This window comes from Salmo trutta, chromosome 15 (genome assembly GCF_901001165.1).
Source record: "Salmo trutta chromosome 15, fSalTru1.1, whole genome shotgun sequence".
Classification (NCBI taxonomy): Eukaryota; Metazoa; Chordata; class Actinopteri; order Salmoniformes; family Salmonidae; genus Salmo; species Salmo trutta.
This window is the reverse complement of record NC_042971.1, coordinates 46,365,402-46,653,759: the sequence shown is the minus strand read 5'-3', so window position 1 is coordinate 46,653,759 and position 288,358 is coordinate 46,365,402. Positions and strand designations below refer to the sequence as shown.

Below are 288,358 nucleotides of genomic sequence, written 5' to 3'. Positions count from 1 at the left end.
CTCAGGGGCGGACGCAGACCCCGCTCCACCACTGGCTCACCCCACTTTGGTGGCACCTCTAGAGTGGGGACCCTCACCGCGGGCCCCGGACAGGCAGGCAACTCTGGCAGCACTGGACAGGCGGGCGACTCTGGCAGCGCCGGACAGGTTATGGAGGCGCACTGGAGGGTGAGTGCGGGGAGCAGGAACAGGATGTACTGGACTGGGCTGGCGCACTAGAGGCCTGATGCGTGGGGCTGGCTTTGGAGGCGCCAGACTAGTGACACGCACCTCAGGGCTAGTGCGAGGAGCAGGAACAGGACGTACTGGACTAGGCAGGCGCACTAGAGGCCTGATGCGTGGGGCTGGCTTTGGAGGCGCCAGACTGGTGACATGCACCTCAAGGCTAGTGCGAGGAGCAGGAACAGGACATACTGGACTGGGCAGGTGCACTAGAGGTCTGGAGCATACAGCCTGCACAACCCTTCTTGGCTGAGTGCTCAACATCGCCTGGCCATACTGAGGAGCTTTTACCGATCGCACCGGCCTTTGAATGCGTCTGGACAATACAGTGCGCATTTTCGCATAGCTCGGTGCTTTCTTGATCCGTCGCTCCCCGTAATAAGCACGGGGAGTTGGCTCAGGTCTCCATCCTGACTCTGCCCAACTCCCCGTGTGCCCCCCACAAAAAAAGTTTTGGGGATGCCTCTCGGTCTCCTCTAGCTCCCTTAGTTTGTTCTCCCAGAATCGTCGTTCATCCTCCCACGTCCATCCTTTTTTTTGTGCTCCAATCCCCGCTGCTTGGTCTTGGTTTGGTGGGTAGTTCTGTAACAGCTGTTGAAAGGATGGGACCAAGGTGCAGCGGAGAATGTATTCATCTTGACTTTAAATAGAAAGAATGAACACTTTACAAAATAACCAAAAACGACTAGCAACAGTTCTGTCAGGTGATCAAGAACTAAACAGGAAAATAACTACCCACAAACCCCAACGGAAAAACAGGCTACCTAAGTATGGCTCCCAATCAGCGACAACGATGTACAGCTGTCCCTGATTGAGAGCCATACCAGGCCAAAACAAAGAAATACAAAAACATAGAAAAAAAGGACATAGAATGCCCACCCTAGTCACACCCTGGCCTAACCAAAAATAGAGAATTAAACCCTCTCTATGGCCAGGGCGTGACAGGGTGCCTTGTGGGAATTCGTAGGCGAGTGGGTAAACCGCCACTACCATCAGTTCTATTGGCCAACATGCAATCATTGGAGAAAAAAACTGGATGATCTATGATCAAGACTATCCTACCAATTGGACATTAAAAACTGTAATATCTTAAGTTTACCGAATCATGGCGACGAAATGGATAATATAGAGCTGACTGGGTATTCCATGCATCAGCAGGACAGAGCAGCTACCTCTGGTAAAACAAGGGGCGGAGGTGTGTGTCTGTTTGTCAGTAACAGCTGGTGCGCAATGTCTAATATTAAAGAAGTCTCGTGGTATTGCTTGTACCTCATGATAAGCTGTAGACCACACTATCTACCAAGAGAGTTCTCATCTATATTATTCTTAGCCATCTATTTACCACCACAAACCGATGCTGGCACTAAGACCGCACTCAACAAGCTGGATAAGGCCATAAGCAAACAAGAAAATGCTCATCCAGAAGCGGCGCTCCTAGTGGCTGGGGACTTTAATCCAGGCAAACTTAAATCCATTTTACCTCCTTTCTACCAGCATGTCACATGTGCAACCAGAGGGAAAAAAAACTCTAGACCACCTTTACTCCACACCCAGAGACGCATACAAATCACTCCCTCGCCCTCCATTTGGAAAATCTGACCATAATTCTATCCTCCTGATTCCTGCTTACAAGCAAAAACTAAAGCAGGACGTACCAGTGACTCGCTCAATACAGAAGTGATCAGATGAAGCAGATGTTACTCTATGCTACAGAATCCCGGCACAAACTGGCATTGAGAAGTGTACCGCCTCAGTCACCGGCTTCATCAATAAGTGCATTGACGACTTCGTCCCCACAGTGACCGTACGTACATATCCCAACCAGAAGCTATGGATTACAGTCAACATCCGCACTGAGCTAAAGGCTAGAGCTGCCGCTTTCAAGGAGTGGGACACTAATCCAGATGCTTATAAGAAATCCCGCTATGCCCTCAGACAAACCATCAAATAGGCAAAGCGTCAATACAGGACTAAGATTGAATCCTACTACACCGGCTCTGAAGCTCGTCGTATGTGCCAGGGTTTGAAAACTATTATGGACTACAAAGGGAAACCCAGCCGCGAGCTGCCCAGTGACACAATCCCCCCCCCTTTGTTTTTACACTGATGCTACTTGCAGTTTATTATCTATGCATAGTCACTTTACCCCTACCAACGTGTTCAAATTAAGTTGACTAACCTGTACCCCTGCACATTGACTCGGTACTTGTACCCCCTGTATATAGCCTCGTTATTTTATTGTATTACTTTTTGTTTTATTTTTTACTTTAGTTAATTTAGTAAATATTTTCTTAACTGTATTTCTTGAACTGCATTGTTGGCTTGAAAGTAAGCATTTCACAATATGTTGTATTCGGCGCATGTGACAAATCAAATTTGATTCGATTTTATATATGAGAGAACTAGGGAAGGTTGAACACCAGGCAGGCTGTAGCGTTCTGGATAAGTTGCAGGGGTTTGATGACACAAGAGCCCAGCCAACAGCGAGTTGTAGTAGTCCAGAAGGGAGATGACAATTGCCTGGATTAGGACCTGTGTCGCTTCCTCTGTTAGTTATTGTCGTACTCTTCGGATATTGTATAGCATGAACTTGCAGGAGCGAGTCACTGCTTTGATGTTTGCAGAGCTCAACAGGGTGTTGTCCAGGGTCACGCGAAGGTTTTTTGCACTCTGGGATGGGGACACCGTGGAGTTATCAACTGTGAATGAGTGGTCTTGGAGCGGGTAAGCCTTCCCCGGGAGGAAGAGCAGCTCCATCTTGTCGAGGTTGAGCTTGAGGTGGTGGGCCAACATCCAAGCTGAGATATCTGCCAGGCACATATAGATTGTGTGCCGCTGCCTGGGTGTCAGAAGGGCAGAAGGAGAAAAGTAGTTGAGTGTCATCCGCATAGCAATGATAGGAGAGACCATGTGAGGATATGACGGAGCTGAGTGACTTGGTGTATAGAGAGAAGAAGAGAGGGCCTAGAGCCGACCCCTGGGGGACACCAGTAGTGAGAGTATGTGGTGCATACACAGATCCTATCCACGTCATCTGGTAGGAGCGGCCTGCAAGGTAGGATGCAATCCAACAGTGTGCACAGCCTGAGATGCCCAGCCCTGAGAGGGCGGAAAGGAGGATCTGATGGTTCACGGTGTCGAAGGCAGCGGCTAGATCTAGGAGGATGAGAACAGAGGAGAGAGAGTCAGATTTGGCAATGCGGAGAGCCTCCGTGACACAGAGAAGAGTAGTCTTGGTTGGGTGACCCGTCTTGAAGCCAAACTGGTCAGGCTCAAGAAGATCATGGTGAGAGAGATAGCGAGAGAGTTGGTAAGGGACAGCACGCTAAAGTGTTTTGGAATGAAAATAAAGAATGGATACTGGTCTGTAGTTTTTGACATCAGAGGAGTCAAGTGTTGGTTTCTTGAGGAGGGGAGTGACTGACCATTTTGAAGACAGAGGGGACACAGCCAGATGTCAGGGATGAGTTGATGAGGGAAGTGAGGAATAAGAGAAGGTCTCCAGAGATGTTCTGGAGAAGGGAGGAGGGGATGGGGTCGAGTAACGCAGGTTGTCAGGTGGCAGGACCTCACTAGTTGCGGGATTTCATCTGGATAGAGAGGGGAGAAAGAAGTCAAGGCATAGGGTAGTTCTGTGTGAGTGAGACCAGTGGACTCAATAGGCTGAGTGAATGAGGAGCGGATGTCGTCAACCTTCTTTTCAAAGTCTTGACAAAGTTGTCTGCAGAGAGGGAGGAGGGAAGGGGAGGGGTGGAGGATTAAGGAGGGAGGAGAAGGTGGAAAATAGTTTTCTAGGGTGAGAGGCAGAAGCTTGGAAATCAGAGTGATAGAAAGTGGGTTTAGCAGCGGATACAGAGGGAGACAAGGTAGAGAGGATGGAGTGAAAGGATGATAGGTCCTCCAGAAGTTTAGTTTTCCTGAGGCTGAGACATCTCAAGATGAGGAATTAGCTAAAATAGAATAAAACAAGGTCAATGAAACGGTTGCAATTAAGAAAATTCCATTAATTTTACCCTCATCTTCTGCACTGACAACATATTGAATATAGCTTGTGTAACCCTCACAAGACTCGGATAGATCCGCATGGGAATAATGGTGAAAAGGACATCTCAGTAAATTAACTATTTATGTATATAAATAAAAATTAATTCACGCTATAGAAATAAAAACCCTCTGGTATTTGAGTGTACTCTGAAAACTCAGTCTTGCACCCATTGGAGCTCAATGAAGATAGAATGATTCAGCAAATTAATGGGAAACCCAATGTTACTCACAATACCGTAGCAAACTCCCTGAAACAATCATTCCAAGGCCGATGCCTATCTATAATCAATGGCGGAAAATACACTGCATGAAATAGAAGAGATGTCCATCGTCACAAAATACGTTTTCAGGTCGTCTCGGAACAAAAACCAGGCTAACTCTTGAAGCGACGATGGCAAAATTATCCACATCCGGTGAATTCAGGTAAATTTCATAGATAGATGTTTAACTAGACTTTCTCTAGACTTGTAACAGGTAAGTAAAATTAAACAACAGTCTTTTTGCTAAATGCATATCATATCTTCACAAATATAAAAGTTTACGTTCAACAACTCTTTTCTCTCACGTCGTGTACAGCCTCAAGGTTCATATAAAGAGATCACACGATTGGCTCAAAAACTTAAAGCTTCTTTTTGGCTAAACCAAACCAGGTTACTTTAGTTCACATCAATGTGACGGCACATTAAATAATTAAACCTAGAGTGCCTCTTAAATTATTGACAGATTGTTTCTTTGAAGCTTTCACATGTGTTTGATGCAACGCAAACAACATAGTCTCAATAGGAAAGGCTGTAATAAAATGTAGTGTTTCTAATACATGATTTTAACAGGGTATTACACTTGTCTGCCACCTTCACCAGCAAACCCTGTGTTAGATGACAGCTCTACTACCTTCAATCCTCCCTCTGCTCCTCATTTTGGTGGGAGCTGGAAGTATGAAATCAAACCTGTGAAAATGGCCCTTCATGTGGTGCTAGGGAATCAACAGCAGAAGCAGTCTGTGTTGGTAGAGATAGAGGGAATCCTTAATTCTAAACCACTGGGACATGCACAGTATCCTCTGACCTGGCTGACCCAGATCCAGTCACACCAAACATTTAGCATGATTCCTCTCTCCCACAAGCCATCTTTTACTCTAGTGACCTTCTTGGTTGTCAACTTCTGAGCTGCTTTCATCCACAACTATCTCCCTACTCTTCAGACACATCAGAAATGGGAAACTGGCAGGGAAACCTTGATGTAGGCCAGATTGCTATGATTGTGGACCCTCAGTAGATTCCGGCTTCATGGCCTATCAGAAAGATCACTGAAACGTACCCTGGGGTGGATGGCCGAGTTCGGACCGCAAAGATCTCCATCAAGGGTCAAGACTATGGCACAGAGGACTAAACACAGATGTGCTGCTCAAATCTGGGGGCAACTGTATTGAACTGTGTCCATAATGTGTCTGTGTCTACCAACGGAAGATTTACAATGCTAGCTGGGCAGATGCGCTGTCCACACTGTGTGGATTGTTTAGCTCTATTTGAACCACAAATCTCCTTCAGGTAGCATTTATTTATCCTCCAGGAACGGTAAGACAAATGGTAATACACATGACATGGGTTTCTTGAAGTGTTGTCGTTGTTTTGACAGGCAATCAAATGTAGAATTCCTAAGTTGAACTATTCACATCAGCAAAAGCATGAGATGACAAACATCCCAGGTATTTCAGGGCGTAGTGGCATACATAGACACACTTGTTTTGTATTTATTTTCAAATATGTCTATTCAATATATTTTTTAATATAGTCTGTGTTTTTGTCTTGTGGTCTCAGAACTAATTATCTTCTGTCTGCCTCGGGCTATTACTGAGGTATGAGCTGAGGGGAAGAATGATCAAAGGGAGAGAGCCCAGTTAAATCGGAAAAGAATAATGTAATTATGGAATAACATTAGCATGCACAGCTGCAAAGAATCCAATTGAGAGAAAAGCAAAGTAATCCCACACTTTTGATTGGTGGGTTAAGTATAATCTTATCTTGTCAGCACTAATCACACTGTAGCTATTACCATATTCACACACTGAGCTCAAACTCATCTCGAGTCTTTTGAAACTACAGTACAGTGAATATGCAGACAGGTAAAGACAGCTGTGTGACTTGGTTATCTGTTAAGAGTCAAGAAGGGCAGAGAGCTGACAGCTTGTCAGTCATGATTCACAGAGCATCTCAATCTCTTCTCTTCTAGATCGCCTCAACCTGCCTGCCAACGTCACAACTCAGTTTTTAAACTCAACTGTTGCCAAGGTACCATTCTTGGTTCTCACAGTTCTCATTTAAAGTTTCAAGTTGTGATACAGTTTCCGTTTCAGCCTATTTCAAATCAAATCAAGCATTTGTCACATGTGAATACAACCTTACCGTGAAATGCTTAATTACAAGCCCTTAACCAACAATGCAGTTCAAGAAAGAGTTAAGAAAATATTTACCTAATCAACTAAAGTAAAAAAACTATAAAAAGTAACACAATAAAATAGCAATAACAAGGCTATATAACCAAGGCAATGTGCGGGGGTACAGGTTAGTCTAGGTATTTTGTACACATAGGTAGGGGTAAAGTGACTGTGCATAGATAATAAACAGTGAGTAGCAGCAGTGTAAAAACAAAAGGGGGGGGGGTTGTGTCAATGTAAATAGTCCGGGTGGCCTTTTGATTAATTGTTCAGCAGTGTTATGGCTTGGGGGAAGAAGCTGTTAAGGAACCTTTTGGTCCTAGACTTGGTGCTCCGGTACCGCTTGCCGTGCGGTATCAGAGAGAAGAGTCTATGACTTGGGTGACTGGAGTCTTTGACAATTTTTTGGGCTTTCCTCTGACACCCCCTAGTATATAGGTCCTGGATGGCAGGAAGCTTGGTCCCAGTGATGTACTGGGGCGTATGCACTACCCTCTGTAGCGCCTTACAGTCAGATGCCGAGCAACTGCCATACCAGGCGGTGATGCAACCAGTCAGGATGCTCTCGATGTTGCAGCTGTAGAACTTTTTGAGGATCTGGGGACCCATGCCAAATCTTTTCAGTCTCCTGAGGGGGAAAGGTGTTGTCGTGCCCTCTTCACATCTGTCTTGGTGTGTTTGGACCACCATAGTTCATTGGTGATGTGGACACCAAGGAACTTGAAACTCTCAACCCACTCCACTACAGCCCCGTTGATGTGAATGGGGGACTGTTCGGCCCACCTTTCCCTATAGTCCACGATCAGCTCCTTTGTCTTGCTCACATTGAGGGAGAGGTTGTTGTCCTGGCATCACACTGCCAGGTCTCTGACCTCCTCCCTATATGCTGTCTCATCGTTGTCGGTAATCAGGACTACTACTGTTGTGTCGTCAGCAAACTTAATGATGTTGTTGGAATTGTGTTTGGCCACGCAGTCATGGGTGAACAGGGAGTACAGGAGGGGACTAAGCATACACTGTGTTGAGGATCAGCGTGGCAGACGAGTTGTTGTCTACCCTTACCACCTGAGGGCGGTCCGTCACAAAGTCCACGATCCAGTTGCAGAGGGAGGTGTTTAGTCCCAGGGTCCTTGGATTATTATTAAGCTTTTTGGGCATTATGGTGTTGAACGCTGAGCTGTAGTCAATGAACAGCATTCTCACATAGGTGTTCCTTTTGTCCAGGTGGGAAAGGGCAGTGTGGAGTGCGATTGAGATTGCGTCATCTGTGGATCTTTTTGGGCGGTATGGGAATTGGAGTAGGTCTATGGTATCCAGTTTGATGCTGTTGATGTGAGCCATAACCAGCCTTTCAAAGCACTTCATGGCTACCGACGTGAGTGCTATGGGGCGGTAATCATTTAGGCAGGTTACCTTCACTTTCTTGGGCACAGGGACTATGGGGGTCTGCTTGAAACATGTTGGTACTACAGACTCAATCCGGGAGAGGTTGAAAATGTCAGTGAAGACAGTTGCCAGTTGGTCCGTGCATGTTTGAGTAAACATCGTGGTAATCTGTCTGGACACGCGGCTTTGTGAATGTTGACCTGCTTAAAGATATTGCTCACATCGGCTACCGAGAGCACCATCACACAGTCGTCCAGAACAGCTTGTGCTCTCATGCATGCTTCAGTGTTACTTGCCTCGAAGAGAGCACAAAAGACATTTAGCTCATTTTGTTTCTGTCACTGGGCAGCTCGCAGCTGGGTTTCCCTTTGTAGTCCATAATAGTTTTCAAGCCCTGCCACATCCGATGAGCGTCATAGCCGGTGTAGTAGGATTTAATCTTAATCCTGTATTGACGCTTTGCCTGTTTGATGGTTCATCTGAGGGCGTAGAGGGATTTCATATAAGCGTCCAGATTAGTGTCCCGCTCCTTGAAACCAGCAGCTCTAGCCTTAAGCTCAATGCGGATGTTGCCTGTAATCCATGGCTTCTGGTTGGGACATTGTCGATGCACTTATTGATGAAGCCGTTGACTGAGGAGTATACTCCTCAATGCCATTGGATGAATCCCGGAAAATATTCCTGTCTGTGCTAGCAAAACAGTCCTGTAGAGTAACATCCGTGTCATCTGACCACTTCCGTATTGAGCGAGTGACTGGTACTTCCTGCTTTAATTTTTGCTTGTAAGCAGTAATCAGGAGGATATAATTATGGTCAGATTTGCCAAATGGAGTGCGAGGGATAGATTTGTATGCGTCTCTGTGTGTGGAGTAAATGTGGTCTAGAGTTTTTTCCCTCTGGTTGCACATGCTGGTAGAAATGAGGTAAAATGGATTTAAGTTTGCCTGCGTTAAAGTCCCCAGCCCCTAGGAGCGCTGCTTCTGGATGAGCATTTTCTTGTTTGCTTATGGCCTTATCCAGCTCGTTGCGTGAGGTCTTAGTGCCAGCATCAGTTTGTGGTGGAAATAGACGGCTACGAAGAATACAGATGAAAACTCTATGGTAAATAGTGTGGTCTACAGCTTATCATAAGGTCCTCTACCTCAGGCGAGCAATACCTCAAGACTTCTTTAATATTAGACATCGCGCACCAGCTGTTATTGACAAATAGACACACCATCCTTGCTCCTCGTCTTACCAGACGCAGCTTTTCTGTCCTGCCGATGCATGGAAAATCCCGCCAGCTCTATATTATCCGTGTTGTTGTTCAGCCACGACTCGGTGAAACATAAGATAATACAGTTTTTAATGTCCCGTTGGTAGGATAGTCTTGATCGTATATCATCCATTTTGTTTTCCAATGATTGCACGTTGGCCAATAGAACGGATGGTAGTGGAGGTTTACTCACTGGCCTATGAATTCTCAGTAAGCAGCCCGACCTCCGCTTCCTTTTTCTCTGTCTTTTCTTCACGCAAATGACAGGGATTTGGGCCCGTTCCCGAGAAAGCAGTATATTCTTTCCTTCGGACTCGTTAAAGAAAAAAATATTTGTCCAGTTCGAGGTGAGTAATCGATGTTTTGATGTCCAGAAGTTATTTTCGGTCATAAGAGATGGTAGCAACAACATTATGTTCTTCTGTACATAATGTTGCTGCTACCGTCTCTGATGACTGAAAATAACTTCTGGACTTCAGAACAGCGATTATTCAAAAAAAAAAAGAAGTTACAAACAACGCGAAAAAACTAACAAAATAGCACAGTTGGTTAGGAGCCTGTAAAACGGCAGCCATCCCCTACGGCGCCATTGAAATCAGTACCATATTCTAGTACTATATTTATAATAGTACATGATTACTGTCCATATTTGTTTATTTTCTTCATACAATCACAAACACCTCCAGACTTAAGCATATGTCACATCCTGACCAGTATAAGGGGTTATTTGTTATTGTAGTTTGGTCAGGACGTGGCATGGGTGTGTTTGTTTTGTGTTGTCGGGGTTTTTGGTTTGTGTTCTATGTTTTGTATTTCTATGTTCTATTTTCTAGTTTTTCTATTTCTATGTCTAGTTTATTGTTTTGACCTTCAATTGGAGGCAGCTGTTCCTCGTTGCCTCCAATTGAAGGTCCTATTTAGTAGTGGTGTTTTTCTATGGGTTTCGTGGGTAGTTGTTTAGTGTTTGTTGCACCTGACAAGACTGCTTTCGTCATTCTTTTTGTTCAGTGTTAATTTTTGTTTATTAAAGAAGATAATGAGCATTCACATTCCCGCTGCGTTTTGGTCCAATTCATACGACGCCCGGGACAATATCCATATTCTGTCCTCGTAATGGATGACCGAATGTCAATTCATATCAGATCTCTTCAGTGGAAGCATCTGTAGAATAAGACTTTGGTGAGTGTGAGCACACACAGATTGAGTGTTTTCATCCAATACCAGCCTTCGCTTGTGTCATCGAGTCCCCCATGAGGTCCAGTCAAAATCTTCCTCTGACACTTTCCTGTTTTGTAATTTCTTCACGGATTTAACAAACTTGACAGTCAGACAACTCTTAAATTCATTAAATCCATCTAATTATTTTTCGACCATAGCAAAACACATTCTTGTAAAATCATCTAGAAGGGTAATTCTTGAATTGCGGTGATAATAATGTCACCAAACTTTGGCATCATGTTAAAACACTTTAAAATGACATTTTATTTTTTACAAATAAAACATTTATAGTTTTACTAAACTGTTATTTAATAAGAAAACATATGGAAGTCATTTATGTTGCAACACGTCTATTTGTATGCATTGAAGAAAATACTGGGGTCTAGCAAATTGGCTTGTCCCAATGGTGATGTTTTGAGGTGTAGTGACATGTTTTGAATAAACCTATATTTACATTTACGTCATTTAGCAGACGCTCTTATCCAGAGCGACTTACAAATTTGTGCATTCACCTTATGATATCCAGTGGAACAACCACTTTACAATAGTACATCTATATACATTTTGGGGGGGGAGGGTGGGGGGCGGGTTAGAAGGATTACTTAATCCTATCCCAGGTATTCCTTAAAGAGGTGGGGTTTCAGGTGTCTCCGGAAGGTGGTGATTGACTCCGCTGTCCTGGCGTCGTGAGGGAGCTTGTTCCACCATTGGGGTGCCAGAGCAGCGAACAGTTTTGACTGGGCTGAGTGGGAACTGTGCTTCCGCAGAGGTAGGGAGGCGAGCAGGCCAGAGGTGGATGAACGCAGTGCCCTTCTTTGGGTGTAGGGACTGATCAGAGCCTAAAGGTACGGAGGTGCCGTTCCCCTCACAGCTCCGTAGGCAAGCACCATGGTCTTGTAGCAGATGCGAGCTTCAACTGGAAGCCAGTGGAGTGTGCGGAGGAGCGGGTGACGTGAGAGAACTTGGGAAGGTTGAACACCAGACGGGCTGCGGCGTTCTGGATGAGTTGTAGGGGTTTAATGGCACAGGCAGGGAGCCCCACCAACAGCGAGTTTGCAGTAATCCAGACGGGAGATGACAAGTGCCTGGATTAGGACCTGCGCTGCTTCCTGTGTGAGGCAGGGTTGTACTCTGCGAATATTGTAGAGCATGAACCTACAGGATCTGGTCACCGCCTTGATGTTAGCGGAGAATGACAGGGTGCTGTCCGGGGTCACGCCAAGGCTCTTAGCACTCTGGGAGGAGGACACAATGGAGTTGTCAACCGTGATGGCGAGATCATGGAACGGGCAGTCCTTCCCTGGGAGGAAGAACAGCTCCGTCTTGCCGAGGTTCAGCTTGAGGTGGTGAGCTGTCATACACACTGATATGTCTGCCAGACATGCAGAGATGCGATTCACCACCTGGTTATCAGAAGGGGGAAAGGAGAAGATTAATTGTGTTTCGTCTGCGTAGCAATGATAGGAGAGACCATGTGAGGATATGACAGAGCCAAGTGACTTGGTATATAGCGAGAATAGGAGAGGGCCTAGAACTGAGCCCAGGGGGGCACCAGTGGGGAGAGCACGTGGTGCGGAGACGGATTCTCGCCACGCCACCTGGTAGGAGCAACCTGTCAGGTAGGACGCAATCCAAGAGTGAGCCGCGCCGGAGATGCCCAACTCGGAGAGGGTGGAGAGGAGGATCTGATGGTTCACAGTATCAAAGGCAGCAGATAGGTCTAGAAGGATGAGAGCAGAGGAGAGAGAGTTAGCTTTAGCAGTGCGGAGAGCCTCCGTGACACAGAGAAGAGCAGTCTCAGTTGAATGACTAGTCTTGAAACCTGACTGATTTGGATCAAGAAGGTAATTCTGAGAGAGATAGAAAGAGAGCTGGCCAAGGACAGCACGCTCAAGAGTTTTGGAGAGAAAAGAAAGAAGGGATACTGGTCTGTAGTTGTTGACATCGGAGGGATCGAGTGTAGGTTTTTTGAGAAGGGGTGCAACTCTCGCTCTCTTGAAGACGGAAGGGACGTAGCCAGCGGTCAAGGATGAGTTGATGAGCGAGGTGAGGTAAGGGAGAAGGTCTCCGGAAATGGTCTGGAGAAGAGAGGAGGGGATAGGGTCAAGCGGGCAGGTTGTTGGGCGGCCGGCCGTCACAAGTCGCAAGATTCCATCTGGAGAGAGAGGGGAGAAAGAGGTCAAAGCATAGGGTAGGGCAATGTGAGCAGGACCAGCGGTGTCGTTTGACTTAACAAACGAGGATCGGATGTCGTCAACCTATATATTATTTTGAATGTCATGAATTGAACAAAAGCCTTATATTTACTGAATAGATAACCAAAGAATAATGTTAACGAGTGCGCTGAGAGTCGGGAAGCAAGTTCAGGGAGTGAGTGTTTTAATAAATAATGCAACTAAATACAAAACAAGAAACACAAACAAGGCACAGACATGACACTGGAACAGAAACAATAACTCCTGGGGAAGGAACCAAAGGGAGTGACATATATAGGAAAGGTAAATCAGGGAGGTGATCGAGTCCAGGTGAGTCTGATGACATGCAGGTGCTCGCAACGATGGTGATAGGTGTGCGCCATAACAGGCAGCCCGGTGACCTAGAGGCCGGAGAGGGAGCACATGTGACAATAATGAAAAAGGAATACCTGTCCCGAAATGTAATGTCATTGGTGTTCTCTGCAAATTATTATATATATTTTTTAACATAAAAAATCCTAAAAAGTACATCCTGTGGCAAATGGTTTATTGAGGGGGGACATTTATGGAAGCACATGGTGTGTCACGTCCTGACCATAGAGTGCTCTTATTTTCTATGGTAGAGTAGGTCAGGGCGTGACTGGGGGGTTTATTCTAGTTTATTTGTTCTATGTTGTGTTCTAGTTTCTTTTTTCTATGTTGAGGTTTTTGTATGATTCTAATAAAAGATGTGGAACAATACTCACGCTGCGCCTTGGTCCGTTCCTACACACATGCATGACATGGTGAGTCTGCACACTCTTCATATACTACCAATTAAAAAATATCTTTGGTAATTTCATGTGTCTAAATCAAATGTGTCATTGGTGTTTATCCTTTGTATGTAAAGGAAAACAGAATTATTAACAAAACAATTAAGATTCAATTACATTTTTGTTTATGCAAGTTATTATCAAGTTCCTACAAATATCCTATCAACACAAAAGCATTCAGTATGGTAAATTAAAGCATCTTAACCAAATCCTATGTATTTATTTTGTCAGGTATGAACAAATTGTGTGCAGCAGAGAAACACAAGCTATACAGACAACGCAGGGAAACTGCAAAAATCTTCCATTTGTATTTCAATTGGGTGTCGGGAGAGAAATTGTAACATATTCCATGGCATTTTCAGTTTTAAAATGTAATAAATGGTTGAAGTTGATTCTGATAATGACGTGTCAAGTCATTGGTGTTACATTATGTGCAATGTAACAGCACAGATTATTGGTATTTTACCAACCTAATTGTAATTTTATTCAAAAGTAAACATTCTAAGGAAATAACTATTACATTTTGATGACTCACCTTCAATTATTGTTGACGTTACAGCAAAAACAGTATAGATAAAACTTTATACATACCGTCCCTTACTATGTTAAAATAAAATAATAAAAACCTTTCTTCAAATTACCATTACCATTTATCTCCTTGATTACATGCGCAAATTGATTTGACGGAAAAACATTATGGAATGCCAGAATTGTCATTTAAGGTGTGAGTAACACCAATGACAAATGGCAGACAAGCGTTATTTTAGGGAGGGAGGACGGCAAACATCTAGCAACCCAAAGGTTGCGTTTTCAAACTTCATCACAGACAACTTTTGCATTTTAGCTAATTAGCAACTTTGCAATCGCTTATTTCTTTATAGCTACTTAGCATGTCAGCCAACTCTTCCCCTAACCCTAACCTTATCCCCTTTAACCTAACCCTAACCCTAACCCATAGCCTAGCTAACGTTAGTCACAACAAATTGGATTTTGGAACACATCATACTAATTGTAATTCGTTACATATCATACTAATTGTAATTCGTTACATATCATACTAATTGTAATTCGTTACATATCATACTAATTGTAATTCGTCACATATCATACTAATTGGAATTCGTAACATATCATACTAATTGGAATTCGTAACATACAGTTGAAGTCCGAAGTTTACATACACCTTAGCCAGATACATTAAAACTCAGTTTTTCACAATTCCTGACATTTAATCCTAGTAAAAATTCCCTGTCTTAGGTCAGTTAGGATTACCACTTTATTTTAAGAATGTGAAATGACAGAATAATAAGAGATAATTATTTATTTCAGCTTTTATTTCTTTCATCACATTCACAGTGGGTCAAAAGTTGACATACACTCAATTAGTATTTGGTAGCATTGCCTTTAAATTGTTTAACTTGGGTCAAACGTTTCAGGTAGCCTTCCACAAGCTTCCCACAATAAGTTGGGTGAATTGTTGGCCCATTCCTCCTGATAGAGCTGGTGTAACTGAATCAGGTTTGAAGGCCTCCCTGCTCACACACACTTTTTCAGTTCTGCACACACATTTTCTATGGGATTGAGGTCAGAGCTTTGTGATGGCCACTCCAATACCTTGACTTTGTTGTCCTTAAGCCATTTTGCCACAACTTTGGAAGTATGCTTGGGGTCATTGTTCATTTGGAAAACCCATTTGTGACCAAGCTTTAACTTCCTGACTAATGTCTTAAGATGTTGCTTCAATATATCCACATCATTTTTGTGCCTCATGATGCCACCTATTTTGTGAAGTGCACCAGTCCCTCCTGCAGCAAAACACCCCCACAGCATGATGCTGCCGCCCCCATGTTTCACGGTTAGGATGGTGTTCTTCGGCTTGCAAGCCTCCCCCTTTATCCTCCAAACATAACGATGGTCATTATGGCCAAACAGTTACATCAGACCAGAGGACATTTCTCCAAAAAGTAAGATCTTTGTCCCCATGTGCAGTTGTAAACCGTAGTCTGGCTTTTTTTATGGCGGATTTGGAGCAGTGGCTTCTTCCGTGCTGAGCGGCTTTTCAGGTTATGTCGATATAGGACTCGTTTTACTGTGGATATAGATACTTTTGTACCTGTTTCCTCCAGCATCTTCACAAGGTCCTTTGCTATTGTTCTGGGATTGATTTGCACTTTTTGCACCAAAGTATGTTCATCTCTAGGAGACAGAACGCGTCTCCTTCCTGAGTGGTATGACGGCTGCGTGGTCCTATGGTGTTTATACTTACGTACTATTGTTTGTACTGATGAACATGGTACCTTCAGGTGTTTGGAAATTGCTCCCAAGGATGAACCAGACTTGTGGAAGTCTACAATTTTTTTGTGATACAGTGAATTATAAGTGAAATAATCTGTCTGTAAACAATTGTTGGAAAAAGTACTTGTGTCATGCACAAAGTAGATGTCCTAAATGACTTGCCAAAACTATAGTTTGTTAACAAGAAATTTGTGGAGTGGTTGAAAAACGAGTTTTAATGACTCCAACCTAAGTGTATGTAAACTTCCGACTTCAACTGTATCATACTAATTGTAATTTGCAACATATCCTACAAAATGGATGCTCGACATCCAGAAATGAATACATACTATACCAAACGTAACATATCACACTAATTTGAGTGTCCTGGATTTTTGTTTGCTATGTTGCTGCAAACTGGTCTCAGAACATTTAGTATTCTACCCCTGAGTCCAGGTTGGTACAGTAAAGACGCCAATGACCCTGTGTACCCCGATTCAAAACAGTCGGTTTTAATGGCTTTCAACAATTGATGTTTGTCTCCTAATAGGGGTTGTTATTTCTCACAGAAGTTATTGACTGTATGTGACATGTGTGCATCTACTGTTTTTTTCTCAGTTGCCCAGTGTGAAACTGCACATTTTGAGTCCATTTAAACCACATGATGCATCATCCACTTACTATTCACCATTACATTTTTTTTATTTTTTATTTAACCTTCATTTAACTAGGCAAGTCAGTTAAGAACAAATTATTATTTACAATGACAGCCTACACCGGCCAAATCTGGACGATACTGGGCCAATTGTGCGCCGCCCTATGGGACTCCCAATCACAGCCGGTTGTAATACAGCCTGGATTCAAACCAGGGTCTGTAGTAATGCCTCTAATGCCTCAATGAGATGCAGTGTCTTAGACCGCTGCACCACTCAGGAGCCCAAATAAAACTCTCAACACTCCATCAGAGACAAGAACTTGTTACCCTGCTGAGAGAGCCTGTTCTTTCAAGGAGGGAAGGTCTGTATGACTGAATGAGAGCAGGGAAGCAGTGTTAAAAAAAAGAAGTTTTGTCAGTTTCCTGAGGATATTCACATAGAGGCAGAGAACACGTTGTTGCAATTGAACAAAGGGGAGATTCAAAGATTCTGCGTGTAAAACGTTGACTGCTCAGTATATTAAAATGTACTAAAACTGAGTGCAGTGCTCTTCAATTAAATTCAACCTCATGCCGAGTACAGAATAGGCAGCCTAGGCAGCAGGTAGCCTAGTGGTTAGAGCGTTGGGCCAGATAACCGAAAGGCTGCCAGTTTGAATCCCTAAACCGACAAGGTGAAAAATCTATCAATTGAGCAAGGCACTTGAACCCTAATTGCTCAATATTCACTGTTGATTATGGCAGACCTTGGCTGTGAGCCCCACTCTCTGAGGGTGTCTCAGGGGAGTTTGGATAGAAAAAAAACCTTTCCAATTCACACATGTGTATAATACAAATATAAGCACCCACCAAATGTGTATTTTACTTACAATAGCTGCAAACAGCTAACTACTAAAAGAAAAGAAACACCAACATAAAATGCCTTAATAGGGCACTGGGCCACTACGAGCCGACAAAACAGCTTCAATGCACTGTGACATAGATTCTACAAGTGTCTAGAATTCTGTCACGCCCTGATTTGTTTCACCTGTCATTGTGCTTGTCTTCACCCTCCAAGTGTCGCCCATCTTCCCCACTTATCCCCTGGGTATTTATACCTGTCTTTTCTGTCTGTCTGTGCCAGTTCGTCTTGTTTGTTCTAGTCAACCAGCATTTTCTCAGCTCCTGTTTTTCCCCAGTCTCTCTTTTCTAGTCCTCCTGGTTTTGACCCTTGCCTCTCCTGACTCTGAGCCCACCTGCCTGACCACTCTGCCTGCCCCTGAGCCTGCCTGCCATCCTGTACCTTTGCCGCTACTCTGGATTATCGGCCCCTGCCTGTCTTGACCTGTCGTTTGCCTGCCCCTGTTGTTGCAATAGACATAGCCTAGCGGTTAGAGCGTTGGGACAGTAACCGAAATGTTGCTAGATTGAATCCGAGCTGACAAAGTAAAAATCTGTTGTTCTGCTCCTGAACAAGGCAGTTAACCCACTGGTCCTAGGCCATGATTGTAAATAAGAATTTGTTCTTAACTGTATCCCTAATTTACTCGTGTTTCCTTTATTTTGGCAGTTACCTGTACTATGCTAGTCAACTGTACATAATGTAATTATAAAATATGCACTTACAGTAGCAGGCACCGTAAGTGACATAGAAGTTTCGGGGCTGCATACAAAACAGGACTAAATGTTCTTTGCAAAACTTCCTGTGTTACTTTGTCCAACAAAGACCCTAGATTTGTCATTCCTTTGGGGTGCAGTCTGTCAAGGCACACATCTTGTTCGAGTAGCAGTTTGTTTCTGGCGAGAACAGGCTGTCAAACAGGCTCAGTACTAATGGTGCTATTTAAGAAACTACAGTATCATGGAAACCTATAGTTCGTTACTCTGACCATGGGGAAAACAATCCTAATATGAAATAAACACTCTTTAATTATCATTTTCATATTTTTCCATGATTGAAATAAGAGCAAGCATTGCAACAGAGTCATAGCTCTACTACTCATACTCATTTTCTACTAGTGTTTCATGTTTTCTAATACATAATTGCAAAGCAGCTTTGTCTGGCTGAAAGGATGGCATAATTTGTCCATGATCCCATCACATTCAAAGGCTTTTTGGTTGCTGTCAGAATTGATGACTTAGCTGCTAAATTAACATGTTTTCTGTTGTCCACAAGATTTCAATGAATTTATTTGAATCAGGTACGCTTCCAAAAGCAAACATGTTATATATATGCAATCATCAGATCATGCCAGTTCAGTCTGTCTCATGTTGTATAACTCTGCTGTATGTCTTTCACAGTAAACAACACATCTGCTAATTTCTTCCTGGTCTTTATTATTTTTCTAGATTGAAGTCATTCGCCGTTGCCTGTTTTTCCCTTTATCATAGCACTCTTCACACTGTTCAATACCAGCAATCTTATCCTTTACTTTCTACTCAAGATGGTCTTTCTACTTAACGTCAACAAACGGGCCAACTCAAGATCATCTGACATTGATTGCAGAGACCGAAGAGATTCCTGATGAATGACCAAACTATATATTATCTAATTTCATATCATATTTCATGAGTATAATTCTCTCATGTTTTTTTAATCGCAGTGTCAGATAAAAATACAACTTCAGACCTGGCTGAAAATCACTGGGGAAGCAGCAGAAATGATTGATCAAAGAGCTCATGATCTTAGGCTCTTTCGTGTCCTGTTTCTCTTGCACTCACGCTTCCAAATCCTTAGATCCTTTGCTCTGCTTAGTCACCTCACATATGCACTCTCTCTTGGGTTCTCAGTTCAGCCTGATGGACACAATCAGAGCTCAGATACTGATTGTGAGTAATCAGACATTTCAATAGCTGCTTTCTCCTCCTCTCTGAGCAGCTAGAAATGTTTTCCACTTGACAGTCAGCAGAACCACTGCATTGCATTCATCAGAACAAGACAGAGTAGAATCAATGCTTTCTCCAGCCCATGCCCAGCATAGCCCGTTCACTTCACGCTATCTTGGTGGAAGGAGTATATTACTTTCCCCAGCAGGACATCTGATTGATATATCCATGTGAACATTTCAGCTGTGAATGGAGTCATGGGAGATTGGAGAGATTGAAATTGTATATCAGATGGGTTATGAAACGTGACTATTTTCTAGTCATACACTCAGACAATTTTCTGTTTGATGGAACATGTCTGTGAAAGGAGAGGAGTAGAATTCTGATGCCGTCATTTACTCCCTCTGGTTGGTAGACAATGCATACTGTCTTGTCTGCCATGTGTCTTCCTGTGGCAGGTCACCTGAGATGGAGCGTTCAATTTGAACATCAATAGTAGATATATTTTTGACTGGGTCATTCTCTGTCTAGATGGAGGTGGTGCATATAATGAAGGCTATGTGGAAAGGTCTGACCCTGTCCTAAATAAAGAACTTTGACTAAGAGTAGTTGTGGCTGCAATCTCCTCTGGACTCTTGATGGGGATTCAGTTATTACTCTTTTCCTAAAATGTAATTATTTGTTCCTCAGTGTTGCCTGGATACCAGTTATTACAGATCACAGATCACTGCACCTGTACATAGCCCATCTATCTACCTATCTCATCCCCATACTGTATTTATTTATTTATCTTGCTCCTTTGCACCCCAGTATCTCTACTTGCACATTCATCTTCTGCACATCTACCATTCCAGTGTTTAATTGCTATATTGTAATTACTTCGCACCCATGGCCTATTTATTGCCTTAACTTACCTTATTTGCACTCACTGTATATAGTATTTTTGTTTTCTTTTTTTCTACTGTATTATTGACTGTATGTTTTGTTTATTCCCTGTGTAACTCTGGGTTGTTGTATGTGTTGAACTGCTTTGCTTTATCTTGGCCAGGTCGCAGTTGCAAATGAGAACTTGTTCTCAACTAGCCTACCTGGTTAAATAAAGGTGAAATAAAATAAATAAATAAAATTAGATTTATCAGCAAATGACCCTCGTTATTGCATTCTTAAACACAGGCATTAAGATTTTGTCAAGGGTTCTGTGTGGTCAGAAAAGTTGCACTTTATTTTAATTCCTCTTGTGAATAATTAGCATTTCTACATAAGTGTAAAACATAAGAAAAATATGCACAAAGATTAAACAGTATTTTACATCTCACACACACACACACACACACACACACACACACACACACACACACACCCACACACTCCCACACACCCACACACACACACAAATCATTCAGAATCAGCAATGACAGCTGTAAACGTAGACATTATAGTCAGCTATCTGTGGTACACAGACATGTAGGTCTACTACTGCCAAGACACTATATTTTATATGAGGGAAGTCTGGTAGACAGATAAACAACAAATTCATGAATGGTTCAAAGAGGTAATGAATTAAGCGATTGCACAGATGGTTCCATGACTCATCTGCCCCAATCCTATCTCTCACCTTTTTAAAAGTAATTCATTTGGACAAAGAAAAAGATGGTAACACCTCCTTTTAAGTGGTCCTTACTACACTGTAATTACATGTGTAATTACACTAACTAGTATTGTAGCTAAATGTAACAACTCATAATTACAATGTAATACCAACATGTAACTGGTAGTAATTGCTGTCTGTAATTCCAGAAGTGTAACAACGAATACATGTTACAAATGGGCAGGTTTCCACTAAATTTACGAACTTATACAGTACATTACCCATCATAACAACCTGGCCCTCATTTTCAAGCTTCTGGAAGTGCGATCCAAGTGAGATGATAAATACAAGTAATATCTGCAAGTGTACAATGTAATTACTAGGTGTTACATAGGATTTGGCTAGTTAAAATGAATTGTATCTTGAGGGGTACTTGTAATTATAGTTTACCAACATCCAGTGGTGGAACTCATTGTTCTATCTTGCTCTTGTCACTTCTCGCTAGCTAACTAGCTAGCTAGCTGGGCTCATCTATGTGTGAAGCTGGCCACAATAACGATGAACCATGAAAGTCCCCCATTGAAAGTGATGCAAACGGAGCACACCCTGCATGTTAACGTTATGAGTAAAGTTTGTTCATTTTCTATGTAGCTAAACATTCTCTAGCTTATTATTATGTTAGCACAGATAGAAAAATGTCCCCAATGTCTCACTGGAGTTTTCTCTCCCCGAAAAATATGGTGGGGAGAGGAAGCTCAGTGGCCGGCAGTAGGAGAAAGTTGCAGCGAGATGGATCAATTAAACATATGATCTCAATACAGTTTCTGTTCCCAAATCTAGAATATGTTACGAACAGACTCAGTAGACTGAGTTTTTTAGACTTTACAATTTGCCAGAGTTTCTAAAAATGGTGTTGTTCAGAAGGAGTGCGAGGGCAAATTGAGTTATTGCCCACGCGCACTTGCCCACGCACACAGACTGGGTGTTACCTAATGGAAATATGCAAATGTAGTTAGTTGGTGTTAGCATGCACGCTTATAGCTATCTGGATAACACAAGGACTAGCTAGGTAGCTAGCTAGGTAACATGCGCCGAATACAACAGGTGTTGACCTTACCGTGAAATGCTTACTTACAAGCCCTTAACCAACAACGCAGATCAATAAATAGAGTTATGAAAATATTTACTAAATAAACTAAAGCAGAATTTTTAAATATTTTTTTAAAGCAACACAATAAAATAACAATAACGAGGCTATATACAGGGGAGCTGTCACGTCCTGACCATATACTTAGGTATTTTTTGTATTATATTTGGTCAGAACGTGGCAGAGTTATGTTTGGTTATGGTATAGTGGGGTTGTGAGTGTTGGGTTAGGTTCTAGGTTAGGTTTTCTATGTGTAGGTGTATGTCTATGTTTGGTTAATTGGGGTTGGGACTCTCAGTTGAAGGCAGGTGTTGTCTATCTGCCTTTGATTGAGAGTCCCATATAGTGGGGTGTGTTTGTGTTTGGTATTTGTGGGTAATTGTATTTTGCACTGTGTTTCGTTTCACCTGTGAAACTGTCACCTTTCTCCTTTGCGTATTTATTTTGTTTTGTCGTTCCTATCTAAAATAAATATGATGTGGAACAGTCAACCTGCTGCGTATTGGTCATCGAGTGATTTCGATATATCTTCCGATTAGGGAGAATACGAGGATCGTGACAGGAGCGTCTTTTAATAGGCAAGTCCACAACAAAAACTGGTACTATACCAATGACAACTCCTATGACAAAAAAAAGAGAATACAGTACTCATGGGAGGAGGAAAAAACCACGCTCCTCAAACTTATACACAACCGGAATAAAAATAAGGAATAAACTGAGGCACAACCTCAACGAGCAACCTGAGACAAAATAATCCCGCACAACCTAAGCAGGCAACAGGGGTAAAATATACACACACAAATTAAAGCAAATGAAATCAGGTGTGAAAAACCCACAGACAAAACAAACGGAAAAAGAAAAATGGATCTGTGACGGCTAGTAGACCGGCGACGCCGATGGCCGAGCACCGCCCGAGCAGGGAGAGGAACCATCCACGGTGGAAGTCGTGACAGTAGTGTCTAATGCTGAATTGTCATAGGCTACAGATTTGAGTCACTACTAGTTATTTTTATGTTATCTCTTTGTTTCATCTAATTCATCAAATTATTAATCTACCAATAAAAATCCTAAGTATTTAGTAAGAAGTGCAAGGTCTATTATAATGTACCTACAAAATACATTACCCATCCTGACAACTAGATTGGCAATGGGCAATGTACGTTGTAGGTGCATTATAATTACAAATAAGTACCCCTCAAGATATACTTAATTTTAACTAGGTAAATCATGTGTAACACTTAGTAATTGCATTGTACTTATGAAGATATTACATGTACTCTGTGATGTACTATTGTGTTTATTCTCCCACTTGGATATCGCGTCCAGAAGCTTTGAATTGAGGTCCAGGCTGTCAGGATGGGTAATGTACTGTAAGTACACGTTAGTTACAAGAAAGTACTCCACAAGATACACTTCAGTTTAACTAGCTACATCCTGTCTAACAAGTAGTAATTATATTGTACTTGGGAAAACTTTACATGTACTATGCTTTGAAATAGTGTCTTGTTCCTCACCTGGGATGACACTCATATTAGATCTGTTTTCATAAGCTCAACCGACTTAACCCATATGGCTTTATTTTGGGGGCAAGTGCTAGCAACAACTTTGACTGGCGATATATTTCAGCAGTTCACATTCATGGGTAGGCTATAATAGCATAGGCTATAATCTCCCAGACACCCGCACAACCACAAGGGATCCCAACCTCTGTCACACTTGTTAATGAATCGGATGCAGCTGAGAAAACCCTGAAAAGTAAGTTGGTGATTTTAGTGGAAACCTGTCCATTTGTAACATACATGATAACAAGAATTTGTTGTTACACTTCTGTAGTTACAGACAGTAGTTACATGTTGGTATTACATTGTTTCTACGAGTTGTTACAGTTAACTACAATATTTTTACAGTGTAGTTACATATGTAATTACACTGTAACAACAACCCCTTAAAAGGACGTGTGAATTATTATGTGTATTATAATTAATGGACATGTTTGTAGGGCTCAATCCTTTTTAGTTAGGATAAATCAAGTCTGACATTTTAAAGTGGAAATTACAAACTTTATAAACCTTTTTAAACCTTGAATACACTACAATTTGCATTTCCTGCTGTGCAGGAACATTATCTGTTGCAACAGAGTGATCAAATTAATATAGTACATCTGTGTAGAGGCCAACAACCACTGCAAGCTCAACTCAATGGGCAAAGCCCATAGAGAATTATAGAGGCCTCTAGTGGCCAGAAGGCCGTGTTAGCATGGGCATGCCTTTGAGGGCTTCCACCATTTTAATGTAGCCAACTGGGTGGGACTTCCAACTTCATTGGCTGATCACTCCTGGTGACCCTGTTGGAGTCACGTCCAACCAGGTCATCAGGAGGGATCAGCCAATCGTAAAGAAGAAAATCGACTACTTCAAAATGGAGATAGCCTCAACGGTGCTGCCCATGCTGTCACAGACGCTATAATGGTACAGATACAAAGATGAGTCATCTATGGCAAAGCCATACTCTTAAGCGCCACCCCATGGGGAAATGGTATACGTGCTCACATTCTGAGAATGATGGTCAAATCTGGAGGAGGTGGTGTGGCAGCCTAACATTTCACCATGTTGTTAAAGGCTCAGTTGTCCAAAACAATGTCTCTTGGGAGTAGTGGAAAAATAAGACATTAGCATAGTGTTGGTCAAATTTCCCCCCCTCATAAGTAAACTTACTCACAGCTCGTAAAGCAGTGTTGTAACTATCACGATATTCAAGGTAGCAGGAAACGGGTGAGTCAGGCGCAGGAGAATAGAGGTCCGTAGAATATAAGTTTAATAATGTCCAGAGTGAATACAGCGACTAGGCAGGGTGCAATCCACAAACAGGAGGGAGAACAGCTCCAAACTCCAAAATACACGGTGCGCAGCCCGGCAACCCTAAAACCTATCAAATAATGTTGCGTACACAAAACACATCAAAAAATAATCCAGCCCACTACCATCGACGTAACACAAAACAATCCCGCACAAATCCCAAACAAAAAACGGACAAACTAAATACCCCCCCACTAATTACAAACAAGGAACAGGTGCGGACTAAAACAGACATAACCAACAGACACTGAAACATGGATCGGTGGCAGCTAGTAGGCCGGTGACGATGACTGCCGAGCGCCACCCGACTAGGAGTGGCGCCACCTTCTGTGGACGTTGTGACAATACCCCCCCCCCCGATGCGCGGCTCCTGCAGCGCGCTGACGCCGGCCTCGGGGACGACCCGGAGGACGAGGAGCAGGGCGATCCAGGTGGAGGCTGTGGAATCTCTGCAACAGGGTTGGATCCAGAATGTCCCCCACTGGGACCCAGCACCTCTCCTCCGGACCGTACCCCTCCCAGGACCGGACCTACCCGACATCGGGAGTCCAAGATGGACCGGACCGTGTACGCCGGGGCACCCCCGATGTCCAGGGTGGGCGGAGGGACCTCCCGCACCTCAGCGTCCTGCAGCGGACCAGCTACCACCGGCCTGAGGAGAGACACATGAAACGAGGGGTTAATACGGTAATATGAAGGAAGTTGTAACCTATGACACACCTCGTTTATTCTCCTCAGGACTTTGAACGGCCCCACAAATTGCAGACCCAGCTTCCAGCAGGGCAGGCGGAGGGAAAGGTTCCGGGTCGAGAGCCAGACTCTTGACCCGAAGTCAAACTGACCGAGACCCCCAGCCTCTCCATAAACGCCCTCCACACCCTGGACGTGAACTGGGGACCCCGATCAGAGACGATGTCCTCGGGTACCCCGTAGTGCCAGAAGACATGCATAAACAGGGCCTCCGCGGTCTGTAGGGCCGTAGGTAGACCGGGCAAAGGGATCAGACGGCAGGACTTAGAGAACCGATCCACAACGACCAGGATCGTGGAGTTCCCCAGAGAAGGCAGGAGATCCGTAAGGAAATCCACCGACAGGTGGGACCACGGTCGCTGTGGAACAGGGAGGGGCTGTAGTTTCCCTCGCGGCAGGTGCCTAGGAGCCTTATACTGGGCGCACACCGAACAGGAAGAGACATAGTGCCTGACATCCTTAACCAAAGTGGGCCACCAGTACTTCCCTCTCAGGGCCCGCACTGTCCGTTCCACACCAGGATGACCCGAGGAGGGTAGAGTGTGCGATCACCGGATCAGACGATCGCGAACACCAAGCGGGACGTACTTCTGACCAGCGGGACACTGAGGTGGAATAGCTTCTGACTGCCCCGCCCGCTCGATGTCTGCATCCACCTCCCAAACCACTGGTGCCACCAGACAGGAGGCAGGGAGGATGGGAGTAGGATCGATGGTCCGCTCCTCGGTGTCGTGGAGACGCGACAGTGCGTCGGCCTTCCGGTTCCGGGAACCTGGAATGTACGACAAGGTGAATTGGAACCTCGTAAAAAACATGGCCCACACTGGCTTGACGAGGGTTAAGTCTCCTCGGTGCCCGGATGTACTCCAGGTTACGGTGATCAGTCCAGATGAGGAAAGGGTGACGTGCCCCCTCAAGCCAATGTCTCCACACCTTCAGGGCCTCAACCACAGCTAATAACTCCCGGTCCCCCACATCATAGTTGCGCTCCGCCGAACTCAGCTTCTTAGAAAAGAACGCACAGAGGCGAAGCTTCGGAGGCGCACCCGAGCGCTGCGACAGCACCGCTCCTACCCCAGCCTCGGACGTGTCCACCTCCACTATGAATGGCAAAGAGGGGTCCGGATGAGCCAGCACCGGGGCATCGGTAAACAGAGCCTTCAGACGACTAAAGGCTCTGTCCGCCTCTGCGGACACCGCAGCCGCACTGGCCCCCCCTTCATCAGTGAGGTAATGGGAGCCGCCACATGACCAAAGCCCCGGATAAACTTGACCGAGGTAATTGGCAAACCCCAAGAACCGCTGCACCTCCTTCACCGTGGTTGGAGTCGGCCAATTACGCACGGCTGTAACGCTGTCACATTCCACCTCTACCCCATTGGTGGAAATGCAATATCCCAGAAAAGAGACGGCTCGTTTGAAGAACTCACATTTCTCAGCCTTGAAGTACAGGTCATGCTCCAGCAGCCGCCCAAGCACTTTACGCACCAGAGACAAATGCTCGGCACGTGTGGCGGAGTAGATCAAAATGTCATCGATGTATACCACCACACCCTGACCGAGCAGGTCTCTAAGAACCTCGTCTACAAAGGATTGGAAGACGGCGGGAGCATTCTTTAACCCATGCGGCATGACGAGGTACTCATAATGGCCAGATGTGGTACTAAATGCGGTTTTCCCGACCGGGGAGTGGCGCCACCTTCTGTGGACGTTGTGACAGTAATGTCGGACACAGATGGATTGGTGATTGAACAGATGGGTTGCAGGCTTTTAGTCCTGATGCTTTTTAGCCCACTCATTACTTGTCTGGGAGCCATTAGACAGGCCTAAACAATGACGTTTTCGTCTTTTGAGCTTCTAGTCATGAAATCTATGCAGCCTACTCAATCACTTTTTATAGCTACTGTTTACAGGCCTCCTGGGCCATATGCAGTGTTCCTTACTGAGTTCCCTGAATTCCTATCGGATCTTGTAGTCATAGCAGATAATATTCTAATTTTTGGTGACTTTAACATTCACATGGAAAAGTCCACAGACCCACTCCAAAAGGCTTTCGGAGCCATCATCGACTCAGTGGGTTTTGTCCAACATGTCTCTGGACCTACTCACTGCCACAGTCATACTCTGGACCTAGTTTTGTCCCATGGAATAAATGTTGTGGATCTTAATGTTTTTCCTCATAATCCTGGATTATCGGACCACCATTTTATTGTGTTTACAATTGCAACAAATAATCTGCTCAGACCCCAACCAAGGAAGATTAAAAGTCGTGCTATAAATTCTCAGACAACCCAAAGATTCCTTGATGCCCTTCCAGACTCCCTCTGCCTACCCAAGGACGTCAGAGGACAAGAATCAGTTAACCACCTAACCGAGGAACTCAATTTAACCTTGCGCAATACCCTAGATGCAGTTGCACCCCTAAAAATTAAAAACATCTGTCATAAGAAACTAGCTCCCTGGTATACAGAAAATACACGAGCTCTGAAGCAAGCTTCCAGAAAATTGGAACGGAAATGGCGCCACACTAAACTGGAAGTCTTCCGACTAGCTTGGAAAGACAGTACCGTGTAGTATCGAAGAGCCCTCACTGCTGCACGATCATCCTATTTTTCCAACTTAATTGAGGAAAATAAGAACAATCCGAAATTTCTTTTTGACACTGTCGCAAAGCTAACTAAAAAGCAGCATTCGCAAATGGAGGATGGCTTTCACTTCAGCAGTAATAAATTTATGAACTTCTTTGAGGAAAAGATCATGATCATTAGAAAGCAAATTGCGGACTCCTCTTTGAATCTGGGTGTTCCTCCGGGGCTCCGTTGTCCTGAGTCTGCACAACTCTGCCAGGACCTAGGATCAAGAGATACTAAAGTGTTTTAGTACTATATCTCTTGACATAATGATGAAAATAATCATGGCCTCCAAACCCTCAAGCTGCATACTGGACCCTATTCCAACTAAACTACTGAAAGAGCTGCTTCCTGTGCTTGGCCCTCCTATGTTGAACATAATAAACGGCTCTCTATCCACCGGATGTGTACCAAGCTCACTAAAAGTGGCAGTAATAAAGCCTCTCTTGAAAAAGCCGAATCTTGACCCAGAAATTATAAAAAACTATCGGCCTATATCGTATCTTCCATTCCTCTCAAAAATTTTTGAAAAAGTTGTTGCGCAGCAACTCACTGCCTTCCTGAAGACAAACAATGTATACGAAACGCTTCAGTCTGGTTTTAGACCCCATCATAGCACTGAGACTGCACTTGTGAAGGTGGTAAATGACCTTTTAATGACGTCCGACCGAGGCTCTGCATCTGTCCTCATGCTCCTAGATCTTAGTGCCGCTTTTGATACCATCGATCACCACATTCTTTTGGAGAGATTGGAAACCCAAATTGGTCTACATGGACAAGTTCTGGCCTGGTTTAGATCTTATCTGTCGGAAAGATATCAGTTTGTCTCTGTGAATGGTTCGTCCTCTGACAAATCAATTGTAAATTTCGGTGTTCCTCAAGGTTCCGTTCTAGGACCACTATTGTTTTCACTATATATTTTACCTCTTGGGGATGTCATTCGAAAACATAATGTTAAATTTCACTGCTATGCGGACGACACACAGCTGTACATTTCAATGAAACATGGTGAAGCCCCAAAATTGCCCTCGCTAGAATGGCTGCAAATGTTCTACTTTTAAACTCAGACAAAACAGAGATGCTTGTCCTAGGTCCCAAGAAACAAAGAGATCTTCTGTTGAATCTGACAATTAATCTGGATGGTTGTACAGTCGTCTCAAATAAAACTGTGAAGGACCTCGGCGTTACTCTGGACCCTGATCTCTCTTTTGAAGAACATATCAAGACTGCTTCAAGGACAGCTTTTTTCCATCTACGTAACATTGCAAAAATCAGAAACTTTCTGTCCAAAAATGACGCAGAAAAATTAATCCATGCTTTTGTTACTTCTAGGCTCGACTACTGCAATGCTCTACTTTCCGGCTACCCGGATAAAGCACTAAACAAACTTCAGTTAGTGCTAAATACGGCTGCTAGAATCCTGACTAGAACCAAAAAATTTGATCATATTACTCCAGTGCTAGCCTCCCTACACTGGCTTCCTGTTAATAACCTCTACGGGCCACGGGGGCAGTATTGAGAATTTTGAAAAAAATATGTGCCCATTTTTAACTGCCTCCTACACCAACTCAGAAGCTAGGATATGCATATTATTAACACATTCGGATAGAAAACACTCTGAATTTTCTAAAACAGTTTGAATGGTGTCTGTAAGTATAACAAAACTCATATTGCAGGCAAAAACCTGTGAAAAATAGATTAAAAAAAATGAGAATTTTGTGACTGTACTATTTAGTGTCATTGTTTTACAGATACCACAGTGAGAAAGGATTCAGTTCGCAACTCCTACTGCTTCCACTAGATGTCAACGATCTTTAGAAAGTTGTTGGAAGCATCTGTCATGAATACAGACCGAATTAGAAAGCTTACAAGTTGACACGTCATCACTTCATTTTTTGCGCCTGCGCATGAATCTGAGAAGAGTGTCTTTGTCATAATCGTTTATTCTAGACACTTGATAGGTTGTGTGAAAATATTACTGATGTTTACTGATGTTTCACGTTAAAAATGGACCAAAAGATTAATGCTAAACAACGTTTGACATGTTTGAACAAACATAAATAGATTATTTACTAGTTTTTTTTTAGCTTTTCGGCGTGACTTTACACTGCCCACCTCATTTTGTGGGAGCCTACTGAACGCTAACTATTTGGGCATAAATTATGAACTTTGTCAAAAGAAACCACATTTGTTCTGGACCTGGGATCGCTGGCAGCGCCTTCTGATGGAGATAATCAAAGGTAAGGGGATATTTAGAATGTTATTATCGATATTAGATGATGCTAATGCTAACGGTTTAGCTTAGCTTAGCTTATAGCTTAGCTTATGTTGTTAGCATAGTACCCAGTTTATAGCAAAATGTGATTTCCCAGTAAAGTTATTTTGAGATCTGGCCATTCGGTAGCAATTACGAGATGATAATATATTATTCTTTGAATGACAATATTATAATTTACCAATGTTTTCGAATAGTAATTCCGTGATTTGTAATGCTGGATTCACTGGGAGCATTCGAGCCGAAAAAAATTCTGAATTTCACCGCGACTGTAAATGCTGTTTTTGGATATAAATATGAACTTGATGGAACTAAAAATGCATGTATTGTCTAACATAATGTCCTATGAGTGTCATCTGATGCAGATTGTCAAAGGTAAGTGCATAATTCTAGCTAGTTTTCTGTCTTTTGATGCCCTTCTTTGAATTGGCTAAACATTACACGCAGCTATTGTCAATGTACTCTCCTCACATAACCTAACTTTATGCATTCTCCGTAAAGCCTCTGAAAATCGGACAGCGTGGTTAGATTTAGGAGATATATCTTTCAAATGGAGGAAAATAGTTGATTATTTGATTATTTGAAATGATTACTCTTGCAGTTTTGAATTCCCCGCCATGGTCACATGACAATGAATCCCAATACCGGGATAAGATCCTGCCCCCTGGCCTCAACAGGTTTTAAGGCAAGGGCTGATTTCAAGGTTTTACTGCTAACCTACAAAGCATTACATGGGCTTGCTCCTACCTATCTTTCCGATTTGGTCCTGCCGTACATACCTACACGTACGCTACGGTCACAAGACGCAGGCCTCCTAATTGTCCCTAGAATTTCTAAGCAAACGGCTGGAGGTAGGGCTTTCTCCTATAGAGCTCCATTTTTATGGAATGGTCTGCCTACCCATGTGAGAGACGCAGACTCAGTCTCAACCTTTAAGTCTTTACTGAAGACTTATCTCTTCAGTAGGTCCTATGATTAAGTATAGTCTGGCCCAGGAGTGTGAAGGTGAACGGAAAGGCTGGAGCAACGAACCGCCCTTGCTGTCTCTGCCTTGTCGGTTCCCCTCTTCCCACTGGGATTCTCTGCCTCTAACCCTTTTACAGGGGCTGAGTCACTGACTTACTGGTGTTCTTCCATGCCGTCCATGGGAGGGGTGCGTCACTTGAGTAGGTTGAGCCACTGACGTGGTCTTCCTGTCTGGGTTGGCGCCCCCCCCTTGGGTTGTGCCGTGGCGGAGATCTTTGTGGGCTATACTCGGCCTTGTCTTCGGACGGTAAGTTGGTGGTTGTAGATATCCCTCTAGTGGTGTGGGGGCTGTGCTTTGGCAAAGTGGGTGGGGTTATATCCTGCCTGTTTGGCCCTGTCCGGGGGTATCATCGGATGGGGCCACAGTGTCTTCTGATCCCTCCTGTCTCAGCCTCCAGTATTTATGCTGCAGTAGTTTATGTGTCGGGGGGCTAGGGTCAGTCTGTTACATCTGGAGTATTCTCTTGTCTTATCCGGTGTCCTGTGTGAATGTAAATATGCTCTCTCTAATTCTCTCTTTCTCTCTTTCTTTCTTTCTCTCGGAGGACCTGAGCCCTAGGACCATGCCTCAGGACTACCTGGCATGATGACTCCTTGCTGTCCCCAGTCCACCTGGCCATGCTGCTGCTCCAGTTTCAACTGTTCTGCCTGCGGCTACGGAACCCTGACCTGTTCACCGGACGTGCTTGTTGCACCCTCGACAATTACTATGATTATTATTATTTGACCATGCTGGTCATTTACGAACATTTTAACATCTTGACCATGTTCTGTTATAATATCCACCCGGCACAGCCAGAAGAGGACTGGCCACCCCTCATAGCCTGGTTCCTCTCTAGGTTTCTTCCTAGGTTTTTGGCCTTTCTCAGGAGTTTTTCCTAGGGAGTTTTTCCCAGCCACCGTGCTTCTTTCACATGCATTGCTTGCTGTTTGGGGTTTTAGGCTGGGTTTCTGTACAGCACTTTGAGATTTCAGCTGATGTACGAAGGGCTATATAAATACATTTAATTTGAATTTGAATTAGTTGTATGACCCTGGCAAATACTGCAGTGATTGAACTCATGATTAATTGATGCAACATTGGAAAATAGAGGTAGAGATAGTTTATCATACATAATTCCAGCTGTCATTATGTATTTTTAACTAATGCTAAATTGTCATACATTCTTCTTCTCTACCACAGATTTCCACAAGGTCTCAGACTCTAGGATGGAAAAATGCTTACAAGAAAGAAACAGATGAAGACAGACAGAGTTGTTGATTTCCATTGTTACTTGTAATATTAAAAAGGGGAGAAAAGGACAATCCCATTTTGTAAATGAGCTATCTAGGCTACTCACTCTATAGGCTACAGATTTGAGTCACCACTAGAATAGTTACTTTTATGTTATATCTTTGTTTCATCTAATTCATCAAATTATTAATCTAACAATAAAATTCCTAATTGTTTTGTAAAAAGTACAAGCTCATCTATTCTTTGTAGGAATTTTCACTTGGTAATGAGTACTAGGCCTAAATAATTATATAGCAATGGTTATATATATATATATATATATATATTACCTTTATTTAAATAGGCAAGTCAGTTAAGAACAAATTCTTATTTTCAATTAGGGCCTAGGAACAGTGGGTTAACTGCCTTGTTCAGAGGCAGAACGACCGATTTTTTACCTTGTCAGCTCGGGGATTTGATCCAACGCTGTAACCACTAGGCTACCTGCCGCCCCTGTGTAACACCTTTAATTGCATTGCACTTCTGTTGATATTACATGTACTCTGTGGAAGACAATGGACAATTAACACATTGAAAAATCTATGACGCACATAACATCTTATACTCACATTCTAATATCTTCCAAAACAGCAAATGCAATCATTCAACAAACTTGTGTAACCTTTACCATTGCAATTGATCTTTCATACAATCTAATTTTCAAGTTAATTCCAACATACACTGTATCACTGGCTGGTTGGTAATTCATTGACTGCAGTATCATGCCATTGTTCATACTGTCAAACCACCCAGCCTAGAACAACAGTTCATCTTTGGAGAGTTCATTTCCCTGTCTGACTCCAGTCGCTTACATTCTGCCTTGACCAGGCAGCAAACATCAGACTGAGTGCCTGTGATAACTCTGGTGTCATTCTGTCAACTGAATCATCTGGGGTTACACTATCTTGACAAACCATAGACCTTTTCTGATTTGATGGATTGACCACAAGATGATGTTCTACGACATGTCCAATGATATCCTGATGTCCTATGATGTGAGGACTTGTCTGGCCATCTGTCACTAAGCCATTCCCAGATGATTTGTAGTTTCTCCAGTGGGTATCCTAGAGACACATATATAATTTGAATACTACATTTATCCTTGTTCAAACCTTAACACTCCCATTCTTAAGTGGACCTTGTAATGCAGGACAATTATCGTTCTAAAAGACATAGCACGTTAATATTGGCATTGCTGTAATAGTGGCATTGATGAATCAACATCCTTGGAAAGACTGCTCTCATGAAACGTACTGCCAATTAATGTAAACTAACTTTTGTTGCCTATTCTCAAATGATTTATCACAATTTCAAAATTAGACACGTCTGTGACAGTGTATAATAATTTACATGTTTCTCACATACATTAGACATGCTGTCATTATGAAGAGAATAAAATGACTCCATGTTGTAAGTTGTCTCGATCGATATCTCTTCTGCTATGCCCAAGGCATTCTGCAGCTAACTAGTCTAGTGGCCTAATGAAACTTCTAGAAATCAACTAGACAGAGTTTCCTCTGATCTACAGTACGATCCAAACCCCAGAGTAGTGAGTGCTCAATTAGTCTTATAGGAGAGCACAACAAAAACAAGATGTACTCACAGCTATAACTAACAAACATTATTCTGTCTGATCCCTGGTGTTAGAAATCGATGCTCAGAATAAACGGAAAGTTGTGTTGTTTTATCTGAGTTTGAATGTATGAAAACTTCTCTCAGATACTCTGATGTATATAGGTATAGATAGAGAGGCTCATATCTGAACACCATGTGATAGAGATAAAAGAACAGATAAAAATACACCTTATGGAACAGAGGGGACTGTGAACAAACATACACACAGGCACAGACACATGCACACACATGACAATTTACACACTATATACACATGTACACCTGGATTTTGTGTTGTAGATATTGTAGTGTGTGCTCTCAGGCCACTACTCTACTACTACATATTATGTGGTAGTAGAGTAGTGGCCCGAGGGAACACACTTAATGTGTCGTGAAATCTGTTGTGCAATGTATTATAATGTTTTTTAAATTGTATAACTGCCTTCATTTTGCTGGACCCCAGGAAGAGTAGCTGCTGCCTTAATAAATAATAAATACAAATACACACCTTTAATAACAGATCACACAAAGGATTTCCAAATATTCCCCCCCCCAACAGGTCTTGACAATTACTTACAGTACTTATGTCTGTTAAGCTTGTTATATATACACTGTACATGCCAAGGTGGCACTGGAGGGACAAGCAGAACTACTGTGGTTTATCAACTGAAACTCACCCACTGTTCAAATCCACTGACTACACAAACCACCCACATACACATATTGAGGCGTGGGAAGTTGATGTATTTAACATTCTCAGCACTCGACCACTTCCTTTATTAGAATGCTAAGATATGTACCGGTAACAAAGAAGTGGCACTACAATTATTGACATGCACAATGCAGTGTAACAACAATATTGGTACCAAGGTTATTCTATTAAATGAAAACAAACTAATATAAACACTAAAATTGAATAACTATTTAGTAAACTGAACTAAAAATTAAAATGAAAAACATGTACTGAAAGTACTATATTTGACTGCAAAAGGATCTAAAATAAAATAAAAACCATCATAAATTATGTTTAGTTTTAGTTTTTTTCTACCTGGCTAAAATCAAATGGGGTTTTCAGGCTTTCTTTCTAATGGGGTTTTTGAGCTTGTAAATATAGTGGGTAAATGCTGCAAGTTAGATGCAAATGTTTCAAATAGGCCTAGTTTGTGCATCATCATCACTAGCTCTCACTAGCTAATGGAAGAAATCCGAGGGCGAGCACGGAGCTTGACTGGGGCAAGCTAGAGCAGCTTGTGCAGTTGCTGGAGCTGTTCACAATCTACATCAACCAACTTCAAACTGGATCCTCTGGCAGCCAACTTCGATCCAACCCCTGCAGCAGCTTGCTTGATGGACCCAAGCGTGTCTCTGGCACTTCGCTCAACAGAGATGGAGCCTCTGATGAGGGAAGCAGAGTCTTTGTACTTCAGCAAATCAGGGGGTACAGCCGTGGAGCAGCAGGACCCCCAAAGGTGCCAGCACTTTGAATGCAGCAAGCATATCAACCACAGTCCTTCAGAAATATAGCTTAGTTGCATCAAAGATTGTGTCTTAGGGGGAGGGTCAACCTGGCAGGTAATTAAGTGCCCTGTGTGAGCTGCGGAAATACCTGGAAGAGATAAAGGGGGCATGTTTACAGAGTCAAGTCTCCAGTTTTGTTAGGCAAGGATGGCTGTTTATCCAAAGCTGTACCCTGTGGTGCTGGATCTGGTTTCTGCCCCTGTATCCCAAGCATTTGTGGAGAGAATATTCAGCCTGTCATCATGCTTGAGAAACCGAACGACCACCTCTCTGGAACGCAGACTCTACTTAAAGATAAACCAAAAAATCGTGTTTGTTTAAACACACTCACACACACACACACACACACACACACACACACACACACGCACACACACACAAGATAGAAAAACACCCAATTAAATCATGGCACATTTGACATGTTATGTTTACAGTGCATTCGGAAAGTATTCAGAGCCCTTGAATTTTTCCACATCTTGTTACGTTACAACCTTATTCTAAAATTGATTAAAAAATATATATACATATATAAAGTTGAAGTCAGAAGTTTGCATACACTTTAGGCAAATACATTTAAACTCAGTTTTTAACAATTACTGACATTTAATCCTAGTAAAAATTCCCTGTCTTAGGTCAGTCAGGATCACAACTTTATTTTAATAATGTGAAATGTGAGAATAATAGTAGAGAGAACGATTGCTTTTATTTCTTTCATCACATTCCCAGTGGGTCAGAAGTTTACAAACACTCAATTAGTATTTGGTAGCATTGCCTTTAAATTGTTTAACTTGGGTCAAACGTTTCGGGTAGCCTTCCACAAGCTTCCCACAATAAGTTGGGTGAATTTTGGCTTCTTGCTCGCACACGCTTTTTCAGTTCTGCCCACAATATTTTTTTTATGGGATTGAGGTCAGGGCTTTGTGATGGCCACTCCAATACCTTGACTTTGTTGTCCTTATGCCATTTTGCCACAACTTTGGAAGTATGTTTGGGGTCATTGTCCATTTGGAAGACCCATTTGCGACCAAGCTTTAACTTCCTGACTGATGTCTTGAGATGTTGCTTCAATATATCCACATAATTTTCCTTCCTCAGGATGCCATCTATTTTGTGAAGTGCACCAGTCCCTCCTGCAGCAAAGCACCCCCACAACATGATGCTGCCACCCCCGTGCTTCATTGTTGGGATGGTGTTCTTACATCAGCCATGACATCATTTTCTGGAATTTTCCAAGCTGTTTAAAGGCACAGTCAACTTAGTGTATGTAAACTTCTGACCCACTTGGAATTGTGATACAGTGAATTATAAGTGAAATAATCTGTCTGTAAACAATTGTTGGAAAACTTACTTGTGTCATGCACAAAGTAGATGTCCAAACTGACTTGCCAAAACTATAGTTTGTTAACAAGAAATTTGTGGAGTGGTTGAAAAACGAGTTTTAATGACTCCAACCTAAGTGTATGTAAACTTCCAACTTCAACTGTATATATATGTATATATATATATGTATATTCTCTCATAAATCTACATACAATACCCCAAAACAGTTTTTTAGAATTTTTGCAAATGTTTAACGAAAAAAACAACTGAAATATCACATTTACATAAGTATTCAGACCCTTTAAGTAGTACTTTGTTGAAGCACTTTTGGCAGCGATTACAGCCTTGAGTCTTATTGGGTATAACGCTACAAGCGTGGCACACCTGTATTTAGGGAGTTTCTCCCATTCTTCTCTGCAGATCCTCCCAAGCTCTGTCAGGTTGGATGGGGAGCGTCGCTGCACAGCTATTTTCCGGTCTCTCCAGAGATGTTCAAACGGGTTCAAGTCCAGGCCTCTATGTAGTCCACTCGAGGACATTCAGAGACTTGTCCCGAAGCCACTCCTGCGTTGTCTTGACTGTGTGCTTAGGGTCGTTGTCCTGTTGGAAGGTGAACCTTTGCCCTAGTCTGAGGTCCTGAGAGCTTTGGAGCAGGTTTTCATCAAGGATCTCTCTGTACTTTGCTTCGTTCATCTCTCCCTTGATCCTGACAAGTCTCCCAGTACCTGCCACTGAAAAATATCCCCACAGCATGATGCTGCAACCACCATGCTCCACCATAGGGATAGTGCCATGTTTCCTCCAAATGTGACGCTTGGTATTCACGCAAAAGAGTTCAATCTTGGTTTCATCAGACCAGAGAATCTTGTTTCTCATGGTCTGAGAGTCCTTTAGGTGTCTTTTGTCAAACTCCAAGCAGGCTGTCATGTGCCTTTTACTGAGGAGAAGGTTCCGTCTGGCCACTCTACCATAAATGCATGATTGGTGGAGTGCTGCAGAAATGGGTGTCCTTCTGGAAGGTTCTGCCATCTCCACAGAGGAACTCTAGAGCTCTGTCAGAGTGACCATCGGGTTCTTGGTCACCTCCCTGACCAAAGCCCTTCTCCCTCGATGGCCCAGTTTGGCCAGGCAGTCAGCTCTAGGAAGAGTCTTGGTGGTTCCCAACTTCTTCCATTTAAGAATGGTGGATGCCACTTTCTTGGGGACCTTCAGTGCTGCAGAAATGTTTTGGTGTCCTTCCCCAGATCTGTATATGAAATATGAAGAGTGGTACCCAATGATGTGTTGTGTTGGATTTGCAACAAACATAACACTTTGTGTTCAGGAGAAAAGGTACATTTCTTTGCCACATTTTTTGCAGTATTACTTTAGTGCCTTATTGCAAACAGGATGTTTTGGAATATTTGTATTCTGTACAGGCTTCCTTCTTTTCACTCTGTAATATATGTTAGTATTGTGGAGTAAGTACAATTGTTGTTGATCCATCCGCAGTTATCTCCAGTGTTGGGGAGTAACGGGTTACATGTAATCCGTTACATGTAAGGGATTACAAAAAACGGTAACTGTAATTCATTACATTACTAGCATAAATATTGTAAACAGATTACAGATACTTTGAAAAACTAGATGATTACTTTGAGGATTACTTTTAAATTCAGAAAGAATGTTTGCAAAAAAAAATCTTTGACACTTCTGTTTTCTCAATGACATTCAAATCTGCATTGAAAAAGGCTCAAGTTTAAGTTTGTTCCACCTGAGCGAGTTTGACCACAAGTCAGAGAACCCTATGATGACACACCAAATGTGTTTGATGGATCGAGGGGAAAGAGGAAGGAACAGACTTTTGTAGGCTATAGTCCAAGCTACAGTATGCCTTCCAATGGTGCGACTGCTGTCCGACTGCTGTCGGCATTCAAAGATTATCCAGTTTGAATCAACGTTTGGAGGTCAGGATGACAGCAGTGGTGTAGTCTACTGCGATACGGATATCACTTATTATTGATATCTACATAGCGCATTGATGTGAATGACACTATTGCTCTCTCATTTAGCTATTTGCGGCTTATTGATTGGGGTTGTTGTGGATGGCTGTTCTCAAATCTAAATGTGTATTTGAACCCAATAATGGTTTAATTGAAAATGTTTAAGCTGCCTATCAATCGTTGTTTTTGAAATCAGTGGAGAGCCAGTAAAAAATACGCCCTTGCAAGAGCTGCATAGTGCGGGTTCAAGCCAATGGAATAAAAGTGGGGCTTTCCTTCTTAATGTGTTTGAGCCAATCAGTTGTGTTGTGACAAGGTAGGGATGGGTATACAGAAGATAACCCTATTTGGTAAAAGATCAAGCCCATATTATGGCAAGAACAGCTCAAATATGCAAAGAGAAACGACAGTCCATTATTACGTTAAGACATGAAGGTCAGTCAATGTGGAACATTTCAAGTGCAGTCGCAAAAACCATCAAGCGCTGTGATGAAACTGGCTCTCATGAGGACCGACACAGGAAAGGAAGACTCAGAGTTACCTCTGCTGCAGAGGATAAGTTCATTAGAGTTACCAGCCTCAGAAATTGCAGCCCAAATAAATGCTTCACAGAGTTCAAGTAACAGACACATCTCAACATCAGACTGAGTGAATCAGGCCTTCATGGTCGAATTGCTGCAAAGAAACCACTACTAAAGGACACCAATAAGAAGAGACTTGCTTGAGCCAAAAAAACACGAGCAATGGACATTAGACCAGTGGAAATCTGTCATTTGGTCTGATGAGTCCAAATTTGTGATTTTTGATTTTTGAAATCTCAAATTTGAGATTTCTTTGTCAGTGGGCAAACGTACAAAATCAGCAAGGGATCAAATACTTTTTTCCCTCACTGTGTATATATATACATATATATATATATATATATATATATATATATATATATATATATTTGCATTTGTTCCTTATTCCTCATCTCTAAATGTGTGAATTGTACACTCTTAAAAAAAAGGTCCTATATGGAACCTAAAAGGGTTCTTTGGCCTTCCCCATAGGAGAACCCTTTGAAGAACCCTTTTGGGTTCCATGTAGGACCCTTTCCACAGAGGGTTCTACATGCAACCCAAAAGGGTTCTATATTGAACCAAAAAGGGTTCTCCCTGGAACAAAAAAGAGTTATCTTATGGGGACAGCCGAAGAAACCTTTTTGAACCCTTGTGTATCATGTAAATTTGATGAATCCAACAATGCAATCAACCAAACAGAGCTAGTGCATTCATTCTGTATATACCGTATAGGTGTGACTTTCTCTCAGACTGTCGCTGTGTCAGTGACATCCATTCCGTCTGGACTGTGTTGAATGGGTGTTAGCGGCAGAGGCAGTCCCTCCTGCCCCAGTCCATGCTCCTGATCCTGGCTCGGCCCCTGCCTCTGCCCCTGTCTCAGGCCCTGGCAGCTGTGTGTCCCTGCATCGGCTCTACTCTCCTCCAGCATGGCACTAGTCCACAGCCCCTTGAAGACTCTGTTGAGCCCCACCTTAGAGAGCCACGAGCAACATAGAAGGTTCCGGAAGGCTGAGCGAAACTCTGGGCTGTGGCAGTAGATGATGGGGTTGAGGCCTGAGTTCAGGTAGCCCAGCCAGTTGAGCAGAATAAAAACTTCCCTGGAGGGGATATCTGGGTCAAACACCTTGATGATGTTGGACACAAAAAAGGGCAACCAGCACAGAGTAAAGGTCCCCATGATGATCCCCAGGGTCTTGATGGCTTTGTGTTCCTTTAGGACAGTTACCCGAGTGTGCCTGCGGCCCTGGCTCCTCCACTGTATGGAGTCAAAAATGAAGCTGCTCCCAGTCCTGCCGGTGTTCCCAGTCCTGTTCCTGCTCCCAGCTCTGCCAGTGATGCTCCCAGCCCTGCCAGTGATACTACCAGTGGGACTCACAGCCCTGCCAGTGATGCTCCCATCCCTGCCATTGGGACTCCCAGGGCTGACTAGGTGCCACTCTGATGGGGGGATGTCACACCAACTGAGGAAACGCAGCTTGTTTTCATTCATCAGCCTGACCTGCCGTGTGGCGATGAGGAAGACACTGCTGTAGATGAAGATCATGATCAGCAGGGGGACGTAGAAGGACACAACAGAGGACCCAATGGCGTAGGGCATGTTGGTGATGAAGTCACAGCAGCGTGGCTCCTCGTAGCACTGTGTGCTCCCGGTGTCGTTATGAGCACGCCACGACTGGCTCATGATTGGGACGATAGAGACGAGGGCTGCCACACCCCACACCACACACACCATGAGCCACGCCTGACGTTTCCCCAGCAGAGACTGGTACCTGAGAGGCTGTGTGATGGCGATATAGCGGTCCACAGCGATGGTGCACAGCGTCTCAATGCTGGCTGTCACACAGAGGACATCCATGGATGTCCAGAGCTCACAGGCTGTGCCGCTAAGGAGCCAGTCCCCCGTCACCACTAGGGAGGCCCCCAGCGGCTGCACCAGGCAGCCCATGATAAGGTCAGCACAGGCCAGGGAGGTGACAAAGATGTTGGTGGTGGTCTGGAGGTGGAGGGTGCGGGCGATGGTGAGGATGACCAGTAGGTTGCCAGCAACCGTCATGAAGATAATGACCACCAGAACAGGCATCACCAATGGTTCAGCCGGAGGGTGGTACGGTCCAGAACTGTGGTTGTTCATACTCTACACAGTCAGTCAGACGACCACTCAGAAAGCCCTGAAGGACACGAGAGAGACTCATTTAATCACATGTTAAGTGATTGCTCAGTTTCTAGTTAGCAGGTCAAACAGGTGAAATGAAATCATGCAGTCTGCTACTCAATAGCTTCTCTCTTACTCTCCTAATCCACTTTCAGTTTTTTCAGAGTATTACATTATATTCTTGAAGTGATATGATTTTGATGAGCAAAGTGCATAATATGCTTGCATGATAGCACTTTGACTGGGTGGAATCCAGATTTGATGGCTTGATCATCAAGACAAAGGAAAATAGGGAGAAGTTTGTCAAACTGCAGCAGCTCACAGCAGACAAGTTAGATCTGCCGCAAAATGTCTTCTCCACTGTTCAGTTTTTTTCTTGACAAAGAGAACAGAGAGCAACAATAGCAAGACAAAAAGCAAGGTTTGGATAATCCAAAAGCGTCCTAAATAGATAATGCGTATAACTAAACTTTTAGTGCCTCCCAAAAATATTTTTCATTTGAATTTATTAAACTAAAGCATTTTAATATGTAAACTTTATATCTGTTTTCTACTGACTCTATTATAGATGATTAATTATTATGAATTAACTATTATAAAATAAACGATTAAGCCAATAATATCAACAACTCTATCAGTAGAAAAAAGTGAATAGGTCACAACAACCATACCTTAGTGAAGGTGCTCACGGAGAGTGTTTGTTGGCCTTATATCACCCTGGGGGAGGACATTATAATAAAAAAACATTCAACAAGTTATGATCTCTGGTACGGAAGTTGCTCATGCAGAGCAGCCTTCTAGCTCATCTCTCTCCCTGCACGTGCTGCATGCAGTGTGATCAAAATGTATCTTGCAGAGCCAACTCTGTGGTTTTGTCTATTGCAAAAGGGCTTCTTCTCTTATTTTTGCTTTCTGTGTGACAGAAGAAACAACATCTAAGTCTTCACCAATTTTCCCATGGTATAAGCTGATGCTATAGGTTGACAGTCTTCAGAAACTTCAGATAGCATACTGATGATTCTTCCCATTTACTTCTGCCTTGGCTTTTGGGGACTTTGACTTCTGTTCCATGGATCTTTTATATGCGGTTCAGGTTCAAGCTGTGGATAAACTTTCCTCACAGACCATATCAAATCAAATGTATTTATAAAGCTGTTTTAACATCAGCAGATGTCACAAAGTGCTTATACAGAAACCCAGCCTAAAACCCCAAATGCAGATGTAGAAGCATGGTGGCTAGGAAAAACTCCCTAGAAAGGCAGGAACCTAGGAAGAAGCCTAGAGAGGAACCAGGCTCTGAGGGGTGGACAGTGCTCTTCTGGCTGTGCCAGGGGGATATTATAAGAGTACATGGCCATTAAGACCAGATCATAGCCTCCAGCAGGGGGAGAAGTCAGGGTGTGAAGGTTCACACAGGGAGGAGAGACACAACCCAGGCACACCATTTTCACTGACCTTTCAACCCTTATCTTCAGAGTTTAGAATTTCTCCCCTCAGACCTCACGGTCACTGAAAAACTAAAATGTAAGATCTTTTTATTTTTTTGCTGATGGTATTGACCTTATAATCTCATGTGAATTCAATGACCATAGAATAACTATTCACATCTCATCATGGGGTTAAGCTGCAGTTACGTTAAATTAGGCAGCAGTTTTCTCAGTGCAGAGAAAATCTTGCTTTTTGTCTTCTTAATCTTTTGAATAGACTAGAGAGTTTTACGCTTCATGTCTCCTCTGTGAAGGAATTCAAATCAAGTGTTTTCCTGTCTGGCTTCCCTTTCTGAGACATGTTTGTCTTAGTGGTAATTGTACCCCGACATGGAACACCAACCTGGGTATCCATCACCTGGTATAAAGATGGACATACAGTACCGACCCCATATTGTGTGAAGTGGAGACACGACATGGTGTAATTACCGGTGCTGGTTAACACTGGATCATCCAGCTGCAGACACCAAACCGTTGGAAATGTGTTCTGGCTATTTGTGTCAACAGGATGTTGACTGTAGGTGTGATAGGGTGGTGGTCTGATCACTTTCATTACAATAGCCTGTATAACAGCCTGGACTTGGAACTTGATATATAGGAACCTCACAGAGCACTAAAACCCAGGTATGACTCAAAACAACCCAAACAAACCACAAAATTCCCATTGAGCTTTGGCATCGTGAAAACAAACCACAAAATATGCTTATAGAATTAAGTTAACTAGATGTGTGTACTGATGAAATTCCTGTTAAATTCCCAACAAGGCTGTGTACTCATGCAGTTTAATATTTTAACAGTATAAGGTTTCTCTTCTCAGAGCCAGTGAAGTGATCCACCAACTGTAAAGCTTATGGAATAATCTTTAGTTTAGAGGCAACAAATAAACTACAAATGATGTTTCCAGCCACCTAAGATTGCTCTAAATGCAGCTTCTCCGTTTCGGGAACTCTTAACTCGTTCCTGAGTTTATCCCACACCAGAGAATGGTAACGGCTCCACCCCATGGTATTAACAGGTACTACCACATCTTCCCTTATGAAGGATTCAACATTTCAGCGTTTGATTCTCACAACTCTCTGTGATTAGGCTGTAGGGCGTACGAGTGCCTGGGTGAATGATTAACTACATACTTTATTTCCTTCCAAATCAGACTAACATCCAAATAAGTCAAATGACTCAGAGCTGACTCAACAAACGAGCGAGCCATTCAAACAAATGAATTAAATGGACTTCAATCAGTCAGAGATGAAAATGTCCTTCTGCTGAGATAGAGGTGGAAGGCAGAGATCAATAAGGTCCATATTGGATGCTTCCTGAGATGTGTAGCAACAGCTCTCTCTAAACAACCACGTGAATTAAAGCTGCAGCAGGGGATCAATAAAGACATGCAGGCAGCTGTAAAATGTAACTTGTCTTTGGTTTAATTAGTAATACAAACCGTGAAAAAAGCCATCATGGTTAGGCTCTGAAATGTTTGGGCCACAGAAGAGCTGAGGATATTCAGAGAGCTGGAAGCAAAGGAAACAGCAGATAGGAGAGGCACCAATGGTGTTGTTGCAGAGTGCACTTGTTGCAGAGTGAAGTCGTCGCTGAATGATGTCCTAGACGTTCAATGTCCTACTCTCCACACAACTCCAGCAGGATTTTGCGGTAATCTCCAGATGAGTCTCCCTTAACAATACAGACACACTCGGATTACTTCAAGATAACAGAACGAAATGGGCACAAATCTACATTTTAAATCATTACTCAATCTCTAGTGACCAGGGTCTCACATGGATGAAGGAATGGAGAGTCTTCCCATATGCCTTAAAGAACTCGGTCTTGATGTCCAACATGTCAATTTCAGCCCGAGCCACCATGATTCTAATCAGTACGCTGTCTGTAGTTCCCAGACCCTGAGGAGACAGGAGGGAGGGAGCTGTCAACATTCTGACAAATTCTGTCTGATAACCCACAAGTGTAGGCAGATATGCACACTTCATGGGAGAGTACGTAAAAGAAAAGGCTTCACCTTCATGGATTTGTATAACCGCTCTGCAAAGAATGCTGGCTTGTTTCGGAGACACTTCACTGCAAAAAAATAATACAGCGATATATCAGGCATGGCAGCTGAACAAGTTTTAGTTTCAAATTAGTATTATAAACTGGGTGGTTCGAGCCCTGAATGCTGATTGGCTGACAGCCATGGTATATCAGACCGTATACCATGGATATGACAAAACATGTATTTTTACTGCTCTAATTACATTGATAACCAGTTTATAATAGCAATAAGGCACCTCTGTGGTTTGTAGTACATGGCCAATATACCACGACTAAGTGCTGTATCCAGGCACCTTAGTTGCATCGTGCCTAAGAACAGTCCTTAACTGTGTATATTGGCCACCTACCACACCCCTCGTGCCTTATTGCTTAATTATAGCACTGTGCCCTCAGTCTGGTTCAGGATACTCTTTATGTGCTTATTTTCATCAGAACTGATCTGACTCTGTCAAGGCTTATCCCACTTGGCACAGATGTCAGATCAACGTCTAGTTTTTAGTGACATTTGGTTGAGTTGTCAACTAATGTGAATTCATCATGAAATCAAGTAAAAATGTAGTTAAAAAAAATGTTGGTTAAAAGTCGGGTGGGAAAGAAAATGAAATACATTTTCCATGTTGATTCAAAGTCATCACAGTGAATTTTTCAGTTGAAATTATGTGGAAACCTCGTTGATTCAACCAGTTCGACCCCCAATGGGATCTGTCTTCGGTACATTATTACAAGAGGCAGTGAAACAAATTGGATCCGTCGGACAGACCTATTGCCAGGAAAACATCCTCCAGAGAGCCAGACATCTCCCTCTTAATGCTATCCTCGATGTCCCTCCCAGAGATCTTCTGATACTCCTCAAACACTGAGGGAACGAGAGAGGGGCAGAGAGATGTGGAATCACTGTTTGAATGAGTAAGCCGTAAGCGCGTTATAAAATATTTGTTCCCCAAATCACCACAAGAGGACAGCAGAACTGTGTCTGTACGTTAATTTCTGTAGCAAAATCAATGTGGAAGTATATATTTTCTTTATTAAAGTAGAGCACTGTAAAGAGTAATAAACAATTTGAATGTTGCACTGAATCATAAAACAAAGGGCAAATTTGATCACTTCCCACTCCCAAAACAAGATCTAACAAACTCTATAATGTGGGGGCAATTACCTCGGAGTAGGTGGTTTCTGTTCCTCACACAGAGCACAGTGAGGAACTTGACCTCATCTGTTCCCCAACAAGCCTCCCCAGCCTCGTAGATCTCCTGAGAACCAACAGGAAAAGCATTTCACAAACCCAAAAGGACAATCTCCGAACACTGACTGTTTTTGGGACATACAGTGCCTTCAGAAAGTATTCACAACCCTTTACTTTTTCCACATTTTGTTGTGTTACAAAATGGGATTTAATAGTGATTTTTTTGTCAATGATCTAAACACAAAGTGGAAGACAATTTTTAACATTTAACAAAATGTAATGTAAAAAATTAAACACTAATATATCTTGATTGGTATTCAACCCCCTGAGTCAATACATTTGGCAGCAAATATAGCTGTGAGTCTTTCTGGGTAAGTCTCTAAGAGCTTTCCACAAAAATTGTCAAAGACTCCAACCACCCTAGTCATAGACTGTTCTCTCTGCTACCGTACGGCAAGCGGTACCGGAGCACCAAGTCTAGGTCCAATAGGCTTCTAAACAGCTTCTACCCCCAAGCCATAAGACTCCTGAACATCTAATCAAATGGCTACCCAGACTATTTACATTGCCCCCCCACACCCTACAGCTACTCTCTGTTATCATCTATGCATAGTCACTTTAATAACTCTACCTACATACACATATTACCTCAACTAACCGGTGCCCCCACACATTGTACCGGTACCCCCCCTGTATATAGTCTCGCTACTGTTATTTTAACTACTTGTTACTTTTATTTCTTATCTGTATTTTTTTAACTGCATTGTTGATTAGGGGCTCGTAAGTAAGCATTTCACTGCAAGGTCTACACCTGTTGTATTCGGTGCATATAACTAATTTGATTTGACACCTGGATTGTGCAAAATTTGCCCATTTTTCTTTTCAAATTTCTTCAAGCTCCGTCAAATTGGTTGTTGATCAATGTTAGACAACCATTTCCAGGTCTTGCCATAGACTTTCAAGCAGATTTAAGTAAGAAACTCCAGTGTATATTTGTTACAAACAGGATGCATGTTTTGGAATATTTTTATTCTCTACAGGCTTCCTTCTTTTCACTCCGTCAGTTAGATTAGTAGTGTGGGGTAACTACAATGTTGCTGATCCATCCATCACAGCCATTAAACTCTAACTGTTTTAAAGTCACCATTGGCTTAATGGTGAAATCCCTGACCGGTTTCCTTCCTGTCCAGCAACTGAGTTACAAAGGACGCCTGTAACTTTGTAGTGACTGGGTGTATTGATACACCATTCAAACTGTAATTAATAACTTCACCATGCTCAAAGGGACAGTCAATGTCTGCTGTTTTTATTTTTTGCCCATCTACCAATAGCTGCCCTTATTTGCGAGGCATTGGAAAACCTCCCTGGTCTTTGTGGTTGAATCAGTGTTTGAAATTCACTGCTTGACTGAGGGACCTCATAGATAATTGTATGTGTTGGGTAGAGAGATGAGGTAGTCATTATAAATCATGTTAAACACTATTATTGCACATTGATCCTGATACCCCAGCATGTCCTACTGAGTTAGACAGAGCCAGATCACCTCCTCTCTGGGTCCATATCCTCACCTTAGCATCCTGCACAGCCTGAGTCTCATTCACACTGTTGCTCTCATCTCGCCCTGCCTGTCAGTCAAAGCACAGAAGCAGATGCCATGTTAGCAATGAGTCAGATAATGACATGATCATTACCTGTTATAAGAGACCTCTAAAAACTACAAAACATCCACTATGTGTTAAACTGTACATAACGGATGAAGTGAAGGAGGACAAACTATTTCCCATACAACAATCCATGTACTGTAGTTCTGTTTGCTTTCCTTCGATTGTTGGAATGTGAAGGTGAACCAGGTGTGCATTTAGAGAGGTCAATACTGGAAGATTCTCACCGTGAGCAAAGAGACCAGAACCCTCTTGAACATTCCAGAAGTATCAGCCTCAATATCATCCTCCAGGCTCTTCCCATGTTCTGTCGTCACGTGATTGAGTAAAAATAAGTAGAAGTTATGAATGATCTAAGACCCAGTGGTCTGACTAGGCAGTTCTAACTACAACACTTGAAACGGTTTGTGAACACCCTGTCAATAGCTTTGGCAGGTAACAAAAGTTTAATATTGCTGTATAGAAAACAATAATAATTCTCATACACTGTAAAGAGGACTAGACACCGATATCTTATATCAGATTTATTCTTTATACACAGTGATCAATACTAAGGTATCGACTTGTACCATACACCGCATGTGATAAATGGGCTGCATTTACAAAGGCAGTCCAATTCGGATATTTTTTCCACTAATTGGTCTTTTGACCAATCACAGATCTTTTTCAGAGCTGTGATTGACCAAATATACAGTTTGGTCAATTTAAGACCAAATATACAGTTGAAGTCGGAAGATTACATACACTTAGGTTGGAGTCATTAAAACTTGTTTTTCAACCACTCTTGTTAAAAAATTAAAGTTTTGGCAAGTCGGTTAGGACATCTACTTTGTGCATGACACAAGTAATTGGTCCAACAATTGCTTATTGTTTCACAATTCCAGTGGGTCAGAAGTTTACATACACTAAGTTGACTGTCCCTTTAAACAGCTTGGAAAATTCCAGAAAACGTCATGGCTTTAGAAGCTTCTGATAGGCTATTTGTCATCATTTGAGTCAATTGGAGGTGTACCTGTGGATGTATTTCAAGGCCTACCTTCAAACTCAGTGCCTCTTTGCTTGACATCATGGGAAAATCAAAAGAAATCAGCCAAGACTTCAGAAAAGAGATTGTATACCTCAACAAGTCTGGTTCATCCTGGGAAAAAATTTCCAAACACCTGACGGTACCACGTTCATCTGTACAACAATAATATGCAAGTATAAACACTATGGGACCACACAGCCATCATACCAATCAGGAAGGAGACGCGTTCTATCTCCTAGAGATGAATGCACTTTGGTGTGAAAAGTGCAAATCAATCCCATAACAACAGCAAAGGACCTAGTGAAGATGCTGGAGGAAACAGGTATAAAAGTATCTATATCCACAGTAAAACGAGTCCTATATCGACATAATCTGAAAGGCCGCTCAGCAAGGAAGAAGCCACTGCTCCAAAATCGCCATAAAAAAGACAGACTACGGGTTGCAACTGCATATGGGGACGAAGATCGTACTTTTTTGGAGAAATGTCCTCTGGTCTGATGACACAGAACTAGGACTGTTTGGCCATAATGACCATCGTTATCTTTGGAGGAAAAAGGGGTAGGCTTGCAAGCTGAAGAACACCATCCCAACCGTGAAGCACGGGGGTGCCAGCATCATGTGGGGGTGCTTTGCTGCAGGAGGGACTTGTGCACTTCACAAAATAGATGGCATCATGAGGCAGGACAATTATGTGGATATATTGAAGCAACATCTCAAGACATCAGTCAGGAAGTTAAAGCTTGGTCGCAAATGGGTCTTCCAAATTGACAATGACTCCAAGCATACTTCCAAGGTTGTGGCAAAATGGCTTAAGGAAAACAAAGTCAAGGTATTGGAGTAGCCATCACAAAGCCCTGACCTCAATCCCATAAAAAAAAAAATGTGTGGGCGGAACTGAAAAAGCGTGTGAGAAAGGAGGCCTACAAACCTGACTCAATTACACCAGCTCTGTCATGAGGAATGGGCCAAAATTCACCCAACTTATTGTGGGAAGCTTGTGGAAGGCTACCCGAAACGTTTGACCCAAGTTAAACAATTTAAAGGCAACGCTACCAAATACTAATTGAGTGTATGTAAACTTCTGACCCACTGGGAATGTGATGAAAGAAATTAAAGCTGAAATAAATCACTCTACTATTATTCTGGCATTTCACATTCTTAAAATAAAGTGGTAATCCTAACTGACCTAAAACAGGGAATTTTTACTTGGATTAAATGTCAGCAATTGTGAAAAACTGAGTTTAAATGTATTTGGCTAAGGTGTTTGTAAACTTCCAACTTCAACTGTGTGTGTGTGTGTGTGTGTGTGTATATGTGTAATATATATATATATATATATATATATATATATATATATATATATATATATATATATAAATAAATCTGATTGGGCTGCCTGTTTAAACACAGCACTCTTACACAGATGAAGATTCAATACATTGCACAGAGAGGCTGTGTACTGTGATGTACCTTTCATGTAGGCCTCCGTGATCGCTCTAATTTCAGCATTCGTCCTTGAGGCCAGGATATCAATGAGAGCAGCCTCCTCTGTTCCAGAACCCTAGCATTCAGTAAAAGAGATGTGGAGAGATATGTAAATACTTCATTGAGTAATGTGAGGCAACACATTATGGGTGGTGGATGAGGTGAATAGCCCCATACAATGTCAATAGCTCTGAGACGTACAGTATTGAAAAGTGTTACATATTGTGACGGTCTCCCTGGCAGTAATAACCTCTGACCTTTATAGCCGTCCTCAGCTCGTAAGCGTCATACATAGGAGCGATCATCAGGAGGCCCAGCACCACTTTCTCAACGTTCCCCGTCAGCTCTCCCTGCAGATCATCTGCCAGGTCCTACAGGGGCATTACACATAGACATTTAAAACGGGTCCAATGGACACAATCCCCTGCCTAGTGCTCAACTTAGCATTCACGATTTCTCCAATACACTCATATCTCAGATTGTTTAACCTAGCACATTCTAGATACAATTCAACTGCCAGAAGGGTGTGGCTGCAGAGGAGTTGAACACATGACGGAGCTAGTAAAGAGTGAACCTCGTCTGTCTGGGCGTCCCCACACACTGTATGTCTCCCTGTTTCTGAACAGGAGGATTCCAATAGCAATATTTGCCCTTCCCTTTGGCAAGCATTCTCATTCAACCATGGGTCTAGATAAATTAAAGTTATTTTACCCCCCAATTCCGATCTTTTCTCATCGCTGCAACTCCCCAACGGGCTCAGGAGGCGAAGGTCGAGTCACGCGTCCTCCGAAACATGACCCGCCAAACCGCGCTTCTTAACCCGGAAGCCAGCCGCACCAATGTGTCGGAGGAAACACTGTTCACCTGAGGATCGAGATCAGCCTGCAGGTGCCCGGCCCGCCACAAGGAGTCGCTAGTTTGCCTTCCTTGACTCAATACACCTAAATTGCTTAATCTGTCATCTGACATTGTGGACCTGAGATACGTTTTCACCAGCTTTAGTGCAGAAAAACTCTGTTCACAAGAAGCAGTACTAACAGGGATTGAAACAGCCATCTTGCACAGTTTAAAGAGCTCAAAGAAAACTTATTTATAAGGCTCAATGAATAATGCCAGCTCTAGTACACTGGAGGGTCTCTGCATGCCACTATGTATTTTCCTTTCTAAAATTCTTCTGAACCGATCTAGTTCATGCCCCAAGTCCTCAATATTGGATTCATACATTCTAGCAAATGGAAACAGGGACTTCTCTTTGAGAAACACATCACTTGTAGGGTTTAGAGTTTGGATGCCATTCATTATGTCACAGTTTTTGCTAGGGAACCTTCTGTTAAGCTCATTGAGCATATGATCTAAAACAGGGTAGAAAAGGGTTGTATGAAAACAGCCTTTTTCTTGTTCTGAATCTGACCTCTGACCCACTGTACTGAGTACACCGTCTCCATTAAATTGAGAGCTTAGCTTTTTTGGTCGTTTTGCAGTATCACATTGCTCAGCTGTGTTCAACACTTCATTCCATAGGTCATCAAAAAATGACTCATCCCTGTAGTCATTGAACGTTTGAACTAAGGCTTCAACTAAATCAACAGCGTTTGACAGGTCAAGTGATGAAGACTATAGCATATCTGATAGAAATTTTGCTTGATAGAATTTCTTACAACTTCTGAATAGAAAAAAAAAACACTTGCTGATGCATGTGGTAAAATACTGTTGTGTTTCGCCTAAAGTCGTCCCTCTAGAAAATGTGTGGGTTAAATTAGTGTTCCACGTTGCCACTGTCTAATAACGGATGTAAAAAAATAACGATTACAAAGATTAGTTATGTAAAAATTATTTCATACTCCACATTTAGGGGGGCCATAAGGGGGTCCAAAATTGTTGTCACAGGGGCACTGGCCCCCCCCAGAACCGCTCGTGCCGAAAGGTTGCTGATAAGGTGAAAAAGCTGTTGATGTGCCCTTGAGGGGCGCTGTTCATAATGGCTGAGACATCGTTTCAGGGAGAGTGAGATATGCAAAAAACACATTAACAATTCACACATATAAATTCCACACTTGTACATGTGAAATAGGACAGATAAGCACCCACCAGTAGAGTAAACATTGATCAGACTTCCCTTTCGGTTTTAAATGTCGAGTTAAGCTATTATTTAACATGTCACTCTGTAATCTTCCTACTTCACTTAAACACACAATGCAGTATCCTGACTGAAACAGGTCTTCAACCCTCATGAGGAGTATTATCCACATAATCTTTGACGGTAGATAATCCTCTCTCTATCCTCTGTCCACAACACCATCTGTTTGTAAGAGTTAATGATGAACCGGAGGCACCAACTGTCAGCACAACGTCAACATTAACACCAGACAGACACCACCACACCCATAGTAACACACAAAACCACACACCAGGAACGAAGATGATAAATGTAACTATTTACACAATCCCTGCATACTCCTGCCATGCACTGAACTATATCTAATATAAGAATATCTAAATAGTCTTCCTCGATTACTGGAGCTGGCATTGTTTGGCTTTGGAAAATGTAAGAATAGTCTGATAATTCAAACTGGGATATGAGAAATGTCATAAAGAAAAGGTATTGTCCATTGCCTTTGACAGGTGCGTCAGTCATACGCAGCGGTCTTCGTCCCTCAACCAGCGCAGGGGGAATCATCGTTCTATCTGATATAAGTAAAAAATTAACACTTATTACCTTCCCCACGGTCTGCTTGTAAGCCTCCTTGATGCTTTGCCTCTGAGCAATGGTACGATGTGCCAGGACCTCAATGACAGCTGCCTCATCAGTGCCTATAAGAAAACATCACAGAGTAACATTACTGTATACCTTCGCATTATAATGCTGCATTATAAGATAAAATAACTTGCTATTGACAAAACAGCATCAATCACCATTGCAATTAAGAATACAATATTTCACACATTAACATTGGTTGAGATGTCAATGTTAAAACTTGACACTGACAGAAGTTTGACATTAAATGGCACTCATCCATAGTGTGGCTGCATTTGCAATAGAAATAATGGACAGAAATATCTCCCTGATATCACAGTTATAAAGCGCTCAACCAGAGTTCAACATGAATGCTGAACTGACACACTTCCTGTTTCCAAGCTCCTCCCCTTGGTCCCATGGGCATAGCTGTTTCTCGATGTATGTGCCATTGGTTTCTAATACATCTCACATTAGAGTAAGGTGAAGCATCAGCATTCCAAACATGGTGCCAAGATTCACCCATTTAGAGACAAATTGTGCAGGCTTTATACTATTGTACAGGCTTTTCTTCTTTTTTTTTTAAGAATTTTTTTAAATTTTTTTTCTTACAATGGTCATAGTTTTTTCTGCATTGTACAGCATAGAGACCGGTACAGATACACAATATATACAGTACCAATCAAAAGTTTGGACACACCTACTCATTCAAGGGTTTTAATTTATTTTTACTATTTTCTAAATTGTAGAATAATAGTGAAGACATTACAATTATGAAATAAGACATATGGAATCATGTAGTAATCCAAAACATGTTAAACAAAACATATTATATATATGTTTGATTCTTCAAAGTAGCCACACTGCCTTGATGACAGCTTTGCACACTCTTGGCATTCTCTCAACCAGCTTCACCTGGAATGCTTCTCCAACCGTCTTGAAGGAGTTCCCACATATGCTGAGCACTTGTTAGCTGCGTTTCCTTCCCTCTGCGGTCAGACTCATCCCAAACCATCTCAAATGGGTTGAGGTCGGGTGTTTGTGGAGGCCAGGTCATCTGATGCAGCACTCCATCACTCTCCTTCTTGGTCAAATAGCCCTTACACAGCCTGGAGGTGGGTTGGGTCATTGTAGTGGTTTCTTTGCAGCAATTCGACCATGAAGGCCTGATTCACACAGTCTCCTCTGAACAGTTGATGTGTGTCTGTTACTTGAACTCTGTGAAGCATTTATTTGGGCTGCAATTTCTGAGGCTAGTGACTCTAATGAACTCACCCTCTGCAGCAGAGGTAACTCTGGGTCTTTCTTTCCTTTGGTGGTCCTCATGAGAGCCAGTTTCATCATAGCGTTTGATGGTTTTTGCGACTGCACTTGAAGAAACTTTCAAAGTTCTTGACATTTTCCGAATTGACTGACCTTCATGTCTTAAAGTAATGATGGACTGTCGTTTTCTCTTTGTTTATTTGAGCTGTTGTTGCCATAATATGGACTTGGTCTTTTACCACATACGGCTATATTCTGTATACCAACCCTACCTTGACACAACACAACTGATTGGCTCAAATGCATTAAGAAGGAAAGAAATTCCACAAATTAACTTTTAAGAAGGCACACCTGTTCCAGGTGACTACCTCATGATGCTGGTTGAGAGAATGCCAAGAGTGTATAAAGCTGTCATCAAGGCAAAGGGTGGCTACTTTGAAGAATTTGAAATATAAAATGTATTTTGATTTGTTTAACACTTTTTTGGTTACTACATGATTCAATGTGTGGTATTTCACAGTTTTGATGTATTCACTATTATTCTACAATGTAGAAAATAATTTGTAATGGTACTGTGTGCATCAGAAAGGCAACGATAATGCAATCCTAACTTTCAAATAGAACAAGAGAAAGGCAAAATACTGTAAAGGCTACGGATGAGTCAAGTATACTGGAGTGCAGAAAGAAAGTACTCTCAGGGCACAATTAGATGAATAAATGAGATCATCAAAATGGAAAGTACAGGAACTACAGTCTGTATTGAGGTCTAGAACAAATACAAATTGTGACTGCACTTATAGTGCCTTCGGAAATAATTCAGACCCCTTGACCTTTTCCACATTATTAATTTTGAATTAAATAAAACAATTTCCTCAGCAATCTACACATACTCTATAAAGACAAAGTGAAAACAGGTTTAGAAATTTTACCAAATATATTAAAAACAAAAATACCATATTCGTGTAAGTTTTCAGACACTTTGCTATGAAATTTGAAATTGAGCTCAGGTACAGTTGAAGTCGGACGTTCACATACACTTAGGTTGGAGTCATTAAAACTCTTTTTTTTAACCACGCCAAATTTCCTGTTCACAGGTTATTTCACTGTGTCACAATTCCAAAGGGCCAGAAGTTACATACATTAATTTGACTGTGCCTTGAATCAGCTTGGAAAATCCCAGAAAATTATGTCATGGCTTTAGAAGCTTCTGATAGGCTAACTGACATCATTTGAGTCAATTGGAGGTGTACCTGTGGATGTATTTCAATTTCCAAATGCCTGAAGGTACCACGTTCATCTGTACAAACAATAGTATGCAAGTATAAACATCATGGGCCCACGCAGCCGTCATACCGCTCAGGAAGGAGACGTGTTCTGTCTCCTAGAGATGAACGTACTTTGGTGCGAAAAGTACAAATCCCAGAAAAACAGCAAAGGACCTTGTGAAGATGCTGGAGGAAACAGGTACAAAAGTATCTATATCCACAGTAAAACAAGTCCTATATCGACATAACCTGAAAGTTCGCTCAGCAAGGAAGAAGCCACTGCTCCAAAACCGCCATAAAAAAGACAGACTACGGTTTGCAACTGCACATGGGGATAAAGATCGTACTTTTTGGAGAAATGTCCTCTGGTCTGATGAAACAAAAATAGAACTGTTTGGCCATAATGACCATCGTTATCTTTGGAGGAAAAAGGGGGAAGCTTGCAAGACGAAGAACACCATCTCAACCGTGAAGCACGGTGGTGGCGGCATCATGTTGAGGGGGTGCTTTGCTGCAAGAGGGACTACTGCACTTCCCAAAATAGATAGCATCATGAGATAGGAAAATTATGTGGATATATTGAAGCAACATCTCAAGACATCAGTCAGGAAGTTAAAGCTTGGTCACAAATGGGTCTTCCAAATAGACAATGACCCCAAGCATACTTCCAAAGTTGTGGCAAAATGGCTTAAGGACAACAAAGTCATGGTATTGGAGTGGCCATCACAAAGCCTCAATCCTATAGAAAATTTGTGGGCAGAACTGAAAAAGTGTGTGCGAGCAAGGAGGCCTGGAGAAAACCTGGCACCATCCCTATGGTGAAGCAGGGTGGGGATGTTTTTCAGCGGCAGGGACTGGGAGACTAGTTTGGAATGAGGCAAAGATGAACAGAGCAAAGTACAGAGAGATCCTTGATGAAAACCTGCTCCAGAGCACTCAGGACCTCAGACTGGGGTGAAGGTTCACCCTCCAACAGGACAACTGTTACGCAGAGATCTGTCTGTACTTTGCTCTGTTCATCTTTGCCTCATTCCAAGCTAGTCTCCCAGTCCCTGCCGCTGAAAAACATCCCCACCATAGGGATAGTGCCATGTTTCCTTCAAATGTGATGCTTGGTATTCACGCCAAAGAGTTCAATCTTGGTTTCATCAAACCAGAGAATCTTGTTTCTCATGGTCTGAAGTCTTTAGGTGCTTTTTGGCAAACTCCAAGCAGGCTGTCCTGTGTCTTTTACTGAATGAATAGTGGCTTTCTTTTGGCCACTCTACCATAAAGGCCTAAATGGTGGAGTGCTGCAGAAATGGTTGTCCTTCTGGAAGGTTCTCCCAACTCCACAGAGGAGCTCTCTTGGTCACTCTGACAGAGCTCCTCTGTGGAGTTGGGAAAACCCTCCAGAAGGACAACCATTTCCAAGGAATATATTGAAACACAGGGGGAGGATGGAGTGCAGGCCAGGTGAAGCTCGGGCAGGCAGGAAACCAGGTGCCGAGGCTGAGGCTGGAGCGAGAGGGGTTGGGACAGGGTAAGAAGATCCAGAGCGGAATCCAAGGGAGAAGTAAAGTGTGGAATCCAGGGCAGAGTAGCAGGATAAGGAGACGTAAGACTGGAGACAGGGACCAGAGTCAGAGCGAGCAGAATGAGCAGAGATTACGATCTGGCAGTGTGGAAGTGGCAGGACTGAGTATTTGTAGAGGTCTTGATTATGGAACAGGTTGCATCTGGTGGGGATCTGCTCTGACTCCAGCACACCTGTCTCCGCCCATGCAATCACACACACACACAGAGACAGAGAGAGAGAGAGACAGAGAGAGAGAGACAGAGAGAGAGACAGAGAAAGAGAAAGAGAGAGCACTGGGGGAGTGGCGGCAGGTCAAGGAGACACAGGATGAGCAGAAGAGGGCGTGGCAGGAGCAGATGTAACAACAACGACCCTAAGCACACAGCCAAGACAACGCAGGAGTGGCTTCGGGACAAGTCTCAATGTCCTTGAGCGGCCCAGCCAGAGCCAGTACTTGAACCTGATCTAACATCTCTGGAGAGACCTGAAAATAGCTTTGCAGCAACGCTTCCCATTCAACCTGACAGAGCTTGAGAGGATTTGCAGAGACAAATGGGAGAAACTCCTCAAATACAGGTGTTCCAAGCTTTGTAGCATCATACCCAAGAAGACTCGAGGCTGTAATCACTTCCAAAGGTTCTTCAACAAAGTCCTGAGTAAAGGGTCTGAATACTTATGTAAATGTGATAGTTCAGTGTTATTTTTTAATAAATTTTATAAAATATCTAAATACCAGTTTTTGCTTTGTCTTTATGGTGTACTGTGTGTAGATTTATGAGGAAAGAAAGCTATTTAATCAATTTTAGAATAAGGCTGTAACCTAACAAACTGTGGAAAAAGTCAAGGGATCTGAATACTTTCCGAAGGCACTGCATAGCATACTGTATAACAGGAAGGTAGGTTTTGGCTTTCATGAAAAGTACAAACTATTTTAGGATATAACGCTTTCTGAGAAGAAAAAAAGTGATACTAACGCACACATCCGACCTATCTGACACCTCATTACGATCACTCACCAGCCCCCTTCATGGCTCCTCTCAGACGGGTCACATCCTCCTCTACATTGAAAGCAGCGGCTTCAACCACAGTTCCACGGTTGCCAATCTACAGTAGGAGAAATGTATATGGCATACGTTTAAACGGCCCATGCATTGGTATCGCAGTCACTCTCCCACTCCCTTGTAGTTTGAGACATAGGCTATGGGTACACACACGCACAAGCATACACATCTCAAAAGGTTCAGTAACAGTGATACATTTATTTTCTATATCTACCACAGGAGGTTGGTGGCACCTTAATTGGGGAGGATGGGCTCGTGGTAATGGCTGGAGCGGAATGCTACATGTTTGATGCCATTTCATGCGCTCCATTCCAGCCATTATTATGAGCCGTCCTCCCCTCAGCAGCCTCCACTGGTATCTACTGTTTACAGTGTATGCTAGACTACCTCGTCTGCTCTATGGCTGATATTTTCAAAAAGCAGGCTAGTCAGTTGGCCTACAGCAGTAAGGATTGTGTTTTTAGGGCCTATTTCCGTCACCCATCTTTATGCAAACTTGAATGAATATACTGTTGATACAGCATCTACCCCCAAGCTATAAGACTGCAGAACAATTCATCAAATGGCCGTCCGGACTATTTACATTGACTCCCCCTTTGTTATTACACTGCTGCTACTCACTGTTTATTATCTATGCGTAGTCACTTTACCCTTGCCGTACCTACATGTAGAAATGACCTCGACTAAGCTGTAAATATTTTCTTAATTCTATTTCTTTAACTGCATTGTTGGTTAAAGGCTTGTAAGTACGCATTTCACGGTAAGGTCTACACCGGTTGTATTCGGCGTATGTAACAAATACAATTTTATAAGAAAATAAACTCCAAGACTACGCAGACAAAACCTAATTCAAATGTGAGCATGCATGCAAATGTATGAAAATGTTGACCACTGTCATTCCTAGTCCAGTCACAAAGCGTACTACAGTACACACGTTGGGTGCTGGGACTTACCGCTGCCATTGTAGAGTTTCAAAACTTAATCAAGAGAAATGGGAAAGCTATGAAAAGAAAAATTGTTATTACTTCTTAGGATTCTTAGTAATGCGTTCTTCATTGAACAATGTGGTGAGCTTTAAAAGCAGATGAAACAGCATTGCTCTCTCATTAATACTGTATGCAGTTGTGAAAAGTTTAGTAAAAATACTTTAAAGTACTACTGATATCATTTTTGGGGGTATTTTAAAAACTTTTACTTCATTACATTCCTAAAGAAAGTAATGTACATTTTACTCCATATATTTTTCCTGACACCAAAAATTACTGGTCACATTTTGAATGCTTAGCAGGACAGAAAATGGTCCAATTCACACACTTATCAAGTCATCCCTACTGCCTCTCATCTGGCGGACTCACTAAACACAAATGCTTCATATGTAAATGATGTCTGAGTGTTGGAGTGTGCCCCTGGCTATCCATAAATTTAAAAAACAAGAAGATTGTGCCATCTGGTTTTCCTAATTCAAGGAATTTTTAATTATTCATACCTTGACTTTTGATACTGAAGTATATTTTAGCAATTACATTTACTTTTGATACTTAAGTATATTTAAAACCAAATACTTTTAGACTTTTCCTCAAGTAGTATTTTGCTGGGGGACTTTCCCTTGAGTCATTTTCTATTAAGATATGTTTACTTTTACTCAAGTATGACAATTGGATACTTTTTCCACTACTGACTGTGTGCGATCACCCAAAACACATTTCATCATCCAGTCTTCCCAGTGGAACAATCTTCACAGGTCAACTAATTACACACACACACGCCTGTAATTACACTACTCAGTAAGAGAGGGCCAGTGGGCATTTAGCTAGTGTTCCATTCTAAGAGACCAGCTTTACCCACTGAAACAATTAGCTCACAACCGTTCCCCGAAAGTCCAATTGAGACAAAATACATCAGTCTCTGGGCAGGGCATATTGCCTCAGGCGGTCACTAGTTTACGTTGATAATTATTCTAATAACATAGTGAAATGCAAAAATATATATTTTAGTCCAGGGGTGTTATCCGTATTGTGCCGCTGGAACATTAGCCAAGGATAACAACTCTTTAACTGTGTACATCTGGTCCGTTAAGCCTGCTGCGTTATGCTAGTTTGGGGTGAAAATACCTGGTACAACAAGAACCCTTTTGACATCTGCCTCTGTCCCACTGCCACATCAAAACATTAGAAATAGCCTACTAGATAGACAGTACATTCTTTCAATATGATCACCCATGCACATTCTGCGGATAATGCTGATGGTGTATTTAGAGCAGCTTTTACGTCAAAATGACCATTAGCCCACTGGAGTAAATGCAACCAATGAAATGCAGTTCACAAAATTACCACTACGCAGGCACTACAAATCTTTCGTAAATATAGGTAAATATGGAGACATTGTTACCCAACACAGTTCTTATAATTAGTTTGTTAGTTGTTTCCAAGTTCCACTGATTGTGGGTGTAATGTTAAGGATCAATTAAATCAACCCAACAATAGGTCTCAGGAAGCGATGTCTGTCAGCTGGCGGCCAGCAATGGAAGAATAACTTCTGAGGTTTAGTTTATGTTCGAGACACACCCTTGAATGTGTCAGAAATAATATTCTAAAACTTCGAGTAAAAAAAAAGAAAACACGAATCTATAGCTTATTTGTGCCTATTTTAACCTCATCCTAAAATAAAATGACAGTAAAATATTAACTTACAAATGAGGAAGAATGGAGTTGTGACAAAACGGAACTCTTCTGAGAACGGAACGTCGGCTTTAAAACGCAGCCCAGTGGCTGACACAGAGAGGTTTTCGGTCCCACCCCTTTATACTTACACTAGCGCAGGTCACATTATATTTCACATCTCTCTGAATGGTACCTTGGCCTTTTGCTTACCACCTAGATCTCTCTGCAACATACTTATTGTATTTTATTTGTACTATGCTTCAAGAGGACAAATAGCCAGTCATCCCATATACTAGATTGGAATATACAAATAGGGGAAAAAGTTAATTTCATTAACCAGGTTCCCATCCAACCATTTCATGCGGATGAATTACCTGACGCATGAAAAAGTGATGTAAACATGATATGCCGGTACAATTTATAAATTGTTGGATCTTTGTGTCGGTGAAATGAATAATGTGAGAATGGCGGTGGAAACGCCTTTATGCGCAAATATTGATATAATAACCAGAAGTAATAGTGGAGTCACGTGATGATATGATGTGTTGTTAATTGGGAGAGAGGTATTGCTTTATTTGTTTTTCAAACCAGGTTTGCGGAAGGTTTTCAGACCCTTTTACTTTTTCCACATTTTGTTACATTACAGCCTTATTCTAAATGTATATAATGAAATATTTTCCTCAATCTACACACAATACCCCATAATGACAAAGAAAAACCAGGTTTAGACATTTTTGCAAATGTATTACAAATTAAAAACGTAAATATCACATTTACATAAGTATTCAGACCCTTTACTCTGTATTTTGTTGCAGCACCTTTGGCATTGATTACAGCATCGAGTCTTCTTGAGTATGACGATATAAGCTTGGCACACATGTATTTGGGTACTTTCTCCCATTCTTCTCTGCATATCCTCTCAAGCTCTGTCAGGTTGGATGGGGAGCATTGCTGCACAGCTATTTTCAGGGCTCTCCAGACATGTTCAGAGACTTGTCCCGAAGTCACTGCTGCGTTGTCTTGGCTGTGTGCTTTGGGTCGTTGTACTGTTGGAAGGTGAACCTTTGCCCCAGTCTGAGGTCCTGAGTGCTCCGGAGCAGGTTTTCATCAAGGATATCTCTGTACTTTGCTTCATTCATCTTTGCCTCGATCCTGACTAGTCTCTCAGTCCCTGCCGCTGAAAAACATCCCCACAGCATGCTTCCACCACCATGCTTCACGGTAGGGATGGTGTCAGGTTTCCCCCAGATGTGACGGTTGGCATTCAGGCCAAAGAGTTCAATCTTGGTGTCATCAGACCAGAGAATCTTGTTTCTCATGGTCTGAGAGTCTTTAGGTGCCTTTTGGCAAACTCCAAGCGGGCTGTCACGTGGATTTTACTGAGGAGTGGCTTCCGTCTGGCCCACTTTACCATAAAGGCCTGATTGGTGGAGTGCTGCAGAGATGGTTGGCCTTCAGAAAGGTTCTCCCATCTCCACAGAGGAACTCTAGAGCTCTGTCAGAGTGACCATCAGGTTCTTGGTCACCTCCCTGACCCTTCTTCCCCAATTGCTCAGTTTGGCCAGGTGGCCAGCTCTAAGAAGAGTCCAAACTTCTTCCATTTAAGAATGATGGAGGCCACTGTGTTCTTGGGGACCTTTAATGCTGCAGAAATATTTTGGTACAATTCCCCAGATCTGTACCTCAACACAATCCTGTCTCTGAGCTCTACAGACAATTCCTTTGACCTCATGGCTTGGTTTTCACTCTGACATGCACTATTTCTTCTTCAATGAGGTTTAATTGTGGTTGACATACAATATGCTGTATTACTGCCACCTAGTAGACTGAAGTACAACTCCCTTATACTTTGCTTGAAAAAATGAATACATAAATACCCTACCATCTAACACTACACTCATAAAAAATTCAAAAAATAAATAAAAATAACATCACCCAACTCCACTATTTAAATCTATTTAGTCCTACCTCAATGCCAACAACCTGAAAGGATGGGACAACACCACTTAACACACCCGGTAACTCTTCTGATGTCAAGACTCGCACACCCAAATACCCCTCTGCAGCCGCCACCACAACCTCAATTTTCTGCGACTGACCTGCAGTACAGTTGATAACCATTGCTATAAATGCTAAAAATCCAATCTTACTGAAACATATCACTTACTGGCCTATCCCTCTGTACTCGTACAGATATTTTACTCACACTACTTCCTCCCTGTCACGACTTCCACCGAAGTAATTTCCTCTCCTTGTTTGGGCGGTGTTCGGAGGTCGGCGTCACCGGTCTTCTAGCCATCGTCGATCCACCTTTCATTTTCCATTTGTTTTGTCTTGTTTTCCTACACACCTGGTTTCCATTTGCCTCATTATTTGTTGTGTATTTAACCCTCTGTTCCCCCCATGTCTTTGTGTGGGATTGTTTGTTGAAAGTGCTTGTGCACTTGTTTACTGGTGTGCGTCGGGTTTTTGTACCCATATTCTGTTGTATTTTTATGCTGTTGGTTTTTGGATTAAACTGCTCCGGCTACTATCCAGTTCTGCTCTCCTGCATCTGACTTCCCTGCCACCAGTTACGCACCCCCTTACAGAATCCCACATCACCATATGGAGTCAGCAGGAGCAGGTGCCCCTGGTATAGGGGTCGAGGAGCGCGTCCAGGAGCAAGCGGCGATGATCCACCATCTTGGCGCCGCCATGGACCGCGTTGTCCAAACCCTGGACAGCTGGGAGAGACAGGGAGTTCCTCCAGCACCTCTCCCAGCACAACCAGGGCCTCCACTACTCGCCTCCCTTTCACCCGGTCCAAGAAGGATTCGTCTCACCCTTCCCCTCCCCGGGAGTACGACAGGACGGCTGCACGCTGCCAGGGTTTCCTATTGCAGCTAGAGCTCTACCTGGCAACCGTCCACCCGGCTCATTCGGGCGGTGAGAGGGTGTCTGCCCTCGTCTCATGCCTCTCAGGGAAAGCCCTGGAGTGGGCCAATGTTGTGTGGGGAGAAGGAGATGTGGCGCTGGACCATTTCGAGGATTTCACCCGCCGTTTCCGGGCCGTCTTCGACCACCCGCCCGAGGGTAGAGCGGCGGGTGAACGTCTCTACCACCTGAGGCAGGGGACGAGGAGCGTCCAGGAGTTCGCCATGGACATTCACACCCTGGCCTCCGGCGCGGGATGGAGCGACAGGGCCCTGCTCGACCACTATCCATGCAGTTTGCGCGAGGACGTCCGTCGGGAGTTAGCCTGCAGGGACACCACCCTCACCTTCGACCAGCTGGTGGACCTGTCTATTCGGTTGGATAACCTGCTGGCTACCCGCGGACATCCAAAGCGGGGTCTGTCGGTTCCATCCCCCAGCACCACCGCTCCGATGCCCATGGAGCTGGGAGGTGCTGTGCGCAGGGAGACCAGAGGAGGTTCCGTCTCGTGCACCATCTGTGGCCGCAGAGGTCACACTGCTGGTCGGTGCCGGGTTGGTTCCTCTGGGGATCGAGGCAGTAGGCAGGGCACTCTGGTGTCACCCCAGGTGAGCCAGCACCATTCTCACCCAGAGCCCTCTGTTGCACACATGTTTTTGTATGTCACTTTTCCGGAATCTTCCCAGTAGTCCCAGCATAAGGCGCTCGTCAATTCAGGCGCGGCTGGGAATTTTATAGACAAATAGTTCGCCCATAGTTTAGGGATCCCCATTGTTCCTGTGGCTGTGCCCTTCCCCGTTCACACCTTAGACAGTCGACCATTAGGGTCAGGGTTGATTAGGGAGGCCACCGCTCCCCTGGGCATGGTGATGCAGGGGGATCACAAGGAGAGAATCAGTCTCTTTCTTATTGACTAAGCTGCGTTTCCCGTGGTGCTAGGCCTACCCTGGTTAGCCTGTCACGACCCAACTGTCTCGTGGCAACAGAGGGCTCTCATGGGGTGGTCGCGAGAGTGCTCGGGTAGATGTTTAGGGGTTTCTGTTGGTGCTACTACAGTGGAGAGACCAGACCAAGTTTCCACCGTGCGCATCCCCCCTGAATATGCTGATTTGGCTCTCGCCTTCTCCAAAAAGAAGGCAACTCAATTACCACCCCATCGAGGATTGTGCGATAAATCTCCTGGTAGACGCCGCACTTCCCAGGAGTCACGTGTATCCCCTGTCACAGGCGGAGACGGCGGCTATGGAAACATATGTCTCCGAATCCCTGCAACAGGGGTACATTCGGTCCTCCACTTCACCCGCCTCCTCGAGTTTCTTTTTTGTGAAGAAGAAGGAGGGAGGTCTGCGCCCGTGTATTGACTATCGAGGTCTAAACCAGATCACTGTGAGTTAGTTACCCGCAACCTCTCATAGCCACAGCGATTGAGTCAATGCATGGGGCGCGCTTCTTTACCAAACTAGATCTCAGGAGCGCTTACAACCTGGTGCATATCCGGGAGGGAGACGAGTGGAAGACGGCTTTCAGTACTACCTCAGGGCATTATGAGTACCTCGTCATTCCGTACAAGTTGATGAATGCTCCATCAGTCTTCCAAGCCTTTGTAGACAAGATTTTCAGGGACCTGCACGGGCAGGGTGTAGTGGTGTATATTGATGACATTCTGATATACTCCGCTACACGCGCCGAGCATGTGTCCCTGGTACGCAGGGTGCTTGGTCGTCTTTTGGAGCATGACCTGTATGTCAAGGCTGAGAAATGCCTGTTCTTCCAACAGTCTGTCTCCTTCCTAGGGTACCGCATTTCCACCTTAGGGGTGGAGATGGAGAGTGACCGCATATCAACCGTGCGTAATTGGCCGACTCCCACCACGGTAAAGGAGGTGCAGCGGTTTCTAGGGTTTGCCAATTACTACCGGAGGTTTATCTGGGGTTTTGGTCAGGTGGCGGCTCTGATTACCTCACTGCTGAAGGGGGGACCGGTGCGTTTGCAGTGGTCGGCTGAGGCCGACAGGGCTTTGGTCACCTGAGGGCTCTGTTTACCTCGGCTCCCGTGCTGGCTCATCCGGATCCCTCTTTGGCGTTCATAGTGGAGGTGGACCCGTCCGAGGCTGGGATAGGAGCTGTGCTCTCTCAGCACTCAGGTACACCACCAAAGCTCCGCCCCGTGCCTTCTTCTCGAGGAAGCTCAGCCCGGGCGGAGCGAAACTATGACGTGGGGGAGCGGGAGCAGTTGGCTGTCGTCAAGGCTCTGAAGGCGTGGAGACATTGGCTTGAGGGGGCTAAACACCCTTTTCTCATCTGGACTGACCACCGCAATCTGGAGTACATCCGGACGGCGAGGAGACTGAACCCTCGCCAGGCAAGGTGGGCCATGTTTTTCACCCGTTTTGTTTTCACCCTCTCTTACAGACCAGGTTCCCAGAACGCCAAGGCAGACGCACTGTCCCGGCTGTATGACACAGAGGAGCGGCACATGGATCCCACCCCCATACTCCCGGCCTCCTGCCTGTTGGGGTCGGTAGTGTGGGAGCTGGACGCGGACATTGAGCAGGCGCTACGTGCAGAGCCCACTCCCCTCCAGTGTCCCGCTGGGCGTCTGTACGTTCTGTCTGCTGTCCGTGACCGGCTGATCTATTGGGCCCACACGTCACCTTCCTTTGGTCATCCAGGCATCGGTCGGACGGTGCGCTGTCTGAGTGGGAAGTACTGGTGGCCCACTTTGGCTAAGGATGTGAGGGTTTATGTTTCCTTCTGCTCGGTGTGCACCAAGTGTAAGGCTCCTAGGCACCGGCACAGAGGTAAGTTACACCCCTTACCCGTTCCAGAATGGCCTTGGTCGCACCTGTCGGTGGATTTCCTTACTGATCTTCCTCCCTCACAGGGTAACACCACGATCCTGGTCGTTGTGGAACTTTTTTCTAAGTCCTACCAACTCCTTCCTCTGCCCGGTCTTCCTACGGCCCTACCGACTGCGGAGGCCTTGTTTACACACGTCTTCCCGCACTACGGGGTGCCTGAGGACATAGTGCCTGATCGGGGTCCCCAGTTCAATTCGAGGGTCTGGAGAGCATTCATGGAATGTCTGGGGGTCTCGATCAGCCTTACCTCAGGTTTTCACCCCGAGAGTAACGGGCAGGTGGAGAGAGTTAACCAGGATGTGTGCAGGTTTCTGAGGTCTTATTGCCAGGACCGGCCGGGGGAGTGGGCGGCGTTCGTGCCCTGGGCAGAGATGGCCCAGAACTCGCTCTGCCACTCCTCCACTGACCTCTCCCCCTTCCAGTGCGTACTGGGGTATCAGCTGGTTCTGGCTCCTTGGCATCAGAGTCAGACCGAGGCTCCTGCGGTGGACGACTGGTTTCGGCGCGTGGAGGAGACATGGGACGCCGCTCATGTTCACCTTCAGCGCGCCGTGCTGCGCCAGAAAGACAGCGCAGACCGTCACCGCAGTGAGGCCCCGTCGTTTCCTCTCCTTGTTCGGGCGGCGTTCGGAGGTCGGCGTCACCGGTCTTCTAGCCATTGTCGATCCACTTTTCATTTTCCATTTGTTTTGTCTTGTTTTCCTACACACCTGGTTTCAATTTCCCTCATTATTTGTTGTGTATTTATCCCTCTGTTCCCCCCATGTCTTTGTGTGGGATTGTTTGTTGTAAGTGCTTGTGCACTTGTTTACTGGTGCGCGTCGGGTTTTTGTACCCATATTCTGTTGTATTTTTATGCCGTTGGTTTTTGGATTAAACTGCTCCGGCTACTACCTAGTTCTGCTCTCCTGCGTCTGACTTCCCTGCCACCAGTTACGCACCCCCTTACACTCCCCCTTGACCCATCTTCCTCTACTTTCTTCATTGCCTCAGCATACAATAACTTCTGCACTACTCTAACTCTGGAAACCTGAACCTGCCTCTCTTGCACGGGGCATTTCTGATCCCCAGTCCCATGGGCACCCCTACAATTAACAAAATCCACTACTTTCCCCAATGATACATATTTATTTGTCTCATGCCCTTCTGCACACTTCTCACACTTAGGAACCTCCCTACTACACACTGCTGCCACATGCCCATAAGCTTGACACCTGTAACAATGTGATGTATTCGACACAAAAGCTCATACATGATAACTTATATATCTTAACATCACTTTGTCGGGCAAAGACACAACATCAAAACTCAAAAGAACAGACAATGACTCTGTTTCACCACCCTGTCTGCGTCGCACCAAATGATGAGCATCACAAACACCGGGAATCTTCCCCTTCAGTTGGTCTACTTTTACATTTACCCCAGTAATCTCTTCTTTCATTGAGAGCGGAAGAATTCACATTTCTTGCCCCAATTCAAATCAAATCAAATTTATTTGTCACATACACATGGTTAGCAGGTGTTAATGCAAGTGTAGTGAAAGGCTTGTGCTTCTAGTTCCGACCATACAGTAATATCTAACAAGTAATATAACCTAACAATTTCACAACTACCTTATACACACAAGTGTAAAGGAATGAATACGAATATGTACATAAAAATATATAAATGAGTGATGGCCGAACGGCATAGGCAAGATGCAGTACATGGTATAGAGTACAGTATATACATATGAGATGAGCAATGTAGGGTATGAGAACATTCTATAAAGTGGCATTGTTATAAGTGGCTAGTGGCATTCTTTTAGACGCAGAGGGCCTTCTCCCTCTGACCAGCAGAAACACAAACAATTATGACAAGACCACTTCTGGTTATACTCACCAATTCCACAGTACCCAATTCTGTTTCCACACACCCTGAAACCACAAATGGATCAGCCAAAAGGCAAGGGTCCACTTTTTCCAAAAACTTCACTCCATCGGTCTTTATCCTGACCATCAGTGCAAGCCTCTGGCCCCAGAGAACTTCACCACATCTACCACCTCCGATACTTCGCCCTCATTCACACCATTTCTCCTCCTGTCTTCAGCTCACTGCTTACGCTTTTTTACCATTCTTCTTTAACAAACCATCTCCCTTTTTCCAGCCATTTTTAGCCGAGTCAAGTTCACCGTCTTCCTCCCTCTCTCGCTTCGATCTCTTCTGCCTCTCTTTTTCCCTCCAAAATCATAATAAAACACTGACAACTAAAATATGTTATTATTATTATTAGGGAGGGGGGGTTTAAAAAAACGAACCCCCAAAAGTAATTAAAAAGGTTATTCGAGGAACCTTTAAAAGGGGTTCTCAGAAGAACATAGGGGTTCCCCCCACAGTTTCAATTTGAAGAACCCCTAAAGGATACTCGAGGAACCTTTCTTTTTAGAGTGTATGATAATACTGAACTTCTCCTGACACAAATTGTTATTACTTTCTCAAGGGACGCTATTTAACCGGCTGTCAATCTCCGTACAATCGTTCAACAGTGCATCCAACTTATAATGCAGCCGCTTCGTCTTGATGTAATTTCTTCATCAAAAGCTACCGCCCCGCTTTTCAATTTCAAACAAGAGCGCTCTTCCAACCACCATTCCCATGTCGTTCGCTCACCACATGTGATTCAGACTGCCTTCTCTGTGAAAATGAATCCTGCTGATGAACCAACATCTTCTGAACCACATCCACATTCCTCTGAGATACACTGTCAATTGTGGGACCTTACTGTATATAGACAGGTGTGTGCCTTTCCAAATCATGTCCAATCAATTGAATTTACCCCAGGTGGACTCCAATCAAGTTCTAGAAACATCTCAGGGATGATCAATGGAAACAGGATGCACCTGAGCTCAATTTCGTGTTTCATAGCAAAGGGTCTGAATACTTATGTAAATAAGGTATTTCTGTTTTTAATTTTTAATACATTTGCAAACATTTCTAAAAACCTGTTTTCCTTTTGTCATAATAATAATGTTTAGATTGCTAAGGATTTTTATTTATTTAATCAATTTTAGAATAAGGCTGTAACGTAACAACATGTGGAAAAGGTCCAGGGGTCTGAATACTTTCCGAAGGCACTGTACGTGTAACTGATAGATTCACACACGCTACATGTTAATGTTTTTAAATGTAAATTGTAATGTCTTTTTTGTTATATGTCGGACCCCAGTAAGCCTAGCTGTCGTCTAATGGAGATCCTAATGAATCCAATCAAAAACAGGGTGGTGAATGTGCAAGGTGATGAGCTTGACGATTTTTTCCCAATAAATATCGAGGGTCTTATTCTAGTGACATGATGAAGCTTGGCTGCTGTTTGAAAAATATAAATAATATCGCTCTTAACCATTATAAATTCATAATGGGGTAGCCTACGCACTTTATCTGCGAGCTGTTGGCTAGAGCGCATGTGCCAAGAAAGATTGGGCATTTTCTATAAAACAGTTTTATGACAAAACCATCAGTAGAGTTGAACATGCGATGGAAACCCATTTAACCTGTATTTTTCATTCGGTAGCCTACATGGGAATGTAACGGTAAAAGTTGTATGTGCACTAAGTCATCCAGCACTGCCATTCATCTGTAAAAAGTCAGTTTGATAGAAACATATCTCGATGGGAAAATGTGATTTTTTTTTTATGCATTTGAGAATGAGAATATTTGCATTAAAATCTGTCGCAAATTGGATGGAAACCTAGCTATTGATGCTCCCCACTGGTGCCCCCACAATCGTAGAAATACAGATATCATGACTCCACTGCTGTAAAGCCTTAGCAGGCAGCTGCTGCTATGTTGATGTAGTAGCCGAAGCTTGTATTAGCCTAGCTTGCGTACATAACATGAACTACTAACGAGCTGGCTATTATGTATCTATATTTTATAACGGAGCTATCAAAACAAACTGAGATCGAAAGTATCGGAATGACCATTTCCTGTCAGTTTGATATCCATTTCCTGTTGCGAAATAGCTAGCTTGCGGTTCGTGTGCAGCCTGCTAGCCGTTAGCTAATTGTAGCTAGCTAGATGATGTGTTGTAGTAGGCTTGGAAATTATCATATTTGCCGAAAGACATTGAATATGGAAGGATCGTGTAACATTTGCACGTTGCACCGGGGATATATTGCAACGGACATCATTTTTGGAGGATAACCTGGATAACCTTAGCTACATGAAATGTCATAAACTAGCCGCGGAGTTGGAGGGACCCACAGCCCCCTGAACAGCTGTATTGATGGAGAAATGTCCTCCAAGACGACAGCAAATATAATACTGCACAAGGTTTAGCGGATTTATTTTAGTCTGCTATCTTGTCTCTATATCTAGTCTGTCAAGCAAATAGTAGACGGGTCATTCCGAGATTGCTAGCTACTTAGTCAATGATGAGGTAGCTAACTGCTGCCAGTGCTGGTGAAGAAATCACAGCTGTTTTGGCATCTGCAAACAAGACTGGCTGTGTCAGACAAACCTTCGGCCTTGTCCAGAAATATACGATTTGTGAAACTGGCACAACTGTAAACAAGGACATTTGAGCAGTCTGTATTGAAGTGAGGATAATTTATCCTGATCATCGAGATCTGACATAACTATAATGAGGAAGTTTTTTGATTCATCTCGTCGGGAGTTGGTCAGTTCTGGACCTGGGTCTGGAGGGGGTAGCAGTGGATCCAGCCATGCAGGTGGCAATTTAATTGGACGTTCATGTACTATTGGGCGGCACCAAGTCACTATTGAAGAAACAGTGGCCGAAGGTGAGATGTAGGAATTGATGCGTGTCTTTTGGAAACAATGTTTTGATGTTCATGTTGACTGAGAACATGTCATGTGACATTTCAGTCAGACAGCAAACTGCAACAATGGTCAACATCAATCAGTCATTACCAATCAGGTAGCTGCTGCATGAAATATGGAATGATGGAATTAATTTATGCTCAAGCCAGAGGCAGGTCTAGGTTTTAGTGTGATATGGCTACAGTATGCCATTGGTAAAGACATACTGTTGTGTCAACTTTCCACATGATGTACTCCCATTCCTGACACTCCTACATCTGACACACCCAGCCCAATGACCATGTTGTTTGTAGTGTGGCTTTCATGGCATCAGTTTTGAGGATCAAGTGTGTGGCTGCTGCAAGATGTGTCTTATGTCATATCAGTCAAATGACTGACAGCTCTGTCATTGTTGGAGCAGCAGCTTCATTTGGCAAATTTGTTGGCAGGAAATCCCCTTACATATTAGGCACTTAAATGGACTCAGGAACAGTCTGTTTTCGGTGTTCTATGAATTATTAAAATTAGTGACCATGGACACGAGAAGAGGCTCACTAGGAATGATAGCTACTTTTCAGGTACAGAAGAGCACTGAGAGAGATGTTTGGGGTGTCAAAGAATTTTTACTCTTAAACAAAAGTCCATTGGGCACATTAAACCTGGTATTTTTGTACTTTTGACAACCCAATACCATGCAGATCAAGTTGCTGATCGTTTGAATATCACTCAGGTACTTGGTAGTGAAGTCCAAAGAATCTGAACATAATTGTACATTTACATTTTAGTAATTTAGTAGACATTCTCATCCAGAGCGACTTACAGTAGTGAGTGCCTACATTTTCTTACTTGTCCTCCGCAAGCGACATGCTATACCAACTGAGCCACACAGGACCATAATGCCTTGATGTGAGGAAGTGATGTGACATTAATCCCTGACTCCCTGTACTAATTGTGCAGTGGTGTAAAATCACCTCTCAAAACAGTATATTTTTCTCATTAAGCATCTGGCTTGGATTCAATTCCATGTAAACTCAGTCAATCCTTTAAATTAATTAATTAAAGAATAGAAAAAGAAATGGGCTTAGTCTTTGAAAATGGCAAATGCATAACCTAGCCTAAATAAACACAATCATATACATACATATAAATGCCCGACCCCAGTTATCACATAACATTACCATTTTGTATCATACTCCTGAGTGAAAGGTAATACACCTGCCACTCTATATCCCCAGGTGAGTATGTGTGTATGTTAACGTGAGCGTGTGAGAGAGTAGAATGCTGCATGCTTGGAAATTGCGGTGTCTGCATTATCCTGCACTGTGGAGTAATTTGTGTGGATTGTGTTCACTGATAGGGTAATAATGTAGCCCTGACATCTTGTAAAATTAATTTACTTTGCACAACCTTCTTAAAGACTGCAACTTTGCTCTAACAACCTCAGTTCACGATGACAATGTTTCTATCACTTTCTCACATCCAACGCTTTTGTTGACAAGTAAGGCAAATTGCATCTCATGATTTCTGCCTATTCTGTCCATCCTTTTAGAGTGCCGCTTTGCAGTGTAAACAGAGTCTGAAACATGCTGAATGGAGACAGTCTAGCCTATCCCTGCCCCGGTTTTAGCTCAGCAACTCCCACTGCAATACAGTACACTGCAGTTTCAACACATTGACATTCAACACCATTATGGTATAACATGTAGGCTATCAACATTGAGTTACTGTAAATCCCATGCTAAGATAGTTAGGCTAGATATACTGTAAGCTTACAGCCTACAGTTGCACTGAAAATTACTAATTAAACATGATGCCACAAAGACAGTTGGCAAAAGATGACAAATAATGCTCTTATGGATTGGGGTGTATGGAATGGTTAGGCCTATTTGATTTCTTTACTTCAATATCTTGTCTTGTCTTCTAGTCATATACAGTTGAAGTCGGAAGTTTACATACACCTTAGCCAAATACATTTAAACTCAGTATTTCACAATTCCTGACATTTAATCAGAGAAAAGATTCCCTGTCAGTTAGTATCACCACTTTATTTTAAGAATGTGAAATGTCAGAATAATAGTAGAGCGAATAATTTATTTCAGCTTTTATTGCTTTTATCACATTACCAGTGGGTCAGAAGTTTACGTACACTCAATCAGTATTTGGTAGCATTGCCTTTAAATTGTTTAACTTGGGTCAAACGTTTCGGGTAGCGTTCCACAAGCTTCCCACAATAAGTTGGGGGAATTTTGGCCCATTCATCCTGACAGAGCTGGTGTAACTGAGTCAGGTTTGTAGGCCTCCTTGCTCGCACACTCTTTTTCAGTTCTGCTCACAAATTTTTTATGGGATTGAGGTCAGGGCTTTGTGATGGCCACTCCAATACCTTGACTTTGTTGTCCTTAGCCATTTTGCCACAACTTTGGAAGTATGCTTGGGGTCATTGTCCATTTGGAAGACCCATTTGTGACCAAGCTTTAACTTCCTGACTGATGTCTTGAGATGTTGCTTCAATATCTTCACGTCATTTTCCCCCCTAATGATGCCATCTATTTTGTGAAGTGCACCAGTCCCTTCTGCAGCAAAGCACCCCCACAACATGATGCTGCCACCCCCGTGCTTCACGGTTGGGATTTTGTTCTTCGGCTAGCAAGCCTCCCCCTTTTTCCTCCAAACATAACGATGGTCATTATGGCCAAACAGTCCTATTTTTGTTTCATCAGACCAGAGGATATTTCTCAAAAAAGTTGGATCTTTGTCCCCATGTGCAGTTGCAAACCGTAGTCTGTCTTTTTTATGGCAGTTTTGAGCGGCCTTTCAGGTTATGTCGATATAGGACTCGTTTTACTGTGGATATAGATTTTTTTGTACATGTTTCCTCCAGCATCTTCACAAGGTATTTTGCTGCTGTTCTGGGATTGATTTTAACTTCTCGCACCAAAGTACGTTCATCTCTAGGAGACAGAACGCAGGTAAACCTCCGATTGGTACACCATCCACAGGTACACCTCCAGTTGACTCAAATGATGCAAATTAGCCTATCAGAAGCTTCTAAAGCCATGACATAATTTTCTGGAATTTTCCAAGCTGTTTAAAGGCACAGTCAATTTAGTGTATGTAAACTTCTGACCCACTGGAATTGTGATACAGTGAATTATAAGTGAAATAATCTGTCTGTAAACAATTGTTGGAAAATGACTTGTGTCATGCACAAAGTAGATGCCTTAACCGACTTGCCAACACTATAGTTTGTTAATTAACAAGAAATTTGTGGAGTGGTTGAAAAACTTGTTTTAATGACTCCAACCTAAGTGTATGTAAACTTCTGACTTCAACTGTAGTTTCATAATGAGACGGGAATCAAATCAAATGTTATTTGTTACATGCGCCGAATACAATAGGTGTAGACTTTTACAGTGAAATGCTTACTTACAAGCCCTTAACCAACAATACAGTATCAAGAAAAATACATGTTAATTAAAAAATAATTAAAGCGCAGCAGTAAAAGTCACCATTATAAGAGTATTTATTCAATCTTCCACTCTTCTATCCCCATTAATTTCAATGGCGGAATGCAAGCTACAACATTCTAAACTGAAATCATCGCCACAAAAGAAAAAATCAGAATGTTCAAACTAAAACATTTTGAGAGCTTAAAAACTAATTCTATGGATTATTGAAGCAAAAGGCAAGGTTTAGACAAACCCAAACTGCTGCAAACCAAATGGTAGCCTAGTAGCATGAGGAAATATTGTCTAGATGCTTTTTTCTAGGGGAGATTAAGTTTATAAATTGACTGTCTGGGCTGTGGGACAGTGGATGCACATTTTATAACATGTTACAGTACTGACTCTAGCCTACTATTCATTGATTGCACTTCCGTCACTCGGTTGCGTCATGCCATTGTTATGAAAGTTCTCAAAATGCCTTCGCCATATTGCTGCTCAGTCATTCTGAATAGGGGCTAATAACTGTTTTGTCAAAATTAAACTATATTGGTCTGTAAATACGATGATATAGGAGTTGGCAAATAATTAGTAGGAAACAACTTTGCCATCATTATGATGTCATCAAATTTACTTTGGAGTGATGGCAATGTTTAGAGCAATGGCAGTGTAGCCATTAGCTAGCAGTTAGTCAAAAATAGATACCAATGCTAACGTTAGCATTCTAAAATTTGGTGCTGTCCCTTTAATCTTAGCTAGCTAGCTAACGTTATAGGCTACGACATCTAAAGTCAATCTGGCGACATCACAATACTAAGTTTCCAGATTTTCATGCAAATATTCAAAAATCCACATAAAACAATGCACATTTTCCCACCAGACGTGCGTGGTGACGTACACTAAGTGTACAAAACATTAAGGACACCTTCCTAATATTGAGTTGCACCCCGCCCCCCTTTTTTCCCTCCCTTTTGCCCTCATTTCTTTGGGGCATGGACTCTACAAGGTGTCGAAGCGTTCCACAGGGATGCTGGCCCATGTTGACTCCAATGCTCGCCATAGCTTTATGAAGCTTACTGGATGTCCTTTGGGTGGTGGACCATTATTGATACACACGGGAAACTGTTGAGCGTGAAAAACCCAGCAGCGTTGCACTTCTCGACACAAACCGGTGCACCGGGCACATACTACAATATCCCGTTCAAAGGCACTTAAATCTTTTGTCTTGCTCATTCACCCTCTGACAATCCATGTCTGAGTTTTCTCAAGACTTAAAAATCATTTTTTAACCTGTCTCCTCCCCTTCATCTACACTGATTTGAAGTGGATTTAACAAGTGACATCAATAAGGGATCATAGCTTGACACTCATTCACCTGGAAAGAGCAGGTGTCCTTAATGTTTTGTACATTCTGTGTAGTGCACAAAAAATACTTATTGCCGTTAAATTCCCATGTACCAAATAAAAAATACAAGTTAAATGGGTTTCCATCACATTTTCAAATCGACTGATGGTTTTCTCACAAATACATGTTGTGTTATATAGCGAGTGTACCCACTCTGGTGCCCACTACGCTATTTGTGCGCTGTTGGCTAGAGTGCACATATAGCCTACATCAGGGATGTGCAACAGAACTCATCATGAGGGGCTGCAGTGGCTCCTGGGTCTACATACCCACATCCATACACCTCAGCTTGCGAGCAAAACATTTTACTTTTTCTGCGCATTTTGCCATTGGGCATAGAGAAACTGTAGCTATTTTCTAACTAATTTCATGCAATTCTTCTCATTTTGCCATTGTCCGGAAAGAGAAATGTGCTGTTTTAAAGATAATTTCCTGCAATTCTACACATTTTGCCATAGGGTGGAGGCAAATGTTTGAAGTTTTTAATATGATAATTAATGATCAAATAGGCCCTACCCCGGTCAGTAGTTCGACCATGCTTACTAGTTTAGATAGCTGGCCGTTAGACTAACTTACCATTCTAAAAACATTTAACTGACGTGGGCTAATTGAGTGACTGCTAATTCACAACCAAATTTCAAAATTGTGTATTCGGTTATTCTAACTCTCAACGGTAAGTTGAGATCCCGACTGAGTCCATTTCAATGGATTTTTTTTGGATTTCATGTAATGGACATACACAAAATAGTCCAAATTGGTGAAGTGAAATTAAAAAATTACTTTTTTCCCAAAATAAAAAATACGGAAAAGTGGGGCGGGCGTATGTATTCAATCCCTTTGCTATGAAGCCCCTAAATAAGATCTGGTGCAAACAATTACCTTCAGAAGTCACATAATTAGTTAAATGAAGTCCACCTGTGTGCAATCTAAGTGTCACCACTCTTCCACAGGATCTTAGTATATATACACCTGTTCCAAAAGGCCCCAGACTCTGGAACACCGCTAAACAAGGGGCACCACCAAGGAAAGCGGCACCTTGAAGACCAAGAAGCTCTCCAAACAGGTCAGGGACAAAGTTGTGAAGTACAGATCAGGGTTGGATTATAAAAAAAGATCCAGAACTTTGAACATCCCACGGAGCACCATTAAATCCATTCTAAAAAATTGAAAGAATATGGCACCACAACAAACCTGCCAAGAGAGTGCCGCCCCCCAAAACTCACGGACCAGGCAAGGAGGGAATTAATCAGAGGCAACAAAGAGACCAAAGATAACCCTGAAGGGGCTGCAAAGCTCCACAGCGGAGATTGGAGTATCTGTCCATAGGATCACTTTAAGCCAAACACTCCACAGAGCTGGGCTTTACGGAAGAGTGGCCAGAAAAAAGCCATTGCTTAAAGAAAAAAAGAAGTAAACACATTTGGTGTTCGCCAAAAGGCATGTGGGAGACTCCCCAAACATATGGAAGAAGGTACTCTGGTCAGACGAGACTAAATACAGGGAAATTCTTGAGGGAAACCTGTTTCAGTCTTCCAGAGATTTGAGACTGGGATGGAGGTTCACCTTCCAGCAGGACATTGACCCTAAGCATACTGCTAAAGCAACACTTGAGTAGTTTAAGGGGAAACATTTAAATATCTTGGAATGGCCTAGTCAAAGCCCAGACCTCAATCCAATTGAGAATCTGTGGTATGACTTAAAGATTGCTGAACACCAGCGGAACCCATCCAACTTGAAGGAGCTGGAGCAGTTTTGCCTTGAGGAATGGGCAAAAATCACAGTGGCTACATGTGCCAAGCTTATAGAGACATACCCCAAGAGACTTGCAGCTGTAATTGCTGCAAAAAGTATTGCCTTTTGGGGCGTTATGCACGTACAAATAGTTATGCATGCTGAAGTTTTCAGTTTTTTGTCTTATTTGTTTGTTTCACAATTAAAAATATATTGCATCTTCAAATTGGTAAGCACGTTGTGTAAATCAAATGATACAACCCCCCCCCCCCCCCCTAAAATATCCATTTTAATTCCAGGTTGTAACAAAATAGGAAAAATGCCAAGGGAGTGAATACTTTCGCAAGCCACTGTATATACTAGTATTCAGACCCCTTGCCTTTTTCCACATTTTGTTACGTTACAGCCTTATTCTTGAATTGATTAAATTATCATTTTCCTCATCAATCTACACACAATAGCCCATAATGACAAACTGAAAACAGATTTATAGAAATTTGGAAAATGTATTAATAATAAAGAACAGAAATACCTGTCATTACTCTCCTGTGAGGATCCAAGGATCATGTTACAGTGGATGAGCTTTCAATAGAGCCCCCTCACCCGCGGGGGGGTTATGATAGCTCACGTCAATTGTAAATTGTAGGCAGCAGGCGATTCCTTTTGGTTTCTAGTTTGGGTAAATGAAATGTTTCTTTGTTACAGAAGAGTTTGCCTCCCAAAACTTCAACATCAAACAATTAACACTGGGACAATATATTTCAACATCCGAATGTTGGGAATGATAATAGGTGGAATATGGAAAATTGTCTATTTTGTGATGTCATTAAAATTGTCATAAAGACATTATAACGAAACATTACAATTACATTACTTGAAGAGTTTTTACACTGTGTATATCTGGTTTACATCCTTTACGTTGTGTAGAAAATATCAAGGATAACGAGAATGTGTTTGTGACGATAAGATTGTGATTTTAGTTCTCTAACAAGATCATAGTAAATTATCATACCTTACCTCGTAACTAGCCATCCCCAGGGAGCCCAGAGAGCGTGTCAGCATGACGTAAACTCCCCTTTTTACCCGAGGGTATAAAGGGTTGTGTTAAAAATTAACATATCAGACTAAAACAGACCACAGCTGCAGCGAGGTCTACGATCGTCACAACCCCGGAACGCAACACGAGTTTGAAGAAGACAAAAGAACCTCTCCAATGCTATGGTTGAGTAGCTGTTCTAAGTACTGTATCTAAGAAGGTGAATTTAAGTAGGACCATCCGGTTATTCTCTTCAAATCATCGTTGCCTACACTCCTTTCATCACCACTCTGGGATCATCAACACGGGTGATTAGTCGTCCTCAGGCGACCACTCTTCCAGAACGAGTGTAAGTAAACAGACAACTGAGAAGAAGGACATTGTGACCTCTTGTGGACAATCAGAGAAGAAGGCCATCCGAAATAAGAAGGCCCAATCAAACCCTTCTCAATGCATGTAAATAATGCACGTAAATACATGCATTACTTCTTACCCAAAAAAGCTAAAGGTATTAGGGCTACTCTAAGTGTAGTTTGCAAATGTATCCAAGTGTTGCTTCTCTTTCTCGCTTTCTCTCTCTAACTCTCCATCTTGTGTAACAAGTGTCATATTGTGTTAGTCCACTAGGGACCTGTTGTCATCGCATTAAGTTTCTAATCGATAACCTATACCGTGTGTATATCCTATGTTATCATTTCATTTCTTAATAAATAAATAATCAAATCAATTTGTGTGGTATAGAATGATCAGTAATACTCGGGTTTCTGCATATTCACGAAGTCTGCGATGTTCGAAATGAGACTCATATGAGGAAATTATTAATTAGTGACTTTTGATTTATATTGTATTTTTTATTTATTTTTAATTCCAGGCCCCCGTCCCCGCAGGAGAGCTTTTGCCTCTTGGTAGGCCGTCATTGTAAATAAGAATTTGTTCTTAACTGACTTGTCTGGTAAAATATATTTTTTTTAAAATTTGTTTAAAAAAAAAATGATATCTATATATTGTTGAGTTCATTCAGGAGACGGTAACTCGTTAAACAACTTTTCCCGTGGTGCGTGTTCCTAATGAGTTAATTGTTACGTGATTAATTTAATCTAATAACAACAAAACATAGTAGGTAATTATACGATGTATAACAGTCATCACATTAATGATAGTCATATCATGACATACCTTATTTACATAAGTATTCAGACAAGTGGTGTAGCTTCAGCCAGGGCAGCCAATGCAGTCGCACCAGGGTGAAAATCAGTAATGTATCAACACAAAAGTGGAAGGCCAAAAATGAGAAAGCAAAGGAGGTATCAAAATGCAGTTCAAGTGCAGCCATTGCTAGCACAAGCAATGTAGCGGGACCAGAAGAGGATGTAGGTTTATCATTGCCAGCAGCAGCTTTTAGCTGGTCAAGTGAGCCAAGGCCAAGCTGTTCCATTGTGCCAGAAGAAGCAACTTTGACAGAGGAGGATACAGGTTGTCAGGTATCGGTGGATACGACCCTGAGCACAAGCCAGGCCGGACAAGCTATTCCCGGGCCAGGCGGGGAGGAAGAGGAGCAGGGCGAGGCTAGAATCGTGGCGGCTGAGGAAACAGGTGGAAGTGGGACAGACAGCCTTTTTACCTATCCAACTGATGGGGCATTATGCAACAAATGTGGATGCAAAAGTTAAACGGCACGTTATTGCATTAGGCTCGTGTAAGCCTACTGGCCCATTCCCAAGAGCTGACGAAAGGCGGTATTTTTCCGAGTCGTATTACCCCACTACAACCAAGGCTGGAATCAAATTACCATGTACAATGCTATGTTATTCGGTCAAGCTAGATTGCGCGTATTGTTAGCCTTGCTGCCTGATCGGAGTGGCCTTTTCTTCTCTGATGCGTGGGTGAATGGGGTGAGAGATTGGCGCCATCTTACATCCAAAATAGCATGTCATGAGACATCCCAGATTCACATGGGTGCCTGTTTGGTATATGAGTAATGAAGCTCAATGGCACTATTGATGCAGAAATGGAGAGAGGCGTGCGTAACGCAGCACATTTCTGGTGACAGGTGTTGGAGCTCGTAGTTAATGTAACTCTCACACTTGCATCATGTAATTTGTCGTTCAGAGGGCACCATCGAAAGCTGGGGCAGGCCAACAGTGGGAATTTTATCAGTATAATTGAACTGCTGTCATTTTACGACCCAGTTCTGAAATAACTTTTAGAACGCCCTGCAGGATCCGTTAACTATCTCAGTCTTCAAATCCAAAATGAGGTGATTTATGTCTTAGCCGAGCGAGTGAAGTGTGACATTCAGGGAGAGATGCAGGAAGCCCCATTTTTTAAATATTATTATGGACACCACATGTGTCCAAAATAGACCAGTTAAACCAAGTTTATCGCTATGTGAGAGTGATGAGGGATGCAAATAATGTCGCCACAGATCTGACCATCACAGAGTCGTTTTGGGGATTTCTGGAGCTTCAACATAAAATCCTGGGCAGCATAGAGGATAATGGGCTGGATATTTCAAAATGTCGTGGGCAGGTGTATGATGGAGCTGCTAACATGAGTGGGGTTTATTCGGGTGTGCCGGCGAGAATATCCGAAAAAGAGCCGCTTGCTGTTTATGTGCATTGCGCAGCGCACCATCTTAACCTGGCTCTCAACGACTCTGTCAAAAATGTGCCAGAGATTAAACAGTTTTATGATACTGTTAAACTGTTATACACCTTCGGGCGTAGAATAAGGAGGGGGTCAATGTTGAGTGGTATACTTGATTTTGCATCAGAAAAATAAAATGTAACTCTAAAATGACTGTGTCCCACCCGCTGGTCATCTAGATACGAGTCCCTTGCCGCCATGAGATACAGATATGTGGACGTAATGAAGGCCCTCACTAAGATTGCGCTTTTAAGTGACAAGAAGGACGAGAGGGATGATGCAGCAGCACTGAAAATGTGATTTTTTTTTGTCGTTCTGCAGACTAAAGTTTTAGAAAATGTGAACGTTGTCTACAAAATGCTACATTCCAAAGACGCAGACCTGCACAGGGCAGTCAGCCTACTCAAGGACATGATAGAGGTCCTGTCCGGACTTTTTGAGAAGGCCAAAGTCACTGCGAGGACCCTTGCCACAAATGGGGAGCTCAGAACGCATTTGAAGACACTCGAAGAAGGAAGGCGAGGCGTCATTTTGATGAGCTATGCAAGGACAAGCGACTGTCTGATGGGAGAGTAGTTTTAGAGTCAATGTCTTTAATGCAAACCTTGACATCGTTATTCACCAGCTGTCAAACAGATTTAAAAGTCTGCGGGAAACATCGAGTCTGTTTGACTCCATCCATCCCACTACCCTGGCCAACGCAGATGATGCGCTCTACGAGACAGCCAGCCGGCTGACTGAACATTACAGCAAAGATAAATCAGCAAGCTTCCCTGGCCAATTACTCTCTTTCAGGGCCTGTTTTAAGAAGGAAATAACAAAGCACACTACAGTGAGAGACCTGGCCAAGATGCTCATTGTGGATTACAATTCAAGTCATTGCTACATTTGGGGAAGTAGTTACAGCGATGCTCCTTTTTATGACTCTGCCTGTAACTGTAGCCAGTGCCGATCGCTCCTTTTCCAAACTGAAAATAATTCAATCATACCTGAGGAGCAGCATGGGACAGGGGAGACTGAGGGGGTTGGCCATTCTGTCCATTGAAAACACCAGAGCCAGGACCATGGATTTGAATGCCATAGTCAACGAATTTGCAGAGCGCAAGGCCCGTCGAATGCCAATCAAATGAGTGAGTAAGCTTATATTTTTACAGGGCAGGCTACCCAGACAGCCTATATAAATCAAGCTTTATTGAGATTAATTGACATTGCTTGTCAATCTACGACTATGCTCGATCTGTCTTTGGAAACCATGTCCTGGTGCACGGCCGCTGAGCCATTTCATTGTCATCATAGCCTATAGGTTTATCTAGGCTATCAGAATAATAGTAAGCACATACGTATCATATACTGTTAAAAGGCATGCTGCCATTTAAGCAATCTGTTTGAATGCTCCACTTGATTGATTTGCTGGTGTTTTTGCTATAGGCCTCTGCGGGAGGCAGATCATTTGAAATACCGACATGTCAGTTTTGCCGCCGTGCGTAACTTCAGCGAGCATGTACTGGGTCATTAGCTGTGTTTTGGTGTTTCTGTCAAGAGATTGAGCTAAATATTTAGGTTTTATAATATAGGCTATTGCCTATTATTTGCAGATAAAATAGGGTGTTTTTTGACCGCTTTGTGCTTTCCGTGGTGCTGATCGACTTACACTGGTTAATTTCTGACCGCCGTCCATGGTGCTGAATATATTGGCTATATTGCGGCTTCTCTGGTAACAGCTTTAAATGTGCCCTCAGATTAGGTTCTGCTCTGCTGTTACAATGCTTAGTAATATTAACACACAGCCTTACCAACAAAATGATAAACATTTTAAGGGAAATATGGGTGGTGATAGGGGCCTGTAATTTATTTGGGCACCTGGGCCTGTCATGATTAAGCTACGCTACTGATTCAGACCCTTTGCTGTAATAATTGAAATTGAGCTCAGGTGCATCCTGTTTCCATTGATCATCCTTGAGATGTTTTTACAACTTGATTGGAGTCCACCTGTGGTAAATTACATTGATTGTGCATGATTTGGAAAGGCACACACAACCAAGCCATGAGGTCGAAGGAATTATCTATAGAGCTCAGAGACAGGATTGTGTCGAGGCACAGGTCTGGGAAAGGGTACCAAAAGAATTATGCAGCGTTGAAGGTCCCCAAGAACACAGTGGCCTCCATCATTCTTAAATGGAAGAAGTTTAGAACCACAAAGACTCTTCCTAGAGCTGGCTTCCCGGCCAAACTGAGCAATCAGAGTAGAAGGTCTTTAGTCAGGGAGGTGACCAAGAACCCGATGGTCACTCCGGCAGAGCTCTGGAGTTCCTTCGTGGAGATGGGAGAACCTTCCAGAAGGACAACCATTTCTGCAGCACTCCACCAATCAGGCCTTTATGGTAGAGTGGCCAGACGGAAGCCACTCCTTAGTACAATGCACATGACAGCCCGCTTTAAGTTTTCCAAAAGGCACCTAAAGGACTTCCAGACCATGAGAAATACGATTCTCTGGTCTTATGAAACCAAGACTGAACTCTTTGGCCTGATTGTCAAGCGTCACGTCTGGAGGAAACCTGGCACCATCCCTACGGTGAAGCATGGTGGTGCCAACATCATGCTCTGGGGATGTTTTTCAGCGGCAGGTACTGGGAGACTAGTCAGGATTGAGGGAAAGATGAATGGAGCAAAGTACAGAGAGATCCTTGATGAAAACCTGCTCCAGAGCACTCAGGACCTCAGACTGGGGCGAAGGTTCACCTTCCAACAGGACAACGGCCCTAAGCACACAGCCAAGGAGTGGTTTTGGGACAAGTCTCTGAATGTCCTTGAGTGGCCTAGCCAGAACCCAATCGAACATCTCTGGAGAGACCTGAAAATGGCTGTGCAGCGATGCTCCCCATCCAATGTGACAGAGCTTGAGAGGATCTGCAGAGAAGAATGGGAGAAACTCCCCAAACACAGGTGTTCCAATCTTGTAGCGTCATACCCGAGGATGTAATCGCTGCCAAAGCTGCTTCAACAAAGTACTGAGTAAAGGGTCTTAATACTTATGTAAATGTGATTATTTATTTTTAATAGATTTGATAAAATTTCTAAACCTGTTTTGCTTTGTCATTTTTGGGTATTGTGTGTAGATTGACTAGGGGGAAAAAACAATTTAATCTATTTTATAATAAGGCTGTAACGTAACAAAATGTGGAAAAATTCAAGCGGTCTGAATACGGTCTTATTTTGGTCATATTGGTCCGCACGCCTATAAAATGGGGGCCACATTTTGCCCATCCTGATTTACATGATGAGATTAGTATTTTATAGACAAAGGAGCGAGATTAGTTTTATTTGTCATATGCCAGCCAAGCATCGGTTTTCATGTCACCAGAATAAGACACCTCAATATTTATTGGAAAGGAGCATTAAGCTTATCACCTTGCACTTTCACCACCCTGTGAACCTCATCATAATTTGTCATCTATAGCTTAATAAACTGCATCCTTTCCTGTCATCGCATGACTCCATGTTTACTTTGATATGATGGTTATTATATCAATATTTGCACATTAGTGCTTTCACCGACAATTATCGCATAATTAATTTTACTGACACAAAAAGATCCCAACTTGTCTAGCATATTTTGTTCTGTCTACATTTTGAAAGTTTACTGAAAAATGTTCTGTTTCCATCAGGCCTGTCATGACATTTTGTATCTGATGTACTTTACTCACATAAAAAGGTTGGATTTAAACATGCTTAATGCCCCCAAAAAATCCTACAAATGATTTGCCTCCTTTTAAAGATCATCGGGTTTCCAAGCCCAAAAACATCATCATGGTGTCTTTTTGTTCTAGTTTCATGAGGAATCATCAGTAAAGCCTTTTATCCCACTACTATAATTTGGTCGGCAGGTAGCCTAGTGGTTAGAGCGTTGGGCCAGTAACCGAAAGGTTGCAAGATTGAATCCCTGAGCTGACAAGGTACATATCTGTCATTCTTCCCCTGAACAAGGCAGTTAACCCACTGTTCCTAGGCCGTCATTGTAAATAAGAATTTGTTCTTAACTGGCTTCCCTAGTTAAGTAAAGGTAAATAACTAGCCTCAATTGTTCAACACTAGCCTCTTACAATGAAACATGTCTAAACATACAATGTACATGTCTAACATAATTTTTCTACAGGAAAAATTAGCCTTTCTAATATCAATTTTTTTAGCACAGATTTCGCCAACATTCCTAACCTCTTTTTTTACATTTTATTGAACCTATATTTTATCAGGGAGTCATACTGAGACCAAGGTCTCTTTTACAGATGAGCCCTGAATTACATAAATTACAGTAAATACACACATCCACATAAATACAAAATGCAAGCAGGTCTTGATACCTGAATACACTTGAAAGTGATTTGTTCATGACGTAGAATATCTGTTATATTCAGTTTTCTCTATTACTTCAGACTTCCAATGTTTGCTTGCCTCCAAACACTGAACATTTAATTTGGTCTCATTCACTCTATATCACAGGGGGGTTTGCCATTGTGTTCCTGGTACGAACCAGCCAGGGGCTCCGCTGTGCCCTCAAGAGGATGTATGTCAACAATGAGCACGACCTGCAGGTGTGCAAGCGAGAGATCCAGATTATGGTGAGTTGCTGTGGGATTACACCACGGCATGCTTGAAAAGGGAGCTATTATGTCTAGTTCTCTCCTTTGCTCACATGAAAACACATGCATGACACGCATACAGGCAGCTCTACAAACTCTGCAGCACCTTATGTATCAGCAACGATGATTTGCAACCATATTTTCCTCAGGAGACAAAGTTTGAATTTGAGTGGCATGATAATGTTCACTCTGTCTTTTTAATGTAATGTGGTTGTCCTTGTGCTCTCGCAGAAGGACCTGGTCGGCCATAAGAACATCGTTGGCTATCTGGACTCTAGTATCACTACTTGTGGAGGAGGAGATGTGTGGGAAGTGCTCATCCTCATGGACTACTGTAAAGGTGAGTGCTTACTGAAGGATCTGTGTTCAATCAAGTGTAGTTCAGTCCTCAAAAGTGACTATGAAAGATAGAAATAAAGGCGGGCCACTGTCACTCCACTTGTAGTCCACATGAGGGCGCTGTCTGTCTATATTCTGTCCTCCGTATAGGTCTACCGCTAGTGTGGTGACTTTCTTTAAATGTTGTGTTTAACCGTTCAGTTTTTCCACAAAAAAATGTGAAGGTGTAGATAATGTGATTGTTTAAGTGTATCTCTAGGAAATACTTGTTTTAAATCAAAGCCCTGTTTTTTCAGGACAGTTCAGATCAAACCATTTTTTTTACTTCTGTCTTTGTATCTTTGCAACTCATTTGACTTCTGTGCTGCACCAGGTTTTTTTTCCCAGGATGTGAATGCATGTTCAAACTTACAGTTCTAAAAACCTACCCTCTTTAAGAAAAATATGTGTTTCCTTTGAACTGTGAATGTTGCCACTCTTTTGTGAGTGTTATTATCCATTGTGACATTGGGCTTTCTAGCACTCTTTCACTCCAAGGCTAACTTTACTTATCACGCTAACAGCTAGTCAAGCACGGCCAATCTGGGGTCATATATTTCATTCTTCCTTTCGTTCGCAGAATAATTTGCTCTTAATAATGGAATGATAGAGCAGCCTAACCTTTTCCGCTCTATGGGAGAACTGTCACAATGAAGAGGACACTTAAGTGTTCATTGAAAGACAACACATGTCTGAAATGATTAAAAAGTTGTGAGGTTATGAATTGGCTCTTTAAGTTTTGTGTATTGGACAATTTTTGATTTAATTTTATCTCTGTGGCTCAACCTTGAAGACCATACATACTGTAGAGACGGTTTTATAAATCTATCAATATGTTGATAATACAATGTTTGATATACTGTACAGTAGATCCTACTTCTCAGACTGCATTTCCTTCAGTGAGCTTTATCCCGATTTTTATACCGTCATACCGTTTCTGTACCATACCGGGGTGTACGATTTTACCAATTGTGCACACAAGGGGCGCTATTTCAACAAAAAACAAATAAATATATATATTTTAACTCAGCAAAAAACAAAACGCCCCTTTTTCAGGACCCTGTTTTTCAAAGATAATTCGTAAAAATCCAAATACCTTCACAGATCTTCATTGTAAAGGGTTTAAACACTGTTTCCCATGCTTGTTCAATAAACAATTAATGAACATGCACCTGTGGAACGGTCATTAAGAAACTAACAGCTTACAGACGGTAGGTAATTAAGGTCACAGTTATGAAAACTTAGGACACTAAAGAGGCCTTTCTACTGACTCTGAAAAAGACCAAAAGAAAGATTCCCAGGGTCCCTGTTCATCTGCATGAACGTGCCTTAGGCATGCTGCAAGGAGGCATGAGGACTACAGATGTGGCCAGGGCAATAGATTGCAATGTCCGTACTGTGAGACGCCTAAGACAGCACTACAGGGAGACAGGACAGACAGCTAATTGTCCTCGCAGTGTAACAATACATGCACAGGATCGGTACATCCGAACATCACACCTGCGGGACAGGTACACGATGGCAACAACAGCTGCCCGAGTTACACCAGGAACGCACAATCCCTCCATCAGTGCTCAGACTGTCCGTAATGGGCTGAGAGAGGCTGGACTGATGGCTTGTAGGCCTGTTGTAAGGCAGGTCCTCACCAGACATCACCGGCAACAACGTCGCCTATGGGCACAAACCCACCGTCGCTGCACCAGACAGGACTGGCAAAAAGTGCTCTTCTCTAAAGAGTTGCGGTTTTGTCACATCAGTGGTGATGGTTCAGATTCACATTTATCTTTGAAGTAATGAGCGTTACACTTTTAGCCACTTAGCTAGCAAGTTAGCAAACCAAATGCATAGCTGAGCTGGATGTAATTTATTTGACACATCTTAGATTTTTTATAGTTCTACTTAACTTATAGTTAGTTATAAGCAGTGGCGCAGCACGCACCCCAGCAGCCCACTGCGATATTGAAAATCATATTGTCGGTATTTTGAAACACCCTGGTATACGGTATATTGCCCAAGCCTAGTGAGCTTCCACATCACAGCTATATAACACCATGTGCAACCTCTGAGTAAAGGCCCAAGTGTGAAGTGGTCATTTTGTGAAGTGGTCATTTTAGATTATCAAGAGACTGAGTGTCTGAGTGCAAGATAGGTTTGACAGAGTGTGGCTGTAAACTCCATTCCCAGTGTGTGTTCAGTTATGAAATTGTGTGGTGTATCTTTGTAGGAGGCCAGGTGGTGAACCTGATGAACCAACGTCTGCAGACAGGCTTCACCGAGGCAGAGGTACTGCAGATCTTCTGTGATACGTGTGACGCCGTGTCTCGACTGCACCAGGGCAAGACACCCATCATCCACAGGGACCTTAAGGTATGGGGAGAACAGATGTAGGATCTTAAATTGATCCCCCGGTTGCAGGGGAACTTTCCTGCATTGCGGGAAATTTAAAACTTATAGTGTATTTGAGGTTTAAAAAAGCTTCTGAAGTTTGTAATTTCCACTTTGACATTTCAGACATGATTTTCCATTACGAAAAATGTATCAACCCCCCCCAAAATTCCATTAATTATAATTCACATGAAAATTCACTGTTGCTGCAGGATTATTTTCCTGCTGTAGCAAACTGGCTCAAATTAAGATCCTACATCTGTAGGACCCCTCTCCTGTGTTTTCTCCCACCTCCCTTCTCTGCTGTTGCTCCCTCTCTCCTCATCTTCTTCTTGGCTTAGTCTTGCTGTTATATAGGCAAGCTGTTACCGATATTTATATATGCCATTCAGCAGACACCTTTTTTTATCCAATTCACGTTATAGATTTTTTAAATAGCAGCCATTACGTGACTCATTCTGTAGTTCTCTGGCTCTGTTTGACTCTTCTTCTCCTTTGTGTTTCTGCAGGTTGAAAACATCCTATTACATGATAAGGGTCACTACGTGCTGTGTGACTTCGGAAGCGCCACCAATAAGTTCCAGAACCCACAGACCGAAGGAGTGCCGGTAGTCGATGAGGAAATAAAAAAGTTTGTGAACCTACAGTCAGAAGTTTACATACAACTTAGCCAAATACATTTAAACTCAGTTTTTCACATTTCCTGAAATTTAATCCTAGTAAAAATTGCCCTGTCTTGGGTCAGTTAGGATCACCACTTTATTTTAAGAATGTGAAATGTCAGAATAATAGTGGAGAGAATGATTTATTTCAGCTTTTATTTCTTTCATCACATTCCCAGTGGGTCAGAAGTTTACATACACTCAATTAGTATTTGGTAGAATTGCCTTTAAATTGTTTAATTTGGGTCAAACGTTTCGGGTAGCTTTCCACAAGCTTCCCACAATAAGTTGGGTGAATTTTGGCCCATTCCTCCTGACAGAGCTGGTGTAACTGAGTCAGGGTTGTAGGCCTCCTTCCTCGCACATGCTTTTTCAGTTCTGCCCACAAATTTTCTATAGGATTGAGGTCAGGGCTTTGTGAAGGCCACTCCAATACCTTGACTTTGTTGTCCTTAAGTCATTTTGCCACAACTTTGGAAGTATGCTTGGGGTCATTGTCCATTTGGAAGACCCATTTGCGACTAAGCTTTAACTTCCTGACTGATGTCTTGAGATATTGCTTCAATATATCCACATAATTTCACTACCTCATGATGCCATCTATTTTGTGAAGTGCACCAGTCCCTCCTGCAGCAAAGCACCCCCACAACATGATGCTGCCACCCCCGTGCTTCACGGTTGGGATGGTGTTCTTCGGCTTGCAAGCCTCCCCTTTTTCCTCCAAACATAACGATGGTCATTATGGCCAAACAGCTCTATTTTTGTTTCATCAGACCAGAGGACATTTCTCTAAAAAGTACAGTTGCACACCGTAGTCTGTTTTTTTGTGGAGGTTTTGGAGCAGTGGCTTCTTCCTTGCTGAGCGAACTTTCAGGTTATGTCGTTATAGGACTTGTTTTACTGTGGATATAGATACTTTTGTACCTGTTTCCTCCAGCATCTTCACAAGGTCCTTTGCTGTTGTTCTTGGATTGATTTGCACTTTTCGCACCAAAGTACGTTCATCTCTAGGAGACAGAATGTGTCTCCTTTCTGAGCGGTATGACGGCTGCGTGGTCCCATGGTATTTATACTTGCGTACTATTGTTTGTACAGATGAACGTGGTACCTTCAGGCGTTTGGAAATTGCTCCCCAGGATGAACCACACTTGTGGAGGTCTAAAAAATGTTTTCTGAGGTCTTGGCTGATTTCTTTTGATTTTCCCATGATGTCTAGCAATGAGGCACTGAGTTTGAAGGTAGGCCTTGAAATACATCCACAGGTACACCTCCAATTGACTCAAATGATGTCAATTAACCTATCAGAAGTTTCTAAAGCCATGGCATAATTTTCTGGAATTTTCCAAGCTGTTTAAAGGCACAGTCAACTGTGATACAGTGAATTATAAGTGAAAAAATCTGTCTGTAACTGTAGGAAAAATTACTTGTGTCATGCACAAAGTAGATGTCTTAACCGACTTGCCAAAACTATAGTTTGTTAACAAGAAATTTGTGAAGTGGTGAAAAACGAGTTTTAGTGACTCCAACCTAAGTGTATGTAAACTTCTGACTTCAACTGAATATGTGTACCATTTCCTGCCATTTCATTACTTTTGAAAAAAACTTTTTTACAGCCATAGAAAAGTCCTTTCAAAGTCCACCTGAGCCGAGCCTTTTCGAATTTAGTGTTAGTTAGATAAAGCTTATGATGTTCTTAATCTTCCTGTTTGTGACCTTGTGCTGTTCTCTCTCAGGTACACCACTTTGTCATATCGTGCTCCTGAGATGGTAAACCTCTACAACAGCAAGATTATCACTACTAAAGCTGACATATGGGTGAGTGGACGTTGTATTTTAGATCTAGGCTTTAGTCATGGTTTCAGTGCCAGCTTCTGATTTGTATGGGGCTTTTATACAATAAACTTTTCAGCAATTTGTCACAGAATACCCATGAAAATTTTATAAAATATAGATAAACTAAATGAAAACTTATAGCAAGTCTTTGGCAAGTGGCAGTGGCAAGAGGAATCTCAGGTAGTTGGTACAGTAGGACATTTGAAAAGACATAATTGTGTAGAGAAGCCTTTTCCCATGTTGTTTCTCAAGGCATTTGGATGTTTGTTCTAAATGTTATGTAACTTAATTAGTGTGTGTTGTGTGTGTGTGTGGAGGCAGGTAGCCTAGAGGTTAAGAGCATTGGGCCAGTAACCAAAATGTTGCTGGTTCGAATCCCAGAGCTGACTAGGTGAAAAATCTGTCGATGTGCCTTTGAGTAAGGCACTTAACCCTAATTGCTCCTGTAAGTTGCTCTGGATAACAGGGTCTGCTAAATGACGTGTGTGTGTGTGTGTGTGTGTGTGTGTGTGTGTGTGTGTGTGTGTGTGTGTGTGTGTGTGTGTGTGTGTGTGTGTGTGTGTGTGTGTGTGTGTGTGTGTGTGTGTGTGTGTGTGTGTGTGTGTGTGTGTGTGCTCCCTCCCTCCAGGCGATGGGCTGTTTGCTGTATAAGCTGTGCTACTTCACTCTACCCTTTGGGGAGAGCCAGGTGGCCATCTGTGATGGCAGTTTCACCATTCCTGACAATTCCCGCTACTCCTACGATCTGCACTGCCTCATCCGTCAGTGTTCCACTACTCACTGTATCTGCTATGAAAATTAGTGTAGATTCTATAGTGCCATTACTATTTTAGAAGTACACTATATATACAAAAGTATGTGGACACCCCTTCAAATTAGTGGATTTGGCTGTTTTAGCCACACCCATTGGCTGACAGGGGTATAAAATCGAGCACACAGCCATGCTATCTCCATAGACAAACACTGGCAGTAGAATGGCCTTACTGAAGAGCTCAGTGACTTTCAACGTGGCACCGTCATAGGATGCCACCTTTCCAACAAATCAGTGAAATGTTTGCCCTGTAAGAGCTGCCCCGGTCAACTGTAAGCGGTGTTATTGTGAAGTAGAAACATCTAAGAGCAACAATGGCTCAGCCTTGAAGCGATAGGCAACACAAGCTCACAGAATGGGACTGCCGACTGCTGAAGCGAGTCGTGTTTAAAAATCGTCTGTCCTCCGTTGCAACACTCACTACCGAGTTCCAAACTGTCTCTGAATGTAACATCAGCACAAAGCTGTTCGTCGGGGGCTTCAGGAAATGAGTTTCCATGGCCAAGCAGCCGCACACAAGCCTAAGATCACCATGCCCAATGCCAAGCGTTGGCTGGAGTGTTTTAAAGCTCGCCGCCATTGGAGCAGTGGATGCGCATTCTCTGGAGTGATGAATTAAGCTCCACCAACTGGCAGTCCAACGGACAAATCTGGGTTTGGCGATGCCAGGAGAACGCTACCTGCCCCAATGCATAGTGCCAACTGTAAAGTTTGGTGGAGGAGGAATAATGGTCTGGGGCTGTTTTTCATGGTTCGGGCTAGGCCCCTTAGTTCTAGTGAAGGGAAATCTTAACTCTACAGCATAAAATCAAATCAAATTGTATTAGTCACATTCGCCGAATACAATAGGTGTAGACCTTACAGTGAAATGCTTACTTACGAGGCCCTATCCAACAATGCAGTTTAAAAAAATACAGATAAGAATAAGAAATAAAAGTAAGAAGTAATTAAAAAGCAGCAGTAAAATAACAATGGCGAGATGTGGGGGGATACCGGTAGAGTCATTAAAGTAATGAGGTAATATGTACATGTAGGTAGAGTTATTAAAGTGACTATGCATAGATGATAACAACAGAGAGTAGCAGCGGTGTAAAAGGGGGGGGGGAAATGCAAATAGTCTGGGTAGCCATTTAATTAACTATTTACCGGTCTTGTTAAGAATTCTCATGGCTTGGGAGTAGAAGCTGTTTAGAAGCCTCTTGGACCTAGACTTGGCGCTCCGGTACCGCTTGCTGTGCAGTAGCAGAGAGAACAGTCTCTGACTAGGGTGGATGGAGTCTTTGACAATTTTTAGGGCCTTCCTCTGACACCGCCTGGTGTAGAGGTCCTGGGTGGCAGGGAGCTTGGCCCCGGTGATATTCTGGGCCGTTCGCACTACCCTCTGTAGTGCCTTGAGATTGGAGGCCAAGCAGTTGCCATACCAGGGAGTGATGCAACCAGTCAGGATGCTCTCGATGGTGCAGCTGTAGAACCTTTTGAGGATCTGAGGACCCATGCCAAATCTTTTCAGTCTCCTGAGGGGGAATAGGTTTCGTCTTACCCTCTTCACGACTGTCTTGACCTTCTAGACATTTCTGGATTATTTTAGACGATTGTGTAGTTCCAACTTGTTGGCAACAGTTTGCGGAAGGCCCTTTCCTGTTTCAGCATGACAATGCCCCAGTGCACAAAGCAAGGTCTATACAGAAATGTTTTGTCGAGATTGGTGTGGAAGAACTTGACTGGCCTACACAGAGCCCTGACCTCAATCCCATTGAACACCTTTGGGATGAATTGGAACGCCGACTGCGAGTCAGGCCTAATCGCCCAACATTAGTGCACGACCTCACTAATGATCTTGTGGCTGAATGGAAGCAAGTAGACCCAGCAATGTTCCAACATCTAGTGGAAAGCCTTCCCAGAAGAGTGGAGGCTGTTATAGCACCAAAGGGGGACCATCTCCATATTAATGCCCATGATTTTGGAATGAGATGTTCGATGAGCAGGTGTCCACATACTTTTGTTCACTTAGTGTATATAGTATCAGTCCTGTACAACATGTTACCTCTTCATCTAACTATGCTTAATCTACCCGTTGTGGGATAGTCAGTGTGTTGCTTTTGTCTCTTCTGGTGTGGTTTGATTGGTGTCTCACTTTTTCTCTCACATTTCCACCTCCTCCACCTCTCCTTCTCATTCTGTTGGTGTTTGTCAGGGTACATGCTGGAGCCCGACCCTGACAAAAGACCTGACATCTACCAGGTGTCCTACTTTGCTTTTAAACACGCTCGTCGGGACTGCCCTGTTCAGAATTTTAAGGTCAGTCTTTCTCTGCTCTGGGGACAGTCTACACTGAGTGTACAAAACATTAGGAACACCTTCCTGTTATTGAGTTGCACTGCCTTTTGGCCTCAGAACAGCCTCAGTTCATTGGGGCATGGACTCTACAACGTGTCAAACGCATTCCACAGGGATGCTGGCCCATGTTGACTCCAATGCTTCCCACAGTTGTGTGAAGTTGGCTGGGTGTCCTTTGGTTGGTGGACCATTCTTGAGACACACAGGAAACTGTTTAGTGTGAAAAACCCAGCAGTGTTGCAGTTATTGACGCATTCAAACCGGTGCGCCTGGCACCTACTACCATACCCCGCTCAAAGGCGCTTAAATCTTTTGTTTTGCCCATTCACCTTCTGAATTGCACATCTCAATTGTCTCAAGGCTTAGAAATCATTCTTTAACCTGTCTCCTCCCCTTCATCTACACTGATTTTGAAGTGGATTTAACAAGTGACATCAATAAGGGATTATAGATTTCACCTGAATTCACCTGGTCAGTCTATGTCATGGAAAGAACAGGTGTCCTTAATGTTTTGTACACTCAGTGTATGTGGGTCAGTCTATCTCTGTGCTAGGGTGTCTCTCTTTAGTGTTTCCTGTATGTTTATGTCTCTCTCTGCTCTGACATTGGCCCCAGGGCCAGATCTATCAATGTTCTATTCAATCCATGCCTCAATCGACTGAATGTGCTTGTCATATGGATCCATTCCCTCCCAAATATGAATTTACAATACTTTTACCTCTAATCATATAGAACTCTCCAATTCCTGCTCAACTCCCTGAGCCAATCAAAGCCAGCGAGGCTGCTGCAGCGAAGAAGAGCCAGAGCCAGACACAGAGTAAGGCCAGGTAGGTCTGTGGTGTTTGTCATACAGGGGGCTGCCTGAGTAATCTTGTAGTTGTTGTTACTGCAGCAGTATCGATGTTTTTTCATTTGTGTGTTCTCTGTTCTGCTTTAACATCATTCAAAAGGTTATTTCAAACCATTGACAAGTTGATCACCAACTCTCACCTTTTTTCCCCCAGACTGACAGACCCCATCCCCACCACTGAGACCTCCATCACGCCCCGGCAAAGGCCCAAGGCGGGCCATGCCCAGCCCAGCGCTGGAATCATACCCATCCAGCCGGCTGCCCTCACCCCTCGCAAACGGGCCAACCTCCCTGCCGGGGGGGCCCTTCCTCTTGGTATGTACCCACCCTCACTCTGCCACTCTGTCACTCTGCCTATTTACTGCAACTAGGCTAAGTGGTTTTATTTAGAGGCATGTTAAAAGGGAATTCAGAAAGTATTCACACCCCTTGACTTTTTCCACATTTTGTTGTATTACAAAGTAGGATTTAATTGTCTTTTTTTTGGGGTCAACAATTGTCGGGGATTTTCAGTACTGAGAGAGACTTGGTCATTTCTTCAAACAATCATCTTTATTAAATATTGATTAATTATTGCAATAATGAGACCGTCAGCCCAACAGTCTTGACTATCTGTTAGACTGAGAGTCTGAATCATACAGACAATGCACAGTTCATATAGCTAATACCCAGAATGCTTGGTTCCACCCCTCCCATATAGATTTTTATTTTTCATTTATTTCACCTTTATTTAACCAGGTAGGTCAGTTGAGAACAAGTTCTCATTTACAGCTGCGATCTGGCCAAGATAAAGCAAAGCAGTGCGACAAAAACAACAACACGGAGTTACACATGGAATAAACAAACGTACAGTCAATAACACAATAGAAAAACCTGTAAACAGTGTGTGCAAATGAAGTAAGGAGGTAAGGCAATAAATAGGCCAATAGTGGTGAAGTAATTACAATTTAGCAATTAACACCCCCATTGATAGATGTGCAGATGATGATGTGCAAGTAGAAATACTGGTGTGCAAAAGAGCAGAAAAACAAATATGGGGATGAGGTAGGTAGTTGGTTGGATGGGCTATTTACAGATGGGCTGTGTACAGCTGCAGCGATCAGTAAGCTGCTCTGACAGCTGACGCTTAAAGTTAGTGAGGGAGATATGTCTCCAACTTCAGTGATTTTTGCAATTCGTTCCAGTCATTGGCAGCAGAGAACTGGAAGGAAAGGCGGCCAAAGTTGGTGTTGGCTCTGGTGATGACCATTGAAATATACCTGCTGGAGCGCGTGCTACGGGTGGGTGTTGCTATGGTGACCAGTGAGCTGAGATAAGGCGGAGCTTTACCTAGCAAAGACTTATAGATGACCTGGAGCCAGTGGGTTTGGCGACAAATATGTAGCGAGGACCAGCCAACAAGAGCATACAGGTCGCAGTGGTGGGTAGTATATGGGGCTTTGGTGACAAAACAGATGGCGCTGTGATAGACTGCATCCAATTTGCTGAGTAGAGTGTTGGAGGCTATTTTGTAAATGACATCGCCAAAGTAAAGGATCGGTAGGATAGTCAGTTTTACGTGGGTATGTTTGGCAGCATGAGTGAAGGATGCTTTGTTGCGAAATAGGAAGCCGATTCTAGATTTAACTTTGGATTGGAGATGCTTAATGTGAGTCTGGATGGAGAGTTTACAGTCTAGCTTGGGGGGCACCATAAGCCACTTTGGGCTTTCCTGTCTTTATCTGCCCCTGGTGTTATCTTAACCTCCGACCCTGGCCTAGTTTCCCAGGCCAGGATGTCTAAGTACCATTGAGGCCTTTGTTCTACTCCTCTCTATCCCAGTCACAACCACCCCACATCCTGTCCTTAGAAGGCCAGCTGTAGGTTTTATCACCAGGAAGCTAGAGTGGACACCATAAAACTCAGCATTAGCAGGACAGACATTTCTCACTGTTTAAGTAAATAATTGTTACATTTCCAACAAATAAGGTGAATACATAATTTTTCCATCATACGATCTACGCAAAATACTGTGTAATGTCAAAGTTGAAGAAAAATTCTAACATTTGTAAAAAATGAAACACTAATATACAGTATCTTGATTAGATAAGTGTCCAACCCCCTGAGTCAATATATGTTAGAATCATCTTTTGGCAGCGATTACAGCTGTGAGTCTTTCTGAGTACATCTCTAGCTTTCCACACCTGGATTGTGCAACATTTGCCCATTATTTTTTTCAAAATGTTTCAAGCTCTGTCAAATTGGTTGTTGATCATTGCTAGACAACCATTTTCAGGTCTTGCCATAGATTTTAAAGTAGATTTAAGTCAACTGTAACTCAGCCACTCAGGAACATTCACTGTGTTCTTGGTATGCAACTCCAGTGTAGCTTTGGCCTTGTGTTTTAGGTTATTGTCCTGCTGAACGGTGAATTCATCTCTCAGTGTCTGGTGGAAAGCAGACTGAACCAGATTTACCTCTAGGATTTTGCCTGTGCTTAGCGCCAATCCGTTTATTTTTTATCCTGAAAAATTCCCCAGTTCTTAATGGTTACAAGCATACCCATAACTTGATGCAGCACCACTATGCTTGAAAATATGGAGAGTGGTACTCAGTAATGTGTTGTATTGGATTTGTCCCAAACATAACACTTTGTACTCCTGGACTTATTTAGGCTTGTCTTAACAGAGGTTGAATACTTATTGACTCAAGACATTTCAGCTTTTCATTTTTTATTAATAAAAAATAAATAAATAATGTATTTCCACTGACATTATGGCGTATTGTGTAGGTCAGTGAATAGGTATTTGTAAATTAATCAATTTTAAATTCAGGCTGTAACACAGTAACATTTGGAAAAAATCAAAGGGTGTGAATACTTTCTGAAGGCACTGTAGCTACTCAAGAGATAAACAGAAGTGACTGAGGTAGGTTCTCTACCCTAATGGCACTAGCTAAGTTGGAGAAAATGGAAGTAAATAAAGATGGCGTACAGTGGGTACTAGCCGTGATAAATAAATGTCTGCCTAAGTGGGAATGTACCCAAATAAGCTAGCTAGTTAACATCGAGCTGGACCTGCACTGACCTAAAACAGTTGTTTTCCCCTCTTTTTCGGTAACTTAAAGAAATGCCTCTTTGGGCGCAAACTGTTCAGAACATTCTGCCACATTTGGTTGAATTATTTCACAAATTAGATCTTAGTTATATTTAGTCAAACATTATATGGCTCTCTTTAGAAACAAATGGCCGGTATGCTTAGAATGTCTCAATAGTTTCATCTAATGAGGTCTTGCCAGTGATGTATATAGCATGCAATATATTTTCTTAGTTTCATGGCTTGTATAGTAAACATATTCTGTACTCCTTGCAGGAGTGAACTTAAACCTTGCCCAGCAAGTGGCAGCCCTCCAATCACAGAAGGCACAGACCACAGCTCCGCTTCAGCCAGCGACCGGCCAATCACATAACCCTCCCAGTGAGGCCACACCCCAGCTGGGTGGAAAGCCCCAGACTGGTGCTCAGCAGAAGCAGGTAAACTCAGGCAGCCAGCTAACACCCAAACCCACAGCAATACTACCCTGCATCCCACTGCTGGCTTCTGTCTGAAGCTAAGCAGGGTTGGGTCTGGTCGATCCTTGGATGGGAGACCAGGGGCTGTTTGTATCATGCGTCTGAGAATACGAGTGCTGCAAAAATAACTGCCATCACCAGGTGGGGGTGGATGACGTGTCTTCTGAGCATCTGGAAGCGTTTAATTAATCTAATCAATTACAGTACAAAACCCTGCAAGTTTTAAAAAAAGATTTAAGTGGGTTAATATAATTATGGTTATTTGCAGCAACAACAAAAAAATTATGAAGAAAATGTTCCTCTTTACCATCTAACGGGCCTGGTAAAATTAATTTCAAAGAAATATAGCTAATTTATTTAATAGGATTTTGTTGCTTAGTGACAAATCCACTTATGCCAGCTGTAAAGTGCCATCTGTATGACAAGCTGCTGCCTCGGGGTTGGGTTATTGTTCAGCCAACCTTTGTATAGACTGTCATCATGGAACAAGCTTAGATAAGTAGGTCATTGAAGTGCAGGAAACTCTTGACCAAACAGAGAAGTGTGCATTAGGGAGGAAATTGGATGAAAAAAAATCATTATCATACAATTGCAGCCCATTATATTTTCCTGGGATTACATTTTTTACAGTCTCCTCCTATTGCAACAATGGGTCCTTAGTTTTTAGGTAGGTAAGACAGTTTTACGGTATACCGGTATATAATTCTGTGTGAAAAAGTGAAGTGTTATGCAGGTGAACCCATGATAACAGCCACATGCATTCTTAGTGGCACACTGTGTTGTCTGTGTGTGAAGCAGCTTTGTCTTCGTTGTCTCGGTTTTTTGACGCTGTGTGCTGTCGTACGTCTTTGTGTGGTAGCCAGGACAGTTGCAGCCTATCGCAGCAGTGGGAGGAGTCCCACCTGTGCAGACCAAGGCGGAGGCACCGAGCACCCCTCAACAGGCCATGCCTCCCCCGGTGGCCAGTCCTTCCCCTCAGAAGGCCCAGGCTCCGTCCAGCCCAGCCCCACCCAAAGCTCCAGCACGTCGTAAGCAGGCCAGCCAGGCCCAGCAGCAACCATCCGCTCAGCCTACTCCAGCCCAACCTCTGGCTGCACAGCAGCCTACAGCTCGGCAGCAACCAGTTCCTCAACAACCAGTTGCCCAGCAACCAGTAGCTCAGACAGAAGCGGCCCAGCAGCCACCTGTCAAGACCCAGTCCACCCCTGCCGAGACCAGTCACAACACAGCTGAGACTGAGACGGTAACATACCTGCAGCCTGCACCGCGTCTGCTCACTGAGCTGTCAGACACACTCAAAGCCTGCTTGAAAGTGACATCAGGCCATCTATTGTTCCACCCAGCCATCTATCATCATGCCAATGCCATCAGCCTTCATCATTTTGCTGTCTTTTCAGTTTTGTTCGTTAGTGTTGTTTTCTCAGTAACTTGAAAAACCCTGCAACATTGTGAATGTTTGAATGACCCTCATTTCTGTGTGATACTTTTTTTTTCTGTCCGTTTTTCACTTCATTTTACTTTGTTTGCCTCATTTCCTTTAGTGTTGTATGTATTTGTATTTGGCATTGAAAGTTAACAATTAGTGAGTGTTATTGGGTTTTGTTATTTTTCATGAGTCGTCCTCTGTTTAATTCTTCTCCCTTCAGTTAGAATGTGACATTTGTATTGTTTATATTATAATATTTTTTCTTATACTTCCTCTCTCTTTCTCCGTCCCTCTGTCCAAGACTCCGCACCACTCTCCACAGGCAGCTGAGCGCACCCCGAGTAACGTTACCCAGAATGCAGTCGGTGGGCTACCTGGAAGTGACTCCAGCCTACTACTGCAAGAGGCCACAGCAGAGGATGACCTCAACCAGTTAATGTAAGATATGCATGACATCATCACCAGAAATATCAGCCTTAGTTAAATATGTCTAGTTTTCAATTTGTAATAAAAAGCATGAGCTGGCGCACACCCAGAGAAAATTATTTTGTGTAGCGGTGCTGACTAACGGCGAATAAACTGTAAACTATAAAAATAAATAGAGTCGCACACTCTATATATAAACTCCTAGTATTTAATTGTATAAACCACCAATGTTTTAGCATCACTTCTTCAGTGTTTAACAACAAGTTGACCTGTTCCGGCATTTGTGTGTTTTTCCAGATCTGTCGGTACAACTCCACCCAATTCCACCCGGTCCCTTCAGCAGAGTGTGTGTGAACCAGCACAAGACGGCAACTTCGCTGCCTTTGCCCATTCCCCTACCCCTGGCCCTGCCACCGGTTCCCCCACGCAGCCCGCCTGGAACCCTTTTGGTGATGATGACTTCTCCAATCTCAGTGCGGAGCATCTGATTAACAAAGACCTGGTTGATGAACAGGCTGATGGTGAGGCTGTTTGTGTGTGTGCACATGTGTGCGTGTTGCACGCACAACGGAATACCGTGTGTTTTCAATTCTAAGAGATAGGTGCTAAAAATACATCCTTAGACCTCATTTCTAACATATCCTCTGCTGTAATCTTATTTCCAATCAGATAAAACTGTATCATTCACTTTGACCTTATCGCTATTAGACGTGGCTGCAGAAGCAGAGGTGGAGACGGCCCCCACAGAGGAACTGATACCTGGCCTGCTGGAGGTCTCCTCTCCTGGGGAAACAACCCCCCAACCTGCTGGTGAGACCCTTCTCATCTCCATCACTCATAGTGGTTCAGTCCTCTCTGGCTCAGTCAGTAGAGCGTGGTGCTTGCAACGCCAAAGGTTCTGGGTTCAGTTCCCACTGCGGCCACCCATACATAAAATGTATGCATGCATGACTAAGTCATTTTGGATTGAGGCGTCTGCAAAATGGCATATATTAATATTATATTAAACTCCTTATTGTATACAGTGCATTCGGAAAGTATTCAGACCCCTTGACTTTTTCCACATTTTGTTATGTTACAGCCTTATTCTAAAAATGTATTAAAGTCGATGGCTTGATAGTTTTTGCAGACCACACAGCGTCATACCGCTCAGGAAGGAGACGCGTTCTGTCTCCTAGAGATGAACGTACTTTGGTGCGAAAAGTGCAAATCAATCCCAGAACAACAGCAAAGGGCCTTGTGAAGATGCTGGAGGAAACAGGTACGAATGTATCTATATCCACAGTAAAAACGAGTCCTATATCTACATAACCTGAAAGTCCACTCAGCAAGAAAGAAGCCACTGCTCCAAAATCCCCACAAAAAAGCCAGACTACGGTTTGCAACTGCACATGGAGACAAAGATCGTACTTTTTGGAGATATGTCCTCTGGTCTGATGAAACAAAAATAGAACTGTTTGACCATAATGACCATCGTTATGTTTGGAGGAAAAAGGGGTATGCTGGCAAGCCGAAGAACACCATCCCAACTGTGAAGTACGGGGGTGGCAGCATCATGTTGTGGGGGGTGCTTTGCTGCAGGAGGGACTGGTGCACTTCACAAAATAGATGGCATCATGAGGCAGGACAATTATGTGGATATATTGAAGCAACATCTCAAGACATCAGTCAGGAAGTTAAAGCTTGGTCGCAAATGGGTCTTCCAAATGGACAATGACTCCAAGCATACTTCCAAGGTTGTGGCAAAATGGCTTAAGGACAACAAAGTCAAAGTATTGGAGTGGCCATCACAAAGCCCTGACCTCAATCCTATAGAACATTTGTGGGCAGAACTGAAAAAGTGTGTGTGAGCAAGGAGGCCTACAACCCTGACTCAGTTACACCAGCTCTGTCAGGAGGAATGGGCCAAAATTCACCCAACTTATTGTGGGAAGCTTGTGGAAGGCTACCCAAAACGTTTGACAGAAGTTAAACAATTTAAAGGCAATGCTAACAAATACTAATTGAGTGTATGTAATGAAAGAAATATAAGCTGAAGTAAATCATTCTCTCTACTATTATTCTGACACTTCACATTATTAAAATAAAGTGGTGATCCTAACTGACCTAAGACAGGGAATCTTTACTAGGATTAAATGTCAGGAATTGTGAAAAACTGAGTTTAACTGTATTTGGCTAAGGTGTATGTAAACTTCTGACTGTAGGTTCACAAACCTTCTTATTTCCTCATCAACTACTGGCACTCCAGGTGCGTGCCTTTCCAAATCATGTCCAATCAATTGAATTGTCTCCAGGTAAACTCCAAAGAAGTTGTGGAAACATCTCAAGGATGATCAATAGAAACAGAATGCCCCTAAGATTCATTTTAGAGTGTCATAGCAAAGGCTCTGAATACTTATTGTTGTAAATAAGGTATTTCTGTTTTTTTTTTATTTTTGTATACAATTTTTAAAAAAATGTTGCTTTGTCATTATGGGCTATTGCGTGTAGTTTAATGAGGAAAAAAAAATATTGAATCAATTTTAGAGTAAGACTGCCACGTAACAAAAAGTCAAGGTGAATACTTTCCGAATGCGCTGTATCGCTCGGATATTCCCATAGCTTCCCTTCCTTTGTTCTTCCTTTAGCAATCAGATCCTCCATTCTCCATTACAATCATCTCCAGTGACACACCCATAGAAATCCTATAATTCACTATTCTATATGTCATACTATGGACAATAAAGGAAGGGAACTCTGCTACTCCTCCACTCTCCACCCAAGGTGCATGAACTGAGGAGCTACTGAAATGAAGAGAAAGTTCAGCAACTCTTGGAGGACAGTTGAAGTTCATAAAAGTGCTTATTTATTCCTGCTGAGTGAATGGTCCTCTGTGACCTCATCAGTGGCAGTCTGAACTCTAAGCTCAGCAGAAATCCCTTTCTGAAAGCTTTCATTAACTCTGCGTGCTCAAAATCCCTAGCTAGCCATTTAATGGGATGTCTTCACTGAATAACTGACCAAGACAACACTGTGTCTTTGCCTTGAACTATCCATGCCCAATCATCTCTACTTATCAGACTCAGATGGACAACATGCCATGCTTTGTGTATCTCTGCAGTGTTCATTAGTGTATGTCTGTTTTGTTGTCTTTTCTCTGCTGCACCAGTAGAGCAATCTGAAGACATCCTTGGACTGGATATAGGAGAGTCTTTGTTGACTGTTCCGGTCCCTTTCAGCACCCTAGCACTCTCAGACACTCCAGGTAAGGTTGTGTCCCTTTCTATTTCTAAAAGCACACTCCAAATCACTTACCCCACATAGAGCATCAACACGACATTCTGAGATGCTGCATTCGTAATTCCACTCAGGCAATCTACTCCGAGTTCAGAGCACTCTGGTTTGAAAGTGCCAGAGTGCAGAATAGCTGATGCATTTACGAAGACATGTCATGCATGTTGTTTTGACAGGTGCCAGTAAACATCAGGCTGAACAACAAACGCACCCTTGGAATCATCACATAATTAGTGTTCCTTAGTGGTCATGGCAATGTTTGGCTGTTTTAGTAAGTGGTTGTCAAAAACCAGTCTAAGCCTAATCTTTTAATTAAGTCACAAATGGAGCTCAAAATAATGCAGTACTTCATGTTGTAACGTGTGGGATATTGCTCTAAGAAAGCCAAAGTACTGGTAGTCATGTTGCTAGCAGGGTTAGGGTTAGGGTTAGGGTTAGGGTCAGTGATGTACAGTGCTCTCTTTCCCAAGTTTAAGGGGCTAGAGTGGACTTGTGCTGTGCCTTGGTCCATGACTTAACTGTAAGTACAGAGTGGAGAGGCAGGAAGAGAGCAGATGTGTGCATGTGTTGTGTTGGGAGATGACCTGGTGTGTAGTGGTCTTTAGGGGGAACCCCAGATAGTGGATGTAGCTACTAGCCATCTGGTGTGAAAATAACATTTAGGGTTTGGTGGCTGTGTGAACAAACGTCTCGATGTATGCAAGATATTCTAATCGCTTGTTAACTGGCTTGTTGGAATGTGATGGAAAGTTGACCTTGTTGGTTTTTTATAACTTTCCTTCAAAGTGAACGGTTCCGCTGCAAACCGTTTCTCTGCTTGAGATGAACCTTTCATTCATCTGTAGGGTGATATTCTTTTCTCTATCTATCTATATTCTAATGTGTCTGTCTCAGATTCTTTGTCTTCATATGTCATTCTTCAGCCATTCTGTTATCATCTTTGTCTTATTCATCTGTAATTCATGAATTTATCCCCAACCTCTTTCATTTCCCAATTTTCTCATTCCCTCCATCTCTATTTTGTTTAAACTACTGGTACGTTAAAAAAAATGGATGTTTTTAGTTGCATTTCTTTAGCAATATCATTGATTACAAAACCCTTGAAAGCTGATGTAAAAGTCAATAGCTTCATTAAACAATTGAAAACCGTTCCAGTTCTTTAAGGCTCCTATTGATGAAAATAATATCAATGGTGATAATGTAACTACCATGGCAGGTTGTCTCCATGGGGGCTGTCAATCACTTCTGACTGGAAAGCTGCACTTGATAAACAAACATCACGTCTCAGCCGTATCAGGTTATTTGAAACTAGGATACACTATTGGCCAGTAAATATTAATTAATCAGCAATGTTTCATGTTGGCTCCCCATGAACTAGGAAACGAGCCTTAACGACATGAGTGGGTTGAGTGGTTATAGTTGTAGTACAATAGCTTATCTGTATAGGCCTATATGTAAGCGATAAATAAGGACTGTCTGTACATTCTCTGAAAGTAATAGATGACACAGGCTTGGAGGACGTGCAGCTGAGTCCATCCACGGAGTGCATATTAGTTCCAGAAAATGTACATTAGCTTATCTATATAGGCCTATATTAATGAAAATGTACATTAGCTTATCTATATAGGCCTATATTAATGAAAATGTATACGATATTGTGGTCTCTGTCCTTGCATCACATTATGTGCTGGAGGCTCAGCTGTACCATCATTTTCCCGCATTGAACACCCATCCTCTCACATTCCCTATAGCCTAGTTCCCTTTGCCCTCATTCCAATGTATTATTTGTCCTTCACCTTCTCCTCTTCTCTCTCTTCCTTTCCTCACCCCTTTTCTCCATCCTCACAAACTCCTTACTTGCTGTTCTGGCAGGACCATGTCAAATGCAGTATTTGCTAGCTAGAGTGTTGCTGCCACTCACTTTTTCTTACTGATCTCTCCCTTTCCATTTACTCTTCCTCGCTCTTCATTTCTCTCTGGGCCTTTAGAGAAGCTTATTGAGGGACTGAAGTCCCCAGATACACACCACCTGCTCCCTGACCTCCTGTCCATGGCTGATCCCTTTGGCAGAACGGTGGTGGAGGCTGTTAATGGTAAAATACTTTCACTCCTGGAGACACTTTGTTACATTTGTTTTTCCCAATGTAAATGTTTTACCGTTGAATGCTCCATGGCAATATCCTCTGTCTGCCCTCAGTGCACCCTTTCTTCCTCTCTCCCTCTCTCTGCTTCCATTTCTCGTTCTCTTCCTCTCTCTTCCTATCCATCTCCCTCTCTCTGCTTCCCTCTCTCTACATGTACAGTAGTGGGTCCAGCAGAGAACTCTCTTGTGAGTCTGGACTCTCTGATTCCTGGTCTGGAGGCTCCTGTGTCCCAGTCTGAGACGGACTCTACGCTGCTTCATGGTTAGTTTCTGTCTCACAGGCAATGCGACACACAATCTAGATGCTCCCAGAATTGAATGCAACATTAGAAGAAGATTATTTAGATCTGACAAAACCAAAATGTTTTGGTTTCTGTTATTACTGATAATACCACCTGCCTCGACACTGGTCTTTGATCATTGCATAAGGTTTTCAGAGGACGGAGTGGAGCCAGCCCATTTAGTACAATGAGGCTGTCTGATTGATATTTTGAGTGTCTGTCTACCCAGCTAACAGTTCTAGGGAGATAGAACATTTTTGTAATGTTACCCATAATGTTCCCCTAATGTGTGTCCAGTTTTCTGTTAGGGGAACGTTCTATCTATGTTAGCAAAAATCTTCTGACAACCTTTTTAACATATTTGGTGTGAAAGTTAGGAGGACATTCCCTTAATGTCTAGAATGTGGTTACAATGTTCTCAGAATATTCTACAACGTTCTACATGCATTTTATGGGACGTTGCAAGAACATTTGTGTCCGGTTTTCTAAGGGCTAGGAGAATATTCCATCAACATCACATCAAACACACACAGAACGTGGTTGCCATGTTTTCAGAAAATACAATATTCATGTTCTAAACACGTTTCATGAGAACGTTGCAAGAAAATTCCTGTGTATCAGTTGTCAGGACATTGCTTGATGATCCCAAAGAAACATTCTCCCCCCAAAAAATGTTTTGTTACACATCACACCTTGTTACTGTTGCCAAGCCCATTGAGGCCCATTGCGTGCAGCTCAACCTCCACTTAGGCTACTGCTAGTAGATTGAGCACTGTGCTCAACAATGCCTGCGAAAGTGGTTTAAAATGGCTAATAATCCAACACAAAACAATGTTAAACAATAAGACATGATCACTGAAAGTAACTAATCAAACGTTCAAGTAGATCTACCGAATAATAACAGTTTTGGAGTTGATAAAAGGAAGTTGAAACTAAGTAATTTTTACATGCTGGACTTCATATATTAGTGTTTGTGAAACACCAAAAGTGAAGTATATTATACATAAGAATATCTCATGTTGGAAGTACTGAAAAAGCTGATGCAGATAGTTACCCCATTTTTTTTATGGTTTCAAAGGAAACCTCCCCATACCCCGACTTACGGTTGGATACTTTGATGTTTAGTGCCTCTATTACCATACATTCTATACTATATGTGACATTGAGAGTTATTAGGAACACGTGGATTATTTTTCATCCTTTGTCCTTGGCGCTTACAATCTAATTATTATACATGATACAGTAATATATTTTGGCCATATCCTGGAGATATCCTGAACTAAACATTCCAGTCTAACCCTCGACCCCCCCCCTCGCTCCTCTGCCCTCCCTCCCATAGATCCCCTGCTTGGGGAGGACTCTCTGCTGTGTTGCTCTCTCATCTCTCCCCCTTCTGGAGCCTCCTCTCTCTCCTCTGCTCCCGCTTCTTCTGGCGTTAGGTCTGTTCTGGAAGAGTTTGACCTGGCATCTGGGGGTTCTACCCAGTTTCTGTCAGGTAAGGCTCTGTTTCCAAAATCACATGCCCACAACAAGCCCAAACTGGACCACTTAGTCCTACAATTGGAGAGGCAGGAGTGCTGCCACTTATACTTGATGTGTACCGTAGGAACAAATGGTTTGGTTCTCCCTGTTAGGAAGCTAGCTGTTCTCCCTGTTAGGAAGCTAGCTGTTCTCCCTGTTAGGAAGCTAGCTGTTCTCCCTGTTAGGAAGCTAGCTGTTCTCCCTGTTAGGAAGCTAGCGGTTCTCCCTGTTAAGAGAGACAACTACACTAGCAGGCTACTGACTTGCAGTCTAACTCTAACCCTCTGTGGGTGTGTGGCACACTGCTCTCTAACTCGCCTTATCTGGTTCCTCCTTTATCTCTCTCCCTTTCTGACATTTCTTATTCTTCCTTTATACTCTTGGTTGTGCTGCCTTCTTTACTCAATGCTTTTCCCAAACACCTTAACCTCCCCTTCCCCATCCTCCTTTCTCGGCTCCATCTTCTGCAGACTCCTCAGATCTCCTGATCCCAGGCTTTGAGCCTCCGCCCAGTGCAGAGACAGGCATCGAGGATGAGTTTGACCCCATCCCTGTCATGGCCTCCTCCCAAGGTAAGCCCAGTGGGCTTCCAGCCTTCACACCGAGGCAGGGACAGGCAGGGAGTCTCTGTCCTGTCCCACTGAGATTGCCATTCATACCTCAACCAGGGTCAGAGGAACTCTGGGATTTGATTCCGGTCAATGTCCTCAGTAGTGTATTAAACCCTGCTCCCCCTTCCCCTTGTAGATTCATCTGAGTAGCCATCCTCGCTCTGTGTAGTTATTCCTTAACACTCTTAGATTGTATCTGGAGAGAAATTCCTCTTCCTGTCTTTCTCTGTCTTCTGTAACCTTATCTTCTCTCCGTCTTTTCCCTGGCATCTGTTCTTTCTTACTTACGTCCCTTACTTCCCCCCTGTCCCTTCTGCTTCGCCTTGGCCCACCTCCCTACCTCCCTCCTCTCTGTCTGGACAGTTTCAGGAGGCCACTCTCGAAGTAACAGTGGCAGCTCTGAGTCCAGCCTTCCCAGCCTGGCCCGCTCCCTGCTCATGGTGGACCAGCTCATCGACCTGTAGAGGGCGGTGGGGAGCCGGGACACTAAAGAGAGGGGGAGTGGGGGGATGGAGAGACGAGGTAGAAGTATTGATGCTGGAGAGGAAAATAGACCCCACCATTAGTCGTTACACCCCTTCACCATTCATCACCAACGCTTGTTCCATGGGAACTCCTGCTGTCATTCCGAACACACTGGGCCATAGAGTTCTAGAACCATAATCATTGTCCTGTCTGTGTTTGTCCCATCATGCCTCTGATATTGATTCCCGTCATGTCCACCACTTTTCTTCTTCCCCCCCTCTGCCCTCTCATTTCATGCTCTCACAGCATTTAGGCCTATGTTCTGTTGCCTTCTGCGGCCATCATGGAAAACAAGTTCATGGCACACCGCTTCTAACTTTTGCGTTCATGGCACCCTAACAATATAACTTTTGCTTTCACGACACACTAACTTTTTCTAGCTTTTGTATTTGTCACTCTAACTTGATCCAAGAGTTGTTCTTTCTGTAGACCAGGGTGAAATGTTTCACCATGTCAGTCTTGTCCTGTAAGCAAGCAGATAATTCCCCTCTGGTTGTTAGTAGATGTTGTTATGGTGGACAAGTAGATGTTTTGTCTCCTGCCTTTCTCCAGGGTTATATTTCACTAGGATTAATATTTGCGCACATTCGGTAACAACAATATCACAACATTGATTTCTTCTAAACATTTTGAGGTGTACTGTAGAACGTTGAAAAAATGGTTGTCTGTCTGACAATTTAGTTCTCCACATTCCAGTGGCTGAGTTGTCAGGGATTGGGCTTTAACCCTTAGCGTGAGGTATCATAGCCGGCGTGATGGGATAGATGTCATATCTAAAATGACTGATTACTCCACCAGCTGGTCCAGAGGTTGAGCCTCTCTGTGGACACATCCTCCCAGCTGCCATTAGCAGAGCACTGTAAGAGCCACCAGGCAGGTTACCTGTCTATGGTCAAAATGAGCTAGGAAGTTATTCAAAAAAGTTATGTTAGCACCAACATATTTAAAGATTTTTTAATGCCTACATTAACATAAATATGGAGCTAACATTCCCAAAGGAAGAAGCTAAGCTTTGAAAACACCAGCTTGGCTCGGGACTCAGCTGCACATTGACAAGCATTTGCTTGTTTTCCTCTCGTCAATATCATCCCCTTCATTTCAGCCTGTTTGTGACCACGCACTCCTTTCATTCTATTCAAAAACATGCATTCCCACAGAAAGTCCATTCCTACTTGTACATAGATCCTATATTCCAGTCATTTATCGGCCCTACATAATGTAAATGTATGTATATCTGCAATACCCACAGACTCTGATCCAGTGATCATACGTGTGGTTTCTCTCGTGTAAAAAGTTCATGTTACAAAACATGTATGTCCTCTGTTACTCATCGGTCATCGTAGCTTACATTGTGAAAAAAATATATAGAAAGGTTTATTTCATATATAGCTTATAATAAATGTGAATATGAATAGAGTGTTAGAGAATGAATGTATGAAATTAATATCAGTATAAATAAAGATTCATATATTTAAATATAATTCTTAAGATGACTATTATCGACGAATACTTTGTTTTTCCTGTGCAGCTGTGTTTTTCCCGCCATATTTCTCCCCAGATTCCTATTGTGACATTATCAAAACATACAGTTATGACAATCTTAGCTTTGATCTGTTGTTGTGGGTTGGGTAGGATTTCTCCTTCAAGTAGTGTCTATTAACTTGGCTTGACCTAAGGAGGGTTTTATTGCAAACAAACTAGTTTGTTGTACATTGGGACCACAACCCAGGGAGCTTTACCATGTCTTATACTGTACCATACTTAATCACGCTGTACAAAGGCTGAGAACTACAGTCTTCGCTGAAAGAGTGCTCTACAAAGCCATGCTTTCTCCACGCAGATTTTACATGATCAAAAAGATGCATATCGAAGCATGACCGTGTTGTTGAATGTTCTGTTCTGGTGTGTTGGTGTGTGAATGTGTGGACATACAGTAATGGAACTCCTAGCCAGTCTGACTCGTTGGATGTGATGCGGTTGTGTTGTTGTCTGACCTCGCTGCAATAAGTGACATCAACAGTGATGTTTGTGTTGACTTCGTCACATTTGAAAAGCACAGGCCCTCTTAAATAAGCGCTGAGTCACTCTGTTGCCAATAGAGGAAGCCACTGTTTTTGAGAGTAGAGCACATCTTTGTCTCTCTGAGTGGACCACTAGACTCAGTGATCTGACTGAATTAGAGGAAAGGAATATATTGGTTATCAGACAGAGGGGCAAGCCCTACACAGGACTCAACACTATGACCACATACACGTCAGATCCTATGAAGACAGGAATGCTCACTATACATTTCAAGGAATTACAGGTAATTGCTCTACTACAGTTTTCCAAACAATGCATGTCAAGCAACAACACTTATTGGCAGTATTCTGAAATTCAATGTTGTGCCACATCTATCTCAGGCTGAAGTTCACATCTTATCCCCTCAACTACTGTACAGTCTAGTCATCTACAGATACTCATGAGGCTATTGACCTATGCAATCTTTGCTTCTTCCTGTAGATACCACTGTGCTGTTGTTCTTGGTAAAGGTCTTGCCCTCCAGGTAGTTCAACTTGTGTTGTTGTGAAAAAGTTGTTTTTGCCAAAAGTGGAAAAAGCTGTTTCTGATGACCATTGTTCTCCTGAATGTTCTGGATCTCTGTCCGTCTATATGACACCTAATCCTGCGTCAGCGCTGTCATTTCTGTGTGCACCTTCTATTTTTGTGAGACAAAGAAAGGGATGTTGAATAAACATATACATGTGAATGTACTTTTGTGTTGAGTATTGATTGAGTGACTGAAGGGAGTTGATTGCTGAGAATTTGACCCTGTCATGGTAGTCATGTGGTTAATGTGATTTATTGGCAGACAGATTGATTCAGAGGGAGAGGGGCGACACATTTAGCTAGCTGTTATCTTTTAGACACTTCTACTAATGGGGATCCTTAATAAATAGAAATACTCAAGTACAATCAATTAAATCATGTACTGTGAATTAATCACTTCTTATTATCATCTTATTTACATATGCGCAGAGGTTTAATTACATTTGGGAGATGACATTGAGTAGATTTCATACTCATTATGCAAAATGATGTTGAAAAAAAGTGTTTTCCAAACGTTGAAGTTAGGTTCATTTTAGGTTCTGAATGAAAGATGAAATGATGTAATTTACAGAGGGTGAAAATATGTATTTTTTGGTCATTCATTCTTTGGCCAAATTTCAGCTGCAAATTTCTTCTCAATAAAGTAAGAAATCTATCACATACTTTTTAAAGTCCATTTAATATAGGAAAGGCGAGCCAACTGCAACATAGAATATTTATTATTGCTCCCATCTGTCACATGCACATACAGTACCAGTCAAAAGTTTGGACACACTTACTCATTCAAGGTTTTTTTTTATTTTATTTTTTACTATTTTCTACATTGTATAATAATATTGAAGACATCAAAACTATGAAACAACACATATGGAATCATGTAGTAACCAAAAAAGTGTTAAACAGCTCCAAATATTTTTTATATTTGAGTTTCTTCAAAGTAGCCATCCTTTGCCTTGATGACAGCTTTGCACACAAAAAAATAAAAAAGATTGAATTGAGATAATTTTTGTCATTGGCCTGCACACAATACCCCATAATGTCAAAGTGGAATTATATATTTTTACATTTTTACAAATTAATAAAATTGAAAAGCTGAAATGTCTTGAGTCAATAAGTATTCAACCCCTTTGTTATGGCAAGCCTAAATAAGTTCAGGAGTAAAAATGTGCTTAACAAGTCACATAATAAGTTCCATGTACTCACTCAGTGACTAATAATAGAGTTTAACATTATTTTTGAATACCACCTACAATTATCTGTAAGTTCCCTCAGTCGAGCAGTGAATTTCGAACACCGATTCAACCATAAAGACCAGGGAGGTTTTCCAATGCCTTGCAAAGAAGGGCACCAATTGGTAACAGACCTTGAATATCCCTTTGAGCGTGGGGAAGTTATTCATTACACTTTGGATGGTGTATCAATACACACAGTCACTACAAAGATACAGGCATCCTTCCTAACTCAGTTGCTGGAGAGGAAGGAAACCACTCAGGGATCTCACCATGAGGCCAATGGTGACTTTAAAACAGTTAGAGTTTAATGGCTGTCATGGGATAAAACTGAGGATGGCTCAACATTGTAGTTACTCCACAACCTAAATGGCAAAGTGAAAATAAGGAAGCTCGTACAGAATAACAATATTCCAAAACATGCATCCTGTTTGCAATAAGGCACTAAAGTAAAACTGAAAAAAATGTGGCAAAGAAATGAACTATGTCCTGAATACAAAGTGTTAAGTTTGGGGCAAATCCAACACAACACATCACTGAGTACCATTCTTCATATTTTCAAGCATGGTGGTGGCTGCATCATGTTATGGCAGGCCCAGCCCAGGTACTCCCGGTGCTCAGAGGCCCCCTGGCTCCAGCAGCCTGTCGCAGCCCACCACGTGGTCTCCAGTGTGGGGCAGCAGGCTGCTGTGGGCTCGGTGGCTGTGGGGCCCCTGCATTCCTGTACCATTGGAGACAGAGCTATAGTGGACCCATACCTCAGGGCCCCCTTCTACCCCAGATGCCCACAGGGAAAGCCTTGATATATGGACCCCCACCCCTTACCAAAAACCAAAGCTGTTCTCCCAGGGAGAGAGCTGATCTGCTGAAGCCTGGCCCAGGCCAGCCCTGTTCTATATCCCCCTTTAGAGGGCATATCCCAGTACCAATGTGCAATCTAGATTGCTCTGGCTCCCTCTGTTGAGGATGTGATACTATAGGTAGACTGACTGTATTTCTGTACAATTGCAGTATTAACAATGACTTGCTCTATCTTGCCCATATTTTACCTGTTTTGCTACACCCTTGTTCTACCTCAGCTTTCTGATTCACCTTCAGATGAAGCATTGCGGCACTTTATTTGCAATACAGTAGGATTTTCAGGACACATCGAACTGATAAAACTATTTTGAAACCGAAGATTGTCCAGGATTGTTTCACTCTAAAAGTACTAATAGTAATCTACATTTTCTGAATTGGAGAAGTCTCCCATGTAAAGGGGAAAGTAGAACAAATTTTGTCACATATTGTTTTTAACACCATGTTAATAATATACTAATGTTGTGTAAATTACATTGCTTTTATATGGTTAGACTTGATATACTGTTGAAGTACTAAATTACATCAGTTGAGTATTTGCCTGATTAGCATGTGACATTTGACCTCTGTGAGAAACGTATAAAATCTACATATACTATTCCTTACATTGTAATCGTTGTTTTATGCAGTTTTCTTCTTCAAAGGTCAACATAGTAGATCTTGAACGGTTTTATAAAAAGTAGGGCTAATCAGTTTACTCAAGTTAACTTTTTGTCATTTGAGTTCACATTTTTTTAAATCGTGATTAATCGCATTGTCTTAGTGTTCAAAATACACTAAAAACATCCCAATACGTCTATACAGCAAAAACAACAATGCAATGTAAAAACAAGTTGACATTAAGGTTAAAGAAAGTGTGCTTTCTCAATTCACCAAATTTTGCAAACCATTACTTTAGACAAAATCAAGATGTCAATATTCTTGAAATGTTTTTTAAAAATGAAAATTCTTAATTTGAGCAAATTTCTAATGTGCAATGAATCACGAATAATCACAGCAAATCCTGTGATTTAATCAGTTAAATATTTGTATATTTTGACAGTCCTAATAAAAAGACATGTTGTCAAAAGAAAGAGGACTTTGAAAGGCTTATCTTAAAGGATACTTAAGTTTGGTCCATAACCATAGCAGCAGCCTCTATATTGAATTTTATGCCTTAGTGACTATGCATAAAAATGCACTCTAACATATAGGAACATTATATTGAGCCCAACAGACTGCAGCTTTATATTGTATGCCTATTGACCTTTAATGTAAAATAACCTACCTACAGCAATGATTCTCAAACCTTTTCAACCTACAGACCATAGGAAAAGACAAGGGTCTCGATGTACCACCCAAAGGCTACTACCTAAATAGGGAGGAATATGTAATACTACAGTATGCCACAGTAAAGTAAATTCAAGTTTACTTGTTGAGCCCAGTGGTGTAAAAAGTACCCAATGGTCATACTTGAGTAAAAGTAAAGATACCTTAATAGAAAATGACTCAAGTAAAAGTCCCCCAGTAAAATTCTACTTGAGTAAAAGTATTTGGTTTTAAATATATATATATATAATCAAAAGTACATGTAATTACTAAAATATACTTAAGTATCAAAAGTAATTGATAAATAATTTCAAATTCCTTATTAAGCAAACCAGACAGCACCATTTTCTTGTTTTTAGTTATTTACGGATAGCCAGGGGCACGCTCCAACACTCAGATATAATTTACAAACAAAGCATGTGTTTAGTGATTCCGCCAGATCAGAAGCAGTAGGGATGATTAGGGATGTTCTCTTGATACAGTAATTAGACAATTTTCCTGTATGGAGTAAAAAGTACATACTTTTCTTAAGGAATGTGGTTGAGTAAAAGTAGTCAAAAATATGAATAGTAAAGTACAGATACCCCAAAAAACTACTTAAGTAATACTTTCAAATTTAGGTTGAGCCTTGTGACAAAACAGATTAGGAACCTCTCTGACCTATCATTTTCCAAAGGATCCACCTCGGATGAGTGCTGTATGGATGTGACGTCCTGTCATATATGTTTTTTTTCTCACTCAGTATATGTCATGTTGTAGGAATGCTGTATAGATTTCATTTGCTTTCATGTTATCCCTCCCTCTATATATCCCTAATCCTGGTATTGATCTATGAATCCATTCATTGAGGAAAGCACAGCAGTCTGGTGCTCTAATCTAGGATTACTGTTCCCTACAACAACCTTGCTGTTCAATGTTTTCTTAACAACCACACTGCTGTTAACTAAAATGATTTTTCATGCAATGCTGTAGTAGGCCTATTACGGATAATGTATTCAATCACTTGACATGTCTACCAATCTGATTTGGACATTCATTTTAACAATATGCGTATTTAGACATTTGTGTACGTGTACTCACTGTCAAGTGGCTTTCTTATCTCTAATGAATCAGTTGATTGGATTATTGTTTGGATCTAGGCTTAATACAAAATGGAATTGAAGAGTCTTATATGGTTGATTAATCCAATGCGAGCAAGCGTGTTCTCAGCATCCCCCTCATCATTTTGAAATTGCAACAGAAGTAGCTGTAGTGGAGTGATCTACTTGTCTATCACACTGAAGGAGTTGATCGAGGGGCAGCTCACAGAGCCTCAGCTCTCCCTTGAGAATGTGTGCCTGGTTCTTAACCTCCTCTGCCAGGGCTATGTCATCATGGTTGGGCCTTTTCTTTTACTGCCTCCAATCCCTCTGCCTCCAAGCTCAGCTAGTAGTTACAGTTGGCTCTGTGATCGGCCACATGGCATGCTTCAGTTCTCTCTCCACAGGATTGTGGCTGTGTCTGCTTCTCAAAGTGTCATTATATAACAGCGTTATACTTTTGGCTCTATACTCCAGCATTTTCAATTTGCTGGAGTATAGAGGCGACAGTACAGAATGTCAGCTTTTATTTGAGAGTGTTTTCATACCAACAGTATCTTATCTGTTTTACCATTTAGAAAGGAAAGCACTTCATGTATGGGGCAGAAGCTAGCCTAGTGGTTAGAGTGTTGAACCAGTAACCGAAAGGTTGCTGGATTGAATCCTCAAGCTGACAAGGTAAAAATCTGTTGTTCTGCCCCTGAACAAGGCAGTTAACCCACTGTTCCCTGGTAGGCCGTCATTGTAAATAAGAATTTGTTCTTAACTGATTTGCCTAGTTAAATAATTTACTATTTTCTAAATTGTAGAATAATAGTGAAGCCTCAAAACTATAAAATAACACATGGAATCATGTAGTAACGAAACCATTGTTAAACAAATCAAAATATATTTAATATTTTAGACTCTTCAAAATAGCCACCCTTTGATGACCGCTTTGCACACTCTTGGCATTCTCTCAACCAGATTCACCTGGAATTATTTTCCAACATTCTTGAAGGAGCACTTATTGGCTGCTTTTCCTTCACTATGTAGTCCAAATCATCCCAAACCATCTCAATTCGGTTGACGTCGGGTGATTGTGGATGCACTCCACAATCACTCTACTTATTGGTCAAATAGCCCTTACACAGCCTGGAGGTGTGTTGGTTCATTGTCCTGTTGAAAAACAAAGTTTTTCACTAGATGGTGATGGTGAATTAAAAATAAATCACCAACATTGTCACCAGCAAAGCACCCCCACACATTCACACCTCCTCCATGCTTCATGGTGGGAACCACACATGCAGAGATCATCCGTTCACCTACTCGGCGTCTCACAAAGACATGGCGGTTGGAACCAAAAATCGAAAATTTAGACTCATCAGACCAAAGGACAGATTTCCACCAGTCTAATGTCCATTGCTTGTGTATCTTGGCCCAAGCAAGTCTCTTCTTATTATTTGTGTCCTTTAGTTGTGGTTTCTTTGCAGCAATTTAACCATGAAGGTCTGATTCACGCAGTCTCCTCTGAACAGTTGATGTTGAAATGTGTCTCTTACTTGAACTTTCTGAAGCATTTGTTTGGGCTGCATTTTCTGAGGCTGGTAACTCTAATGAACTTGTCATCTGCAGCAGAGCTAACTCTGGGTCTTCCTTTCCTGTGTCGGTCCTCATGAGAGCCAGTTTCATCATAGTGCTTGATGATTTTTGTGACTGCACTTGAAGAAACTTCTTAAAATGTTCCGTATTGAATCAATGATGGACTGTCATTTCACTTTACTTATTTGATCTGTTCTTGCCATAATATGGACTTGGTCTTTTGCCAAATAGGGATATCGTCTGTATACTACCCCTACCTTGTCACAACACAACTGATTGGCTCAAACGCATTATGAAGGAAAGAAATTCCACAAATTAACTTAACAAGTTACACCTTTAATTGAAATGCATTCCAGGTAACTACCTCATGAAGCTGGCTGAGAGTGTGCAAAGCTGTCATTAAGACAAAGAATCTAATTTCTCCTTTGCCAAGATAATCCACCTGACAGGTGTGGCATATCAAGAAGCTGATCATTACACCTTGTGTTGGGGACAATAAAAGGCTACTCTAATATCAAATCAAAGTTTATTTTTCAAGTGCGCTGAATACAACAGGTGTAGACCTTCAGTGAAATGCTTACTTACAGGCTCTAACCAATAGTGCAAAAAAGGTATTAGGTGAACAATTGGTAGGTAAAGAAACAAAACAACAGTAAAAAGACAGGCTATATACAGTAGCGAGGCTATACAAGTAGCGAGGCTACATACAGACAGCGGTTAGTCAGGCTGATTGAGGTAGTATGTACATGTAGATATGGTTGAAGTGACTATGCATATATGATGAACAGAGAGTAGCAGTAGCGTAAAAGAGGGGTTGGCTTGTGGTGGGTGGGACACAATGCAGATAGCCCAGTTAGCCAATGTGCGGGAGCACTGGTTGGTCGGCCCAATTGAGGTATTATGTACATGAATGTATAGTTAAAGTGACTATGCATATATGATAAACAGAGAGTAGCAGCAGCGTAAAAAGAGGGGTTGGGGGGGGGGGCACACAATGCAGGATCCAGTTGCAGAGGTATCCATTTGATTACCTGTTCAGGAGTCTTATGGCTTGGGGGTAAAAACTGTTGAGAAGCCTTTTTGTCCTAGACTTGGCACTCCGGTACCGCTTGCCATGTGGTAGTAGAGAGAACAGTCTATGACTGGGGTGGCTGGGGTCTTTGACAAATTTTAGGGCCTTTCTCTGACACCGCCTGGTGTAGAGCTCCTGGATGGCAGGCAGTTTAGCCCCAGTGATGTACTGGGCCGTACGCACTACCCTCTGTAGTGCCTTGCGGTCAGAGGCCGAGCAATTGCCGTACCAGGCAGTGATGCAACCAGTCAGGATGCTCTCAATGTTGCAGCTGTAGAGCCTTTTGAGGATCTCAGGACTGATGCCAAATCTTTTCAGTTTCCTGAGGAGGAATAGGCTTTGTCGTGCCCTCTTCACAAATGTCTTGGTGTGTTTGGACTATTCTAGTTTGTTGTTGATGTGGACACCAAGGAACTTGAAGCTCTCAACCTACTCCATTACAGCCCCGTCAATGAGAATGAGGGTGTGCTCGGTCCTCCTTTTCCTGTAGTCCATAATAATCTCCTTAGTCTTGGTTACGTTGAGGGATAGGTTGTTATTCTGGCACCACACGGCCAGGTCTCTGACTTCCTCTCTATAGATTGTCTCGTCGTTGATCAGGTCTACCACTGTTGTGTCGTCTGCAAACTTAATGATGGTGTTGGAGTCATGCCTGGCTATGCAGTCTTGGGTGAACAGGGAGTACAGGAGGGGACTGAGCACGCACCCCTGGGGAGCTCCAGTGTTGAGGATCAGCGTGGCACATGTGTTGCTACCTACCCTCACCACCTGGGGGTGGCCTGTCAGGAAGTCCAGGATCCAGTTGCAGAGGGAGGTGTTTAGTCCCAGGATCCTTAGCTTAGTGATGAGCTTTGAGGGTACTATGGTGTTGAATGCTGAGCTGTAGTCAATGAATAGCATTCTCACATAAGTGTTCCTTTTGTCCAGGTGGAAAAGGGCAGTGTGGAGTGCAATAGAGATTGCATCATTTGTGGATCTGTTTGGGCGGTATGCACATTGGAGTGGGTCTAGGGTTTCTGGGATAATGGTGTTGATGTGTGCCATTACCAACCTTTCAAAGCACTTCATGGCTACGGACATGAGTGCTACGGGTCTGTAGTAATTTAGGCAGGTTCCCTTTGTGTTCTAGGGCACAGGGACTATGGTGGTCTGCTTGAAACATGTTGGTATTACAGACTTAATCAGGGACATGTTGAAAATGTCAGTGAAGACACCTGCCAGTTGGTCAGCACATGCCCAGAGCACACGTCCTGGTAATCCGTCTGGCCCCACAGCCTTGTGTATGTTGACCTGTTTAAAGGTCTTACTCACGTCGGCTACGGAGAGTGTGATCACACAGTCGTCCGGAACAGCTGACGCTCTCATGCATGCCTCAGTGTTGCTTGCCTCGAAGCGAGCATAGAAGTGATTTAGCTCATCTGGTAGGCTCGCGTCCCTGGGCAGCTCGCGGCTGTGCTTCCCTTTGTAGTATGTAATAGTTTGCAAGCCTTGCCACATAAGATGAGCTTCGGAGCCGGTGTAGTATGATTCATTCTTAGCCCTGTATTGACGCTTTACCTGTTTGATGGTTCATCGCAGGGCATAGCAAGATTTCTTGTAAGCTTCCGGGTTAGAGTCCCGCACCTTGAAAGCGGCAGCTCTACCCTTTAGCTCGGTGCGAATGTTGCCTGTAATCTATGGTATCTGGTTGGGGTATGTACGTACAGTCACTGTGGGGACGACGTCCTCGATGCACTTATTGATGAAGCCAGTGACTGATGTGGTGTACTCCTCAATTATTGTCCAATGATTGCACGTTGGCGAGTAGTATTGGCGGTAACGGCAGCTTTCCCAGTCGCCTTCTCCGGGTCCTGACCAGGCATCCGGCTCTTTGTCCTCTGTACCTGCGTCGCTTCCTCTTGCAAATAACGGGGATGTCGGCCCTGTGGGGTGTTTGGAGAATGTCTTGTGCGTCTTGTTTGTTGAAGAAAAAATCTTTGTCTAATCCTAGGTGAGTGATCGCTGACCTGATATCCAGAAGCTCTTTTTTGCTGTAAGATACGGTTGCAGAAACATTATGTACAAAATAAGTTACAAATAACGTGAAAAAACCCCACATAATAGCACAATTGGTTGGGCGCCCGTAAAATTGCTGCCATTTCTTCCGGCGCCATTTTGCAGTTTTGTCACACAACACAATGCCGCAGATGTCTCAAGTTTTGAGGGTGCGTGTAATTGGCATGCTGACTGCAGGAATGTCCATCAGAGCTGTTGCCAGAAAATGTAATGTTAATTTCTCTACCATAAGCTGCCATCAATGTCATGTTTGAGAATTTGGCATTACGTCCAACTGGCCTCACAACCGTAGACCACGTGTTAGGTGGGCGAGCAGTTTGCTGATGTCAGCGTTGTGAACAGAGTGCCCCATGGTAGCTGTGGCGTTATGGTATGGGCAGGAATAAGCTACGGACAACAAACACAATTGCATTTTGAATGCACAGTGATATCGTGACGAGTTCCTGAGGCCCATTGTCTTTGCCATTAATCCACCGCCATCACCTCATGTTTCAGCATGATAATGCATGGCTCCAAGTCCTGCAAGGTGAAAATGTCCCAGTTCTTCCATGACCTGCATATCCACCAGACATGTCACCCATGTCTGGCGAAAAAAGAAAGAAAAAAAACAGATTCCATATTTACGTAAATATTCAGACTCTTTGTTATGAGACGCAAAATTGAGCTCAGGTGCATCCTGTTTCTATTGAGCATCCTTGAGATGTTTCTACAAATTGATTGGAGTCCACCTGTGGTAAATTCAATTGATTGGACATGATTTGGAAAGGCACACACCTCTCTGTATAAGGATCCACAGTTGACAGTGCATGTCAGAGAAAAAAAAAAGCCATGAGGTCGAAGGAATTGTCTGTAAGAGCTCGGAGACAGGATTGTATCGAGGCACAGATCTGGGGAAAGGTACCAAAATAATTCTGCAGCGTTGAAGGTTCCCAAGAACATAGTGGCCTCCATCCTTAAATGGAAGAAGTTTGGAGCCACCAAGACTCTTCCTAGAGCTGGCTGCCTGGCCAAACTGAGCAACTGGAGGAGAATGGACTTTGTCAGGGACGTGACCAAGAACCCGATGGTCACTCTGACAGGGCTGCAGAGTTTCTCTGTGGGGATGGGAGAACCTTCCAGAAGAGGATCTGCAGAGAAGAATGGGAGAAACTCCCCAAAAAGACTTGAGGCTATAATCGCTGCCAAAAGTGCTTGAAAAAAGTAGTGAGTAAAGGGTCTGAATACTTATAGAAATGTGATATAAAAAAGAAAAAATGTTTTATAATAATTTGCAAGTCATTATGGGGTATTGTGTGTTGTAAAAAAACAAACAATTAAAACAATTTTAGAATAAAGCTGTAACATAACTAAATGTGGAAAAAGTCAAGGGGTCTGAATACTTTCCGAATGCACTGTTACTATTTGTTCAGCACTTTTGAAATGTACAGCGATAGTATTCAGAACATGGGCTGTTATTACAGTATTCGTCCTGTACACCAAGTCAGTACCGTAGGATAAATAAAGGGGCATATAAGCAGACAATGAAAGCTCTTACAATATTCAATGATTACATTTCTCCAAAACAGGCTATAGGCTACATGTGCACCATAAAGTCAGAACAGTAGGCGAAGTTATGAGGGGAAAAGGGACCAAATTATTACGGTGAGGCACAGGGCCTACAAACAGCTTACTACACAACATACACTCAGTATTACTTTCTTGGCTACAGTATTCATATCTCCCTGGCATATTACATTATTTATGAAGCAGCATCGAAGACATTTCTGGACTCACCTTCTTTTGGACACTAGAAAAAGTCCCATTTTTATTTTTATTGGCCAGTCTGAGATAAGGTTTTTTCTTTCCAACTCTGCCTGGAAGGCCAGCATCCCGGAGTCGCCTCTTCACTGTTGACGTTGAGACTGGTGTTTTGCGGGTACTATTTAATGCAGCTGCCAGTTGAGGACTTGTGAGGCATCGGTTTCTCAAACTAGACATTCTAATGTACTTGTCCTCTTGCTCAGTTGTGTACCGGGGCCTCCCACTCCTCTTTCTATTCTGGTTAGAGCCAGTTTGCGCTGTTCTGTGATGGGAGTAGTACACAGCGTTGTACGAGATCTTCGGTTTCTTGTCAATTTCTCGCATGGAATAGCCTTCATTTCTCAGAACAAGAATAGACTGATGAGTTTCAGAAGAAAGTGCTTTGTTTCTGGCCATTTTGAGCCTGTAATCGAACCCACTAATGCTGATGCTCCAGATACTCAACTAGTCTAAAGAAGGCCAGTTTTATTGCTTCTTTAATAAGCACAACAGTTTTCAGCTGTGCTAACATAATTGCAAAAGGGTTTTCTAATGATCAATTAGCCTTTTAAAATGATAAACTTGGCTTAGCCAACACAACGTGCCATTGGAACACAGGAGTGATGGTTGCTGATAATGGGCCTCTGTATGCCTATGTTTCCAGCTACAATGTTTCCAGCTACAATAGTCATTTACAACATTAACAATGTCTACACTGTTTTTCTGATCAATTTGATGTTATTTCAATGGACAAAAAAATTGCATTTCTTTCAAAAACTAGGTCATTTCTAAGTGACCCCAAACTTTTGAACGGTAGTGTACGTGTTCTCACCTTTCCACAGAGGGGTCATAGTTTGTAGGCCAAACCGTTCGGACACTACAAACAATTTTGTGAGAAGACCAGTTTTCGGGTTGTCTCATGGTCTGAAAAATACTGCTCTAGTTCTGTCACCTTTCCCCGCAGATGCAGAAGGGAGACATCACAGATGTGGCGGATTGAGACGCATCCCATGAAAAAAACCCTGATATCTGTAGCTTCAACTGACTGATTTTTAAAAATTGTAACCTGCTAATTAGATTTCCGTCGCAGCGTGGACATTGACTCTAGGGAGTTAACCAGAGATTAAAGAAATATACTCAAATACTGTAAAACTATTTGGTGCAATTTGCTTTGTGGCTGCCCAAACAGGCAAGTGCAATGTTGTTTTGAAGACAACGTTAATTGCTTGGACTCCATTGTTTCTTTTGTGCATGTGCAATTGTATGCACAAAAACAAAAACCAAGCCAAGCATTACACAATTATTCTCTCTAAATTCCCTTTCCCCTCTGTGTCTCATTCACTTAATAAAAAATACAAAATCCAAGATGGCGTAGCAGTCGGACGTGTGTTTTTGTCTTGTCCCTTCCTGTCCCTTGTAAACATCGTTTTTCCTTTTTTTTTGTATATATATTTAATATTTTAATATCACTTTCTATCTATGGACTGAATATACTCTCTTGCAACCCGCCTCACCCAATGTGGTACGGATCTGCTATTTTTATACTTAAGAACTCATCAACTCATCAAAAGCTAGCCGTGGCTAACTGGCCACTAGCTAACTGGCTACTAGTTAGCCAAGGCCCGCTACCTGTCTAAAGTACATCAGACTGTTAGCTTAAGAGGCCCATCGGACAAATTCTTTGGCCACTATACCCACCATACGGAGCCTTGCTGATCCGTTGTCTGAACCAGAACCCCAACAGATGCTAGCCAGCTAACTAGCTACTAGCTATTAGTCAGCTAGTGGTCATCAGCCACCTCTAGCACGGATAACTCTCGCCAGTCTGCACAGCGCGGCTCAAACCAGAGCAATTCAGACTTATTTTTCTCCATATCACCGGATTCCTACCGCAAGCTCTGAACCTTTTATTTTAATTTTAAATTTTTTTCACCTATTTCTTCACCTATTCGAGTGGCCACTCCTGGCTAGCGTCACTGTCCCGAAGCAATAACCAATTAGCCTGGAGCTAGCCTTGCTAGGCCCATCTCCCGGCTAGCCAAAGAGATCCATCAGCCACTACTTGGGCTACAATACCTCTTTTTGCCAACTGGCTTGGACCCCCGCCGACTCATCACAACTGGACCACCGACGTGATCCGCCCGATGTGGTTTTTCTCAACTGGCTCTGTCGTCGCTTCGTCCCCTGAAATCCCATCCACTAGCATGCTAGCTGTCCAGAGCACATCGGACTGTTAGCTTAAGAGGCCCACCGAACAAATTCAGAATAGGCCATTAACCTATTCTCACCTGGTTTACCACACGGACCCCTGCTGATCCGTCTGCCGATGTAATAGCACGGGGGGGCCACAACAGACTTTCTTCCGTCGCGACGTCCCTCCAAGGCCCTTCTGTTAGCTTGTTAGCCCCGGCCCTCAAGCTGCCTGAAGCCACTCACTGGACTCCTATGATCACTCGCCTACGCATGCCTCTCGCTAACGTCAATATGCCTTGTCCATTGCTGTTTTGGTTAGTATTTATTGCCTTATTTCACTGTAGAGCCTACCACACATGCGGTGACATCACCTGGTTTAAATGAAATTTCTAAGGACAATATCTCTTTCATCATCACTCTAGGCACAGGTTTACCCTCACTGTATCCACATCCTACCATACCTTTGTCTGTACATTATGCCTTGAATCTATTCTACCGTGCCCAGAAATCTGCTCCGTTTACTCTCTGTTCTGAACGTACTAGAGGACCAGTTATTTTAGTCTTTAGCCGTACCCTTATCCTATTCCTCTTCTATTCCTCTGGTGATGTGGAGGTTAATCCAGGCCCTGCAGTGCCTAGCTCCACTCCCATTCCCCAGGTGCTATCATTTGCTGACTTCTGTAACCGTAAAAGCCTTGGTTTCCTGCATGTTAACATTAGAAGCCTCCTCATTAAGTTTGTTTTATTCACTGCCCTAGCACACTCTGCCAACCCGGATGTCCTAGCCGTGTTTGAATCCTGGCTCAGGAAGACCACCAAAAACACAAAAATATCCATCCCTAACTATAACATTTTCCGACAAGATAGAACTGCCAAAGGGGGCGGTGTTGCAATCTACTGCAGAGGTAGCCTGCAGAGTTCTGTCTTACTATCCAGGTCTTTACCCAAACAATTGGAACTTCTACTTTTAAAAATCCACCTTTCCAGAAACAAGTCTCTCACCATTGCTGCTTGCTATAGACCACCCTCTGCCCCCAGCTGTGCCCTGGACACCATATGTGAACTGATTGCCCCCCATCTATCTTCAGAGCTAGTGCTGCTAGGTAACCTAAACTGGGACATGCTTAACACCCCGGCCATCCTACAACCTAAGCTTGATGCCCTCAATCTCTCACAAATTGTCAATGTACCCACCAGGTACAACCCCAAATCCGTAAACACGGGCATCCTAACCAACTTGCCCTCCAAATACACCTCTGCTGTTTTCAACCAAGATCTCAGCGATCACTGCCTTCTGCATTAGCATCGAATAGCCCCCGTGATATGCAACTTTTCAGGAAAGTCAGGAACAAATATACACAGGCAGTTAGGAAAGCTAATGTTAGCTTTTTCAAGCAGAAATTTGCATCCTGTTGTACAAACTCAAAAAAGTTCTGGGACGCTGTAAAGTCCATGGAGAATAAGAGCACCTCCTCCCAGCTACCCACTGCACTGAGGCTAGGAAACACTGTCACCACCGATAAATCCACTATAAGCATTTGTCTACGGCTGGCCATAGCTACCCCTACCCCGGTCAACAGCCCTGCACTCCCCACAGTAACTCGCCCAACCCTCCCCTATTTCTCCTTCACCCAAATCCAGATAGCTGATGTTCTTAAAGAACTGCAAAACCTGGACACCTACAAATCAGCCAGGCTAGACAATCTGGACCCTCTCTTTTAAAAATTATCTGCTGAAATTATTGCAACCCCTATTACTAGCCTGTGCAACCTCTCTTTTGTATCGTCTGAGATTCCCAAAGATTGGAAAGCTGCCGCGGTCATCCCCCTCTTCAAAGGGGGAGACACTCTAGACCCAAATTGCTACAGAGCTATATCTATCCTACCCTGCCTTTCTAAGGTCTTCGAAAGCCAAGTCAACAAACAGATTACCGACCACTTCGAATCCCACCGTACCTTTTCCGCTATGCAATCTGGTTTCAGAGCTGGTCATGGGTGCACCTCAGCCACGCTCAAGGTCCTAAACGATATCATAACCGCCATCGATAAGACACATTACTGTGCAGCCGTATTCATCGACCTGGCCAAGGCTTTTGACTCTGTCAATCACCACATTCTTATTGGCAGACTCAACAGCCTTGGTTTTCCAAATGATTGCCTCACCTGGTTCACCAACTACTTCTCTGATAGAGTTCAGTGTGTCAAATCGGAGGGCCTGTTGCCCGGACCTCTGGCAGTCTCTATGGGGGTGCCACAGGGTTCAATTCTCGGGCCGACTCTCTTCTCTGTATACATCAATGATGTCGCTCTCGCTGCTGGTGATTATCTGATCCACCTCTACACAGATGACACCATTCTGTATACTTCTGGCCCTTCCTTGGACACTGTGTTAACTAACCTCCAGACGAGCTTCAATGCCATACAACTCTCCTTCCGTGGCCTCCAACTGCTCTTAAATGCAAGTAAAACTAAGTGCATGCTCTTCAACCGATCACTGCCCGCACCTGCCCACCCGTCCAGCATCACTACTCTGGACGGTTCTGACTTAGAATATGTTGACAACTACAAATACCTAGGTGTCTGGCTAGACTGTAAACTCTCCATCCAGACTCACATTAAGCATCTCCAATCCAAAATTAAATCTAGAACAGGCTTCCTATTTAGCAACAAAGCATCCTTCACTCATGCTGCCAAACATACCCTCGTAAAACTGACCATCCTACCGATCCTCGACTTCGGCGATGTCATCTATAAAATAGCCTCCAACACTCTACTCAACAAATTGGATGCAGTTTATCACAGTGCCATCCGTTTTGTCACCAAAGCCCTATATGTTACCCACCACTGCGACCTGTACACTCTCGTTGGCTGCCCATTGCTTCATACTCGTCGCCAAACCCACTGGCTCCAGGTCATCTACAAGTCTCTGCTAGGTAAAGCCCCGCCTTATCTCAGCTCACTGGTCACCATAGCAGCACCCACCTGTAGCACGCGCTCCAGCAGGTATACCTCACTGGTCACCCCCAAAGCCAATTCCTCTTTTGGCTGCCTCTCCTTCCAGTTCTCTGCTGCCAATGGCTGGAACGAACTGCAAAAATCTCTGAAACCAGAGACTCTTACCTCCCTCACTAGCTTTAAGCACCAGCTGTCAGAGCAGCTCACAGATCACTGCACCTGTACATAGCTCATCTGTAATTTGCCCATCCAAGCTACCTCACCCCCATACTGTATTTATTTATTTATCTTGCTCCTTTGCACCCCAGTATCTCTACTTGCACATTCATCTTCTGTACATCCTACCATTCCGGTGTTTAATTGCTATATTGTAATTACTTCGCCAACATGACCTATTTATTGCCTTACCTCTCTTATCCTACCTCATTTGCACATGCTGTATATAGATTTTTCTACTGTATTTTTGATTGTATGTTTGTTTATTCCATGTGTAACTCTGTATTGTTGTATGTGCCGAACTGCTTTGCTTTATCTTGGTCAGGTCGCAGTTGCAAATGAGAACTTATTCTCAACTAGCCTATAAAAAATAAATAATTGCATTCCAATTTAAAAATGTCACTCCTTGACAAGAGTCACTAGAGACTCAAAGCCACCAGCGGGTAGAACAAAATTAGTTGCAGAAACTATGGAATATGTGTTCCAATAATGAGCTGTAGTTTTTGAATAATTGCGTTCAGTCTATTTTCCGCTTAGGCTCCTTTACGAACTGCTAGTGCCATTCACAGTTGGTTAGTCTAAACTATAACCCCCCTAAACATAGACAGGTTTCACTGAAAATACACATTTTCTTATTACTTTACTTGCTACTATGGGTTATGTTACTTTTCTCTGTTCATCTGATTTGACTGCCCCTAAACCCTATCATGACAACTGATGGTGATTAGCTGTGTCCATGTTGATCTGGCTTGTCAGGGGAAATCTGTCTGGTCCAGAGACGAGGGGTTAGAACATCTACAGGTATATGGTGGTGTATATGGTCTCCAGTGCTCAACATTACATCTGCTGTGTTCAAGGCTGCTCCACATGAATCTTTAATGAAACTGTACAAGTGCACCTTAAAGTCCAGGGACTTGACAATATGTACTCTCTTACAGAATCCATATGCCGATGTTGCTCACAATTAAGACACGTGTACATGCATTCTGTATATAATGGGAAGTGGGTGGACTGAGAGATCTAAGCATGTGTGAATACAGTGATTGGTGTCAGTTGTCATGTGAAATTCAAAGCTAATGTTCCTCAGAACTTCTGACTACTGCATCCCCTAAAGCCCTGTCCTCATGACAGCCTGTTGTGTCTGCAGGGGCCAGGACAGATGAACTGAGAGAGAGAGCAGCAGGAGATGATGCTGGCATTACATTCAATCTCCGAAAATTATTTTATATTATTGACTAATTTGTCAGTCTGCCATTGGAAGGCCCACCTCAACCCTATTCAGACTTCTCAATGCATTATTCAAATTGAGCCATTTCTTCAGAGAGGAATTCTGTTTGAAGTTATTTCAGCATCCTAACTTTTCAATCTCATCTGTGAAACTCCGGACCATTACCAGTCTACTCTGCTCTATAGATGGAGTGAGTTAAATAGCTTTAGGACATCATGTGGGATAGTTGTAGAATATAGAAGATGCTTTTAAGCAAAATGATCATGAATTACATAACAGGAAATCATTGTTCTGAAATTCAATATTTTATTACACAGAAAAAATGGCCTCACTGGTTTTGAATACATTCTATACATTAGTTGAAGATACTCAGCAAGAACATACTTAATAAACACATATCTGGATTGGAAATGGAATTAAACCCTGGTGGATTCACAGAGATGCTCATTCCTAGTACCTCTGTAGGAATGGCGACACCACAATAGTGACACCATCAAAAAGACCCATATAACAACAGCCAAAGGTCACATCAAAAGGTCAATGTTCGTCGCTGGTTCCTGGTTGCCCAGTGGTAGGTCAGCCATGCTGAGTTTAAAGGCCCAATCTGTCAGATTTGCTGATTTCCAATGGTCATTCATTTCAATTAATTACATAAATTATAATAATGACTTATGAGCTTAGTACAACTTCCTTACCCTATCATACCCCAATGTCTGAGGTTGTTACTCTTTTTTTGTAAACAATGTAAAGCTTAAAAAATATCCATCAGCTCAAGTAGCAGGGTCCGACTGTTTAAATTCCATATTGTGCCTTTAAGAGTCCACAGGACTCTGCCACAGTCCACAGTCCATTATTTTTGCTTTAAAAACCCTTTGCATGATCTCTGTGTAAGCAAGTAAACCAAGTCATCTGTTCTTCCCCAGTCAGAGGTTTTCCTCTTTGCCAATGTGTCTGTAATTAATTAATCCAAAATACACATCTATTTTTATCAATCAGCATATAATATTTACCTAATATAACACCTAAAAGACACATTTCAGTTCAAATCTGAGCCATTGATCTTTTAACTTATGAAATATGTACAGTTGAAGTCGGAAGTTTACATACACCTTAGCCAAATACATTTAAACTCAGTTTTCACAATTCCTGACATTTAATCCTAGTAATAATTCCCTGTTTTAGGTCAGTTAGGATCACAACTTTATTTTAAGAATGTGAAATGTCAGAATAATAGTAGAGAGAATGATTTATTTCAGATTTGATTTCTTTCATCACATTCCGAATGGGTCAGACGTTTACATACACTGAATTAGTATTTGGTAGCATTGCCTTTAAATTGTTTAACTTGGGTCAAACGTTTCAGGTAGCCTTCCACAGGCTTCCCACAAGAAGTTGGGTGAATTTTGGCCCATTCCTCCTGACAGAGCTGGTGTAACTGAGTCCGGTTTGTAGGCCTCCTTGCTTGGAACACACACTTTTTCAGTTCTGCCAGCACATTTTCTATATAGGTTTGAGGGCAGGGATTTGTGATGGCCACTCCAAGACCTTGACTTTGTTGTCCTTAAGCCATTTTGCCACAACTTTGGAAGCATGCTTGGGGTCATTGTCCATTTGGAAGACCCATTTGCGACCAAGCTTTAACTTCCTGACTGATGTCTTGAGATGTTGCTTCAATATATCCACATAATTTTCCATCCTCATAATGCCATCTATTTTGTGAAGTGCACCAGTCCCTCCTGCAGCCAAGCACCCCCACAACATGATGCTGCCACCCCCGTGCTTCACGGTTGGGATGGTGTTCTTCGGCTTGCAAGCCTCCCCTTTTCTCTTCAAACATAACGATGGTCATTATGACCAAACAGTTCTATTTCTGTTTCATCAGACCAGAGAACATTTCTCCAAAAAGTACGATATTTTTCCCCATGTGCAGTTGGAAACTGTAGTCTGGCTTTTTTATGGCGGTTTTGGAGATGTGGTTTCTTCCTTGCTGTGAGCGGCCTTTAAGGTTATGTCGATATAGGACTTGTTTTACTGTGGATATAGATACTTTGGTACCTGTTTCCTCCAGCATCTTCACAAGGCCCTTTGCTGTTGTTCTGGGATTGATTTGCACCTTTCGCACAAAAGTATGTTCATCTCTAGGAGACAGAACGCGTCTCCTTCCTGAACGGTATGACGGCTGCGTGGTCCCATGGTGTTTATACTTGCGTATTATTGTTTGTACAGATGAACGTGGTACCTTCAGGCGTTTGAAAATTTCTCCCAAGGATGAACCAGACTTGTGAAGGTCTACAATTATTTTTCTGACGTCTTGACTGATTTGTTTAGATTTTCCCATGATGTCAAGCAAAGAGGCACTGAGTTTGAAGGTAGGCCTTAAAATACATCCACAGGTACACATCCAATTGACTCAAATGATGTCAATTAGCCTATCAGAAGCTTCTAAAGCCATGACACCATTTTCTGGAATTTTCCAAGCTGTTTAAAGGCACAGTCAACTTAGTGTATGTAAACTTTTGACCCACTGGAATTGTGGTACAGTGAAATAATCTGTCTGTAAACAATTGTTGGAAAAATTACTTGTGTCATGCACAAAGTAGATTTCCTAACTGACTTGTCAAAACTATAGTTTGTTAAAGAAATTTGTGGAGTGGTTGAAAAACGAGTTTTAATGACTCCAACCTAAGTGTATGTAAACTTCCGACTTCAACTGTAAGTGTATCCCTTCTGCTAAAGATTGCATTTTTCTGCAATGCAGTAAAGTGTTGATATTTTCTTCACTGTAGTCACGTGAGCCATACTCAAAGTCTTGCACTACCTGTAGCTAGATACACTATATGAAATTATGCCCAAGGTCCTGGTCAGTTGGAATAGAGCACATGAATAATCTAATGGAACTTTGTTTCACAGATCAATTGCTCAGCTTCTCTACGATACTCTGAGTAAAGTAGAAAGCATTTCTGATGACTAGAGCTGAGCTTGCTGTCCTGCCTGTCCATCTGTTGATAGTGGTTTCGATTGGTGAAGGAGAAAAAGGCACAGTATTCAGGGGCCTTCAGGGTCCATGCTGCTCAGTTCTTTGACGGTCCTTGCTATCTGGGTCCTTGGGATGTCCAACTCTGACTTCACCCCATTGAAGTTGAAATTTAAAATGGTAAGGGTTATGGTTAAGGGTAGGGACGTCCCATGGACCCCGGATAGCACTAACCGTTCTTTGAGAGATGCTTTTGCCCTTCTCTTCTCTTTCCTCACAGGCATTGGTCAGACGGGTGTGGGGGAGGGCGAGAAGGGGGGGGAGCTCTGCATGGGGGTGGGGCCTGAGGGGGTGGGGGCAGAGAGCCAGTTGGGGAAGGGGGTGTGGCAGAGCTAAAGGGTGGAGGGGTGGCAGGGCAAAAGAGGGGAGGGGTGGGAGGGCAAAAGGGTGGAGGGGTGAGTGGAGAAACAGGTGGTGGAGGACTTAGAGAAGTGGGGGGCAGAGCTCGGTTTGGAGGGGGGGTGTAAGGGGGAGGGGTGATGCAGGAGGGAGGGGGGGGAGTGGATGGCAGAGGTGGTAGAGTGGAGGTGGGAGAGGGGGGCATGTGGGAGAGGGTGCTGTGTGAGGAAGGGTGACTGTAGGTGTGAGGCAGACTGTAGATGGCTGTGGAGGGCTGGTTGTAGACTGGATAACGAGGAGCAGGGTAGGCTTTCACCCGGGTGAAGCTAATGCACCTGCCCTGTAAGTTAGGAGAGAGGGATACAACAGGGAAGAGTGCAATCAGAGGCAGTCAGAGTTTTACTGATGCATTGGTGTTATTGCACATCTCTGGATTGTTTTATAACGTTTCCATGCAAAGCGGATTTATAGATCTTAGCGTCTCCATTCCAATAGGATCGGAAGGGAATACGACCACTCTCTCATTTTATTTGTTTTCCTTTCGGAATAATGTGCTGACTCCATCTTGTCTTTGCTTAGCTAGAAATGTCAAATTCAATCAAAACAACAAGGAGATTTACTAAGGTAGCAACAGCTTCGGAAAGATGGGAAGAGGGGGAATTGTGTGGATGGTTTGCCCCATCCTTCTATCCACATCTGTCATTGAGACCATATAAAAATAAAACTCCTAGCTAGGCTAGAGTTACAGGAAGGTGGGGATGTGGGTAGTCATCTAACCTTAATGGCTTCAGCAGATTAGAACACATTCCTTCAGGTTGGAGCAATACAGTATTAGCACCTCAGCCTGTATATGCCAGGTTACTTTGTGCCTTCTTCGCAGCCACTCTGTCTGTGCTCTGTTTTAATGACTAACAGCTGCAACTTTTCTGCTCTATGATTTACTGCCTGGCTTGAAATGGTTTAAAATATTAGGTTTTAAGATTATTTAATGAAGAAATGGGCAGTGAGGGCATTGAAAAGCAGTTAACGAATTTAGGGACTTAATTGGCGTTCAAAACATCCAACGTGATGAGTGTGTAGGGAGGTAATGAAAATGCCCACTCTCCTCAACTGCCTGGTGGAATAGTTTAGATGAAGAAAAAAAAGATTTAAGGTTCTGGAAGAATCATCGCAAAAAAAACGAAGTGCAAAAAGAGAATAAAAAAGGAAGAGGGTAGACTGAAGCTGAGCCCCTCTCTATTTTCCATGCTGTCTGCTTTGCTCCTCAGGATGTGGTCTTGGCTCCAGACCTTCCTATTTCCCTCACTTTTCCAGGAGTTTGAGTTGTTCTTTCTCTTGAGGATTTGCAACGGAGTGGGCCTAGGCATTACGTAGTGTGGTCTCTGCGTCCTTAAAGGAGCAGTCTGTTGTTGCTACATCCATTTGTCTCATAAATGTTTTATATGTACCCATTGATTCTTGAAGAAAATAAATGCCTCATGAGCTTAGTTCTGTCGTACCCCATCAGAACCCAAAATATAAGCTTGTTTTACTCCAATGTTTGTAAACAAAGTAAACACACTATTTAGCCTCAGAACACGGTTAAAACTATAATTTTGATATCATGGATAGTTCATTGCTCTGAATTTGAGAGTGGTTACACTTCTCCATAACCATTCCTCAGTTTTTCACCAAAGCAGGGGCAGGGAAACACCTTTACATTTTTTCACCTGCTGATTTCAACCGCTTTAACTGTTTCCTCTGATTGTATTTTGTTCTGCTTCTCTTGCATAACAGCATATCTAAGTGCTGGGCCAGGGGCCTTATGATCCCTTAGAAGAGCTTTGAAAGAAAATCCCCTGTAAGCTATCCTTCTCTGCCCTATAGGTAAGCATCAGTCACACACTGGCTTTCTTATTGAGTTGCTAAAAGGGCTTTCCATGACTCTGCATATCCTTGCGTCAACCCATACAGTGCAGTGACAGCAGGTAGCATGTGTTGAATGTCTCTTTCTCTATGCTGTTTGTCTTCGTGTCTTACCTTGTCTCCAGGATGGGGTCTCATCACAGACACCCTATCATAGCCTTTCCTCAGGAACACCCACAGAGCATCCAGCTTGCCCTGAACAAAGACAGGCACAGTAAAGGGAAGAGAAGAACATTACATAAGACAAACATAATTATACCAATAATATTGACTGCGTGGTTTGCATGTCAGTTGCTTTACTCTGCTGTGCTTTATTTCTATACTGTATATGGTATAGTATACAGGTCTGTTGATCAGTCGGACTGTCTGTCTGGTGTTCTTTGTCCATGGAAGGCTGTGTCCCTCGACATCATAATAGTCAAGGAGAAGGGTAGGTGTCTGTGTCAGTCTGTCTGGTGCTCTTTGTCCATGGAAAGCTGTGTCCCTCCACGTCATACCAGTCAGGGAGGAGGGTAGGTAGAGATAAAGGGGAAGGAATGTATTGGGTTGGGACTAGCACCAGCTCCCCTCTTCCCTGCAGATTTCGTCTTCCCGAGGTCTGCTCAGTTCATGCCTGGTTCATATTACGGCTCATCCAGCTGACTGAGACGTTATGAAACAAACTTACTGTTTGTTGACAGGAACACTGCAACTAACTAAGAATTGTTTTGATCATAGACATTTTTTGGGGGGGGTAATGGAATTTAGAGTGCATATGATTGCGTGTGTATGTGAGTGGAAGGTACTGCAATTTTGTTCTTGTTATTGCCCCACTCAATTACAAGAAATTTGAACTTGTATGGTATACCATACATGTTTTTGATCTTTTCCATGGAGTGTAGAGTGCATATGATTGCACTTGTATTTCGATAGGAAGGTACTGCAATTTTGTTCTTGTTATTCCACTACTCAACTAGAAATTGTACCTTTTATGGTATCGACCTCATGCAGCCTGGCAACAAGGGTGTATCCAATTTGTTGCTATTGTTTTTCAACTTCCTGCGCATTGACACCGCTGGTGATGGTAAATGTAAATGACATTTATCAAAAATATTTAATGCACACAGAATTGGAAAGATATGTTAATTATCTGGTGAGGAAAATGATTGAAAATGTTTTACTTTTGTTTTTATGTAGTAATAGCACTCAGAAGCTGATGAAGCGTTAGGAAAAGGCTATCCAGACATTCCTGACCTGCAAACCAATATTTCATTTCAGAAATGGCATTCCCCATAGTCACGGCAGGTTAACGTTAGCTTTGTGGCACAACAGATTGTCTTCAAGTATCGCTCTTTGATTGAAAATGGAAATAGCCTTTGTGGATAATGACTATTAGAAAGTGTAATTACGCTAGCTAGATAACCTTCTATATTGAGTCTATGGGAATGCTAATGTCAGCATCCTACATGAGAATAAATGTTTTTATTTTTTCAACCCAAAAAATTAAACTTAGAATTAACATAACGTTTAGATTCTCTGCACTTAATCATTTTGGCAAATATAATTTATACACTACATGACAAAAAGTATGTGGACACCTGCTTGTTGAACATCGAATTTCAAAATCATGGGCATTAGTATGGAGTTGGTTCCCCCTTTGCAGCTATAACAGCCTCCACTCTTATGGGAAGGCTAGATGTTAGAACAATGCTACGGGGACTTGCTTCCATTCAGCCACAAGATCATTAGTGAGGTTGGGCACTGACGTTGGCCTGGGTCTCAGTCGGCGTTCCAATTCATCTCAAAGGTGTTCGATGGGGTTGAGTTCAGGGCTCTGTGCAGGCCAGTCAAGTTCTTCCACACAGATCTCGACAAACCATTTCTGAATAGACCTCACTTTGTGCACGAGGGCATTGTCATGCTGAAACAGGAAAGGGCCTTCCTCAGACTGTTGCCACAAAGTTGGAAGCACAGAATTGTCTAGATGCTGTATGCTGTAGCGTTAAGATTTCCCTTCACTGGAACTAAGGGGCCTAGCCCAAACCATGAAAAACAGCCCCAAACTATTATTCATCCTCCACCAAACTCTACAGTTGGCACTATGCATTGGGGCAGGTATCGTTCTCCTGGCATCCGCCAAACCCAGATTCGTCTGTCAGACTGCCAGATGGGAAAGCGTGATTCAACATTCCAGAGAATATGTTTCCACTGCTCCAGAGTCCAATGGCGGCGAGCTTTACACCACTCCAGCCGACGCTTGGCATTGCGCATGGTGATCTTAGGCTTGTGTGCGGCTATTCGGCCATGGAAACACATTTTATGAAGCTCCCAACAAACAGTAATTGTGCTGACGTTGCTTTCAGAGGCAGTTTGAAACTCAGTAGTGAGTGTTGCAACCGAGGACAGACGCTTGAGCACTCAGCGGTCCCATTCTGTGAGCTTGTGTGGCCTATCATTTCGCGGCTGAGCCGTTGTTGCTCCTAGACGTTTCCAGTTCACAATAACAGCACTTTCACTTGACCGGGGCAACTCTAGCAGGGCAGACATTTGACTGACTTGTTGGAAAGGTGGCGTCCGAGGACGGTGCCACGTTGAAAGTCACTGAGCTCTACTGAATTCTACTGCCAATGTTTGTCTATGAAGATTGCATGGCTGTGTGCGCGGTTTTATACACCTGTCAGAAACGCGTGTGGCTGAAATAGCCAAATCCATTCATTTGAAGGGTTGTTCACATACACTATATATACAAAAGTATTTACCAACATCTCTTCCCTGGGTTTGCTGTGTGACAACAGGCCGGAATGGGTCTTAAGTTGGAAAACAACCACATTTGATCAGGAACTGGGCGTGGCTACGTAACAAAGTGAACAGTACCTTTATAGGGGAGTACCATTTCTGGGGACTGATGGGTTTGTGCATGCCGTTGTTGAGAGTGCGTGTTGGTGCCATGTCAAACTCCTGCTCTGGCATCTTGACGCGGGCATTTTTGGCTTTCTCTAGTTTGGCCCCCTCCTCAGTGGAACCCTTGTCGCCCCAGCGGACCTGAACAGGGACAGGCAACAACAGTCAGTGGCAGGGGAATGGTAATATAATGAGCAGAGCTGAGCCGTAATTGGATGAAGGGCACAACAGTCAGTGCATGTCTTTCTCACCTCCATTCTCTTGATGCCACCCACACCTCGGCCACCGTAGTATGAGGCATCCACAGTGGGCCACCTCTTCTTGGGATACCCGTCCTCGTCCTCATCCTTACAATAGAAGACAAAGAGATCCCTCTTATGGTACCCTTGCCCTATAATGTTCACGATATCAGATGCCTTCAACTCAACCAGTGATATTGTTACAAACGAGTAGAGGTCATGCTAAACTTGATGTCCTGGTCAAGTTCAACCAAGTCACACAAATATATACAGTACCAGTCAAACGTTTGGACACACCTAAGGGTTTTCCTTTATTTTTACTATTTTCTACATTGTAGAATAATAGTTAAGACATCAAAACTATGAAATAACACAAATGGAATAATGTATTAACCAAAAAAGTGTTAAACAAATCAAAAACATTTTTTTATTTGAGATTCTTCAAAGTAGCCACCCTTTACCTTGATGACAGCTTTGCACACACTTGGCATTCTCTCAACCAGCTTCATGAGGTATTCACCCGGAATACATTTCAATTAACAGGTGTGCCTTGTTAATAAAAGTTCATTTCTGGAATTTCTTTCTTTCTTAATGCGTTTGAGCCAATCAGTTGTGCTGTAACAAGGTAGGGTTGGTTTACAGAAGATAGCCCTATTTGGTAAAAGACCAAGTCCATATTATGGCAAGAACAGCTCAAATAATTAAAGAGAAACGACAGCCCATCATTATTTTAAGACATGAAAGTCAGTCAATCTGGAAAATGTCAAGAACTTTGAAAGTTTCTTCAAATGCAGTCGCAAAAACCATCAAGCGCTATGATGAAACTGGCTCTCATGAGGACCGCCACAGGAAAGGAAGACCCAGAGTTACCTGTGCTGCAGAGGATAAATGAATTAGAATAACTGCACCTCAGATTGCAGCCCAAATAAATGCTTCACAGAGTTCAAGTAACAGACACATCTCAACATCAATTGTTCAGAGGAGACTGCGTGAATCAGGCCTTCAAGGTCAAATTGCTGCAAATAAACCACTACTAAAGGACACCAATAAAAAGAAGAGACTTGTTTGGGCCAAGAATCACGAGCAATGGACATTAGACTGGTAGAAATCTGTCCTTTGGTCTGATGAATCCAAATTTGAGTGATTGAGTGCTGCATCTGGCCTCCACAATCACTCGACCTCAACCCAACTGCGATGGTTTGGGATGAGTTGGACCGCAGAGTGAAGGAAAAGCAGCCAACAAGTGTTCAGCATATGTGGGAACTCCTTCAAGACTGTTGGAAAATCATTCCAGGTGAAGCTGGTTGAGAGAATGCCAAGAGTGTGCAAAAGTATCATCAAGGCAACGGATGGCTACTTTGAAGAATCAAAGATATACATTTTTTTTGTTTAACACTTTTTTGGTTACTGCTTTATTCCATAGGCGTTATTTCATAGTTTTGATGCCTTCACTATTATTCTACAATGTAGAAAATAGTAAAAATAAAGAAAAACCCTTAAATGAGTAGGTGTGTCCAAACTATTGATTGGTACTGTATGTAGCATGGCATCCCTGTGGTGTGTGACCATAGAGTCTCACTGTTAGAAACTGCATCCGCATCTAAGAGCCTGAAAAGAGTTACAGTATACAGTAACTAAACTTCTGGCATGACCAAACTCCTCTCTCTACCTAAAGAGCTGGGCTGCTATTCAGTTTACTGGACAGAAAGTCAAAAACAACTCCATCCATCTGGAATAAGGTCAGACAATCTGCCCTGTCAGGTCCTGGCTGCATTGCCCCTCTCACCTACAGCTGCAGTCCAGTCACTCTCTTGGTTGGCGGTCCACATGCAGACAGAGTGTCCTTTGGCAGGAGAGCCAGGAGGCCAACCTCCCCTCACAAAAAATATGTTTATGTTTATATATAATAAAAACATACACATACATATATATAAATGATATTTGCCATTTAGCAGAATTTTTTTCCAAAGTGACTTACGGGTGGTTCTGGAAATCGAACCCACTATCCTGACGTTGCAAGCGCCATTCTCTACAAACTGCGCTACAGAGGACTGAAATGGTGCTGTACAGATCAGGACCTTGGGTGATTGACTGACCTTGTGCTTTTTTTTTACCAGTGTGATTTCTTTAGGTAAAGAAGGGAGTTTAGTTTGTGTGTGTGTGTGTGAGCGAGAGAGAAACCTCATTTAGCCTGACCATGGCTTTTTGTGTTGCCTCTATATTATCTTCCATAACTACCCACTGGGCACACACGTCAATTCAACGTCTATTCCACGTTGGTTCAATGCAACTTCATTGTAATGACATGGAAACAACGTTGATTCAACCAGTGTGTGCCGAGTGGGTACCCTCCTCGGGTACCAGTCCCTATGCCCTGCTACATTTTGAAACCAACTCATGTTGTTCTGATTGATGACATCGATGCCTCAATGCTGAACGTCTGCTTCTGTCGGGTTAAAATGGAAAATGACAGCTGTGAGTCAATAACTATCTAATCCCTATTATGCTCCTGCAGGTTCAGAGCTCTTTGAGGCAGAGACAGCTGGCTGTTTCAGAGCAGACAACAGGAGAAAGAGAGAGACACAGAGAGCCTTATAACAGGGTATGATAGTGATGTTTAAACTCTACAAGGTCTAGAAACAAAGTATATGAGACTACAAGATTTACTCACTGAGCTGTCCTCCAGTACCGGAGGTGGAGGCTCATGGATGATCTACAAAGATGGAAAAAGAAACTGAATCATAATCATGAAAAATTATGTTTTCCATTGGCGTACTGTTCATGGCAGCGTCTCTGCTGGGGTACAGGAAATTAGTTTGAATTTGAGAGTGTGATAATGAGAGAATGGTTTGATGACAGAGTGTTACCTACAGTGCCTAGTGAAAGTCTACAGTACACACCCCTTGCACGGTCTTTACAGAAGGTTTATTTGCTGTATTGTCATGCAGAATTACTTAACAGCCTTACTGCAAACAAAATGGATGATTTGGAATGGATTTTTTTAACATAGGCGTTCTTCTTTTCACTTTTTCATACAGGCCAGTAATGTGGAGTGAATGCAATGTTGTTGATCCTCTTTATTTTCAAGTATTGTGGCGGCAACATCATGTTATGGGTACACTTGTCACCGGCAGGGACTGGGGAGTTTCTCAGGATAAAAAAAACATGAAAGGAGCAAAGCGCAACATCAAATCAAATTTTATTGGTCACATACACATGGTTAGCAGATGTTAACTTCTCTGGGCTAGGTGGGACGTGACCGTCCCACACTATTCAACAGCCAGTGAAATAGCATGGCGCGAAATACAAAACAGCAAAAATCTCAATTTAATTTTCTCAAACAATCAACTATTTTACACCATTTTAAAGATAAGACTCTCGTTAATCTAACCCCATTGTCCGATTTCTGAAAGGCTTTATGGCGAAAGCATAAAATTAGATTATGTTAGGACATAAACTTCACAAGAAAATCCACACAGCCATTTTCCAAGCAAGGACATGCATCACAAAAACCAAAAGTACAGCTAAAATATTCACTAACCTTTGATGATCTTCATCAGATGGCACTCATAGGACTTCATGTTATACAATACATGTATGTTTTGCTCGATAAAGTTCATATTTATATCCAAAAACAACATTTTACATTGGCGCGTGATGTTCAGAAAATGTATTCCCACCAAAACTCCCGGTGAATGTGCACATCAATTTACAAAAATACTCATCATAAACGTTGATAAAATTTACAACAGTTATTGAAAGAATTATAGATACACTACTCCTTGACGAAACCGCTTTGTCAGATTTCAAAATAACTTTACGGAGAAAGCACATTGTTCAATATTCTGAGTACATAGCTCAGCCATCGAAGCAAGCTATACAGCTACCCGCCAAGTTCTGGCATCAACAAAACTGAATTAGTATTATAAATATTCTCTTACCTTTGCTGATCTTTGTCAGAATGCACTCCGAGGACTCCTACAAGAAATGTTAGTTTTGTTCGAAATACTCCATATTTATGTCCAAATACCTCCGTTTTGTCCGTGCGTTCAGATCACAATCCAAAGGCAAAGGCGAGCACAGTACCAGAGACGAAAAGTCAAAATGTTTCATTACCGGTCGTAGAAACATGTCAAACGTTGTTTACAATCAATCCTTAGGGTATTTTTAACATAAAATGTCAATAATATTCCAACCGGACAATAGCGTATTCATTCCAGGAGAAAAAGAAGGAACGGCGTGCTCGCGGGATCGCACATCACCAAGCCCTTTGTCCTCAGGCAGTCCACTCATTGACTGAGCTACTATTCTCTGCCCAGTAACAGGAGAATCATGAAAAAACTTTCTAAAGGCTGTTGATAGCCAATGGAAGCCTTAGGAAGTGCAACGTGACCCCACAGACACTGTAGTTTCGATAGGGATTCAAAAGAACTACAATTATCAGATTTCCACACTTCCTGGTTTGATTTTTCTCAGGTTTTTGCCTGCGATATGAGTTCTGTTATACTCACAGACATCATTCAAACAGTTTTAGAAACTTCAGAGTGTTTTCTATACAAATCTCATAATAATATGCAAATATTCGACTCTGGGCCCAAGTATTAGGCAGTTTGCTCTGGGCATGCTTTTCATCCGAAATCGAAAATACTGCCCCCTATACCCTAAAAAGTTAATGTGAGTGTAGAAAAATGCTTGTGCTTCTAGTTCTGACCATGCAGTAATATCTAACAAGTAATCTAACAATTTCACAACAACTACCTTATACACACAAGTGTAAAGGAATGAATAAGAATATGTACATATAAATATATGGATGAGCGATGGCCGAACGGCATAGGCAAGATGCAGTAGATGGTATAGAGTACAGTATATACATATGAGATGAGTAATGTAGGGTATGTAAACATTATATAAAGTGGCATTGTTTAAAGTGACTAGTGATACATTTATTACATCCATTTTGTAATTACTAAAGTGGCTAGAGATTTGAGTCAGTATGTTGGCAGCAGCCACTCAATGTTAGTGATGGCTGTTTAACAGTCTGATGGCCTTGAGATAGAAGCTGTTTTTCAGTCTCTCGGTCCCCGCTTTGATGCACCTGTACTGACCTCACCTTCTGGATGATAGCGGGGTGAACACCAGTGGCTCAGGTGGTTGTTGTCCTTGATGATCTTTTTGGCCTTCCTGTGACATCGGGTGGTGTAGGTGTCTTGGAGGGCAGGCAGTTTGCCCATGGTGATGCGTTGTGCAGACCTCACTATCCTCTGGAGAACCTTGCGGTTGTGGGCGGAGCAGTTGCCGTATCAGGCGGTGATACAGCCTGACAGGATGCTCTCGATTGTGCATCTGTAAAAGTTTGTGAGTGTTTTTGGTGACAAGCAAAATTTCTTCAGCCTCCTGAGGTTGAAGAGGCGCTGTTGCGCCTTCTTCACCACGCTGTCTGTGTGGGTGGACCATTTCAGTTTGTCCGTGATTTGTACGCCAAGGAACTTAAAACTTTCCACCTTCTCCTCTACTGTCCCGTCGATGTGGATAGGGTGCTCCCTCTGCTGTTTCCTGAAGTCCACGATCATCTCCTTTGTTTTGTTGACGTTGAGTGTGAGGTTGTTTTCCTGACACCACACTCCGAGGGCCCTCACCTCCTCCCTGTAGGCCGTCTCGTCGTTATTGGTAATCAAGCCTACCACTGTAGTGTCGTCTGCAAACTTGATGATTGAGTTGGAGGTGTATGATGCCACGCAGTCATGGGTGAACAGGGAGTACAGGAGAGGGCTTAGAACGCACCCTTGTGGGGCCCCAGTGTTGAGGATCAGCGGGGTGGAGATATTGTTTCCTACCCTCACCACCTGGGGGCGGGCCCGTCAGAAAGTCCAGGACCCAGTTGCACAGGGCGGGGTCGAGACCCAGCGTCTCGAGCTTAATGACGAGTTTGGAGGGTACTATGGTGTTAAATGCTGAGCTGTAGTCGATGAACAGCATTCTTACATAGGTATTACTCTTGTCCAGATGGGTTAGGGCAGTGTGATTGCGACTGTATTGTCTGTGGACCTATTGGGGCGGTAAGCAAATTGGAGTGGGTCTAGGGTGTCAGGTAGGGTGGAGGTGATATGATCCTTGACTATTCTCTCAAAGCACTTCATGATGACGGAAGTGAGTGCTACGGGGCGATAGTCGTTTAGCTCCGTTACCTTAGCTTTCTTGGGAACCGGAACAATGGTGGCCCTCTTGAAGCATGTGGGAACAGCAGACTGGGATAGGGATTGATTGAATATGTCCGTAAACACACCAGCCAGCTGGTCTGCCCATGCTCTGAGGACGCGGCTAGGAATGCCGTCTGGGCCAGCAGCCTTGCGAGGGTTAACACGTTTAAATCTTTTACTCACGTTGGCTGCGGTGAAGGAGAGTCCGCAGGTTTTGGTAGCGGGCCGTGTCGGTGGCACTGTATTGTCCTCAAAGCGAGCAAAGAAGTTTAGTTTGTCTGGGAGCGAGACATCTATGTCCGCAACGGGGCTGGTTTTCTTTTTGTAGTCCGAGATTGACTGTAGACCCTGCCACATTCCTCTCGTGTCTGAGCCGTTGAATTGCGACTCTACTTTGTCTCTATACTGACGGTTAGCTTGTTTGATTGCCTTGCAGAGGGAATAGCTACACTGTTTGTATTCGGTCATGTTTCCGGTTGCCTTGCCCTGATTAAAAGCAGTGGTTCGTGCTTTCAGTTTTGCGCAAATGCTGCCATCAATCCACGGTCTCTGGTTGGGGAAGGTTTTAATAGTCGCTGTTGGTACAACATCACCGATGCACTTGCTAATAAACTTGCTCACCAAATCAGTGTATACATCAATGTTGTTGTTCTACTCTATCTGGAACATATCCCAGTCCACGTGATCGAAGCAATCTTGAAGCGTGGAATCAGCGTTGAACAGACCTGAGCATGGGTGTTTCCTGTTTTAGTTTCTGTCTATAGGCTGGGAGCAACAAAATGGAGTCGTGGTCAGATTTGCCGAAAGGAGGGCGAGGGTTGGCTTTGTATGCGTCGCGGAAGTTAGAGTAACAATGATCCAGGTTAAATGTTAGAGGAAAACCCGCTGTGGTCTTCTGAGAACCTAAGTTTTATTTTTCAGCGAGACAATTCTACGAGACAATTCTACGCATTTTAATGCCAAAGACACACCAGACTGGCTTTCCGAGGTGGTGAGTGTTCCTGAATGGTCCAGTCTCAGTCCTGACTTAAATCTGCTTGAAAATCAGAGTCATGGTTTGAATATTGCTGTCCTACAATTATTCCCAACCAAATTTACTGAACTTGAGCAATTTTTACAAAAACAATAGATATACAATGAGTAAACAAAACATTAAGAGCTGCTCTCTCCATGACATAGATTGACCAGGTGAATCCAGGTGAAAGCTATGATCCCTTATTGATGTCACTTGTTAAATCCACTTCAGTCAGTGTAGATGAAGGGGAAGAGACCGGTTAAATAAGGATTAAGCCTTGAGGCAATTGATACATGGCTTGTGTATGTGTGCCATTCAGATGGTGAATGGGCAAGACAAAATATTTAAGTGCCTTTTGAACAGGATATGGTAGTAGTTGCCAGGCGCACCGGTTTGTGTCAAGAACTGTAACGTTTCTGAGTTTTTCACGCTCGACAGTTTCCCATGCGTATCAAAAGTGGTCCACCACCCAAAGGACATCCAGCCAACTTGACACAATTGTGAGAAGCATTGGAGTCAACATGGGCCAGCATCCCTGTGGAATGCTTTCGAGACCTTGTAGAGTCCGTGCCCCGATGAATTGAGGCTTTTCTGAGGGCGAAAGGGGGGTTGCAACTCAATATTAGGAAGGTGGTCCTAACGTTTGGTATGCTCGGTGTATGTTGGCCTAAGAGATGTGCAAAGTTGGTAGAATTGTATTCAAAATGATACACAGTTGTAATGGATGCTAGTATTAACTCTGGGGTGTGAAAAAATATCAAATTGAATTCCTTTTTAGATGTAATTGTTAAGCTGCAAAACATGAACTGTGCAAGAGGTGTGTAGACTTTCACTAGCGACTATATTCATTTTTTGTATGTTTGTTTTTAGAGGTACTGTAGATGAAACACAATCTCATAAACAAGTACTGCTGTGTACTGCAATATCCTAATGTACACACACACTTCACAAAATGATTACAAAAAGTATCTCCTCATGGACTTTCATTGGGACAAGATGGCTGACGTACCACTGTGCAGCAGAGAGGCCAGAACCACCAGAGCAGAGCCAGCGTCAGGAGGAGCAGCAGGATGAGCAGAGCTATGGCCAAGAATGTCCCGTCAGACTGGGAGAGGCCGAGAGAGGAAATGAGGTCAGAACCTGGTGTAGGTAAACTAAAATCTGTGCTTGAACACAAGCTATATTACCCCCCAGGAATAGACATGGAAGAGTACAGTACTAAAATTTGTCAAACAATTAGAAGCACAACACTGTGTAGAGAAGTGGCGAGGGGTTGATACTTACACAGCTGACAGAGGTGATGGTGACAGAACTAGATATGAAACTCAGGCCATTGTTCATACTGACGTGGAGGGTAGCTGCCCTGAGGGAGGTGAGAAGATGGTGAGGGGTGAGATGACTGCACTGTTTGTATATTTTGCTCTAATATCCTTCAACACATCTGTTTTAATTTCAGAGTCTGAGTGCTTTTCTGAGAAAATACAGTTAAAGTCGGAAGTTTACATACACCTTAGCCAAATATATTTAAACTCAGTTTTTCACAATTCCTGACATTTAATCCTAGTAAAAAATCCCTGTTTTAGGTCAGTTAGGATCACCACTTTATTTTAAGAATGTGAAATGTCAGAATAATAGTACAGAGAATGATTTATTTCACCTTATATTTCTTTCATTACATTCCCAGTAGGTCAGACGTTTACATACACTCAATTAGTATTTGGTAGCATTGCCTTTAAATTGTTTAAATTGGATCAAACGCTTTGGGTAGACTTCCACAAGCTTCCCACAATACATTGGGTGAATTTTGGCCCATTCCTCCTGACAGAGCTGGTGTAACTGAGTCAGGTTTGAAGGCCTCCTTACTCGCACACACTTTTTCAGTTCTGCCCACACATTTTCTATTGGATTGAGGTCAGGGCTTTGTGATGGCCACTCCAATACCTTGACCATGTTGTCCTTAAGCCATTTTGCCACAATTTTGGAAGTATGCTTGGGGTCATTGTCCATTTGGAAGAACCATTTGCGATCAACCTTTAACTTCCTGACTGATGTCTTGAGATGTTGCTTCAATATATCCACATAATTTTTCTTCCTCATGGTGCCATGTATTTTGTGAAGTGCACCAGTCCCTCCTGCAGCAAAGCACCCCCACAACATGATGCTGCCACCCCCGTGCTTCACGGTTGGGATGGTGTTCTTCGGCTTGCAAGCCCCCCCCCCTTTTCCTCCAAACATAACGATGGTCATTATGGCCAAACAGTTCCATTTTTCTCCCAAAAATATAATCTTTGTCCCCATGTGCAGTTGCAAACCGTAGTCTGGCTTTTTTTTCAGTTTTGGAGCAGTGGCTTCTTCCTTGCTGAGCGGACTTTCAGGTTATGTCGATATAGGACTCGGTTTACTGTGGATATAGATACTTTTGTACCTGTTTCCTCCAGCATCTTCACAAGGTCCTTTGCTGTTGTTCTGGGATTGATTTGCACTTTTCGCACCAAAGTACGTTCATCTCTAAGAGATAGAATTTGTCTCCTTCCTGAGCGGTATGACGGCTGCATGGTCCCATAGTGTTTATACTTGCGTACTATTGTTTGTACAGATGAACGTGGTACCTTCAGATGTTTGGAAATTGCTCCCAAGGATGAACCAGACTTGTGGAGGTCTACAATTTTTTTTCTGAGGTCTTGGGTGATTTCTTTTGATTTTCCCATGATGTCAAGCAAAGAGGCACTGAGTTTGAAGGTAGGCCTTGAAATACATCCACAGGTACACATCCAATTGACTCAAATGATGTAAATTAGCCTATCAGAAGCTTCTAAAGCCATGACATCATTTTCTGGAATTTTCCAATCTGTTTAAAGGCACAGTCAACTTACTGTATGTAAACTTCTGACCCATTGGAATTGTGATACAGTGACTTATAAGTGAAATAATCTGTCTTTAAACAATTGTTGGAAAACTTACTTGCGTCATGCACAAAGTAGATGTCCTAACCGACTTGCCAAAACTATAGTTTGTTAACCTCTTACATCTAGACGTTCCGCTAGCGGAACACCTGCTCCAATATCCAATGATAGGCGTGGCGCGAATTACAAAGTCCTCAAAAATCCCAAAACTTCAATTTTTCAAACATATGACTATTTTACACCATTTTAAAGACAAGACTCTCCTTTATCTAACCACACTGTCCGATTTCAAAAAGGCTTTACAGCGAAAGCAAAACATTAGATTATGTCAGCAGAGTACCCAGCCAGAAATAATCAGACACCCATTTTTCAAGCTAGCATATAATGTCACAAAAAACAAAACCACAGCTAAATGCAGCACTAACCTTTGATGATCATCAGATGACACGCCTAGGACATTATGTTATACAATACATGCATGTTTTGTTCAATCAAGTTCATATTTATATCAAAAAACTGCTTTTTACATTAGCATGTGACGTTCAGAACTAGCATTCCCACCGAACACTTCCGGTGAATTTACTAAATTACTCACGATAAACGTTCACAAAAAACATAACAATTATTTTAAGAATTATAGATACAGAACTCCTTTATGCACTCGCTATGTCCGATTTTAAAATAGCTTTTCGGTGAAAGCACATTTTGCAATATTCTGAGTAGATAGCCCAGCCATCACGGCTAGCTATTTTGACACCCACCAAGTTTGACCCTCACCAAACTCCGATTTACTATTAGAAAAGTTTGATTACCTTTCCTGTTCTTCGTCAGAATGCACTCCCAGGACTTCTACTTCAATAACAAATGTTGGTTTGGTTCAAAATAATCCATAGTTATATCCAAATAGCGGCGTTTTGTTCGTGCGTTCAAGACACTATCCAAGGGTGACGAAGGGTTACGCGCCCGACGTGTTTCGTGACAAAACATTTCTAAATATTCCATTACCGTACTTCGAAGCATGTCAACCGCTGTTTAAAATAAATTTTTATGCTATTTTTCTCGTAAAAAAGCGATAATATTCCGACCGGGAGTCGTTGTTCTCGTTCAAAGACGAAAGAATAAAAACATGGGGTCGGCTCGTGCATCCACCTCCAGTCTCTGTTCTCTGATTGACCACTATCTAAATGCGCTAATGTTTTTCAGCCAGGGCCTGCAAAGCCACCATTCAGCTTTTTGCCGCCTTCTGAGAGCCCATGGGAGCCGTAGGAAGTGTCACGTTACAGCAGAGATCCCCTGTTTTGGATAGAGATGATCAAGAAGGCCAAGAAATGGTCAGAGAGGGCGCTTCCTGTTTGGAATCTTCTCAGGTTTTGGCCTGCCAAATGAGTTCTGTTATACTCACAGACACCATTCAAACAGTTTTAGAAACTTTGGAGTGTTTTCTATCCAAAGCTAATAATTTATATGCATATTCTAGTTTCTGGGCAGGAGTAATAATCAGATTAAATCGGGTATGTTTTTTATTCGGCCGTGAAAATACTGCCCCCTATCCATAACAGGTTTTAACAAGAAATTTGTGGAGTGGTTTAAAAACGAGTTTTAGTGACTCCAACCTAACACGGAACACAAACACGTGCCCCATCGTGCATACATTTTATTTTGTCCCCCCACACCAAACGCGATCACGACATGCAGGTTAAAATATAAAAACAAAATCTGAACCAATTACATTAATTTGGGGACAGGTCGAAAAGCATTAAACATTTATGACAATTTAGCTAGTTAGCTTGAACTTGCTAGCTAATTTGTCCTATTTAGCTAGCTTGCTGTTGCTAGCTAACTTGTGCTGGGAAATAAACATTGAGTTGTTATTTTATCTGAAATGCACAAGGTCCTCTACTCCGACAATTAATCCACACTTAAAACGGTCAACCAAATAGCTTCTGGTCATCTCTCATCCTTCCAGGCTTTTTCATCTTTGAATTTATATGGTGATTGGCATCTAAACTTTCATAGTATTACTACACCGACCGGCAACACAGTTCGTCTTTCAATCACCCACGTGGAAATAACCAATGAGGAGATGGCATGTGGGGTACCTGCTTCTATAAACTAATGAGGAGATGGGAGAGGCAGGACTTGCTGCGCGATCTGCGTCAAAAATACGCGCGCGAGCAGTGTGTGCGCAATATTTTAAAAACATAGATTTCTAATTTATTTAGCAACGTTCGCGCACGCGACTGAGCGGTGTGGTCAGCCTATAAGTGTATGTAAACTTCCGACTTCAACTGTATGTCTTGAAAGCAAAGGAGATGTAATGGGTATGTAAAATAATATATATGTTTATCTTAGCTTTTCATGAGTTGGGTTTGGCATGCATCAATTTAAGCAGTGAGGAATTGAGAGTTAAACAGTCACTTACGTCCCCTCCTCCTCCAATACTGGAGCTGGACACAGCAGGTAGGTGTCTCTCACGACCAATGGTCTTTTCACTATGGGATTATAGAAGAGAATGCATTGTATTATGTGTGTATATGAATACCTAATACTGTGGATCATGTGCCTCATTATAAATCCTATACAGTAGCTATGCATCCAGCTAGAGGTGCATGGAAATCAAATCTAAAATAAAATCAACAAAATACAGTACAGTAGCTAATTCATTACCAAACGGTGCTATTAATTTAACTATTTATCTTAGTTAAAGTATCATAATTTCAAAGAGTTGTAGATCAGAGAGGACTTCAAAGACTATAGTTGAAATTGAAATACTTTGAGACAAATTGTGAAAATTCCTTTCTTTGTTATTGTCTTTGTGGCCCTTTACTTGTGGAAAATGAAGCAACTGAAATCCTTCAGAGTGAGTGTGGTTTATTTACCCTGGCCGAGAGAACATTCAGTGTGTGCAAATGTACATAAGATCCACATTCCTTCTGTACATCTGAGAAGCCTTAAGTATTCAACCAGATGAAGTAAAGTGAGGCTGCGTGTGTGTGTGTAGGGGAGTGAGGAAGGACAGACCAGAAATCATTAGGATTTGTAATAACAGTGGGCATGCTATAACCCCCTCTTGCTTGTGGCTAAATCAAACGTAGCCCCATTTCGCATAATGCCTCAGGGAAGAATGCAGAAATGTTTCTTCAGTGTAAAGAATTGGACTACTCTCTACGGAATATTGCTTGTCAAAGGATATTATTGCAAGTCCCTTATCCATGGAACATTTAGAGATTCTAGATGAAATAAACCCTTGCCCTTAAAGCTTCAGAGAGCCTTCTACCTAGCTTATCAGAGACACTGAGGCTACAGCAGATGTGCTAGATCAGTTTTGGATGAGTGAAAGGAACAAAGAAACCTCATTACATCTACAACTCAGATCTGTTTGTGCACTGCTGCCGACTCCATTGGTGTGGAATTTGCAACCAGACAGTGGTTTGCAACTTTGGAGCGAGGGTAATCTCTTGCATCAAAATATTTGTGCCACAAGTGCAAAGAAATCCTTTCTTGGTCCAATGTTCTGTCATGTGTAGGGCACCTTGTGGGATACTGTTGTTCTACATTGGCCCAATGAAATGGTTAGGTAAGGAACATAAGACTGAGCTACACGTGTGGTCCCGTGTAGCTCAGTTGGTAGAGCATGGTGTTTGCAATACCAGGGTTGTGGGTTCGATTCCCACGGGGACCAGTACGGGGGGAAAAAATATATGAAATGTATGCATTCACTACTGTAAGTCGCTCTGGATAAAAGCGTCTGCTAAATGACAAAAAAAAAAAATAATTAAGACAGGCAGAAATTGTCTCGAGAACCCAACTGGTGCCTGTTTGATCTAATGATCTTTCTTTCAGGCTCATTCCTTTAGGTTCTTTCGTACAGGATGTTTGAAATCCTTCTCTTTTGTATTTGCCTGTTTCATAGTCACAGTCAATAACAGCCAACTCACTGTGACATTGCTGAAACAAATCTCTTTCTAAGCCTCATTACCCTGCACTCAGAACCTTGTGTGAAAGTTAGAGATTCTTTCCAGATCATTCAAAACAGGGGTGTTACTGATGGGATTCATTAAGGTTAATGGTCGTTAAATTCTAGATACCGTAACTTCCACTTACTCAAAGTGAGAGTGTCGTTGATGCGGAAGCTACAAAGGACCTTCCCCACCTCGCGGGCATGTGAGAAACCATTTCCTTTCACTACCACCTGGAAGGACTCTAAGGCAGGATGAAAGGGAGAGAACAATCATCAATGCCATCTGTTCACCTTGATAATCATAAGTAAAGTGGAATTACAGTTGATAATGATATTTTCAAATCCTTATTTCCTGAGGCCAAAAGCTTCCCAATTATGCATAATGATACATCCCACTGGGCACACCACGTCATTTCAACGTGGATAATTGGGTAATATTTGGTAGATGCATTGATCAATGAGATTCCAAACTATTTTCATCCACTCAAAAAAAGAATTTGAATTCCCAACTTGTTATCACTATGCCTTCAACCATCTAAAAGCACAATTCAATTCCAATGGAAAATCAATGTCTGATTTCTGGTTTAGTTGTCACCTAAATGTGTTATCAATGCGCTTTCAACCATTTAAAAGCACAACAACATTTAAATGGGAATACAATGTCAGATATTTTGTTTATTTATACAACACCTTAATGTGTTATCAATGTGCGTCATCTAATAGCACAACCAAATGACCTGGACTGCAATTGAGATTGCATTAAACTACATGGTGCAAGTGATCAATGCCATATGAGATTCTGTTCAGATAACTGTAGCAATTGTGAAGATTTCCACAGAACTGCGACCCTGAACATGCACGATTTCTATGATTACATAAGAAGACATTTTACAGGAACCTCAAAATGTGCCATGGGTGTGTTACAAATTTGAAGTTTGAATAAATACTGTTACATTCATTTGTACGATAGCCTTAACATTAAGCTATTTACTGTCTTACAAAAGTAATATTGAATTGTGTTTGGTTGACAATGCAACCAAATATAAACATTTAAAGGAGATGTATATATTACTTGGATAGTTCAATCTGAGCCACTGGCTTAATTAATCTGCTTTTTTTATTACTTGTATTAGCTGAAACCCTAGGCCTATATGTATTGTAAACAATAGCTGTTGATGACTTCCCAAATGCTATCTACTGTAGTCCTAAATATGGTTACATATAATTTGCTCTGTTGAACCTACCCTTTGGAATGACTTAGATAGCAACAGTGAATCTATTAAGTGGAGACTTCTCAACAATCATTCTCATGATAACACATGGTTATAGTCAAATATCAACGCTAAGCAGGGCTGGGTTTGGTTAAAGCCCTGGATGGGAGACTGAAGGGATAGCTGTAGATACAGCGCATTTGGAAGGTATTCAGACCACTTGACTTTTTCCCACATTTTGTTACGTTTCAGCCTTATTCTAAAATGGATGAAATAGTTTGTTTTCCTCCTCAATCTGAACACAATACCCCATAATGACAAAGCAAAAGCAGTATCTTTTTTTCTTCTTCAAATTAGTAAAAAAAAACCCTGAAATATCACATTTACATAAGTATTCAGACCCTTTACTCAGTAATTTGTTGAAGCACCTTTGGCAGCGATTACAGGCTCAAGTCAAATCAAGTCAAATGTTATTTGTCATGCTCTGAATACAACAGGTGTAGACCTTACAGTGAAATGCTTACTTACGAGCCCTTAATTAACAAATATTTCAGTTTTAAGAAAAAAAAGAAATAATTAAGAGCAGCAGTAAAACAATAATAGCGAGGCTATATACAATGGGTACCGGTACAGAGTCAATGTGAGAGGGCACCGGTTAGTCGAGGTAATTGAGGTATTATATACATGTACTGTAGGTAGAGTTACTTAAGTGACTTATGCATAGATAATAACAGAGAGTAGCAGCAGCGTAAAAGAGTGAAGGGGGGGGGGGATCAATGCAAACAGTCTGGGTAGCCATTTGATTAGATGTTCAGGAATCTTATGGCTTGGGAGTAGAAGCTGTTTAGAAGCCTCTTGAAACTAGACTTGGCGCTCCGGTACCGCTTGCCGTGCGGTAGCAGGGAGAACAGTCTATGACTAGGGTGGCTGGAGTCTTTGACAATTTTTAGGGCCTTACTCTGACACCGCCTGGTATAGAGGTCCTGCAGGAAGCTTGGCCCCAGTGATGTACTGGGCCGGACGCACTACCCTCTATAGTGCCTTGCGGTCAGAGGCCGAACAGTTGCCATACCAGGAAGTGATGCAACCAGTCAGGATGTTCTCGATGGTGCAGCTGTAGAGCCTTTTGAGGATTTGAGGACCAATGCCAAATCTTTTCAGTCTCCTGAGGGGAAATAGGTTTCGTCGTGCCCTCTTCACGACTGTCTTAGTGTGCTTGGACCATGTTCGTTTGTTGGTGATGTGGACACCAAGGAACTTGGAGCTCTCAACCTGCTCCACTACAGCCCTGTTGATGAGAATGGGGGTCTGCTTGGTCCTCCTTTTCCTGTAGTCCACAATCATCTCCTTAGCCTTGATCACGTTGAGGGAGAGATTGTTGTCCTGGCACCACACAGCCAGGTCTCTGATCTCCTCCCTATATGCTCTCTCGTCATTGTTTGTGATCAGGCCTACCACTGTTGTCATCTGCAAACTTAATGCTGGTGATGGAGTCATGCCTGGCCTTGCTGTCATGAGTGAACAGAGAGTACAGGAGGGGACTGAGCACGCACCCATGAGGGGCCCCCGTGTTGAGGATCAGCGTGGCTGATGTGTTGTTACCTACCCTTACTATCTGGGGGCGGCCATCAGGAAGTCCAGGCTCCAGTTGCAGATCCTGGAGGTGTTTAGTCCCAGGGTCCTTAGCTTAGTGATGAGCTATGAGGGCACTATGGTGTTGAACGCTGAGCTGTAGCCAATGAATAGCATTCTCACATAGGTGTTCCTTTTGTCCAGGTGTGAAAGGGCAGTGTGGAGTGCAATCGCGATTGCATCATCTGTGGATCTGTTTGGGCGGTATGCTTAAAACATGTTGGGATTACAGTCTCAGACAGGGAGAGGTTGAAAATGTCAGTGAAGACACTTGCCAGTTCATTAGCGCATGCTCGGAGTACATGTCCTGGTAATCCGTATGGCCCTGCGGCCTTGTGAATGTTGACCTGTTTAAAGGTCTTACTCACATTGGCTGTGGAGGGCGTGATCACACAGTTGTCGGGAACAGTTGATGCTCTCATGCATGCTTCAGTGTTACTAGCCTCAAAGCGAGCATAGAAGTAATTTAGCTGGTCTGGTAGGCTTGTCACTGGGCAGCTCTCGGCTGTGCTTCCCTTTGTAGTCTGTAATAGTTTTCAAGCCCTGCCACATCTGACGTGCGTGGGAGCCGGTGTAGTACGATTCAATCTTAGTCCTGTATCGAAGCTTTGCTTGTTTGATGGTTCGTTGGAGGGCATAGCGGGATTTCTTATTAGCTTCTGGGTTAGAGTCCCGCTCCTTGAAAGCGGCTGCTCTACCCTTTAGCTCAGTGCAGACGTTGCCTATAATCCATGTCTTCTGGTTGGGGTATGTACGTACAGTCACTGTGGGGACGAAGTCATCGGTGCTCTTGATTGATGAAGCCAGTGACTGATGTGGTGTACTCTTCAATGCCATCGGAAGAATCCCGGAACATATTCCAGTTTGTGCTAGCAAAATAGACCTGCAGCTTAGCATCTGCTTCATCTGACCACTTTTTTATTGACCGAGTCACTCGTGCTTCCTGCTTTAATTTTTGCTTGTAAGCAGGAATCAGGAGGATAGAATTATGGTTAGATTTGCCAAATGGAGGGTGAGGGAGAGCTTTGTATGCGTCTCTGTGTGTGGAGTAAAGGTGGTCTAGAGTCTTTTTCCCTTTTGTTGCACATTTAACATGCTGATAGAAATTTGGTAAAACGGATTTAACCTGTTGTGGTATAGGGGGCAGTATTTTCATGGCCGGATAAAAAACGTACCAATTTAATCTGGTTACTACTCCTGCCCAGAAACTAGAATATGCATATGATTAGTAGATTCGGATAGAAAACACTCTAAAGTTTCTAAATCTGTTTGAATGGTGTCTGTGAGTATAACAGAACTCATATGGCAGGCCAAAAACTGAGATGATTCCATGCAGGAAGTGCCCTGTCTGACAATTTGTTGTCCTTCTGTTGCATCTCTATCGAAATTACAGCATCTGTGCTGTAACGTGACACTTTCTAAGGCTTCTATTGGCTCTCTAAAGCCGCCAGAAAGTGGAATGGGGTGTCTGGTGTCTCTGGGCAAAGTATAGGAGCAGAGTTTGTAAGTGGTCAGCCTGGGGACAGTGAGACTGAGATGCGCGTTCACAAGACTTCTCCATTTTTTTCTTTCAGTCTTTGAATGAATACAACGTTGCCCAGTTGGAATATTATTATTATGATTTTAAACAGCGTTTGACATGCTTCTAAGTACGGTAATGGAATATTTTGAAATGTTTTGTCACGAAATGCGCTCGTGCGTTGCCCTTCGGATAATGACCTGAACGCACAAACAAAACGGAGGTATTTGGATATAACTATGGATTATTTGGAACCAAAACAACATTTGTTGTTGAAGTAGAAGTCCTGAGAGTGCATTCTGACAAAGAACAGCAAAGGTAATCCAATTTTTCTAATAGTAATTCTGAGTTTAGGTGACCCCGAAGTTGGCGGATGTCAAAATAGCTAGCCGTGATGGCCGAGCTATGTACTCAGAATATTGCAAAATGTGCTTTCGCCGAAAAGCTATTTTAAAATCGGACATAGCGATTGCATAAAGGAGTTCTGTATCTATAATTCTTAAAATAATTGTTATGTATTTTGTCAACATTTATCATGAGTAATTTAGTAAATTCACCGGAAGTTTTCGGTGGGTATGCTAGTTCTGAACATCACATGCTAATGTAAAAAGCTGTTTTTTGATATAAATATGAACTTGATTGAACAAAACATGCATGTATTGTATAACATAATGTCCTAGGCTTGTCATCTGATGAAGATCATCAAAGGTTAGTGCTGCATTTAGCTGTGTTTTGGGTATTTGTGATGCATGCTAGTTGCTTGGAAATGGCTGTGTGTTTTTTTGTGTCTATGTACTCTCCTAACATAATCTAAAGTTTTGCATTCGCTGTAAAGCCTTTTGGAAATCGGACAACGTGGTTCGATTCAGGAGAAGTGTATCTATAAAATGGTGTAAAATAGTCCGATGTTTGAGAACTTTGAATTCTGACATTTTGTGGTTTTAAATTTGGTGCTCTGATTTTTCACTGGCTGTTGAATAGTGTGGGACGATTTCGTCCCACCTCCCCTAGAGAGGTTAAATTTCCCTGCATTAAAGTCCCAAGCCACTAGGAGCGCCGCCTCTGGATGAGCGTTTTCCTGTTTGCTGATGGCAGTATACAGCTCATTGAGTGCGGTCTTAGTGTCAGTATCGGTCTGTGGTGGTATATAGACAGCTATGAAAAATACAGATAAACTCTCTATGTAGAAAGTGTGGTTTACAGCATATCATGAAATACTCTACCTCAGGTGAGCAAAACCTTGAGACTTCCTTAGATATCGTGTACCAGCTGTTGTTTACAAATATACATAGACTTTCTCCCCTTGTCTTACCAGAGGCTTCTGTTCTATCCTGCCGATACAGTGTATTACCCGCCAGCTGTATGTTATTCATGTCGTCGTTCACCCACGACTCGGTGAAACATAAGATATTATGGTTTTTAATGTCCTGTTGGTAGGATATACGCGCTTTTAGTTTGTCCAATTTATTATCCAGCGACTGTACGTTGGCCAATAGTAGGGATGGCAACAGCAGATTAGCCACTCGTCGGCGGATCCTCACAAGGCACCAGATCTCCTTCCGTGATATCTTTTCCGTCTGTTTCTCCTGTGAATGACAGGGATGAGGGCCTGTTCGGGTGTCTGGAGTAAATCCCTCTCGTCCGACTCATTAAAGAGAAATTCTTCATCCAGTTCAAGGTGAGTAATCACTGTTCTGATTTCCAGAAGAGACTGTAGCAGCAGCATTATGTACAAAATAAGTGACAAACAATGCGAAAAAAACTAACAAAATAGCACTGTTGGTTATCAGCCATCTTCTCCGGCGCCAAAGTCTTATTGGGTATGTAGCTACAAGCTTGGCACACCTGTATTTGGGGAGTTTCTCCCATTCTTCTCTGCAGATCCTCTCAAGCTCTGTCAGGTTGGATGGCGAGTGTCACTGCACAGATATTTTCAGGTCTCTCCAGAGATGTTCGATCGGGTTTGATTGAGTGGCTGGGTCACTCAAGGACATTTAGAGACTTGTCCCGAAGCCATTCCTACATTGTCTTGGCTGTGTGCTTAGGGTTGTTGTCCTGTTGGAGGTGAACCTTCCTCAAACTAGACACTCTAATGTACTTGTCCTCTTGCTCAGTTGTGCACCGGAGCCTCCCACTCTTCTTTCTATTCTAGTTAGAGCCAGTTTGTGCTGTTCAGTGAAGGGAGTAGTAAACAGCATTGTACGAGAACTTCAGTTTCTTGGCAACTTCTTGCATGGAATAGACTTCATTTCTCAGAACAAGATTAGACTGATGAGTTTCAGAAGAAAGGTCTTTGTTTCTGGCTATTTTGAGCCTGTAATTGAACCAACAAACGGTGATGCTCCTAATACTTACCTAGTATAAAATATGTTGAATTTGTACCTTGGAAACAACATCAGATCTTCAACGTAATATTCTTGATAAGAAAAAAACTATAGGCTGGCAGCACCTCCTACTGGAGAGTTGATCAACTGTGCATTTGGAAAGCATTCCGACCCCTTGACTTATTCCACTTTGTTACGTTATAGCATAATTCTAAAATGGATAAGAAATATACACTACCATTCAAAAGTTTGGGGTCACTTAGAAATGTCCTTGTTATTGAAAGAAAAGCACACTTTTTGTCCATTAAAATAACATCCAATTGATCAGAAATACAGTGTAGACATTGTTAATGTTGTAAATTACTTTGTAGCTGGAAACGGCTGATTTTTATGGAATATCTACATAGGCGTACAGAGGCCCATTATCAGCAACCATCACTCCTGTGTTCCAATGGCATGTTGTGTTAGCTAATCCAAGTTTATCATTTTAAAAGGCTAATTGATCGTTAGAAAACCCTTTTGCAATTATGTTAGCACAGCTGAAAACTGTTGTTTTGATTGAAGAAGCAATACAACGGGCCTCCTTTATACAAGGTTTGTCTATGTTTAAAATTGGTTATTCTGGAACTGCAACAGAGGAGCTAATACACAACTCACCTCCTGCACAGATACTAGAGGGCTCTGCTGCCAAGATCTCGATGCATGATCTCTTCAAGATCTGAGTGAAGGGAGAAGAGCAAGAGAGAGAGAAACAGGGAGAGGGAGAAGGCGATGGTTAATGGTGAAGGAGGGAAGCAGCACTTCTGGAAACGTAAATCTGTTAGAGTTAGAGCTGTTGAGGCCTCCTGAGTGGCACAGCGGTCTAAGGCACTGCATCGCAGTGCTTGAGGCATCACTACAGACCCGGGTTCGATCCCAGGCTGTGTCACAACCGGCCGTGACCGGGAGTCCCATAGGGCGGCGCACAATTGGCCCAGCGTTGTCCGGGTTAGGGGAGAGTTTGATTTGGGGCCTTTACTTGGCTCATCGCGCTCTAGTGACTCCTTGTGGTGGGCTGGGTGCTTGCAGGCTGACCTCAGTTGTCAGTTGAACAGTGGCTTCCGGGTTATGCGGGGTGGGTGTTAAGGAGCGCGGTTTGGCGGATCATGTTTCGGAGGACGCATGACTCGACCTTCACCTCTCCCGAGCTCGTAGGGGAGTTGCAGCGATGAGACAAGATCGTAATTGGATATGACAAAGAAAATTAAATTAAAAGACAAACACAAAAAGAGTTAGAGCTGTTGAAAGTATGTAAACCTTAGACCATGGTATACTTTCAACAGTGTTGAAAACATACCTTACAATAGTGAACAGGTGTTTGCATCATTCTACCAACCCCAACAACATTGCCCTTACTGAATCAATGACTCCTTGCAGTGCCTCAAAGCCATCATTCACAGGGAAGACATGGTCCTTACTGTCGGCTATTGTCCAAAGCTAGGGAGTGAGGAGAATTCTAATTCAATAACAGTGTAATAACAATAATAATCCCCTGCTCACAACAGAAACATGTGAACGTGGCTCACCTGGGTTTCGTTGAAGTCTTTTACTCCCACGCAGTAGACTGAGGCGCCCAGTTGACGCGATCGGCTGGCCTAGTTTTCAAAAGGGTCACACAAATAGACATGAAAGTTATTTCATAACTCTATATTGTCCAAAGTAGAGAGAACTTCATGTCTGGTGTTCGATATATAGAAAACCAATACAACACAGTGTATAAAGGTGTCTCCATAAAGGATGAGCATTGATTCTATGAAGCCTCTATGGAAGGCATGCACGACAGATTTGGGGGTTTTCTCCAGCCATCTCAGGTTGTGCAGGTATTTAGTCTTGAGTCATGACTGACACATGGAGACAAAGATATCCAAGTTTTCTCCAAAGCAGAGTTTGCTGTCTATAATGATGCAGGCATTTTTGTAGCAGTCCACTCAATCGATTGCTTTGGTTAAATCTTGTGCTTTCATGGCCATAACCAGTCTGAGATTTAGTGAGGTCCCCGGACAGGGTGAATTTTAAGAAAGATGGAGTTCATTTACTGAATTTATATACAGTTTAAAAACTATACAATGCTATTTGGAGAACAGCAAAAATGCCTCCAGCCATTATCACCTTGGCTGCTGTACAGTGAGGAAAAAAAGTATTTGATCCCCTGCTGATTTTGTACGTTTGCCCACTGACAAAGAAATGATCAGTCTATAATTTTAATGGTAGGTTTATTTGAACAGTGAGAGACAGAATAACAACAAAACAATCCAGAAACGCATGTCAAAAATGTTATAAATTGATTTGCATTTTAATGAGGGAAATAAAAGTATTTGACCCCTCTGCAAAACATTTTTATTTATTTCACCTTTATTTAACCAGGTAGGCTAGTTGAGAACAAGCTCTCAATTGCAACTGTGACCTGGCCAAGATAAAGCATAGCAGTTAGACACATACAACACAGAGTTACACATGGAATGAACAAAACATAGTCAATAATACAGTAGAAAAAAAGAAAACAAAAAGTATATATACAGTGAGTGCAAATTAGGTAAAATAAGGGAATTAAGGCAATAAATAGGCCATGGTGGCAAAGTAATTACAATATGGCAATTAAACACTGGAATGGTAGATGTGCAAAAGATGGATGTGCAAGTAGAGATACTTGGGTGCAAAAGGAGCAGAATAAATAAATACAGTAAGTGGGTTTGGCGACGAGTATGAAGTGAGGGCCAGCCAACGAGAGCGTATAGGTCGCAATGGTGGGTAGTGTATGGGGCTTTGGTAACAAAATGGATGGCACTGTGATAGACTAAATCCAGTTTGTTGAGTAGAGTGTTGGAGGCTATTTTATAGATGACATCGCCGAAGTCGAGGATATGTTTGGCAGCATTAGTGAAGGATGCTTTGTTGTGAAATAGGAAGCCGATTCTAGATTTAATTTTGGATTGGAGATGCTTAATATGAGTCTGGAAGGAGAGTTTACAGTCTAGCCAGACACCCAGGTATTTGTAGTTATCCACGTATTCTAAGTCAGAGCCGTCCAGAGTAGTGATGCTGGATGGGCGGGCAATGATCGGTTGAACAGCATGCATTTAGTTTTATTTGCGTTTTAAGAGCAGTTGGAGGCCACGGAAGGAGAGTTGTATGGCATTGAAGCTCGTCTGGAGGTTAGTTAACACAGTGTCCAAAGAAGGGCCAGAAGTATACAGAATGGTGTCGTCTGCGTAGAGGTGGATCAGAGAATCACCAGCAGCAAGAACAACATCATTGATGTATACAGAGAAGAGAGTCGGCCCAAGAATTGAACCCTGTGGCATCCCCATAGAGACTGCCAGAGGTCCGGACAATAGGCCCTCCGATTTGACACACTGAACTCTATCAGAGAAGTAGTTGGTGAACCAGGCAATCATTTGAGAAACCAAGGCTGTTGAGTCTGCCAATAAGAATGTGGTGATTGACAGAGTCGAAAGCCTTGGCCAGGTCGATGAATACAGCTGCACAGTAATGTCTCTTATCGATGGCGGTTATGATATCGTTAAGGACCTTGAGCGTGGCTGAGGTGCACCCATGACCGGCTCTGAAACCAGATTGCATAGCGGAGAAGGTACGGTGTGATTCAAAATGGTCGGTAATCTGTTTGTTAACTTGGCTTTCGAAGACCTTAGAGATGCAGGGTAGGATAGATATAGGTCTGTAGCAGTTTGGGTCTAGAGTGTCTCCCCCTTTGAAGAGGGGGATGACCGCGGCAGCTTTCCAATCTTTGGGAATCTCAGACGATACGAAAGAGAGGTTGAACAGGCTAGTAATAGGGGTTGCAACAATTTCGGCAGATAATTTTAGAAAGAGAGGGTCCAGATTGTCTAGCCCGGCTGATTTGTAGGGGTCCAGATTTTGCAGCTCTTTCAGAACATCAGCTATCTGGATATGGGTGAAGGAGAAATGGTGGGGGCTTGGGCGGGTTGCTGTGGAGGGTGCCGGGCAGTTGACCAGGGTAGGGGTGGCCAGGTGGAAAGCATAGCCAGCCGTAGAGAAATGCTTATTGAAATTCTCAATAATAGTGGATTTATCGGTTGTAACAGTGTTTCCTAGCCTCAGAGCAGTGGGTAGCTGGGAGGAGGTGCTCTTATTCTCCATGGACTTTACTGTGTCCCAGAACTTTTTAACATTTACATTACATTTTAGTCATTTAGTGGATGCTCTTATTCAAAGCAACTTACAGTAGTGAATGCATACATTTCATGCATTTTTTTTTCTACTGGCCCCCCGTGGGAATCGAACCCACAACCCTGGCGTTGCACACACACCATGCTGGCATTGCAAACACCATGCTCTACCAACTGAGCTACAGTTTTGAGTTTGTACTGCAGGATGCAAATTTCTGTTTAAAAAAGCTAGCCTTAGCTTTCCTAACTGCCTGTGTATATTGGTTCCTAACTTCCCTGAAAAGTTGCATATCACGGGGGCTATTCGATGCTAATGCAGAACGCCACAGGATGTTTTTGTGCTGGTCAAGGGCAGACAGGTCTGGAGTGAACCAAGGGCTATATCTGTTCCTGGTTCTACATTTTTTGAATGGGGCATGCTTTTTTAAGATGGTGAGGAAGGCACTTTTAAAGAACAACCAGGCATCCTCTACTGTCGGGATGAGGTCGATGTCCTTCCAGGATACCCCGGCCAGGTCGATTAGAAAGGCCTGCTCGCAGAAGTGTTTTAGGGAGCGTTTGACAGTGATGAGGGGTGGTCGTTTGATCACAGACCCATTACGAATGCAGGCAATGAGGCAGTGATCACTGAAATCTTGGTTGAAAACAGCAGAGGTGTATTTGGAGGGCGAGTTAGTTAGGATGATATCTATGAGGGTGCCCGTGTTTACGGATTTGGGGTTATATCTGGTAGGTTCATTGATAAGTTGTGTGAGGTTGAGGGCATCAAGCTTAGATTGTAGGATGGCCGGGGTGTTAAGCATGTCCCAGTTTAGGTCACCTAGGAGCACGAGCCCAGAAGATAGATGGGGGGCAATCAAATCACATATGGTGTCGAGGGCACAGCTGGGGGCAGAGGGTGGTCTATAGCAAGCGGCAACGGTGAGAGACTTGTTTCTGGAAAGGTTAATTTTTAGAAGTAGGAGCTCGAATTGTTTGGGTACAGACCTGGATAGTAAGACAACCTGCAGAGTTCTATCTTTGCAGTAGATTCCAACACCGCCCCCTTTGGCAGTTCTCTCTTGTCGGAAAATGTTATAGTTAGGGATGGAAATTTCAAGGTTTTTGGTGGTCTTCCTAAGCCAGTATTCACGGCTAGGACATCTGGATTGGTGGAGTGTGCTAGGGCAGTGAATAAAACAAACTTAGGGAGGAGGCTTCTAAATGTTAACATGCATGAAACCAAGGCTTTTACGGTTGCAGAAGTCAACAAATGAGAGATCCTGGGGGACGGGAGTGGAGCTAGACACTGCAGGGCCTGGATTAGCCTCTACATCACCAGAGGAACAGAGGAGGAGTAGGATAAGGATACGGCTAAAGGTTAACAGAACGTCTAGCACGTTCAGAACAGAGAGTAAAAGGAGCAGATTTCTGGGCACAGTAGAATATATTCAAGGCATAATGTACAGAAAAAGGTATAGTAGGATGTGAATACAGTGGGGGTAAACCTGTGCATATAGTGATAATGAAAGAGATATTGTCTCTAGAAATAGCATTTAAACCAGGTGATGTCACTGCGTGTGTGGGAGGTGGAACTAAATTGTTAGCCGAGGCATTTTGAGCAGTGCTAGAGGCTCTACAGTGAAATAAAACAATAGTTACAAACCAAAACAGCAATGGACAAGGCATGGTGACGTTAGGGAGAGGCATGCGTAGCCGGGTGATCATAAGAGTCCAGTGCGTGGCGTCAGGCAGCTAGCGGCGGGCTAGCAGGCTAACAGAAAGGCCTTAGAGGTGCGACGCGACGGAGGAAAGACATGACTTAATACTTGGTGGCAAAACCCTTGTTGGAAATCAGAGGTCAGACGTTTCTTGTAGTTGGCCACCAGATTTGCACACATCTCAGGAGGGATTTTTTCCCACTCCTCTTTGCAGATCTTCTCCAAGTCATTATGGTTTCGAGGCTGACATTTGGCAACTCGAACCTTCAGCTCCCTCCACAGATTTTCTATGGGATTAAGGTCTGGAGACTGGCTAGGCCACTCTAGGACCTTAATGTGTTTCTTCTTGAGCCACTCCTTTGTTGCCTTGGCCGTGTGTTTTGTGTCATTGTCATGCTGGAATACCCATCCACGACCCATTTTCAATGCCCTGGCTTAGGGAAGGAGGTTCTCACCCAAGATGACGGTACATGGCCCGTCCATCGTCCCTTTGATGCGGTGAAGTTGCCCTGTCCCCTTAGCAGAAAAACACCCCAAAGCATAATGTTTCCACCTCCGTGTTTGACGGTGGCGATGGTGTTCTTGGGGTCATAGGCAGCATTCCTCCTCCTCCAAACACGGCGAGTTGAGTTGATGCCAAAGAGCTCCATTTCGGTCTCATCTGACCACAACACTTACACCCAGTTGTCCTCTGAATCATTTAGATGTTCATTGGCAAACTTCAGACGGGCATGTATATGTGCTTTCTTGAGCAGGGGGACCTTGCGGACGCTGCAGGATTTCAGTCCTTCACGGCGTAGTGTGCTACCAATTGTTTTCTTGGTGACTATGGTCCCAGCTGCCTTGAGATCATTGACAAGATCCTTCCGTGTAGTTCTGGGCTGATTCCTCACTGTTCTCATGATCATTGCAACTCCACGAGGTGAGATCTTGCATGGAGCCCCAGGCCGAGGAAGATTGACAGTTCTTCCGTTTGCAAATAATCGCACCAACTGTTGTCACCTTCTCACCAAGCTGCTTGGCGATGGTCTTGCAGCCCATTCCAGCCTTGTGTAGGTCTACAATCTTGTCCCTGACATCCTTGGAGAGTTCTTTGGTCTTGGCCATGGTGGAGAGTTTGGAATCTGATTGATTGCTTCTGTGGACAGGTGTCTTTTATACAGGTAACAAACTGAGATTAGGAGCACTCCCTTTAAGAGTGTGCTCCTAATCTCAGCTCGTTACCTGTATAAAAGACACCTGGGAGCCAGAAATCTTTCTGATTGAGAGGGGGTCAAATACTTATTTCCCTCATTAAAATGCAAATCAATTTATAACATTTTTTACATGCGTTTTTCAGGATTTTTTGGTTGTTATTCTGTCTCTCACTGTTCAAATAAACCTACCATTAAAATTATAGGCTGATTATTTCTTTGTCAGTGGGCAAACGTACAAAATCAGCAGGGGATCAAATACTTTTCTCTCACCTTAGTCGATCTACAAACACATAGCCTATTAGCTATACAATTAGCCGCTACACATTATCTCAGCACCAGGATTAAAAACTATAATGTAATGAGTACAGAGGGATCTGTTAGCAGAAAAAGTATTTTATTAACAAAAAGTAAACAAATTAGTTTACATAGCTGGTAGCTGGCCAGATAGCTGGCTAGACTAACTAGACAAATTTACCAATGTATTTTATTTACTGACATGGGCTAATTGTCAGTAACAAGGTTTCCATCCAACCTTTTTATGCGTGTAAAGTACATGTCGGATAAAAAAAACGGCATTACAGGCCTGATGGAAACACTACATTTTTTTGTAAACTTTTCAAATGTCGACAAAACAAAATACCCTAGACGAGGTGGGATCTTTCTGTGTCGGTAAGATTTATTATGCAAAAAATGTTGGTGGAAAAGCTTTTATGCGCAAATGTTGATATAATAGCCATTATATGGAAATAAACTTGGAGTCATGCGATGACATGTTGTGTGGTCTTCCCACTACGACTCATTGTGAAAGCATACAGTTTATTAGGTTACAGATTAAATAAATGATGATGTGGTGAAAATGCAAGGTATGAGCTTGATGCTCCTTTCCAATAAATATTGAGGGTCTTATTCTGGTGATATGATAATCAATACTTGGCTGACATTTGACAAATAAAAATAATCTCGCTCTTTTGTCCATAATAATAATAATAATCTCATCATGTAGACTAGAATTGTGCTTTTGCCAACAGTGTACAGATTGTGCTGTTGGCTAGAGTGCATGTGCCAATACCAGAGTGTGCACACTTACTATATAACACTACATTTTTTGTGAATAAAATATCAGTAGAGTTGAAAATGCGATGGAAACACCATTTAACTTGTTTTTTTGTTTTTTTTATTCGGTGCATGGGAATTTAATGGCAAAAGGTATTTTATGCTCACTACGTCATCATGCACAGCGTTTTATCTGAAACAAGTCAATTTGATGGAAATGCCTCTGGTGAAAAATGCTCAGATTGTTTTTATGCCAATTGAATGGAAACCTAGCTAGTGAGTGACGTATGACAAGACGAAAACTGCTGATGCACAACTATGTTTCGAAATTGCACCTTGTATATTCTACTACTCTAACTCTCAACAGTAAGTGGAGACCCCGACGGAGTTCCTAAAAAGAAAAAGGGTTTTGTTTGTTGAAATTCGAAAAACCTCGGTGTCCTCATATGTAGTTACAGTGCTTTGGGTGTTCTTCCACAGCCCATGATGACTTCTTGGGTCTTAGTGAGTTTAAGTAAACTTCTCAAGTCTAGGATGTTCTGCACAAATTTAGCATCAGCCAATGTATAGACTGATGGAAACATCCAGTTATTGAAAGGCTTGAGTTTAGGCTCTTTTCCATTTCACTAGCTGTTCCAGCTCATTCCAAAATCATGGGCATTAATATGGAGTTGGTCCCTCCTTTGCTGCTGTAACAGCCTCCACTCTTTTGGGAAGGCTTTCCACTACATGTTGGAACATTGCTGCAGGGACTTGCTGCAGGGACTTGCTTCCATTCAGTCACAAGAGTATTAGCGAGGTCGGGCACGGATGTTGGGCAATTAGGCCTGGCTTGCAGTCGACGTTCCAATTCATCTTAAAGGTGTTCGATGGGGTTGAGGTCAGGGCTCTGTGCAGGCCAGTCAAGTTCTTCCACACCGATCTCGACAAACCATTTCTGTATGGACCTCGCTTTGTGCACAGGAGCATTGTTATGCTGAAACAGGAAAGGGCCTTCCCCAAACTGTTGCCACGAAGTTGGAAAGCACAGAATTGTCTGGAATGTAATTGTATGCTGTTGCGTTAAGATTTCCCTTCACTGGACCTAAGGGGCCTATCCCGAACAATGAAAACGGCCCCAGTCCATTATTCCTCCTCCATCAAACTTTACAGTTAGCACTACTGTATGCATTGGGCAGGTAGCATTCTCCTGGCATCCGCCAAACCCAGATTCGTCCGTCGGACTGCCGGATGGGGAAGCGTTGTTCATCACTCCAGAGAACATGTTTCCACTGCTCCAGAGTCCAATGGCGGCAAGCTTTACACCACTCCAGCCGATGCTTGGCATTGCGCATGGTGATCTTAGGCTTATGTGCGGCTGCTCGGCCATGGAAACCCATTTCATGAAGCTCCCGACGAACAGGTTTTGTAAAAACGTTGCTTCCAGAGGCAGTTTGGAACTCTGTCGTGAGTGTTGCAACCGAGGACAAACTATTTTTACGTGCTATGCGCTTCAGCACTCGGCGGTCCCGTTCTGTGAGCTTGTGTGGCCTACCACTTCGCAGCTGAGCCGTTGTTGATCTTAAACGTTTCCACTTCACAATAACAGCACTTACAGTTGACCGGGGCAGCTCTAGCAGGGCAGAAATTTTATTAACAGACTTGTTGGAAAGGTGGAATCCTTTGACAGTGCCACGTTGAAAGTCACTGAGCTCTTCAGTAAGGCCATTCTACTGCCTATTTGTGTCTATGGAGATTTCATGGCTGTGTGCTCGATTTAATACACCTGTCAGTAATGAGTGTGGCTGAAATGGCCAAATCCACTAATTTGAAGGGGTGTCCACATACTTTTGTATATATAGTGTATTATCAGAAACAGCTGTCACGTCCTGACCAGCAGATGGAGCTAGTGTTTTAGTTTTGGGGTCAGGACGTGGCAGGTTTGTGTTTGTATATGTTGGTTGGATGATTGGGACTTCCAATTGAAGGCAGGTGTGTATAGTTGCCTTTGATTGGAAGTCCTATATAGGTGTGTGTGTTTGTCTTTGGGGTTGTGGGGAATTGTTGTGAGAACTGCTTTGTTTGGTTGAGCCTGCCACACCATCACATTGTGAGTACCGTCCATTGTTTTGTTTTCTCAAGTGGATACCTTACATGTTTTTTGCAGTAATAAATATGAGTATCCACACTTCCGCTGCGCCTTGGTCCTTCTATCTACCATACGACATCTTCAACGACAAGTATGACATTTTCGGTGACAGAATTCCCCACCAACACAGGACCAAGCAGCGGAAGAAGGCTGGCAAGGACTGGGAGACCGAGAGGCACCCCAAAGAATTTTTTAGGGGGGGGCACAAGGGCTGTGTGACGGAGCTGCCCGCCAGTCAACAGTCGTCAGAGCTGCCCGCCAGTCAACAGTCGTCAGAGCTGCCCGCCAGTCAACAGTCACCAGAGCTGCCCGCCAGTCAACAGTCGTCAGAGCTGCCCGCCAGTCAAGAGTCGTCAGAGCTGCCCGCCAGTCAACAGTCGTCAGAGCTGCCCGCCAGTCAACAGTCGTCAGAGCTGCCCGCCAGTCAACAGTCGCCAGAGAGGTCAGACTGCGCTGAACTGCCGGAGTGGCCAGACTGCGCTGAACTGCCGGAGTGGCCAGACTGCGCTGAACTGCCGGAGTGGCCAGACTGCGCTGAACTGCCGGAGTGGCCAGACTGCCCTGAACTGCCGGAGTGGCCAGACTGCCCTGAACTGCCGGAGTGGCCAGACTGCCCTGAACTGCCGGAGTGGCCAGACTGCCCTGAACTGCCGGAGTGGCCAGACTGCCCTGAACTGCCGGAGTGGCCAGACTGCCCTGAACTGCCGGAGTGGCCAGACTGCCCTGAACTGCCGGAGTGGCCAGACTGCCCTGAACTGCCGGAGTGGCCAGACTGCCCTGAACTGCCGGAGTGGCCAGACTGCCCTGAACTGCCGGAGTGGCCAGACTGCCCTGAACTGTCCCGAGTTGCCAGACTGCCCTGAACTGTCCCGAGTTGCCAGACTGCCCAGACTGTCCCGAGTTGCCAGACTGCCCAGACTGTCCCGAGTTGCCAGACTGCCCATACTGTTCCGAGTTGCCAGACTGCCCATACTGTCCCGAGTTGCCAGACTGCCCAGACTGTCCCGAGTTGCCAGACTGCCCCGAGTTGCCAGACTGCCCCGACTGCCCCGAACTGCCAAAGTGGCCCGACTGCCTGGAACGGCCAGAACCGGAGCCACCTCCAGGATAGGTGGGTTGGGGAGGGAGGGTGTAGCACAGTGCCGTCGGTGACGGCAGCCACCCTCCCTTCCCTCCCTTATGGTTTAGGGGTTATTGTTTGTTGGTTTTTGTTGGGGTATTGGGGATTTTCTTGTGTTTTTCTTTTTAGGTGCATTCCGGGGACTGCACCTTGAGGGGGGGGGTACTGTCACGTCCTGACCAGCAGATGGAGCTAGTGTTTTAGTTTTGGGGTCAGGACGTGGCAGGTTTGTGTTTGTATATGTTGGTTGGATGATTGGGACTTCCAATTGAAGGCAGGTGTGTATAGTTGCCTTTGATTGGAAGTCCTATATAGGTGTGTGTGTTTGTCTTTGGGGTTGTGGGGAATTGTTGTGAGCACTGCTTTGTTTGGTTGAGCCTGCCACACCGTCACATTGTGAGTACCGTCCATTGTTTTGTTTATTGTTTTGTTTTCTCAAGTGGATACCTTACATGTTTTTTGCAGTAATAAATATGAGTATCCACACTTCCGCTGCGCCTTGGTCCTTCTATCTACCATACGACATCTTCAACGACAAGTATGACATTTTCGGTGACAACAGCATTTCTAATAATGATAATTGCAGATTATGACAGGCAGCAGAGTACTGAGAACCCGCTCTTCCAGGACTGGAATATCCTGTGGAATGTGGTTAGCTATTTGCACTCTCTTCACTCTGTGAGTGTAGAGATACAGTAGATATTGCCAATAGTCCAAAACCAATATATCTCACCTCTCTCTCTGCCAGATCAAACTGATTCTCCCTCAGTTCGCCATCTGTCAAGGCAATGATGACACTGGCCGTACGGAAACCTGATGGACCAGGACAAATGACTTACAAGACAATAGAGCAGAACAAAATACATCTCCTCAGAACACAGACTGTACTGTCTATCTGTCTCTGAAGGTGAAGATAATAATTGGATAATTCATTCTATTACCTCTGATAGCATAAACTGGGTTCAATGGGTTTTATTTGTACTGTTTTGTGTCTGCTTATGACATAAAGAGAGCCAGAGTTCTACCCAAATGATTTATTCCAAGTGCAAAAAAACAAGAATGATCTACTTACTGTCACCAGCATAGTAGATTTGTTCACTGGCCTGGAGGAGTAGATAGAAGAAGCAGAATGTTTAGAAGGATACTTTATTGATCAATATGAGACAGCAATTTGTCTTCTGCTTTTACCCATAGATAGATAAGGTTATTTGAACATAAAAATATATTTTTGTAATTTTTGCAGAAGGATGTCTAGCTGTTCCCCAGTTACCTTCAGCTACTGGTCTCCAATCCATTACTCACCCTTTGGAACCCTTTGTGCATAAAAGTGTCTCCCCCAGGATGCACCATGCGGAGCTCTTCCAGGCCTGCCCGAATCTGCTCCCTGCTCACACACAACCACAATATACCATTGGTACCGTCAGTGTATCATGTGGGCAGTACCCCTGTAATAGAAAGATTGACACACAGTACCCTCCACAAAACAATTGACCAATGAGTAAAATGGGCAGATCATTAAAAGTGTTGTATTATGAGGGGTTTATGTCTTGCCTGTCTTCTGTTAGTTTCATCAGGATCCGTCCCTCTGTAGAAAATACAATGAAGGACATCCGCAGCTGAGGGCTAGAGAGAAAGAGATACAGGAAATACTTGAGTAAATAAGGGACACAACGTATATTGAAAGCAGGTGCTTCCACACAGTTGTGGTTCCTGAGTTAAGTAATGAACATCCCATCATGCTTAGGGTCATGTATAATAATGCTGGGCAGGCCATTATTTTGGATACAATGGCTATGCCCCCATCCACAGGGCACGAGGGGTCACTGACTGGTTTGATGAGCTTGAAAATGATGTTAACCATATGCCATGGCCGTCTCAGTCACCAGATCACAACCCAATTGAAAGCTTATGGGAGATTCTGGAATGGCGCCTAAGACAGCGTTTTCCACCACCGTCAACAAAACACCAAATGGAGTTTCTCCAATAGAGTTCCAGACACTTGTAGAATCTATGTCAAGGTGCAATGAAGCTGTTCTGGCTTGTTAAGCCCTATTAAGACACTTTATGTTGGGCTTTCCTTTATTTTGCCAGTTACATGTAGATGGGAGGGTATTTCCACAGTTGACAGACATAATCTCTCTTTATGTATGTTTCTGTCTTGTCCAAATACTTTGTGCAAAAACATGTCTGTTTATATCCTTACTGGAATTGATACATCCTTACTGGTCAGTATACATTAATTTAGCTCTCTGGGACTTGTAGTGGTATCTGGGTAACAATCCAGGCAATACTGTACCTTATGAATTTATGAGCCAGGTGATCAACAAAGTAATAGATCTCATTCCAGTGGTGCTGCACACTCCCGGACCTAAAAGAAAGGTTAGAAGATGTCTGTTATTGTGGTGGAGCTGTTAAAAGGGCCCTTACAGATACCACGATTGACCTGTCCACAAACCAATCGCTGCTTCCATGTGTCCTCCAATCAGCTCACCCTACAGGGCGTTAGCTAATGATAATGCGTTATCCTGCTCAGATGTTACATAATGCGTTATCCTGCTCAGATGTTAAATGCATCAACCAATTTTATAAACTGGTGTAACGGTTGTTGTCGGGAATAGAGGACCAAAACGCAGCAGGAATGTGGATGCTCATCTTGTATTTATTTTTAAATAAAGAGAACACCAAAATAAAAAAACAAAGAACTCACGAACAACAAAACAGTCTTGTTAGGCTCACACAGGCAAAACAAGAAACAATCTCCCACAACACTACACCAAACAAACAATTACCCATATATAGGACTCTCAATCAGAGGCAACGAGAAAGCACCTGCCTCCAATTGAGAGTCCAACCCCCCCATTAACCTACACATAGAAATACCCCAAACCAGAAAGAACATAGACCAAAAAAACCCGGAACTAATAAATCAAACACCCTACTACATAAATCACCACCCTGAACCACATAAACAAAATACCCTCTGCCACATCCTGACCAAACTATAATAACAAATAACCCTTATACTGGTCAGGACGTGACAGTACCCCCCCCCCCCCCAAAGGTGCAGACTCCGGATGCACCTCATAAATAAAAAATAAAAAAATAATAAAAAAATCCCCCTAAACTAAAGGGAGGGAAGGGAGGGTGGCTGCCGTCACCGACGGCACTTGTGCTACACCCCCCCTCCCCAACCCACCTATACAGGAGGTGGTTCTGGCTCCAGCCTACTGTCCTCCAGAATGTAGACAGACTTGCTCAGTTTCGGGCCGTAGGCAGACTCCCATCGTTCCGGATCGTAGGCAGACCTCTTCCGTTCCACACTGTAGGCAGACTCATTTGATACACAGTTAATCATATTTAGTTCCGGGTCGCAGGCCGACCCCCTCGGTCCCGGGTCGCAGGCCGACCCCCTCGGTCCCGGGTCGCAGGCAGGCTCCCTCGGTCCCGGGTCGCAGGCAGTCTCCCTCGGTCCCGGGTCGCAGGCAGGCTCCCTCGGTTCCGGATACTCTGGACTGCACACTGGTGCCGGATACTCTGGACTGCACACTGGTGCCGGATACTCTGGACTGCACACTGGTGCCGAACTCTCGAGGCTGGGCTGACGCACTGGAAGCCTGATGCGTGGTACTGGAGGTATCAGCCTGGGAACACGCACCTCAGGGCTAGTGCGGGGAGCGGGAACAGGCCGAGTCGGACTGGGTTGACGCACTGGAAGCCTGATGCGTGGTGCTGGTACTGGAGGTATCAGCCTGGGAACACGCACCTCAGAGCTAGTGCGGGGAGCGGGAACAGGACGAGTCGGACAAGGCTGACGCACTGGACCGTAGAGGCGTACTGGCGGTCTCGAGCGCAGAACTGGCATCGCTCTTACTGGCTGGATGCCCACTTCCCCCTGGCAAATGCGGGGCGCTGGTACTGCGCGTACCGGCCTAAAAATACTTGGCCTCGCCACAGTACCCATTACCCCGAAGCACGGGACCTTTCCAGTCACTGGTTGCCTAGAAAAGGTATGGGGATTTGGCCTGGGGCTCAATCCTCGCCCAGCCAAACTACCCATGTGCCCCCCCAAAAAAAATTATTGGGTCTGCCTCTCGGGCTTAAACGCCAGTCGTGTTCCCCTGTAGCATTCCCTGTCTTCGCTCCACTTCCTCCAAGGACCTTCTCCGGCCATAATCTCCTCCCACGTCCACTTCTCACGATCGTCCCTCCGTTGCTCCTTCCTCCGCTGCTTGGTCCTTATTTGGTGGGAGATTCTGTAACGGTTGTCGTCGGGAATAGAGGACCAAAACGCAGCAGGTATGTGGATGCTCATCTTGTATTTATTTTTAAATAAAGAGAACACCAAAATAGCAAAAAACGAAGCACTCACAAACAACAAAACAGTCTTGTCACGCTCACACACGCAAAACAAGAAACAATCTCCCACAACACTACACCAAACAATTACCCATGTATAGGACTCTCAATCAGAGGCAACGAGAAAGCACCTGCCTCCAATTGAGAGTCCAACCCCCCATTAACCTACACATAGAAATACCCCAAACCAGAAAGAACATTGAAATACAAAACATAGAACATAGACCAAAAAAAACCGGAACTAATAAATCAAACACCCTACTACATAAATCACCACCCTGAACCACATAAACAAAATACCCTCTGCCACGTCCTGACCAAACTATAATAACAAATAACCCTTATACTGGTCAGGACGTGACAACTGGGTGGTTCGAGCCCTGAATGCTGATTGGTTGAAAGCCGTGGTATATCGCAGGTATAACAAAACATTTATTTGTACTGTTCTAATTACTGTATGTTGCTATCCAGTTTATAAAAGCAATAAGGCACCTCTTGGTTTTGTGGTATACTGTATGGCCAATATACCATGGCTAAGGGCTGTATCCAGGCACTCCTTGTTGCATCGTGCATAAAGTATGTACAGTGGGGGGAAAAAGTATTTGATCCCCTGCTGATTTTGTATGTTTGCCCACTGATAAAGAAAGGATCAGTCTATAATTTTAATGGTAGGTTTATTTGAACAGTGAGAGACAGAATAACAACAAAAATATCCAGAAAAACGCATGTCAAAAATGTTATAAATTGATTTGCAGTTTAATGAGGGAAATAAGTATTTGACCCCCTCTGAATCAGAAAGATTTCTGGCTCCCAGGTGTCTTTTATACAGGTAACGAGCTGAGATTAGGAGCACACTCTTAAAGGGAGTGCTCCTAACCGCAGCTTGTAACCTGTAAAAAAAGACACATGTCCACAGAAGCAATCAATCAATCAGATTCCAAACTCTCCACCATGGCCAAGACCAAAGAGCTCTCCAAGGATGTCAGGGACAAGATTGTAGACCTACACAAGGCTGGAATGGGCTACAAGACCATCACCAAGCAGCTTGGTGAGAAGGTGACAACATTTGGTGCGATTATTCACAAATGGAAGAAAAACAAAAGAACTGTCAATATCCCTCGGCCTGGGGCTCCATGCAAGATCTCACCTCGTGGGGTTGCAATGATCATGAGAACGGTGAGGAATCAGCCCAGAACTACACGGGAGGATCTTGTCAATGATCTCAAGGCAGCTGGGACCATTGTCACCAAGAAAACAATTGGTAACACACTACGCCGTGAAGGACTGAAATCCTGCAGCGCCCGCAAGGTCCCCCTGCTCAAGAATACATAAACATGCCCGTCTGAAGTTTGCCAATGAACATCTGAATGATTCAGAGGACAACTGGTGAAAGTGTTGTGGTCAGATGAGACCAAAATGAAGCTCTTTGGCATCAACTCAACTCGCCGTGTTTGGAGGAGGAGGAATGCTGCCTATGACCCCAAGAACACCATCTCCACCGTCAAACATGGAGGTGGAAACATTATGCTTTGGGGGTGTTTTTCTGCTAAGGGGACAGGCCAACTTCACCGCATCATTTGACGGGGCCATGTACTGTCAAATCCTGGGTGAGAACCTCCTTCCCTCAGCCAGGGCATTGAAAATGGGTCGTGGATGGGTATTCCAGCATGACAATGACCCAATACGCACGGCCAAGGCAACAAAGGAGTTGCTCAAGAAGAAGTACATTTAGGTCCTGGAGTGGCCTAGCCAGTCTCCAGACCTTAGTCCCATCGAAAATCTGTGGAGGGAGCTGAAGGTTCGAGTTGCCAAACGTCAGCCTCGAAACCTTAATGACTTGGAGAAGATCTGCAAAGAGGAGTGGGACAAAATCCCTCCTGAGATGTGTGCAAACCTGGTGGCCAACTACAAGAAATGTCTGAACTCTGTGAATGCCAACAAGGGTTTTTCCACCAAGTACTAAGTCATGTTTTGCAGAGGGGTCAAATACTTATTTCCCTCATTAAAATGGAAATCATTTTATAACATTTTTGACATGCGTTTTTCTGGTTTCTTTTGTTGTTATCCTGTCTCTCACTGTTCATATAAACCTACCATTAAAATTATAGACTGATAATTTCTTTGTAAGTGGGCAAACGTACAAAATCAGCACGGGATCAAATACGTTTTTCCCCCACTGTAAGTAAAAGTATGAAGAATTTAAAATTCCTTATATTAAGCAAACCAGACGGCACAATTTTCTTTTTTTTTCTTTTTTACTTACGGATAGCCAGGGTCACACTCCAACATCATTTAAAAACAAAGCATTTATGTTTAGTAAGTCTGTCAGATCAGAGGCAGTAGGGATGACCAGGGATGTTCTCTTGATAAGTGTGCGAATTGGACCATTTTCTGTCCTGCTAAGCATTCAAAATATAATGAGTACTTTTGCATGTCAGGGAATATGTATGGAGTAAAAAGTACATAATTTTCTTTACGAGTGTAGTGAAGTAAAAGTTGTCAAAAATATAAATAGTAAAGTACAGATACCCCCCAAAACTACTTAAGTAGTACTTTATAGTAGTTTACAACACTGGTAATGACATAGTTACGGATAAAACAACAGAGCCTGTCAATATTGTTTTTTCCCCCACCTTTCACTGACACAGAGGATACTGTGTACTTCCTTTACTTTTTCATTTAGACCGCAGACGTTGTAGAATAAGTATTTTTATCCTCTCTGGGGTTTTACTTTGAATGCATGCCATACACATTCCATTATGATTGACTTCTATCAGGAAATCTTTTCAGAATCACAATCAAAGGCAGTTTGAGTGAAGAGAATGGGCCAGACGCAGTGTACAGCTCCAACACATTATCTTAGCCCTTACTTCTATGTAGAACCAGCAGAAAGAGGATTTTGGCCAGTACGAAAATTTATGCACTCACCACTGTGCACTCACTAAGTTTGTGCACTAAGTTTGAAAAATTTGTGCACTCACTAAGTCACTCTGCGTAAGAGCGTTGCCTAAATGACTAAAATGTTTTAAAAAATAATAATGTGTGTGCGAGAAATAGGGAACGCGAGAGCGAGAGAAAGAGTGTGCACTAATGTAATACCTTTTTATAGAAATATGTTTTTTCTCAAGTGGGTCGTTCTTAAATTGAGGTGGCATTTGGGCATGGCATTTTGGAAGAAAATGTATTTGGGTACATATTCCCATTCTATATCAACTAATATGGCAGCTTAATGGCTTTAAATGGTCCCGCTTTAAATTACGTGCAGCTTATAAAGACTACATAAAGCCTTCATAAACACTACATAAATGTGATACAAATCATCCCTAACCATGTGTCATGCTTTATAACTGTTAGTTAAGGTCATAACCGTGTGACATAACCATCCATGTCAAATGTGACATAACCCACTATGTCAAATATGACATAAACCTGTGCTTTATAATGGGTGGCATAAGCACCACTTTTAATAAAAGCATCTGCTAAATTGTATATATTATATTTCACTAAAACATTTCTAGGATGGCCCAATCTCTTTCCCTCTTGGGTACATAGTCAATACACACATTCTAAAGTTCAGTCATGCACAGAAAAACATGTTGGTATGACCTTTTAAAATCAGTAAATTTTTTACCTACTTCAGGTTTTTCCCACAATTCCCTTTTTCTTGCTTTTGTTATTTCTTGCTTTTGATATCTACATTTTTTCAGGTTTTCCCCCATTTTGTTCAATATTTTTTTCTGTGTTCACAACAATGCATAAACCACATCAGGGGATGACTTTTGAGGTCTGGGAAAAATCTAAGAAACACTTTGTTTGGTTAGCAGGTTTTCTGTAGTGCGGCAAGCGCACGTGATGTGATTCGGCCGCAATAGAATGGGTGGAGTAAAAAGCCAGCAACACATTTATTTGACCTTGGAACATGTTTAAAACCCCAAATTGAATGCAAATGTCACTTAAATATGAACAAATATGAATCATTGTTAATATTTAGACTATTTTTCATTAATGGTTATTGACATCTTTCTGCTATTACGTGGGGGACTTTTATGTTGAAACTTTTAGAAATTCTGTGGCCCGGAAGTACATTTTTAGTATTGCTGACGAGACACTGATCATGTGATGAGTTTGCAAATCAAATGCCCCACTTGTGCTGCCATGTCTCATAGTCACATCATGAGATTTGTAAATGAAAGAGGAATATAATATAATGAATTGAATGGAGTTTCCCATATTCCCATTTAGAGTTTCTGGCGCAGCACAGAAATGCATTTATCCAGACAGTGTGACAAAGGCAGTTCCTAACAGACTTGTTAACTTTCTTTGTTGTTACTTTTAAGATTGGAATCAACATACAGTACCTCCAGGAGGAAGAGAGAGAAGAACCAACCCATTTGTCCACCAGCTCAGGGACAAGGTACACTATTCACAGTCCTGTGTAATGTTCAATGTAATTGCATTGCCAGACTTTTTGAAACTTCATGTATTTGTATTGTTTAAAAAATGTACAAATAAAAGGAAATGTATGGTTTAAACATGTCTTTAATGTTTATTTGTTTTAGCTGTAATAATAGCTGTAATAAGTGTTTACGCCTTTATGTATGTGTTATAAATGACCAAATGGGTCTAACTTTATAGTAAGTACAGCGTCATATGATATAAGGCATTTATGTATGTGTTATAAATGACCAAAGGAGTCTGACTTTAAATTAAGTAAAGCGTCATGCAATATAGTCTTTAAATCAAATCAAATTGTATCCGTCACATGCGCCGAATACAACAGGTGTAGACCTTACAGTGAAATGCTTACTTACAAGCCCTTAACCAACAATGCAGTTTTAAGAAAAATAAGTGTTAAGTAAAAATAGATAAGTAAAAAATAAAAAGAACAAATAATTAAAAAGCAGCAGTAAATAACAGTAGCAAGGCTGTATACAGGGGGTACCGGTACAGAGTCAATGTGCGGGGTATGTGTTATGAATGACCGAAGGTGTCTCACTTCAAACTAACTATTACAGGGCACTACATAATTTGTCAATAAATAGGTTAACGTTCTGCTGATTTATGAAGGTTCTGTCATGATCGACAGGTTACTGTAGTGTGTGACAGGTATTTAAATGGGTTGATGGACCTGCGAAGCTTGTGTGTGTGTGACAGAACCAAGATGATTTGGAATAGTCCAACCTGAGATATTCCTCTTCTGTTTCCATGCTGGAGAACAGGGCTTGATTACAAGCTGCTACAAGGGTGCCAACATTTTGTGGCTGATCTTTCAGCGGGGTAGTGGGTGAATGTATCAAAGACCTGACTGGGCCCAGCACAGCACGGTATGGCTAGTTTTTGTTGTGCGTTCTGAAGAACATATAACTTGGTTGCAGAAGACACTTTCAATTTCTTTTAGGTTGGGGGCTTTCATCAAGGTAAGTGTTTCTTGGTGTAACGTCATACCCAGGCTACACAGCTCATATAAGCCTGGGATATCAACCATTCAAAGTTGGACTTAGTGGGAGTGACCATAAAATTCTATAGGAGTGACATTACTGAGTAAAGTATTTGTCATTGTCACTACTTAACACAAAGTCATAATTATTGATAAATCCTTCCCATTTCCACAATTTATCTTCTTAAAATGTGATTTTAAACCTAACCCTAATTAATGAAGGCCAAGTTTGATGCGTTGGTCCACCTGACCTTCTGCGCATTTGGGCGGAAGTGTCTGGGAATGACATTAGGTGTAATGTGACTAACATGACATCACTTTAAAGCGTATGCCATCCTTCAACACAACGTCACCCTTTATAAAGCACATGTTTATATTATATTCAACATAGTGGGTTATGTCATATTTGACATTGGTGATTGTCACACAATTTGCCACATTTATAGATGATTTAACACATCTATGTAGTGCCTATGAAGGCTTTATGAAGCCTGTATAAGCGGAATGTCATTTAAAGCCAGACCCTTTCAATAATTTGTACCATTGTGATAACAGTGCACCCCCATTAGGAGCAGTAGCCTAAGACCAATGATGGTAATGGCAATGAGAAGTTGGAGGTTAATGGGATTTTCTTTCTCAACACTTCCTGTTAAACGTGGAACGAGGGAGAGCTCGGTTTGTCGTTTTGAAAGTCTATTGAAAAAGTTTAGTAGCTACCTTGTGAGTTTGGATCTCGCAATGCGGTTGGCATCAGTTGCTGGGACTGCTACTATCTGTCCAATGATCCTGCAGGGCAAAGCCGGGTCTGACGAGCTGTTTGGCGTAGCAGCTTGCCTAGCTGCTAGCTAGTTGCCTATGAAGCTAGCAGGGTTTTCTTGAGGGCTTGAACGCAGACCGTTACATGATTAGCCATTGTGGCTGGGACCGCGGATTGCCCCAGGTTTGTGGTTGTCTAGATCCCTGCTGTTTGTTGTTGTTTTCAATCTTCCCTGCAACCTGCCCAGTCTGAAACTGGAAGGAGCAGTAACCTACTTTGCTACCATGACAAAGACCAAAGACGGCAGGAGTACTGTAAGGGACAGTGGTGTCTCTCTATCACAAGTGAAATATCTTTTAATAAAAAAAATTGTTCTACAAGCAGTTGTTACAACAACAAGAAAATAGCTTCAAGTGTTTTGTCCAAATACTGGAGAAGTCAACTAATAAAATAATGGACAAACTGACCAGAGAGGTCCAGGACCTGAAGAACAGTTTACAGTTCTCCCGGGGTCAGCTCAATGAGTTTAAACAGGAGAACGGCAAGATGACAGCAAACTGTAATCATTGAGAGAGGACATCAGTTCTGTAAATGAATCCATGATAACAATGACGGAGAAATCAGATTATCTCGAGGGACAATCAAGGCAGAATAACATCGTTGTGGACAGAATTGTAGAACCTCCACATGAGACCTGGACGGAAGACAAAGTGAGGGAAATGATCATGGAGAAACTGATGATGGACCACAGGAAGATTGAGTTGGAGTGTGCCCACAGGACTACAAAATCAATCACCAGACCAGGTGACAGGCCCATGCCAATAGTGGTCAAGTTCCTGAGGTTCAAGGACAAGGTAGCGTTTCTGGAAAGAGAAAAGAACTTGAGAGGAATGTATATCTGCCTCAACGAGGACTATCCTGAAGCTGTGCGCCAGAAGAGGAAAGAACTGATCTCAGCCATGAAAGCTGCCAGAAGGTGTGGGGACATTGCTTACATCCACTATGACAGGCTCATTGTCCACCCTCCCTCCCAAAAGCCTGGAAGGGATAAGAGAGCCAAGCCTATGGGTTCGTAGTTTCAAACCCACAGCACACACACACACTTACACACACCAACTGATTAATATATATAAACTCAGCAAAAAAAGAAACGTCCTCTCACTGTCAACTGCGATTATTTTCAGCAAACTGAACATAAGATTCAACAACTGAGACATAAACTGAACAAGTTCCACAGACATGTGACTAACAGAAATGGATTAATGTGTCTCTGAACAAAGGGGGGGGGTCAAAATGAAAAGTAACAGTCCGTATCTCGCGTGGCCACCAGCTGCATTAAGTACTGCAGTGCATCTGCACCAGATTTTCCAGTTCTTGCTGTGAGAAGTTACCCCACTCTTCCACCAAGGCACCTGCAAGTTCCCGGACATTTCTGGGTTAATGGCCCTAGCCCTGACCCTCCGATCCAACAGGTCCCAGACGTGCTCGATGGGATTGAGATCCGGGCTCTTCGCTGGCCATGGCAGAACACTGACATTCCTGTCTTGCAGGAAATCACTCACAGAACGAGCAGTATGGCTGGTGGCATTGTCATGCTGGAGGGTCATGTCAGGATGAGCCTGCAGGAAGGGTACCACATGAGGGAGGAGGATGTCTTCCCTGTAACGCACAGCGTTGAGATTGCCTGCAATGACAACAAGCTCAGTCCGATGATGCTGTAACACACCGTCCCAGACCATGACGGACCCTCCACCTCCAAATCAATCCCGCTCCAGAGTACAGGCCTCAGTGTAACGCTCATTCCTTTGACGATAAAAGCGAATCCGACCATCACCCCTGGTGAGACAAAACCGCTACTCGTCAGAGAAGAGCATTTTTTGCCAGTCTTGTCTGGTCCAGCAACAGTGGGTTTGTGCCCATAGGCAACGTTGTTGCCGGTGATGTCTGGTGAGGACCTGCCTTACAACAGGCCTACAAGCCCTCAGTCCAGCCTCTCTCAACCTATTGCGGACAGTCTGAGCACTTATGGAGGGATTGTGCGTTCCTAGTGTAACTCGGGCAGTTGTTGTTGTCATCCTGTACCTGACCCGCAGGTGTGATGTTCGGATGTACCGATCCTGTGCAGGTGTTTTTACACATGGTCTGCCACTGCGAGGACGATCATCTGTCCATCCTGTCTCCCTGTAGCGCTATCTTAGGCGTCTCACAGTACGGACATTGCAATTTATTGCCCTGGCCACATCTGCAGTCCTCATGCCTCCTCGTTTACGCAGATGAGCAGGGACCCTGGGCATTTTTCTTTTGGTGTTTTTCAGAGTCAGTAGAAAGGCCTCTTTAGTGTCTTAAGTTCATAACTGTGACCTTAATTACCTACCGTCTGTAAGCTGTTAATGTTTTAACGACCATTCCACAGGTGCATGTTCATTCATTGTTTATTGTTCATTGAAGAAGCATGGGAAACAGTGTTTAAACCCTTTACAATGAAGATCTGTGAAGTTATTTGGAAGTTATTATTTCCAGCCTTATTCTAAAATGAATTAAATAAAACAAATTCCTCTACAACTTGATTGGAGTCCACTTGTTGTAAATTCAATTGATTGGACATGATTTGGAAAGGCACACACCTGTTTACATAAGGTCCCACAGTTGACAGTGCATGTCAAAGCAAAGACCAAGCCATGAGGTCAAAGGAATTTTCCATAGACAGGATTGTGTCGAGGCACAGATCTGAGGAAGGGTACCAAAGCATTTCTGCAGCATTGAAGGTCCCCAAGAACACAGTGGCAATCTTTAAATGGAAGAAGTTTGGAACCACCAAGACGCTTCCTAGAGCCGGCCTCACGGCCAAACTGAGCTATCTGGGGTGAAGGGCCTTGGTCAGGGGGGTGACCAAGAACCCAATGGTCACCCTGACAGAGCTCCAGAGTATCTCTGTGGAGATGGGACAACCTTCCAGAAGGACACCCATCTCTCCAGCACTCCATCAATCAGGCTTTTATGGTAGAGTGGCCAGACAGAAGCCACTCTTCAGTAAAAGGCACATCACAGCCCACTTGGAGTTTGCCAAAAGGCACCTAAAGGACTCTCAGACCATGAGAAACATGATTCTCATGTCTGATGAAACCAAGATTGAGCTCTTTGGCCTGAATGCCAAGCTTCACGTCTAGAGGAAACCTGGTATCAGCCCTATGGTGAAGCATGGTGGTGGCAGCATCATGCTGTGGGGATGTGTTTCAGCGGCAGGGACTGGGAGACTAGTCAGGATTGAGGGAAAGATGAATGGAGCAAAGTACAGAGAGATCCTTGATGAACATGTGCTCCAGAGCGCTCAGGACCTCAGACTGAGGCGAAGGTTCACCTTTCAACAGGACAACAACCCTAAGCACACAGCCAAGACAATCCAGGACGGGATTCGGGACAAGTCTCTGAACGTCCTTGAGTGGCCCAGCCAGAACCCGGACTTGAAACCGATCAAATATCTCTGGACAGACCTGAAAATAGCTGTGCAGCAATGCTCCCCATCCAACCTGACAGAGCTTGAGAGGATCTGCAGAGAAGAATGGGAGAAACTCCCCAAATACAGGTGTGCCAAGCTTGTAGCGTCATACCCAAGAAGGCTCGAGGCTGTAATCGCTGCCAATGGTGCTTCAGCAAAGTACTGAATAAAGGGTCTGAATACTTTATGTAAATGTGATATTTCAGTTTTAATTTCCCCAAAAAAACAAAAAACCTGTTTTTGCTTTGTCATTATGGGGTATTGTGTGTAGATTGATGGATCATTTAAAAAAAAAAATGCTTAGAGAAGATCTTATGTCAAATGTTATTGAAGTGTTGTGGTTGCAGGTTCACCTGGCACATAAAGCCTTTTATTTTGGGGTGTTGCTATAGGCCACCAAGTGCTAACAGTCAGTATCTAAATAATGTGTGAAATGCTTGATAGTGTGTGTGCTGTAAACAGAGAGTTCTACTTTCTTGGGGACATGAATATTGACTGTTTTTCATCAAGCTGTCCGCTCAAGAGGAAGCTTCTCACTGTAACCAGTGCCTGTAATCTGGTTCAGATTATTAATCAACATTTCAGGGTGTTTACAAAACTCTACAGGAACAAGATCATCCAGATGGTCTGATGTTATTAATTTGGAGCATCCAGACGCTGCACTTGATTAATTTATTAAATTGCTTATTCCAATTATTGATAAACATCCACCTGTTAAAAAACTGAATGTTAGAACTGTTAAGGCTCTGGATTGATGAGGAATTGAAAAACTGTATTGTTGAAAGTGATGGGGCAAATTGGAATTGCTAATAAGTCTGACTTACTGCTAATTGAGAAATGATGAGACGAAACTCAACAAAAAGGAGAAACTGTATTATGAAGCCACGATCAATGATATAAAGAATGATGGGGAAAGAACTTTGGTTTACTTTAAATTACCTTTTTGGCGGAAAGACAAATTCAACTACATCTTTCATCGAATCAGATGGCTTATTCATTACAAAACCATTTAATGTCAGTTATTTTAATGATTACTTTATTGGCAAAGTGGGCAAACTTAAGCAAGAAATGCCAACAACTAACAGTGAGAGCCATTGTACTCATGCATAAAAAAACTAATATTGAAAGAAAAGCATTGCAAGTTTGAATTTTGTAAAGTTAGTGTGGGAGAGGTGGAAAAATTGTTATCGATCAATAATGACAAACCTCCTGGCATTGATAACTTAGATGAAAAGCTATTGAGAATGGTAGCTGGCTGTATAGCCACTCCTATCTGTCATATCTTTAATCTGAGTCTAGAGGAAAGTCTTTGTCCTCAGGCCTGGAGGGAAGCCAGTCATTCGCTACCCAAGAGTGGTAAAGTGGCCTTTACTGGTTCTAAGAGTAGACCTATCAGCTTGCTGCCAGCTCTTAGCAAACTTTTGGAAAATGTGTGTTTGACCAAATACAATGCTATTTCTCTGTAAACAAATGAACAGCAAACTTTCAGCATGCTTATAGAGAAGGGCACTCAACATGTACTGCACTGACAGAAATGACTGATGATTGGTTGAAATACATTTATAATAAGAAGATTGTGGGAGCTGTACTGTTAGATTTCAGTGCAGCCTTTCATATTATTGACCATAACCTGTTGTTGAGAAAACGTATGTGTTATGGCTTTTCAACCTATCTAATAAAACTGAGGGTTTTCTTTAATGGAAGCTTCTCTAATGTCAAACATGTAAAGTGTGGTGTACTCTTTTCTATTTTTACCAATGACCTGCCACTGGCATTGAACAAAGCGTGTGTGTCCATTAACAAAGAGTTGCAGTCAGTTTTGGAATGGGTGGCCAGTAATAAACTGGTCCTGAACATCTCTAAAACTAAGAGCATTGTATTTTGTACAACTCATTCCCTAAATTCTAGACCTCAGCTGAATCTGCTAAATAATGGTGTGGCTGTTGAACAAGTTGAGGAGACTAAATTACTTGGTGTTACCTTAGATTGTAAACTGTCATGGTCAAAACATACAGTTGAAGTCGAAAGTTTACATACACCTTAGCCAAATACATTTAAACTCAGTTTTTCACAATTCCTGACATTTAATCCAAGTAAAAATTCCCTGTTTTAGGTCAGTTAGGATCACCACTTTATTTTAAGAATGTGAAATGTCAGAATAATAGTAGAGAGAACAATTTACTTCAGCTTTTATTTCTTTCATCACATTCCCAGTGGGTCAGACGTTTACATACACTCAATTAGTATTTGGTAGCATTGCCTTTAAATTGTTTAACTTGGGTCAAATGTTTCGGGTAGCCTTCCACAAGCTTCCCACTGTCACGTCCTGACCATAGAAAGCTGTTATTTTCTATGGTAGAGTAGGTCAGGGCGTGACAGGGGGATTTTCTAGTTTCGTTTTTCTATGTTATGTTCTAGTTTTGTATTTCTATGTTGGGTTTTGTTTGGGATGATCTCCAATTAGGCAGCTGGTCATCGTTGTCTCTAATTGGAGATCATACTTAAGTAGGTGTTTTTCCCACCTGGGTTTGTCGGAGATTGTTTTTGAGTTAGTGTATGTTTCACCGCTGCGTCACGGTTTGTTTTTTTGTTCTTTAGTTTATGTGTATGTATTGCATAGTTTCACAGTGAAAATAAAATGTGGAACGACACACACACTGCACTTTGGTCCGCTCCTTCCTACGACAACTGTGACACCCACAATAAGTTGGATTAATTTTGTCCCATTCCTCCTGACAGAGCTGGTGTAACTGAGTCAGGTTTGTAGGCCTCCTTGCTCGCACATGCTTTTTCAGTTCTGCCCACAAATTTTCTATAGGTTTGAGGTCAGGGCTTTGTGATGGCCACTCCAATACCTTGACTTTGTTGTCCATAAGTCAGTTTGCCACAACTTTGGAAGTATGCTTGGGGTCATTGTCCATTTGGAAGACCCATTTGTGACCAAGCTTCAACTTCCTGACTGATGTCTTGAGACGTTGCTTCAATATATCCACAAAATTTTCCTACCTCATGATGCCATCTATTTTGTGAAGTGCACCAGTCCCTCCTACAGCAAAGCACCCCCACAACATGATGCTGCCACCCCCGTGCTTCACGGTTGGGACGGTGTTCTTCGGCTTGCAAGCATCCCCCTTTTTCCTCCAAACATAACGATGGTCATTATGTTCTAATAATTCTATTTTTGTTTCATCAGACCAGAGGACATTTCTACAAAAAAATTGATCTTTGTCCCCATGTGCAGTTGCGAACTGTAGTCTGGCTTTTTTTATGGCGGTTTTGGAGCAGTGGCTTCTTCCTTGCTGAGCGGCCTTTCAGGTTATGTCGATATAGGACTCGTTTTACTGTGGACATAGAAACTTTTGTACCTATTTCCTCCAGCATCTTCACAAGGTCCTTTGTTGTTCTGGGATTGATTTGCATATTTCGCACCAAAGTACGTTCATCTCTAGGAGACCTTTATTTAACTAGGCAAGTCAGTTGCAATGACGGACTAGGAACAGTGGGTGAACTGCCTTGTTCAGGGGCAGAACGACAGATTTTTACCTTGTCAGATCTTGTAACCTTTCGGTTATAAGTCCAACGCTCTAACCACTACGCTACCTGCCACCTAATAAAGAGATGCTCTGCTTTTTTGACACCACACTCCACAAAGCAAGTCCTGCAGGCTCTACTTTTATCTTATCTTGATTATTGTCCAGTCATATGGTCAAGTGCTGAAAAGAAAGACCTAGTTAAGCTGTAGCAGGCCCAGAACAGAGCGGCACGTCTTGCTCTTCATTGTAATCAGAGGGCTGATATAAATACTATGCATGCCAGTCTCTCTTGGCTAAGAGTTGAGGAAAGATTGACTTCTTGTTTTTATAAGAAACATTCATGTTGGAAATTCCTATTTGTTTGCATTCTCAACATACACACAGCAATGACATACACACTTACCCCACCAGACATGCCACCAGGGGTCTTTTCACAGTCCCCAGGTCCAGAACAAATTCAAGGAAATACAGATATATATATATATATATATATATATATATATATATATATATATATATATATATATATATGTCAAGGAAATACGGTGCAGTATTATACAGAGCCTTGAGTGCATGGAACTCCCTTCCATTATATAGCAGAAGTTTCAAAACACAAATAAAGCAACACCTCACGGCACAACGCCTCTCCCCATGTGACCTACTTGTGTGTATGTGCTGACATGTATGTGTAACTGATAGATGCACACACACACTACATGTTAATATTTTTAAATGTATGCAAATTGTAAAGTCTTGTCTGTAACATATTTTTTGTTATGTGTCGGACCCCAGTAAGACTAGCTGTCACCATTGGCATCGGATAATGGGGATCCTAATAAATCAAATAAAAAATAAAAGCAGGGACCTCATGAAATAGGGAGTAGTTTGGACAGCATTAAGGAAAAATATTTTTCAGATGATTACCAGTATGTGTTTGATGCTTACCTTGGACAGCAACACTGGACTCAGGAAATGAGCACAGCTTTTCCAAAACGCCAGTCAAAATGGATAATGTCAAAGCAACTTTGAGATGTGATCACTTTAGACTTGATAAGTATGGTTCATATAGACAGGTTTTGTTAAGGATGGATCTCAATGTGCTTTTTTCTGTAGGCCTAAAGACGTGCCAGAGGTTTTGAGTGATTGGCCAATTCAGACTGACACAATAGCAATACAGAAATTATGAATACTTATAGAATGTCCCACATATTTGATGGATATGTTTAAGTATTTGAAAGATGTTGATGCTTGAAAGTCAGAATAATTTGATTAAGAAAGGATAAATCAAAAGATTTTTCTCTCTCTCCTTTCTTTCTTTTCCTCTTTTCTTCCCTCTCACTTGTTTTTCTGTCCGTTGTAGCGTGATATGAGTCCCAGTCCTGACACAGCTGCCAGACACTCGGGAGCTTTGGAACATCTGGGCCTAATGGTGAAAGGGTTCTGCAGACCAGACAAACATGGAGAGAGGTTTGGGGCATAGAGAAAGACAGGAGCTCTCCCCACTGCACACCACACTGTGGAAGGGAAGACGACGGGGGAGTCATGAAGTAGCTACCATTGCTCTGCATGTTGTATGAAGACAGTCACACATTTCACCCATGCATACTGTATTCTGATTAAAGTGTGTGAAATACTGTATGTGATCTATAGCAGGGTTTCCCAAACTCGATTCTGCCCAACCCCCCAAAACATGCACACAGAGGGGGCCCTAGGACAGAGTTTGGGGAACACTAATCTATAGAACTGTTAATATGAAAGATTTGAATTGCTTGTGGGATGAAATGTAAAGCAGCAAAAAATTATCTAAAGTAGAAATATATTGTTTTCTCATTTCCAAACTGAGCTGATTGCCTTTACATGTTCAAGAGCAGACTTGTATTTACTTTTATTGTAAACTTGGTTATTTGTATGGTAAGTGTTACCACATGCATCCAAACAACTTGTAAAAAATACATGAACTAATGGTTTTGTGGGGCTATTTTATTCTAAAATCATCTTATTTGCTAGCTTTCATATATCCTCTAGTGTGACTGCTCACCGTATTGTGGATGAGAATTGAATAAGACAGCACTAACTGCGTGCCACCTCACACTCCAATGTGAAAAAACTTTCCCTATGGAAGCTCGGAATTTCTGTAGTTCTGTATTTTAGTATGGTGCGCCACAGAAATGTCATTGCAGTGGAGCTGCCAATAACTGGGGGAAAAAAATCACCATCTTTAAAAGCATTTGGAGACAGTGGGAGGGGTGAGTCTGGAACGGTAAGGAACACATGACTTGAACACATAACAATAACATACTAGCATTACCCAGCATCCTACATGCCATATGGGCAATGTTTTGTGAAAACAGAGATTCTAAGGCTCGTGATAGGCAGTTTTTTCCAATTTAGTTTTCCAGTAGAAACGAATGAAGCCTCTTGATAGAGCAGGTGGGGAAAGCTGAGGAAGTAGATATGACCAGTTTTCTGCTGTGCTGCTTTAGTGGAACTGATTGGAACCACTAAGGAGAGGTTAATATGCCACCTCTGGCCCCCTGGGTCTCTTGGACTGCATATCATCCACATACCTGCTCTAATTTCTGCATATGTACCTCAGCCCAAGCACCCCCTCCACTCCACCAACTCTATTCCCCTCTTCAACCACCCCACCCCCATGCTCGAACACTGCCAATTAGCCTCTGGATACATATATGTTCACGTTGTGTTGTCATGCCTCTGGTTCCGATTAGTGGATCACTCCATTAAAAAAAGATTTGTATAGTAAAATGTAATTGCTCGGTGTAAGTATTTCTCTGGGAAATAATGATAAGAATGCATAGAAATGTCCAACGTGGTAGGTGACTTGCTGAGACTAAATGGAAGCAGGCTGCTACAGAGCCTCTATGGATGCTCCTGCAGAAAAGTGAGACTTGGAGCAGGCAAGAAGACAGAGGAGAACACTCACTTGTCCAAAACGAAGTAAAGGTCAAACCCCCCGTAGCAGGAGGATCCTGCCTTCCTCCCGTCCTGGCTCTGTCCTGCAGTGCCTGCCACCAGAATTGCCATCAGGGTGCAGATCTCTGCTGCAAGCATGGTCTTCCTGCAACTGCCCAGAGACATTATTCCAGCTTCAGAAGGCTGCAAAATCAAAATGAACACCTTCAAAAAGTACAAACCAGTCCAAATTATCTTTCAGATAGTTCCTGTGTTCATTTAGTTCCCCAGCACGCTTCCTCACGGTGCGGTGATCCACCCAGAGTTAAGATTCCAGGCATGAAATATTCCCAGTCTGGATCAGCATGCCATCTCCACAGCAGCAGTCCTGTGCCAGGAGAGGGGGAGTGGAGCTGCTTGGACTGAATCAGGAAGAGCTGTTCCAGGTCAGACACTCTCTCAAATCAACACACACACACACACACACACACTGGCAGTGGGGATACATTTTTGTCACGCAGTACTTTTTCCTTTCTTTCTATTGTTTTTCTTTCTTTCTTCCCTCTTTCCTACATCCTCAGCAATAGTGCCACTTAGTGGCAAGTGGGTTATGACTGCAGTGATTATGATTCCCCTGTAGTCTTTTGCCGTATTTTTTATTTTATTTTTAGCACACAACTTTGCATAAAGTTTACAATTACAAAAAGTTCAGTATTTACTATGTTTTTTTCTAACAAGTCGGTAGCAGCAGTGTAATTAAAACCTGGCAAAATCAATTGACGTTAGTTAGAAGTCCAGCTATCAACTGTGGGTAAAAGTAATTGTTTTTCAATAGTTTGTATTAGTGATTACAGGGTGGCGTGTTACGCACTCAAACACACATCATTCATCAGAACAGAAACAAATATTCCACATTGTTCCTTTTAATCACATGCATTGACTTACCTAAGGGTGCTAATTATGTTTATTTTACATCATTTATTTGACTGGCACAATGTTCAATAATAAAAGATTCAGCGCTCTATTCAACCCATATCGCAGACGTTCAGCGTTACAGCGTGATTGAAATTGAAAGAAATGTTACCGCGTTGGCAGAGACTGCATTCACGGTAAACGCTGCATATGTCAGCTCAATCAGAAATGAACTTGTCAGTCATTGACATAAAAAAACATTTGGCTTGACAATGACAGCAATGGAGTTGGCAAGAGCACAAACAGATCTGAGGCCAGCGTCAATTATTTTGGGCATGGACTCTACAAGGTGCCAAGTGTTCGACAGGGATGCTGGCCCATGTTGACTCCAATGCTTCCCACAGTTTTGTATAGTTGGCTGAATGTCCTTTGAGTGGTGGACCAATCTTGAAACACACAGGGAACTGTTAAACGAGAAAAACACAGCAGAGTTGCAGCTCTTGACACAAACCCGGTGCGCCTGACACCTACTACCATATCCCGTTCAAAGAGACTTAAATCTTTTGTCTTGCCCATTCACCCTCTGAATGGCACACATTCACAATCCATGTCTCAAGGCTTAAAAATCCTTCTTCAAACCTGTCTCCTCCCCTTCATCTACATTGATTGAAGTGGATTTAACAAGTGACATCAATAAGGGATCATAGCTTTCACCTGGTCACGTCGTGGAAAGAGCAGGTGTTCTTAATTTCCTGTAATCTAATGACCACAAGGTCCCTCTAGTGGCCTCATGGGTGGAATGTTATTCATATTTTTCATAATAAAGTCAAAAATAAAAATAATAAACCACCCGAAAACCTGGTGTTTCTATGGCAAATGGTTTTGTTATATTTCAGTCTTCTGTGATGTATATAAAGTGTAATATTGGGATGTAAACTCGAAATTGAATATATTTCAACTCTATATCTGACATGTTTCAAAAAAACATAACCATGTGTGTGTGAGGTGTATACTTTTGTTTCAAAGTAGATTTGTTCAAGACTACCAAGAAACACTGTGACCCTGATTTAGCTCCCTCTAGTAAAAGGTTAATGCTTTGTATACTCAGTGTATGTGATCGCAAGGTTTGAAATGAATATGTTGTAGTTAAATATTATATCCATTTAAGCTTCCAGCGGTCAGTTTGCAGTCTAAAAATGATTTGTATAATTATGTTCCGGCCCCCTGACCATCCGCTCAAGAAAAAAATCATCTTGCGACTGAATCTAGTTGATGATCCCCGCAATGAATCAGTACGCTCCTTCCTTTGCAATGCAATTTTCTTCTTGTCGTTGTAAACAAAATTTGTGCTGACTGATTAACAGTGTCAAGGTCCTTTTCAATTTATTCCTGAAACCCTTCTTCTTTGAATTTGTATTGGCAGATCGCAACCAACTGAAAGATGCATACACCGCCACCTACTGTAATGGAGTGTGAATGCACTACACTTTGTGACACGAAAGGGAACCGGAAAAGTGAAGAGAAAATGGACCTACCAACTAACCCTACACCAATTAAAACCTCACCACAATTCCACTACTTGGCCCTGTCTGATCCTTTACCAGGCCGGCACACCTTGTAACTCTTCTGCAGTAACATTTTTTACATCCAAATACTTCTATACAGCTGCCACCTATCACAAAATCTATTTTCTGTGGTTTATGTTCCATTTCTGCTGGTACAGTTGATAACAATGGTGAATGACAGATCTGTAAATCACATTTCTATGTGAATTTGGTGGGGTCAACCAAAAAGTTACATATCGTCTTTTAAAATAATACCAACATCATGGCATGTTTGTGCGACCTTTGCGCAGTCAATAGAAGCTATGTGACTGTTTTCAACCCATCAAGTGTTTTAGACTGTTTTTTTTTAAACAAGCAAGATAAATGAAGGTTCAATCAGTACTGAGTGAATGAACAACAACAAAATCTTCCTATCATCACCAGACTGTGTAAAGTGTACGTTCTTGACAGAGTTCGTAGCGTAACCGTCAACGTCACGGCCATAGGATCTGAAGGTCCTGGGTTTCTGACCATTCTATTTCATGTATAGTTTTGATACCCGTCTCCCACTCCCGACACACACACTGGCCTGTGCATGCACGCACGGTGGGCTTATTTTCAATTATTAGGTGGCTCTACGGAGGAGAGAACAGTGGAGACTGGAGAGCTCAACTTTTAAGGAATACGTCATTGCCCTCATCTGTCAGATGCACTCCACCCCTACGGTACATCCCAGGGACACAATGTATAATGGCAGGGTGGTGGATTGTGTTCCCTGAAATGCGCACACCAGCTGATTGAGGGAGCACTGGGACCTCTCTATGCACTTGTTTATCTTCTGGTCCCACTGGAACATCCAGCTCTTCCACTGCGCGATATCAGAAAAGACCATTGTTGTCCTGGCAAACGTTCGGATGACCCCCTCTAAATCCACGCATCTGCGGTACCAATGCCGTCCCCTCGGTGTATCCCAAGTCTCTGCTGGCGCAGAGTACCATGCAGTTTTTGCCACTCATGCTTTGCTCTCCCAGCCACCTGTGACAGTCAATAATGTATTAGTGCTGAGCGACTAACCAAAATGGTGGTTATTTTTCGGTTTTTAAACGACTAATTGACCGACGATGTTTTTTTTCCTGTGAGCTCGATGTGTAGTTTCTGTAGAGATAAATCAGATCAAGTCAATATGCTACATAATTTAGCGCAGAAAACATGGTAATTAACTACAATGGCCATAATCCATTGTGCGGACGCTTAAAATTGTCAGGTCTGTGCTGAGTAAAACATTGGGATTGAGAGAAGAGAGAACAGGCAACCGAGAGGGATAGAAAGCAATTGCTTCGCGAGTCTGAAAATACATTATCAAAGTGATTGATTGTTGGAATTCAGCAGTCATAATGTGTGCCTTATTTACATTGAAGAACTACAAAATAGTGATTTTGTCAGACAGCATAGGCAGGAGCTCTATAGAGATGAGATGATAACCTGTAATTAAATAATAAAGTCATCAAATAAAACAAATATTTTATTAAAGCTCACTAAAGTGAATCAATGATGGTTAATAAGTGATGATCAGTAATGGGCAGTCACTTTTATTAATGGTTGTATTCTGTGTTGTTACAGCATTCAACCCACATAATGCAAAGTACATTTAATGTTAAATAAAATATTCGAAACCGAAATCAAAAACCGACCTCAAAAAGCACTAATCGCTCAGCACTATAATGTATGTACAGTTGAAGTCAGAAGTTTACATACACCTAAGCCAAATACATTTAAACTCAGCTTTCACAATTCCTGACATTTAATCTTAGTAAAAATTCCCTGTCTTAGGTCAGTTACGATCACCACTTTATTTTAAGAATGTGAAATGTCAGAGAGAATGGTTTATTTAAGCTTTTATTTATTTCATCACATTCCCAGTGGGTCAGAAGTTTACACACACTCAATTAGTATTTGGTAGCATTGCCTTTAAATTGTTTAACTTGGGTCAAACGTTTCGGGTAGCCTTTCACAAGCTTCCCACAATAAGTTGGGTGAATTTTGGCCCATTCCTCCTGACAGAGCTGGTGTAACTGAGTCAGGTTTGTAGGCCTCCTTGCTTTTCAGTTCTGCCCACAATTTTCTATGGGATTGAGGTCAGGGCTTTGTGATGGCCACTCCAATACCTTGACTTTGTTGTCCTTAAGCCATTTTTACACAACTTTGGAAGTATGCTTGGGGTCATTATCCATTTGAAAGACCCATTTTCGACCAAGCTTTAACTTCCTGACTAATGTCTTGAGATGTTGCTTCAATATATCCACATAATTTTCCATCCTCATGATGCCATCTATTTTGTGAAGTGCACTAGTCCCTCCTGCAGCCAAGCACCCCCACAACATGATGCTGCCACCCCCGTGCTTCACGGTTGGGATGGTGTTCTTCGGCTTGCAAGCCTCCCCCTTTTTCCTCCAAACATAACAATGGTCATTATGGGCAGACAGTTATATTTTTGTTTCATCAGACCAGAGGACATATCTCCAAAAAGTACAATTTTTGTTCCCATGTGCAGTTGCAAACCGTAGTCTGGCTTTTTTTATGGCAGATTTGGAGCAGTGGCTTCTTCCTTGCTGAGCGGCCTTTCAGGTTACGTCGATATAGGACTCGTTTTACTGTGGCTATAGATACTTTTGTACCGGTTTCCTCCAGCATCTTCACAAGGTCCTTTGCTGTTGTTCTGGGATTGATTTGCACTTTTTGCACCACAGTACGTTCATCTCTAGGAGACAGAATGTGTCAAATTCCTGAGCGGTATGACGGCTGCGTAGTCCCATGGTGTTTATACTTGCGTACTATTGTTTGTACAGATGAACGTGGTACCTTCAGGCGTTTGGAAATTGCTCCCAAGGATGAACCAGATTTGTGGAGGTCTAAAAAAGAAAATCTGAGTTCTTGGCTGATTTCTTTTGATTTTCCCATGATGTCAAGCAAAGAGGCACTGAGTTTGAAGGTAGGCCTTGAAATACATCCACAGGTACACCTCCAATTGACTCAAATTATGTCAATTAGCCTATCAGAAGCTTCTAAAGCCATGACATCTAAAGCCATAACCGACTTGCCAAAACTATAGTTTGTTAACAAGATATTTGTGGAGTGGTTGAAAAATGAGTTTTTATGAATCCAACCTAAGTGTATGTAAACTTCCGACTTCAACTGTATGAGTAACTGTGTACAACACACCACCACCTGGTGTTATGTTGGGCATCTACTGACCAAACAAAGTTTTATGAAATATACAGTATATTTTTCTTTATGACATGTACTGTATTGCTAAATAAAAAGGTTTAAGAAAATACAGGCAGGCACCACATTACTACAAGACAAAACAGCTCTCTGAATCAAGCATGATGGTCTAGTAAGTATAAATGCAAAGCTTGTTTTCATATAATTTAAGAAAGCTTGAATGGTAATGGAATGGGATTAGTGTGGTGTGTGAAGAATCCAATACTTTAACTTGTAGGCGATACAAATCACATTATTGTGGGAGCACCTCTAAGAATATGAATTAGGCTGTTTGAAAAGGTTTGAATCCTAAGTAACCTGCACATTGTTTGAAGTACAATAGACCAACATAGCTACTGTAGTAGGTCAAAGCTGTGTGCTGGAAAACCTTGGTAGAGCATGGGTGAAGTAGGCATTGTGGTGCTCATGTGAATTTCCTTTCTTTTTCGGCTTCATACCAATACCTACTTTCACTTAAAACAGTTTTTTGTTTTGAATATACATAAGGAATACTGTAAGTGCAAGTAGGCTAACAGACAATGAGAAGTGCAAATATGCAAGTTGTTGTGAAAAATACAAGGTCAATGTCATCAGGGTAATATTTACCGCAGCTACTACAGTAGCTATGTTGGTCTATTGTACTTCAAACAATAGACAGGTTACTTAGGATTCAAACCTTTTCAAACAGCCTAACAATGAGGGGATGACTGAGCCATGAGCTCTAGCAGTCTACCGGAGCCCCAAAGAACTGATTTAATAAAGAGAGGTACTTTTCATATTCTTAGTGTACTGTAGCCTATTTACCGTAACAGATATCCACTCATCTAAAGCATTCATCTTTTTGAAGAGCCAACTGTTGTATTTGTGTTGTGAATGTGTGAATATACACCTCTTAGATGTCCACTCTACTGTACAGTCACATCTTTTAACTACTAGGTTACTTTCATTTCAATGTCTCTTGGGACTCTCCTTGTAACTTGTCAGTAGGTTATATCATCATACAGTAACTTACACTTGGACCATAATTGACATGTTTAGAGACAGATCTGGAAGTGCCCAATTTACTTACTTATTTGTCATCAATCAGGATAAAGAATGAACAGGTCTTATAGTGGTGGGAAAAATAGTCCTACAAATATAAGCCTTTTCAAGGAACTAAAGACTGACCATCGAATTTAGTTTAAATTGTTTTGTAGGCTTACTATAAATCAAATATAGGCTACATGCATTGGTCGCACTATCCATGTGGTACAGTATCCCTAATCGTTATAGAGTATGAGGGACGCTGATGCGTTTCCAGAAGTGGACTAGAAGCATTACGAGACGCAGTAGAGCGCACCTGCACAGACAAGACCAGACAAGGGAACTATAGTGTAGCTCTTCCAAAGGTAAGTCTCTCTTTGAAAATCTCAATAGTTATCCTGCAGATTTCTATGAAATGGCAACTTTGCCTTCTCAATCTTATGAATTTAACTCACCATTTGTTCTCACTGAGCTTTTACTGTATTTTCTTTCTTCGTCAGTTTCATGTACTTGTTTCAGTAAGAACATACGTGTCATTTGATAAAGTTATGGTAAAAAATAAGAACAATAAATCACGATGGAGTGGACTCCTCCAAATGCCAACCTTTCCTTGATGATTTGTATGATGACTAAAGCTTTTTTCAGATAATCTTGGTGTGTATGGCTTTTTCGTTTTTCTTTCATATTCCTTACGTTTCTTTAAAAAAAATGTTTTGTATCTGCTAGGTTTCTCTGGCAATATGTAGGCTATAACACGTTTTTCTGATGTGATTCCATTTGGAAGGTGACTTGTGAAAATGGAGATTGCGTCACTGAATGAAACTGCTGTGAACAGCACCATGGACAGCGCCACTATGGACAGAGCCAACCGCACATACATGCCTTATTACCTGCACTCCACCGGCATGTCTGTCATCTATATCCTGTGCTATATGGCGGTTCTCCTGCTCTGCGTCGGGGGGAACGTGCTGGTCTCCCTGGTGGTCCTTCGGAACCGCAACATGCGCTCCGTCACCAACCTCTTCATCCTCAACTTGGCCATCAGTGACCTGCTCATTGGAGTGTTCTGCGTTCCAACGACTTTGATTGACAGCCTAATATCAGGTGAGAAAGTGGAGGGAGCAGAAATGCGTAGGGCACATGCAGAAATCGAAGCGGGATCCCCGCCGCAAGGGGAATCATATGGTTCTGGAGGCGAGAGTGTTAACTTTCTATGAAGGGATCAAAGGTTTCAGTCTGGCTTTTACAGCTCGAGGCTGTCTCCAGTTGAGTCAACCAAGTGTGAGAACGTCTGGAGTGGAGTGAAAAGGCTGAATTTCAATCAACTTGCTGTTGATATGAATGAATTATTGCATACCCGCTGGGCACACCACATCATTTCAACCGGTACATTTTTGGTAATATTTGGTTAAGTTGTTCAATGAGATTTCAACCTTTATTTACCTACTCAAAAAGACAGCCATAAGTTTCTTGAATTCCAAATGTTTGTTGAATTCACTATGCTTTCATCCATCCATAAAAAGCACAACAAATTTCAAAAGGAAAAAGTTAAAACAATGTCAGATTTTAGATTTAGTTGTCATCTAAATGTGTTACCACTGCACTTTCAACAATTTACAAGCGCAATAAAGTTCAAATGGGAATACAATGTCAGAAATGTTGTATTTATACAACTACTTAATGTTTGTTATTACTGTGCTTCATCTAAAAGCCAACCAAATAATCTGGGCTTGGTTTACCATAGTGTTGGAATTTAGGCTTACTTTTATAAATGTTTTATTTAACCTTTCTTTAACTAGGCAAGTCAGTTATGAACACATTCTTATTTACAATGACTGCCTATCAAGAGGCAAAAGGCCTCCTACAGGGACTGGGCTGTGATTAAAAATACAAATGTAGGACAAAACACACATCATGACAAGAGAGACACCACAACACTACATAAAGAGAGACCTAAGACAACAACATAGCATGGCAGCAACACATGACACAGCACGGTAGCCACACAAAATGGCAGCAGCACAACATGGTAGCAGCACAAACATTGTTGGGCACAGACAACAGCACAAAGGGCAAAAAGGTGAAGACAATAAGTGTTTTAACGATGCATGTTTCCTACAATGGCCGAAGATGTAACAGGTGTTTCCCAAAACAACACCCAGAGAAAATGCGTTGTTGAAGCATGTGTTGATACTGATTGGATCAAAAGAAAGGCAACGCTGCTCTCGGATCAGCGTTCTCCATTCAAATCTTACATTAACGTTCGAATTATTCCACAATACTGACGACGGATCAGCTCCTAGAAAGATATTATTACCTATGACTGCAAATATTAAGGTGGCTTATTCTAACACTTACCCTATAATAATGCAGTAAAATATTTGGCACATCATTGGGCACATTAGGCTACACATCATTAAATATATTGAGACAAATTACAGACAGTAGCCTACAAGTAGCTAAATAAATCTCAATTGATTGGACATTAAATGCATTACAATATAATATAATTGAAATTGGCCTAGCCTATAGCCTATAGCCTACTGTATTTTTTTGTATTAATACAGTCACCTCTGTTTTATATTTTTAATATGAAGCTTTATATGTCGCAATTGCAAAGACATTGGTAACTTTGTATTTGCAGTGAATTTTGTTCTGAATTATCGGCGGTCACAGAGAGGCGGACAAACCATGTGATTTTATGTTTAGCGGAGATGTTCTGTGTATAACGTGATGCTATGGGCAAAAAAACATCTAACGACGCACTTAGTTGTTCTTTGAGTGGTCTGATGTAAACTGAGATTATGAGCGTTTTCAAGTGAAAAGTTAATAACGATGGTTTTGGGCAGGGGCGGAGTTGTGGGAGGACCTTTGGGGGCTTGCCCCGCCCAACCTTATCTGCTTGCCCGTCCAAATAAAATATTGAAATATTGATAATTTATTTGACCGAGATTCGCGCCGACAGTTAAAGCATCCGAGGGAGCGAAACAGCGACCCTCTGTCTCAGTATGTGTAGACCATGTATCTGATGCTGTCTGGACCAAAAGAGTATGGCATGTCATACTATTTCTGTCCAGACAGCATCAGATGCATGGGCAACGTATAGAGGGGGCGCTGTTTAGCTCGCGCGGATGCTTTGTCCGACGATATAGTGTCAGCAGAGAGGAAAGCGAGAGGGCACAGTCGCCAAAATCTGTCCAGTATAAACCCAGTGCGTTTCTATGGGAATAATATGCAGACCTAAACTTGTCGTCTGCCTTCCAGCCTTTGAGACAAAGACTCCCATTGTTAAGGTGGAGACATGAGCATCTCATCATGACAGATCTCTGGTTTCAGCCTCTTGCGAATTGGAAAGGAAAGTTAAAATCAAAATCAAATTTTATTGGTCACATACACATATTTAGCAGATGTTATTGCAGGTGTAGCGAAATGTTTGTGTTCCTAGCTTCAAAAGTGCAGTAGTATCTAAAAAATCACAACAATACACAAAAATCTAAAAGTAAAAGAATGGAATGAAAAAATATTTAAATATTAGGACAAGCAATGTCGGGGTGGCATTGACTAAACTACAGTAGAATAGAATAAAGTAACATATGAAATGAGTAAAGCAGTATGTAAAAATGATTAAAGTTACTAGTGTTCCATTATTAAAGTGATTCCATGTCTATGTATATACTGTAGGGCAGCAGCCTCTAAGGTGCATGGTTGAGTAACTGGATGGTAGCCTACTAGTGATGTCTGATGGCCTTGAGATGGCCTCGGTCCCAGCTTTGATGCACCTGTATTGACCTCACCTTCTGGATGGTAGCGGGTGAACAGGCCATGGCTCGGGTGGTTGATGTCCTTGATGATCTTTTTGGCCTTCCTGTGACAGCGGGTGGTGTAGGTGTCCTGGAGGGCAGTGTGCCCCCGGTAATGCATTGGGCAGACCGCACCCTCCTCTGGAGAGCCCTGCGGTTGTGGGCGCTGCAGTTAGCGTACCAGGTGGTGATACAGCCCGACAGGGTGCTCTCAATTGTGCATCTGTAAAAGTTTGTGAGGGTCTTAGGGGCCAAGCTGAATTTCTTCAACTTCCTGAGGTGGAAGAAGTGCTGTTGCGCCTTCTTCACCACACTGTCTGTGTGGGTGGACCATTTCAGATTGTCAGTGATGTGTACGCCGAGGAACTTGAAGCTTTTTACCTTCTCCACTGCGGTCCCGTCGATGTGGATAGGGGCGTGCTCCCTCTGCTGTTTCCTGAAGTCAACAATCAGCTCCTTCGTTTTGTTGACGTTGAGGGAGAGGTTATTTTCCTGCACTGTGCGGGTGTACAGTGCACTGTTAGGATGCTGGAATGCCCAAAAGTAAATTGATGTTTCAACAAAATTCCATAATTACTCCTGTCTAAATAAAATCATTCAAAATACTTCACCATGGAGCATGACTTACCCACAGAGGATCATTATTTTATTGTTATTTTTAAATGCTGTGGATTGTTTCATGCATGCATATGTAGGAAGGTGCCCATTTGGCAATGTCTTATTTCTGATTGTCTTAACTCACCACTCATGTTTTCTTCGCCTCACACGAGGCAACAAAGTCTGTTTTTCTATCAGCCATTGCGAATGATACATGTAGTTCCTCAGTATTTGAAAAATCTTTCAACAATCCCATCCTTGTTAATCACTAAGCTTCCGTGTGAAAGAGCAAGATATCATGATCTGATGATTCCATATATCCAGTGGAAACATCATAAAAAAACTGCTTTTTGTCCCGAGCTCACGTGTGCAGGAAACTTTGAGGACCCGGAATAGGCTAGTTGATTCAATGTTGCAAGTTACTAAGAGACAGCTTCCAGACGGACCCTGTGATAATTTGATACAATGTTGAACTTCACTAGCAATAGCTCAGGTCAAGACAGATAAAAAGGGAGGCAGACAGGCGGAGAAGAGAGATGAATGTGATTGAAGGAACCAGAATTTTTATCAGGATATTTTCTATTGTTTGTAGTTATCGGCTTTAGGCCTATGTATTTTACTTACTTGACGATGGAAGTTATAGGCCTTCTGTTGCATCTCTGACTCCTATGTTCTCATTTCTTTAGCCGCCAATGGGTCACAGTGTATCAATGTGTCCATATGGCAGAAGCTAGTGCTCTGGCCATAGTTGAATTTTAACTTTGAGATTTTTACCATTTTACTTCAGATGTTTATTATTAACCACGTGACACGTTAGGCGCTTCCTTTTGGGGCGGCAGGTAGCCTAGTGGTTAGAGAGTTGGGCCAGTAACCGAAAGGTTGGTGGATCGAATCCCCGAGCTGACAAGGTAAAAATCTGTTGTTCTGCCCCTGAACAAGGCAGTTAACCCACTGTTCCTAGTCCGTCATTGTAAATAACAATTTGTTCTTAACTGACTTGCCTAGTTAAATAAAGGTTATATTTAAAAAAAAATATATATATATATATATATATATTGTCACGTGGTTAATAATAAACATCTGAAATAAAATGGTAAAAATCTAAAAGTTAACAAACAATGACTTTGAGAAACAAAAACATTATTATTCAAATGAAACTGTTCCAAGAAAATGTGCATTTATACATACAGTGAGGGAAAAAGTATTTGTTCCCCTGCTGATTTTGTACGTTCGCCCACTGAGAAAGAAATGATCAGCCTATCATTTTAATGGTAGGTTAATTTGAACAGTGAGAGACAGAATAACAACAACAAAAATCCAGAAAAACGCATGTCAAAAATGTTATAAAATGATTTGCATTTTAATGAGGGAAATAAGTATTTGACCAATCTGCAAAACATGACTTAGTACTTGGTGGCAAAACCCTTGTTGGCAATCACAGAGGTCAGATGTTTCTTGTAGTTGGCCACCAGGTTTGCACACATCTCAGGAGGGATTTTGTCCCACTCCTCTTTGCAGCTCTTCTCCAAGTCATTAAGGTTTCGAGGCTGACGTTTGGCAACTCGAACCTTCAGCTCCCTCCACAGATTTTCTATGGGATTAAGGTCTGGAGACTGTCTAGGCCACTCCAGGACCTTAATGTACTTCTTCTTGAGCCACTCCTTTGTTGCCTTGGCCGTGTGTTTTGTGTCATTGTCATGCTGGAATACCCATCCACGACCCATTTTCAATGCCCTGGCTGAGGGAAGGAGGTTCTCACCCAAGATTTGACGGTACATGGCCCCGTCCATCGTCCCTTTGATACGGTGAAGTTGTCCTGTCCCCTTAGCAGAAAAACACCCCCAAAGCATAATGTTTCCACCTCCATGTTTGACGGTGGGGATGTTGTTCTTGGGGTCATAGGCAGCATTCCTCCTCCTCCAAACACGGCGAGTTGAGTTGATGCCAAAGAGCTCCATTTTGGTCTCATCTGACCACAACACTTTCACCCAGTTGTCCTCTGAATCATTCAGATGTTCATTGGCAAACTTCAGACCGGCATGTATATGCATGTATATCTGCTTTCTTGAGGAGGGGGACCTTGCGGGCGCTGCGGGATTTTAGTCCTTCATGGCGTAGTGTGTTACCAATTGTTTTCTTGGTGACTATGGTCCCAGCTGCCTTGAGATCATTGACAAGATCCTCCAGTGTAGTTCTGGGCTGATTCCTCACCGTTCTCATGATCATTGCAACTCCACGAGGTGAGATCTTGCATGGAGCCCCAGGCCGAGGGCGATTGACAGTTCTTTTGTGTTTCTTCAATTTGCGAATAATCGCACCAACTGTTGTCACCTTCTCATCAAGCTGTTTGGCGATGGTCTTGTTGCCCATTCCAGCCTTGTGTAGGTCTACAATCTTGTCCCTGACATCATTGGAGAGCTCTTTGGTCTTGGCCATGGTGGAGAGTTTGGAATCTGATTGATTGATTGCTTCTGTGGACAGGTGTCTTTTATACAGGTAACAAACTGAGATTAGGAGCACTCCCTTTAAGAGTGTGCTCCTAATCTCAGCTCGTTACCTGTATAAAAGACACCTGGGAGCCAGAAATCTTTCTGATTGAGAGGGGGTCAAATACTTATTTCCCTCATTAAAATGCAAATCAATTTATAACATTTTTGACATGCGTTTATTTGGGATTTTTGTTGTTGTTATTCTGTCTCTCACTGTTCAAATAAACCTACCATTAAAATTATAGACTGATCATTTCTTTGTCAGTGGGAAAACGTACAAAATCAGCAGGGGATCAAATACTTTTTTCCCTCACTGTACATGTATTGTGTAATGTTGAGTCCTGGGAGTGTCATCTGATGAAGTTTTTTGTGACGCCTCTCCTTGCTTGGAAAATGGCTGTGTGGTTTTTCTTGTCTCAGCGCTGTCCTAACATAATCTAATGTTATGCTTTCGCCGTAAAGCCTTTTTGAAATCGGACAATGTGGTTGGATTAACGAGAAGTGTATCTTTAAAATGGGATATAATAGTTGTATGTTTGAGGATTTTGAATTATGAGATTTTTGTTGTTTTGAATTTGCCGCCCTGCTATTTCACTGGCTGTTGAATAGTGTGTCCCGCGGGTGGGTCCCACATACCCCAGAGAGGTTAAACTGTATCTATTAAATGTATGCATTTTCCCTCCCTTTCCCACCGTTTGCTCCCTTAATGCAATTTAAATCCACACATCGACACTATTAAAATCCAGTGTCAATCGAAACACATTAAGATTCGTTAAGATTAAAATATTTGGTGTTGCAACCGGGCTACCGCTTGTGTGTAATGCAGTCTTTCTTTCCAGGATGGCCGTTTGGCCAGATTACATGCACCATGAGCAACCTGGTCCAGGGGATGTCAGTGTCAGCATCAGTCTTTACTCTGGTGGCCATAGCTGTTGACAGGTAATCCACTACCACACCACCGCACTATCCTGTCACAGATCTGTTTGTGCTCTTGTCAACTCCATTGCTGTAATTGTCAAGCCAAACATTTCTCTCTGTGGCATTCGGTCTCTCTTCCTCCCTACCCCCTTCCTCTCTCTCTCTTGCTCTCTCTCTCTCTCCCTCTGTCTGTTTTCTTCCCTCCCTACCCCCCCTTCTCTCAGGTTCACAGGTATTGTGTACCCCTTTAGACATCGAATGAGGCCTGTGACTGCTCTCGTCACCATCCTCTTCATCTGGGTGCTGGCGTTTGCTGTAATCTGCCCCTCGGCCGCTACCCTGACCATCATTCACCTGGAGGACACCTACCTGGTCCAGGACAACCAGACATACCCTGTCTTCGTCTGCTTCGAGAAATGGCCCTGGCCTGAGATGCGTCGTGTCTACACCATGGTCATCTTCGTGCACGTGTACCTGGCCCCCCTGGTTGTCATCAGCATCATGTATGGCTGCATCGTTGCCAAGCTCTCAGTCAACCTGAGGCAGGTGAGGCTGGCAGAGGTGCGGAGGGCCCATTCCCAACGCAGGGTTAAAGTGATCAACATGCTGATCATGGTGGCGGTGCTCTTCATGGTGTCATGGCTGCCTCTGTGGACGCTGATGCTGCTGACTGACTACAGGGATCTGGACACGCAGCAGATTGACTTCCTCAGCAGCTACGTGTTCCCTGTGGCCCACTGGCTGGCCTTCTTTAACAGCGGGATTAACCCCATCATCTATGGCTTCTTCAATGAGAACTTCCGCAGGGGGTTCCAGGCTGCAGTGGCCTGCAGGTCCTGTTCACAAAAAACAACAACAGAGGTGGTTAATACACGCTTCAACTTCCCGCCCCCTAACAGAGTATTTAATGAGAACCCTGAGTCCTCTGGTGGGAGAAAAGGCCACTGCTCTAAGGGCACTCCTAAGATTATCCCACATGGAACCAATGGAATCCTCCTGGATGACATTAACAGGAATGTTGGACTCAACAGGGTGATTGGAGCCTGGGTGGAGTGACTCTAATTAGGGCTGTGACGATTATAGATTTTGGTATAGATTAATTGTCGTGCAAATGGCCATGGTCATAATGCATCTTTACAAATTAGCTATGAGATACCTAATGAATACAACATAGCTTTGTTGACACACCCCTGTCTCAAAAACGAATTGTTTTGACTGCTGGGAACTTTTGGAAATGAAGCTTCTATTAACTATTAACCATGCTGTTCTGCTTGCAAAATGATAACCAACGTTACCCACCCATGGTGTAGGTGTGGTTCCCTTGCACACACTGAATAAATGTAATTCAACCACTGAAAACCCTCCCACTTGCTGGCCAACAGATTTCATTCAATAGGGTTTTCAGTACATTTATCTAAAGCCATCCCTTTGAATGCGGTGTACCTTTAATAAAACATTTCTCGACAAACTCACTATAATATGTATCAAGAGAATGGGCTCAGAATAGGGATCAATCGAAGCAAGCCATGTAAATACACACCTATTCATCACCAATTGGTAGATTTTAAAATACTCAGATGTTATAGATTATTTAGGCTTAGTAAAGTATTTATAAATCATACATAAACAGTGTTGGAGAGCCTTCACACACAAAATATATTGGTGAATCAAAATTACAGTGGTTTGATTTATCCTGAAAGTTGCCATATTCAATAGATCAACCCTTAAATATTGGAAGGTGAGAAAAGTGTACGATAGAAGTTGAACAGTAGTCCAATAAATCCCCGGACTGTGATGACAACGGTCCAGTCGCCATGAACCGTGCGCCAGGCTCCAGGTTTAAACTGCTATGTATGGTCTGCTTCCAATAATGATTTAAAAAGGCTACGTGTCCCAAATTATTGCACAACTTGTAATACGCTAATACTGTATGTCCGCTATTGCTAGCGACCCTCCGAAACAACCGCATGGACGTGACAGAGGAAAGAAAGGGAAGCCTAGACGATGTAACGGAATGATGCAAAATGTAGACTACAAATTTAAGGAAATTAACGGTCCCTGCACTAAAGTGACAGTTATTATGTACAGTGCCTTCAGAAAATATTCATACCCCTTGACGTCTTCCACATTTTGTGTTACAGCCTGAATTCAAAATTGATTAAATATATTGTTTTACAAACAATCCCACATAATGACAAAGTGAAAAGATGTTTTTAGACAGTTTTGCTAATTTATTGAAAATGAAACACATCATATCTCATTTACATACAGTACCAGTCAAAAGTTTTGACACACCTACCTATTCCAGGGATTTTCTTTATTTTGACTATGTTCTACATTGTGGAATAATAGTGAAGACATCAAAACTATTAAATAAAACATATGGAATATATGTACTTCAAAGTAGCCACCCTTGACTTGATGACAGCTTTGCACACTCTTGGCATTCTCTCAACCAGCTTCATGAGGTAGTCACCTGGAATGCATTTCAATTAACAGGTGGGACTTGTTAAAAGTTAATTTGTAGAATTTCTTTATTTCTTAATGTGTTTGAGCCAATCAGTTGTGTTGTGACAAGGTAGGGTTGGTATACAGAAGATAGCCCTATATGGTAAAATACCAAGTCCATATTATGGCAAGAACAGCTCAAATAAGCAAAGTGAAACGACAGTTAATCATTACTTTAAGACATGAAGGTCAGTCAATCCGGAAAATCTCAAGAACTTTGAAAGTTTCTAGATGTGCAGTCGCAAAAACCATCTAGCGCTATGATGAAACTGGTTCTCATGAGGACCGACACAGGAAAGGAAGACCCAGAGTTACCTCTGCTGGAGAGGATAAGTTCATTACAGTTTCCAAATAAATGCTTCACACAGTTCAAGTAACAGACACATCTCATCATCAACTGTTCAGAGAAGACTGTGTGAATCAGGCCTTCATGGTCAAATTGCTGCAAAGAAACCATTACTAAAAGGACACCAATAATAAGAAGAGACTTGCTTGGGTCAAGAAACACCATTAACGGACATTTGACCGGTGGAAATCCCACCGTGAAGCATGGAGAAAGAGGATAGAGGTGGGGGTGCTTTGCTGGTTACACTGTCTGTGATTTATTTAGAATTCAAGGCACACTTAACCAGCATGGCTACTACAGCATTCTGCAGAAATACCCCAGAAATACCCCTCTAACCACTAGGCTACCTGCCGCCACATTAGATGGTTTGGGATGAGTTGGACCGCAGAATGAAGGAAAAAACAGCCAACAAGTGCTCAACATATGTGGGAACTCCTTCAAGACTGTTGGAAAAGCATTCCAGGTGAAGCTGGTTGAGAGAATGCAAAGAGTGTGCAAAGCTGTCATCAAGGCTGGCTACTTTGAAGAATCTAAAAACTAAAATATATTTAGATTTGTTTAACACTTTTTTGGTTACTACATGATTCCATATGTGTCATTTCATAGTTTTGATGCCTTTGATGCCATGTCCAAGATAGAATTGTGATCAGGCATACAGGGTATAAAGCCATTTCTAGAGTGTTGAACGGAACCAAGAGCACAGTGGTCTCCATCAGTGGGAAATTGAAAAAATATGGAGCTACCCAGACTCCTGCCTAGATCTGGCCGTCCGACGAAACTGAGCAACCGGGTAAGAAGGACCTTGGTCAGGGAGGTGACCAAGAACCCAATGACCACTCTGACAGAACTACAGAGTTCCTTGTCTGAGATGGGAGAACCTTCAAGAAGGACAACAGTCTCTAAAGCACTTCAACAATCTGGGCTTCATGGGGGAGTGGTCAGACGGAAGACACTCCTGAGAAAAAGGCACATGATAGCACGCCTGAGAGCTTAAGGTATGAGACAAAAATGGGTACTCTTTCGTTTGAATGCAAAGCACTATGTCTGGAGAAAACCAGGCACAGCTCATCACCTGTCTAACACTATCCCTACCGTGAAGCATGTGATGGCAGCATCATGCTATGGGGATGCTTTTCAGCGGTAAGGAGACTGGTAAGGATAGAGGGAACAATGTATGGAGCCAAATACAGGCAAATCCTTGATAAAAACCTGCTTCAGAGTGCAAATGACCTTTGACTGGGGCGAAGATTTACGTTACAACAGGACAATGACCCCAAGCATACAACCAAAGCAACGCTGGAATGGCTTCAGAACAAGAATGTGAAAGTCCTTGAACAACCCAGCCAAAGCCCAGACTTGAATCCCATTGAAAATCTGTGGAATGACTTAAAGACTGCTGTTCACCACCATCTAACGTAACAGAACTTGAGAAAATCTGCAAAGAAGAATGGGAGAAAATCCCCAAATCTCGATGTGCAAAGCTGATACAGACATACCCAAGACTACAAAGTATGGACTCGGGGGTGTGAATACTTATGTAAATGAGATATTTCTGTATTTTATTCTCAATAAATTTGCCAACTTTTTTTTTTTAAGTCAAGGGGTATGAATACTTTCCGAAGGCACTGTATGTGGGTATTATTGACGGTGGCTTCTGATATTGGCTAATATTTAATATAATAGAAATGGTAAAAAAATATATAATAGTCTGGGCACATAATTAAAACATTCTAGAGTGCATAATTCAACCAGATATTGGTGCGCTACTGTCAGTGCGCACCAATTTCCATACAGCCTCGGCTTGGGTTTCCAAATTTCACCCCTGCAAATCATGAAGCCATAGGCATACAATAAAATTGTGGAATAACGACAGCTATTTATACTTCACTGTGGAAAAGGGGCCTGTTCAACACCCCTCCCACTCCCTTGCTGCCTGGAGGTGAGCCCTCCCCTCATTTGTCGTGACACACCTCCATCAAAGCTCATTAAGAACAATCACGTGCACCTGAAAGAGGTGGGCCTACCCCTTTAAATGCCCCTACCTGCAGTTATTAGCCATCTTTCAACCAAACTAGCATGTGACCGCACAGATGCGGTCATTGACAGTGAGTATCATACGAATGTGGTGTGTGGCAGCCAAGTTGGAGTTATTCCTTTTGTTATGTTACTGTAAATACATACTATATTTCTCCCTACAGCATGGGTGCTAATTTGATTGTGCTTGTTTGTTGCCCATAGAGCACTAATATTGTACATAGATGCTAATGTGTATCTTTGAGCTTTCCAGTTTGATGACATGAGTATAAGTATGTTTTCCCTTTATTGCCCAAGTTAATGGCATATTGTGTAAACAATGTCTTGTTTCTATTCATCCTAGTGAAACAATCTTCACCCCTCACCTACATCACCATCTATCACATCTGTTAACTGTAACACCGTCTGAAGCCTACAAAGACCAATGATACAAATCTAATCAATAAAAGATCAAAAGGCTACCCTCTCCTTGTGTTCGTGCAGACCTACCTATTGCGTTACCTCCCACCCATCCTACCCAGTTTCTTTGAGCTATTTTACAGGGCTGAAATACCTGTCATATTGACATGCTTTTCAGTTTGCTGAAAAATTTAATCTGATTACAAAAAAATGGTAACTAATCCGTTATGTTACTAGCATAGTTGTAATCGGATTGCTTTAGAAAAACGAGTTAACTACTTGGATTACTTTTAAATGTCTTCTCAATTACATTTGAAGAAAGGCACAACTTTTACGTTTTTTCCACCTGAGTGAATCTGACTATAAGTCAGAGACCACTATGATAATATTTTTGATGGATCCTTTCGGTCTTCCAATGCCTGTTAAGGGGAAGTAATAAAACATGTAATCTGATTACATTACAGAGTTCGGTTAATCCCAAAGTTACGTTACTGATTACAATTTTGGACCGGTAACTGATTACATTTAGTAAGTAACCTACCCAACCCTGGTCTTATCAATAGCGCTAATCAATTTATAAATTAGTGCATAAAGATTGGTGTTTTTCTACTCGGAACCAATGGGTTGCTCCACCTTATTCAGAGTTTCCTCGCATGTAAAGGTAATGGAATTATGAGTGCATTAAGTCAAGGTCGGAATACTGCGCATCTGTAAATGATCTATGATCTCCACCCCAAACGAATAGCTGGCTGGCACATGCTTTACATCATGCTTAAGTTCAAGGTCAGAATAAAGTCAAATTTACACATGCGTAACTCGGGTCTGAATCCCCCCCCCCATCAGATTCTATCAGACTCGTTTTGCATTGATATCATGATCTATACCTTGGTAGAGGTTACACTTTGAAGTAAAACCTTTTGTTGATTGACTTTAGGCTGATAAGATACAATCCCCTGTCACCACCAATATCAATATGCATACACACACATCAAACAGCCACGAAGCCATTATATGCAAATGCATTTGGGTGTATGGGTCCTCTGGGCCTGTGAAATTACATTCAAACATGAGTATTTCTGGAAGACAGGAATACACATGCTGAGACGTCAGTCATTGAATAGTTCCCCTTTGGGTGCAGTTAGAAGTACGAGATACCATAACCGCTCACAGGGATGGCTAACACTTGAAGTTCAGTCTGTCTGTACAGATTCATGTAAAACGGCTTTTAGTTTCTTTGCACTTCACTTAGGGGCTGATTCAAATCTATACCTTTTTTATGTGCGTTTTGATATAAGCAATTGTCAGTAGTTAGTATTCAGACCTACCTTGCTCCTTTGTGTAACTGGCTTTGCAGGTGTGGCTCCGTTGCACGCATTGAATACATTTACATTTACATTTAAGTCATTTAGCAGACGCTCTTATCCAGAGCGACTTACAAATTGGTGCATTCACCTTAAGATATCCAGTGGAAAAACCACTTTACAATAGTGCATCTAAATCTTTTGGGGGGGGGGGGGGGGGTAGAAGGATTACTTTATCCTATCCCAGGTATTCCTTAAAGAGGTGGGGTTTCAGGTGTCTCCGGAAGGTGGTGATTGACTCCGCTGTCCTGGCGTCGTGAGGGAGCTTGTTCTACCATTGGGGTGCCAGAGCAGCGAACAGTTTTGACTGGGCTGAGCGGGAGCTGTGCTTCCTCAGAGGTAGGGAGGCGAGCAGGCCAGAGGTGGATAAACGCAGTGCCCTTGTTTGGGTGTAGGGCCTGATCAGAGCCTGAAGGTACGGAGGTGCCGTTCCCCTCACAGCTCCGTAGGCAAGCACCATGGACTTGTAGCGGATGCGAGCTTCAACTGGAAGCCAGTGGAGAGAGCGGAGGAGCGGGGTGACGTGAGAGAACTTGGGAAGGTTGAACACCAGACGGGCTGCGGCGTTCTGGATGAGTTGTAGGGGTTTAATGGCACAGGCAGGGAGCCCAGCCAACAGCGAGTTGCAGTAATCCAGACGGGAGATGACAAGTGCCTGGACTAGGACCTGCGCCGCTTCCTGTGTGAGGCAGGGTCGTACTCTGCGAATGTTGTAGAGCATGAATCTACAGGATCGGGTCACCGCCTTGATGTTAGTGGAGAACGACAGGGTGTTGTCCAGGGTCACGCCAAGGTTCTTAGCACTCTGGGAGGAGGACACAAGGGAGTTGTCAACCGTGATGGCGAGATCATGGAACGGGCAGTCCTTCCCTGGGAGGAGGAGCAGCTCCGTCTTGCCGAGGTTCAGCTTGAGGTGGTGAGCCGTCATCCACACTGATATGTCTGCCAGACATGCAGAGATGCGATTCGCCACCTGGTTATCAGAAGGGGGAAAGGAGAAGATTAATTGTGTGTCGTCTGCGTAGCAATGATAGGAGAGAACATGTGAGGATATGACCGAGCCAAGTGACTTGGTGTATAGTGAGAATAGGAGAGGGCCTAGAACAGAGCCCTGGGGGACACCAGTGGTGAGAGCACGTGGTGCGGAGACAGATTCTCGCCACGCCACCTGGTAGGAGCGACCTGTCAGGTAGGACGCAATCCAAGCGTGGGCCGCGCCGAAGATGCCCAGCTCGGAGAGGGTGGAGAGGAGGATCTGATGGTTCACGGTATCAAAGGCAGCAGATAGGTCTAGAAGGATGAGAGCAGAGGAGAGAGAGTTAGCTTTAGCAGTGCGGAGAGCCTCCGTGACACAGAGAAGAGCAGTCTCAGTTGAATGCCCAGTCTTGAAACCTGACTGATTAGGATCAAGAAGGTCATTCTGAGAGAGATAGCAGGAGAGCTGGCCAAGGACGGCACGTTCAAGAGTTTTGGAGAGAAAAGAAAGAAGGGATACTGGTCTGTAGTTGTTGATATCGGAGGGATCGAGTGTAGGTTTTTTCAGAAGGGGTGCAACTCTCGCTCTCTTGAAGACGGAAGGGACGTAGCCAGCGGTCAAGGATGAGTTGATGAGCGAGGTGAGGTAGGGGAGAAGGTCTCCGGAAATGGTCTGGAGAAGAGAGGAGGGGATAGGGTCAAGTGGGCAGGTTGTTGGGCGGCCGGCCGTCACGAGACGCGAGATTTCATCTGGAGAGAGAGGGGAGAAAGAGGTCAAAGCACAGGGTAGGGCAGTGTGAGCAGGACCAGCGGTGTCGTTTGGCTTAGCAAACGAGGATCGGATGTCATCAGCCTTCTTTTCAAAATAGTTGACGAAGTCATCCGCAGAGAGAGAGGAGGGGGGGAGGAGGATTCAGGAGGGAGGAGAAGGTAGCAAAGAGCTTCCTAGGGTTAGAGGCAGATGCTTTGAATTTAGAGTGGTAGAAAGTGGCTTTAGCAGCAGAGACAGAAGAGGAAAATGTAGAGAGGAGGGCGTGAAAGGATGCCAGGTCCGCAGGGAGGCGAGTTTTCCTCAATTTCCGCTCGGCTGCCCGGAGCCCTGTTCTACATTTAATTAAACTGCTGAAAACCCTCCCACTTGCTGGCCAACACAATTTATTGTGGAGTATTCATTTAATATGGTTTTCAGTACATTTATCTAAAGCCATACCTTAAAAATGAGATAAATCTACCATAATCCTCACTAATCATTGAACGATAATGACTGCCGTCCAGTTGCATGAACCGTGAACCGTGCGCCAGGCTCCAGGCCAGGCTCCAGGTTTAAACAGCTATGTGGCGACTGCGTTCCAAATTGATTCGAAAAGGCTACATATCCCAAATTATTACACAAGGTTAGCCCAATATCATCCACTATTGCTAGCAACCCACAGAAACAACCACATAGACATGGACATCCAAAATTTAGGCTACAAATTGAAGGAAACTAACACTAAAGTGACAGTATGTGGCCAAACTGTACGTGGACACCCCTTCACATTAGTGGATTCGGCTATTTCAGCCACACCCGTTTCTGACAGGTGTATAAAATCGAGCACACAGCCATGCAATCTCCATAGACAAACAGTGGCAGTAGAATGGCCTTACTGAAAAGCTCAGTGACTTTAAACGTGGCACCGCCATAGGATGCCACCATTTCAACAAGTCAGTTCGTCAAATTTCTGCCCTGCTAGCGCTACCTTGGTCAACTGTAAGTGCTGTTATTATGAAGTGGAAATGTCTAGGAGCAACAACGGCTCAGCCACTAAGTGGTAGGCCACACAAGCTAACAGAACGGTACCGTTGAGTGCTGAAGCATGTAGCAAGTAAAAATTGTCTCTCCTCAGTTGCAACACTCACTACCAAGTTCGAAACTGCCTCTGGAAGCAATGTCAGCACAAAAAATGAAATGGGTTTCCATGGCCGAGCAGCCGCACATAATCCTAAGATCACCATGCGCAATGCCAAAAGTCAGCTGGAGTGGTGTAAAGCTCACCACCATTGGGCTCTGGAGCAGTGGAAACGTGTTCTCTTCATTATCTGACAGTCTGACGGACAATTCAAGGTTTGGCGGAGAACGCTGCCTGCCCGAATGCATAGTGCCAACTGTAAAGTTTGGTGGAGGAGGAATAATGGTTTGGGGCTGTTTTTCATGGTTCAGGCTAGGCCTCTTACTTCCAGTGAAGGGAAATCTTAATGCTACAGCAAACAATGACATTCTATACGATTCTATGCTTCCAAATTTGTGGAAACAGTTTGGGGAACGTCCTTTCCTGTTTCAGCATGACAATGCCCCCGTGCACAAAGCGAGGTCCATACAGAAAAGGTTTGTCGAGATCGGTGTGTAAGAACTTGACTGGACTGCACAGAGCCCTCACCTCAACCCATTTGGAACATATTGGAATGCCGACTGCAAGCCAGGCCTAATCGCCTGAAATGCAGCTGTAGGCAACACCTAAACTATAGCCTCCTGTAACCTATCAAAAAAAAATCCCGTTAGAAGCTATCACTTTTTTGGAGAATATAAAATCCTCCTGCAACAGGATTATTTTATTCCTGCAACAAAACTGGTCAAATTAAGGTCCCACACCTCTACTGTAGCTGTAACACTATTTGGACATTGCAATAAAGAGATCATCCATGTTGTTATAGCCTCCTGTAACCTATCAAAACTAATTTCCCGTTAGAAACTATCACTTTTTTGGAGAATATAAAATCCTCCTGCAGCAGGATTATTTTATTCCTGCAACAAAACTGGTCAAATTAAGGTCCCACACCTCTACTGTAGCTGTAACACTATTTGGACATTGCAATAAAGAGATCATCCATGTTGTTAATATAATACATGTCATGTCAGCGTCATGAATCGTTAAAATGGCGACTAATGTTTTTTATGACGTATAATATTAACAACATGAATGATCTCTTTCTTGGATTGAGGAAGGAAATAGGTACACTGCTGTTCAAAATTTTGGGGTCACTTAGAAATTTCCTTGTTTTTGAAAGAAAAGCTAATTTTTTGTCCATTAAAATAACATCAAATTGATCAGAAATACCGTGTAGACATTGTTAATGTTGTAAATGACTATTGTAGCTGGAAATGGCAGATTTTTATGGAATATCTACATAGGCGTACAGAGGCCCATTATCAGCAACCATCACTCTTGTGTTCCAACGGCACGTTTTGTTAGCTAATCCAAGTTTATCATTTAAAAAAGGCTAATTGATCATTAGAAAACCCTTTTGCAATTACGTTAGTGCAGCTGAAAACTGTCGTTCTGATTAAAGAAGCAATAAAACTGGCCTTCTTTAGACTAGTTGAGTATCTGGAGCATCAGCATTTGTGGGTTCGTTTACAGGCTCCAAAAGGCCAGAAACAAAGCACTTTCTTCTGAAACTCGTCAGTCTATTCTTGTTCTGCGAAATTAAGACTATTCCATGTGAGAAATTGCCAAGAAACTGAAGATATGCTGGCTTTCTAGGCAGAGTTGTAAAGAAAAAGCCATATCTCAGACTGGCCAATAAAAACAAATGATTAAGATGGGGAAAAAAACACAGAAACTGGACAGAGGAAGATTGGAAAAAAGTGTTATGGACAGATAAATCTAACTTTTATTTGTTTGGATCACAAAGAAGAACATTCGGGAGACGCAGAAAAAACGAAAAGATGCTGGAGGAGTGCTTGACGCCATCTGTCAAGCATGGTGGAGGCAATGTGATGGGGTGCTTTGGTGGTGGAAAAGTGGGAGTACAGGGTAAAAGGATTCTTGAAGAATGAAGGCTATCACTCCATTTTGCAACGCCATGCTATAACCTGTGGACAGCGCTTAATTGGAGCTAATTTCCTCATACAACAGGACAATGACCTAAAGCACAGCTCCAAACTAAGCAAGAACTATTTAAGGAAGAGGCAGTCAGCTGGTATTCTGTCTATAATGGAGTGGCCAGCAGAGTCCCCAGATTTCAACCCCATTGAGCAGTTGTGGGAGCAGCTTGACCGTATTTGTGTGAGGTGCTTCAGGAAGCATGGGGTGAAATCTCTTCAGATTACCTCAAGAAATTGACAACTAGAATGCCAAAGGTCTGCAAGGCTGCAAATGGAAGATTCTTTGACGAAAGCAAAGTTTGAAGGACAAAATTATTATTTACATTTAAAAAAAATCATTATTTATAACCTTGCCTATGTCTTGACTATATTTCCAATTCCTTTCGCAACTCATTTCATGTATGTTTTCATGGAAAACAAGGACATTTCTAAGTGACCCCAAACTTTTTAACGGTATTGTATATGATGCTGTTAGGTGTGTCAACAGCAGTTTTGTTGGGGTTGGTTGTCCCATTAACTCTGGGGTTGAAGAGATCACAATGTCCAATATGTTGAACACACATTTAATCAACAAGGGCTCAGGCTATAGACATTGAATGAAAGTAATATAGGGCCCGCTGTCACCCAGGTCTAGGCTAACTGGGATAACCCAACCAACCATTCAGCTGGAGATGTTAGTGAAATGGGTCAGTTTACTTATTCAGTTAACCCAGAGCATTGGATCATTTTTAAACCCTAAACTCCAGTTTACCCCTAACACCCCATCTAAATCCTAACCCCATACATCCGGCCCATCCAGCGCCTAGGCTATAAACCCCGATGACTAAACCAACATCCTGTATGGGTTCATACATAAAAATAGGCATTTTACAAGTGTAGCTTTCAACAAGATTGCACTACAAAATTGTGTTGATTAAAAAAAGACTGAATTGGCCTGTGTTGGTGACCAGGGTGCAGCTTTGTGTCACGACCTCCAGTGTGCTAAGTTTGTAAGCTTTTCTATGGGATGTTGGCCTGGCGCCCGGGTATGTTAGCGAATCACTGATCTAGAATAAAGACATTGTGGAGAGGCAGCACCGTGTGTATAAACCCGCCCTCAAAAAAAAGATTGCGTTTCCCCAAATCCTCTCTGTCTACCCGCTTTTCCTTTCTTTTCTTTCCTTTTAATTTTCCAAAACTCTGCTTTTATTAACTTCAAAATATGACTTTTATGCCGAGCTATTTGTTACTGCTATCAGGTCTCCGCGTTTTACTTACGGTTGATTTGGATGTGGAAACAAGTAACTTCATTGACCTAAGCGCCCCAGAAGTAATCGACTACAAAGATCCCTGCAAAGCTGGTAATGTTATTATGTTTCATATTATATGGGATAATTAATTATAGTTTGCTTTATCTGGATTCCCTTTATAGATAAGACTGCACATTGGGCAAGACCGAAGTGATGGTTGATTTAAAGGGACAGGCAATGAGTTGAACTTGTTTTCACAAGCGCACCGCTCGAAGGTGATGCACATCACTTACATAGTATAGCAACAGCGTGTAAAGTTACCGAAATCAATTATGGTAGAAATGATAATAAACTCGAGGCCAAGGCCAACCATATCGTGCATGGTGCGCGGGGCATTGTTTCACAGTGGTGGTTTAGTGGTATTGTATGGAACACACAGACAGCTGTCAAATCCAGACTGGGCTGAAAAGCCTTTGTCCATTAATCAATCAAGCATCACTTTGAGCCTTGCTTCAATACAATTCAATGTTCTCTGTTATGTGAAGATCATTTATCCTGTTTTACCTTCTGTAGTGTATGTAGGAGGCTGGAATAGAGCTATGGAAGACTTTTGAATAGAATGTCCATGGAACATTTGAATAGAATGGCCATGGAACATGTCAAGTGGGGGCATGATGAAACAGATTCAAAACAGAGGATATGGCCATTAGATGAATCTATTGGGCACAAAATGTGGTTCTAAAACGTGTGTGTGTGTGTGTGTGTGTATATATATATATGACATAACATTGTACTTAAGCTACTGTAAATTGGAGGCTGGAATAGCTTTGCAACAGTTTTAAAGAATAGACATGGAACATGTAAATTGGGTGCAAGAGAAGATAGAGTCAAAACAAGGGACAAAGCCTTAAAGGGATATTTTACTTATGACTCTGGGTTTGTTTTGATCGTGTCCAAGGCACCTCTAGGTCAGTGAGATCTGTTTCACACATATTGGCCACCAAGAAGCATGCGTGTCTGGATTTCGTGCACCAAATTATATACCCGATGACCTCATCCGGTGTTTTGACAGAGTGAATGAGATCTGAAAATTAAAGTAGTCCTGCTTTGTGTTATTTCACAAAGCCTCTATGTTATGATAATCGTTCTATACTTTTGTGTCCGTGAATAATTTATATGGTTGTCCTTGTTTGATAGAGCCATTGGACATTTCCAGCGATGTTCCTATCGGCATATTCATTGTTAGATGTACAAGGTGCCACATTTTTTCTCAGCCTCTGAAAGACTACAGCTCAGCGTGGGGCGGTGCTTCCTGCTCTGGCCCTGTCATGCATCGTGCATTTGCTATGAATGCAGGACCTTGTGGTACACTATAAGCAGACTAATACATCGGAAGTCGAAACTTCCTGATTCTACCGGTGAAATTAAAATCTTGTTCTAGCTTGTGGTGAGCACTTTTTTATGTTTATGACAAAGTCTTGATGTTTTTAATATAGTAATAACTATATACAGTGGCAGAGCTAAGGTGAAATGTCCCTTTAATTGAATCCATCAATTTAAACACACAGGACTTTAGGGTATGTAACAAGGTGCTTCATTTTGGAAAAGGGTCTGCTCAGCCAGACAACTGTTATCCACAATGCTATATGTATCTGTGACCACCTGGGTTTGAACTAGGGTTGAATATTTTCCCGGAATTTTACAAATGTTCCATCCCGAGAATAAGTCACTAACCTGGTATTTCCCACCAAAACCGGAAGTGTCATTCAAAAGTATTTAAAGGATATAAATAGCCCTGTGTCTGGATTTGAATAGAGTTTTAATCGAAAATTCAAGCACGAAAATAAAACATAAAAAGTACAATGATGCAGCTATGCTCTCTTGGGTAAATAAATTAAACAAGCTCCAGTAGGCGAATCTTTTTGAGTGTAAACTGTATTACTGTACTGTATCGTATTATACTGTATTATATGGACTGGAATTAGGCACCTCGCTCAAACCATGATAAAGCAGAGAGAACATTCTGGTGCAGCACCATGTGTCCTACAAAGAATAGCGAATTTGGTAATCATTTTTTAGAATATTTCCCCTAATGTTATTAGCCTGCCTACCTCTTTCTGTAAGAATCGATGCTGATGATGAGAAGCAGGAACGGAGAGTGAACATTTAATCAAGCACAGACAAGGAACAGGACAGGAACAGCGTCAGAACAGGGGGAACAAAACAACATGACGACAATAATGCTGAAGCGGGGGACAACCTCAGGAACAGACAGATATAGGGGAGGAAATAAACACAGGTGCGTGAGTCCAGGTAAGTGTAATGAATCGCTGATGCGTGTGACGAGGGGAGCAGGTGTGCGTAATGGTGGTGGCGATAGTGCGTAATGCAGGGCAGCCTGGCGCCCTCGAGCGCCAAGGAGGGAGAGCGGGAACATGCGTGACAGTACCCCCCCACTAGGTGGCGCCCACCTGGATGAGCCTGACGGGCCAGCCGAGGCATGGGCGCTGGACCAGCCGGTTGGGATGAGACAGCTTGATGAGCCTGCTGGGACGTGAGAGCCTAATGAGCCGGCTGGGACGTGGGAGCCTGATGAGCCGGCTGGGACGTGGGAGCCTGATGAGCCGGCTGGGACGTGGGAGCCTGATGAACCGGCTGGGATGTGGGAGCCTGATGAGCCGGCTGGGACGTGGGAGCCTGATGAGCCGGCTGGGATGTGGGAGCCTGATGAGCCGGCTGGGACGTGGGAGCCTGATGAGCCGGCTGAGACGTGGGAGCCTGATGAGCCGGCTGAGGCATAAAAACCTGGCGATCCGGCTGAGGCCTGACGTGGGATGGGTGTCAGGGGCAAGGAAAAATCTTGAGCCAGCTAGGGCGTGGAGAGAAAAAGGCACAGAACGCCAACATCAAAACCTCGTCCCAACTGTAAAGTATGGTGGGGGGAGCATCATGGTTTGGGGCTGCTTTGCTGCCTCAGGGCCTGGACAGCTTGCTATCATCGACGAAAAATGAATTCCCAAGTTTTTCAAGACATTTTGCAGGATAATGTAAGCCTATCTGTCCTCCAATTGAAGCTCGACAGAAGTTGGGTGATGCAACAGGGCAACGACCCAAAACACAAAGTAAATCAACAACAGAATGGCATGAACAGAAGAAAGTATGACTTCCGGAGTGGTCCAATCAGAGTCCTGACCTTAACCCGATTTAAAATGCTGTGGCATGACCTCGAGAGCGGTTCACACCAGACATCCTAAGAATATTGCTGAACTGAAACTGTTTTGTAAAAATTAATGGTCCACAATTCCTCCTGGCCGTTGTGCAGGTCTGATCTGTAACTACAGAAAATGTTTGGTTGAGTTTATTGCTGCCAAAGGAGGGTCAACCAGTTATTAAATCCAAGAGTTCACATACTTTTCTCACCCTACACTGTAAATGTTTACATGGTGTGTTCAATAAAGACATGAAAACGTATAATTGTTTGTGTGTTATTAGTTTAAGCAGACTGTGTTTGTCTATTGTTGTGACCATAGATGAAGATCAGATCAGATTTTATAACCAATGTATGCAGAAATCCAGGTATTTCCAAAGGGTTCACATACATTTTCTTTCCACTGTATATATAGGGCTATAAATCAATCTTGAACAGGATGATCTATTTTGGAAGCAATTTGAATGGAATTGATAGAGAGAGAGAAAGACTGCAGAGAGTGCTCGCTCTTGCACTCTCTGCAGCTGCAATAAAAAATAAAAAACATATCTACAATAAAAAAATTAGGTGACCCTGAAAGCCAGATAGAGATGTGTAAATTAGACTCACATTCGGTCATTATACTATTGTAGCATAGGCTATACTGCAGCAAATGTAGGTCCACCTGTCACAATAATTTATAATATTTTATTACAATTTATCACTTTCTCCCAGTTATTTATCCTGGGAAAAGGGAGTGGTTTTAGGCAGTACATTTAGGTACATTTCGTTAACCGCTAACCTAGTTTGAACTCAGGTAATCTGAGGTTGTATTAATCCACTGAGCTTGCTCAGAAAATTTACACTCAGGCAAGGTTACTCATCCCGTGAGCGTGGTTAACCGAACCCCCTCCATCATACTTCAATGCCCTTTGGCCTCTTCATCCTCTTCACAATGACCCCATTAGCTAACAGACTAGACATCAATAGATCAAACTCGGGTCACAGCACCATTGTGATCCACTTCGATGCTTTTTATTTGTATTTAGTAATACATTGGTGGTGCACTGAATAGGCTCCCTCTTCTTGGAGACCCAGTTTACAATTGTGTTCAACTATCTGGCTCCCCACATCTCTCAACTCCCCTCTTTTCTTCCCTTTCCTCTACCTCTTTTATATCATGTTACTCTCATCTTCTCTCCACCCTCCCAACCTTCCCCATATTTACTTTTCCCTCTCCATTCTTTATTTCCTCCTTTGTCCTGTTCCCTTCTTCCCTCTCCCCCCTAATATCATCTCTGTCCTCTTCCTTCTATCCGCCTCTCTGTTGCCTGGAGACCTGAGGTCATTGAGGCCATGACAGAGTAGTCCTCGGTTGGAAGCCGGTGAAATCCCACTGGCTGCAAGGCATGTGCTGAGCACTGTAGGCCTAGGTCTGTAGTCATTTACAGTCACTCTTTGCATGAATGACTTTGCTTCAAAGGCAGGGACAGCCAGGGCTTTTTGCCAAAGTACTTAGTTAGGGTTACTTAGACTCAGGATTTGGTGGTTCCCTTCTCCATAATTTACTTTTCTCTTGCCCCATGAAGTGGTGCATCATCACCCATGTACAGATGTAGAGTCTTAATTTGAGCCAGATTGTTATAGCAGGAAAATAATCCTGCAGCAACAGGAAATGTGGATTATTATGTGGATTATAATTAATGGACATTTTTGTAGGGGTTTATACATTTATACAAACCCCTATAAACCCAATTTCAAAATGGAAATTGCAAACTTCAAAAACCTTTTCAAACCTCAAATACACTACACGTTTTACATTTCCTGCAACTCCAGTGTAGATTTGGCCTTGTATTTTAGGTTATTGTCCTGCTGAAAGGTGAATTTGTCTCCCAGTGCCTGTTGGAAAGCAGACTAAACCAGGTCTTCCTCTAGGATTTTGCATGTACTTATAGCTGTATTTTGTTTATTTTTATTAAAAAAACATCTCTCTAGTCCTTGCCGATGACAAGCATACCCATAACATGATGCAGCCACCACCATGCTTGAAAATATGAAAAGTGGCGGAACAAAAGATCACTGAGTACCAAACATAATGCTTTGTATTCAGGACAAAAGTTACTTTTTTAGCACATTTTTTGGCAGTATAATTTAAGTGCCTTGTTGCATGTTTTAGAATATTTGATTCTGTACAGGCTTCCTTCTTTTCACTCTGTCATTTAGGTTAGTATTGTGGAGTGCTAATTTTCCATGGACCTTATTTAAACATGTCACAGAGTGAGGGTAGCCACAAGGGAAAAGGGAGAAAAAGGCAGAGTGTAGATCAATCCCACTAGACTCATTCCCTCTGGACAGAAGTCAGCAAATTCCCAGGAGGCATCTACTTTTCCATATTGCTTTGACTACTTAATTATGAATTCTGAGTATCATATCTGACATTTGCCAATCTATATGTCATGCATCTCACACTTTGTGGCTCTAAAGGTTCGATTTGTCATGTCAGGTTGAATTGAACCTGTTTTCTGATCAATTTCTCTCAACTCACTGTGCTAATTAAGCCTTCCAATTGTTATGGTTTGACAGGTTACTCTAACTGACAAGTAGCAGCCTGTCTGGGTATTCAAAGAGTATGGCCTCTTAGCTCTACATCTGTTCACTGCTGCACACCATCATGCCGATCTATGTGGTAGTATGGGTATTGGAACATGACCATAAGGTTTGTGTGGGGTTGATTAGATTACTGTATGTCATGGGGAAAAAGGGTCCAGATTCAGAAAGCACGTCTATTTCAACCCCTTTATGTACACTGTACAAAAATATAAACACACTATGTAAAGTGTTGTAAAGTGTTTCATGAGCTGAAATGAAAAATCCCAGAAATGTTCCATACACACAAACAGCTTATTTCTCTCAGGTTTTGTGCACAAATTTGTTCACATCCCTGTTAGTGAGCATTTCTCCTTTGCCAAGATAATCCATCCAGCTGACAGGTGTGGCGTATCAAGAAGCTGATTAAACAGCATGATTATTACACAGGTGCACCTTGTGCTGGGGACAATAAAAGGCCGCTTTAAAATGTGCAGTTTTGTCACACAACACAATGCCACAGATGTCTCAAATTTTGAGGGAGAGTGCAATTGACATTCTGACTGCAGGAATGTCAACCAGAGCTGTTGCCAGATAATTACAATTTTATTTCTCTACCATTCTCTACCAATGCCATTTCAGAGAATTTGGCAGTACGTCCAATCGGCCTCATATTCACAGACCACGTGTAACCACGCAAGGACCTCCACATTTGGCTTCTTCACCTGTGGGATCGGTGCTGAGCAGTATTTCTGTCTGTAATAAAGCCATTTTGTGGGGAAAAACTCATTCTGATCGTCTCATTCTCCCCAGTTGGCGGGCCTGGCTGCCAAGTGGGTGGGCCTATGCACTCCAAGGCCGCACCGCTGCACCGCTGGCTGCACCGCTGCCCAGTCATGTGAATCCATAGATTAGGGTAACTTAATAAAATCGTTGAAATTGTTGCATGTTGCGTTTATATTTTTGTTCAGTATAATTGTGTTCTATTGGGCATCTCTGTTTAAGTATGAATGCACTGTATGTGCGCACACACGTGACAGTTAGTGGGTATGTGAGGGTTATTTTGCAGTGCATACAGTATGCAGGAGCTGTGTGTGCTTGTCAAACAGTAGGCTAACAGAGCCCTGAGGGCCTCCCATTGGGGGAAAGGGAAGCACCAGTCACACATCAGCTCACACACCATAGCCAGCAGGCAGGGTGTGGGCCTTATTGCATATCTTCACACATGTCAAAAATGAGGGACCTAAGCAAAACATATCCCAAAGCACTGCAGCAGCTTTGCATGTTGTAGGTGATATACTGTCAGCTGAATTCAAATGCGTACCATGCCGAGTGGCTGTAGATACGTTTATGTTTTTAATATACCAGATTCCCACCTTCCAGTTTCTCCCAACTACTGTGTAGCTATATATTTCAGTACAAATAAAGGTTTACCAAAAACAGTAGTTGTCTCCCTTTCACTTTTTCCATATCTGTCTTCTTGATTGCCTGTCTAAATAAGTATCTCTCTAGTTTTGCAAACGTTTTGCCAACTGTGAATCGCATTAAAAACAATGTTTCAGCTGCAGGATGAATTCTTGGTTGTGTCTGTGTGTCTACCCCAGCTGCCTTCCTGGGAGACATTGCTTTGGATGAGGAAGACCTGCGTATGTTTAAGGTGGACCGCATTCTGGATGTTATTCAGAGGTCCATCCAGACCTTCAACGACACAGATGCAGGTACAGTACAGGAGCCATGCTGGACATAGAGGATTCACAATTGGGGTCAATTTAGGTTGTGTTCACATATGACTGCCATCTGAGTTGCAAAACCATGTATGAATTTTAAATGAGGGGTTACATTTGTTTTCTGAAGGGACTGAGTTAAAATTGATTGAATGACCTCAACCCTGCATGGGTTACATATCTGTTTGCATGTGTTTGTTCCAGTGAATGGTTCGTTGTCCAGTGAGAGCAGTAGGAATGACATGTCTCCAGACAGCCATGGGCAGGGCTTTCGCAGGAGGAGGGCTGCCACCTCCAGACCAGAGCGGGTGTGGCCAGATGGGGTCATTCCATATGTAATCAGTGGGAATTTCAGTGGTAAGTTCTGACTAGGAGATAGAGAAAGAACTTAAATTGACTTGATTTTCAGATGCTTCATTGATTGTTAACGTCTCTCCATCAGTCTGTATAAATCTACAGTATAGCTACATACCATAACTTTGTAGCATTATAGAGAATAAATCATTATTTGTTTGCCTTTGATGTTCAATCATATAAGTTGTCTACTAATGTACGACATCAGTAATTCAATCCACTGAGACTCTCAGTGCAGTCCTTGATTAGGGCACTTGAAGGACCACCCTCCCTTTTAGGCAGCCAGCGAGCGATATTCCGTCAGGCTATGCGTCACTGGGAGAAACACACATGCGTGACCTTCGTTGAGAGGACAACGGAGGAGAGCTACATAGTCTTCACCTACCGGCCGTGCGGGTGAGTGACAGGCCATTGTTAAAATAGGTTTTAGACGGGTGAGTTGAGAACGTCACCAAAATGAAGCTCATTCTTCAATGCGGCAGAAGGTCGTGATTCTAGATGACCAGATAGATAGCAACAATGACAAGAAACAGCGATGTGGGGAATTTTAAGTGACTCGTTTCAGCTAGTTTTATCTTGTTATTTTCACTGATCTAACGTTGATGCTAATTTGGCATAAATTCGCTAGCTAGCTAACCAACAACTGTAACGATGTATTTGAGAGACAAGTTCTCATTGTGCAAGTTCTCATATGTTTTCAATAAATATTTTTATTTTTTTATTTCACCTTTATTTAACCATGTAGGCTAGTTGAGAACAAGTTCTCATTTACAACTGCGACCTGGCCAAGATAAAGCTCAGCAGTTCGACACATACAACAACAGAGTTACACATGAAATAAACAAACATACAGTCAATAATACAGTAGAAAAAAAGTATATATACATTGTGTGCAAATGAGGTAAGATAAGGGAGGTAAGGCAATAAATAGGCCATGGTGGCAAAGTAATTACAATATAGCAATTAAACACTGGAATGGTAGATGTGCAGAAGATGAATGTGCAAGTAGAGATACTGGGGTGCAAAGGAGCAAGATAAATAAATAAATACAGTATGGGGATGGAGTAGTTGGATGTGCTATTTACAGATGGGCTATGTACAGGTGCAGTGATCTGTGAGCTGCTCTGACAGCTGGTGCTTAAAGCTAGTGAGGGAGATTTGTGTCTCCAGCTTCAGTTCGTTCCAGTCATTGGCAGCAGAGAACTGGAAGGAAAGGTGGCCGAAGGAGGAATTGGCTTTGGGGGTGACCAGTGAGATATACTTGCTGGAGTGCGTGCTACGGGTGGGTCCTGCTATGGTGATCAGTGAGCTGAGATAAGGCGGGGCTTTACCTAGCAAAGACTTGTAGATGACCTGGAGCCAGGTCGTTTGGCGACGAGTATGAAGCGAGGGCCAGCCAACGAGAGCGTACAGGTCGCAGTGGTGGGTAGTATATGGGGCTTTGGTGACAAAACGGATGGCTCTGTGATAGACTGCATCCAAATATAGTGTACATGTTGTCAACAACCTAAGCCAACTCTGTCTGTTTTGTCCCATAGTTGCGCCCACGTCGGTTTTGTTGCTAAACAACCAACCCGTCTATTAGGATACCAAATCTTCTCGTGTCTCTCCAGGAAAGCTCAATGCACGCACCTACTACTTAGAAGTCCTTTATACCCACCTGCTGGTAAATTACAGCTCTCTCCTGATTTTCATCAGTACAGCTCCATCCCACAGAACATTGCCAGTTGCTTCTGGGTTGTGGCCTTCTAAGCTGTCCTTGACACAAAATATATGTTTTTCCTATGCAAAAGAATGCACTTCAGGCAGGAATGCTTCACTGTCATTTTAGCCTATATCTTCAGCTCCCGTGGTTTCAAACCTGGTGATTATCTCCATGAGCAGCAACTACATGCCTCCACATTGACCTTAAACCTTTTCACAATGTCTGCCATTCAGACAGAGTTCATACTTCACACTGCAGGTCTAATTGCCCTTTCTTCTCTCATATTCTTTGCTTAAAACAGATTAGGATTGGCTACAAATGTATAGTCCAGCAGTAACACTCATCCTCGGAACCACATACAGATGCCGGTTCAATCCCTTCATCAGCCCTATGAATTTCTCATTCCGCTGCTCTTTCTCCCTGCTTCTTTGCTCCTGTCATTTCACAAATAAATACAAATATGTAAGGAGTTAGAAATTCTGTTCTCCTTTGAAAAAGAAAGAAAGAAAAGACTGGGAGCAAGGCTGTAAGATAGTTGTTCTACACAGGGGATTTGATTCTAGACAGTGTGTAAGTACACAGTTTTTTTGGCCAGGGCTGACTTGTAAAAGAGTTGTAAATCTCAATGTGACCGCTCGTTAAATAAAGGATAAAAAATAAAGTGTGTGTTGCCTGCATGTGCTGTGCAATTGTTTTCAACCTGTTACTGTATGTGTGTTTTTGAGTGTTTTTGCGCCTCCTATAGCCACGTTTCCCCCCTTGCTCCAAAACTAGCTGAGATCATCACAAATTGCATGTGACAAAAAAAGAAAACCTGGAACCTTGCCTCAGAGCAAAGTCTTTGGTCTGTTTCTAAATCTGGGCTTGGTTTTCATGTGTGACTGACCATAGAGCTAGAGCTGTATTGTATTTCTCCAGTTGCAGAGTTTGACCATACTGGGTTATTGAAGTGTGCGGGGTAAACGATCAAATCCTTCGGCCGCCTTTCCTTCGCCACCATGGCCTATTTATTGCCTTAACTTACCACATTTGGACTCACTGTATATAGACTTTTTGTTTTCTTTTGTTCTACTGTATTATTGACTGTATGTTTGTTTACTCCATGTGTAACTCTGTGTTGTTGTATGGGTCGAATTGTTACGCTTTATCTTGGCCAGGTCGCAGTTGCAAATGAGAACTTGTTCTCAACTAGCCTACCTGGTTAAATAAAGGTGAAATAAAAAATAAATACAAATGAAAATCAATTTTCATTCAGCCAATTCAGGGGACAAATTAGAATCAACTTATGAACTGAAAGAAAATCAGTGAGTACAAATCAATGGGTAGTTTTTCAATTCAATAAATGTAATAACAAGGTATTATGTGTGCTGAATTGACTGAGTAAATGTTAATCAAGCACAATCTGTGGGAAAAGGCCCACTGTCTCCCAAGCGTATATATCCCCCTGAAAGACTGAGTCTCCCACTGCAGGTGTTGCTCCTACGTGGGCAGGAGGGGCGGAGGTCCCCAGGCCATCTCCATAGGAAAGAATTGTGACAAGTTTGGGATCGTTGTGCATGAACTGGGCCACGTGATTGGCTTCTGGCACGAGCATACACGTCCCGACCGCGATGAGCATGTCAGTATTATCAGAGATAACATCCAGGCAGGTAAGTCTCTCTCTTTCTTTCTGTTTGTCTGTCTGCCTGTTTAGTCACATTATTGAATAATACCTGATTTTAGTCTGACAGGTCAAATCTTGATTCTTCCCATTTGTCCCAGGTCAAGAGTATAACTTCCTGAAGATGGAGCCAGGGGAGGTGGACTCTCTTGGGGAAGTGTACGACTTTGACAGCATCATGCATTACGCACGGAATACCTTTTCAAGGTTGGTACAAAGCACCTGATTAATTATAGGCTCTGTTTGGTTCATTAGGTACTGTCTGGTTGGACATTCTACTCCTTAGGATCAACATGTAATGTATTCGGTCCTTCAGTTGAGTATTATTCATACAAGTACTTTGCTTTTCCCCTGACATATTCTAGTCAGGTCAAATAGAAAAGTTATGCAGTAAAGCATCTCCAAAGCATCTACATATTAGTTGTCTGGTATACAATAAATGAATAGTGCCCTTTATTAAGCTATGTAAATTGATCATATTATCTTCTTTTTTTTATATCCCCCTGTGCATGATAAATCCTCTTATTAGTATACGTGTTAGAATAACAATGTCACTGTCAGGAACTGGTTGTCTTCCAGCAAAACTAACACTTTGCACATAGTTATCCTGCAAATAACTACGGGAAGCCATGGGGATTGGGTCCTGAGTGGAATGATTTCACAGAAGACAGACGTCTTTTCATTTCAGTCTCGTGCATGTTGTTACCCTGTTGCTTTTTCTGTGTTTTACTTTTTTACCTCCACCAACACTTTGCAGGCCAGGGTCGTGGAGGCGGGCCAGGGTAAATATAGGGCTGCCAGTTGGGTCTTTGTATGTGACAATCTGGGCTGGAGTGGCCTTGTTCTCTTGCATTCAGGGCTGGGCTCCACAGAGCCCTTTGGCACAGCCTAAAGCCCTCATTCAGAACACTCTGTTTGCACATGCCTGCCATTCAAGGGTGCATCGCCATGGGAACTGGGTGATGGTGAGCTCCCTAACTGGCTGCTGGGGGACAGAAAGGGAGTTCAATAAAGTAATAAAGTGTCAAACAGGAACCCCATGTGAAAATATCTTATTATGGCTTGCGCCTCAGCTGTCCCAACTCATGACTGCTTTTCCAGTGGAAATGGAGTTGACGAAAGTTAAATCAGGAAGGCTGGTCTGAATGATCATTTAACTTCATTCAGTAAGCACAACATAATTAACTTTGTTTCCTATTCTACGGGCGTAGTGGGAATGAATACAAACGTATCATCATCAGCATAGCGTCTTGTTTCTTCTCCTCTTTCCTAATGTGCGGAATGTGATTCACCTATTTACCTTAGCCTACAGATGTAGGATATTAATTTGAGACAGTTTGCTACAGCAGGAAATCCTGCACCAACAGGATATGTGAATTATTATGTGGATGTTAAACCACAGCATTGTTGAATACTTGTTTCTGATTGGCTAGAAGGGCATTCTAGAATGGACATTAAAACCAAATAATGGGACAGTTGGAAAAGATATTGGGACAGTCGGAAAAGATATCGGGACTCTTCGTAATCATGATGCAATATGCGCCTACACATGCAGACTGTACTTACAGAATGCTAAATCAACAACCACAGAAACTGAAATAGGATACATTGTAAACACAGGTCCAACGAGGAAAAAATGTAGCTAGGTAGCATTGATTTGTTTTTGCAGAGAAATAAAACAAATTTGAGCATCTGATGACCTAACGAGGTGAGTGATGAACCGGCTGTCGCTATGCTGTCCTCACACATGTTTCTAGTTTGCAATGCTATCTCCTCGTAATCAACAGTCATTGTTGACGAGTATCCTGACGAGAAGGCAAACTTTTCTCGCTAATCGGGCATCATCAGCTAATCGTTATGGATGTATCAAAATGAATGTCGATAGAAAACGGTTTAAACAAACGCAAATGCAGCTAATTTGCTGTTATACTGGGTGAAGAGGTTGTGACCGTGTTAGCCATAGTTAGTTGGCTAGCTAGCAAGCAAGGGATAAGAACGTAACCACCAGCATGGCAATGGAACATAAACAATGAACGACTGGGTCGCGTCAATTAATATCGAACTAATCTAATGAAAAATGAGAAAGCTTATAAAAATGAAAATATCAACCACAACAACAAAAAATGATGCCGGTAAATGTGTGCTTTAGTATTATTTTCTCTGGTATAAGCATGATAAACGCCTCCGTTCTGTACATTACCTTGGAAAAGTGAGCTCCACAAAGGATGCTGCGTCGTCTATTATTTGTATAGAACAGGCGTTTATCCCGCTTATACCACAGTTGTCAGCAGATGTTACAAAGTGCTTATACAGAAACCCAGCCTGCAAGCAATGCAGATGTACTATAGAAGCACGGTGGCTAAGAAAAACTCCATAGAAAGGCAGGAACCTAGGAAGAAACCAGGCTCTGAGGGGTGGATAGTCCTCATATGGCTGTGCCCAGTGGAGATTATGAGAGTACATGGCCACCCGTTCATAGATGACAAGCAGGGTCAGATAATAAGTTGTTTTGGAGGATATAATGAGGATGCAACAGGTCATGTCAGGATTAAGGGGCGAGCGGGCGGGAGAGAGGGAGAGAGGTGTGTGTGTGTCCGGGACAATGTAGCACGTCAGTGTACCATAGCTAAGTGGACTGAGGACGGCCAGGAAGTCCTGAGGCCTGGTCCTAGGACTCAGGTCCTCCGAAAGCGCAATGGGAGAATCAAAGACAGTATACTTAAGTTCACACAGGACACCAGATAAGACAGGAGAATTACACCAGATAGGACAGACTGACCGTAGCTCCCCGGCACATAGACTATTGCAGCATAGATACTGGAGACTGGGTCGGGGGACACTGTCCAACGATACCCTCGGATGGGGCCAACCAGGCAGGATATAACCCCGCCCACTGCCAAAGCACATACAAATATAGATCAATAGGAGAAAGCCCTGCCTCCAGCTGTTTGCTTAGAAATTCTATGCCTTATCCGGGTAGCTGGAGAGTAGAGCATTGCAGTAGTCTAATCTTGAAGTTACAAAAGCATGGAATAGCTTTTCTGCATAATTTTTTTACAAAAAGTTTCAGATTTTTGCAATGTTACAAAGATGGAGAAAAGCTGCTCTTCAAATATTTTTTCTTTGCGACGACTGTACAACCATCCAGATTATTGTCAGATCAAACAGCAGATATCTTTGTTTATTTGGACGTAGAACTAGCATCTCTGTTTTGTCCGAGTTTAAAAGTAAAACATTTGCAGCCATTTTGGCAATTTTGGGCCTTCACCATGTTTTATCGAAATATACAGCTGGACCAGAGTGAAGTGTTTTTTAAACCTGAAGTTTGCATTCCCTGCTGTGCAGGAAATTTTATCAGCAACGAAGGAGTGATCAAATTAAGATCCTACATCTGTATAAGCACGGCACAATAATGCACATTCCTCACGCTTGTTGTTTAACCCATGGGTTCAGTCTGGCAATTATCACCTTCCTCTCTCTCAACCAACCAAATCTTGGGATGTATTTGTATGTCAACTTACCCTCATTCTCTTACTTGCTGTTTTTCAGCAACTGTTTTGGGGTTTGATGCCATCACATCATCTGGCGCTGAGGATTCCCCAAACGCTTTAATAAAATGTCATATTGCATTCCGTCTTTGCTGTTCATTCAGTTAAGCCTGTACTCGATTGAACTGTTGTTAATGATGGTAATATCTAAGATTAATGGTTTTGAATTTCCGCAGTAAAACCAAAGTTTCCTCTTGTCCATTAATACAAGTGAAAACTTCAGTTCTGCAAAGAGAGAATAGGTATAGGTCTCTCTTATTGACCCTCAGTGTTTGTGTTTGTGTCTGAACCACAGAGGCATTTTCTTAGACACCATTCTACCTCGCTATGATGTAAATGGAGTCAGGCCACCCATTGGCCAGAGGACAAGGCTGAGCAAAGGGGACATCACACAAGCTCGCAAACTCTACAAGTGTACAAGTAAGACAAATCTGACTTGGCAGGCCCCCTGACTGCTGGTTCTTTGGCTGTCCCTATAAGAGCACCCTTTTTGGTTCCAGGTAGAACCCTTTTTGGTTCCAGGTAGAACCCTTACATTTTACCTGGAACCCAAAAGGGTTCTTCAAAGGGTTCTGCTATGGCTACAGCCAAATAACCCTTTTAGGTTCCAGATAGCACTTTTGTTTCTAAGAGTGTAGTATTCTCACTATGTGAAATGTCAGAGAGAACATGCTGATAAAGCCTACACAAGGTCTGACTACTACCACCCCTGCCTATTCAAAAGATGACGACTGATGATTACTGTGTTAATTTTTCTGAATCTAAGACAAGACCGTGACGACAAAGCTGTGACATTAGTAGATGAATGGACTTGGGTTGTCATGGTCGAAAGGAGATTGATTGTTTTTTTGTTTCTTTGTTTCCAAAAATTGGAACTCAGTTTATTGTTGTAATCTGGAGAACTCAAGCCCCAGGAATGGCCAACGTTGTTAAAATTCAACAACCAATAAATCAGCAACCATTCAAGTGCTAAGTGTATGTTGAGACATCCGAAACGAAAGCTTGTCTTTTTGAAACCCAGCGATGTTTTATTTTGAAAACTGCCTTCTTTCTCTATTGTAGCTTATGCCATTCCTGTGGTGTGTTTAGAGTATGTTCATTTTTTTTTACCATGTGCTGTTTTGTGGGCAGGGTGTGGGGACAGCCTACAGGACAGTAGTGGAAACTTCTCCTCTCCAGGTTATCCCAATGGATATGCAGCCTATGTCCACTGTATCTGGAGGATCTCTGTCACACCTGGAGAGAAGGTGGGTTGAAAACATCCAAGGGCTAGCTGTCAAACTCTGTCTTGTGGAAATAGTTCACAACTGTGCAGCAAGTTTCTCAGTGAGTTAAATCAGTTCTAGGGTTGCAAAGCTACCGGTAATTTACTAAAGTTACCAGAATCTTCAGTAATTTTGGTAATTGACAGAAAATCTATGGCAATTGATCGTAACGTTGGTCATTTATATTTGAATAACTTAAAAAAAGAATAACAATATATAGTATTCATCTATTATAAACTCAGCAAAAAAAGAAACGTCCCTTTTTCATGACCCTATCTTTCAAAGATAATTCGTAAAAATCCAAATAACTTCACAGATCTTCATTGTAAAGGGTTTAAACACTGTTTCCCATGCTTGTTCAATGAACCATAAACAATTAATGAACATGCACCTGTGGAACGGTCGTTAAGACACTAACAGCTTGCAGACGGTAGGCAATTAAGGTCACAATTATGAAAACATGAACAATTCTGAAAAACACCAAAAGAAAGATGCCCAGGGACCCTGCTCATCTGCGTGAATGTGCCTAAGGCATGCTGAAAGGAGGCATGATGACTGCAGATGTGGCCAGGGCAATAAATTGCAATGTCCGTACTGTGAGATGCCTAACACAGCACTACAGGGCGACAGGACAGCTGATCGTCCTCGCAGTAGCAGACCATGTGTAACAACACCTGCACAGGATCGGTACATCCGAACATCCCACCTGCGGGACAGGTACAGGATGGCAACAACAACTGCCTGAGTTACACCAGGACCGCACAATCCCTCCATCAGTGCTCAGACTGTCCGCAATAGGCTGAGAGAGGCTGGACTGAGGGTTTGTAGGCCTGTTGTAAGGCAGGTCCTCACCAGACATCACCGGCAACAACGTCGCCTATGGGCACAAACCCACCGTCGCTGGACCAGACAGGACTGTCAAAAAGTGCTCTTTTCTGACGAGTCGCGGTTTTGTCTCACCAGGGATGATGGTGAGATTCGCTTTTATTGTCGAGGGAATGAGCGTTACACCGAGGCCTGTACTCTGGCGCGATATCGATTTGGAGGTGGAGGGTCCGTCATGGTCTGTGGCGGTGTGTCACAGCATCATCGGACTGAGCTTGTTGTCATTGCAGGTAATCTCAATGCTGTACGTTACAGGGAAGACATCCTCCTCCCTCATGTGGTACCCTTCCTGCAGGCTCATCCTGACATGACCCTCCAGCATGACAATGCCATCAGCCATAACTGCTCGTTCTGTGTGTGATTTCCTGCAGGACAGGAATGTCAGTGTTCTGCCATGGCCAGCGAAGAGCCCGGATCTCAATCCCATTGAGCACGTCTGGGACCTGTTGGATCGGAGTGTGAGGGCTAGGGCCATTCCCCCCAGAAATGTCTGGGAACTTGCAGGTGCGTTGATGGAAGAGTGGGGTAACATCTCACAGCAAGAACTGGAAAATCTGGTGCAGTCCATGAAGAGGAGATGCACTGCAGTACTTAATGCAGCTGGTGGCCACACCAGATACTGACTGTTACTTTTGATTTTGACCCCCCCTTTGTTCTGGGACACATTATTCCATTTCTGTTAGTCACATGTCTGTGGAACGTGTTCAGTTTATGTCTCAGTTGTTGAATCTTATGTCCATACAAATATTTACACATGTTAACTCTGTTGAAAAAAAATGCAGTTGACAGTGAGAGGACATTTCTTTTTTTGCTGAGTTTTTCTGTGTCCATATAGTGCATTCGGAAAGTATTCAGACCCCTTGACTTTTTCCACATTTTGTTCACATTACAGCCTTACTTGAAAATGTATTAAATTGTTCTATTTCCTCATCAATCTGCACACAATACCCCATGATGACAAAGCAAAAACAGGTTTTTAGAAATGTTTGCAAATTTATTTAAAATAAAAAACGTAAATATCACATTTATATAAGTATTCAGACCCTTTACTCAGTACTTTGTTGAAGCACCTTTGGCAGCGATTACAGCCTCAAGTTTTCTTGGGTATGACGCTACAAGCTTGGTACACCTGTATTCGGGGAGTTTCTCCCATTCTTCTCTGCAGATCCTCTCAAGCTCTGTCAGGTTGGATGGGGAGCGTCACTGCACAGCTATTTTCAGGTCTTTCCAGATATGTTTGATCGGGTTAAAGTTTGGGTTCTGGCTGGGCCACTCAAGGACAGTCAGAGGCTTGTCCTGAAGCCACCCCTGCGTTGTCTTGGCTGTGTGCTTAGGGTCGTTGTCCTGTTGAAAGGTGAACCTTTGTCCCAGTCTGAGGTCCTGAGAGCTCGGGAGCAGGTTTTCATCAGGGATCTCGCTGTACTTTGCTCAGTTCAACTTTCCCTCAAACCTGACTAGTCTCCCAGTCCCTACCGCTGAAAAACATCTCCACAGCATGATGCTGCCACCACCATGCTTCACCGTAGGGATGATGCCAGGTTTCCTCCAGATGTGACGCTTGGCGTTCAGGCCAAAGAGTTCAATCTTGGTTTCATCAGACAAGTGAATCTTGTTTCTCATGATCTGAGAGTGTTTAGGTGCCTTTCGGGCAAACTCTGAGCGAGCTGTCATGTGCCTTTTACTGAGGAGTGGCTTCCATTGGCCTGATTGGTGGTGCTGCAGAGATGGTTGTCCTTCTAGAAGGTTATCTCGTCTCCACAGAGGAACTCTGGAGCTCTTTCACAGTGACCATCGGGTTCTTGGTCACCTCCCTGACTAAGGCCCTTCTCCCCCAATTGCTCAGGTTGGCTGGGCAGCTAGCTCTAGGAAGAGTCTTGGTGGTTCCATGCTGCATAAAGTACCCTTCCCCAGATCTGTGCCTCAACTCAATCCTGTCTCGGAGCTCTAAGGACAATTCCTTTGACCTCATGGCTTGGATTTTGCTTTGACATGCATTTTCAACTGTGGGACCTCATATTGATTTTTTTTATTTTATTTTATATTTTTTATTTAACTTTTAATTAACTAGGCAAGTCCATTAAGTACACATTTTTATTTACAATGACGGCCTTCCAAAAGGCAAAAGGCCTCCTGCAGGGATGGGGGCCAGGGATTAAAAATAAATAATAAATACAATATAAATATAAATATAGGACAAAATCACACATCACAACAAGAGAGACAACACAACAAAACATAAAGAGACCTAAGACAACAACATAGCAAGGCAGCAACACATGACAACACAGCATGGTGTCAACACAACATAACAACAACATGGTAGCAACACAACATGGTAGCAGCACAAAACATGGTACAAACATTATTGGGCACTGACAACAGCACAAAGGGCAAGAAGGTAGAGACAACAATACATCACACAAAGCAGCCACAACTGTCAGTAAGAGTATCCATGATTGAGTCTTTGAGATAAAACTGTCCACTTTGAGTGTTTGTTGCAGCTCGTTCCAGTCGCTAGCTGCAGCGAACTGAAAAGAGATCCAGGGATATGTGTGCTTTGGGGACCTTTAACAGAATGTGACTGGCAGAACGGGTGTTGTAAGGCGAGGATGAGGGCTGCAGTAGATATCTCAGATAGGGCGGAGTGAGGCCTAAGAGGGTTTTATAAATAAGCATCAACCAGTGGGTCTTGTGACGGGTATACAGAGATAACCAGTTTACAGAGGAGTATAGAGTGCAGTGCTGTGTTCTATAAGGAGTATTGGTGGCAAATCTGATGGCCGATTGGTAAAGAACATCTAGCTGCTCGGGAGAACCCTTACCTGCCGATCTATAAATTGTGTCTCCGTAATCTAGCATGCGTAGGATGGTTATCTGAATCAGGGTTAGTTTTTGGCAGCTGGGGTGAAAGAGGAGTGATTACGACAGAGGAAACCAAGTCTAGATTTAACTTTATTCTACAGCTTTGATATGTGCTGAGAGAAGGACAGTGCACCGTCTAGCCATACTCCTAAGTACTTGTATGAGGTAACTACCTCAAGCTCTAAACCCTCAGGAGGTAGTAATCACACCTGTGGGGAGAAGGGTATTCTCCTTACCAAACCACATGACCTTTGTTTTTGAGGTGTTCAGGACAAGGTTAAGGGTAGAGAAAGCTTGTTGGACACTAAGAAAGCTTTGTTGTAGAGCATTTAACACAAAATCCGGGGAAGGGCCAGCTTAGTATAAGACTGTATCATCTGCATATAAATGGATGAGAGAGATTCCTACTGCCTGATCTATGTTGTTGATGTAAATTGAGAAGAGCGTGGGGCCTAGGATCGATCCTTGGGGTACTCCCTTGGTGACAGACAGTGGCTGAGACAGCAGATTTTCTGACTTTATACAGTCGTGGCCAAAAGTTTTGAGAATGCAAATATTACATTAAATATTACACAAATATTAATTTTCACAAATTCTGCTGCCTCAGTTTGTATGATGGCAATTTGTATGTACTCCAGAATGTTATGAAGAGTGATCAGATGAATTGCAATTAATTGCAAAGTCCCTCTTTGCCATGCAAATGTACTGAATCCCAAAAAACATTTCCACTGCATTTCAGCCCTGCCACAAAAGGACCAGCTGACATCATGTCAGTGATTCTCTCGTTAACACAGGTGTGAGTGTTGACGAGGACAAGGCTGGAGATCACTCTGTCATGTTGATTGAGTTCGAGTAACAGACTGGAAGCTTCAAAATGAGGGTGGTGCTTGGAATCATTGTTCTTCCTCTGTCAGCCATGGTTACCTGCAAGGAAGCACGTGCCGTCATCATTGCTTTGCACAAAAAGGGCTTCACAGGCACGGATATTTCTGCCAGTAAGATTGCACCTAAATCAACCATTTATTGGATCATCAAGAACTTCAAGGAGAGCGGTTCAATTGTTGTGAAGAAGGCTTCAGGGCACCCAAGAAAGTCCAGCAAGCACCAGGACCGTCCCCTAAAGTTGATTCAGCTGCGGAATCGGGGCACCACCAGTACAGAGCTTGCTCAGGAATAGCAGCAGGCAGGTGTGAGTGCATCTGCACGCACAGTGAGGCAAAGACTTTTGGAGGATGGCCTGGTGTCAAGAAGGGCAGCAAACAAGCCACTTCTCTCCAGGAAAAACATCAGGGACAGACTGCACTCTGCACTCTTTGAGAGAAGTAGTTAGCAAACCAGCCCAAAGACCTCTCAGAGATACCAATACTCCTTAGCCGACCCACAAGAATGGAATGGTCTACCGTGTCAAAAGCTTTGGCCAAGTCAATAAAAATAGCAGCACGATATTGCTTAGAATCAAGGGCAATGGTGACATCATTGAGGACCTTTAAAGTTGCCGTGACACATCCGTAACCTGAGCAGAAACTAGACTGCATACACGAGAGAATACTATAGACATCAAGAAAGCCAGCCAGTTGATTATTGACAAGTTTTTCCAACACTTTTGATAAACAGGGCAAAATAAAAATAGGCCCATCTGACCCAGATGGTTTTTTGGGGTCAAGTTTAAAGAGCTCCTTTAGCACCTTGGACTCAGTCACTGCCTGCAGGGAGAAACTTTGTGGCGGGGCAGGGGGAAAAGAGGGAGAAGCATCGGGGATAGTCACATTAGAAGGGGTGGGAGATGAGGAAATGTTGGACAGGCAAGGAGGCATCCTGACTTAACCCCTGGTCGGGCTCGACATCCAGCGAAAAATCCTATCGCCATTAGCATAACAAAATTGAATATATATATTTTTTCAAATATAGGACTATGTTATATCGTTTTATAGATACACCTCTCCTGAATCGAACCACGTTGTCCAATTTCAAAAAGACTTTACAGCAAAAGCAAAACATTAGATTATGTTAGAGGAGTATATCGTAAAAGTAGCCACATAGCCATTTTCCGACCAACCACATGCATCACAAATAACCAAAAAACAGCTAAATGCAGCACTAACCTTTGACAATCTTCATCAGATGACACTCCAAGGACATCATGTTACACAATACATGCATTCTTTTGTTCTATAAAGTTCATATTTATATATAAAAACAGCATTTTACATCGGCGCGTAACGTTGACTAACTATTTTCCCTCAAATGTGTCCGTTGAAACAGCGCTACAATTTACTAAATTACTATTCGAAAACATTTTTAAAATGTAATATTGTCATTCTAAGATTTATAGATTAGCATCTCTTGAAAGCACCTGCAATGCCAGATTTAAAAATAACTTTACTGGGTAACCACACTTTGCAATAAAAGGGGATGCGATACTCAGAACAATAGGCTACCGTTACAGGTCAGCGCCATCTTGGAACAATCGCATATCAAATCTACTCTTGTATACTATTGTCAATAATCCCTTACCTTTGATTATCTCCATCAGAAAGCACTTCCAGGAATCACAGGTCCACAACAAATGTATTTTCGTTCGAAAAAGTTAATCCTTTACGTCCCAATAGCTTGTTCTTGTTAGCGCGTTCTGAAGGCTGCACCAAAAGTTCCGTCGGCCGCGGGCCTTCTCTTTCAATAAAATGCTTCTTTTTTTTTTTTAGGTTCGTTCAAACATGTCAAACGTTGTATAACATAAATCTTTAGGGCCTTTTTCAACCAGAGCTCCAATAAGATTCAAGGTGGACGATTGCATTGTCTTTCAAAACGTTTCGAAAGGGGAGGGTAGCCAGGGGTGCTGGCGTCATAATGGTCATGGCCCTCCTCATGTGACCACTTTCCACAGCGTCTCATTCAGTCAGTTTTCACAGTAGGAGACTCAAACCACTTTGTAAAGACTGGGGACATCTAGTGCAAGCAATAGGAATTGCTCAATGAACCATTGCTCATGGTGTGAGTTATAGGCAAAGTGATGAAGTTGAGTCCGCAATTCAGAATTCCACATCCTGTTACGATCGGTCTCGGGGTTTTGACTGCCATATGAGTTCCGTTATACTCACAGACACCATTCAAACAGTTTTAGAAACTTTAGGGTGTTTTCTATCCACAAGTATTAATTATATGCATATCCTAGCTTCTGAGTTTGAGTAGGAGGCCGTTTAAAATGGGCACACATTTTTTTCAAAAATCGCTGTAGCGCCCCCTATCCTAGGCGACCGTCAAGAGGTTAATGAAGTAGTGAATAAAGAGCTCAGCCATGTGCTTCTTGTCAGTAACAACCACATCATCAACATTTAAGGGATATGGGCAGCTGTGAGGAGGAGGGTTTATTCTCCAGGTCTTTAACCGTTTTCCAGAACTTCTTGGGGTTAGACCCACAGAGAGAGAACTGCTCCTTAAAGTAACTAACCTTGGCCTTCCGGATAGCTTGAGTGTACTTATTTCTCATTTGCCTGAATGATAGCCAATCAGACTGAGTATTCGTGTGCCGAGGCTTTCGCCAAATGCAATTCTTGAGGTGGAGTAACTCTGCAAGATCACGGTCGAACCAGGGGCTGAACCTCTTTTTAATTCTCATTTTCTTTATGGGGGCGTGTTCGACAGATCAAGCTCATTCTGTAACAATTTACAGAGGCCAGGTCATGAAGGAAGACTTGCTCATGAAAGTTTTTTAGCAAGCGTCTATGACAAATTAGGACAGGTCGTTTCACTGAGCAGCCATTACGAACACAGGCTGTAAAACAGTGATCACTAAGGTCATTACAGAAAACACCAGACTGATACCTATCAGGATTATTTGTGAGGGTAGCATCAAGGAGAGTAGCCATTTCTGGGTGTTTGGAGTCATACCTTATGAGATTGGTAATAATCTGAGAAAGATTTAAGGAGTCCCATTGCTTTAGGACTTGGTCAGGTGGTTTAAGCATGTCTCAGTTTAGGTCACCAAGCAGGACAAATTCAGACTTAGTGTAAGGGGAGAGCTTAGGGCAGGTAGGGTGCAGGCCGGTGCTGATGGAGGACAATAGTACCCAGCAACAGTCAACAAAGAGCTATTTGAAAGTTTAATGTTTAAAACCAGCAAATCAAATTGTGTGGGGACAGACCTGGTGGCGACAACCAAGTACACATTGCCACTCCCCCCACCTTTGGAAGATCTGTCTTGCCGAAAAAGGTTATAACCAGAAAGGTTAACATCAGTATCCAAAACACTCTTCCTTAACCACGTCTCAGTAATGACCAATACATCTGGATTGGAGCTGTGAACCCACACTTTCAGTTAATCCATTTTAGGTATTAAGCTTCTAGTGTTAATGTGCAGAAAACCCAGGCTTTTATGAGAGCAGAAATCAGTGAAGCAGATATCAGAGCACAAGTCAGAATTGGGGCTAGCAACAGTAGATGGGCCAAGGTGTACATGCACATTTCCAGATATCATCAACAGTAATACAATCAAGGCATGGCATAGGACAGGGAGAGTTCTGCAGTGCTGATTTATGACTTCTGAATGTGCATCAGATTGCAACAAGATCATATTGTAGAGCAATTTCATCAGGTAACATGAATACAAAGCCGGTGAGAGGTGGTTGGAATAGGATGGGAAGCCAAAAGTCTGTGTAACCATTAGAGTCAGAGTCCCGAGTGTGGGAACAAACATAGTCTGTCCCACGGTTGGGTATGGAAAGTTTGTAGTCAATAAAGTATGCAGGAGTCATGAGGCAAATAGCAAAATGCACAAGATTTTTTAAAATTATATAACGACTTGGGGCTAGCCATTGTAAGTTCAGAGTCACTCACCCCAACAGTGCGTGAGTGCTGGAGGCGAGCGAAAGCTCGTGAGAAAGGGATGAGTGTGGTGGGGGTACCTGTACCAGACAGGGGGAGACAGGCCAGGGCAGACGGTGAACAGATCGCCAGGTGGAATCCAAGCAGCAGGCAACGGGAGCAGGTGTCACACCCACTTGGGAGAAGCTTTTATTTCTGGAGGCAGATTTCTTGTAGAAAATGCCAGTGAATGGTCTTTGAACAGCAGGAGGGGGCTTCAGGGGATGCTTCAAATAATCCTGCTACTTGTTGGGCCCAAAGGCCTCGACACCGTTTACTTCGCACCTTAGTGCTAATTGAATTTGTATCTGATCTGTCCTTGCAAGCCTGGGAGCCTTAACTCAGCATTCAGTCCCCGTAAAATAAATCATTGTAATGTACTTTTTCATTTTTTCTTAGGTAGATAGGTGTGTGCCTTTTGAAATCATGTCGAATCAATTGAATATACCACAGGTGGACTCCAATCAAGCTGTAGTAACATCTCAAGGATGATCAATGGAAAGAGGATGTGTGTATATTGAGGATTTTAATTATTTAATACATTTTAGAATAAGGCTGTAACGTAACAAAAAGTGGAAAAAGTCAAGGGGTCTGAATACTTTCCGAATGCACTGTATGTGACCGACTGCCTCGATTCGCTCTTATGTAGCAAAATTAGAAATTGTGTTGGAAAGTAGAGACTCAGAGTTATAAAATAGTATATCATACACTGCAGTTGAGGAACAATGGGAATGTAATTCTGCTTTGAAAGTTGATAAACTTGTAACCCCACTTTTGAGAAAATGGCCTTGAATGTTTTGGTACACCTACTGGAGAACTCTTTTTTGTCTACACCTATTCAACATCGTTCACACCCTCTTAAGCCTTAACCCCACCCATCTTTTTAAGGATTTACATGTGAGGCTATGTGGTAAACACATGCTATATAAAATCAAATCTAAGTTTCTTTGTCACATGCACAGGATACAGTACAGAAGGTGTAAATGGTACAGTGAAATGGTTACTTGCATAGCAGCAATATCAAAAACAGAAAGTGTCTAGATAAAAATACCTGGCTAATTTGATGGATCATGTAATAATCCGGCCAACATGGAGTCTTTTGTTTAGACATGTAGCTAACTAGCTAAACAATGAACCGGCATAATCTCAACGCATACTACTACCAATATAAACATTGTCATAGCTGTAGTATGAATCTGTTGGTAGCTGAAGCTAACAAACTAGGTTCAATGTTAGCTAGCTAATATTAAGCTATAACTAGCAATGCAAATGGTTTTCTGATTTGAATAATATTACTACACAGATCATACACGTAACGTTAGCTTTTGAGCCAGCAAGCTAATGTTTGCTAGCTAACTAACTGTATTCTTTAACTTGCAATAAAAATGACTTATTGACAAAATTAGAAACTTATATCTGAAAATGTAGCTAGACTCTTACCCGTATACATGGGTGAACGCTTCATGGCAGACTGGAACCATTTAACTACATGGCATGTGCAGAAAGTAGCCCAACACATTTTCCAACTGATCTGTCGATAACACCTGCTAAATTCAGGGCTTCAATGTTGTTGACTAAAGTAGCAAAACTTTTGTATTTCTCGATGGCTAATGTTATATCTTTCAAAAACGGTGAGGTAGAAAGGACTGTCAACACATACTGAACAGCTCACATTATAGACGGAAGCATGCTAAATGGTAAACCAATCCAAACATCTCCCGGCATGTCCAGCCCATCCATTATCTCAGTCAATCATGGCTAGCGTGAATGTTCCTGTCTTTTTCCGTGGCTAAACAATCTAGACACTTAATTTAACGATTTTATTTGTATTTATGGATGGAATACAAGTTTGTTATTAAGGCACATGAAGTTCACGTTTCAGAAGGCATTTCTGCCAAAAAAACGCATTTTGATAAAAAAATTATATTTACGTTCAAATGCCGCTCCTGTGAAGTAGTGATGTGCGACATACACCTAGTTTCCTGAAAGGAGTCACATTTTGTCCATGAGTTTCTAGTAGATAGACCATATGGTTGAAAAGAAAATAGGCTAATTAATGAAAAAAGCATTTAATCAACAATGGCATTATTTTCAATTATCTCTGCAACTCTTCCAACAATTGACTTTTTTCACAAACGACACCAGTTTCACACCAACACATTGACAACAAATACATATTGACATAGTAAAATAAATCAAAATGTGTAAATTAAAATAAAAATTATATTTCATGCTGAAACCCTCATATTAAACACCAATGATATTCACAAAATTGCTGGTTTGTATTTAGGACAATGTTTTACAGCATTGTCATTCTATTACATTTTTTTTTAAATTATCTTATTTCATTATTTTATATATTTTATGTGATAAAGCCACACAGAGGGCCAGAGATTATTACAGACACCTAATCTGATGTACCCAAAAGGGCCATTAGATATATTGTGATAGATTACATAAACTCCTTGAAAGATACCAAAATTCTGGTAGTTTACTGGTAAACTTTGCAACCCCTAATCAGTTCACTTGACAACAAATATACGGTATCCTATAACAAAGAGGAGGATAGTTCTGGTTTGATTCAAGTGAGGTGCATTGGCCACATTGCCTGACAACTCAACCTGAATTTAATTCCGCTGCTCTCGATCACTCGAGAAGAAACGCTTGACTTCCTCTTACCTTTATGTGCTACCCTTAACAAACTCTACTCCTTCCTTTCTTTTATCTCTCCCTATCTTCATTTCTGTCTGTCTGTCTGCGTGTCTGTGTCTGTCTGCGTGTCTGCGTGTCTGCGTGTCTGTCTGTCTGTCTGTCTGTCTGTCTGTCTGTCTGTCTGTCTGTCTGTCTGCCTGTCTCTCTCGCTCTCTCTCTCTCTCTCTCTCTCTCTCTCTCACACACAGATAATTCTGAACATTACTGCCATGGACCTCTACAGGAGTCACTTGTGCTGGTATGACCATGTGGAGGTCCGAGACGGGTTCGGGAGAAAAGCCCCTCTGAAAGGTCTTTACTTGGAAAAAGATTTAGAGTAGAACCCATCCATAGAGAACTCTCCAGAGAGGTCTGCTATCTACATCTGCCAATAACTCTTTCAGGAAACATCCAATCAAGTTAATGTTCACCTGAGATTTTTAAATCCTAAAGCAGAAAAATGTTAGAATGGTTGGAATGTTTAATATGTTCAGAATAATAGACTGATGCATAAAGATCAGACATCGCCAGCTGTCTGTGTAATAGTGATAAACTATGCCTCGGACTCAATCCAATCGCCCCTTTTCAGCTATGCACCTTTTAAAGGCAGTGTTCCCTCATTCACGGAGACCGCATTCACAGTAAACTTTGCACATGTCAGCACAATCGGAAATGACCTTTAAATGTAATCGCACAATAAGGTGGATCTAACTCAGATTGGAATGAATCCTGGCCCAAGAGCTGCCTGCCTCGGTGTTGTTATTAGTCATTACCCTGGAGTTGTTCTGGTGTTTTTGTTTTATCTTTTGCATCAGGCCGTTACTGTGGGGACAGTCTACCTGGCCCTATCGTTTCCACGGATAGTCGGCTATGGATAGAGTTCAGGAGCAGCAGCAACTGGGTGGGCAAGGGCTTCTCAGCCGTGTATGAAGGTAACGTCAGCCGTTTGACCATAGTCCATATTGTTTATATTTTGTTTATATACAGTACCAGTCAAAAGTTTGGACACATCTACTCGTTCAAGGGTTTTTCTTTATTTTTATTATTTTCTACATTGTAGATTAATAGTGAAGACATCAAAACTATGAAATAACACATATGGAATCACGTAGTAACCAAAAAAGTGTTATATATTTGAGATTCTTCAAAGTAGCCACCCTTTGCCTGGATGACAGCTTTGCATTCTCTCAACCAGCTTCATGGGGTAGTTACCTGGAATCCATTTCAATTAACAGGTATGCCTTGTTAAAAGTTAATTTGTGGAATTTATTTCCTTCTTAATGTGTTTGAGCCAATCAGTTGTGAGCTTACACCGCGGGACTTTGAGGTACCCAGCATCAGATTCATTGCTCCAGACCACCGCAGGGGGGAGTTAGAGCACACATTAATCATTTGGGTCCCAAGGTTTTTATATGACCAATCATACTGAGTGGTTCCAATTATGAATTTGACGTTATGCCACCCGTCGCTGGTGACTTTCTTCAACAAAGGTGTCTGACAAAAACATTACGGTGGAAGCAAATGTAAGTAATTATAACGAGTCAAGCAAAGAATGTACAATTGAGAGGAATATGTTAATGTTGAGACAAACGATTGTGCATATTTTTTGTCATAAAGTTAATTTACGAAAATAGCAAGTATTTTTTCAGTTATATCCAATACCAGGTGTATCAAAATTCATTCTTTGAATGATGCTGTGTCTGCATGTATGTATTACAATTATACACTTCAACGGTGTTTACCACTGCCGCTCCTGGGACATCAATGATTACACATTGTAACTATGCAATATACTAGAAATATGATTTAAGTAAAGGCTGATTTGTAATTCATATATACAGAAGAAAATAAAAAGTACACTACACTTCCTATGCATATCTAACTCCCTTTATCTGCATTAATCTGAGGAGGTTCTCCCAGCCATGTGACGATTGAAAACAGGGCAGCAAAGTTTGTTTGTCACTAGAGCGGTTTAGAGCATATTACTATTAGCCTGTGAATAACCAGACCTTCATACAAACTTGCTATGCTGGGAGTAACAATCCAGGCTATTTGCTCTGAGACCGGCATAATAATGTAATGAAACAAGCAGGAAGCAGGTTTCGAATCCTCAACATTCTAGCCCGAAGTCCAGCACGCTATCGACTGTGCCCAAATGTATTAATTGGGGTTGGGGCCGACTGTGGCTAGAAACACTTCATCAATTGGAATCTTTAACAAGTGGAAAGAGGAAAAAGTATTATTATTTGTTTTCGCAAGTGTAGCAGGTTGTGAATTCTTCGAACAACATTTCTAGGATGGGCTATTAGCTGAACAATAAACTATTCAACCTTTACTAAAGAATTGTCTAATAGCCGAGCTAGGTGTGAACCCCCCCAACTTGTGCTAGGTGTGAAACCCCCACCCCCAACTTGAAACAAGTCATTCATATCTACCTTTCCACATCTACCTACACACGTATCTACCTACACACAGTTAATGTTCTGAAAAAAATATATATATATATATACACAGTTGAAGTCGGAAGTTTACATACACCCTAGCCAAATACTTTAAACTCAGTTTTGCACAATCCCTGACATTTAATCCTAGTAAAAATTCCCCGTCTTAGGTCAGTTAGAATCACCCCTTTATTTTAAGAATCTGAAATGTCAGAATAATAGTAGAGAGAGTGATTTATTTCAGCTTGTATTTCTTTCATCACATTCCCAGTGGGTCATTAGTTTACATACACTCAATTAGTATTTGGTAGCATTGCATTTAAAATGTTTAACTTGGGTCAAACGTTTCGGGTAGACTTCCACAAGCTTTCCACAATAAGTTGGGTGAATTTTGGCCCATTCCTCCTGACAGAGCTGGTGTAACTGAGTCAGGTTTGTAGGCCTCCTTGCTCGCACACGCTTTTTCAGTTCTGCCGACAGATTTTCTATATGATTGAGGTCAGGGCTTTGTGATGGCCACTCCAATACCTTGACTTTGTTGTCCTTACGCCATTTTGCCACAACTTTGGAAGTATGCTTGGGGTCATTGTCCATTTGGAAGACCCATTTGTGACCAAGCTTGAACTTCCTGACTGATGTCTTGAGATGTTGCTTCAATATATCCACATCATTTTCCTACCTCATGATGCCATCTATTTTGTGAAGTGCACCAGTCCCTCCTGCAGCAAAGCACCCCCACAACATGATGCTGCCACCCCCGTGCTTCACGGTTGGGATGTTGTTCTTTGGCTTGCAAGCTTCCCACTTTTTCCTCCATAACAATGATCATTATTGCCAAACAGTTCTATTTTGGTTTCATCAGACCAGAGGATATTTCTCCAAAAAGTATGATCTTTGTCCCCATGTGCAGTTGCAAACCGTAGTCTGGCTTTTTTATGGCGGTTTTGGAACAGTGGCTTCTTCTTTGCTGAGAGGCCTTTCAGGTTATGTCGATATAGGACTCGTTTTACTGTGGATATAGATACTTTCGTAACTGTTTCCTCCAGCATCTCCACAAGGTCCTTTGCTGTTGTTCTGGGATTGATTTGCACTTTTTGCACCAAAGTACGTTCATCTCTAGGAGACAGAACACGTCTCTTTCCTGAGTGGTATGACGGCTGCGTGGTCCCATGGTGTTTATACCTGCGTACTATTGTTTGTACAGATGAACGTGGAACCTTCAGACGTTTTGGAAATTGCTCCCAAGGATGAACGAGACTACAATTTTTTTCTGAGGTCTTGACTGATTTCTTTTGATTTCCCCATGTCAAGCAAAGAGGCACTGAGTTTGAAGGTTGGCCTTGAAATATATCCACAGGTACACCGCCAATTGACTCAAATTATGTAAATTAGCCTATCGGAAGCTTCTAAAGCCATGACATAGTTTTCTGGAATTTTCCAAACTGTTTAAAGTCACAGTCAACTTAGTGTATGTAATCTTCTGACCTACTGGAATTGTGATACAGTGAGTTATAAGTGAAATAATCTGTCTGTAAACAATTGTTGGAAAAATTACTTGTCATGCACAAAGTAGATGTCCTAACCGACTTGCCAAAACTCAAGTTTGTTAACAAGAAATTTGTGGAGTTGTTGAAAAACGAGTTTTAATGACTCCAACTTAAGTGTATGCAAACTTCCGACTTCAACTGTGGCCAAATGTTTTGAGAATGACACAAATATTAATTTCAACAAAGTTTGTTGCCTCAGTGTCTTTAGATATTTTTGTCAGATGTTACTATGGAATACTGAAGTATAATTACAAGCATTTCATAAGTGTCAAAGGCTTTTGTTGACAATTACATGAAGTTGATGCAGAGGCAATATTTGCAGTGTTTACCCTTCTTTTTCAAGACCTCTGCAATCCGCCCTGGCATGCTGTCAATTAACTTCTGGGCCACATCCTGTCTGATGGCAGCCCATTCTTGCATAATCAATGCTTGGAGTTTGTCAGAATTTGTGGGTTTTTGTTTGTCCACCCGCCTCTTGAGGATTGACCACAAGTTCTCAATGGTTTGACCACAAGTTCTCAATGGGATTAAGGTCTGAGGAGTTTCCTGGCCATTGACCCAAAATATCCATGTTTTGTTCCAGTAGCCAGTTAGTTATCACTTTTGCCTTATGGCAAGGTGCTCCATCATGCTGGAAAAGGCATTGTTCGTCACCAAACTGTTCCTGGATGGTTGGGAGAAGTTGCTCTCGGAGGATATGTTGATACCATTCTTTATTCATGGCTGTGTTCTTAGGCAAAATTGTGAGTGAGCCCACTCCAGTGGCTGAGAAGCAAACCCACACATGAATGGTCTCAGGATGCTTTACTGTTGGCATGACACAGGACTGATTGTAGCGCTCACCTTGTCTTCTCCGGACAAGCTTTTTTCCGGATGCCCAAAACAATCGGAAAGGGGATTCATCAGAGAAAATGACTTTACCCCAGTCCTCAGCAGTCCAATCCCTGTACCTTTTGCAGAATATCAGTCTGTCCCTGATGTTTTTCCTGGAGAGAAGTGGCTTGTTTGCTGCCCTTCTTGACACCAGGCCATCCTCCAAAAGTCTTTGCCTCACTGTGCGTGCAGATACACTCACACCTGCCTGCTGCCATTCCTGAGCAAGCTCTGTACTGGTGGTGCCCCGATCCCGCAGCTAAATCAACTTTAGGGGACGGTCCTGGAGCTTGCTGGACTTTCTTGGGTGCCCTGAAGCCTTCTTCACAACAATTGAACCGCTCTCCTTGAAGTTCTTGATGATCCAATAAATGGTTTATTTAGGTGCAATCTTACTGGCAGAAATATCCGTGCCTGTGAGGCCCTTTTTGTGCAAAGCAATGATGACGGCACGTGTTTCCTTGCAGGTAACCATGGTTGACAGAGGAAGAACAATGATTCCAAGCACCACCCTCATTTTGAAGCTTCCAGTCTGTTATTCGAACTCAATCAGCATGAAAGAGTGATCTCCAGCCTTGTCTTCGTCAACACTCACACCTGTGTTAATGAGAGAATCACTGACATGATGTCACCTAGTCCTTTTGTGGCAGGGCTGAAATGCAGTGGAAATGTTTTTTGGGGGATTCAGTTAACTTGCATGGCAAAGAGGGACTTTGCAATTAATTGCAATTCATCTGATCACTCTTCATAACATTCTGGAGTATATGCAAATTGCCATCATACAAACTGAGGCGGCAGACTTTGTGAAAATTAATATTTGTGTAATTCTCAAAACTTTTGGCCACGACTGTATATATTGGTCATGGCTCCCGAGTGGTGCAGCGGTCTAAGGCACTGCATCTCAGTGCAAGAGGCATTACTACAGTCCCTGGTTCGAATACAGGCTGTATCACAGCCGACCATGATTGGGAGTGCCATAGGGCGGTGTACAATTAGCCCAGTGTAAATCCGGGGTAGGCCGTGATTGTAAATAAGAATTTGTTCTTACCTGACTTGCCTAGTTAAATAAAGGTTACATTTAAAAAACAACTGGCTGGAACCGCAGCGCAATCAGTAGGAGGTGAACAGTGGCTGGTGCTGAAAATATTGCTAACTTGTTATGCAAGTGTTGCACACCAACAGATGGAGAAAACCTACACCAGTCGAGCAATTCATTTCAACAATAATCTTAATTTTAATTTGACTTTACAAACAACAAGAGGGCTTAATTGGAGTCTATTTTTTTCGGAGCCTAGACCTATATAAAATAACTTAACTGGCTGAGGTAGGCTATGAGGCTGAACAGCCTAATGGAAGCAGGATTTTTTTATTAGGCCTACTTACAATTGCAACTGGTCAAAAATGTAGCATCCTACATAAAACAATCATTTAAAGAAAAAAAGTCTGCACGTTCGAACTAAAACAATGTAACTAATAATGAAAAGTGCACATTTGTAAATCCCTAACTCAAACTAATTGGAAAGGTAGATACAAATTATTTGTGACATTGTGGTTACAATAAAGAATGTAAACAAGTTGTAAACAGGATGCTGTGTTTTTATTTACACTAGTGATGGACAACTGGAGGCATTTTGAAAACAGGTTTTCAAACACTTGTTTTTCCACAAGTCTACTGTAGTACTGTAGCAGGTGTAGCCCATCATACAAATGTTTCCTATTAGCAGAACAATATACTTTTTTATAGCCTGGCTACTGTAGTGAAAATCCCTCAACTTGCAATGTATTCGATGCTTAAGTACTCTAAAGTGTTACATTTCTAACTCAAAACAGCAGTACAGTATTTCTTCATCAACATCTTATGCTTTCGTTAATAAAGTAATGAGAAAAAAGACATTAAAATACGGATGTTTTATTTAAACTACATTTTATTGTTGTATCGCCAATTTCTCTTGCCAAAACATCTTGATGGCCTTGACTAGTTCATCTTTGCTTGTCGACTTGGCAGAGTTATGGATGAATGTGTTCAGTTGAGGCCAAACAAATTTGATCGGGTTTAAGTTAGGAGACCTACATGTAGGGATGAAAATAATATTTTTAGATATACTGTAGGCTTACCGTAGGTGTTGTAGGTCTTTTATTTATTTATTTTTATTTAACCTTTATTTTACTACATAAAGATCTACTTACTCTGCTGGCGTCTTGACCCAGTTTATGCCGTCATTTGCAATGCAAACCTGGACGGCAGTGTGTTTTGGGTCATTGTCTGTATTTGGAGAAGAAAAAAATAAGTTTAGCCTAACAGTCAACATTAGGTACAATAATAGAAATGTACATGTAAATATGCCTAAACGTAACAAAATATTGCTATAATCCTACCTTGAAAGAAACGATGTGGTCCCAGAAAAACCTCTCTGACATAGGGTCCAGCATATCTCTTGATGATTTCTTCCTCAAAGAAATCTCGAGCCATGATACCTGAAGAAGGAGGCAAGAGTGAATTATTGTGGAACACATAACAGTCCGAGAGGTGGAGGCTACAATATTTTATGTACCTTTTGCTTTGTAAATAGCCAAACTTACCATAAAAAATCTAATATGGGCCTCATCCCTGGTGAGAAATTGCCCCCAACACATGGAGTTTGAGCGGATGCTTGGGACTTGGCTTGCTTGATCTTCCTTTTTTTCTGTAGCAATTTGGAGTAAATTGCTCAAGGGCCACTGTTGATTCGTCTGTGAAGATGACGCCATTGAATGTCTCGCCAGCGTTGGTCCTTGCCTGGGCCTGCATGACACAAAGTTCTTTGTTTGTCAGAGGAATGAGTACTTGAGGTCACCGAGAAAGTCTGGACATGGCCTACCATCCATCCTTATGTAAGGAATTAGACACTTTCCCATGTTTACTACATTATGTAGTGTAGGCTATGTTTACTTGTCAGACTGCACAGTAGCCTAATAAACAAATGCAGGTGGCTTAAGTCTTCAAAATGCTTTATTATCCAAATGTAAAGGCATATACTGTACAGTACTGTATTTCTTCATCAGCATCTTTATGCTTTCGTTAATAAGATAATGATAAAAATACTCTTTCAAAATGCTGATGTTTATTTAGTTATGGATCCATAACAAATTACTATGGGAATAAATATCACTGAATTACAGAAATATTGGAACAAAGTTGTCTAATGAAGGTAAACAAATTGTTGCTTACTGGAAAATACTCTTTCAAACACACGGTCACGTTGTACAGTGACATTATGGCTATTAGCAGGGCTATATTTTGGCCTTTATAAACATTATTTTGACCTTTATTCAGATTACAATAGTCACTATCATTTTTTTGAAAACGAAATAATCTCCAAAATATCGTTATATATAGCCTTCCCGCTGTGGACGTCTATTTCAGCATCGTTTTGCGCTGCTCTGAGACAAGCTTGGAGAAACGAAAATGTTAAATTATATTCCATGATATTCTTAAGATATATGTGTTGACTAAATATAAGCAAGTGATGTCTGCTAATTAATCAAGTTAGGTTTCTCCGGGAAATAAATAATTCAAAATAACAAACTGGCTTTATTTACAAATTAGTGAGAATGTCTCACCCCATGTAGGGGTGCGTGCTGGTAGGAGGATATCGAACTTGGTATAAAACGGAGCAGTTTAATAAGTGCTCAAAACTCCGAAAACCAAAAATATACAAAATGATACAAATGGGTACAAAACTCGTCGCATACCAGAACATATCTTGCACAAAGCTTACAAACAAACAATCACTGACAAGGACAATAAGTGGGAACAGAGGGTTAAATACACAACATGTAATGAATGGGATTGGAAACAGGTGTGATACGCACGGTGGCAATGCGGTCACTCTCCATCTCCACCCCTGAGGTGGAAATGCGATACCCTAGGAAGGAGACGGACTGCTGGAAGAACAGGTATTTCTCAGCCTTGACGTACAGGTCATGCTCCAACAGGCGACCAAGCACTCTGCGCACCAGGGACACATGCTCAGCGCGTGCAGCGGAGTATATCAAAATGTGTTCAATATACACCACTTCACCCTGCCCGTGCAGGCCCCCGTGCATTGACTCTATCGCTGTGGCTATGAGCGGTAGCTGGTAATGATACCTCACAGTGATCTGATTCAGACCCCGATAGTCAATACACGGGCGCAGACCTCCCTCCTTCTTCACAAAAAAGAAACTCGAGGAGGCGGGTGGAGGACCGAATGTACCCCTGACACAGGGATTCGGAGACATATGTTTCCATAGCCTCCGTCTCCGCCTGTGAGAGGGGATCCACGTGACTCCTGGGAAGTGCAGCGTCTACCAGGAGATCTATCGCACAATCGCCCCGTCAATGAGGTGGTAATTGAGTCGCCTTCTTTTTGGAGAAGGCGAGAGCCAAATCGGCATATTCAGGGGGAATGCGCACGGTGGAGACCTGGTCTGGACTCTCCGCCGTAGTAGCACAAACGGAAACCCCTAAACATCTACCTGAGCACTCTTGCGACCACCCCATGAGAGCCCTCTGTGGCACCCCAATAGTGGGGTTATGACAAGCTAACCAGGGTAGGCCCAGCACCACGGGAAACGCAGGAGAGTCAATAAGGAAGAGACTAATTCTCTCCGTATGACCCCCCCTGCGTCAACATGCCCAAAGGAGCGGTGACTTCCCTAATCCACCCTGTCCCTAATGGTCAACTATCTAAAGCGTGAACGGGGAAAGGCACATCCACGGGAATGATGGGGATCCCTAAACTATGGGCTAAAGCTCTGTCAATAAAATTCCCAGCCGCGCCTGAATCGACGAGTGCCTTACGCTGGGAATGCGCGGAAAACTCAGGGAAAGTGACAAACACAAATATCTGCACAACAGAGGGCTCTGGGTGAGAATGGTGCCGGCTCACCTGGGGTGACGCCAGAGCGCCCTGCCTGCTGCCTCGATCCCCAGAGGAACCAACCCGGCACCGACCGGCAGTGTGACCTCTGCGGCCACAGATGGTGCACGAGCGGGAATCCCCTCCGGTCTCCATGTGCACCGCCCCTCCCAGCTCCATGGGTATCGGAGAGGGGGTGCGGGAAGATGGAACCACCGGACCCCGATCAGAACGTCCGCAGGTAGCCAGCAGGTTGCCCAGCTGGATGGACAAGTCCACCAGCTGGTCGAACATGAGGGTGGTGTCTCTGAAGGCCAACTCCCGACAGGCGTCCTCGCTCAGACTGCAGCGGTAATGGTCGATCAGGGCCCTGTCGCTCCATCCCGCTCCGGCAGCCAGGGTCCTAAACTCCAGGGCGAACTCCTGGGCGCTCCTGGTCTCCTGCCTCAGATGGAAGAGGCGCTCACCCGCCGCTCTACCCTCGGGCGGGTGGTCGAAGACCGCCCAGAAACGGCGGGTGACCTGCTCAAACTGGTCCAACGCCGCATCTCCCTCTCTCCACACGGCGTTGGCCCACTCCAGGGCTTTCCCGGTGAGGCATGAGACGAGGGCGGACACCCTCTCATGGCCCGATGGAGCCGGGTGGACGGTGGCCAGGTATAGCTCCAGTTGAAGCAGGAACCCCTGGAAGTTCACAGCCTCTCCGTCATACTCCTGGGGCAGGGAGAGACGAATCCCACTGGAACCAGGTGGAAAAGGGGCGTTCAGAGAAGACCCCGGTTGTGCTGGTAGAAGGCACAGGAAAAACTCCCTGTCTCTCCCAGCTGTTCATGGCGATGCCAAGATGGTGAAGCATTGCTGCGTACTCCTGGACGCGCTCCTCCACCCCTATAACTGGGGTATCTGCTCTTGCTGACTCCATACGCCGGTCGGTGATTCTGTAGGGGTGCGTGCTGGTGGCAGGGAAGTCAGGTGCATTAGATCGAACTTGGTATAAAACGGAGCAGTTTAATACGTGCTCAAAATGCCGAAAACCAAAAATATACAAAGTAATACACATGGGTACAAAACCCGTCGCACACCAGAATATATCTTGCACAAAGCTTACAAACAAACAATCACCGACAAGGACAATGAGTGGGAACAGAGGGTTAAATAAACAACATGTAATGAATGGGATTGGAAACGGGTGTGATACAAGACAAAACCAAAGGAAAATGAAAAGAGGATCAGTGAATACTAGAAGGTCGGCGACTTCGACCGCCGAACGCCGCCCGAACAAGGAGAGGGACCAACTTCGGCGGAAGTCGTGACCCCCCATGTTCAAGAATTGCTGTTTTCTCGCTCACTCTAGGTTAAATATAAAAGCCCCTTAGATATTCATTTAAAATCCTCCAATCCTTAAAATGCAATTATTGGCGGAGAGCAACGTCATTTAATTTTTTGTTGTTGTTGATATACTGTAGACCTACCATTGGCTAAATGAGTCTCATTAGTGTTGAGTAATGTGCTGTTAAAAGTGGTGTAGGTCTTATTTATTTAAAGATCATATTGAAGTTAGAAGCAATAGGATTTGAAGCAAAAGCCTTCAACTATTTTAGCACCGTTTCGCGCTGCTCTGAGACAAGCATGGGGACTGGTCTTGATAAATCAATGAGGGATTCTTTAGCTAAATAGCTCAGTACTGTACTGCTGACCATTACGTTGTACAGTGCCATATTTTCCATTCCATCCTATCGGAAACCTAGAGGGTTTTTCGTTTTTCTTGGAATAGAAACACCATGTAACGGCTGCGTGCCCTCATTCTCTAATACAGACATGGCCTGCTTTCCCTTATGTAAGGAATTAGGCACTTTCCCATGTTTACTACATTACGTATTGTAGGCTATGTTTACTTGTCAGACTGCACAGTTGCCTAATACACAAAAGCAGGTGGATTATATCTTCAAAATGCTTTAAATGCTTTATTATCCAAATGTAAAAGCATAACGAATTACTATGGGAATAAATATCACTGATTTACAGAAATATTGGAACAAAGTTGTCTAATGACGGCAAAAAATGTAGAATCCTCTAATCCTCTTATGCTGTAGCCTACTCCGGACCTTCACATTGTTCAGCACCATATTTTCCATTGCATCCTAATGGAAACCCTGAGAGTTTTGTTTTTAATTTTTCTTGGAATAGAAACACCATAAAATTAATCCCATATACTATGTTATTACAAAAAAGGTTTTAAATTCTCTGGTAATGCCAATATGGAAGACTATCAAATGCTTCTCCAAGTTGCCCTCTGGTGGTCAAACTAGCACTAAATTGCATTAACAGAAAAATGGCTGACAATTAAATAACGTGCCACAGACTGCTGCAGTAGACCGCAAGGTGTGCTGCAGTATGACACAACTTTTAAAGGAGGAACCACTGTATACAGAATATAGCACTATTTGGTAAAAGACCAAGTCCATATTATGGCAAGAACAGCTCAAATAAGCAAAGAGAAATGACAGTCCATCATTACTTTAAGACATGATGGTCAGTCAATGTGGAACATTTCAAGAACTTTGAAAGTTTCTTCAAGTGCAGTTGCAAAAACCATCAAGCGCTATGATGAAACTGGCTCTCATGAGGACCGCCTCAGGAAAGGAAGACCCAGAGTTTCCTCTGCTGCAGAGGATAAGTTCATTAGAGTTACCAGCCTCAGAAATTGCAGCCCAAATAAATGCTTCACAGAGTTCAAGTAACAGACACATCTCAACATCAACTGTTCAGAGGAGACTGTGTGAATCAGGCCTTCATGGTTGAATTGCTGCAAAGAAACCAATTCTAAAGGACACCAATAATAAGAAGAGAATTGCTTGGGCCAAGAAACACGAGCAATGGACATTAGACCGGTGGAAATCTGTCCTTTGTCTGATGAGCCCACATTTGAGATTTTTTGTTCTCTTTGTGAGATGAGAGTGGGTGAACAGACGATCTCAGCATGTGTGGTTCCCACCTTGAAGCATGGAGGAGGAGGTGTGATGGTGTGGGTGTGCTTTGCTAGTGACACTGTCAGTGATTTATTTAGAATTCAAGGCACACTTAACCAGCATGGCTACCACAGCATTCTGCAGCGATATGCCTTCCCATCTGGTTTGAGCTTAGTGAGACTATCATTTGTTTTTCAACAGGAGAATGACCCAAAACACAACTCCAGGCTGTGTAAGAGCTATTTGACCAAGATGGAGAGTGATGGGGTGTGGCATCAGATGACCTGGCCTCCACAATCACCCGATCTCAACCCAAATGAGATGGTTTGAGAAGAGTTGGACCACAGAGTGAAGAAAAAACTGCCAAAAAGTCCTCAGCATATGTGGGAACTCCTTCAAGACTGTTGGTAAAGCATTCTAGGAGAAGCTGGTTGAGAGAATGCCAATAGTGTGCAAAGCTGTCAAGGCAAATTCTACTTTGTAGAATCTAAAATCTAAATTGTATTTTGATTTATTTAACACTGTTTTGGTTACTACATGACTCCATATGTGTTATTTCATAGTTTTGATGCCTTCACTATTACTCTACAATGTAGAAAATAGTAAACAAAAGAAAAACCCTTGAATGAGTAGGTGTGTCCAAGCTTTGACTGGTACTGTATATATAGATAGATATCGAGAGAGATTTTTTTTCTCCCTTTTTTAGTGTCTGAAAAAAGCCTTTGTTTTCTGAAACATTCATATGATGTAAGCTCTATACACAGAAACTCTTGCTTATCACTATATTCTCTTGATCTCAAAAGAAGGGGGAAAGGGTGAAGTTGATATTGTTGTTGGAAGAATTCATGGAAGTTATACCCCCCTCCTTCTGCTTCCCTCTCTCACCAGCCATCTGTGGGGGAGAGGTGAACAGGGACAATGGCCAGATCCAGTCACCCAACTACCCTGACGACTACCGACCCAACAAAGTGTGCGTGTGGAAGATCACAGTAGCACAGGATTTCCATGTGGGCCTCTCCTTCCAGTCATTTGAGGTAAAGGCTGTGAGGCGGAAAGGGAAGTGGAATGTAATTTTCACTCAATCCTGTACGAGACACCCAGACACTGCTGAGCAGGAGGAATAATCGGCATTCAATCTGGGATGACAGCAGCCCATCCAGCACATCCTCTTACTGCCAATCGTATAGTCCAGACACTTGAAAATGTAGGACGTGATGGAGACTTCTTCTTTATCACTTACAGGAGGATACTGCTAAGTCGAAATAATCATATTTAAAACCGACATAGCAGAGATGTGAATTTGTAGGACAGTTGGGCATCCTCTGTCAACATCCTCCCCAATGTTCCTTGCCTTATCTCTACCATAGATTGAGAGGCATGACAGCTGTGCCTATGACTACCTGGAAGTGAGAGATGGGAACTCAGAGAGCAGTCCACTGCTGGGCCGCTTCTGTGGCCATGACAAACCAGACGACATCAAGACCAGCTCCAACCAGCTTTGGATGAAATTTGTGTCTGATGGATCAGTGAACAAGGCTGGATTTGCTGCCACCTTCTTCAAAGGTCAGATGTCAAGAATAGTGTCCATCTGTGATTAGTGTTTATGATGACACAGGATTGGGTAATACTTTTCACAAAAATCATTTGTAAAATGTGGTACCAGGGAAGAATATGTGTGGTAATATAGGAGTTCACGTTCACATCTGTGCAACCATCTTCTGATTATTAAACTCTATCCCAGGCCTTCACATTTATATTAACATTGACTTGACAAATTGCTGTTACATTTTGGGCTGCATCATTATTATTTTGAAAAGGTTCCAAGGTATGCTACTTGTTATTCCTTTGTGGGATGCCATGACCTCTGGGTGAGATGGAGTATATAAATGGAGTATATGATGAACTCTTTATTTCTGTGGACTGAAAATACAAAGGGAAGGATGTAGAATTTATGGTTTCCTAGAATGCTTTGCTAAATGTTGTCGTTCTTCTTTCATTATGGCATATTACGACGACGTCTGTACTTGGAAGCGGTCGACTATGATGAACATACAAAGGGAGGGAAGTGGAAGTAGTTACAGTGGGGGAAAAAAGTATTTGATCCCCTGCTGATTTTGTATGTTTGCCCACTGATAAAGAAAGGATCAGTCTATAATTTTAATGGTAGGTTTATTTGAACAGTGAGAGACAGAATAACAACAAAAATATCCATAAAAACGCATGTCAAAAATGTTATAAATTGATTTGCATTTTAATGAGGGAAATAAGTATTTGACCCCCTCTCAATCAGAAAGATTTCTGGCTCCCAGGTGTCTTTTATACAGGTAACGAGCTGAGATTAGGAGCACACTCTTAAAGGGAGTGCTCCTAACCGCAGCTTGTTACCGGTAAAAAAGACACATGTCCACAGAAGCAATCAATCAATCAGATTCCAAACTCTCCACCATGGCCAAGACCAAAGAGCTCTCCAAGGATGTCAGGGACTAGATTGTAGACCTACACAAGGCTGGAATGGGCTACAAGACCATCGCCATGCAGCTTGGTGAGAAGGTGACAACATTTGGTGCGATTATTCGCAAATGGAAGAAACACAAAAGAACTGTCAATATCCCTCGACCTGGGGCTCCATGCAAGATCTCACCTCGTGGGGTTGCAATGATAATGAGAACGGTGAGGAATCAGCCCAGAACTACACGGGAGGATCTTGTCAATGATCTCAAGGCAGATGGGACCATTGTCACCAAGAAAACAATTGGTAACACACTACGCCGTGAAGGACTAAAATCCTGCAGCGCCCGCAAGGTCACCCTGCTCAAGAATACATATACATGCCCGTCTGAAGTTTGCCAATGAACATCTGAATGATTCAGAGGACAACTGGTGAAAGTGTTGTGGTTAGATGAGACCAAAATGGAGCTCTTTGGCATCAACAACTCGCCGTGTTTTGAGGAGGAGGAATGCTGCCTATGACCCCAAGAACACCATCTCCACTGTCAAACATGGAGGTGGAAACATTATGCTTTGGGGGTGTTTTTCTGCTAAGGGGACAGGACAACTTCACCGCATCATTTTACAGGGCCATGTACTGTCAAATCTTGGGTGAGAACCTCCTTCCCTCAGCCAGGGCATTGAAAATGGGTCGTGGATGGGTATTCCAGCATGACAGTGACCCAAAACACACGGCCAAGGCAACAAAGGAGTGTCTCAAGAAGAAGCACATTAAGGTCCTGGAGTGGCCTAGCCAGTCTCCAGACCTTAATCCAATAGAAAATCTGTGGAGTGAGCTGAAGGTTCGAGTTGCCAAACGTCAGCCTCGAAACCTTAATGACTTGGAGAAGATCTGCAAAGAGGAGTGGGACAAAATCCCTCCTGAGATGTGTGCAAACCTGGTGGCCAACTACAAGAAACGTCTGACCTCTGTGATTGCCAACAAGGGTTTTGACACCAAGTACTAAGTCATGTTTTGCAGAGGGGTCAAATACTTATTTCCCTCATTAAAATGGAAATCATTTTATAACATTTTTGACATGCATTTTTATGGATTTTTGTTGTTGTTATTCTGTCTCTCACTGTTCATATAAACCTACCATTAAAATTATAGACTGATAATTTCTTTGTAAGTGGGCAAACGTACAAAATCAGCAGGGGATCAAATACTTTTTCCCCCCACTGTATACAATGTGCAGTAGAACTGATGGTTCCTTTCTTCTTCTTAATTGCATATCACAACGGCATCTGTGGGTGGTAGAGATGGACGAGTGTTGTAAGCCTGATAATGGGCGCTGTGAGCAGCGCTGTGTGAATACCCTGGGCAGCTACCGATGCGCCTGTGACCCTGGCTTTGAGCTCGCCTCAGACAGACGCAGCTGTGAGGGTGAGTGCAGGGGTTTATTACTTATCCATCTCCTAAAAACACCAATGTAGAATGAATCACACAACTTCACCATCCCACTCACTGGACAGTCTCAAGGTAATAGACAACTCAATCCACAGTCAAACATCACAAAATATTCATCTTTGCTATTGTCATAATTGATTAATGAGTTTCTCAGGAGAAAAATATCCCAATATTGACACTAGTGTAGCTGAAAAGCACTCATCAGTCCCTGTCTTCTAACTAAATGTTGATATTCTTTATCACTTGGACATCAATGTGCCAGATGCTTACTGTGGAGCATAAGTCATGGTTGGAGGATGGAGAAATGGTGCCCATTGTCTTCATCCTCTGTAGGCTACATTTTTATACTCAGTGTCCTCTGCCACCTCAACAATGGTTTAACCATCCTTTATCGGAGGAAGGTTTGTTTTTATTACGGTCAGACCACTTCATCACTGGTCTATTAGAACAAGGAGCCGCTAAATGGATTTTGAACGAGCTATGATAGATGCAAAGAGTCTTTTCACACATTTCAGAGCAACAAGACCTGTACATTTTGAAAAGCACTCCATCAAGCTTTAATTGGCATCTTAGCCCATATGGAAAAGTTATGTATGGCAATAAAGGTATATGTATATTACTTATGTTTTATGGGCATATATGGTGGAAACATATATGCCCATATATGCTTATTTATATATCCACACATAAGTACATATACAGTGCCTTCGGAAAGTATTCAGACCCCTTGACTTTTTCCACATTTTGTTACATTACAGCCTTATTCTAAAATGGTTAAAGTTAAACATTTTCCTCAGCAATCTTCACACAATACCCCATAATGACAAAGTGAAAACACCTGTACTTATGTATAATTTTTTGCAAATGTGTTACAAATAAAAAAACATACCTTATTTACATAAGTATTCAGACCCTTCGCTATGAGACTTGAAATTGAGCTCAGGTGCATCCTGTTTCCATTGACCATCCTTGAGATGTTTCTACAACTTGATTGGAGTCCACCTGTGGTAAATTCAATTGATTGGACATGATCTGGAAAGACACACACCTGTCTATATAAGATCCCACAGTTGACAGTGCATGTCAGAGCAAAAACCAAGCCATGAGGTCGAAGGAATTGTCCGTAGAGCTCCGAGGCACAGTTCTTGGGAACGGTACCAAAAAATGTCTGCAGCATTGAAGGTCCCCAAGAATACAGTGGCCTCCATCATTCTTAAATGGAAGAAGTTTGGAACCATCAAGACTCTTCCTAGAGCTGGCTGCCCAGCCAAACTGAGCAATCGGGGGAGAAGGGCCTTGGGGAGAAGGGCTTTGGTCAGGGAGGTGACCAAGAACCCAATGGTCACTCTGACAAAGCTCTAGAGTTCCTCTGTGGAGATGGGATAACCTTCTTGAAGGACAACCATCTCTACAGCATTCCATCAATCAGGCCTTTATGGTAGTGGCCAGATGGTAGCCCCTCCTCAGTAAAAGGCACGCTCAGAGTTTGCCAAAAGGCACCTAAAGACTCTCACACCATGAGAAACAAGATTCTCTGGTCTGATGAAACCAAGATTGAACTCTTTGGTCTGAATGCCAAGCGTCACGTCTGGAGGAAACCTGGCACCATCCTTACGGTGAAGCATGGTGGTGTCAGCATCATGCTGTGGGGATGTTTTTCAGCGGCAAGAACTGGTAGACTAGTCACGATCGAGGCAAGGATGAACAGAGCAAAGTACAGAGATCATTGATGAAATCTGCTCAGGACCTCAGACTTGGGTGAAGGTTCACCTTCCAACAGGACAACGACCCTAAGCACACAGCCAAGACAATGCAGGAGTGGGACAAGTCTCTGAATATCATTGAGTGGCCCAGCCAGATCCCAGACTTGAAACAGATTGAACATCTCTGGAGAGACCTGAAAATAGCTGTGCAGAAACACTCCCCATCCAAGCTAACAGAGCTTGAGAGGATCTGCAGAGAGGAATGAGAGAAACTCCCCAAAGACCGGTGTGCCAAGCTTGTAGCATAATATCCAAGACTCGAGGCTGTAATCGCTGCCAAAGGTGCTTCAACAAAGTACTGAGTAAAGGGTCTGAATACTTATGTAAATGTGATATTTCAGTTTTCTAAAAACCTGTTTTTGCTTTGTCATTATGGGGTATTGTGGTTAGATTGATAAGGAAAACAAATATTTGTATCAATTTTAGAATAAGGTTGTAACGTAACAAAATGTGTAAAAGTCAAGGGGTGTGAATACTTTCTGAATGCACTGTAAGTACATATATGTCACATAAGTTGAAATACAGTATACAATAATTGCCATTTTCATAAATGTGACATTTTTCTGCCTTGACTGGTACTGTATGTGCATATATGTATAATACTTATATGTTCATATGTGTGACACATGTAGTATTCAAATTGTTATTACATATATGTCCCTTATATGTCATAATATATATTACCTTATATATGTGTGACACATAGTATTCAAATGTTTATTACATATATGTCACAATACATGTTATCAATATTAATATGTTACGGGAGCATTATTTCAGTGATATTTTTAGTCATGGTAATAAAACATTAGAACAAACGACACAAAATACAAACGTAATTTAATCCTAGAAATGTTTTTCTCACATCACTTCTCAATTCAGCCATTTTACTGTTTTAAGCTGTTCACACTTGTCCCTTTGTTGCACCGGGGAAGCGCTTCATGGCAGCATCTGTGGGAGGAAAGAAACAAATAGAAGATAAAGAGCACAGAACAGTTAGGTGTTGGGTTTGGGGTCATAGAATGCAATAAAAAAAGGAAATGTGAAAAGCGTATCAGATTCAGTTTAATAACATCATTGACCATTAATGCCATATTTGCAATGATTAATTTGTAAATTAATTAAGGGATAGCTAACTTTTTTTTACACCTTATAGCCAGTCAGATGGTTCCTTGCCCTGAAAGGCCTGGAGAAAATGTAATCCATGGTTCAGAGTGATTTAAATAGCCAATATTAACTTGAGGGGATTTGGGCATGAATATTGAACTTTGTCTAATTTCCCCCATCACCCACATATGTTTTTTGTTAGCCATCTCACTATAAGGTGTAAACAAGTGAAATATCCTTTTAACATCTTCAATTTATTCAATTGAAATTGACCTGTTTTGAGATATTAATTTTTAATGGAATACTGAGAGATTTCGAGATTTGGGTTGTTTATCTACTTATCAGAGTCAGATGAACTCATTAATACAATTTTTATGTCTGAAGTTAGCATGGTATGAGTCATATTTTTTTTTTAAATATCATGACAATACCAGCACACTGTCAAATGCTAATTTGCAATCGATTAACAAAAACCTACTTACCAATTATTGCGGTCACTTTTTCAGGATCAATCCGTCTTTTTTCTCCCCATCTTCTCCCCTTTTAGCTTTGCCACCTAGAATTCTTCAAATAGTTCAATGTGTCATAAATAATTATCCAAAGTCATAATGACGCAGCCAGATATTTAAATTTGAGTTAGGTCAGAATATAATGACTCTGTCTTATCTGTACAATGCTACAAATGACACATACATAGACATACTGTACCACAACCATTGTCACTTAGAATTAGAATAAGCAGAACGGACATTCCCAACTGAAACGGTGTTGGTTGGGGTGAACAGCAAGTAGCCTATTTTCACAGGCGATGGATCTCCGACACAACACCTGTTATCCATATGGGCATTCTGAGATGGAGATCCCCCAAAAATTACACATTGTGATTTGATCTTCAAACTTGGAGAAAAAATGAATAAAAATAATCCATCTGCAAAACATGAACAATTCAGTCAGATGCTGTAAAGACTAGAAAGTACTGTAAGTACAGTAACATAATATATCCTCTGTATTTAATATAGTCATACTAGCTAATACATTGACTTGTAGCCCTTTTTTATATTTTAAAATACATGAACCATATACAGCCATCTCAATATTGAGCCAGCTAACGTTAGCCACTAATTTAATAGCAACCCTATAGGCTTGACAGGCTAGGATTAGCGCAGTTAGCTTTGTGTTAGGTTATACAGTTTTTCTAAAACAAAATACAGAAGAAATGGTTAGTTGTCACAGGCGTCTTCTAGTGTTGTTGAGGGGAGGGGTCCAAAATAAAAGTGGATTACAACCACATACAGTCATTGATTACATCAACAATATGTAAACCATGTTTTACAAATACAATGTGATTCCATAATCCTATAGGAAGCCAAAACTATAGGGTACGAAAATAAACATTCATAGGTTTTTGTGCATTTTAAAAACTTGTGCAGTACCAGTCAAAAGTTTGGACATACCTACCCATTCAAGGGTTTTTCTTTATTTTTACTATTTTCTAGATGGTAGAATAATAGTGAAGACATCAAAACTAAAAAAAAATAACACATGGAATCATATAGTAACCAAAAAAGTGTTAACCCTTTGACCCGTACGATCTCGTATTTGTGATCATTGTTGAGTGGTCCCTGCAGCGCACAATCACAAATATGTAATTGGAACAGTAGCAACACAGCGTATGAGGCAACAAATGCATCTAAACAGCATTGTTGTCTGAAAAGCATCTAAACAATGTTTTGTGCTTATGGGAAATAAAGGTCTTCACAACTTTATTCCTCAATTTCACCTTTTATTGTAAAAGATAAATGCGAACTTCATCATCCATACATCACACGGAAGACATCCACAGCTAAACTCATTACATAAACCAGTCTAAATAACAGGTTGCACTGACAAAAAAAAAACTTAAGTTAGACACCTAACACTAGACTTGTTTACAATGTACCACATCTCTGGTGAGCACAAGGGAGAAATGGAATATTGTTTAGAAAAGAGATGCGTGTCAGCTAAGCTAGCAGCATCTATATTCTTTATGATGGCAGCCATGTTTGTTTATGTTTGACTTGGTGAAAACTCCCTAATCCCAGAATGCCATTCACTATAAGACGCAAATAAACAACGTCAAAGATGGCTGTGCCCATTGTCTGAAAGATATAAATTTAGTTTAGCCACATTTCAGCATATTACAAATCGTCTATGTACTTGTTACAGTGTATACAAGAACCGGAGCACATGACTTGACAAGTCGTTTACTGTTTTTGACAAATCACAACACAAATAAAATGTTATCACCTCACAGATCATCACACCAAATACAAGCCTACTGCCTAGCCTAACCATATCACAAAAGCTAAACAGGGATGAAACAATTTTAGTGGGATTTGTGGGGGGGTTCATTTCATTTGTGGGGGGTTTTCAAATCCATGGGGGTAGAAATGAGGAAAGGTATTGTGGGGGGATATGATGCAGGAAATATTACTATGATGGGGGATTAATCAATAAATTGGGGGCAAACACAGGATAAGTTTATACGCTAAATAAAAATAAACCCCTTAGGGGGGTCTGAGCTGGCAACATTACAATCTGATGGTGCGTTCAAAACTACTGGGAACTCGTAAATCTCTGACTTCCGACATCACTGCGTTCAAGACAATTGGGAACTTTGAAAAAAACAAGCTCCGACTGGGATTTTCTCTCGGGATTCCAACTCGGGAACTTGGCCCTCTTTCTAGAGCTCCGACTTTCCGACCCGTAGATCACTGATGTCATGGTTTGACCTAGTATTTTTTTTGTTCCCAGTTGTCTTGAAAGCACCACAAGTCAGTCGAGTGAACTATCCCTTGTTATAACATCTTTGGTCTGACAGACGCTTACGTGATAACCAGAATGCATTGTATGATGTCAACAAAATGGCGCCACACATAGCCAGCAAATAGCTTAGCATTAGCACATCATAATCAGTACAACCATCAAAAAAGTATTTTACACACATCGTATGTGTCCATTACAATCTATGCAAGAATCGGAATGCATGATTTGTCACCAGTACTTGAAAACATGATTAAAATATTAATTCAATTATGATCCATACATACAAATGGTGTGCTACAGTAGAAACGACAACACGATATACAGAAAATAAGCCACTTACTTTGGTAGGAACGCATACATGTCCAAAGTTTGTAAGGAAAACAATGAAGGCAATTCAGGTGCCAGCCAGATAATGTGCTGGGGGAAAAAGTTTGTGCAAGGCCTGTTCTGACTAGAGATGCGTAATGTCTTCATACTTGATCTAGGGAAACACTGGGGAATTGATTTGGCTCTTGTTGAAGAGAGAAGTTTGTCCACGGTTCAGTAAAGCCTCAAACGTGAATTAATGAGGAGGTGGAACAAACCTCAATTCAAACTGTTGTTAGAAAATAAAACTTAATATGAAATTGACTAGTTTAAACATAGCCTATAGATAATTAGCAGGCAACGTGCCTTGGTTTGAGGGCAGCGCGGGTTCACTGTCCTGTTGTGTAACAATCACATTTTGGAACAGTGAGTACATTCTGACATCACACGCATAAAAAAACTCACGCTGGGCGACTGTTAGAGATATTTGTAACTCACGCTTTAAACAACATATTTTAGATTTTAGATTCTTGAAAGTAGCCACCCTTTGCCATGATGACAGCACACTCTTGGCATTCTCTCAACCAGCTTCCTAAGGTAGTCACCTGGAATGTATTTCCATTAACAGGTGTGCCTTTTTAAATGTTAATTTGTGAAATTTCTTTCCTTCTTAATGAGTTTGAGCCAAACAGTTCTGTTTTGACAAGGTAGGGGTGGTATACAGAAGATTGCCCTATTTGGTAAAAGACCAAGTCCATATTATGGCAAGAACATCTCAAATAAGCAAAGAGAAACGACAGTGCATCATTACTTTAAGACATGGTCAGTCAATCTGGAGCATTTCAAGAACTTTAAAAGTTTGCAAAAAAAACTATCAAGTGTTATGATGAAACTGGCTCTCATGAGGACCGCCACAGGAAAGAAAGACCCAGAGTTACCTCTGCTGCAGAGGATAAGTTCATTAGAGTTACCAACCTGAGATATTGCAGCCCAAATAAACACTTCACTGTCACGTCCTGACCAGTAAAGGGGTTATTTGTTATTATAGTTTGGTCAGGACGTGGCAGGGGGTATTTGTTTTATATGGTTCGGGGTGTGTGTGTATGTAGAGGGGTGTTTGGTTTATGTATTCCGTTTTTTTGTTGTCATTGTTCTATGTTAGTGTATTTCTATGTTCTGTCTAGTCATTTCTATTTCTATGTTTAGGTAATTGGGGTTGGGGCCTTCATTTGGAGGCAGCTGTCTATCGTTGCCTCTGATTGAAGGTCCTATAAATAGGAATGTGTTTGTCGTGGGATATGTGGGAGGTTGTTCTTTGCATAGATGTGGTTTGCACTGCTAGGGTTAGCCTGCGAACTGTTATGTTGTCATCCGTTTTCTTGTTTTTGTGACATGGTTATTTATAATAAATGTCAAAATGAGCACTCAACCCGCTGCGCCTTGGTCCATCCACTACGACGATCGGTACATTCACAGAGTTCAAGTAACAGACACATCTCAACATCAACTGTTCAGAGGAGACTGCGTGAATCAGGCCTTCATGGTCAAATTGCTGCAAAGAAACCACTAGTAAAGGACACCAATAAGAAGACGAGACTTTCTTGGGCCAAGAAACACGAGCCATGGGCATTAGACCGGTAGAAATCTGTCCTTTGGTCTGATGAGTCCAAATTTGAGATTTTGAGTGTCTTTGTGAGACGCAGAGTAGGTGAACGGATGATCTCCACATGTGTGGTTCCCATTGTGAAGTATGGGGGAGATAGTGTGGGGTGCTTTGCTAGTGACACTGTCAGTGATTTATTTAGAATTCAAGGCACACTGAACCAGCATGGCTACCACAGAATTCTGCAGCGATACGCCTTTCCTATCTGGTTTGCGCTTAGTCCCACTATCATTTGTTTTTCAACAGGACAATGACCCAACACACCTCCAGGCTGTGTAAGGGCTATTTGACCAAGAAGGAGAGTGATGGGGTGCTGCATCAGATGACTTGGCCTCCACAATCACCCGACCTCAACCCAATTGAGATGGTTTGGGATGAGTTGGATCGCAGAGTGAAGGAAAAGCAGCCAACAAGTGCTCAGCATATGTGGGAACTCCTTCAAGACTGTTGGAAAAGCATTCCCGGTGAAGCTGGTTGAGAAACTGCCAAGAGTGTGCAAAGCTGTCATCAAGGCAAAGAGTGGCTACTGTACTTTGAAGAATCTAAAATATATTTTGGTTACTACATGATTCCAAATGTGTTATTTCATAGTTTTGATGTCTTCACTATTATTCTACAATGTAGAAAATAGTAAAAATAAAGAAAAACCCTTGAATGAGTAGGTATGTCCAAACGTTTGGCTATATATTACTTTTCCATATGGGAGGTTACATTAGTTGGTGTGTTTACCCTCTTTTGCATTAAGAGGACATGATTGTACTTTGTGTGGTATAAATCTGTCACTTTCTTTTTTATTTCGTACTGCCACTCAAAATGTGGTTATTCTTAATTGCTGTACTTAGTGGATGCTTATTTCATTTTGTAGAGCTTTGATTCAAACCCTGGTACATATTTCATAACAGGACTACATTGGTAGGACCTGACTTTCTTATTTGCTTAGTTAATGTTGCAGTTTGAAACCTAGGGAATAGTATTATGACATTGTGTCACAGTCACGTGCTTCATACTTTATTGAACTGTGAACAAGTTCCACCTACCTCTCCACCTTCCCTAAACTATAACTGTTATGTGGTTTGAGGTGTGTTGCCTCGTGGCCACGTGTCCGTCCCTAATGTCAGCTCTGTATCCCCCCAGCAGCTGCGTGTGGAGGCTTCATTACCAAGCTTAATGGCTCCATCACCACCCCCGGCTGGCCCAAAGAATACCCCCCCAACAAGAACTGTGTTTGGCAGCTGGTGGCCCCCACACATTACCACATCACCCTGTTGTTTGATGTCTTTGAGACAGAGGGCAACGATGTAAGCATTATAGCATGAGAACACCCTATAATACTTACAAATGTTGTGAGTGGGCAGGAATGGGCATTTACAATGGCCTCACAGTGAAGGTGACCATGAAGATCTCTCCTCATGAGGGAATGATTGTCTAGTCCTGTAAGCCGGTGTGTGTGTGTGTGCTGTGGTTTATTTTGAGTTATTCCATAGTACTTGCTCCAGTTCCTTTTGAGGTGTGTCTGACATGCCCTATGTGGTCTCTTCTTCCCTCAGGTGTGTAAATATGATTATGTGGAGGTGAGGAGTGGACTGACCGCTGACTCCAGGCTTCATGGGAAGTTTTGTGGAACAGAGAAACCAGAAACCGTCACCTCCCAATACAACAACATGCGCATTGAGTTCAAATCAGACAACACAGTGTCAAAGAAAGGCTTCAAAGCCCAATTCTTCTCTGGTAAGCCTTGAAACATTTTTCTTGTTGTTGCAACAAACATACTTTAAATGTATGTTTAAAGTATTTGGTCAATGGCTCGAACAGTCTAGTGTCACTAAGGGTTTACTGTAGGTGGGTTTAGCAATTTCTGACAATTCTGTTCCCATGCAGACAAGGACGAGTGCTCTAAGGAGAATGGAGGCTGCCAACATGAGTGTGTCAATACCTTCGGGAGCTACAGTTGTCAGTGTCGCAGTGGCTTTGTGCTGCATGACAATAAACATGACTGCAAGGAAGGTACAGGATATCTCCTATTTTAATGGATTTATCCATACATTTACATCGAGCTATTTCTGTTCATACATGTACCTATCCATATTTATCCATCCAGTATTTACATACAGCCCTTGACATCCTATTTTACATGGATTATGACATCAAAGAGTTGGGGATAGGATATGTCCTGTTGGATTACTGATTGAATCAGCAATGTTTATCTTTCAGCTGGCTGTGATCATGTGGTGAGCAGTGTGTTAGGCACCATCACCAGCCCCAACTGGCCTGACAAATACCCCAGCAAGAAGGCCTGTACCTGGGCCCTCTCCACCACCCCAGGCCACCGCATCAAAATCGTATGTTTACTGCTGTGTCATGATCAAATCAAGTCAAATATTTGTCACATGCTTACGGCCCTTCCCAACAATGCAGAGAGATAAATAATAGAAAAGCAATAACACGAGGAATAAACACTCAATGAGTAACGACAACTTGGCTATATACACAGGGTACCAGTACTGAGTCGATGTGCAGGAGTACAAGGTCATTGAGGTAGAAATGTACATATATGTAGGGATTGGCATAGTTTTAATGACACCTATTATGTAATGCTTACAATGTACATTATAACGGTACATAGTCATTAGTGGAAGATGGGTCATGTAGATTATTACTGTTGTTAATAGCTCACCACCTACCTCACTGAATCTACATTCACTTTTAAGGCTTTCAATGAGATCGACATGGAGGCTCATCTGGAGTGTGCCTACGACCACCTAGAGATCTACGATGGGCAGGATGGCCGGGCCCCCAGTCTGGGACGCTTCTGTGGCATCAAGAAACCCTCGCCAGTCATCTCCAGCGGCAATGAGATGTTTCTGCGCTTCTTCTCTGACAACTCAGTTCAGAAGAGAGGCTTTGAGGCTTCACACAGTGCAGGTGGGTGACACATACACTGGCATTAGCATTTTGTGATACCAGAAAGAAAAGGATTGAAATGGATAATTCTCATTGGTGCACACAGGGATATGGTTGAACTGCTAACATGTTTTGATTTCAGAGCGATGAGAATAGTCAACTAATATTCATTGTATAATACATTATTCAACCTTTTTCCATGTAAGTCTGGTCAATCCAATAACCTAATTAAGACATTGATAATAATTGTTACGTACGCCTCTTGGAGGAGGGAACGTAACAACCTGCTACATCTCAACTCCCCGTGGAGTGAAAAAGTATGTGATCGTAGGTGCGGGGAAGGATGACAGAGGTAGAGAAAAATACAGTTTACATGGAATTTAATATTCCTTAACACGGTAATATGGGGAAAAAAGGGCTGGACGTAACCAAAGCAAAGGAAGTAAAATTAAAGAGTCCCCTCCTACCTACCCTTTAGCACCACCCGGCACGCTAACCAAAATACACGGGGTGGTCCACCCAGGTTTTACATAGTGTGCATAGACAGATTAAATACTACGGGTTATGTATGCCCGCAGGCCTCTTGCCTCAACACTCCCAAGGTGCATTCCCCTTCCCCCCCAGAAACAAATGAAACTGAATAATTAACGTGAACAAATTCAATTAACCAAAAACACTAAGTCCTTTTGGCATACACAAACCTCTGAAGGACCGGCTACAAAATATTAACAACAAAACTTTCACTGACCAACAACCAACACAGGACATAAAAAGAAGCTCTCCTCCCTGAGGGAGGAACACTGGCTTTTATCAAGCTGGAGAAGGCATTCTTAATTGAAGAGACAGCTGTTTCCCCTGACGAGAGGGAGGGGTCAGAGCTCCAATCAGCGATGGGGCCGACCAATCAGCTGCTTTAGGATTCTAGGAAGCCATTTCCTGAATTACACACACATACAAACCCACAACACAGAAACTGGGGAGCGTGACCATAATAATAATCCATTAACCCCAGCAGACCAGTTAAGTGATATTCATTCATCTTACCAAGGCCTTTGATCCAGTTGGGACTAATTTTGTCCCTCAGATCAATCAAAAAGGCTTGTGTTTTCCCAAAGACAACTAATTACTGGGAGGTTGAAAAGGATGTGCAACAAGGATTTGATCCTGGGACCATTGTTTACCTCCATCGTTAATGATCATCTCTCTGTGTCTACTGATGCAAATGTATTCTTGTATGCTGATGTCAATGTCTCTGGTTTTTGATTCTCATCTCATCTTGTCTTGGTATTATATTATCCCTAACATACAGTACATTATGTTTGTAATGTGTGATTCAGCAGGCAGCGTGACAACATTTACATGTTTTGTCAGGACCCATGAATAATGAAATATGAATTCATTAGTACGATTGGGGGTGACAATGCCCATGTTGCCACCTGGGTTTGCGCTTTTTGGTGTCTTTCAACTAAGAAAACAAAGGGACAATATGTCAGCTTTTTCAGATTGGTATAAGGTTATAGAATCCCACATGGAATGTGGGAACACTGCCTCTCAGAGAATTATTTGTTGATAAATTGGACATTCATATCTCAATGAGTTCCTTCTCTGAGGCTCTGTCTCTTTTTTGTGGCTGTGCGTTCTCAGAGTGTGGAGGAAGCCTGAAAGCTGAGGTCAAGACCAAAGATCTTTATTCGCACGCCCAGTTTGGGGATAACAACTACCCAGGGGCGTCTGACTGCCAGTGGGTGGTCTCCGCTGAGAAGGGCTACGGAGTAGAGCTCATCTTCCAAACCTTTGAGATTGAGGAAGAGGCAGACTGCGGCTATGACTACATTGAACTATTTGATGGTGCTGATGTCAAGGCCCCAAGGCTTGGTCGCTACTGTGGATCTGGGGTAAGGACGACAAAAGGTTTCAGTACACCTACTAGATTGTAACAGCTACTGTACATATATAGTGCTACTGTATGTAGCACTTCACAAAATGCCAGGGGGTGTTTGCCTACTTAAAAAATGTAGAGGTGTAAGATAATCTTTCTCTCTCTCTCTTTGTATTTATCTTCCAGCCTCCTGAGGAAATCTACTCTGCTGGGGATGCCATTGTTATAAAGTTCCATTCTGATGACACCATCAATAAGAAGGGCTTCCATGTACGGTACACGAGCACAAAGTTCCAAGACACATTGCACACAAGCAAGTGAACCCCTCTTTACCAAGACTTAAGAGGAGACTGTGCACCCCAAAGCATTGACACTCCCAGTTCCCTAAGAAGAGCGGATGCTTGGATAGCTGCCCCCCCCCATACCCCACTCCGCCCAAAGCCAGCTGTAAGGAGTCAAGCCATGCAGCAGTAGAGAGCGTTTTCAAGTTTGTATCATTTAGATTAGGGAGGGTGGACGAGAGAGTGGATATGTGTGGGAGACCTGAAATGAATTCCCAAAAAGTTTGTAATTTCCTCAAGATAACAAAAAGGTTCCCACAGGCCTGTAAGGATCACTGGGATGGTGGTATAACTGTATAGGATACAGGATTATCAGGGTTTTAGGGAATACTCCCAAGATCCCCGACCACCTCCTAACTTGAAATCCAGCTGAGCCCTAACTTCTTGGAAAGATAACCTTCCCACCTTGCCTTGGTTCCTAAATATGTCTATTTACTCTTGACTTAATTATTGGCACTATACTGTGTATCATTGAGGGTTGCACATTGATGATTAGGAAAGACAGATAGAACCGGGGAAATTTGTTTTGAGCACACAGTTGCAATTAGTATGGTCTTGCAATGCAGAACAGGGATGATTCCCCCCCCCACACATGATTGATGTTAGCAGAACAAGAAAAATGAACATGTGTTGTTATTCTTTTCAAGGGCTAGGCTAATAAATATATATAAATGTAAATTAAGGCGGTGGTCTGTTCTTTTCCAATTGTTTTATGATTTGTCCCAAATAAAGACTCCCCTACGTACAGTTGAAGTCGGAAGCTTACATACACTTAGGTTGGAGTCATTTAAACTCATTTTTCAACCACTCCCCAAATTTCTTGTTAACAAACTATAGTTTTGGAAAGTCGGCTAGGACATCTACTTTGTGCATGACACAAGTAATTTTTACAACAATTGTTTACAGACAGATTTTTTCACTTATAATTCACTGTATCACAATTCCATTGGGTCAGAAGTTTACATACAGTAGGTTAATCTAGAAAAAAGAAACGCACACCTATAAAGGCGAGGTGCTGGCTAGCGGAGTAGAAAACTAGAAAATAAAGGAGAGCCGCACACTCTAAGAGCTCAGATGCAAAAATGTAATAACCAACGTTTCGACAGCGAAGCTGTCTTCATCAGGGTATCAGGTGATACCCTGATGAAGACAGCTTCGCTGTCGAAACGTTGGTTATTACATTTTTGCATCTGAGCTCTTAGAGTGTGCGGCTTTCCTTTATTTTCTACATACAGTAGGTTAACTGTGCCTTTAAACAGCTTGAAAAATTCCAGAAAATTATGTCATGGCTTTAGAAGCTTCTGATAGGCTAATTGACATCAGTTGAGTCAATTGGAGGTGTACCTGTGGATGTATTTCAAGGCCTACCTTCAAACTCAGTGCCTCTTTGCTTGACGTCATGGGAAAATCTAAAGAAATCAGCCAAGACCTCCAGAAAAAAATGGTGGACCTCCACAAAACTGGTTCATCCTTGGGAGAAATTTCCAAACGCTGAAGGTACCACGTTCATCTGTACAAACAATAGTACGCAAGCATGAACACCATGGGACCTTGCAGCCGTCATACCGCTTAGGAAGGAGACTCGTTCTGTCTCCTAGAGATTAAAGTACTTTGGTGTGAAAAGTGCAAATCAATCCCAGAACAACAGCAAAGGACCTTGTGAAGATGCTGGATTAAACAGGTACAAAAGTACCTATATCAACAGTAAAATGAGTCCTATACCGACATAACCTTAAAGTCCGCTCAGCAATGAAGAAGCCACTGCTCCATAACCGCCATAAAAATGCCAGATTACTGTTTGCAACTGCACAGGGGACAAATATCATACTTTTTGGAGAAATGTCCTCTGGTCTGATGAAACAAAAATATAACTATTTGGCCATAATGACCATCGTTATGTTTGGAGGAAAACGGGGGAGGCTTGCAAGCCGAAGAACACCATCCCAACACCATAACCATCAAGCACGGGGGTGGCAGCATCATGTTCTGGGGGTGCTTTGCTGCAGGGGGGATTGGTGCACTTCACAAAATAGATGGCATCATGAGGAAGGGAAATCATGTGGATATATTGAAGCAACATCTCAAGACATCATTCAGGAAGTTAAAGCTTGGTCGCAAATGGGTCTTCCAAATGGACCATGACCCCAAGCATACTTCCAAAATTGTGGCAAAATGGCTTACGGGCAACAAAGGTATTGGAGTGGCCATCACAAAGCCCTGACCTCAAACCTATAGAACATTTGTGGGTAGACCAGAAAAAGCATGTGCGCGCAAGGAGGTCTACAAACCTGACTCAGTTACACCCGCTCTGTCAGCAGGAATGGGCCAAAACATTTGACCCAAGTTAAACTATTTAAAGGCAATGCTACCAAATACTAATTGAGTGTATGTAAACTTCTGACCCGCTGGAAATGTGATGAAAGAAATAAAAGCTGAAATAAATCATTCTCTCTACTATTATTCTGACATTTCACATTCTTAAAATAAAGTGGTGATCCTAACTGACCTAAGACAGTGAGTTTTTACTCGGATTAAATGTCAGGAATTGTAAAAAACTGAGTTTAACTGTGTTTGGTTAAGGTGTATGTAAACTTCCGACTTCAACTGTATTTATTTGGACAGTGAAGCTAAAACATTTAATTTGGCTCTTCACTCCATTTTGGATTTGAGATCAAATGTTTTATATGAGGTGACAGTTCAGAATGTCACCTTTTATTTGAGGGTATTTTCATACATATCTCTTTTACCGTTTAGAAATTGAAGCACTTAATTTATCTAGTCCCCCCATTTGAAGGTGTCATAAGTATTTGGACTTATTCACTTATAGCGTATTAAAGTAGTCAAAGATTGTATTATTTGGTCCCATATTCCTAGCGCACAATTACTACATCAAGCTTGTGACTCTACAAAATTGTTGGATGCATTTGTAGTTTGCTTTGGTTGTGTTTCAGATTATTTTGTGCCCAATAGAAATTCATGGTAAATAATGTATTGTGCCATTTTGGAGACACTTTTATTGTAAATAAGAATAGAATATGTTTCCAAGCACTTCTACATTAATGTTGATGCTATCATGATTACGGATTATCCTGAATCAATCCTGAATAATGAGTGTGAAAGTTACAGAGGCACAAAGATTATACACCCAAAACATGCTAACCTCTCACAATACCAATAGCAGGGGAGGTTAACATTTTTTGGAGGGTATGATATTTATCACTGTTTAATTTTCTCACTCATCATTATTAATGATTCATTCATGGTTATCTGTAATCATGGTAGCATCCACATGAATGTAGAAGTGTTAAGAAACAAATTATGTTCTTATTTACAATGAAAGGCACTTCAAAATGACACAATACATTATTTACCATTCATTTCTATTGGGCACAAAATAACCTGAAACACAACTAAAACAAACTGCAAATGCATCACAAGCTTGATGCATTCATTGCGTGCTAGGAATATGAGACCAAATAATACTACTTTAATACACAAAGTGAATTTGTCAACTACTCAAGACACATTTTCATACTGATCCCCTGTGAGAATCGAACCCACATCCCTGGTGTTGCTAGCGGCATGCTCTAACAGCTGAGTCACACGGGACCACTCCTGATGTGTGTGGGTTGTATCAGCCTGCATGGTGGAATGAGAATGTTTTCCTCAAAGTGCTACTGCTAATGGTACGTACAAAAAAAACAAGTGTGCAGGTTTAAACTGCTCGCTCTCTCCCTCTCTTTCTTGATTAGTCGGGGATTTCTCGGAAATGGTCCATCAATTTTACTCACATAATTTTGAAGAATTACTCAGCTTGGTTCAATGTACTGTAGGCTAAGCCTAAAGGATCACAGGAAGAAAGACTGACACAACCACACAGAAAACTCTTTTCAAATGACCTCTTAACGAGTTTCCTCTTTCCTGTGCTCTGATATGCACAAATCCACCATGCAGAAGTGTGCTTATGCCTGGTACTGTTTGTGCTGAGACTGTCCAGATCAAATAACAGGTTCTATTTCAACACAGAGACACAAAACAAATTCTTATTTATTTTGAATGGTACAGTATCGTGAGGTGAACGTTTGAAATACTGATGATATCCAAAATTCATTAAAAGATGATTATTATGCATTGAAGATTACTTATTAAAATAGTTGGTCCATTTTTTTCTCAAAATATTTAACTGCCGTACATTGTACACGATAAGGCAATTTTGTATTCATCATTCTGTTTACAGCAGTCACGTACAATTTACACTGTAATACTGCAAAAGGTTACTGCGCATACTGTCACGTCCTGGCCAGTATATAAGGTTAATTATTTTGTAGTTTGGTCAGGGCGTGACAGAGGTTATTTGTTTTATGTGGTTCAGGGTGGTGTGTTTGGTTTAAGGGTGTTTGATTTAGTATTTCCGGGGTTTTGGTTTATAGTCTATGTGTATGTATTTCTATGTCTAGTCTGGTGAGTGTGTTTCTATGTTGGTTAATTGGGGTTGGGACTCTCAGTTGAAGGCAGGTGTTGTCTATCTGCCTTTGATTGAGAGTCCCATAATTAAGGGTGTGTTTGTGATTTGTGGGTGATTGTTCTGTGTTCAGCCCTAGGCTTTGCCAGACTGTTTGTGGTTGTTAGCTCGTTTTCGTTTTGTTATTTTTTGTACGTTCATTGTTGATAGTAAATAAAAGTCAAAATGAGCATACACGTACCTGCTGCGTATTGGTCTACCTTTTCTGATGACGATTTCGCACTATCGACAGAAGACGAAGACAATCGTGACAGAATCACCCACCTAATCAGGACCAAGCAGCAGAGGAAGGAGCGGAGGATTTTCGAAGAGGACAAACGAGAGAGATGGACTTGGGAGGAGATCTTGGAGGGAGAAGGCTCCTACACTTGGGAGGAGATCCAAGCAGGGAAAGATCGCCTTCCTTGGAAACAGGTGGTACGCGAGAGAGAGGAAAGGAGTGAGGCTGGTATGGACCGGGAACGTTTCCGAGGTATACGACTGGCGTTGAAGCACGAGAGGCACCCCCAAGAAAAATTTTTGGGGGGGCACACGGGTAGTTTGGCTAGGCGAAGGAAGAGCCGGAAGCCAGCTACCCGTGGTTATATGGAGGAGCGTATGGGGTGGAGAGCGCTATGTTTCGCTGAGAAGCGCACTATCTCACCCATACGCACGCACAGTCCGGTGCGAGTTATTCCAGCCCCTCGCAGGTGCCGTGCTAGAGCAGGCATTCAGCCTGGTAGGAGGATGCCTGCGCAGCGCATCTGGTCGCCGGTACGCCTCCGAGGACCAGGCTACCCAACTCCCGCTCTACGCACGGCTACCATCAGGCCCCTGCACAGCCCAGTCTGCCCTGTACGAGCACTCCGCTCGTACAGTGCTACTAGTTCCATCCAGCCAAGGCGGGTTGTGCAGGAGGTAAGATCTAGACCGGCTGTGCGCCTCCATAGCCCTGGGTTTCCAGCTCCTGTCTCTCGTGCGGACCCGGAAGTGCGTCCACCCAGTCCGACTCGTCCTGTTCCTGCTCCCCGCACTAAACTGCAAGTGCGTAAACCCAGCCTCGCCAGTCAACAGTCGTCGGAGCTGCCCGCCAGTCAACAGTCGTCGGAGCTGCCCGCCAGTCAACAGTCGTCGGAGCTGCCCGCCAGTCAACAGTCGTCGGAGCTGCCCGCCAGTCAACAGTCGTCGGAGCTGCCCGCCAGTCAACAGTCGTCGGAGCTGCCCGCCAGTCAACAGTCGTCGGAGCTGCCCGCCAGTCAACAGTCGTCGGAGCTGCCCGCCAGTCAACAGTCGTCGGAGCTGCCCGTCAGTCAACAGTCGCCGGAGCTGCCCGCCAGTCAACAGTCGCCGGAGTGGTCAGACTGCGCTGAACTGCCGGAGTGGCCAGACTGCGCTGAACTGCCGGAGTGGCCAGACTGCGCTGAACTGCCGGAGTGGCCAGACTGCCCTGAACTGCCGGAGTGGCCAGACTGCCCTGAACTGCCGGAGTGGCCAGACTGCCCTGAACTGCCGGAGTGGCCAGACTGCCCTGAACTGCCGGAGTGGCCAGACTGCCCTGAACTGCCGGAGTGGCCAGACTGCCCTGAACTGCCGGAGTGGCCAGACTGCCCTGAACTGCCGGAGTGGCCAGACTGCCCAGACTGTCCCGAGTTGCCAGACTGCCCAGACTGCCCAGACTGCCCAGACTGTCCCGAGCTGCCAGACTGCCCAGACAGCCTGGAACGGCCTGAGCCGGAGCCACCTCCAAAAAATAGGTGGGTTGGGGAGGGGGGGTGTAGCACAGTGCCGTCGTTGACGGCAGCCACCCTCCCTTCCCTCCCTTTAGTAAGGGGGAATTTTTCTTTTGGGTATTGTTTGGGGTTATTTTTTTTTGTTAAGGTGCTTCCGGGGTAGCACCTTTAAGGGGGGGGGTACTGTCACGTCCTGGCCAGTATATAAGGTTAATTATTTTGTAGTTTGGTCAGGGCGTGACAGAGGTTATTTGTTTTATGTGGTTCAGGGTGGTGTGTTTGGTTTAAGGGTGTTTGATTTAGTATTTCCGGGGTTTTGGTTTATAGTCTATGTGTATGTATTTCTATGTCTAGTCTGGTGAGTGTGTTTCTATGTTGGTTAATTGGGGTTGGGACTCTCAGTTGAAGGCAGGTGTTGTCTATCTGCCTTTGATTGAGAGTCCCATAATTAAGGGTGTGTTTGTGTTTGTGATTTGTGGGTGATTGTTCTGTGTTCAGCCCTAGGCTTTGCCAGACTGTTTGTGGTTGTTAGCTCATTTTCGTTTTGTTATTTTTTGTACGTTCATTGTTGATAGTAAATAAAAGTCAAAATGAGCATACACGTACCTGCTGCGTATTGGTCTACCTTTTCTGATGACGATTTCGCACTATCGACAGAAGACGAAGACAATCGTGACACATACATACATTTAACAAACCTTGATGGTGAAGCTCTGGCCCACATCAAGATTACATTTAAAAAATGTATTATTTACAGTTGGCCTGCTTACTCTCTCTAACATCTCAAACAATATGACGGTAGTATTTTGTGTCAGTTGATTTTACGTCGCTTATAATCTAACAGTTAGATTCTGAGGGTGTTTTAGCACCACACCAGTGTAAGGATGGCCTCAGGCTTTGCGGGGAATAGATGCGTGCCGCGGCTGTCAGATTTTGGGAAGGAAAACTTTGAGGGGCTCATTCTCATGCACTTTATCCAGGAATCCCAGATTGAAGTAGGGGTACAACGTCTCTGTGAAGGTTTCACGGAACGTATAGAGATGTGTCATGCTCTCTGCATTGTAGAAAGAAACCAGACCCCTCTTATAATCCAGATATACCCCTATTCTAGCCAGAGGCTCCTCCAGTGAAAGCACAGTAGGGGGCGATGTACAGGCCATGTACTGTATTCCATAGGACAGGGACAGGGTCCAAAAGCCATTGGCCGGCAAGGCTTTGATTACTCCCTTCCTCGATACAGTTTCTCTAGCCACACCCACGGTCCACACAGTGCTGCTGTAGACCTCTATCTCCCAGTAGTGGCGGCCGTGGGTGAAGCCCTGACTGCCCAACAGGGACAACGCAGCATTGAAGCGGTTGGGGTTGTCCTGGACAGAGTGGTTGAAGGTCTGGTAGCGGACACAGGTGAGGGAGGAGGTCAGGCTAAGCCAGGGGTTGGCCGTGCTCGAATTCAAGGTGATGGCGGCCGGAACTGAGAATAAGGGAAAATGAGTTGGTCAAGTTAGGTATTGCATGATTTTACATGCCATGACACAGATAGAAAGCGTTACAATGTGAACACAGTATAATTCTCAGTAGCAGTTTCAACTTTCCATTTTAAATAACAACTGTCAAGTAGTCAATTCTGGGCAATTCATGTATGTTGCAGAGTAAAAATAGTTGCTGAAAGCTCCTGAATTATTGCTCCTGAGTGCTGTAATTGTCAGTCACTCTACTAAAGGTTCAGTGGAGGCTGCTGAGGGGAGGACAGCTCATAATAATGGCTGGAATGGAGTAAATGGAATGGTATCAAACGTGGTTTCCATGTGATTGATACCATTCCATTGACTCCATTCCAACCATTACTATGAGCCTTCCTCCCCTCAGCAAGCCATTGTAAAGGTTGATGCCTTACAGTACCTGGGTAAATGCTTCCTTTCAATGATTTCCACACTCGGTACTGCAGGGGCCCTGCGAACCGACCCTCACACAGGCTGGGGGCCGTGAGAGTAGGCTTTTCAAACTTGGGCGTCGGCCTGCCAAAGTCAACACAAGCTTCAGACAATACATATCAGAAACATGAAAACTCCATTATGGAATAACAATCTAAAATGTCCCACGTCCCATCACGCACTCACCTCTGGACCAGGGTCTTGATATTCTGGGACGAGACAGGAAAAACAGAGGGGAGAGTGTGCTGATTAGTTTTGGCAGTGGGTAAAAAGAGAGAAAACAGTTTTCCACATGACATCAGTGTCTGAGCTCACGCTATCCCGGCCCTGTGGGATCTCCCAGTGGTTGGGGGAAAGTCCCTGGGTCTGAGCCTGCTTTCCCTATAATCTCCTTATCCTCACCATCGACCAGGAGTGAGGTCATGGGCCCACATCCTGCCTGTGCTCCACCCTGAAGGGTCCCTCCCTGCACTCTGGAGGGCCATTGTGTGTATTTTATGTGTTTGTCATTGATAAGGGTCTTGTCCTTATCAAGGATGATGCTGAGTGAATTTCCCAAGTTGGGATCAATGAAGTACTACTCTACTCATTGCTATCAGAAAGACCTTACATTTACATTTAAGTCATTTAGCAGACGCTCTTATCCAGAGCGACTGTAGAATGTCTAGAATGGTTACTTACTAACTTATTACAGCAGATGTAAATGTCTAGAAGTGTGCAAGCTAGTTTTGTCCTCCCATCCAGTACATCGTTTTCAAACGGCACAAGCAAAATAACATAAAATCTAACCTAAAACTTTTCAGTGTGAAACTCATATTTTTCACATTCCCCAGTCAAGGAGGCTCATTGAGTTACTTCTCATGTGAAATTCCACCAGCCTAGAATTACCCTGTCTCTCACCCGCAGCAATGTAAAGGGGTCCTGCTCCCTCAGCTTGTCCTCGATCTCATTCAGGGCCCTCTGCAGACGGCAGACCTCCACACAGAGCAGGGCCTTGTGTTCGTCCAGCCTGATCAGCTCCCTGCGCTCCTCTGTCTTCAGCTTCACCTGCAGCAGCTTCTCTTCCTGGTACAGGAACTGGTGCAGGTCGCTGAACTGGGCCTCGATGCGCTGCTTCAGGTCTGCCGTGTGCTCCTGGGGGACAGAAAGTGTGTGGGGTGGGAGGGTTTGGGGGGGTTCATTAGCAATGGCAGTTAGATCGAGAGGGTCAAGGTTTATGAGACACTCAAGGTTTAAGTGCAATGTACAGATTGTTACAAGCTGTAGATACGAGAGCATCTCACCTTGAGCTTCTTAACCTCGTCCTCAGTTTCTCTCTCACACTGCAGGGCCGTGTTCAGCTCCCCTTTCAGAGAGTCCATGGAACTGCTGAGAGACGCCTGCATGGCCAGAAAAAAGCAGCAGCATGACTAAGTCGGCATCAGCCTTCTGTTCTCTACACCAGGCCTTACAGTAAATACAGTAATCTGCTCTTGGAGTGAGGCTGGAATATGAATGTTATGGGAAACAAGCCGGATGCAACTCTTAACAAGAGAATGTGGGGAGAATAATGAGCAGTTTGTCTTACAGAAAAAAGTGACACGTAAAGTGATGTGACAAATCATTGACATTGTAGTTGTTGATGCCAAGTCACTGTTTTTTTTGTGCAACATTTGATCAAATCTACTTTTTTTGCTTCAATTCCTCCCAAGCAAAATTCTACTGCTCAGTCCATAGCACCACCTGTCTTCAATTTCCCCTATGCCTTTTACTAGCATTCTTTGAAAAATGTAAGAGTGTAACAAGGCAACACAAGTCAAATAGAATTTGGACTTACCCTGTAACTCTGCTGTGCCTCTTGGACACACACCATGTTGTGGTTCCGGTGCTCCTGAGAGAGTCCACACACCAGACACAACAGCTCTTGGTCCTCCTCACAGTAGAGCTTCAGCTCCTCTCGGTGCCGGCCACAGCACGGGGCAGGAGCAGAAGCAAGGCTCCTCTCTGGTACCCCAGTGTCCCCCAGCAGCCCCTCTCTCTCCTCCAGGCCCTGGCAGTAGCTCTCCACTATGTTACCCACAATGCGGTTGGGCCGGTAGCTCTGGCCAGGGAAGACCTTCCTGCACTGGGGACAGGATCCGGACCCCCCCTGAACCTGGCCTCTGGGGCCCGTCCAGTATCCAGCGATACATGCCTGGCAGAAGGTGTGGTCACAGGGCAGGGAGACAGGCTGCTTGAAGAGGTCCAGGCAGATAGAACAGGTCAGGTCTCGGCTGAGTCGCTGCGCTGAGCTCTTGGATACTTGCCCAGCCATACTAGACGACCTCTGATTTTCCTGTGTAGTTTGCATTGGAAGCTCCCCCTCCCTGTATTTGGAACTTTTCTTGTCTGATTTCTCCACCTCGACGTAGTGTGGAGACGTTAACTGGAGTTTCTCCACCTCTCTGTGATTCTTACTCCTTATGTTCATTCCTTCTTTCAGACTTCTCATTTTTTTGTGCTGGATTGGAAGCTTTTGAGACGTCCTCCTTCTCCTGAGTGTTTGGGTCCTCTCTGTCTGGTCTCCGCTCTGACTCAGCTCAGTCTTCCTGTTGACTGTGGGAAAGGAAGGGGCTTGTGAGGAGGCGGCCTCTCTGTTGCTCCATCCCAGATAGGCAGGGGTGCTCTGTGGGCCCCCTTGTAAACTCCCCCTCTGACGTCAGAGCTACAGTCAGGAAACTAAGGCAGGCCAGCCATGGTCATTCTGTGCTCTGATTGTTTGTGTAGAGAAGTTATGGTGGTAACTGCAGTGCAGTCCTGCTTCTTGAGCAGAATAGGGTTGTTAATAATCCACTTTACTATAATGCTTAGTTATGGGAATCAGTTAATCCCTAGCGTGTGTGTGTGTGTGTGTGTGTGTGTGTGAGTGTGTGTGTGTGTGTGTGTGTGTGTGTGTTTAGGCCTACAGTGCTGTATGTGAAAACTTTGAGTCAAAACAGATGTGCCCTATTTTTTCTTTAGCTGGCTGGAAAACAACCTACATTTTGCATGACAGTAAACAATGGTATTAAATGATTTCAAAGATCCATGTACTGTAACAAAACTGACAAAATATATAATCAACTGGCAGAAAATTGATTAAAAAAAATATAGAAGTGAAGAGTGATGGCTGTTCTCTGTAAACTCCTAAGTGTGGGAGCTTACTGTGCTTAAAGAGTACCGTGAAGTGTGTACTCGCACATCTGGAGCTCCAGTCAGCTATAGCCAACTACACCCACGGTCATGTGAGTACCCAAACAGGTTTTTCATAACTGAACTTTCCAATAGAAGCGTGTGAATTTATCAAATCAAATTTTATTGGTCACATACACATATTTAGCAGATATTATTGTGGGTGTAGCAAAATGCTTGTGTTCCTAGCTCCAACAGCGCAGTCGTATCAGACAATGTGGGGAAAATAGTTCAAAGCAATTAAGTTCAATAACCAGTACAGTGTCAGCCTGCACTAGCTGGTTACTTGTAAGCGCACTCCAATGTAGACAAACGCCTTGTCAAACACTATGGGCTGAAGTCATATTTTGAGCATATGCCCTTTTTTATTTCTTCTACCTGATGTTAATTTCAGGCACTGTATGCATGAGTCACATTTCTTCCTTAATTGTTCACGTGTCTAATACATTCTGTTCTGAAAGTATATTATTGACCTTAGACTCATGTTATGCTATTATGCAAGTTATGAATGCAATTTGTGACCATTTCTCCAAGATTCTTGACAGGGTATGTATTTACTCTGCTATTGGTGTCTAGTCTTCCAAGCAGCAGGCATACTTAGCCTACTACTTGTTAAACTGAGTGTCTGACACTTAACCTTTTAACTGTCTTTATGTCAGTTACTGTCACATTGTCTGTTTATCCTGGTCTGTGGCTGACCATGTAGTACTGTAATAACAATGTGGGACCTGGCCATCCAGACTCGTGTGTACTTGGCTTGCATACTAGGTCACTGTATTCTAGGTCACTACACAATTAAAGAAGCACATATATGTCACTAACTACAGGACACAGTGTAGACAGTTTCAACTCAGTTTACTCTGTCAAAAATCCCATACTGTCCATGACACAGGAATGTCCTCCCAAGCAAAAGTTCAGGTAAGCAGTACATACAGGTAAGCAGTAAATTCAAGCAAGTTGTGATGATCCAGCGTTGCGAAGGCATGCAGCCATCTGATAGGCCTTGTGGTTGAGGAATCCGCTGCTGATCCCCCTGTTGCCGAGGAGCACCAGGAGGAGATGGCGTGTCCGGCGCACGGCCACACCCCGGCTGGGCCTGTGCTTGGTGCGCAGGTCCATTGACCTCTCCCCTGGGGTGACCATGTTGTCCCTCACCAGAGCACAGCGCAGCCCCCCCAGGCTCACTCCCTGGGTCTGGATGGCCTCTCTCTTCCTGGCCAGTATCCTCCTAATCTCACGCCGGGTCAGATGTTCCAGTGATCCCCCTGGAGTGGCCGCCATCACCCTGCGGGTACTGACGTTCACCAACGCACAGTCTGCACACTGGCCTTCAAACATCAACCTGTCCACATAGTGCTGCAAGCTGGGCAACGCCATTCCTGGATGATGAAAGCAGGCAGTGTGCAGAATGATGATCAAGTAGAGAGAATTGATTATCTACCAACATGGGTCCATATTGAGAATTCCCTAAAAACCTACCTTGTTGGTGTGGGGAAAACATGTCAGTGAAATACTGCCACTGTGTCAACTGAAGTGTCTAAGACTTCTGTGATGTCACAAAGGATAACTAATAATGTCATCTCCTTTTCTTGCACAAAGCTTACCACTGAATCAGAAGCAGAATACAGACATCTAGTGGCCAAAGTGCAAGTCTGCCATTACCTGTATTATAATACACATACAGGACCTAGGAATGTCAGGAGATGGAATTGTATTACTCATGGACATACTTATCTGAAGTGGGGTGGAGAAAATGAGAAAATAAATAAAATCAGTAATTAAATTCAGCCCAGAACTTTGTGTTTAACTCCATTCATAATATCTGATCACCCCAAGTCTAACAAAATGTTAGTTTCCAACAAAATACCTGACTATTGCTGAAAACAAATGTATCCAGTACCATGCAAACCAGTGGCGGTCAGTGCTGTTTATGATGAGGGAGGACACATTTATTTTTT

At 42.7% G+C, this 288,358-nt stretch overlaps 7 protein-coding genes and 1 pseudogene across 29 annotated transcripts; 3 read left to right on the top strand and 5 right to left on the bottom strand.

The window, feature by feature from the left end:
* Positions 1–25,407: 25,407 nt before the first annotated feature.
* On the bottom strand, positions 25,408–43,128 carry LOC115149164 (beta-1 adrenergic receptor). Of its 7 annotated transcripts, none has more exons than XR_003866813.1 (4): positions 42,665–43,128; positions 40,567–42,009; positions 33,243–33,347; positions 25,408–25,542 (listed from the first exon to the last, which is right to left on the bottom strand). XR_003866813.1 is itself a non-coding variant. In XM_029691753.1 (3 exons), the coding sequence occupies exon 2, from the start codon at positions 41,970–41,972 to the stop codon at positions 40,587–40,589; it is 1,386 nt and encodes a 461-aa protein (XP_029547613.1). In that variant the 5' UTR covers positions 41,973–42,009; positions 42,665–43,128; the 3' UTR covers positions 25,461–25,542; positions 40,567–40,586. The 7 variants fall into 7 exon arrangements, 5 of the variants coding, with proteins under 5 accessions (XP_029547613.1, XP_029547611.1, XP_029547610.1 ...); XR_003866814.1 differs by lacking the exons at positions 25,408–25,542; positions 33,243–33,347 and adding exons at positions 34,944–36,064; positions 36,148–36,260; XM_029691753.1 differs by lacking the exon at positions 33,243–33,347 and having other exon boundaries at positions 25,461–25,542.
* Positions 43,129–44,876: 1,748 nt separating this feature from the next.
* Positions 44,877–61,540, bottom strand: LOC115149163 (annexin A4). The gene is made up of 13 exons (XM_029691749.1): positions 61,454–61,540; positions 59,717–59,763; positions 58,719–58,806; positions 53,599–53,693; positions 51,140–51,253; positions 50,868–50,958; positions 48,598–48,677; positions 48,278–48,334; positions 46,683–46,776; positions 46,287–46,382; positions 45,495–45,553; positions 45,256–45,378; positions 44,877–45,151 (listed from the first exon to the last, which is right to left on the bottom strand). Exons 2-13 carry the CDS (start codon positions 59,723–59,725, stop codon positions 45,098–45,100), a joined length of 960 nt encoding a protein of 319 aa, XP_029547609.1. The 5' UTR covers positions 59,726–59,763; positions 61,454–61,540; the 3' UTR covers positions 44,877–45,097.
* A 9,406-nt stretch (positions 61,541–70,946) lies between these two features.
* Positions 70,947–190,141, top strand: LOC115149160 (AP2-associated protein kinase 1). 15 transcript variants are annotated; one of them, XM_029691738.1, is made up of 22 exons: positions 70,951–71,980; positions 86,758–86,876; positions 87,129–87,237; positions 89,500–89,642; positions 90,170–90,291; positions 92,056–92,137; positions 92,784–92,916; positions 95,161–95,264; positions 96,036–96,130; positions 96,308–96,468; positions 99,504–99,664; positions 100,563–100,946; positions 101,431–101,567; positions 101,853–102,076; positions 102,264–102,365; positions 104,704–104,799; positions 106,817–106,921; positions 107,132–107,233; positions 108,592–108,747; positions 109,244–109,345; positions 179,290–179,366; positions 189,536–190,141. In XM_029691738.1, the coding sequence occupies exons 1-22, from the start codon at positions 71,821–71,823 to the stop codon at positions 189,653–189,655; spliced, it is 2,994 nt and encodes a 997-aa protein (XP_029547598.1). In that variant the 5' UTR covers positions 70,951–71,820; the 3' UTR covers positions 189,656–190,141. The 15 variants fall into 15 exon arrangements, 10 of the variants coding, with proteins under 10 accessions (XP_029547597.1, XP_029547605.1, XP_029547598.1 ...); XM_029691741.1 differs by lacking the exon at positions 179,290–179,366 and having other exon boundaries at positions 70,953–71,980; positions 189,536–189,580; XM_029691740.1 differs by lacking the exons at positions 179,290–179,366; positions 189,536–190,141 and adding an exon at positions 109,748–112,662 and having other exon boundaries at positions 70,953–71,980.
* Positions 132,897–191,551, bottom strand: LOC115149162 (anthrax toxin receptor 1). Its single transcript, XM_029691748.1, has 18 exons — positions 191,120–191,551; positions 172,893–172,964; positions 172,148–172,219; positions 171,899–171,980; positions 171,669–171,699; positions 171,330–171,409; positions 160,778–160,846; positions 160,608–160,688; positions 159,870–159,930; positions 152,670–152,768; positions 150,988–151,057; positions 146,947–147,025; positions 146,672–146,767; positions 141,119–141,160; positions 138,460–138,555; positions 138,182–138,349; positions 135,443–135,523; positions 132,897–133,763 (listed from the first exon to the last, which is right to left on the bottom strand). Exons 1-18 carry the CDS (start codon positions 191,272–191,274, stop codon positions 133,299–133,301), a joined length of 1,899 nt encoding a protein of 632 aa, XP_029547608.1. The 5' UTR covers positions 191,275–191,551; the 3' UTR covers positions 132,897–133,298.
* A 7,074-nt stretch (positions 191,552–198,625) lies between these two features.
* On the top strand, positions 198,626–206,688 carry LOC115148317 (neuropeptide FF receptor 1-like). Its single transcript, XM_029690242.1, has 3 exons — positions 198,626–198,932; positions 205,554–205,653; positions 205,857–206,688. The coding sequence occupies exons 1-3, from the start codon at positions 198,626–198,628 to the stop codon at positions 206,686–206,688; spliced, it is 1,239 nt and encodes a 412-aa protein (XP_029546102.1).
* An 11,540-nt stretch (positions 206,689–218,228) lies between these two features.
* LOC115149159 (bone morphogenetic protein 1) lies at positions 218,229–275,727 on the top strand. 3 transcript variants are annotated; one of them, XM_029691735.1, is made up of 20 exons: positions 218,229–218,460; positions 225,727–225,840; positions 226,051–226,203; positions 226,479–226,596; positions 229,376–229,554; positions 229,667–229,772; positions 233,409–233,533; positions 234,245–234,360; positions 245,886–245,988; positions 246,492–246,608; positions 259,275–259,420; positions 259,754–259,949; positions 262,135–262,260; positions 271,066–271,226; positions 271,476–271,656; positions 271,807–271,932; positions 272,140–272,267; positions 272,637–272,850; positions 274,474–274,724; positions 274,895–275,727. In XM_029691735.1, exons 1-20 carry the CDS (start codon positions 218,322–218,324, stop codon positions 275,027–275,029), a joined length of 2,934 nt encoding a protein of 977 aa, XP_029547595.1. In that variant the 5' UTR covers positions 218,229–218,321; the 3' UTR covers positions 275,030–275,727. The 3 variants fall into 3 exon arrangements, with proteins under 3 accessions (XP_029547595.1, XP_029547593.1, XP_029547596.1); XM_029691733.1 differs by having other exon boundaries at positions 271,063–271,226; XM_029691736.1 differs by lacking the exons at positions 218,229–218,460; positions 225,727–225,840 and having other exon boundaries at positions 226,167–226,203; positions 226,439–226,596; positions 271,063–271,226.
* Positions 275,728–281,848: 6,121 nt separating this feature from the next.
* Positions 281,849–285,942, bottom strand: LOC115149158 (zinc-binding protein A33-like). The gene is made up of 6 exons (XM_029691732.1): positions 285,028–285,942; positions 284,495–284,590; positions 284,112–284,345; positions 283,398–283,420; positions 283,180–283,295; positions 281,849–282,751 (listed from the first exon to the last, which is right to left on the bottom strand). Exons 1-6 carry the CDS (start codon positions 285,679–285,681, stop codon positions 282,207–282,209), a joined length of 1,668 nt encoding a protein of 555 aa, XP_029547592.1. The 5' UTR covers positions 285,682–285,942; the 3' UTR covers positions 281,849–282,206.
* Positions 285,943–287,348: 1,406 nt separating this feature from the next.
* LOC115148316 (profilin-2 pseudogene) lies at positions 287,349–287,777 on the bottom strand (annotated as a pseudogene).
* Between the last annotated feature and the right edge of the window lie 581 nt (positions 287,778–288,358).

What these genes read in the sequence shown, in the direction of transcription:
- LOC115148317 (XM_029690242.1), top strand. Translation starts at nt 198,626, where the DNA reads ATGGAGATTGCGTCACTGAATGAAACTGCTGTGAACAGCACCATGGAC. An exon ending in GATTGACAGCCTAATATCAG is followed by an intron (nt 198,933 to 205,553) that starts GTGAGAAAGTGG and finishes CTTTCTTTCCAG; the next exon opens with GATGGCCGTTTGGCCAGATT. An exon ending in GTGGCCATAGCTGTTGACAG is followed by an intron (nt 205,654 to 205,856) that starts GTAATCCACTAC and finishes CCCTTCTCTCAG; the next exon opens with GTTCACAGGTATTGTGTACC.
- LOC115149158 (XM_029691732.1), bottom strand. Translation starts at nt 285,681, where the DNA reads ATGAGAAGTCTGAAAGAAGGAATGAACATAAGGAGTAAGAATCACAGA. An exon ending in ACCCCTTTACATTGCTGCGG is followed by an intron (nt 283,421 to 284,111) that starts GTGAGAGACAGG and finishes GTCTCGTCCCAG; the next exon opens with AATATCAAGACCCTGGTCCA. An exon ending in GAAAGGAAGCATTTACCCAG is followed by an intron (nt 282,752 to 283,179) that starts GTACTGTAAGGC and finishes CCTTATTCTCAG; the next exon opens with TTCCGGCCGCCATCACCTTG.
- LOC115149159 (XM_029691733.1), top strand. Translation starts at nt 218,322, where the DNA reads ATGACTTTTATGCCGAGCTATTTGTTACTGCTATCAGGTCTCCGCGTT. An exon ending in CTGTCACACCTGGAGAGAAG is followed by an intron (nt 234,361 to 245,885) that starts GTGGGTTGAAAA and finishes TCTCACACACAG; the next exon opens with ATAATTCTGAACATTACTGC. An exon ending in GAGAAAAGCCCCTCTGAAAG is followed by an intron (nt 245,989 to 246,491) that starts GTCTTTACTTGG and finishes CTTTTGCATCAG; the next exon opens with GCCGTTACTGTGGGGACAGT.
- LOC115149164 (XM_029691753.1), bottom strand. Translation starts at nt 41,972, where the DNA reads ATGAACAACCACAGTTCTGGACCGTACCACCCTCCGGCTGAACCATTG.
- LOC115149160 (XM_029691737.1), top strand. Translation starts at nt 71,821, where the DNA reads ATGAGGAAGTTTTTTGATTCATCTCGTCGGGAGTTGGTCAGTTCTGGA. An exon ending in GCCCTGTTCAGAATTTTAAG is followed by an intron (nt 95,265 to 96,035) that starts GTCAGTCTTTCT and finishes CTAATCATATAG; the next exon opens with AACTCTCCAATTCCTGCTCA. An exon ending in GATGACCTCAACCAGTTAAT is followed by an intron (nt 101,568 to 101,852) that starts GTAAGATATGCA and finishes GTGTTTTTCCAG; the next exon opens with ATCTGTCGGTACAACTCCAC.
- LOC115149162 (XM_029691748.1), bottom strand. Translation starts at nt 191,274, where the DNA reads ATGTCTCTGGGCAGTTGCAGGAAGACCATGCTTGCAGCAGAGATCTGC. An exon ending in CAACGACACTCTCACTTTGA is followed by an intron (nt 151,058 to 152,669) that starts GTAAGTGGAAGT and finishes ATAATCCCATAG; the next exon opens with TGAAAAGACCATTGGTCGTG. An exon ending in GTATTGGAGGAGGAGGGGAC is followed by an intron (nt 147,026 to 150,987) that starts GTAAGTGACTGT and finishes CACCTCCCTCAG; the next exon opens with GGCAGCTACCCTCCACGTCA.
- LOC115149163 (XM_029691749.1), bottom strand. An exon ending in AGGAGCCATGAAGGGGGCTG is followed by an intron (nt 53,694 to 58,718) that starts GTGAGTGATCGT and finishes GTTTTCTTATAG; the next exon opens with GCACTGATGAGGCAGCTGTC. An exon ending in GGTTATACAAATCCATGAAG is followed by an intron (nt 45,379 to 45,494) that starts GTGAAGCCTTTT and finishes CTGTCTCCTCAG; the next exon opens with GGTCTGGGAACTACAGACAG.